At 30.2% G+C, this 288,358-nt stretch overlaps 5 protein-coding genes and 1 long non-coding RNA gene across 9 annotated transcripts in view; 4 read left to right on the top strand and 2 right to left on the bottom strand.

Annotated features, from left to right (window-relative positions):
- Positions 1-15,341, bottom strand: part of LOC142324499 (uncharacterized) — a 55,352-nt gene extending 40,011 nt beyond the window's left edge. Inside the window, exons 1-2 of the mRNA XM_075365326.1 lie at positions 15,240-15,341; positions 8,510-8,600 (exon numbers count right to left, since the gene is read on the bottom strand). Coding sequence (XP_075221441.1) covers positions 8,510-8,593 — 84 coding nt within the window. The 5' untranslated portion in view covers positions 8,594-8,600; positions 15,240-15,341. The remainder of the gene's footprint in view (positions 1-8,509; positions 8,601-15,239) is intronic.
- Positions 15,342-25,532: 10,191 nt separating this feature from the next.
- Positions 25,533-60,495, top strand: LOC142325717 (LETM1 domain-containing protein LETM2, mitochondrial-like). Its single transcript, XM_075367748.1, has 9 exons — positions 25,533-25,571; positions 28,951-29,036; positions 36,498-36,865; positions 40,726-40,925; positions 41,964-42,107; positions 48,129-48,269; positions 53,747-53,953; positions 55,186-55,452; positions 60,325-60,495. Exons 1-9 carry the CDS (start codon positions 25,533-25,535, stop codon positions 60,493-60,495), a joined length of 1,623 nt encoding a protein of 540 aa, XP_075223863.1.
- Positions 60,496-67,784: 7,289 nt separating this feature from the next.
- On the top strand, positions 67,785-89,281 carry LOC142325716 (mitochondrial proton/calcium exchanger protein-like). Its single transcript, XM_075367747.1, has 5 exons — positions 67,785-67,916; positions 69,924-70,105; positions 82,158-82,311; positions 85,515-85,701; positions 89,086-89,281. The coding sequence occupies exons 1-5, from the start codon at positions 67,845-67,847 to the stop codon at positions 89,115-89,117; spliced, it is 627 nt and encodes a 208-aa protein (XP_075223862.1). The 5' UTR covers positions 67,785-67,844; the 3' UTR covers positions 89,118-89,281.
- A 12,867-nt stretch (positions 89,282-102,148) lies between these two features.
- Positions 102,149-190,562, top strand: SecCl (Secretory chloride channel). Its single transcript, XM_075366750.1, has 9 exons — positions 102,149-102,305; positions 169,317-169,554; positions 172,435-172,652; positions 175,258-175,340; positions 176,793-176,978; positions 179,328-179,483; positions 181,798-181,963; positions 184,806-184,956; positions 190,155-190,562. The coding sequence occupies exons 1-9, from the start codon at positions 102,208-102,210 to the stop codon at positions 190,425-190,427; spliced, it is 1,569 nt and encodes a 522-aa protein (XP_075222865.1). The 5' UTR covers positions 102,149-102,207; the 3' UTR covers positions 190,428-190,562.
- A 6,063-nt stretch (positions 190,563-196,625) lies between these two features.
- On the bottom strand, positions 196,626-199,659 carry LOC142324498 (uncharacterized). Its single transcript, XR_012756307.1, has 2 exons — positions 199,433-199,659; positions 196,626-196,982 (listed from the first exon to the last, which is right to left on the bottom strand). It is a non-coding gene; the product is annotated as an uncharacterized LOC142324498 (long non-coding RNA).
- A 3,067-nt stretch (positions 199,660-202,726) lies between these two features.
- On the top strand, positions 202,727-247,490 carry Pnn (desmosome associated protein-like protein pinnin). 4 transcript variants are annotated; one of them, XM_075366749.1, is made up of 11 exons: positions 202,727-202,936; positions 208,873-208,998; positions 211,415-211,504; positions 213,475-213,541; positions 214,926-215,023; positions 217,440-217,515; positions 219,887-220,042; positions 221,482-221,620; positions 225,093-225,287; positions 229,145-229,198; positions 247,286-247,490. In XM_075366749.1, exons 1-11 carry the CDS (start codon positions 202,806-202,808, stop codon positions 247,294-247,296), a joined length of 1,143 nt encoding a protein of 380 aa, XP_075222864.1. In that variant the 5' UTR covers positions 202,727-202,805; the 3' UTR covers positions 247,297-247,490. The 4 variants fall into 4 exon arrangements, with proteins under 4 accessions (XP_075222864.1, XP_075222863.1, XP_075222862.1 ...); XM_075366748.1 differs by lacking the exon at positions 247,286-247,490 and adding an exon at positions 241,981-242,027; XM_075366747.1 differs by lacking the exon at positions 247,286-247,490 and adding an exon at positions 238,408-238,460.
- Positions 247,491-288,358: the final 40,868 nt, after the last annotated feature.

The following is a 288,358-nucleotide window of genomic DNA, read 5'->3' as shown; positions in this document are numbered from 1 at the left end:
TCAGCGGAAACTCATATAAAATGCGGTCTTGATTTTCATTTCTATAACTGCCTGAAATAATGTTACATTTCACGCGTACTACATTCACGGTAGCGATATTTATTATTTCATCCGAAAGATGCGTCGCATTCGCTTTGAGAACTCTCGACCCATAGCCCAACAGCCTGCCGATACTGCAATCTGTATCCGAAAAGTCTATCCATACGGTGCTTTTAATTTCACACTGTAACGTATTTGGGTTTGCTTGCAATATGATGGTTTGATTAATTTTATTCTGTATATAGTTACTGATATCTTCAATTTCATAACTACCTGTTGGTATTGTTATGTATTCCTTTTTTGTCAACACATAATTATTATTTTCATCTTTTTTGACATCCTTTTCCAAAGCGAAACAAAATTTATTATTTTTGATTTCCTGGACGTTCGGGATAGTGTTGGCGGTCATCAACCATTTGAGACCCAATTCGTATTGGCCTTTTGAAAGGTCGATCGGTGGAAAAAATGATTTTTTAATCATCGAACTGTTACCATCAATCGATAATAGACACGACATATCTATTTAGAAAAAATAAAAAACAAAAAACTTATAATTTATTCGGATAAAAATTCTAAACATAATCGACCGCAAATCACATCGTCGTCGGTTTGATATCTATTGTAATTGTACGTTACGTTGGAGTTTCTGAAATAATTCATCAGTTCTGGAGGCGGATGCGCATCGCCTATGCTATCAAAATAATCTACATTTTTATCGATTTTTCGGAAACAAACCCAATGCGTACCGCGGCCGTTTGAAGTGTCTAAATTCACTATCGAGCATTCATTTTTCCAAATCTTTTTCGGTAAAGCGTCCAACATAAAAACACCGCGGAAGTGTGGAATTTTCAATTGTTTCGCGTATTCAATCATTTCTTGATCGTACAAAGCGCGATTTGGTATTGAATCGATTATTTTTTTTTTCTTAGCCGTACCGCTGCCTTCCTTCAATCTCAATCGACCGCCAAATTTGGATTTAAGTTTCATCGCGTTAGTTACTGCGTAGGCGGCCACTCTTTCAGTCAAACTGTTATCTGGTGCGAGCACACGTTTCCTAGCCCGTTCGGCAAGCGCTTTATCGGCTTGATATCTTGTTTTATTATCTGAATATTTCGAATATGCTATATCGTGCAGTTTACACGCCTCATCTAATTTATTTATGCCTCTATCACCACGCTTCAACCTCTTATCCAAATTCGTGCCCGGACCGCAATAATTGTAACCTGGAATATGAGCTTCAAACGGTAATAAATCTACAGCCTTATTGATTACTGACCCGATTATACCGCGTCCGTCTTTTTTCTTGGAAATATTTTTCTTCTTCACCTTCATATCTCTATATATAAAAAAATTATTTTTAATTCAATTACATTATTCATCATGACGAACCAAATTTATTTTTATGCCATCATTATTGTTTTTGTTAATCGCTTCCAAAATTTTCTTAATGGCCGTCTCTATCGCATCATCTATATATCTATCAACTTTTGATTTAAGCTTGATGTTTTCATCATTTATAAATTGTAAAGTATCGTTAGCAAGCCTTTCCATTTCATCTTCTATGTATTTTCTAATAACCTCATCGTATGCATTTAATCTTTCCAAACCTATAAACTTTTCATACAGATGGATTGTGTATTCATCAAACATACTTTTGCTTCGACGCAGATTCAACGCGTCCGCATCATCGACAGGATCGGACACGTTACACAACCTATGATTTTTTATATCGTAATTTCCATCGGTTGTGATGGGGAAACCCGACGACATTTGTTTGGCATGTTTCAAATTCACCGCATCCGAATCACCGATAGGATCGGACACGTTGCACAATCTATGGTGATTTATATCATAATTTCCATCACTAGTCAACGAAAAACCTTCCCCAGGAGGCTCTCGTTTTCTCGCTGTTCGACGTCCATTACGACCTAATCTTAATCGTGAGATTTCTATATTTGAAAAATTAAAATTAAAAACAAATAATCTATTCTTCAAATTCAACTTGTTTCAATTCTTTAATTATGGATATCAGTTCGTTAGAAACGCCCTTGTTTCCAGCGTCATATTCGCCTACAAGAGTATGCAATCTAGCTACCAGATCGTTTGGATCGTGCCAGTATAAATAGACTGGATTATAATTGAGTTGCGCGTGTAACAACCTGGTGCCGCTGAACGATGACGATGGTGTCTTATATGGTGAAATTGATTTGACGGGTCTTTTTGAAGGGAACAGTTTTCTGATGACTTCGTTGTATTTGAAAGATTTATTCGTTTTTACTGCGCCGGCGTCCGTCAAGTGAGCACCGGTACGCTTCAACATTTCACCATAAGTTTGCATATCTGCCGTGTGAACTTTTCTCAGATCTGGATTTTTAAACAACAACAGCTCGAGGACGCCCGGTGTGGCCGAACATATCTCTCCCAAATGCATTTTATCACCGACAAATTCAATTTTAATATCGCCCAATGTAGCCGTATCTGTATTTTTATCGTATTTCACACCGTATACATGATCTAGAGATACTTTTGGATCAGTCTTCAACATTTGTATGTATGGTTTTACAGCTTCTGAATAATCTTCACCTGTAATTGTCTCTTGCGTCTCAGAAATTTGTGTAGATGGAGTGTCTGGCAAAATATGTATATATTTAACAGGCTCTTCGTCACCTTCATACGCAGTTTGAGTTTGTTCACGTGGTAGAGTTGTTTGTTGAGATAACATTGTAGAAGAAGCTACATCTTCTTCATCATCTGAAAGTTCTAAATCTTGTTCCAATAAACTCTTCCACATCTCTCTTCATGTCTCTCTAAATTACTCATCAGTCTATCACCCAATTCGCGTCCTACTCTATCTATATCAATTTCTCCATCGGTCGGAGGTAGAGGAGACGGTTTTGGTTTATCTATTTTTTCTCTAATTTCTTGGATCGGTTCGATTATCGGTTTGAAACGTTTAGCGAATAAAGCTTCCTTTTCGGCTAAACCCAACATGAAAGCCGCATGTTTACGTATAAAATCTTTATTCAATCTATCAATTTCCATCATTTGTTTCTCCTTCTTATACATTGTTCTATACGTAAAAAATTTAAAAACTGAAACAAATAATCTATTCGCGTTCAATATAGCATCGCTGCGTTCAACGCTGTGTTCAATATAGCTTCGCTGCGTTCGACGGTGCGTTCAATATAGCATCGCTGCGTTCAATCGATGATGATAAATTTATCCCTACCGTTCCGATAGCGACCCTTATTTTTATCGCTTTCTTTATCGATAACTAGAAAACCATACCGATTCGCGTTCCAAACATGTTCGCATAAAGATTTAAAGTCGTTAAAGGACATGTCGACGTTTACGTGTTCATCGTAAATGTGTTGTAAATTTAAACCGTCTTGTCTGAACAGAATTAGAAAATTGCAATTGTCCCGCACGAGTTGTTTTGGTATTTTCGAATACGTTTGCGCCAGATAGAAGCAATCAATTTTATTGTGGCGACCTCTCGAAAAATAATCACCGATATTGTTTTGCTTTTGTTTGATTACATCGTCGAATACCATTATCGAATGTGGTTGAATCGCTTCCGGTTGTGGAACCTGATCGTTTTCACTGTATTCATAGTAACCCAATTCTGGATTCAACATTATCAGGTTTGATAACATTCTATATAGCGGTTGATGGAGAGATTTAGAGAAAATGTACAAGTTCTGAAAGCGTACTCCGTTTTCTTGAACTAAAAGATTGAAAACCACATTTGTTTTACCGCAATTCGATGGGCCGCATACAATACATCTGATAGTGTTTGGCAAGAGGAAACCGTGCTTACTTCTTTTTTTTCAATCCGTATCCTTTCATTACGTTCATGATGGGAAATTTTGTTTTCTGTTGCACTTCCTTTATATCTCTCCCTTGTAAAAATATTTATGAATTTTTAACAAACTATTAGTTTGTTACACTCACATCAATTTCGGTGACTTATGATAAAATTATTGTGAAATTTGTTATCTTATGTCAAAATCATACGGATTTTTATGCGAATTGGAGGCATCTTTATATATATACAACATCATTTCATTTGTCATGAAATATTGAAAATCATATCCAAAACATCAGTAAAATCAAAATTACCAAAACAATAAATTCCAACATTATAATCGAATCTATATTATGAAAAAAAATTTTTTCCACGTAACAATATATTCACACTACAACATCATTCAAATCTATCCATGAATTGTAAGATTTATCAAAACCTAACCATTTTACATAGGCTTTGTTGCCTTTTCGTTTGAGAATTTTCTCAATTTGATATATGTGTTTGTGTTTTGTTTTTTGCAATTCGTGTTGATAAAAACGACCTTTTAGAATTTCATTTCTGGAATCGATCAGTTCATAGATTACAGGTCGAGATTCCGAGTGAACAGTGTGTATTTTGAATATTTCATTCGTCCAATTGGGCAAATAACCCTTGTCGAATATCTTTTTATGTTTGCTTATACGAACCGGATCGTCGACTTTAATCGAAATTTAATCTTTACAATATTCGGTTTCCTATCGTATTTTTTATTTAAATTTGCGAGAACTTGCTGTTCATTTTTTTGATTTACATCTTTCGGTTTAAATTTTGTAGCTGAATGCACCGTATTATTGTATTCATTGACGAGATTTTGTAACATACTAATCCATTTATAGTTCCCGTGTTCTGTAAATTTGGTAAACATTTTCGTCTTTAGCGTCCTATTAAAACGTTCAACTATGGCGGCTTTTTTATCTGAATATGTAGAATAGTGATTTATGTTGTACTGTTTCAAAAGGGCTTTAACTTGCGGATTATAAAACTCTTTCCCTTGATCTGTTTGAAAATGTTTCATTTTGTGATTTGCGAATATCGGATGCAAAGCGACTGCGACTTCTATACCCGTCTTCTTCTTTAACGGTATAGCGTATGCAAACTTACTAAAACAATCGATAACCGTCAAAAAGTACTTGTAGCCGTTGTTTTGTCGTGAATAAGGTATCATTTCTACTATGTCTGCTTGGACTAACTCATTCAGGCCTTTTAATTCTGTTTTTCTGGTTGGATAATTGCGTCTGGCAGGCTTGTGTAATTCTTTCGCTAAAATTGGTTTAATTGTCATTTTGATCTAAAATATAGAAATTAACAACATAGTAAAGTAATGTATTTCTTTATTACAAGTATTTAAAATGTATCGATAATTAGGTTAAATCACCGAAAATATCATTTTCTTTAATCTAATCATAAGAATCATCATTTCTATAACTATAAATAAAACGATAATTTTTATCGCTAATAAAATATTGTTTTTAAATATTGTACTCTTTAATATAGGTCTATAAAAATGTGCGATATTTTAGAAAAATTGAATCGTTTGAATTATTCCAATAATGTTAAAAATATTAGTGAAATGATTGTTGATAAGCATTATAGAATTGAAAAAGTGGAATTTATAACCACGAAAAACGGTGAGTCGCTTATCGCATCGATTGATGGATAACGGTATTGATGTTACATATTAAATCATGTATATTTTAGATATGTACTCGTTTTGTATAAAATGTAAATTTAGAACTCTCTCGCGTAATTGTGTTGTGGCAGAAAAAAATAAAATACGTTCTACTTGTTGTATTTGTAACGAAACTAAGCTAACATATGTTAAAAAAAATAAATTAATTAGAGAAATTAATAATATTAATAGAATGGATGCGGACTAATTTTTTTTCTTTTTTATCATATATTCACCGATTTCTTTATGTCCATACGAAAGTGTATCTATAAGGTTTTCCAACACGAATCTTTTATCATCATATGGTGAGAGAGCTTTTTTACTCTGATCAATCGAGTATATTTGATGATTAAAACTACGTAATGATTTCGAAGTGGAATATGAAATGTTTCTATTGAATAAACAATCTTTATAAATTTCATGATTTAAAACTTTCAAATTACAATCTTTATCGACTATACGAGAACCTTTTTTAATTCCCTTGGCTGTCTTTTTTTCTTCTAAACCGCATTGATGATATCCCCAAAGTAAAGAATACATTTTAGCTCTCAACCCGACAAATTCGTAGATTGGATCCCCTTTCATTTCATCTTTTAAACGACCAATGTCGTATTTACTAGTTGCGTAAACATTTTCATCTTGTTCATTCAAACGTTTATCATCCCAAGAATGATCAAAATGTTTCTCTTTTGTTGGTGTAATTGAATATAATAACGAATCTGTGTCTGTCATTAGCAGTTTTATGTTTTCATGTCCGTATCTGGGTAAAAAGTGATTGTAATGATAATCATACATGATTAGTTTTGCCAAATCCGTTACTGTTAAACCTACATATATGGGTTTGTTTAAGTATATATTTTTTTTCAACAGTGAAATTCCAACTACATCATTTCCATAAGGATAATAATGCTTTACTCTTGGACTGGCGTTTATTTTTTTAAATTTTGATTTGTCGTTAATCAAAAGCATATCGATTCGCTTTCTTACATTTTCAATAGTTTTACCGTATACACTGTTGATCAATAGCTTGTAAACTTTTTTTCAATCGGATCTTTTGTGTCGCACCACGCATCAAAATTTTTCTCAACATAATCTTTCAACCATGGAGATTGATTGAAACTAACGGCTCTGTGTATTTTTGTCAGCACCATACCCTGTTGACAATACAGTTTTAACGTTCTGTAATGTAAAACGTATTTGTGTTTATCTTCCAAAGTACACAATAATTTTTTACACGCCACTCGTTTTTCATCGGAGAGGAACGGAGAAATCATACCGTTGGGAATGGATTTTTTCTCTGGTGCGAGCGGATAATCTCTGTGTGTTTCATGTAAATGTTTGGGATATGTTAAATCGACTTCTAAAATATAACCAGTTTCCGCATCGTCTTTTACATCTTCCACATTGAACAAATATTCAAGTTCGTTTTCATCACACCATCTGAAACCGTTTACAGGCAGCGGTTCCATCATACAGCGGCCGTAAAGAGATCGTACATCGTAATATTTAATGTACTTCTTCGGTTTATTTTCATCATAATAATCATGTTGATTCGGATCGTTTGCCACAGCATAACGGTTGGGAATCATCGACACGCCACCGCGAATGCCTTTTTCAAAAAACAAATACATATCCGGATCTGTAACGAGTTCTAACTGCACTTTCGTTTCCTTAAGCGCTGCAAACCACGATAAATGTGGAGCGGATATATAATGACACGGATCCAAATTGTTTATTTCAATCATTTTATTACGAAAACTCTCGAATACATCAGCCAACAGAACTGTATTCAGTTCGAACTGTGGAAATCCGTGAACTAGTCTGCGAGGCGTTACGACATCAGTCCCACAAGGGCAGTTCAGCGAGGAGAGGCTGTGAGTTGTGTGAATTCGGCAGAGAGTTCTGCGAACCAGTCTTCGAGACGTACGACGATGATCCACGATGGTGGCGAGTCACAGTTGTGAGTCTGCGAGATATCAGTCCAGCAAGGAGAGTAACCAGTTCGATACGATTAAGGTGACACCACGAGTAATTCAGTAACCAAGAAAGTACTATCGGTGACTTACAGTAAAATTATAAGTGTATATCCAAAACAAATAGTGCAATAGACTTCATTCATAAACTGTTAAGATAGACAAAAGAAGGGATTTGCAAGTGAATTTTATAAGATTGTTTGTTAATGTAAGACTAGTGGTTAAAAAGGGTTAAAACTAGCGGTTTCTTTCTTATTGGGTCTGAATACTAGTTTTCTGTTTATATATCTGGAATAAATTCCGAACGATTATTTATTTTAAGCTCTCTTATGTGTAATCTGTATTTATTACTATTGACATTACTATCACTATTTGATGTGTTGTTATTTACATGTAATAATTTTGATTGTTATCTTTGTTGATTACATTATGTATTTTTGTCTGTTTTTATGTTATACTTATTGTTTTGATTATGTTATGTTTCATGTCATGTAATAATCATTTACTACTATTATCTTGACAATTATTGTGGTTGTAACTACTGTAATAATATTTGTGTTCATTAACTGTTTTATTATTATTAATTTGCCTTGTAATTATTAATTTGGTTGTAATTTGAACATTTTAAATCAATAAACTATAATTATATAAACATTATAAATTATCAACAACCTCTCAATATCCTGATCGAGCCGTGAGGAATGCACATCGCGCCCACGCGACAGTATTCTCCCAGATAGTCCCTTAGAAGAATATAGTGAAGATATCATTTGTATGGCTCAACATTTCATATCAATTTCAGTGACTTTGGCTTGCTAATATGCAGTTGTACAGTAAACTCATTGAAAAAGTCAATAGGAATTTCCTGTTCCTCCATACTTTCTTTGTAAGCCTGTCATGGAATGCTTACTGTGTGTGCATAGCAAATATGGTTGTGTGAATTAGAAGATACCAATATTATACATATATAATACTTACTTTGAAAGATGAAACAGTTATTCCTGGTCTCACTTTATCCATCAAATTGTTAATTAAATCTGATGTTATATGTGAAGATGCCATTACAAAACTGGAAAAAAAATTCATTTTAAATTTGAAGTAAAAAAATAAATTTAACATCTACTTACTGAGAGGTATGTTAAAAAAATTTTAATCATATAGAAACTTCAGCTGCTTCAATAATTTAATGGACAGACAGTTACATTGTAGGCTGTTTGATTCCCATAAATCAAACCAATTGGGTTATTGTTTCTTATTTTTGATCTCACATTTCCTATATTCAAGCAAAATACTTATTTCTGTAGGAAATAAAAGCTAACATTTTATGTTAATAGAATACATTATTTTAAAGTTATGTTAATATTATTTGAGCACATATTTATGTACACTTTGAATGGAGATGCAAAAAATTCTGGCTTTTATTAATTTTTTAATTAATACTTAAAAATTCAATGTTAGAGTCATATTACTTTGTAAACAATTTTTTAATTTTATTTTAAATAAACAGTAGGTAAGATCTTTTAAATGGGTCAGTAATTTATAAAAAATGGCAACAGAAACATCATAAGGCCCTTTCTATTCGTAAGCCAAAATATTGTGTTGAATTACAAAAAAAAAAAAACCAGTTCTATTGTCTAGTTTGATAGAAGTAAATCTTGTAACTTTTTTAAGAATAACTAATTATTCTTTTTAGCTAAGATTACACATTCTTAAATATAGACATAAATTCTAACTTTTCTAAGTATCGGGTTGGATGGCAATTTTTGTATCTTGAAAAAATGTTCTACTTTTTGAGGCAGGTCCAAGAGATGATATTATTTCAGACAAGAATATATATAAACATATAATTATTTAATTATGATCATATGCTTGTTTTATTAAAGAGCTTAAAAACAAATCAATACAATTTGATTCATTTGTAAACAAAATAAAATGGTTAACTATGTATAGAGAAAAAACAATACAGAAATTACTCCATTTTTACAACCAGTGTAGTTTGATTTGTAAATGGAAAAAGTAGAATGAGACTGAGTGATGTTAAATAACTTTATAATTAATTTTAATTAAAATAAAAACAGAGACTTGTAACAGTCGGAGTTAAATTATCATTAAAATATTCTGCAGATGTATGCTAGTTAAATATTCAAATTTACTACTTATGAAACTAATGATATTAAAAAACTCAACTGTACTTTCATGAAAGTTCAGCTATCTCTGGAAAAACTAAGGTGCTGTAATCAAAATATTAAAAGTGAACTAAATTAAGGATATATAGTATTATTGATTATCCTCTAGAATACATTCAAGGTGAACATATTATGGATACATATCAAGATTTATTGATTGTAGGTTCAAGAAATAGTTACAGCCTAACAATATACATTCATTTTTATTATATATACCTCATAATCACTTGATTTTCATAAAAATAAAAATTCTATTTGATGCAGTATAAACATATTTTCGCTAATGTAAACTGGTCAGATGGTCCTTTGTCTTCTAAGAGAGTCAGATTAAATAATTCAACTGAATTCTCACCCTATTTAATAATTCTTGGTTTCACAATTTTCTTGTATACACAAAAATTGTAGTTTAATCTTTCATTTAAAATTTAACTAAAATATTTCATTGTTATTTGCATACATTACAACTTTTTGTGGGAGGGCAATAGTCTCCATTACAATCCATGAATTTACTTCTGCTCACAATTTAACATTTTTTATTAGAATTATTCTTTAGTTATTTATTGTACAGTAAATTATAATAAATTAATTAGAACACAGACTAATACAGATCTGAACACAAATGTTATTTAATAAAAAATAACTTCATTTAGATAAAAAATTATACTTGTAAAATTTGTGAATTTCTAGTAATTAATATCTTCCTTTATTCATAATCACTTCACGTCACGATTTGGAATCGATTCAACAAGTGTACTATGCATTTTTCTGATTTCTTCATCATGAAACCATACTGACATTATTGCTTTAATAAAGTTAACTTTTGTGGTACAGTCCATCTTTGAGAGTAGTTTTTTGACTATTGCTCAAAGATTTTCAATTAGGTTAAGTCTGAGAATTGTCTAGCCACAAGAGTACTTTAATGTTAAGCAAAAATTAAAGTGCTCCTCCCTTTGAAAATTTTTTCCACTTTATTGGCAGTATGGCATGGCACCAAATCTCATTGGAACGCTCTGTTGCTTATGAAAATTTGTTTTGAAACTGTATCCCAACTCTTTCCTTCAGAATTTTGACATATCCATCACTTTTCAACATACCATCTAATGGAAGAAATGATCAAGGACCTTCAAATGTGAAATAACCCCAAAACATTTTTTTCCTGGAATGTTTAACTGATTGTTGGATATGAGCTGGTAATGTATTTTAATCTGATGCTTTTACTAACATATGGAACCCTTTGACTCTGAAAATAAAAATATGACTCATCGGAAAACATATCATTTCTCCAGTCTTCTTTGCTCCAGTTAGCATGTAGTTTGGCCCACAAGAGCCTATTAGCCTATTTTTGTACATTGCTGCTGTTAAAAGCTGCTTTTTAGCTGGCTGATGAGCTTTCTATTCAGCTAAAGTAGTCGGTGTCTAACAGTTGTTAGGTTATTATTAATCTAACAGTTGTATTATGCATACTGGTATGCTCTGAAAGAGAAACAATTTGTGAACACATTCTTGGAGTTATATCCATTATTTTATATTCAAGATCTACAGTACAAAAAATACAAAAATATGATTTTGTAATAAAAAATGAAATAAACTTAACTAAAACACTATTTATAACATGAAAATTGCTAAATTACAAAAATACAATAACCTCACATTACAGACAACTTAAAGAATGGGTGTGGTCAAGCAGTATAGCCACAACATAAAAATAAACAAAACATTCTTTGTAATCTGGTTAATTTGCAAACTATGATATATCTACTTACATTTATGTTTTATAAAATGTTTTAGAAACTTAAATTAGAAGAAATTTTGAACTTTTAATCAACATTCTTATTTCATACTCTAAACACTATTTATCTAAATTATATGTGATAAAATACAAATTAAAATTACATTAATTACAATATAGTTAATCAGAGTTAAGCAAAAAATAGATTTTTAAAATGAATATAGTTACATTATACTAAATAAACCAATGAAGGCTGTCATTGTAGGCTTAGTATTCTTTGACTTTCAAAAGTGATACACTGTTCAGTCTTGCAAAAGGTATTAATACTTATAATACTTATAATTCTTATAATACAGAGCCCTATATTGAAGGCTCTTTAAGGAATTATATGCTACATTTCATAGAATAATAGTTTGAAATAACTTTAGACATATACTTGTAATACTAACAGTCATATATATGTAGTTATTATTACAACATACTATGTATCAATAAGGTTAACATTAAATTTAGCCATCAATGATAAACTTTTAAAGTAATTAATAATAGATTAATGTATTTTGGCCAATTGCTTGAATAATATTGATTAAATAATAAACAATAATATTGATTCTTAGGTTGGTTGTACTGAATCATTCTAATAAACATAACAATTGACAGCTTCATTCTGAAATGACGGATAATGTTGACACTATTTTTACATTTTAACGATCAATTGTTGTATTTATAATTTTTGTTTTTAAAAAATTTTAAATTCATCTAATATATTAATTTGTGAAGGAAATAATTATAATTCATAACACATAAATGTTCCTGATGATGGATTAATATCCGAAAGTGCTCAGACATAATAAAAATAGTTGGTAAGTGGAAATTATTATATAATTAATTAATATCAATACCAGTATGCCATGATTAATAATAAAATTAAGATATACATATATATATATATATCACAGAACATATAAATATATTATTCTTTTTTTTTAACTTTATATTCATTACATAATAATTGTTTAATCATTAATAACTTACTAAAGTCAAAAATCATTATTTTTTTATACTTTTCGTATTCATTTTTTTGTACTTTTTCCTGACATGTTAAAAAATAGAATAAAAATCTACTTTACACAAATTTGTCACTATCTTATGAAATTTAATGCATCATTAATAAAATATTCTGTAATTCAATTTAATAATCATACAAACAACTAAGAAAAATTTAGTAATGATTTGATAAATTTTCTGCAGAAGTTAAAATTATTAAATTTTTTTCACTGATAATTAAAGAAATTATTATTATTTTAAAAGTTTTGTATACTTTCTTATTTATTTAGTTACCTCTTATTCATCGATAAAGTAGTTCTAGAATTGTTTGTTCAAAATTTGTTTGGGTTTCTTCATTATTACAATACAACCAATTATTAACAGGTAAAAAGCTATAAAATGTAACATAATTTTTGGTTCTCCAGTATCCTATCCTAAGGAATCTTATATTTTTATATAATCTTAGTAGTATATCAAGTATTAATATTTTGCATTATTTGAATAAAATATCAGACATAAACTGTTTATACTCATGTAATATCTGATTTAAAGAAAACTATCAGAAAAAATAAAATTAACTTGAAAAAGATGTACTAAAAACTATTGCTTCTCATGTTCTTTTTTAATTAACTCTTTTAAAAATTAGTGACAAATTAAAAACATTTTTTAACTACATTCCAATCTTTATAGAAGAATTTGAAAATAATAATTTTTAACTTTTTAAGTATTTTTAAAATTTGATTTTATTATTTTTAAAAGTTAATTTTTAGATTTATCTGAATTTGAATGGGTGGTTGTGAAAAAATTCTGTCTATATGAAAAAAGCTATTAAAAAATCTAATGAGTTTAAAACCCCTCATTTAAGTTATCCAGAACAATTTACAATGAGAACACCAGAGGAATTTGTAGAAAATAAAGAAAAAATAATTTACTGAAAATAAGTCTTGAACATACATAAAAAAATACAAATGCAAACAGTTCAAATTTAGAACTACACCTCTTTGAAGGTGTTAAAAATATATATTTATATCCCTTCTAACACATCATTATGGTTAAAAATTCTCCCCCTTGATGTTATCTTATTTAAAGAAAAATTTTTAAAATTTCAAAAATTTGAAATGTCAAGGAAGTAAGGAAATTTTTATAATTCTAATGGTTTTGAGAAGTAGAAATTTGTTGAAAATCATTATAAACATAATGATATTATTTCTAATAGATTTCTGTCAAGTTTTGTTGTTGATAAAATAATAAAAATACACATAAAGTAAAATTTACATTAAGTCCAATTTCTTTTGAAGTGTAATATATTCTGAATGGGTTTCCACTAACTAGTTTTATTATTATTATTTTTTTACTTAATAGAATAAATCACTCTAATGTACAAGCTATCGCACCAGATTTTATAATTTTTAGTCAAACCATTTAAGTATAAAATCAACTAGAGACCAAACTGTGCAAACATACAGAATATTGTAACCTAGATAACAGTATTTTTGAACTCAGGTGACTTCTAAAAAGTGGAAATTAAAAGTCCAAGAGATCATTTTTTGATCAATACCAATTCTATCCTAGCACTATTATATCCTGTAGCACCTTGGGAAAGAAAATTATTCAGAAGTTATCACATAGAGGCATTTGCTAAACATGCACTCTTAAACATGCAAAAATGAAAAACCTACTAACTTATTAAGCAACTATGATTTAGAACAAAATTATAAATAAAATTTGAGAACTGTACTTGATTGATTGATTTGTATGATATTCCAGAGTGTCTAGTTGTGTAAAACATCTATGTTGAATTGAGGTCTGTAAACCCCTACATGGTGGTGAGTTGACCACCATAGACATATTGGCAGGTCAATAGGATATGTTTTAAACTCTTAAGGAGGAACTCCTTAAGTATGCAGTGAATTATGTACTCAATATTTGATTTTTTCAATTTTTTGTGTCATTATTTCTGTACTGTTAAACTGCATTGAGATGTTTGTTTTTATGTACTAGTATTATGTGTAAAAATAACAATTTTGATTCAGTTGGACTATAAAGAATTTCTAGATACAGAAATATTATAAAAACAGCATTTTTTCTTTTTAGTTCTAAAAAAATAAAGTTTTTTGGAGAAAATTCCATTATTTTGATAGTAAGTCATTAATTATTTTTAACTTTAAAACTTTAAAGTGTTATCACATTTTATCTTACTGTTTAATAAAGGTTTTGCAATATTTGTAATGCCAATATTCAGAATGTTATTTAAAAATAATAAATAAATTTTGTTCTAAAATATTATCAGATTTGGGTACAAATTCATTTAAAAGTATACTTTTAAATTGTTTTGAATTACCAGAGAATTTTCGTATTAGAGTTCCATTAATAACACTATCACAGAACTAGTTTGCCTGAATATGAAAAAGATCTAACAATATTAGGCTTATAGTGTGTTCAGAGTTATTCAGAGGTAAGCATTTTTATTATCTACAAAACAACTTAATTTTTTTTCAAATTAAAAATTGTTTGAAACTTTTTTCAGAGAGATTTTTTTTTTAGAAAATCAATTTTGTTTTGCTGTAAATTTATTAATTTTTTCTTGTAAGTTAATTTATTGAAAAAAGCTTTATAAAAAATGACTTAAGATCTATTTATCTATGTATGTAGGACAAAATAATTATAAACAAACAAACTTAAATTGTAAGAGAAATAATCATTTTAAAATCTGTAGATATTAATAAATCATTTAATATTCACTTACAATTAAACAGAACAGATCCAAATACGTTATTTGTTTATGAAAGCTATTTAGACTTCACACTATAACAAACCTCCTATCAAGTGAACTGGTTATAGTTGGTCACTTGTTTGGCCAAATACTGAGTGTAATAATTTATCACAGGAAGGTTCCACTTAATCTGTATTGAACAACCTGGTTCCCTTCATCCCCCCAACCTCCCCTCAAAGAGACTGTGATCGTATTAGATATATCTGACTCATAGTTCATATCCATGTATCCAATTACTGCTGCTTTGTATTTTAATTTATGCTTATAATATAACTAAACAAACTAATAAATGCAACAAATAAAATAATAATTATGCATATTTTTAGCTTAAACTATTTTTCTAATGACCAAGAAATGCTTTTGACAAATCTAATGCAGTTTCCATTCCTTTCTATTTTAGGGGAACTGTTTTATCTCATAATATTTACCACTTCATACATTATCAATTATGTTTTTTGTAAATATCGTAATTACATATTTTTAATTATATTCTTTATCTTATCTTAAATTTTATATTTTGAAATCTTTATAGATAATAAAATGCTTCATTTTTATTATTTCCTAATGTAATATTTCTCATCATTACTCTCTTATCTGACATATTTCATTACTTTTGATTTCTGTATTTATTTTCAAACTGAATATCTTTTCTAGTTGTTAGTCAATGCCATTTAGTAACTCTTCAAATTGAGTTTTAACTTCTGAATTTCATCCTCATTTATCCTCTGAAGAAATACCTCATGATGGTTTCAGAGGCTAAACAGAAAAAGAGAGAGATGTACACAAATCAGAAGAAACAAGTTACAAGTCCTACTTGTGTAAATTGCAGAAGGTTGCACAAGGATTGCTACCACAGTTGATAGTAAGGACTTTGGTTTTTGTTTGAGAGCTGTTGAGATACATTTTAATATGTTGCATGGTTAGGTTTGGACAGATAAATTTTCAAGGCGATTACATTGCGCAGATCAAGTTAGGTGAAATTGTTGAAAGGAGGTCCCTTGATGTAATTTTTTAGGTATAAGCATAAGAAAAACATTCTTTTGTCGGCTCTCTTGACATATCAGGGTGTTGTTTCTAATAAAGCTAAGATTTTAAATATTCTATTGAATGATTTGTTGCTGGATGATGTTGTGACTGATGAAACCTCATATTGTTTTTATTGGTTGACAAAAATTTTACTCTGGAAGTAACAGTATGATCGCAGTTATGTGTAGGAGGACATGTATTGTCTTTTTGAGGCAAGTTTTCAATACAAATCATGTTGCTGTTAAACTTGTTATTGATGGTCTTGATTTCTGTGTTGTTAGTTCGTATTTTCAATATAGAGATCCCACTGAACATTTAGAAAGGTGGGATAGAATTCTTGGTCTTGTTGGTAACTGTCTTATAATGTTAGGTGCTGATGTAAATGCTAAGTCACTTCTTTGGCAAAGAGGAATCACTGCTGATAGTGGTGAATCAGTTGAAGTCTTTGTTATTGTGCAGTATGGATTAGAGGTCTTTAATGTTTTTTGTGAGTTACCATTATATGCTGAAATGATAGTAGGAAGGTCATTATTTGCTGGAACAAATATTGACATTTTTGTTGGTAGGAATATTCCTGGTAGGGTTGATGCTTGGTCTGTTGTTGATTGATGTTGGTCTGTTGTAGGGTTGATGCTTGGTCTGTTGTAGGGTTGATGATTGTTCTAGTGATCATTGATTAATTATCTTTGAGTTGGTTAGGGAGTTGTAAGATGCTTATAGATGGAATGTCCCTTTCATCAGGAGTGCTTCCTGCAAGGAAGGCGGACTGGCCTAAATTTGTTAATAGTCTCTCTGGTAGACTCCGTATCTTAAACTGAAATCTGGATGATATTCAACTGGAAGACCTAGCAGAATTCAATTCCCAGTAATTTGGGTCAAGAGAGAATTACCCTTTGCTGGACTAGACAGTTGTCTTGGTTGTAACAGTCTGTGAACCATATCTGGAGAGCTGCTCAGCAGGAAAGTGATCCTAATGGCAAGCGATTTTGGTTGACGACTATCAAAAGCAGAGGTCTGAATATTTTCTTTTGGTCAGGACAGGAAAAGGGGATTCTTGGCATTTTTTTGTTAGAGAGAAAGGAAGTAAGGAAATAAAGAATAAGCATAAGAAAAACATTCTTCTGTCGGCTCTCTCGACACAGCAGGGTGTTATTTCTAATAAAGCTGAGATTTTAAATATTTTATTGAATGAATTGTTGCCGGATGATGTTGACACTGATGAAACCTCATATCATCTGCAAGTCCGAGAGGAAGTTGTTGCTTTTGCTCTGATGTATTATCTGTGGAAATTACAGAGGCAGAGGTATACCAGGTAATTTGTAGTTCTGGTAGAAATAAAGCCCTGGGTTTTGATGGAATCACAGTGGAACTCCTTGTCCATTCCATTGGAATTTGTGTTGGTACTTTGACTAGAATTTTTAACAAAATACTCTTTGCTGGCTATTTTCCTGAATGCTGGAAAAAAGGGTTTTAAAATTGTTGTTTAAAGGTGGTGATAAGGACCCCCTTATGAACTTCGTTTATAGGCCTTTAACACTCCTGCCAGTTATTGAAAAGGTTTTTGAGAAGGTATTGTATCATTGTATTACTGATAGATTGAATTCTAGAAAGTTGTTGATGTATAATCAGTATGGTTTTTGCCCAGGCAAGGGCACAGAAGATGCTGTTCTTAAGGTTATGAACATTGTTTCTTCTAGTGAATCTGACTATGTCTTAGGTATCTTTTTGGGTATATCAGCAGGGCCTTTTAATAATTTGTGGTGGCTTTCTGCCCTGTTTCTGCTGCAGAAGCACAATTTTACATAGAATAAGCTGAATGTGTTATGTAGTTATTTCAGCAATCGAGACGTTCTTTGACACAGGGTCTCAGAAGTAAGCAAAACATTATCTAAAGGTTTTCTGCAGGGTAGTGTTTTAGGACCCTTGCTCTGGGTTGTTGAATTCAATTGTTTGATGTGGTTGAAGTTACGCAGTGGATGACGCATCATTATGTATGTGAATGATGGGCTTTTGCTAGTTAAAGGAGATTCGAGGAATGAGATCGAATTGATGGCAGCCCAGGCTTGCAAGATACTCCAGTTGTGGAGTTTGCTATATAAGATGGTGTTTAGACCACAGAAAATAATGATGATGTTGTTCAAGGGCAGACTAGCTGCTACATAATGACCTTGTGTATCAATGGCAGGTCATCGATTTAGGTATGTCCCGCTGCAGAAATATCTCATTGTTATCACTGATGAGAATCTTTGATTCAAAGAGAACTTTCAATATGCTGTCAAAAAGGCGTGTTCAGCTTTCTTCAGTGCTCAGAGAGCTGTTTACCACAATTGGGGGCTTAATTTTAGAACCATGCATGTTCTATATAAGGGTGTATGCAAAGCTGTATGCTGCATTTGTCTGGGCTCATTGAACAAGGTACAAATGTTATAGGAATATTTTGTTGAGAGCCGAGCATTTCCTGTTGTTATCCGTGATTGGTTGCTATAGGACTACCTCTCGAGAGCCAGTCCTCGTTATTTGTGGAATTAAGCCGTTTGATATTCTTGCGATGGAGTGCCAATATGTTATGATGACAAGAAGTTAGGTATGAGGCCAACTTACCTCTGGGTGCATAAAAGAAATAGATGACTAGGATTTCCATTTTTGGCAGATCAGGTGGACTGAATCGTCTGATGGCAATTACATGTATGGAATTTTTCCTGATGTGAGAAGTAGGCAGGTGTAGGTGAGAAGTAGGTGGATTTCCTCAATCAACATATTACACAGTTTCTTTCTGGACATGGTGCTTTTTGAGATTAGGTAAGCCAGATTAGGCTTGTGTCCAGAGTGTTGGTCCATTGATGATGTGCACCACATCTTATATGTCTGAAAGGGAATGGAGCATAGTTGCTGGTTTCCTTAGATTCTTAGTCCTGCAGAGGATGGCAGAAGGGATCTGATACTGTTATAGATGTATAAGTAGAATAGTAAATTGGTTTGCTAGGGGCCTGCTTGGGTATTTACTTCGCCAAGGTAGGTGTTTTGGCATTGAGCCCCAGTTAGATAGCTAGTTAGTTAGAAATTCACTGTTAGGATGACATGAATATGTGGAGAACTAGGTGATGTGATGGAGCTGTGGTGTGAGAGGGTGCAACCATTGACCTCGCTCCCAAAAGCAGACCAGAGCAGAGAGAGATGGGGTATATTTTCATTAGACGTTTATTAAATTAGACGTTTGAATTTGTTTCTTGATTTTTAAGTAAATTAAGAGGACTTTGAGTAAATTGATTAGTAGGACAAAATTGTTGTTGTTTCTATCAACACTTGTTTTGTTGGTTAGTATTTTTGGTGTTTAAAAACACAATCAAGTAATGATTTGGGTGCATAGTCTAACTGAATTTAGGTATAGGAAAAAATTTTTGTGTGAAAACTTTGTTGTTAGGGAAGGCATGGGGATTGCGTGAATCAGTTAATTTGATGGTTGAGGATTGTAAGTTATGCTAGGTGTTCATGGTTGGAAGAGGCCATACGAAGGTGATCGTAGGTTGTATAAATACACTGATGGAAATGTCTGTTGAGGCATTTGCATCAGTGGCATCCTGATAGAGGCCAAACTGATGATAATGTTATGTTATCAAGTCTAAAAGACGACCTCCAGTAAAGCTCATCAGGGCTAGGAATAGAGGGTATGGTGTGGCAACTGGGATCACCACAAAGTGGATGCCTTTCCCTATAGGGTCAGGACGTACACAAGTTAAAAAGAGGCACAGTGATAGACTATGTCCTTTCTAATATCATTCTTTTCTGTAAAGCATTCTTCTTTTGTTTACTACTTTTATCATAGCTTCCCAATTTTATATTCATTTTTTATATTGATGCATAATTTAATATCAATGCATTTCATGTGTAACTGAAAAACTCATCATCAATTTTTTTTATTTGTCATTACATCAATACTTGGCACCTGTACTTTCCCAAGTAAAAAATTAAATAATTTCTACAACCCTGCTACTGGAATTTTTAAGAACAATTTTATCATGTAGCATAGAATACTTAAATCAAATTTATTAAATTTTCACATGAATTTATTAAATTTGTATGAAATTTCTTAAGAATCTTTCTATAAACTATTTTTAATAGAACACTCACTTAATGATAATAATATGAATAGATATTATTTATCTGTCCTGTTATATAGAATAGAGGTTGTTTGTTTGCACAAGATAATCTCAAAACCAATGAATATAAAAAGTTTCTATGTTGCTTTTATTTTTTCTTGAATATCATAGACTGTACAATAATTATATAATCCCTATACATGCTCTAATATAATTCCTTTTGTTAATTCTTTATGGCAATAAGATTAATAAAAAGTATAAGTAAAAGATAAAAGTCTGATTGTAAGAAATCTGTTGACAACACATCTACTAAACTTCAGAATTTGATTATTTGGATTCAGAATACTATTCCGTTCATTCATACCATTTCATACCATTTCGTTTGGTTTCATTTTCCTTTGTCTTTTGGTTGGTCAAAGGTTTATTCCTCGGTTGTGTAACAATCTTTTGTGTTGAGATATCCGTTTTTTTCTTTATTTGTTTTTTTGTTTCGGTTTTCGATACTTTTTCTAATTAGTCGACTCTTCAATTTATGATCGATGGTACGTGCGACCATGCTTGCCAATACTGGTGCCATTTCAGAAATTACATCCTTTGTTTTAAAAGAAGCTGCAGGAGTTGCAGCAACCTGAGTATAGGACGTAAGCTTTGGTGATCTGCTGAGCACAGTTTTTCTGGTTTGGAAGTAGCTGAACTTTTGAATGGTCTTAACTTCCTCTATTGCTAGTTCTTCCTTATAGATCGAACAATTTCGCGATCTAGCAGAATGATGACCATGGCAGTTAACATAAACCGGCAGATCCTTACAGGGGTCGTCTGGATGTAATGACAAACCATAGGGACAGATCTGTTTCCTTGTGCATCTCGCTGCGGTATCCAAATTTCTGACATCCAAAGCACTGCAATAGAATCTGAATGTTGGACGGACATCCAGTCTATGACAGCCAGCCTTAAGTTTCTTAGAACACTTAGGTTTGTTAAATGTTAAAATATGAGAAGCGGAGGATTATAGGGCTATGGGCATTGACTACTTTGGTCATTAGCTCTTTTCCCAAACAAAAAAGTAAAAAGGCTCTACTTCCTTCAAATTTTCATATTAAAAATATTCAAGACTATTACATGCTTCTTGTTTATAATACAATAACAAAAAACTCAAAATCTTGGTTAGTAAATATAGTTGTCCTGACCCCAAAGGGGAAGATCCTGGCACGTGACGATTCTGGTCACCATGCCACCCCCTCTGTACCTAGCCCTGATGGGCTTTACCAAAGGTCACCTTCTACACCCACAGACTGATTGGCGTCTCTCAGTCATCATCTTGGTCTCAGTCAGAATTTCACTGATGCAAATACCATGAATGACATTTCCATCTATGTAAACCCTCTAAACTAACATAATGAAAAACAAATAACCAAAACTACTCATACGGAATAGACTGAGCAAATTATCAATTTTGAGCTAAATGCCCAACAACAAAAGAAAATTAAATGAACAACACCGCAAAATAAAACAAAAACAAATAACAGCAAAAAAAAACTTCAAAATGCCTATCATGGCAACTAAAATGCCCAAGCGACTTTAACGACCTGTGTTACATAAACATCCATTCCTACACGCCCTACCCAACAAGCTAATTAACCAAATATTTCATAAAACTCTTTACTATAACCCATTTGGCCCAGCTTTTCCATTTATAATGAAATCCAAATAAGACCCAATATAAAGCTGCTTCACAACCTCTAATCGTCTATCCTCATAATGAAGACAGATATACAAAATATGAAAAGCATTGTTCATTATACCAAAACTTTGACACAGACCTGAATCAGCCAGGCTGAAACAAGCCAAATTATCCCTAAAAGCACCACGACCTGAAAGAAACTGTGGCATATTTATATTTTAGGAGATACCCAAGAGGCGCCCAGTTAAATCATCAGGGAAGAGACCACACATATAACGCCCATTAGTTGTCTCATCCCATCTCTCTCTTGCATTTTCAAACTTGTGGGTATAGTTTTCTTCACTTCAATGCTGCATTGGCATTGTGGTGAATTTCTATCTCCCCATACGTCAGCCCAAAAGCTCTCATTTCTTCTTCAGTTACATTGCCACCACTTATATTGTTCTTCCCATTAATTTTCCTGCTTTGGATTTCTTGGAAAATCATATTATTGTTCCAGAAGGCTACTCTCTCTTTGTGTCATCATATTCTTTGCTCTTTCGCAACAATTTGCTGCTTGAGGGTGTTTACCACAGAATGGTCTACCTTATAAGTGATCTTTTACTTATCTTTTAGTTTCTGGATTCCCTCCCTTACTCTTTTATTGGTACGTGTCCCATTCTTGACTTTGTCGTAAACTAGCTGTGACAATTCGTTTCTCAATTGCATGATTCTACTATTGATGTGCCTGGCTCAAGGAGGTTCTTGCCCCAGTTGTGTAATTCGTTTACCTCTCATGTCTGCCTTTCTTCTCCTTTTCCTTCCACTGACTGGTCAAGTACGGTCAAAATTCAGAATGTTTTTGATTGAAAATAAATCAAGTAACGATGTGAGTTACTTGATCAATTCCATTTTAATATGAATTCACTAGATCAAATTTTTGCAACTAATTAACAGAATGAATTCAATAAGATATGAATCACTATTAAGAATACTATTTAAAAATAAGTTGTGATACATTTTGTTCATCACATCACTTTCCCTGAGATTTAAATGGTTTGCAAAAAACATTAACTCAGCATAAATATGTTTAGGCATAGAGTTGTATGTAGAAAAAAATGCCTTATATTGAAATATAAAAGAAACTTCATGTTGTAGGAAAATGATTGAATGAAAGTTTAAGCTTGACCGAATGTGTCAGCATGTATGCTGACACATTTACAACCATGTTTGATATGATCCAAAAAATCATGTCAATTAAATAGTTTATAGTAGTAGTAAATAAATATCAAATAGTTTTGACATTTATATTGCAGAGTTCAATATAAATATCTAATAAATCATGAAAAATCTTTAGTACTATATAAAAAATAAAGATACAAATAATTAAATAATTTTGGATTTTTTAATTGTAGCTGCTTTAATTAAAAAAAAAAATAATAATAATTAAAATATGCAATAATTATAAAGAAATAAAACATAATATAGAAGTAAAATAAAAATAAGTGTTGCTTGAATTTAATATAGATAATGGTACTGCATCAAGAAAATTATTTTATAAATAAAAAAAATTTAGGGCAATGAAAATATTTTTGGTAATCCAGAGAAGCTATTAATTAATATCAATGTTATCATTAGCCATGAATTGAAACCAAGTCTATTAATTTAGTGCTAACAAGTGTAATTTCCTTTGAACAATTAATTAATTAATTAAAAAACATATAGAATGTTCAATGCTGACCTTCAGCAACATTAATCTTCTTGCGCTAGCCTTTGAACACAGGCATGTGAATGGCAATTGCTTGATGGTCGTATTATAGACTGTGATGTGATGCTAGTAGGAGTAATGGGCTGGCGTTCTAAAAGTGCTACTTATTTAATATTTTAATAGTTATTTACTAGTGATTAGTAATGAGCAAAGCAAATATCTCATCAATGTGGCGGTATCTTTATTTCTGACATAATCACTCATATCAGAAACTGATTTTTACCTGTTCCTTTCTAAATTTAAAATAACTCCATCCAGATGAGTGAATTCCACTGATCTCTATATAACTGGATGCCGGATTCTTATCAATACAATTAAGTGATCAATACTGTGTTAAAATATAATTAAGTGGTGGCATCTCGGCCTTTCATCCGGAGGTCCCAGGTTCAAAATCCGGTCAGGCATGGCATTTTCACGGGCTACTTGTCATTTATCTCATGCTTTTTTTTGTTTAACCTCCGGGACCATCGTTAGGTATTACTTCAGAGGATGATAATGTAGCGTGTGAAAATGGCATGCCTGACCGTGATTCGAACCCGAGACCTCCCGATGAAATGCTAAGACACTACCATTCGCACCATGGAGGCCGGCATTCATCTCATCCTCTGAAGCAATATCTAACGGTTATCCTGGGGGTAAAGAAAAAAAGTTATATTGAAGCATACTCCAGCGCCGCAGAATGAGCGGCTGGGAACTAAATAAAACCATTGTACGCTTGCGCGACTATAATCGTGAAGTTTATTTTGCTCAAGTCAGATAACTAGCTGATCTCCGTGGCGCGACTGGTAGCGTGTCGGCCTTTCATCCGGAGGTCCCTGGTTCAAATCCCGGTCAGGCATGGCATTTTCACACACGCTACAAATCATTCATCTTCATCCTCTGAAGAATGCCTAATGGTGTATCCGGAGGTTAAAAAAAAAGTCGGATAACCAAAAGAAACCCACGGGTTGGTCTAGTGGTGAACGCGTCTTCGCAAATCTGCTGATTTGGAAGTCGAGAGTTCCAGGGTTCAAGTCCTAGTAAAGACAGTTACTTTTTTTACGGATTTGAATACTAGATCGTGGATACCGGTATTCTTCGGTGGTTGGGTTTCAATTAACCACATATCTCAGAAATGGTCGACCTGAGACTGTAAAGACTACACTTCACTTACACTCATACATATCATCCTCTTAAGTAATACCTGACGGTTATTCCCGGAGGCTAAACAGGAAAAAACAAGACAATCAAAAGAACAGTTATTTTCGCAACACAAGCAGAAATTTACGGACAGTTGTAGAAAATTTGTATAGAGATTAGATATATAGTTATATATGAAACCGTTCAAACCGATTCTTGCATTCGAGCTGGGCGCAAGTTCTAATTATTGCAAATAGTGTATAGTGGTTAGTGGTACAATGGCAAATTTTATAAAGTTTGGATCAAATGATATCGTAAAATTTATTGAAATTTATCGTAGCCATGAATGTTTATGGAATACAAATAACCCCAACTATAAAAACAGGGATATTAGGAATGATGCAATTTCTTCCTTCGCTAACGAATTAGGTATTGATGGGTTTGGATAAAAAGAAATAACAACCACAATTAAAAATATTAGAAGCCAATATTTACAAGAGAAGAAAAAGATACGAGCATCTACGGGAACTTGATCCATTGCAGAGGATGTTTATACTCCCAAATTACATCGGTTTCATTTACTGGATAGCTTCCTCATGACCAGTGTTGAACCAAGGGATACAACATCAAACCTGGTAAATGTGTTTTTTATTTTTTTCATTTAATTTTACAAGCAATTTCATAATTAAATTATTTAATTAAGGTAATTAAGGTAACAAAAAAATGAATTCAAAATATTTTTGGTTTATGCACTTTATTAGGCAATAATAACGTACCCAAATAAACAAAATATTACCAACCTAAGATAAACCGTAAAAAATTTAGTATTTTTTTTAATTTTGTAAATTTTTTTATATGATACAAATTTATTTCTAATTTTCTGAGAAGGCACTTTCTTGCCAAAGTACAGCTCCTTCTGTACTGAAATAATGGCAATATTTTTCACAAACAAGTATTGCATCTTTAGCAGAGTTTCCATAATTTTATGCATTATATTTTTAAAAGCTTCTGGTTTTGAAATTTTTCTGTGATCGACTCCTATATTGGGCTTTTTCTTTCTTTTTCCTGTTTAGCTTCCGGTAACTACCGTTTAGATAATTCTTCAGAGGATGAATGAGGATGATATGTATGAGTGTAAATGAAGTGTGGTCTTGTACATTCTCAGTTCGACCATTCCTGAGATGTGTGGTTAATTGAAACCCAACCACCAAAGAACACCGGTATCCACGATCTAGTATTCAAATTTGTGTAAAAATAACTGGCTTTACTAGGACTTGAACGCTGTAACTTTCGACTTCCAAATCAGCTGATTTGGGAAGACGCGTTAACCACTAGACCAACCCGGTGGGTTTCCTATATTGGGCTGGTCTTCTTCAATATAACTCGGAGGAGTGGTACCTGGTGATGTTTTCCTGAGTCAATTATGTAACGCGCACGTTGCTTTAATTGCATGATCGACTTTATATGGTGCACGTTTTATTGGCTTTTCGAACACCCGAAATCGTACCATTAAAATGCCAAATGCATTTTCAACAATCCTTCGGCACCTACAGATACGATAGTTGTAAATTAGTTGTTCCTTTGATAAATTACCTCGACGCGGGTATGGTTTTAGAAGGTAGGTTTTTAAGGGAAATGCTTCGTCTCCCACAAACACAGAGTTATCAGGCAAATTTAAGGATTTTCCTTCAATAGCCTTTTTCAGAGAACAATCATTAAAAATCTCACCATCAGAACTTCTCCCTTTTGATCCTACATTGATATACACGAAACAGTAATCGTAATCTACAACTGCGAGCAATACAAGGCTAAAAGAGTGCTTGTAATTGTAAAAATCAGAACCGGTACCATTATGACATTTTATAATAACGTGTTTCCCATCAATGGCACCTGTACAATTTGGAAAACTCCATCTTATGTCAAACCCCGTTATTATTTTATTCCATTCTTCTGAACCTTCGGAACCTGAAAATAGATAAGGGTCAAGAAATAGTGTAAAAATTAGTTACAAAGCGTTACAAAAACTAATCACGAAAAAATTAAAATGTTTTTGATTTGAATCAATCACTTTCATAATAATAATGTTATATCATAAATACAATAGCATTATTATTACGATATTATAGAGAGTGTCCCATATAAAACGCAACCCATCAATCATTCGTTCATGAAATTTCAAAAGTCAAGTTTACTCCCTTACTCGTTACTGAAATGGACTCGTCCAACATCTGAACATCGCGGCAACGCAGTAGAACACTACCGATAGTAACAACAATGCAATCATAACGTTCGGTGTATTGCTAGAGACAAGATGGTGTTTTAGCTAGATGAACGTGTTTTCATTGTCGAGTCTTACTTCAGTACGAAATCAGCGGTTGCAGTGCAAGCTTTGTTTCACCATAAGTACCCAGATAAACCGGCTCCTAACAAAACATCAGTATTAAGGTTAGTCGCAAAATTTAGAGAGACCGGTTCTGTTAATAACAAGGAACACAAAAGATCTGCGTCAGTGTTGAATACAGATACAGTCGCTGAAATCAAAGACCGATTACTCGCCTCGCCAAATAAATCGATCAGACGTTTGTCTGCCGAAATTAATTTGTTCATCTAAATCGACTGTTCATCCGGCGACCAAACAATTACAATTACGACCTTATCGCATTCAAACGGTTCATAGACTTCTTGAGCCCGACAAAGAGAAACGTCTACAATATTGTCAACGGTTCCGTCGATTTCTGCGAGAGGCAGTTAATGTTATGGATTCGTTATTTTTCACAGGTGAAGCACGGTTTCATTTGGACGGCTACGTAAACAGCCAAAACAGAATTTGGAGCGCTGAAATTCCCCACGTTTATCACGAAAAACAATTACACCCGCAGAAGTTGGGCGTGTGGTGCGCGATATCGCGGAAGATAGTAATCGGCCCTATTTTTTTCGAGTTCACCATTAATGCAGAACGATATCAGGATATTTTATTTCGGTTCATCGCACTCTTGGAAGAGGAAGACAGACACTGCTGGCTACAACATGACGGTGCGACATCGCACTACGCAGGTTCAACTTTCGTCGAGGAATTCTTTGGTAATCGTGTTATCGATCGAGGGTTGTGGCCACCAAGATCTCCAGATTTCATTGCGGCGGATTTTTTTCTATGGGGTTATCTCAAAGGAAAAGCCTACAGCAACAAACCACGAACACTTGAACGATTGAAAGTCAATATTGAACAACCTGTATTAAATATTCAGCCACAAACTTTGAAAAAAGTTGCAAGAAACGCTGTAAAAAGAATCGAAGCTTGTATTCAAGAAGATGGCGGCCACTTCCAACATTTACTCTAAATGGATGGTAATAATAAAAATTACATTTCAATTTACACATGCCTTTTTATTATTTCAATACCTACCAAAATAAGGTTGGGTTGCGTTTTATATGGGACACTCTGTACAATATTATTATTAAAAATCGTAACCTAACTTATATTCAAAGCCGATAGAGACAATTTATGAAGTAAAAAATTCCAGTATAAATTTTTTTGAAAATTTACCTAAAAAAAGTTTGTTACTGACTTTTTTTTCAGCTTTCTTTGAAGTGGGTCTTTAAAATTTTTTTACTATATAAAGGGATAAATTATTATTTAATAATAAATAAGTTAATGTAATATTTTCTTTTCTATTTTAATTGATACGGTGTTCTTTCAGGAGGGCAGCACTCAACTGTCCGAAATATCACATTCAGACGTTATTGAAAATCCAGACGTTATTGTAGAAGCGGCAACCAAAAACGTCCCTGCTTCAAAAAATGCTAAACTACACAAAAAAAGAGGTACGTTGATGACGACAGTGTTGAAGCGGCTCTAGACAAACTAGAACAGATTTCCGAAAAAACCGCTGCTAAAGAAGACGAATTAGATAAATTTGGAGATTATGTAGCAGCAAGTTTGCGCAAACTTAAAACCATAAGCTGCATAAACGCCCAAGATGAGATTCAGGCTGGCTGTCGAAATACAAATTACAGGATATACCTGCTGAAACAACACCAACATCATCTACACCAATGCCCGAATCTCCGTATCAGAATGCAGGTGAAACAAGTGGCGATGGGTAGAATGTTTCAGAAGTTTTATTTACAAACCTGTAAAACCAAAGTATCTGTATTTGAACAATCCAGTTTATTATTATAAATATAAAAATACATCATTATATGTATTAAATGTTCATGTATTTGCCACTTCCTTGATTGTATTATTAAAGCATAACATAATTTTTAAGTGTTAATATTGAAAATTGAAGCAATTTCACAGCCCAAAAATTGTTTCTATTTTTAATATTAAAATTTAAAAATTATTTCATATATAAATACTTATATCTATGTATCATTTTTCCTTACCTTAATATATTCTTCTAAAACGAAGTGTATAGCTTGGAGAATATCAACTACAAAAGTACTTATAGTGCAAGTTGGAACAATGCTTGAAAACTGTCTCGTAAAGCTAAATATTTCAATATTATTTCTAGTTTTGTACGAGCTGGAATTGGCTGTCGCATAACTGTATGTTGCTTTTGTATTCTCGACCCGATTCTGTCTAACAAATATTCAAATTGTTCCTTCGTGACGCGAAACATTTTTTTATAATATTTTTCATCCTCAGTTTTTAGTTCAATACATAAAGTTTCTGAAGCAACATGCTGGTTACGCCTTTGTACCCATTCTTTCATTCAAACTCTCCTTCGCTCTCTCAATAACTCTTTCTGCAAAATATCAGCAACAATTATACCTTCCCGCACGAAGTTCATTCTGGCACTACTGACGTCGGAATATTTCGATTTTCTCGAAGGCTGAATACGAGAAACTCTCCACGACTAGCAATTTCCTCGAATGCACGATATTGTAGATAGTACGAGAATCGTAAGATATTTTACATTTAACGATTTTCTCGATGAACTTATTTTCTCGAAGGCCAAGTAAGAGAAACTCTCCTGTCTAAATCAGCCCATACAGATCAGTGTTCTATATACAAAATCAGAACACTGCTGCTGCATCGGTTTAAAACGTAATTTTATCCCTACTCTTACACTTACCTCTGCACATGCGCCGTTTCATTTTATTTAATACCACTCATTTAGTAGCGCTAGTTTATATCTCAAATTTTACAAATTCCAATATATGGGATCCCCTATCCAGTTATATAGAGATTAATGGTGAATTCGTAGTAATAATTTCATTGCTAGTTTTCCCCTAATTACATTTATGTACGTAAGCAGTGATGCATTCTAATTCTTAGTAAAAATAATATTTCTTTGCTTTGATAAGAACAGAAGTTTAGTGCGTTTGATAAATTTTCTGTATATTATTAAACGGAGGAGATGTTTCAGTGAATTGTAATAAAACATATTTTTTATTTTATGTATTGTATTTGTAATGTTGGTAACACTGATTTTCATATGATCGACAATAAGCGGCTAAGAGACGGGAATTCAGATAAAATTTCCAAACATGTTTAAATAGAAAATATGAATATATTTTACACTTGAAATTGATATGTATTACACTTCAAAATTTGCATATGTTGGTTTTTTATAAAATGTAATTAACAAAATAAAATGAAAAAAATCTTTCGATTTCATACAGAATCATATATTTTAGTAAGAGGTAAAATTATATTTTAAGATGTTACTTTTAATTACCGTTTTTGTTGATTGTAATTTAAATCTGTGAAAGGATCTGTATTTGTCGTTTGTATTCGTGAATTAAAAAATATATATATGTAAAGGTAGCAGTGATTGTTCTTTTACATACAGTAATAGTGAAGTGAATTGGTCTTATAACCTGTGAAATACTACCGGATCAACAAACGAAAATTACCGTTAACTTAATTTCGAGTGTTAATATGTTTAATGATTGTTTGATTTGTTTTGAGACATTCAGTTACACTTAGCGTAGGCAATAAAAGAATGGAAGGAACCTCATTTGTTGGTTCAATTGTAAATATTTTTAATATGGTAGTGTCAAAAATTGATTGATTGTACTGTATCTATTGTCTACAGTGTTATATTAGCAAGTATTTTCATCACAATGAACATTGTGTAAGTTTTTTGAAATATGTTTAAGAAATAAATACGAATGACTGTTTTAACAATGTTTTGATAAAGTGATTTACCAATATAATTACAATCTATGGAAAGTGTGTTGAATTATTCTGGCTTCTTCTGCTGTTTTTAATAGACTGATTCCTTATAATTCAATATGTCAAACCAATGAAAAATGAAAAAAGGCAATGTAATACAACAGAAGCTTTTACTAATGTAATTCACAGCATTTTCAGTGAGAGAATTTTTAATTTACTAAAGAATAGCAATATATCTTAAGTAAAGGAGTATATATGAAAGGAATTTGTTGTGAGTGCAGATTTCTTTTCTTATAATTGTGTGCAAACAGCTTTAAAATTGAATTGCTTACAAGTTTTCTAAAAAAATGATGTTGCCAAAAGTTTTACTATTAGTTACTCGTATTATCATTTTAAACCATACAGATCTTTTAAAAAATAACTACAAGCAATTGTGGGAAGTGAGAAACTTGTAAAGAATTCCTTTTTCAGTTACTGTTTTTCTGTTTAGGGGAGAACTCTCTGGAATGTAAATGCATGATATTATCATGCATGTGTACTGCATTTACTTTTTATAAATTATTTTGATTTTTTGTGCCTTTTCATCTAATTTCCTTAGATTACTTAAACAGTAACATAGAGTTAATTTTATTTTTTATTAAAACCCATTATAAATTGCTGATATAATACTGACATCGAAGTAGCTTGATTATTATGTAAATTACTTTAAAAATGATGAATTTGATTTGCCGATTTCCTTGGTAGAGTGTTAGTGCCCTTGTCTTTTATTTGGAGGTTCTGGGTTTGAGTTCTGGTCAGGCAAGGCATTTTTTTATGTGCTACAAAAAAATTCATTTCATTATCATCCATCAGCAGCTTTTATTGGGTACCAGTCAGAATGAAACTGAATGTAGACATATATAATACCTGACATAACTGAATATTTTACATATATAATAAACTCACAGAATGCATTATTTCTGTTTAATAACATTCATAGTTACACATGTGTGGTTAGATGCATATACTTATGGTGTAAATGCATACATAAATAAATGGAATAATGTCATATTTATTTTCCAGTTTGCCTAATATTAATGCAGGTTAAGAATGGAGGTCTTTCAATGAGTCAGTCAATTTGCAATTAATCAAGTTAGCTATATTGTTGTTTATTAATTTCTTATCTTTAATATATAATTTTAATGCTACAATTAAAAATAAAAGATAAGTGTTTGATGCCTTTTTTACTTTAGAATCTGCGTACAAAAACAACAGTGATAATAATAAAATGGGAATAGCTTGAAATGGTAGTCAGTTTGTTTACCAGGTCTGGTAATGGAAGAAATAAATAGATAAACTTACATGAAAAAAAAGAATAATGTTATTGAACAAAATGATAATTCTAGTAAATAATAATTTAAAAACATAAAATTCATTTTCAATATACCAAATTATTTAAAATATTATTTTATAAGCAGTTATTACAGCAGGGCCTATTAGAATTTTCATATAAATTATCCAAGACAACTGGACTTCTAAACTAATCCATAATTGAACATCAATGTTCAAGTATTGTTGGTCTGTTTATAATATCCCTTTAGTTTCAATAAAATCATTACTCTCCCCTAACAAAATTTAAATTTTCTAAACTTCAACAGATCTTCATTTCTTCACTTCAACATTAAATGCCCATTAACTTTTACCATTCAGTACTAACTCTGCTCGTAATCCTTTATAGCCTGAAAAAATAAAAATTGGTAAACAAACAATCACCACTAAATAGATTCTTCATTGTTTGGTGTTATAAAGTATTTATTTCTTTAAATTTGCTTACATTATTTATCATCTTTAAAAATATTGTAAGTTTCAACATTTTAGATAAACTACAGAAATTATTAATTTACACAACAAAATAAAATATATACTAAATTACAAAAATATACAAAATAACAAAATATATACTGGTAATTGTAAAATAAATAAAGTGAATATTTGATGGAATTGAAAACTGTTTTATGATTGTAGAGTACAGTTTAAAATGATTAAAAACTGTGAATGACTTGCTCTCAGATCAGTGTAATCTGCTCCTCCAAAGTTCTTTTAGTGGTACCAGCAACTTCAGTAATTGGTTAATACAGTGACTGGAGTTTCTGGTTACTCTGAAGTTATTGCCACTTCTTATAAAGGTTAGGAAAACCCCTTTAGTTTATAATCAAATAATATATTCATCCTACATTGTATTTAGTGATTTATTATGTATTTTTTATTCACTTTTTGTGCGTTTGTAAATTTCTGCCATTCAAACGTATTGGGATCTTTTTACATGGGATGTATAAAATTTACATTTATGTTAAAAATGTGTAGTAAATGTGAGGTGGTTTACAAAAATTGATTCAGGTGGTGCTATATGTGTTCCTTGTAAATGAATGTCTGTCAGTGTAGGATGGTATTAAGTGAAATTATTGCTGTTAGTATATTTCTGATTTTTTTGTGTTTATCAGTACTCAGTTTGTTAGTTTGCGCTATTATTTTGTATTTTTGTTTGTTTTTTTGCTTCCAAAAGCAATTAATTTAATGTTTAATCATTTTAATGACTCTTTTGTAAAAATTTATGTAACAGTGTGTAATGCCTGTTTATATCCCTTAAAATTGAACGTGAATGTGGGTACAGTTTGGTATAGTATTTGGCGCTCAGTATATTTTGGTTATCTAGATTTAGTTTGACATATTAACATGGTTATTGTTACTAAAGGTAGTGTGTATGCCTAATAAATACTGTAATACTCACGTAATATAAATAGAGTAATAGATATTTTTTAGAAATTAATATCTATTATTACATGGAAAGAATATTTTAATTATGACAATTAATGATTATTGCAGTAAGTAATGATTATAGCAGTAGCCAGTAATGATTGTAACAGTAGGTGGCACTAGTGTTCAGTGGAATGTTCTAATTTAAAAAAAAAAACTGTAAATTTTACTGATATGACTCCAAGAAGGATGTAATGTGGCAGTAGCCAATGTTGTGTTTGAGAAATAAAAAATTTCCATTTATTTTCTTGCCGAATTGTTGACTTCATGGATCACTCAAAAAAGTTCTTATGACTGCAGTATTTATTTATACATTCTAAAGCTAAATATAAAATGTTAAAAAAAAAAATATTTTCAAAATTCGATTATACCTCAGTTTATTAGTTTGTATAAGAAAAACTTTTGTACAGTTATATATAAATAATTTTTTTAGAATAAAATATCCTGTTATAAATTATGAAATATGTTAAATTACATAATGTTTGCAGTAAAAAATTATAGGGATTCTAATAGCTGTATTGTTGTATTCCTGAATGTATTAGAGAATAAATACTACAACTTTAATTGATTCAAAGAGTTTTACCCAACAGTCAAATACTGCATATCAGATACTTGAGACAATTGATGTGAATAAACAAATATGAAAAAAATTTCTTTAGTGAGAGAACTTTGGAGAAGGCTTATATAAAAAATTGAAAATTTTACAAAGCAATATCAACCAGTAATCTGATTTTTCACAATAATTAAAATCTTGCGACCAATATAATTTAACTTTCAGAAATTCAAGTGATAAGTGAAATAGAATTGTATGATTAATATAATGATTGCTTTTTGTTGTGTAGTGCCAATATTTACAATGGGATGTTGCGAGAAATTTTACCAAGAATTTAAAACCTATTTCAAAAACCTGACAAAACCTAACATAATCACTTACAGTTATTCTTTTAGGCAAGAAACATCCCTTTTTATCATGAAAATAGTGGACTATGTCCATGAGTAAAATTTAACTTTAGAGCAAAATTAAAACAATTTCTTATGTGGATTTGAGTTCTCTTCCACGTAGGCCTGACTTACCATACTTGGATCATACAGTTTATTGCAAGTGAATATTTTTTTTAGTTCTTTCAGTATTCTTATTTGTAGTAGTACATTTAAAATAAATTAATTAAAGCTTTTACAATTTTTGACGGATATTTCTCTGAAACATGTATAGTATATCTAAATTTTGTGAATTACAATGCGGTGATTCTAGTTTTTAAAAACAGTGATTTCCCCTGATGGTTAGGTATAGGCCTGCATTTATTTTACATTTATATCTAAAGTTATTGAAAATGTCACTTTCTTAATTGTTTATTGAATCACATAAAATCAAATCCATTATTCCACTCCAGAGAGCCAGTTATAAAAAGAAAAAGCACACAACAAATTACTACCAAAAAAATTTGTTTGTTTCTTCTAAGTTTGGTAATAATCAGCAAATCAGCCTGGTGGACAAGGTGTACCAAACAACCTTTTTTTTTATTTATTTCATAAGAACTTATTGATAGAAAACTAATTATCATTATTATTTGAAGCCTGTTTGTAAATAATTTCAAACAGTGAAAATGAACTGTTTCTATTGCAATTAATTTTATTACCTGCTAAATAGACTGTATTACAATATACATTATATCTGATATAATTTATTATTAGTACTTACAGAAAGAGAATCCAGAATAGACTTTTGTATAAATAGGTAATTTTAAGTTGATGGGATATTAAACCATTTACAAAACAACTTGGTATTACTTAATTGGAAAAAAATGACTAGATTATTCTTGACTGGATTTCACAAATTCCTTAATCATGCAGCTTATCAAGCAAATTATAATGACATGCTGTCAAAGGCCTCAGTAATGTCAGAAGGGATAGCTGACAAAAATAATGCTGAAAGTTCTTTTCATAAGAACATTTACTAACATTTTTAAAAGCTTTTTCATTTCTTTAGAAAGAAAATTTATTAATAAGCCTTTATTTAAATAAAGTATAACGCAAGAATATGTGGTGTGTAAAAAAATCAGGAATGAAAAATAACTATTTCTGTAACTAATGCATAGATCTTTGTTACAATAATGGTTCCAGTATGCAGAAAATGATTTGCCTCCTTATAAAAAAAAAAATTAGACGTCCTTAAACTAAATTTCATGCAATCTGTATTGTGTGTGTGTGTGTGTGTGTGTATATATATATATATATATATATATATATATATATATATACATACACATTTGATTTTATATATATTTTTTATATTTGATTTTTACTACTTTCAGTTGATTAATTAGACAGATTCATTCACACATTACTTTGCTTTTACATTAAAAAATAATTTTCGTAATATATTTTTTGTTCCAGGCCGTGACAGCCAATTAAAAGATGCTTATTCTTCGGAAACAATAAAACACAAACATTCTTGTGTTGAATATCATAAAATATTTTCTAGTACAGTTAAAAAAATTCCAACTGATATTTTAAAGTGTAATCAACATGATACAATACTATCCAGAAAATGTTGTTTCAGTCATTATAAACCTTGTAATGATACTACATTTTATTACAGTCATATATTTAAATATTATTCTTTGATGAATTTTGTATGTTTTAGAAGAAATTTCCACTTTAATTGTTGCTTATTTGTTGAAACTGCTAAACAACAGTCATCTGGAACCGATAAGACAGTTCATGGGCCTTATTTAAATGATAAAAATGGAGATAAGTCATTACCACAAGTAAAGGAGAAAGAAATAGTTCCTGGGTTTCATAAAACAACAAATGAAAAATTGTCAGTGCATGATGTGAGAAGTAAAGCATTAGATAAAAGTAAAGCTTCTCCTTTGGAAGGAAAAAATAAATCAGTAAAAGTATCCATTGGAAGGAGAATTATTAATGAAATAAAACATTTTTATCATGGATTCAAGTTACTTTTCTATGATATATATGTTTCATCACGATTGTTGTTTCGTCTTGCAAAGGGTCAGTCACTTCGTCGAAGAGAAAAAAGATTGGTGAGTATGAAGAAATTACCTTAGTAATTCTTTATTGTTATATGATCCTGTAAAACCCCACTAAATGAGTACTATTTGGAAGGAGTCAAGCTGAAAAATGTTTTCCCTTGTGTATTCTGCATTTAACTCTTTAAAAAAGGTAGACCAGTTAGAATGTATTGGCATGATATTAAAATTTAAGAAAGCTCTAAGTTCAACATTCAGACTGAAGTTCAGATCGTACAGTTTTCAGTGAGTACAGATTCGTTTTTTTATTGGTCCAGAGAAAAACCAAGAGCCAAGAAAACTGGTTAATTTAGAAGAAACATTCAGTTTAGGAGAGTTAGTTGTCCTCAACTTACAGTCAACAGATGCTTTGTGGCATGCAGTCACAGATGAAAAGGACTTGGTCTATTAGTAGATAAATATTCTCTTGGTTAGTTGCATTCCCCTTCAGTACTGCATGAAGAATTTGGTAAATATTGCATGGAAGGGTGTAAATACTGCAAGGAGGTGGGGAGATGGCAGAATACATTATTTTTTAATTGCTATATGTAACTGTAACAGGCAAGCATTGGATTTGGTAGAAGCTTATATCCATTTAGTTACTGTAGTTTAGAAAAAGAGTTATAAAAAGAAACACCTGTCTAAAAGATGTAATTTAGAAAGTACAACAGAGTTTTAACAACTTCTGTAAGATTGTAACTATGATAAGGAATTTATATCAAAAGAGGAATGAATAATTCCAGTGCAATTAAGAGCCTCTGAAAAATAAAAGTACAAGTATAGATTAGGGATCTTGAGCTTAAGACCTTGCATATTTACTTAAAAAATCTGATTCAATTCATTACTGGCACTTTTAATTTATCACTTTGTATTAATGCGTATCCTCATCTTCCTCTTGTGGAGTGTGATAATTATTGTACATTGAAGCCATCATATGATTTTTCATTGTTTGGAATTTGGTACAGAATTGTTATCAAATGGGAGTATTTGATACAGATGTTGAAGGTATTAAAAAACAAAAAAGAACATTTTTTTCAGGAAATGCCATTGTTTGTTGACATTGGCAGTTATAAATAATTTTTTCTACTTATAGTAGCACTGTATGCTTGTCTTGTGACAGCCTACCATTTTACTCAGATGCATGTACAGTATGATGTTATGTTCTTAAGATACACATTATGTTGTTAGTGGTTTTTTAATGATGATGACATTTTGAAAGGATGCTGTTACTTCATTTATCTATCTATCTTTGTGATTTTTAAGTTGTATCAATGCCATGGTTTTACTATATGCATTTTAATTCTATTCACTTTTTTAGTTTTTAGCTTCATACCTTCTGGAACTGTCAAAAGAAGTATTTCATTACACTTTCATAAAATCCTTTCTATCTGATTAATAAAAGCTGAATATGTTTATGTTAAAACTTGCTCTCTTAAACACAGTTACTGATCAGGCTGTAAACTTAACATTGATCAGAGATGCTTCCTTGTAAGTTGATATCCTTTCCTCTTTCCTAGATTTTTATGATTCACTAGTCTCTTATAGATGCTATGGGAATTGGGTCAGCCAAAATCTGTCACAATGGCTTTTTATAGCAGACTGGAGGGTACTTTACTGGGGTTCACTGGAATTAGTGTCTTTGCTAGAGACTGTCTTAGGATTCTGTATTTCATATTCAGAGGTAAAAAAGTGTAGCTGAAATAGAGGTAAAATTAGCTGAAATAGTTATTGGGTGAAGCTGGGTTTCGTAGTCTATAAAAAATCGAATCAATGTTCAATTTAATATTAATTTCTTCTTAACATTGCAAGAAAAGGCTTTTTCTTTACATTTATAGTACTAAATCATTCATCACATGATTTTTAACATATGAAGGCTATTCCAGAATTGTCTTTTAAATTAATATTAAGAATAAACCAGTTGCTGTATCAACATGTTGCATCTGTTGTAGGTACAACAATAATCTAATTACATGCTCATCAGATTTTAAAAAAAAATCTTATTTGTGAGCAGAAGGATTTTGCAATTGCGTTGTCCAAGCAAGATCTGTAGATCTTGCTTGCTGTAGATCTTGCTATAAACATGAGTGCCATGTTTATAGTAATAATATAAGTAGCACTGCTGCAAGAAATTGCTACATTGCTGAAAATTCTTATACTACCTCATTGATATCAGGAACTTTACAGTTGGAACTAGATTTTTCTTGGAAATACTAAAATTCAGTTATTACAAAATAATTACAAAGACTTGAGCATTTAAAATTACATTACTTAGTGCAAAAATTGAAATTTAAAAACATAATAATTTGAATTATTCAAAAATGGTGGAAAAATTCAGAAGTATCTTTTTGAAGTTGAGACCAGAATTTGTAACTGTGGCTGTAATGTCATATAGTAGGATTGATTGTTTTCTTGCAGGTGAACTTAAAAAAGATTTTTTTTTGTTAAAGAGGTGGTAAAAAAATTTAATCACAGGCTTGTAAGCCTGTGGAATTTTAGACACCTTTAAAATTTTCTGTTTACCACAGTATTGTGTCAGTCTCACATTTTATTTTCGTTAATATTTCTTCAGACATAAATATTTCTTCATAACACAAATTCCATGTCAGTTTTATAAGGGATGGTGATAATGAAGTGGTTTTTCATTCCCTTCTTCACTGAGCCATTTTACTGTTATATTTAAGAATGCCAAACCTATTGATACTGAAGTACTGGTGATATTCACACCTACAAATGATATCTTCACCCAGGAACTGGCTGTGTAATAAACATCATTTCTCTCACAAAAAGTAGTTCTATCTAAGCTGTTTTTAATTCAGAAATGCATCACAGCCATAAGAAATGCTGGGATAGCTAGTGTAAAGCAACAAATCAATACAGCTTTTGTGAAAATATTCATGTAACCCCTACAATCTAGGAGAGATTTTATTTAGAATATTTCAGCCTCTTTTATATAGCTTTTGCCTCTTTGTATATCTGTGTTAATCTCCTCAAAATAAGAAAAATGTTCTTACAAACATAGAATGCAAACATTTTGTTTCAGAGTTAATGACTAGTGGAAAATTTTATCCAGATTTCCATTGTAAAGCTCAAATAATACTATGCTAAAAATTTATGGGTACAAATTACTGAGAAAAATTAATGTTTTATATGCAATTTTGTATAAAAAATTGGCCCGGAATCATATTTCAGTAGTTTGAGAAAATTATAGTAAAACAAAAAAAATTATTGTGGATAAAAAATATATTTAGGTTTGGCATAAATTTACTTTATTAAATTGTCAATAACAAAATAAAACTTCAAGAAAACGTTTTTAGAAAGTCTAATTATAAGAAAATTGATGTATTTACAAAGAAAGCAAAAACAGAATAAAATTTAAAAAAGCCTATCTTTATTGAAAGCCAAACAAAAGATTTTGAAACTCTTGCACTGCAAATACTGAATTTAAAAGTTAGGCTAATTTCTCACCTAACTATTATTTTTAATTGTTTAATTAATCTACAATGATAACAATACAATAGCTTCTTAAACTATGTACCTCCAATGTCATTTTATAGGCATGACTGCCTTCTCCAGTACTCTTGGCAGTAAAACATGATTCATTGTAAAAATTCAATTTTTACTTCTTTTTGGCTACACACTAATGTTTTCATGTGTCCCTGTAAAAAAATGTAAAGGATTCAAATTGGGGTTCTACCTGGCTTGTCACACTCATGGTCCTTCTTGACCAATGTTTGTAAATGTTTTATTGAATGGTGAGTTTTGGGATGATCAAAATGTGGTGGAAGCTTAATTCAGATGTTGCTTAAGGATTTATAAACTATGACACTTTCTTGTATTTTTTAGTATCATGGTGCAACATTTACGTAAATGTTGCACCATCATTGTGGAGTATTTGCATGGGTTACTTTGCAATAACCATTGGCAGTAATTGGTTCTCTGTTCATAATTTCTTTCTGCCATATGTTGTTGTATGCACTGAAGTTTGTATGGACGAAGACTTTCATGTTGTAATGTGCTTACATGTGGAATTTACAAATGTGCAGGTAATCTCCATAGAGTTGAAGGAATCTATCATAGGCAGTATTTGCCCATGACTATTTCTTTCTCATTCTAAATTCACAACTAACAACCCTCTTTCTTCTTTGAATATTTGTTAACAATTGTTTGTTGAGAATAATTTGTAGGGACCCTTTGGAAAAATCTCAATAGCTTCTCGAGCATTATCATTATAATATCTGTAGATAAATTGTATATCTATGTACTACTTCTCATTTGTAAGTTTAAGGTGTTTTTTTGTTGTTATTGTTTGTAATCACAAACAATAAGTTTAAGAATAGACAAAAATAATATTCTATGAATGATAACTAGTGTGCTAAAATCAATAATAAAAGTTTGTACTCTTCTCACTTTTATTTTTAGTTGAATTTTAATTAGTCATAAGTTCAGTAAGATACTAATATAGTGTTAGAAAAGTTAACCTGCAGCATGTTATGAAATGGAACATAGACCAGAAATTTCATAGACCACCATCTCATCCTGTGAAGTAATATCTAACAGAGGTCTCGGAGGTTAAAAAAAAGATCAGCAATCCTAGTGGCTAAACAAGGCACCAAAAGATTAATTAAATGTCTTTGCATTTTTTATGTCATTGCATACTAGTAAGAATCTTATATTCCTTTTCAGTGCAAGATTTTCAAAATTTTTTCTTGTGCTTTATTGACAATAAAAATAAATTTAAAAAAGTGTGTAATTTTTTATTGACTTTTAATTATCTTAATTTTTTTTAAAAGTAAATTCTCTTCAAATTTTGTCTTTATATTTTATTTGATATTAGCAGTTTAAAACAGACCTTAAGATGTTTGCTTTTCGATTGTAATTTTTTTTAATTTTACAATTTCTTTAATACAGCATTATGAGTAATGTTTATTTTTTTTCAAAAATTTATGGGTAAATGTTTTTTTTTTTATTTAAAAGTTAAATTTTGAAAATTTAACTTTTAAATATTTTCTTTTATATCTTGACTAGAAAGTGAAAAGATTTAAACATTTTTTTGTTGTTTTTTTTTTTTTTTTATAATTTAGCTTATGCGCACTATTGGTGATATATTCCGTTTAATTCCGTTTTCTGTTATTATACTTGTTCCTTTCATGGAACTTTTACTTCCTGTGCTCTTAAAGTTGTTTCCAGGAATGCTTCCAAGTACATTTCAAACTAAAGCTGATAAGGTAAATTTTGTTTGTTTTTTGTAATAGATTAGTTTGTTAGTATTATGCTGATAACATTTTAAATGTTAACAATGTATTACACAGTTCATTTTCCCATTTCTGGAGTGTAAATTTACTAAAAAAAATCCTTTTGAAGCTATTTTTAGCTTATTCATCAGTGGCATTATATACACAATTTATTGTGTTGGTGATGTAGTTAACTTGGGGGTTGAAACTAATTTGAAATTTTTAAAAATATTTCCTATTTACTGTAAGTTGTATAAAATATTGTTTATTCGAATAATTCTCCTTTGGCCATGCTTTGTATTAAAATGCATTTTTTGTAAATAAATTACAAAAAAAAAACATTTTTCTACGAGATGGTTTAACACTAAAAAAATTTTTTTTTACAAAAGTTGTTTTAATTTTTATTTGATTCATTTTTATCTTCAATGAGCTGCTGTTTAGCATTTGTGAGATAGAGCTGCTGCCATATTTAATTAAATTTTAATTACAAAAAACATAATATAACTACTGTATCTATACGTATAGGTACATGTACATATTATGCTTATAATGGTTTTTAAAGTTTTATTAAAACTTCAGTGATGAACTGGTAAGGTTTTAAAGATCAGTTTGAATAAAAGAAAAACTTAGTAATGTAAGTATTGACATTAAAAAAAGTAATGGTTTTTAAGTTAAAGAAAAAAATATTAATTCTGTTGTAAATATCCTTTTCACTTTTTCTCTAGCATATATATGTCCAGAAGTGTTGGTATATCAATATTATTATAAGGGTTGATTGCAAATATTGAAAAAGGTAATATTATTAAAGAGTGCTGGATTTAGTAGAATATATTGACTTGCAGTGAGCAAAGTTCAGTAACTGAGACAAACCACTAAATCAAGTAATTAGCGTTTAGTCTTTACACCACTTGAACTATTATGTTAGGTATTTGAGAATTAGGAATTTAATAAGTTATAGAAATTTTAATGAATGAATGTCTATTTTTGTGGAATGAGGTACAAATGATGAACCCTTCCACTTTTTTCTAAGAACGTTTTCTAAGAACTATCAGTGTAATTAAGCCACTTATTAAAATTTGAGTGAAATTAAGAAGGGTTTTTTCCCGATAGTTTCACTGTACTGGTCTTATATTTTATACCTGTTTTTAATAGCTTAAATTGAAAGAATTACTTCTCATTTGAATCAAGAAACAATGATAAGGTTGATGAAGCTCGCATAGAATGTGTGTGACATAATCCTGTAAATATTTATGAAGATAAACACGTCAGGAAACAATGATAAGGTTGATGAAGCTCGCATCGAATGTGTGTGACATAATCTTGTAAATATTTATGAAGATAAACAAGCATTATAACTAGCATATAAAGAAATTGAAGCAAATAATATGCTGATAGAAGAGCTTGAAACAGCTGAAATTAAAAACAAAATACTGGCTTTATGATTTATGTAAAAACAAGTCTCCAAAGAAAAGGAGTGTTTGCAAGTTTTTTTTTATGTTAAAAAGTTCATAGTAGTGAATGAGTTTTTACAGTGTTTGCAGAAAAATAAAAACCTGAAACAAGATAACCTATTAAAATGTATAGACAAGCACTGCCATTCAATGCTTCTCTAGAGTAATTATGTATAGAGTAACAAAACAGAATTTGCCTATTGCGACACATAAATCATTTAGACCTTTGATCACCTTCAGTTGAAGTAATACTTTGAAAAGTGCTCTAGTAGGTAATTATGCTCTTACTTCTTATGTAGTTTTATTGTAATTAAAGTTGATAAATTATATATTAAAGTAATACTAAAGTCATCTATGAACACAATGTAGCAAACTTGTTATAAACTTACAAACTTATGATAACCTTTTTGAATGCCATGAATTTATTAACAGTTATAAAATGCTATATTAAGTACTTTATTATAATCATATGTAAAAGGATTCCATGTATGTAAGTATTAATTGTATTGGTTGTAAACAAATTTCTATTAGCAAAACTAATAGATCCTTTAAACAATGTTTTTTTTTTGAACATTAAAGAACGCGCAGAATAAAAGTATGGAATTCTAGAATGCTGCTGATCACTTTATCATCCATGAACATATAAACAAATATAGAGAATAATCTATAAAGATTAGAAATAAATAATGATAAGCCTAAACATTTAGAAAATAATATATTTAAAAATATAATTTATGAAAACACACTTAGAAGTGGTGAATAGATCAATTTTGAGATTGAAGAATTATTTAAATTTGTGGATCTGGTTTAATAGGTAGTTGTGTGTGTGTGTGTGTGTGTGTGTGTGTGTGTGTGTGTGTGTGTGTGCACGCATGCGCATGCGCCTATGCACATATACATGCAATTCAATTTTCTGTTAGTAATAACAAAAACAACTGGTTGATGTATCATTCAAAATTAATTAAAAACATGCAAAATGACTATTTTTAATGTCAAAAGTTAAATTTTATTGGTAGTTTTATAAAAAATTCAAACTTCTTGTCAGAGTATGACAAGTATGTCATATTGTCATAACTCTGACAAAATGTCTGCAATTATTATTTTTTAACTTTTGTTGATATTTGTATTATCCTTAGTTTGGATTAAGTAAGGATATTTCCTTAGCTTGAGTCTTATACATATATATATATTTACTGCCAACCATCAAGAGCATCATAACATTAACAATGTAATTAAATATTAAAAAATATATATTTATAATTTTGGTGAAAAATATAATGAATGAATAAAATGCAATTATGATTAGGTTTCATAAATTCTTTTTAAATTAAAAGTAAACATAGCAGAAATGTTCAATTTTTAATATCTTTTTTAAACCGCCTCATTTTTAAATAATTTTTTTAAACCAGGTCAAACATTCAATGATTTTTGTGTGTAAATCCCGTTTTGATGACAAGTCACCACTATTAATACATTTCTTGTTTAACTATGTGCTTGTATTTTATTAACCTTGGTCAATTTATAAATGGTAATAAATTGAAGTGTAGTAAGTGATATAGTCAAAACCACTTGACCTTATTAATGTTAACTCTAGTAATGATATTGAGGTTCATACCTAACAATTGCTGTTGCCTTTATGATGATATGGGGAATACATGTAATTTATTTAATTCTGTGAATTGTGTACTACAAAGTATGAAGAAAAAACGTAAATGAACTTCAACTTGATTTAATACTATGTACTTGACATTCTTGATTTTATTGCTTAATTGAAGACTAAATTTAACTAGATAAGTTGTTTTTTTGCACTGTAATTATTTTTCTTATTAACTATAAAATAATTAAGAGATGTTAAAAAACAAATTATGTTATTTATTTTTTATAAGCAAGTACCGAATATGGATATTTTTTCTACCACTATCATAATATTTTACTACTTTAGATATATGGAAATAACATCCGGTGTCTAATGATAATGTAGAAACAACTCAAAAAATATATTAATTTTCAAATGTTATGAGAAATTCATATCATTTGTAAGGTTTTTTTTTAATTTAATCCTTCGTAAACCAATTATTGCCAGTTTATATCCTATGAATGCCTTCATAAAAAGGAAATGATATTAAAAAAGAAAGTACACATTAATAAAAAAATTCCAATAAAATTGCAGTTAAAATAGATTATAAAAATTTGTTCAGCAGCCTGTCAGAACATTATAACTCATTAAAATTATTAAAAATTCAATTTCATATTAATAAAAACAATGTAATTTTTGATAAACTGGATGCAGATTCATCGGCATACAAAGAATTAACACTGGTACCACTTATACCTGAATCAACTTTGGTGAATCACTTCACAGATAAGATCACCATTATAGGCAAAATTAAATTTTACATTAATCAACATTTATATTCATTAAGTACTACTACGTGCACATTTTACACATAATATATAAAAACCAAAATTTTGACATATTCAAACATTAAAAGATTTATTACTTCTTCAAATTTAACAAAAAACTATTAAAATAGGTTGAAAATATTATTTAATTAAACAGTAAAGATTTTTCTAATTTTTTTTAAAACTGGTGGAACTTATGAGGATATTGAAGGAGCTGCATAGTTGTGGAAAGTCCAATTTCAACATGATTTTAAAGTGATTCATTTATAATTAGTTTTTTTTTAATGCACTCATCAAAAGCCTGTGAATGTTGATTAGCTAAAAATGTTAAATGGTTACTGTAGATTTCTATCGTTTAATAAATATTGGAAAGTAGGAATAACTTTTGAAACAGTATTATTATTAAATACATGTAATGTCATGTGATATTGCCGTGTGAGGCAATTATGCTATATGCAGTGCCTGTTTGGATGGATAGGCTAAAATTTAAAAGCTATCAGGATATATTACTAAGAACTATTATTATATAAGGATATATTATATAAGATATATTATTATTAATGGTAACGGGAGGTTACTGTACTACTTCATGGGCGGCAATCTTTGTGATTACAGGTGTGAAACCGATAGATTTAATTGCGTCAGAAAAGCAGCAGCGTTATGTTGTTAAGAAGCCAGGTGAATTGACTTCAACCCACCGGGTTGGTCTAGTGGTGAACGTGTCTTCCCAAATCAGCTGATTTGGAAGTCGAGAGTTCCTGCATTCAAGTCCTAGTAAAGCCAGTAACTTTTACGCGGACTTGAATACTAGATCGTGGATATCGGTGTTCTTTGGTGGTTGGGTTTCAATTAACCACACATCTCAGAAATGGTCAAACTGAGAATGTACAAGAATACACTTCATTTACACTCATACATATATCATCCTCATTCATCCTCTGAAGTATTATCTGAACGGTAGTTACCGGAGGCTAAACAGGAAAAAGAAAAAAAAGGTGAATTGACTTCAGAAAAAATTGATGACATAGTACGGCATGGTAATGCTTTATGGCAGGCCAGATGGGATGAGGCAGCAGGTGGGCGTTATATGCATGATCTCTTCCCAGACGTTGTTGGTTTGTGGGGCGCCCCTTGGGTCCACCCTAACAAGTATGTGATGCAATTTCTTTCTGATCATGGCACCTTCTGATGCAGACTTCAGCAATTTGGCCTGGTGGATTCAGGTGTATCTCCAGATTGTGGACAAGTAGATGACACATACCATATAATTTACGAATGCGCGAAATACAACTTTTGTGCATGGAGACTGTTTGTTGGCTCGACATTATCGGGTCAATATTAGATCTCCATGAGAACTGGAAAAACCAGGCCAAATGGATAATCGTTGAAAATTTCATAGGTACCTGGCAAAAGAATAGATTGCCGAGGGAATTTAGGGTTCCGCCTGGTCTTTCCTGTGTCGTGGTTTTGTTGTTCTGGTCTTATGAGGTTTGATGTCTTTGTAGTGTTTTGTTCATATAGTTTTATTTTGAAGTTCATTTTCATTTCTTGTTTTGTGTTATGGTTGCATGTTGAACTCAACTTTTGACCTGTCAGATAAGTAGTTGTATTTTTAATTTCAGTTCCTTCATCCTACTCAGACTTGTTAAAGACTCGACATAGATGTGTTTTGTTTTAATAAGTTCATTTTGTATTAGTATACCAATGGGAATATCACATGTGGTATTCGAATTAGTGGCATCCTGACTGAGGCAAGAACAAGGCTGAGAGATGCGGGGTTTTGAAGATGACCCTCAGTAAACCCCGTAAGGGCTAGGTATGGAGGGGGTGATGCTAGAACATCATCCCCTCCATACCCTGTAGGGGAAGACCCCTCAGGATGATGCTATCAGTTTAATAATAAGGAATCATGACACTGGAAAATATCTTTAAATTGTTTATGTTTAACTGTAGTTTTTTGTTTCTAAAATCTTTTATTTACTCAATAAGACTTGCAGTGGGATCACCAGAGGAACTTGTTTTAAAAAAAGTGATTGAAATCTGCCCATTGATAAAGAATAAGATTTGAACATATACAGAAAAAATGTACAAAGAGAATTGAAAACTACACAGTTTTAATTGTAATATAACAAAAATAATACTTTTTTATTTATTATTTCAGGAACAGAAAATGAAGCAAACATTAAAAGTGAAATTAGAAATGGCAAAATTTTTGCAGGATACTCTTCAGGATATGACCAGCAAACACAAATGTGTCAGTTGTGCAAAAGAAACTCATGACTTTGCAGATCTTTTTGAAAAAGTAATTATATATATTAAATTTAATTTCAAGTAGTACTGTTAGATTAGTTAAAATCAAAATAATTGAAAGTTGATTTTTTTATGTTGCGTTTTTATTAATGCCTGTTGCCTGATCTATAAAATTATTCTGTTAACCATATTTTTCAAGACATAATTTAAAAGTGTTAATTGACCAAAATTAATCTTTAATATCTCAGTTATTTACTGTTACAGAATTCAAATTTTTTATCTGATTGATATTATTTAAAAATTATAAACCTTCACTCTGAATTACAGTAAGCTTGAAATAGTGAGTTTTAGTCTATATGATTAAAATGTAAAATGTAGAAAAATGCTTCTATTAATGAGACTAATTATAAATAATTCATATCTAGTCATGAGTCAGGTTTATTTTTTAACACTCCAGTTTAATGTAAATGTGTTCCTTCATAGATAAGGTAATGTATTATTTTTAGAAAACCCGTAAAACACTCATTGGAAACAAAATCATGCCAAAATTACTAGTTTTTAACATTTAAGTGGTCGTTTAGGGCTCACAAGGACCCTGTAAATTTACATATATGTTAATTTTTTTCATCAACTTTGTAATTAGAAATTTAATTTTATTAGCCAGTCGTACCGAACCAGTTCAGGTTAACAAAATGTTTCTGAACTATCAAAGTTTAGGTAAATGGGTTTATAATATACCTTCTAAAAAACTATTTTTTGAAATTATTACAAGGAGCAGTCGAAAAGTTAGTTGCACTGATCAGATACGATTGTACACTTCATGCAAATTACCCAATTCAGCTACATTTTCATCCATTGGGATTAATTCATAAGAATAAATTCATGAATGTATTCATCTCTGTCATCCATCCAAAGTTGAACTTTCCTGCCAATAACATCCTTGTTATCCATTTTTGGACAACTTGTACTACGTTTTGATCACTATCAGGCATGAAAATGGTTTGTCACCGTACATTTCATTCAATTGGTGATGACTTTCAGTATGGTTACACCTCCTTTCCTTCAGAAAACAATTCACTATGTGGACTTTTGTTTGCTTGCTTACAACATGTTTACAGGTGACAGTGGACTAATTGTTCCTATCAGATTCTAATTGCTACTATACCGTATAAAAGGAGATAAGTGTTTTAAAACAGCTCTCATGAAAGTATCTGTTTAAAACAAATCTGGACAAATTAAACTAATTTTTTACTCCATTCATACTTGTAATTACACCACATTAGAATAACCCTCAACATTATTTTCCTTTCATATTCTTGTCTGCTTCAGTACATAACAGAAGTACATAATGTACATAATTTACAATGGATTGATTATTTGTAAAAAAAAATAATCCATTGGGGATTTTTTCTTTTTATATTGAGCTCTTGAGTACTAAAATTGTACTTAACTGCCATGGCAACACAAACAAAAGTAGGTTTTTACCTTGTCAATTAACTTTGTCTATCTTTTTCTCTGGTCTCCAATCAACAATGACATAAGAAGCAGGTGTTCACATCACTTTAATTTAGATCACTGCAGCAGTCAGACTTCTTTGGGTTGTGTCTCTATATTTCTTTAATTCTGCTTCTGTCATCTATGTTCAGAACATAAGTGCTCAACACGGCCTTCAACTTTTGATTGTAGCAACAGCATCAGGATTACAAAGTTCTCTAATTTTCTCTGTTTTTTCTTCACATTATACCTACCTCTTTCACTAAAAAACAAACTACAATCTAGCTTACAAAATTCAGTAATACATAGTATTATTACTATGTGTTTTAAAAAGTTAGATGATTCTAAATTTCGAAATTCTACTTCATGAATTTCATGAAAATTTTACTTGTACTCTTTTTTTAGCTTGTTAAAAATTAATATATTCAGAAATACCATTATAAATAATAAATTGAAAAAGTTTGAATGCAATTTTTCATAAAAACCCTCTACCCATAGAAATGTCATTTTTTAAATTTTTTTACTGTTTCAATCTGTTAAATTATATGTTTGTAAGTTGTGTTAAGAAAAGTAAAAAATTTGCTATGATTACCAGAGAGGTTACTCCTCTTCATTAAAAGTAGAAAGTCCACTAACCTTTTTGCTGTTCCAACTGATTGTCTTGAACATTTTTTTCTTTAAATGACTTTTAAGTTAAAAATAGAATTAAAGCCATATTGAAGGCTTATTAGCTAACCTCTATCTATAAAAATAAAATTTATTATTTTCTAACTTTTTTGTCTTATGTATGTATCAAATCTCATTCCAGCTACTGCCAGATGTAGACACACAATCTACTCTCCTGCTGTTGTCCTATTCTCCATGATTTCTTCAACTTCCTTTTACCACATTATCCTTGGGCATCCTGGGTCTTCCTTCTTCCACTTATTTTTAGTTCTTCCAAAACTCTAAGTTTTCTCACCTATTCTTTTATCATGTCCATACCATTGTAATCTCATTCTCTCAATTCTATGTTCACTCTTCTGCCTATATTATTGTTTCTCAACTGATCCCTTCTTGTTTACTTTTTAATATTCACAAGGATTTAATTTCTAAACATCTTATAATAATAATTTTTAATTTAAACATATAATTTATTTATTTTGTTTTTTGTGCAACAGAACAGCTTTACAAAGCCTTCATATGTTGCACAGTATTACATAAAAATATATACAATAGTTACAATATCTATAAACAGTTATAAGTAACAATTCACATATAAATTGAAAATACAATATTTAAATACATAAATATCGGAATACAATAATAATAATAAATTATAAATTTACAACAATGGAAATAATAATTAAAGTTTAAGTCACTATTTACAAAAAGTTTACAAAAATACATTAATTTCGTTCAAGAAACGAACTTGTGGCAAGAAAATCAGACCATTGCCTTTACCATCTAACAAAGCAATAGCAAATTTACATATATATGTTGATAAATGCAAGTTATGAGTCTGTGCATAATTATAAAATAATATTAATAAAATGGTCCAAAACAATTTTAATAACAATAACTGATATCTATCACATTATCCAGTAATAATAACTACAATTACAAAGAATAACAATTTAGTATTTTACAATTAAAAAAAAAACATAATTCAGAATTTATAATATACATAATCAGAACATAATTTTATAATAATAATAATGATAATGCTTACTTTTTCTAGTAATTTATTCTTTTATAACAAATATATTGGTAGAAGTATCAAGTATAACTTGATACAAATTCTCTTCATTTTGCCGTAGACTTGAAATTTCATTTGCCATCTTTTTGAAATTTCATATACATAACTGAAATTAGATGTGTAAAATTCCACTTCGGAAGTTTCAAAGTGGTTTGCTGCTTTTTTCAGTTTGAAAGCTAGCTTCCCTCTTCCCATATTATATCTCCTTTCAAAAATCATCATTTTACTCTTTTAATTTATATACCACTCATCCTTTGAAGTTGAAACTTTTTTTGTTATATATTTTTGAAAATAATCGTTGTGAAATTGGTTTTAAACCTTTGTTAACAAATATAGAAAAGAGTAAATTTTAATCCTTTAAAGACTGAACATTTGTGCAAATATCTTAAAATAGCCATTTGAGGGTTTTTCTTTTAAAGAATTGAGTTTTATTTCAATTTTACAATTGGTTTAACAAATCATCACAAACCTTTTTTTTCATTTGTCTGAGCTACATAAGTAAGTAAATAAATAAGAAAATAATTAATGTGATAAAGCTGCTGTAATTTCACTTTTTATTTCTGGAAAAGGATTAAATATTTAGCTACATTAAATGCTGCAAACATTCAGTAATATCATTGCTAGATGTTTTTCTTTGACAAGCATGCATTCTTTTAAGCTATTATTATTATTATTTAAATTTACTGATAATTTTTAATTTACAAATACCTATATAAAATGCATTCATATTATGATTAGCAACAGAAAATGTGTGTTCATTACATAAAAGTTTTGTCTGATGATGAAGGTGATGGAGGAAGAATACTGATGTACTTGCAGAAGTGGGCAATTAGTTGGGTTATTCTTCCTTGATGTAGTTTGTATTAATTATATTAAAAAGAGTTATTTTGTCAGAAAAGAACAGAGGATTTTGTTGACATTTATTCATTACTTATAATTATAAATATTATTACAATTTATTTAAATTTTGCATTCTGTGGTTAATTAGTGATGCATTATTTTACTTTCTTATGAGACTGCTGAAATTTTTTTTGGAATATAGAAGCAAGAGGTCAGTTAATCTCTAAACTTGCTTCTTTAGAAGTAGAGGTGAGTTTTGTTTATAAATAATTGTGTGTCTGTAATACAAAAGAATGTCTTTAATTTGCAATTTTTATCATTATTTTAGTCGGCTAAATTGGGGTTAGTAATAAGTTTTTCCTGTAACTACTTACAACACTTCTGCATTAGATGATATCTAATTTCTGTTTAATTTTAATAAAAATAGTTATTGAATAATTAAATTAGGAGCATTAATTTTTTTTGTTTATCATATTTAGTTTTGGTTAAATTTTCATAACATGACACCGTTTGTATTTAATATATAAAATATAAATAATGAGAGTTCAGCTTACCAACAGTATTATTACCAAAATAATTGTTGGTAAGCTGAACTCTCATTATTTGTATTTTATATATTTAGTCTTACAGATTTATTAAGTTTTTGTTGAATCTGGTGGAATAAGATGATCTATAGACTGTTGAAGAAAGTAAAATATTTTATTTTGGACACATTTAAAAACTAGCTTTTTGAAAAAAATGTTATGTTACTTCAAAGCTTACACTTAATTTCCTGTATTTTTTGTAACATATGATTAAAAAGTAACTGAATTATGTCTTTTTGATTTGTTTAATCATAAGAAAAAAAAATGTTTACGTTTAGTTTTGTGATTAATTTGAAAACAAAGAATCTCTTATAAAAAACTTATGTATGTTTTAGAGGGATTACTTTCCTACAATTTCTTCTTTTTTTACTCTTAACCAAGTTATGGATAGCATATATAAGAAAACCGGTCATTTGTTTTCAAGAAAAAATATTTTTTTTAAATTTGTTAAATTATAAGAGTTATTATTGTTTGTGATTGTCTCTAAAATTTTAGGTTTTTTTATTAATTCTTATTTTAAAGTGATTGCAAAAAAATGTGTAAAAAGCTATTTCCTAAATGGTAAAAAAATGCACAAGAAATCACAGCTTAATTATTTTTCATTGTATGGAGTGAAAGGAAAAACTAAATTATACAGAATCTTGTCAAATTAACAAACTAATGACAAAGGGCATTTTTACTGAAATCAAGAGTTTTTGTGACATTTATTAAACAAAATCCTTTTACTTTTTAGTCCCTTCCAACACCATATCTTAATGAGTATAAAACACATGTTGAACAAAAGATCAGTGGTCCCTAATGATTTCCTTTATCATATCACTTTTTTGGTCTATTTTTACTGCATTATATCCTTTTTGTTTTCTCTTTTCTCAGGTACGTTCTGGTTCTAAAGGAGCTGCAACAAATGAAGAAATAATTCAATTTTCAAGATTATTTAGTGATAATATCACTTTAGATACGCTACCAAGACCGCAGCTCATAGCTTTATGTCGTGTGTTAGAAATTCAAACATTTGGTACAACTTCATTTTTAAGATTTCAACTTGAAATGAGGTTGAGGAACTTAGCTGCAGATGATAAGGTATCTATCTCTTCATTAATTTTTATTTTTGGTTCCCCCACTGATTGTTTTATATAATCCACTAATGTTTTATATAATGAATTATAGCCGAGCATTTATAACAAAGTGCTTGCAGAGGGGGGGGAAACTTTCAGCTGTAAGTAGAGGAAAAAGTGCCTTACTAGAACGGCCTGCTATACTTTGCAATACTATACTTTTAAATAGCATTGCTATTTAAAAGATGATATTGAGAGATAATGTTGTTTACCCAATCCAGTCTTCAATATGAAGTATACTGTAGCAATTGGAAGGGAAATAAAAGAGGAGGAAAAATAGCAGTTTTACTGTAAAAAATAATTTTCTAGTAGTTAAATCTATTTATATTAAAAGTTTTAATGTTAAGGAGTTATTGAGTTAATGCTATTCAGCTTAACTGGGCAATAATATTATTCATGTAATTTCTATTTGTAAGTTACAAAGTATGAAGTATGATACATTTTTTGAAAATATGATAAAATTGATATTTTCTAGTGTCAAATTTCCCTCTTAATTGAATATCAAATACCTATTGATATCAAATTACCTGCTTACAGATTATTTTCTCTTTACATCAGCTGTCACAAATTTTATACCCGAGGTTATTGAAAGGTTAGAAAGTAAGGATACTGTAATAACATCTGAATTTGATTACTTAAATAATGAATAAAGATTCTTTGTACCATAGTGAAAAGGTTGCACCCTAATTATTCAATGCAGAACTTACTACAGTTAGAGCATTTATTGATCCTAAATAAATTGAATATGATATGAAACAAGAAGGCTTCTTTCTACCTTGGTGACAACAATAGTCCCCCACTATGTTATTGATATCTAAATTAAAAATTTTTAATTGTTACATATAGTTCTCTCTGTCATTTTTATTTGAAGTTAAACCCATTGAAATTTCAAGTTGATTGAACAATATACACAATTAATAAGAAATAACGAAATAAGTAGAAAGAAAAAAACTATTTTAATGTACTTTACTGGTTTGTTACACTATCTCGTTCCTTTTTCCACTGAAACAAATTATTGCAGAGAAAAAATTCTTGTCCAAATTGGTTTAAATTCTTTTTAACATTTGGTTATATCATAAATTCAATATAATATGATCATTGTTAAATTTTACATCAAAATAATCTTTAAATATGAAACCTAAAATCAGTTTTTATGATATACTAATAAAAGTGCTTTATTGTGTTATTATCTAATAGTTAATACAGAAGGAAGGTGTAAAATCATTAGATATACATGAGTTACAACAAGCTTGTAAAGCAAGAGGTATGAGAGGACTTGGACTAACTGAAAAAGAATTACAAACACAATTGCAACAGTGGATTGATCTCAGTATGGATTCCAAAGTTCCTCCATCTTTATTGCTTCTATCACGTGTATTTATGTTACATGATCATCAGAAAAGCTCACAATCTGAACAAATTGAGCATATCGCTAAAGCTATTTCCCACCTTCCGGAATCAGCAGTAAGTATTTTTATTTAAAGATATCTTATTTTATTAATTGAAGTTGAATCAGAGTGATGAGTAATTCATTATTTAATAATTATATAAAAAATATTATAATTCATATAGTTATTAATTTTGCCCAATAATGATTAGTTTTTGTAAATAATTTATTTTGTGTAGGTACCATAGTTAATAATTTCATTAAAAATTGATATTTGGAACTGCTCCAAATTAACTATAAGAACCCTAACTGCAAAAATGACAAAAATGAACTTTATTGTATATTTTATTTTTATATTTTATATATACTTATTTATATAAATATTATATATATTTTATATACATATAATATATATTTAAAATATTATATATATATATATATATATTTTATTTTATAAACAAGTAAACCAAAATGTTATTTTAGTCATCTTTACCTGAATCAATAGAAAAACTTCACTTTTGTAATAAATTTCAGCTAGAGCAAGTTTGCTATTAAAAACAAAAAAAATCATATTTTCTGAGTTATGCAGTTGTGAGACCTTAATGTATTCATCTTGAAAAATGTTACAATATTTTTACAATGTTATAGGACCTTTCACTTTTTCTGAGGACCTGGTAGCAGCTATAACGTCATCTATCCTTTACTCTTTAATCCATGACTTGCTTCAGGTGATTTTGGTATAATTGGAGGTGTTTTAGGATAAATAACAAGAGTGTGGTCGGTCTATCTAGAGCCTGAGAAAGGCAAGCAGTCTTTCAAGATGTTCACAGTCTCATTTTGAGTTTGTAAAAGTTGGTTGAAGTAATAGCTGCTGGAGCAATTGTTTTTTAACTGAAGTTTTAGTGAGGTGGCGATTGTGAGTGGAGATTTATTTACTACTCAGGAGTTGGATAATTACTCAATTTATGGTTTTAGGGTCTTGCTGGGTGAAACACCAGGTCTTCAACTTCAGTGTTATCTGAAACTCAACGTGTACGGGTGTGAGTAATAGAGCCAGAATGCTTTATTTATTATAATGTGTGACATTATAAATGAATTGTTTTTGTGTACAGTGAATTGAATAATCATTAAAGTTTGTGTTACAAGCTTTTTAGTATTAATCTAGTTATAAGGTGTTTTGTGGAACAAGGTGAAACCACGTGGTGAAGTAAGACAAGACAAATCAGGTTATTAAATAAATACTTTTCTAGGTTAATTACAACTATTTTTTTTTATTAATAATATTATAATATAATATGTGTAGATTTAGTTTCCAGTGACAGAACTGAAGAAAAATAGTGTTAAGTAGTTTTTTAAGCGATTTTTAGATGATAGTCTAACATAACCTAACTGTGCCCGCAGAACCCGAATACAAAAAATGAGATTAAGGATTGTGCCCATCTAATTTGTTCCAGGTCAAAAAACTTAGAAGTTGTGAGCGAACTATATGGACAATCCTACCCCAAGATTACGGAGAACGTAGACTGTTAGGTTGAATACAGAAACAATAAGGAGGGTCATGAGCGAAGGCTCAGAAGAAGATATCATAGAGATATTAGACAAGAGGTGGCCTAATAAGGTCGTGGAAGAGATGGAGGAGCTGCTAAAAGAAGATGTGGAGGGAGCAATGGTATATAGCCTCATCACACAGGGTGACAAAGGGGGAACTTTTGCCAAGCACATGTATGCCAGAGGCCCTGGAGTGTGTGCATGGCTAAACAGAGGAGGTACAAGGTTGGGGATGGTGCTCAAGGACTCCCTTCAGCAACCATAATAGGAGATGAGGTGGAGGAACTGAGGTCCTTCACAATATATGTAATCACAATGGAAGTTGAAGACTGAGGGTTGGTGGCCACAGTATTGAGCGGGTTATGAAAGGTTGAGAGGGTAGAGAAAGGAAAGATAAACGTAGCGACCAGAAGAGTACTATGGTACCATATACTATGTACTAGTACTATGGTACTATGGGGGCCGGATCCACCAGCCCCTATAGTACTTCGAAGCTAATGCCTCTATAGTCACTGTCAAAGTCCTGGTCCATCACCCTCCAGTCGGTTAACCTGTTAAACAATCCTTCCAATGTGAAGGTGATGTCCAGAACCGACCCTCTTCCTCGTCCTACAGAGGTCAGTTCCTGCCTGCTTTTTACACAGGTGAACGTCAATGTGTTGCTCATGGAGAGCAGTCCATCGCTGCATGCACTGGTGTGATCGGCCCCCGTTTCCACACTGACTGCGTTGAAGTCCCCCATGAGGTTGACCTCCCCACAGACTCTGTAGAGACAGCGCTCCATCCTCATGAGTTATTCATCATACTTGCAATCAGTGCAGTTTGGTGACACTTAACAGAGTACCAGTGTACATCCACTCGATCTGACTGATAGGGTTAGGGTAGGGCACTTAGGGGATGCTGAGGATCCCCACCTGGCAAGGGAGTTACTGGAGACAAGGAGAGCCCTCCAGGCGGAGATAAAGAAAGAGAAGAAGGCCACTTGGAGGAGAGTATGCAAGGAGGTGGACAGTGACCCACGGGGGGCAGGCGTTCCAAATAGTAACAGGGAGATTTGGAAGGTGTCTGCCCATCCTCTCTGAGGGTCAGGTGAAGATGGTGGAGGAGCTTTTCTCACTAAAACAGGACATCTGGGAGGAAGTAAGAAATGTGGAGCCCAGACGTCTAACTATGGATGATATACAGAGGGCTGCTGTGGAACTGAACAAGAAGAAGAGTCTGGTACCAGATTGGTGTAGCAAGGGGTTGTCATAAAGACCACATGATTAGACGATACCCTTTGCTGGTCCTGGACGTGTTCAACGGGATGCTGCTGCAAGGGGTGTCCCTGGCATGTTGGAAGGAAGTCAGATTGGTTCTCCTTCCAAAACCAAATGCTGGGACAGGTAAGCCGGGGAGTTACTACTCGTTGTGTTTACTAAACACAATGAGCAAGGTGTTTGAAAAACTCGTGGCTCACAGGTTAAAGGAGGAACTGGCTGCAGCAGGGGGTTTCTTGCCCAATCAGTATGGGTTCGTCGGCGGAAGGTCCACGGTGGATGCCATTGAGACAGTGACCTCCTGGCGGCAGGCACCTGGCATCAAAGGTGCATATTTGGTAATACTGCTCAATGTAAGGAATGCCTTTAATAGCGTCCCCTGGAGGAAGGTCAGAGAGGCCCTGAAACAAGGGTGTCAATGCCTACCTTAGGGCTATCGTCAACAGCTACTTCAACAAGAGGAGAGTGACAGCCCAGACAGAGGGAGGCTGCAACAACTCAACATGATGGTGGGGGTGCCTCAGGGCTTGGTTCTGGGGCCTCTCCTCTGGAATATGGTGTTTGATGAGGTTCCCAGACTGGAGTACTCCGGAGATACAGAGGTTGTGGTGGCATATGCTGATGACCTGGGGCTCCTAGTATCAGGAGCCAATGAAGGCAATGTGGAGGAGACTGGGAATGCCACCATTAGGGTTGCCAGTCATTGGCTGGTGGACAAGAGCCTATGACTGGCACCAGAAAAAATGAAAGTCCTGGTTATGGTTGGAAGAAGAAGATTGAAGAAGATCACCCTACAGGTGGATGGCATTCAAGTTGGACAGATGGAGAAGATCAAATACCTGGGCGTATGGCTCCAGGCAAATAGAGTTTTTGCCAAGAATGGACCGGGGCTCCCAGGACCTCAGGGAGGAATGTTAGTGACTGTCTTAATCATCTTGTATGCTGTCCCAGCTTGGGGAGAGTTGCTAAAAGTGGCAAGGAACAAGAGGGGGCTGGAGGCCGTACAGTGCAGGATGGCGGTGCATATAACAACGGCATACAGGATGGTTTCGGGGAAGGTGGTTTGAGTGCTGCCAAGACTACCTCCAGTGAAATTACAGGTAGAAGAATGAACCCAGCAACACAGAGGAGCGGCACTGGAAGAAGTCAGCCAGCAGCTTACAGAGGCCTGGCAAGTCCAGTGAGACACGTCGGAGACGGGGTGGTGGAACTGGAGGCTCATGGCAGGGATTATGCCATGGTAAAGCAGAAGACACAGGGACCTGAATTACCATCTCACACAGCTCCTCAGTGGCATGATGAATTTAGAGCCTACTTGCACAGGTTCCATCTACGTGCAGACCCTGAATGTGTACTATGGGGAAGTAGATATCCCAGAACACACCTTCGGCTGTGAAAAGTGGGTACTGCTATGGAGAGATCTCAGGGTCTCCTGACTGATGCTGAACAATATACTGGAGTGTATGCTCAGGGGCGAAAGGGAGTGGTTTACAGTAGCAGAACTAGCCACAAGGATCCTAAGAGAGAAGGAACAAAGAGAACAACTGAACAGACAGGGAGAAGAAACGGGAGGCAGCCAAAGAGTCAAGGGTGCCTTGGATACCCACACTCCAATGTGGAATTGGGGCTCCCAGATAATGATATGTGGACTCTCTAGGAAAGCTCGGAGAGCCAGCGAAGACCTCAAGGAGTAAGATGAAGATAAATTGACCAGAGAATGAGGGGGAGACAGACAGCCCTCTGTGGAGCTGGCATTCATTCGTGTTTGCATGGATGGGCGACGATGTTGCACGGGGACTGAACACCCTGAGCTCGAAGGCACCTCTTGACGCTGACAAGTTCTTAAATGTAATTCTGGCCTCTGGAGGGGGGCTAGTGAGGAGGAGTTTTAGTCGGTAGGGCGCAGGCTACTTATACAACAATATCCACAGAACCTGTTAGCGAGCCTGACACTTTGTCCATAAATGGGATTACAACCCTCACCAAAAAAAAGTCTTCATCTCCCATCTAAATTATAACCTTAATTTCTCTGATTTATAGCCTCAATTATTATTTATTTTTAATGTACCCTATGATAGGATGTATTGTGTTCTTTTTAATTAAAAATTTCATTAAATAAAAATGAAAAAAAATTGTTTATAGGCAATTCAAGCTAAGGAATCAGCTGGTATAGTGAGTGAAACGGATAATAAAATGAGAATGGATATACTTAAACATGAGTATAAGATTGTTAGTGAAGAGATACAAGAGGATAAAGAAGAAAATCGAAGGATAAAACAGGTTTTAATTTATTTTAATTTTGTTAACACATAAATGCTGAGTAATCTACCAGTTCAGTTTGGGTGAATCTAGACTATTCACCGATTTGGGTTCTTCATCAGAAATTAAAAGGGAGTCTTATTGAAAATTTTGATTGAAACATCAGGGAGCTCTGATGTTTCTTCGGCTTCCAGAGAAGGTCAAAGTTTTTAAAAATATGCCCATCTGAATTGGTAGGTTACTCGATTGGGTATGAAGTTATTGAAATACTGTTACTGTTCGTCCTCAACAGCAATAAAAAATATCCAAACTGATAGTTATGTAAATTTTAATCACAGATGCAGAGAATATTTAATTTACATTCAAATGCAGAATGTAATTTTCTGAATATAATTTTACTTATAAATTTAAAAAATAAACTTTTGCGATGACAAACTGAATCAGATTTTGTAACAGAATGTTTCTAACAATTTCAAAACATTTTCAGTTGTCTTTGCAATCAAGTAGTTTTAGCTCAGTTATGACTTAAATTGTTCAAATTCTATTAAGAATCATCTGGAAACTTTGTCTTGGATAGCGGTTTTATATTTTTAGACATTGAATTTTCTGATATTGCACAACTTATTGAATGTCTGAGTAAAGATCTGATGGAAAACTTTTTGTAAAACTAGTAAATGAAAAACCAATGTAAATAAATGTATTTAAATGGCAATGTATTTAAATAATTTATTTTAATAATATTGTAATGTACTTTAATGTATTTAAATTTAATTTAATTTAATGTAAAGTTTAAGAGTGATGATGATGATAATTTAGAATGCATTTATCCAACCAAGTGTTGTGTTAGATGAAGTATTTGTCCAATACATTTTCTTAGTTAAATCCATTCATAGAATAAATTTAAAAATTTTGAAGAACTTGATATGACAATACCTCATACAAAGAAATGTTTAAAGAAATTGAATACATCTTGAAAAATTCAAAAATATGGATTAAAGGAAAAAGTTAATTAGGTAAATTATAAAACCTTCCTAGAAATCTGGTGTATTGGTTTACTCTGTGGGTTTAAAAAAATAATCACATTATGATATTTAAAAATTGGCATTTTTGTTTCCTAGGAATGGGTACTTTTTACTTCCTTGTACAAAGTAAAGGAAGTATTGTGATCATTAAAAGTTTTTATTTTCAGATTTTAATGGAAATATCCATTTTGACCATCCCTAAATCCATGTTGCCTAGTTTTGGCATGATGTTTGTAAGTATGTATGTACATAACTCGCATAACTTAAAAATGATTAGTCATAGGATGTCGAAATCTTGGATTCAGGACTGCAGTAACATCTAATCATACACGTCCAATTTTGATTGCAATCGACCAAACCAAAAGTGTCCAAAAAAGCCCAGAATCCCCAAAAATTAGGTTTTTGGACTTTTTCTTAACTGCAGTCATAAGCCCTCATTAAAAGCTTTTCAATGATATAAGTGGTACTTACTTTCATTGGTTCCAGAGTTATAGCCAAATAAAATGTTAATGAAATACTGTGTATTTGGATGTTAACAAGGGCGCTGTTAACATTGGTTTGAATTAGACTTCATCTCCTTTTTTTTAACTTTTTTTTTAATTTAAATATATTGATTTATTAATAATTATTAACCCATGATTGTAAAAAGGTTTTTTAATAAATAACTGTAAAAAAAAAATATTAAAAAAAATCAGAAGTTATTAGTGAAATAAAATTTTATTTACTTTTAAAAATATGTATATGTAATTTAATAGGCATTATTACACATGCGCATATGCAATAGATTTGATGAAACATCTGATTATTTAATATTAATTGAAAATTATTATTTAAAATTGTATTATTTTTGGATTTTATAGTTTAATTTCTGTTTGATTTTATTTAATTATTCTGGAATTTCTATTTAGTTTTATCTACATAACTACAGAGTGATTGAAAAATAAGACCCTCACAAGAACAACATATACACTGAGGCATACATTCCTGATCTGTAATAAATTGCAAAAGATTCTGATCTTTTATATCTGACAATATTCTCCCTAAGTTTGATGAGTTCATCATCATTTTGTTTATTTTTGTTGTTGCCAATCATTTAATTGCTCTTTGGTTTGATATAATTCTTCTGATCTTAATTTGTGTATATTCTCTAGTTTTCAAATTTTCTCTTTCTTTATATTCATCATCTTCTCTTAATCTTTTTATTTTTACCTTGGACTTAACACTTTCTTCCTCTTTATATTTATCATCTTTTCTTATTCTTTCCTTGTTCTTAACATTTTCTTTCTCTTCATATTCATCTTGTTTTTTGAGATACATTTCTTCATGTTATCTTTCTCGTTCTGTACGATTGTTTTTTTTTTTCATTTTTGATTATTCACCTAATCCAATAATAAAAACTGAATATTTTACACCGTAAGGTCGAAATTAACATTTGTAACCAGTGTGCAGGGGTTCACTAAATGGAATAGTTTAATTACTATTAACTTTTATTTATATGACACACCAGAAACCTGAAACTTTTGTTACTAAGTAACTCACAAAGATATGAATAATATTGATCAAGTAATATGAGTAATAAAGGAACTTTTACTCTATCCTAATATTTCATGTAAGATTGTTGAATTAATAATTGTATAAATATTTGATGTTAATAAAAATTAATATTTCAACAATTGTGAAACTGTCCACTTTATTCAATAATTGGAGAATCGTATCTCACTTTCAAATGAAATAAGTTTAAATGAAGTGTAGCAAAAAATTTGTATGTGTAATAGGTGTACAAGGGGAAGTCATGTGGTGTCCACATTAGATTTTTTATGATTACTTTCCCAAGTAACTTAAAAAGTGAGGACTAATAAAAATAAAGTTTTATTATTTAAATAAGTACCTCCTATTATTATACTTCAGGGATTTTTAGTTACAAATTTTAAAAATGTTAATTTTGAAGATGTGATGAATTTTTCATAAATTTCTTTTTATCTAATTGTAAAATTTAAATTTAAGAAATTTTCCATCTCATTCCTACCTAATAAAAATATCACCTAATACAGAAGTGTTTAATATTTTTTATTAATCTCATAAGCAAGTTATTAAAAAAAATTTCTTTTTTAGAAAATTATTATCCCTTGCATGTTTATTTTTAACTTAGTCAGTTTTGATGATTCAGTAAAGAAAAATAAAACAAATTGTAAGAAAATAATTTCTCAAAAACATTTTTAACGCATTTTTTTACATTAGAAATTTTTATGTTATTTGAGCTACTGAGAACAAAAGCATTCTTCTCAAGGGGATAAGAAAATGTAAAGAATTTTAGTTATCAAAAACTGTTATTTTTTATCATACAGAATAAACCAAAAGACTAAATTGCGGGTAGTTTTTATTTAGTTTCTTTCTACACACAGCACTGTTTACGTACTTTGATTCCATGAGCTTTTCATTACATTTTTTATGGTTTACCGAGTATGGTTTTTTATGGGCTCCTGACACTGTTAACAACTATTTAATGTCTTAAAACCATGTGTAATATATGACTGACTATTTTAATCATTTTTTTTATTAATGTTGTGTTTTAATTATTAATTGTAGCAACAAAAAGAAATAAAAAAAGTTGATGATGGTAAACAACAGTATCCATACATTAAAGGAGTACCTGTTCAAGTAGGGGGCCTGCTTATCTGTCGACCTGCTGAAAAAACAATTGCAGAGGTAATTAAGATAACAATGAGAAGTTCTAATGTTAACTATAGAATTTTTAGAATTATATTTAACTATGATCAAATACTTAAGTTATTTTATTAAATTTTTCAATCGTCAAGGTGAGGTAGAAGTAAAATATTAATATTAATATATTTTTATTTTCCACTTTTTTGCTATTATAAAACATTAAATTGCATTCTGTAATATTTTAAGGATTTTTCCAACTCCTGATGTATGATTGATGCAGTTTTAACAGAGTTCTTTTTTTCAACTTATACTTTGCGATTTTTCTATCTTAATTATTAAATTCTGTAGCTTTGGAATAAATTATTATCTTATCAGCAGACATCATCAGAATTATGTCAAAAGGCCGTACTTCTAAGGTATCAGCTTTTTTTTTTTTTGGATGAAAAAGCGAATTTATCTGTGTGTATTTTTAATGCAAAATGTTAACTCTTAACAAAGTTTGATAATGTAAGTAATTTTGATTTAAGTTTTTTCTAGAAAAAAAAATAGCACTAAAAACCTAAGTACAAATTAGGATTTAGTTTGATAAAAACACAAGTATTATTATTTGGAATGAAAAATTTGTAAAATATGAAATTGGTTATAAATATAGAAACTATTAAAAGAGCAAATGGTATATTATTAATTTTAAAAAAAACTAAAAAAAAAAAAAACAGTAGGCTGATTTAATAGAAAACATACATAATTGGTTTATTGTATTATCATGTTTTAAGAAATAAAGTATTTTAATTTCTGTTTTAATCCAACTTTTAACTTTAAGAAAATGCGTATTGCAATTAACATGTTTGATATAAGACATTCCATTATTATTAGACATGTCAGAATTATTACACTTGGAGGTAATAACTTAATATATTAACGCCAAAAAGACTAAAGTTCATTTTAATAAATAAACATATAAAACTTTTCCTTTAGTATGTAAAATTTTTAAAAATATTTTGCTTGTTATTTAACTCTTTCCTGTATTTACTGTATTTCTGATCCGAAAAGAAAAATTTTAGTACACTAATAATCTTAAAAATTTATTATGAATATATAAATTTTTGTAAAAACATTTTTCTCTAAAATTATATTTTAATAACTTTTAAATGTACAGCTGTGTTGAATATTAATTAATACAAAATAAAGTAAATTTGTTTTTGTCTCAAAAAGTTATATTAAACAGAAAAATGTGTAAAATTAGTTTTTAATATGCAAATAAAATACATATTTATTTTTAAAGATAAATAAAAGCAGAAAAAAATTTTCACTTATTTCCAACTTAAAATATTAAATTAGTGTAAGATTTAAAATATTTAATGATTACCTTTAAAAAACAAAACTCATTTTTTTTTTTAAACTAAAAACAAAAAGATTGTTTTATACACATTAAGAATGTAAAACAATAAAAACATTGTGATTATGAACAACTGAACAACTGACAATGTCATACTTCATAAGCCACATCACAGATAGCATTGCAGCACATATCAGATACATATTAGTGTTATTTTTGTTAACTAAAACTTGCAGTTGAATAAAGCACAAATGGGAGAATTAAATTGGACTTAAAGTTAAATTAAAACTGAAGGAAGATTCCACCAATCCAGTTTTACTTGAATAAACCAATAAAAGTGTTGATAAGAAAATATAAATTCATAGTGCGTTTTACTGCTGTTCCGTCTAAAACTATTTCATTTTATTGCTGTGTTTTAAATTAGTGCAATACTTTAATATTTTATATTTTTCACTACTTAGTCTCTTTACAGGAATGTAAATTCTTTGTAGTTAAAAACCTGTTTTGTCTTTATCACTTTTTTGAAATTGTTCTATTTCTTGATTTTTGTTTTGCATTTTACAATGTAAGTCTGGTGGCTGCTACAAATACTAATAGGCAGTTCGTAATCACTGATTTCATTTCAATCGTATTGGTTGCAATTAAACTTAAGTTGTCATGTTTTCTTCTGTAATTAAATTTCCATCTTCAGTTGAAATAATTTCTGGAAATACTATCAAATTTATATTCAGTAATTTCTTCATTAATAGAAGTAACATTTTTTTAAAATAATTGTGATTTTACTGCTGCTGGTATAAATGTTTTTCATTTTATGTTTGTTACAAAACAAGAAACAGCATCCTGTTTGTAGCCTTGGTCTGATAACTTATAACAACCAGTAATGCACATATACTTCATAAATAAGCTAAACAATTTTAGGCAATAATTAATTGTTATTATTGAAATTTACAACAAATATGATGAAAAGATAATTAGTAAAATACTGTTGTACTTTATTAAGTTAATAAAAGCCTAAGTTTTAAGAGCTTGAAAGAGTTTTAGGTTTTAAGTGTTTTGAAGTGTGGGTATTTTAGAATGGTACAGTCTAGAATGATTTTGAATTTTTATTTTAATAAAAACAGAAAGAATATTTTTATGTAATGTGCACACCAATTTTGTACTTGGCAGATCTCAACCAGTTCAGCAGGACAGTTCCAATTTCTGAATTTCCTCAAACCATTGAGGAATCAAACAGTTAACAATTGATAATAAATCTTATGTTTCATCACCAGTTACTATATTGGAAAGTAATTTGCCGCTCTCCCCTCCCCACCGCTTCTATTCCTCATCATTTCTACCACCTCTCTCTCTTACCCCTCTTGTACCCCTCAGAAGACACATCCAAGTGATTTTAAAACCACACCCTATGATATTTTAGTGTGCGTTGGTCAACAATTATGGAACCCATCCTGTGTAATTTTCTGGTAGCTTAATTGTTTGGTAACAGTTCTGTACTTTATATTTAGTGAAATTGCTTTGCAGTTACACCAATCATCATATGTCAGATGTAACAAATTTGTGCATTCACTTGTAAGACCAGATTAGTGTGGTGTTTATATTTTTCATTATTTTAAGTTTTTTTTTGTTTTCTCCTTTATTTGTTTGACTTTTACTGAATTCTTGATGCCTCTGCTGCACTTCTGTGCTTTTCCTGTACTCATTACTGTTGGGCTATGAATTTCATACAATCTCTGTGGTGAATTTTGGCTAGATTTGGATGTTTTGGAAAATTGAATTGCAGATTTGATTTTTCAACTGTTAGGATGTTTATTGTTACTGGCATCATTTTTCATTTTAAATTTCATTGTTACTGGAAATTTAGACAGTAAACTACAGACAAAACGGTTGATGAATCATTTATAGCTGTATGCATATGCAATTTGATTTAATGTGGTGAATCACTTTTAATCGACAGCGTGCCTTTTTCTTTTGATCTATACCTTATATTCAAAACTATTTCATTTGGTCAAATAAAATAATTCTTGTTCCGTTTATATTAAAATTATTTTTTACTTTTTTAATGTTTAATTTTTTAAATGAATTATTTTAGTTATTTGCTAACCTTTTAGTTTTTTATTGATATTATTAGAAAATTACAGTGTAGATTCATTGTGCATTATGAATAATAGTATTTTATACTTACGTGATTTCATTCCATCAAGATTATTTTTTTTTGTTCACTGACAGTTCTGAATCTTAAAAATATTCCTATCATTAATTAAGTGTAAATTATACTGATTTAGAACTATGCTTGCTGTAGTTAAATAATTTGTATTCTATTTATTTCATAGGACACAGTAACTTCTTCTGATATCAGTGCAATATACAATGCTGCTCATTCTATGGGAGCAGTAGCAACTGTAGATAAAGGAGAGTTAATCGACTTAAAAGAGAAATTAGAGAACTATAGAGTGGTAAGAATAATCATTTTTGAATATGTTTCTTCTGTATTTAATAATAGTTTTTGCCTAAGTAAAATAAAATAAATACATTAAAATCATGGGTTAATATATTTATCTCTTACATTCAGAAATTATAATATATGATTAAAAGAAAATAAGATTAATCCTTACCAAAAATTGTTACAAAGTCCCATAGTTATGTTCTTTACTAAACTTTTCTGCTACAATTACTAGTATGCTGGGAAGTGTATGTCTATTGATATACAATCATGTAAAAGTGTAATTTCATTAAAATTTTTGCCTCCAGTTTGACAGTTTCAATACATGTCACAGAAACACAGTCATTTAATGATAGTGGTATATACCTGTTTTCAGAACGGTTCTCAAATCTGGTCTTTAAAAACGTTTCTTAGACAGACCAATTTTTTTCAAGATTTGTAATAAAAATAAGTATATAATAAATGTTAAATAAAATAACTGTATGATGTGTGTATGTAAGTGCAAAATAAGGCATTTGATTATGTAAATGTGGTGATTTATTCAGAAGTAGTGTGTTGCAAAATGTTTGACGATGATCATAAACACTGGCCTTTAAAAAAATCCCCAAAAAGACAGTATTTTTAGAAAATGTTTTTGATCATATAAAGGGCAACATATGTAATATATATAGATTCTGTTCTCACAAAATACCAGAAATTTAAAGCAATAACAGGAATAATGCATGAGTGGAGATTGGCTTTCATAGGCCTCATTAAGGATGAGGGATAATAGAATTCCCAAGAAAATCTTTTTCTTTTAACTAGAAAAAAAGATTAAGTGTATATTGTGATAAACTTAAGATAGACTTAAACAAAGCAGAAATAGAAATTTCAAAATTACAAAATCGAAAAAATTAAAAAAGACTTGAAAAGGAGGATTTTTATGAAGTTGCAAAATACAAAATAATAGTAACAGACAAATTCAGGAAAAAAGCCAGAAACTAAAGAGTACTGTTAGGAAAGGAAGGAGTGGTATGTGAAGGAAGTGGATTCAAAGTGTTAAACATGTTTCATAGTTTTAAAAATTAAAAAAAAAAGTATAATATGCAATAGAAATAAAAAAAAAAAACAAAAAAATATTAAAATTACACATCTATGTGTAATCTTAGTGCCCAATTAAGGATTACTAAAATGTTAAGTCTATTTGTTGGTGATTTGTGAAGATCAAAATCGAAAGAATATTGAAAATATATTATTATTGCATTTTTTTTTTCATCTATTTTATTGTATTAGCTTTAATAACATCTAAATACAGCTTAATTAATGACTTATTTAATTATGAAGTTACCAAATACTGTACATGAATAACTTGTACAGTATATATGTAAGTAATGAGAATTCAAGTAAAAAGATTTAAAAAATGGTTTGGAGCCAGTGAGAAAGTCGGTTATTCACAATTACTGTAGTTTTTGTGTATGTATTATTTTAAAATCAATCAGTTAGCTTCTTATTTCTTTAACTGTTGATTTCTTTTTCATGTATATATATATATATTAAAGAAATAATCTAACATTCTCATTTTTTGTATAAAATAACATAAAAGATGGACAGCTGTACATAGTATCATTCAAAATAGTTTTTTTTAAAAGAACATAAAATAATATGATTGAGTTTTTAAGAATTTTATTTAAGAGTTATATAACAAGAAAAAACTTGGGTCATCACTAACTCTTCTGTTAGTTGGGAAAGTCAATGTTGCTCTTCTATTAGAAATATTTTAAGGCATTTCTTTTCCTCTTTCATTCAAATGATAAAAAAAGAATCAAATAAATAATTCTTCAAAGACATACCTTATTTTCAAATGGAAAGGATATTTTATTTGAAATATTAAACAATTTTATAGGAATGTTAAACCGATAATTTTGAATCATATTATTTTGAACTGAATAATTTATTATTCTGTGATTTAGGGTAGTGCTCACTGGTAGTTCATCTCTCTGTATTTTGTGTTAAATTTTTTATTTTATTTTATTTTATTCAGGAAATAGAAGAATTAAAACCTGGGAGTGAAGATGAAACCCTAAGAACTGTAGCAGAACAAAGGCTTTACAAAGTTGTGGACAACATGACTGTGAAAATTGATTTACTTGTTAAGGATATTAGTTCAAAAAAAGGAGATATGAAAAATTTGAGTTCAATGTCAAAAGATTCTGAAGAAATGAAGTTGGTTTTTGTATTAAAAATTATTTCATTAATTATTATAAATAATTTAAACAAATTTATTTAATTATCTATGAATTTTGTATGTGTGTGGGCGCATGCATGTGCATGTGTGCATGTGAACCTGTGTGCACACACATGCACATGTGTGTGTGTGTGTGTGTGTGTGTGTGTGTGTGTGTGTGTGTGTGTGTGTGTGTGTGTGTGTGTGTGTGTGTGTGTGTGTGTGTGTGCATATGTGTGAGTGAGTGCAATGTTGCCCTTAGCTTCTTCATGCCCTAATGTATTTGAAAGAAAGAAATTTATGCTTCTTTAACCCTCCTATTGATAAAATATCAAAAGCCATTTTTTGATAAGAGAAACACAGATTTAATGTAGTGTTTGTCTGTAATATCTCAGAATTTAAAATAGTTCTAAGCTGAAGTAAGTAAGGAAGCTCATACGAGGTGCAACAATAAAGTAATGAGACTGATGTGAAAAAAAATGTTGCTTACCGTTTTAGTCATGTTTAGTGTTGTCTCCTTCAAAGTAGTTCCCCTCTGATTACACACACTTATTCCAGCGCTTCTGCCATTGATGGTAACATTTCTGGAACTCATCTTCTGTAATATCCTCCAAGACCCTCGTTACAGCTTTTTGGACATCTTGTGTTGTTTGAAAATGGTGTCCCCTGACCGCCATTTTGACTCTTGGAAATAGAAAAAAGTTGCACGGAGCGATATCTGGTGAATAAGGTGGCTGTGGTAGTACTGAAATTTGTTTTGAGGTTAAAAATTGTTGTACTGACAGAGCAGTATGGGATGGCGCATTATCGTGATGCAGAATCCAATTATCAGCAATGTTGGCACGGACACGAAGAACTCGTTTACGAAGTCTTTCTAAAATTTCTTTGTAGAAATATTGGTTAACTGTTTGTCCAGGAAGCACCCACTCTTTATGAACAATTCCCTTGGAATCGAAGAAGCACACAAGCATGCATTTCACTTTTGACTTTGACATGCAAGCTTTTTTTGGTCTGGGTGATCCCTTTGAGCACCATTGCGAACTTTGGCGTTTTGTCTCTGGATCGTATTGAGAAAACCAACCTTCATCACCAGTGATAACATGGCTCAACAAATCTGGATTGATTTCCGTCTGCTCTAACAGATCGGCTCCCACATTTTTCTGTGTTTCTCGCTGTTGTTGTGTGAGATTTTTGGGGACCATTTTTGCACAAATCTTTTTCATACCAAGATCTTCAGTTAATATTAGACGAACCGTTTCTCGATTGATGTTGAGTTCTTCTGCAATCATTTTCATGGATAATCTTCGATCAGATCGTACAATTTCACGCACCCTGGTCAAGTTGACATCTGTAGGTGAGGTTGATGGTCATCCACTGCAGTCTTCATTTTCAACATTCGTTCTGCCTTCACTAAACATTTTATGCCACCGAAAAACTTGAGCTCTTGACATAACCTCCTCTCCAAAAGCCTTCTGAAGCTTACCATAAGTTGTCGTCGCGTTTTCACCCAATTTAACGCAAAAAGAAATGGCATACCGTTGCGCAATATTTTGCGGTTTCATTTCTGTGACGAGAGACACAAACACGTGTTCACTTATTACAGCACAACTCACGACTGAGCAGTTGCATCAATGTGCCGCTTGGACTAGAAGTAGCGTATAGACCAAGGTCAAAGATGGTGAGCCTACGCAACCTGCAGGGCTGCCACAGCTTGCAAAGAAAAATCAGTCTCATTACTTTATTGTCGCACCTCGTATTTTATAATTTAATTTATTTATTGTTAACGTAAACAATTTTTGTTGTGGATTAAATCGATCTTTCAACTCTTAAATGTCCTTTTGGGAGGCGGAATAAAAATTTAGATACGAATTCCTATTCAGTAATACCCCATTTTAAAGGTCTCATTTAATGAAGGAAAATTAGAGTTTTTCTTTTGGTAGTAAAATATTTTATAAATATTTAGGCCAGGTATTTTAGATTTCATCTAGAAGTTTTCAAATATTTTTACTAAAACAACTTGTATTATAAAATTACTATTACAACTGATTTATGTATTATGTATTGTTGTAACTAATTGCTACTCATAATAAAGTATAAAGTTAGGTCTTGCATGTTATATAAAATTAAAAAAGACCTTTGGGTGGGCGTCCTCACTATCCTAGCTGAAGTAAAGTTTTTATGCACTACACATTGAACTGCACAACATTTTACACCATACATGTATACCACTTCACAAACACTACACAAATTACAACATATACCCATACACAGTCACAACAACAACATCTTATATTGTTTCTTTTTACACTTACAAGAATTGTGATAACTTATGAAATGCTACTGTAACCCAAGGTGGAAACTATTGTGCAGATGGGTGGGTAGCTCTATATAGTGAGTCTCAAACGATGTCCTCTGGGCACTAGTGTGAACCCACTTGTATGAAGTCCTAGCTATAGTGTGCATGCGCTCTGCTGGGATGGTTCATTACATCGCTGGTACTCAGAACCATAAGTGTCAATCCCATCCCAACCGTGCAGGGGGAAGACACACCCACCTTGTGATGTTGTCGGTCACCACACCACTCCCTCTGTTCTGAGGCCTGAGGGGCTTTACCGGAGGTCCTCTTTGACCCTCTAACTGATTACATCTCACAGTCATCAGCCAGACCTCGATTGGAATGGCACCGATGTAAATGCCTCGGCAGACATTTGAATCAGTAAAATACAAACCAAATTTTGCCTTCACGTAGGCCTCAAACAGACATCTTCACATCCAACTTAACATGATTCCCTCAAACTAACTAACTGAAACCACAGAAGCGTGGACACCACGCCTAGTCCAAATTTGACAGCACCATTCGTGAATGTGAATGCCTCAGAAAATGAACATGATGAAAGTTAAATTAGTGCTACACTCATACCAATCAAAATTATGTTTTACATAACATAGAAATTCAGACCTACACCTAAATAAGTTGACCAAATTAAGTCACCTAAAAAGGGCAACGTAACCTCATTCTCATCCATGAAGGAGCCAGGGATAAACCATGCACCACCACCTGGTCCCATCATGGAGTCGCGTGGCATTACCAAGTCACAATCAGGACTGCCACTGGCGGAACGAAGCCAAGCCCCTGGTCACACGGGCTACCATACCCCAGCAGTGCGGCCACTCTCGCCAGCAGGACCCCAAATCGAATCGTAAACAATACCAATATAACCATGGCACGATGCCAGTGTGCCTATCTCCAACCAATCAAATGTCTGGGCCAGAACCCTAGCCACCCAGATCCTGCCACGATCAAATACCTTGACTAAACTCCTTCTGCAGACCTACACACTGCAAGGGCACAAAGAAAACCAGCCACTGTAGACCACTTCTCGTGGATCATCCAATTAATACGAAGATCCAGAAAGGAATGTATTCTCGCAAGTTCTCTAACAGCTTGTGAACATTCGAATTCATATCGAGGACAGACATAGAGGATGTGGTCCACTGTATCATCAGTCCCACAATTAGTTCTATGCCCGGAGTAAAACTGTGTGATATACCGATTGGGGAACCCGTCTAATTGCACCTACATCAGACACTATGGGAAATATACCATGTGTGTAGTGACCTGTGGGGGATTCATCCCACCTGACCTGCCAAGACGCAAGGCCCCGGTCTTTAATCTCCTGCTTTTGTTCTGCTTTTGTTGTTAGGTTATTTACCTTGGAAATGTAGTGATCCTTATGCTCATTAGCCAAGATATCTATTGGTTTGACTCCGGCTACAACAGACTGCTTCCCGCAAGACTGTTCTATAATCTCCTATAACAGCCAATAAGAGGAGTCGCTGGGCCAAAATGTCCGTGTAACATCTAACAGCCAAGTGGTGAGCCCAAACAGGTGCAGCATATAGCATAATAGCTTTGCTGACACCTTTGTAAAGGATATGTTGGTATGGTAATTCAACCCCCAATCGGGATGAATGACTGTGGATTCCATAAAAAGCATCAGCAGCCTTTTTTGCTGCATACTGTAAATGCTCCTTGAACCGAAAATTCTCATCAAGGATAACACCCAGGTACTTTTGAGCTGTAATGTACTGAATGGGGAGACCAGCCATCCAAACCCAGATTTGTTAAGAAGCAGCCAATTGGCCCTTAAGCAACATCATTATGGTTTTTTCTGGGCTGAAAATCATCAGAGTGAATCATCACTCTTGACTCCACAGTCAGAGTGTCTCACAAGCATGAGCAGCTCAGAACTCTACCTCGTTATGTAAATCCCCTTCAATCAATAGCAACCCGTCGTCAGCATAAGCGACGACACAACAACTACGTGGCAACCTCAAATGCAACATGGAATCGAATTCTACAATCCAAAAAGGGGACTCAGAACACTGACCTAGGGCATCCTTTAGCTAAGGTTTTGCGAACGTCTGAGTCATCATCACGCAGGGAAACGATCCGATGGCTGAAATAACTTGAGAGCACTTCTAATTCATTTTGTGTGCACTTACACTTCTGCATCTGAAACAGGGCAGACGGCCACCATAAGTTATTAAATGCCCCAGATATGTACAGAAAAATCCTAATACATATTTGCATGATCTAGAGGAAGCTATATCCATCACCTTTAGTATGACATTCTCAGTGCTCGGTTGGAAACCATACTGGTTGTCAATCAGCAAATGATCAGTGACCAATCTAACATTACATCTCAGAAGATTGTAAGTCGGTCTTGAAAATCACAGCTTTCCGCCTGACACACCGGTGGTATGAAACCTCATCCACCACAGAGTCATCCAGGAGCAAATCATTCAGCAAAATATTAAGGACATGGTCCTTATCAATCACCACACCCTTGTGGGTCGAAAAAGCTGACAAGAGGACATCTTTCCTGCGCTTATGTCCAAGGGCTGTGTATACAACACCCCAAGGGTCTCTATTCCCTTGTTCCTGAATGAGGGAATGCCAGGAATTACGCTTGGAGGACCTAATGCTATGAAAGTACCTAGTCCTCCTTCTGCGGAAATCTGCAGTTCAATCCCAATAAATATTCCTTCAGTGGTTGTTGGTCCACTTAAAAAAACAACAAACCTTGGAGTTATAGGAAATTTCAACCAACTTTTTCAGCCGATGATTTAGCTAGTCGTGAGAAAACAAGAAATGTTACAGAGGGGTATGAAATTTTCCTGTGAAAGGTTTCTTGTGGTGAGATACAATGAGAAGGTTTCTCCTTCCTGGTAAATAAGTGCATCGTAACAGTTTGTGGTTCTCCAAAATCTGTTAAAAAGCTAAGGGTGGCACCCTGCTTGTTGCAGTGATTAATGAAGAAGAGTGCTGGAGACTGCTGGCCTTAAGTACATAGGGAAAGATGGAGTGGTAGAGGAACCCCATAAGATGCTGGATTTCAGCAAGGGAGAGTAATCATTTGCTGTGACTGTGAATTATTTGATGTAGAGTTACTGAGATAACAAAAGAGTTGTCACCACATTCGATCATGGTAGTGCAGAGAATTAATGAGAAAGAGAATTGGTGTTGATGTACCGACATCTTTGTTAACTTTTTCAAGTCCAACCGTTCATGAAAATAAAAAGTAGGTTACTTTTGTATTCATATGTGACCATTTATACCTAACCCCAGACACTTGCTTCCACTGTTAGGGTTGGTCACAACAAAGGTGATTGTATGTAAGAATGAGTTTTAATACATTGCGGCTGTACAGGACATGATGACTCACGTGCATTGAAGCAGAAAAATATGCAAATCGTAAAGGTTCACAATCAGCAAGGTCTTTAGAATGCCCATTTATAAAGAAGAATTTTTTGAAGGTCTGTACTGATCAGAAAGTTCCCTTTCCTGTAGCTCATTGGGAATGACAGAAAATCCCTCAGCAGGAGGAATCCTGTACAACCTGGTGTAAGTTTTGTTCAGGCTCTCTCTTCTAATTATGCACAAAAAGATAATAATGCGATTCTTGCTAGGAACTGACCAAATTGGTAGAAGCTTTATCAGAACAAGTAAAGTCTCTTACGTCAGCTATTTCAGCACTAAGTGCTGGCAAGAGGGTAACTTCTGCTAGAAAGACCGATGGTGACTCACCGGGTTGGTCTAGTGGTGAACGTGTCTTCGCAAATCAGCTGATTTCAAAGTCGAGTTCCAATGTTCAAATCCTAGTAAAGGGAGTTACTTTTATATGGATTTAAATACTAGATCATGGATAACGATGTTCTTTGTTGGTTGGGTTTCAATTAACCACACATCTCAGAAATGGTTAACCTGAGACTGTACAAGACTTACACTTCACTTACATTCATACATATCATCCTCATTCATCCTCTGAAGTAATATCTGATGGTGATTCCTGGAGGCTAAACAAGATAAAAAAAAAATAAAGACCTATGGTGATATATCTAAAACCACTTCAGTAGTTACACCATCACATAAAATTCCCGCTGCACCAATTATACAGCAAATAACCTCCAAGATCCCTGTGAAGGGATCTATAAAAACGTCCTCCCAGGTTTTCAAGGTCTCTGCAAGGATATGGTGGCAGATGAAGATTATAAAATATCCTAATTATAATTATATAATTCTAAAGGTATAAAATCCGAAAAAAAAAACTGGATTGTATTTTATAAATAATCTGCATGAAAATTTTGCATATAACAGGAGAAACTTATTTTTATGGTTAAAGATATTCAGTGGAATGTTTGTATTCTTCGTTCTCATCCCGTGAGGATATTGAGATTCTATTACAGGTGGAAAAAACATTAATACTGTGTCTGCTGGAGACTAACCTCCATCCCCAGGGTGAAGTGTCTTTTCATGGTTATGTCTGTGAAAGATGCAACTATCATGTTGAGAGTAGAGGATGTGAAGGTTTAGCTGTTTTCCTGAAGGAAATCATAGTAGCCATGCAAATTCTGCTGGCTACAAACATCCCTGCAGTCTCAGTGAAGATATTGGTGCCATTTGAAATGAATATCTGCAACTTATAGCTTTTCCCAAATTCTGATGTCAGTGGGGATGATCTGTCTAATCTGTGTTCACAGATGCCTTTGCCATGCTTAATAATTGGTGATTTCAGTACCCATCACTATTTGCGGGACTCATCATCATGTTTATCCTGAGATATTATAGTTGATCAATTGAGGAGAACTTGGATCTTTGCTTGTTGAATGATGGGTCATACACGTTTGTCATCTTCATCAGGTACATTTTAGTGCATCAATCCATTGTTATGTTCAGCATCCCTTTTCTTCCATGTCTTACCTGATCTGTTTCGAAAAACGTTTTTGGAGCAATCACAGACCAGTTGTTATCTCAGTCAGTAATAGTGATTTGTCTAGAGTCAGCCACGTAGATAGGGGATTAAGAAAGCAGACTGGATTGGGTACAAAATTTTTTTAGCCAGTATGACAATAGTGGTATTGGTTTACTGGCATTTCTCCCACCACCACCACCACCACCCCATTTGGTCACCCTAAAGCATGTCACCGCATGTCCGTGCCACAAAGGGCTACTGCGCCTCGTACCAGTTTATACGACCAGGATTCTAAATAGCTCCTAGAACTAATGTAATTGCGTTAATGGTTTAAGCTTGGTCTATATCACCAGCAAGTACTTGTCTACCAATTATAGCTGCTTGGAACTAATGGTCGGTGGGCGAACTTTCTCAATGGTAGCTTTTCCAACAATACAGTAAGTCTTCCCTTAAATAAACTACTGATGCTGGTTGAACATCACAACTGCATCAAGGAACTTCCACACGATCCAACAATATGTCTCACAGCACATATACTCGCTGCTTGTGAGTGGCCAATTTTCCCTTTGACCTCTAAGTTCCAGGGTGGCCCAAGTTCTGGTTCCCCAAAGAGCGGGGCAGTCATACATCATATGTACATTCGATTGGACCTCCCTGCAGACACACAGTTCATCAGTTACCCAGGCAGAACCTGAACAGATATTGCTTCAAATTTATGTGATTGGTGAGCACCTGGGTCCCCGTTGCTCTTAAAAATGATCCCAAGGTTTACTATTTCCCTAGTCTTGTATAACATAAAGACCCTCCTTAGTCCCTTAGTCATGGTGTTCCATTCACGCCTTGCATATAGGTTCTGAAGACTCTTCCGCAAGCAGAAGATGGGCAACTGTATGAAATTTAGATCAGTTGCATTTTGATCACCATTGTGCTCTGATACACGCTTGGCCTGAAACCACATCTCAAATACCTTGGCCTCCTGACCTCTTTGCAACTTCCACATGGCACCCAAACTTTCACCATGAAATCAGTTGGTAGAGCCTTTTCCTTTTTCGTTGGTAATAGCCTCATAGGAGGTTGTTTTAAAAACACCAGTGTATACAATGAGAGCTCTGCACTGGGCATTCCTTAAATTAGAATAAGTGCTGTATTTCTTTCCAACCTATGCACCCATATGGGTGCCATGTAAGTTGTCATATTTTCGAAGACTCTTGCTACACCATGTACAGTTGGCAGCCTGACAGCCCATAGGCCTTCTGAGCAATCCTCCTAAGCTTGTGCGTCATAGATATAGAGTCTGCCACTACTTGTTTGATATGGTTGCTAAACAGCAACTTTTCACCAAACAGTTCACCTAGGAACTGTGAATGTTTACTCGGCTAATTACACAGCCTTTATACTTAATGTGGGGGTTATGAGTGTATGATAATTTGTCTGCACTCTTCAGAAACATATACCTTGTTTTGGACACAGAAATCTTTAAATTTTGACTGTCCAGCCAGCCATTTGCAGCAGACAAGGCTGCTTACTTTCTTTCTTTTAGCTGTGGTCGTAAATTGCCATGAACTAGTAGGAGACAGTCATTGGGAAAGCCTGGGTTGTGACTCCTTCTGGGAATGTCTGTCCCAGAAATCTGTGAAAAACCAGGTTTCACAGCAGAAGACCAAGAATGGAACCATGCGGGCTTCCCCTGGTCACAAACTTTTCTACAACTAAGTGTGCATCCATAAACAAAGTCATGTGGTTAGACAAATAGTCACATACAACAGCCTGTAGGGCTGGAACATTGCAGCATTCCAGCTTATAGAGGCCAGAACTCCAACACAAGGAAGGAAACGCTGTCCTCTATGTCAATGAAAATTGCCAAAACATATTTACGGTCAGTGCTTACCACCTCAGCAAGAGCATTTAAGATGCAATCCTCAGTGCAAATCCCTTCCATGAAGAAATATTGGCCTCTATTTAGAAAACCGTTCACATAGATGTTTTCTCGGAGCTGTTCCACAACCACACTTCAAGTAAATTTTTGTGAACCGGCAAGAGGTGGTTTATAACTGCCAACCTCACTAGGATCCTTTTCAGGTTTTAAGACTGCCCTCACCAAGGCCACTTTCCAACAAGTTGGAAAGCAACCCCAGCTAAGGCACCCCGAGAACAGTCTGCCAAGTGGCACTCTTAAGACTGGCAGCAGATTCTGAAAAATATCCGGGTCAAGTTGGTCAATCTCTGGTGCTTTTTTCAGTGTCATTTGAGAAACCACCTAGTCAATGTCTATGGGATCCAGAACCCGCACACCAGGGAAGGATGTTACTTCTGCCTGGACACCATTCTGCTTCACCCTCTACAGAGTATCAAGGAACGCCTGGTAAGTTGTCACAGGTGTTAAAGTGTTGTCCTGACTACCAAATCCACATTGAACACTGGACAGGACATGCAATGGTTTCGACCTATAACATGATTTTGTGAGCTGCCAGGGGTTTTCCTGCATCCCGCACATGGAATCCTGCCTATATTTGAGCTTGCCTTCCTTGATGGCATGAACATATTCTCCTCAAATATTCTGGTAGATCTGGAGATATTCCATGTGCACATCATGGATGCTATTGCAACGCTGGTATCATTCCTAGCAGATCTAACTCTTGCGTGCAGCACACTAAGGTCAGCAGATCACCACCTTTTCCCAAGTTTCCACCTGCAGTTAACAAGATGGTCCCTCAGAAATGGGGTTCATGACGGCTCCAGGGACTCTTAGTTCAGCAAACTGGCCACTACACAAGACTCTGTCTATTGGCCTAGGCTGCTGGAGGACTTTGTTGCAACCAGTCCGGATGGCCTAGCCAAACTGCTTAGCCACCAATTCCACCTGCTTGCTGAGCTCCATGTGCCTCTCCAAACCCTGTAATGCAGCTGCCTGTCCTGATCCATGTTACTTAGGTTATAGCGACCTGAATTTGTTGCTCTTAGATCACCTTCGTAAGCAATTTCATAGGTTACAACCTATTACTCAGCACAGATCTCAGGCCAGACAGTCCACCTACTGGTACTCCTGACCAAATTGGTGCCATAAAAATTTTCCAAATTTTTATCTGAAAATTTTAAACTAGAAAACGGAATACTTCCGGAAAGTGTTCTAAGTGCTACTTTATTTACTGTAGCAGTAAATAGTATAACAAACTGTATGTGAAAACCTGTTATGTGTTATTTGTTTGTAGATGAATTTTCAATTTATGTTACACCTAGAACTTTAGCTACTGATGAGAAGCTTCTCCAAAACACAAAAATTTGTTTAGAATTGTGGTGTAAAATGACTAGATTCACATTGAAATGTATTTGCTTTTCACTGTTGAGGGCACATGTAGAAGCTCAACTGTTTCTATATTGTGAACTAGTTGAAGCATGCCAAGTGCATTAGATTTTTAGGATTGTGATTTGACCAATGACTAACATGGGTAACACATTTAAAGGAGCTGAAGTTAAAATGTCTAAAAATGTTAGACATTTGCTGAGAGTTTTATTAATACTCAGGGTGGTGATCAAGTATGTACGTTGTGCTTCTACTGAGCTCTGGTCTGTTCCTGCTTATACAATGGATGCCTGGTTTATTCATCTGCACAGGATACCACTCGAAAGATGCTCAATGTAGTCCACCATTCATTCATCCGTCTTGCTACAGGTGCATTATGCTCAAGCCTACTAGTCTACTAGTACAGTAACTTTACTAGTGGACATGGTAAGCCATCTCTTTGGAATAGATGAAACCAAATGATATTCTCCTATATAATGATGAGTAATTATGACCTTTTTTCTTTAATTCTTTCTTTCTATTTGTACAATATATAATCCTTAAGCTTAATGTCAGTAGCCATCCCACAGTTTACAAAAAAGATATAAAAATCTTTATATGGAACTGTGTACTTCACAGTTCCAGTGGCGTGGTGTTTGGCTGTTGTGCGCAGGTGCACGTAGGAAGCTGCACGCAAGGCTGTGAGGGAGAAAGAGCACTGTTGCTCCCGCAGTGCCAACCCTGGTGTGCTGGTGGAAGATAGTATTTTTTTTACTTCGCATGTGTGTGGAATGTTCCTTGTTTGTTCCCTTTTCTAGTTTAGTCGGTGGAAGCGGTATGAAAGCGGTTTAGTTGTTTTTTCAGTAGTGATCAGAAGATGGCGAAAAGCAAGGGCTCTTCGATTGCCAAATCAGTCCAAAAACATGCTGGAAAGGCAAAAGAGAAGGTAATTAATAAAAACTAATTATGTGTTTGTTTTTGTGTTCATAGAAATTTAAATTAAGCACCATTGGACTGTAGTGTTAAGAAGACATTTTATTAAATTATTATCTAATAATACTAAAAAAATATTGATATTGATATTTTATTATTTATTCGGTTAAACCAAATACGGTTGTGCTAAAAACCATGTACCATATTCATTAATGTGATAAAGTGTAGAATTAGATTATTATCCTGCTTCCAGTTATTCTATTTGAGTTTTATTTTAGAGAAAACTTTAACCATGGCCTTGAAAAGACCCAGAAAAAAAATTTCTGGAGCATCATCCCCACTAATTTTAGCTTCAAGCCGCCACTGTTCTATAAAAATATTTGAATATTTTTAAGTGAAATCTAAAATGCGTGGCCTAAATATTTACTACCAAAACAAAAAAGATGATTATAGGAAGAAATTTGATAATATTTTTATGATTTTTGAAAGAAGGGTTAATTATGTACTACTTGTGTGTTTAATGATTGCTTATTTGTTATAACATTGGCATTATTTTTGTTGTAATAAAATTTATTCTTTCAGGAAAGAGCTATTAAAGTTGGATGAAGTTCTTAATGTTGTAAAAAAATTACAAAAATTTCCTAATAACTGGAGGTTGAAAATAATTACTGAAATGCTTTCAAAAATGGTTGTTGATAAACAGAGCGATTCAATTAAAGTTGATACTTTGATAAAGGTAATAATGTTAATAATAATAATGAATATAATAAATGATATTATTCTTACAGACTGCATTCTACAACCCAACCCTGCAGGGGAAGACACCCTTGTTGTATTTTGATCGCCACACCACTCCCTCCATTCTGAGCCCTGAGGGGCTTTACCATAGGTCGTCTTTAGACCCTCTAACTGATTACATCTTACAGTCATCAGCCAGGCCTTAGTTGGGATGGCACCAATGCAAATGCCTCGGCAGACATTACATCAGTAAAAAGTATTATCTCAGCCAACGCCTTCGCTTTAGGCTTCTTTCGGACATCTTTATTCCTCTTTTCCTACAATATCATTCTCTGAACTAGCTAACCAAGTCTGCAGAAGTGCAAACCCTGCACATTATCAAATTTTAATATCAATGCTTGTGACTGTAAATGCCTCAACCGTCGACTAAGTAACGAGTCAATACAATGCTAAACATATAGCATTCAAAATGTGTTATAAAATTCAGACCTACTTCCCACCACCCATTATAAACATCATACCTGAAGACCACCTTCGGCTAGAGAGTGCATGGACAACCATGCCTTGGTAGTGCAGACACCTCCCCCCCTGATGACAGCATTTCTACCATTCGACTTCAACAATCACTGCTTTTGAATTAACTGAGGCTCATTGCCAAAACGCCTACTCCTGGCCAATCAAATGTCTCAGCCAAAACCCTAGCACCCGGGATCCTACTCCATTTAAACACCTTCAGCTGATCTACTTAATGCAAGGAAATGGTGAAAACCAGCCACTATCAACCATTCCTCACGAACCTTCCAATTAACCGCGTGCAAATCAGACAAAATTGGATATATGCCATGCGATTCAATTTCCTGTATATGTTCTGAAGTAAGAAGACCATCCTGTTTGGAAATATAACGTTCCTTACATTCTATGGCAAGAATATCTATCTGCTTAATGCCAGCAATAACACAGTCAATGTGACACAGTCCTGTAACCGCCAACAACAGCCAACAGAAGGAGACACTGGGCTTTCAAAAGAATGTCCCTATAACACCTAAAGATCATGTGTTGAGCCCAGACAGGCACAGCGTACAACATAATAGCCTCACTTACATCCTTGCAGAGCATCTGCATGGTACAGAAATTCAACCCCCAGTTGGGATGGATAACTCTGCGAATTCCAAAAAAGGCGGCAACATATTGAAGGTGTTTCTTGAATCGAAAATTCTCATCAAGGATTACACCCAAGTGTTTCTGAGCAGAAACATACCTAATGGGAAGGCCGGCCATTGCAACCTGTGCTCAGCGTGAATTGGCCAGCTGACCCTTCAACAACATCGAGTAAATTCTGGAAAGTGAAGGGTGTGAACAAACAAGGGTGTAAGAACAAACTTCCGACAGCCAGTCATTTTTAATGAATTTTTTCTCACAGATTATCATAGTTAAAGTATTCTGGGTGGTAGAGTCAAATAATTATAGCAGTTGATGTTACTTAAAATAACAAAACAACAGTTATATTTTTATAAACTTTGTATTAAATGAAACAAAATAAAACTTTTGAAACATAAAAGGGGATCCAGTTTACGTTTTCAGTCAGGGCTCTACATATTACTTTTCTTGCGTTACTGAGAATTTTATTATTACTACAAAATAGAATTACAGTTAAAGAGGTAGACCGTTGCCTATTGTTATTTGTTATTGAAAATAATTCAATTTTAGTAATTAGTAGAAAACATTTTGACATTTTGGTTATTTTTCATAATGATTCCTGTTTAGTTATTTAAAAATAATTAATTACACCTGCTTTATACATTATTTTGAATGCTGTTTTATTTTAACTACACTAACTCTAAAAAATAAATATATTGTAATCACATCATTTCATAAGTTTATACATATTCATTAATATTTAACAAGAGATTATACAAGAGAGTGGAAACAACAAATTAAAACACATTACTTTATATCAAACATATTGATTAACTTTATATTGTTGCCACAAGCTGGATAATGCTTCACGTCTGATCTTCGTTATGTGAAAAGGCTTAACTTAAGATAAAAAATAATTTACTAATATATTTAATATCATAATCATTAATCCTATGCTGAAACATGGTAATGCTTATACAAAATATTAAAAATTATTATAGACTATTTTCAGATTGTATAGAAATAGTTTCAGAAGATATAAATTTTTACTGTTGCCACTGCTAACTCCACTGAAGAAAGAGGAGTGTAATTTGCTAGAAAATATATTCTGGAAGAACTGTTTCTGTTGAGGTTCAGGTTTTGGCCAATGAAAAAAATAGAGTATTAATAATAACTATTAATACTAGTAATAAAAGGAAATAAACTACATTGTTCTGTTCAGCACATCTGTTCATCACCTGGCTGTACACTCCAATACACATTAACAAATAGATGTCGCTACTCAGCCTATTATAGGAATATAGTAAAAGTATCTCGTACTCAACAAGCCCTTCTTACTTTTTCTATTTCCAATTTTTCACTTTTATAACCAAATTTTTTTACATTAAACAATTCTTAACAAATTCCTACATTTTTCAAACTTAGCTTTACACAAACTCTTTGTAAATATATCAACAATATTATTCTCAGTTTCAACTTTAATCAAATCAATAATTCGTTTTTCATAATTTTCATTCACGTAATATTGGACTTCTATGTGTTTCGAGTTTTTCGTGAAATTTCCATATTTTGCTACTGCTAATGCTCCTGAATTATCTTCAAATATTTTTACAGGCTCTCTAACTTATACTTTAAAAGTTTTCTTTAACACATCAATTACAAAATTAATATCAGTTACTGCTTCTGATAGAGCCACATATTCAGCAAATTTCGAACATTTTGTCACAGAATTTTGCTTATGAGATCTCCAGTAAATTACATTCTTAAATACTCTAATTACTATGGTCTGCTACCATGTTGAGGTCTGGGTTTTAGTCAGTGAAAAAAATAGAGTATTAATAAGTAACTATATTTATTAATACTAATAATAATAAAAGGAAATAAATTACATTGTTGTGTTCGGCACATCCGTACATCACCTGGCTCAACACTCCAATATATACATTAACCAATAGATGTCACCACTTGGCCTATTGTAGGAATAGGCCACGTACTCAGCAGTTTCTATCTAAGTTGAAAGTGGCTCATTAATCATTTTTAATATTTAAAAAATAATATTTACAGGCAGTTGATTTGCTGGGTAAAGAAAATTTTCATTTGAGTCAAGAACAGATTGAAGAAGTAATTGAAATGATAAAAAAAGAGGAATTTTTAGATATAGAAAACAAAGTAGAAAAAAACTTACAGGAACAGAATTACAAGGAAGAACATGACAGAAGAAGTTCATCTCCAACTGCTTCTGTTAAAAAAGGTAAACCAAATTTCCAGCCAAAATTGGACTAACTTTTTTAAGACAAGGGCATAAAATTAGATATAAATTGTAAGCTAATAGTTGGTTTACACTAGATCTCCACGAAACAGTAGATCTCACTACTGTTACATGGTATATTTTAGCTTAAGTACGTAGATGGTACATAAGTTAAGTACAGTTCATATAGTTATTCTACCCTACTAAACAGCCTTTGTATGTGTGTCTGTGTGTGCGTCCCTCTTAGCTTAGCACCGGAATGTACTGATCACTAGTGTTAAGTCAATATTTAACGCTACCATGTTTCGTGGTGGTCAGGTGTATACTTGTTATATTATTATATATCAATATATTGTATATACATTGAAGTTTTGGAAAAATTTAGTACTTTTTACTCTGATCCGAATTTTCGAACGAAAATCGCAAATATCTCAAAAATGGTCGGTCCTAGCGCTCTGAAATTTTGTTTTGACTACTTCAAATTAGCCCCATCTGCTCCCAGTAGTACGTGTCGGATGATAATATCAAGTGCCCCTAGGGCACCGTTATGAAATTGGAGAGGGGTACGATGGGGTGCCACCGTAATATCTCAGCATCCACTTGCCCAATTTTCACGATTCAAACAGCGTATGTATCAGCAGGTCGATTGCTAACTGTTTAATGCATTGGGTACATTCTTGATCAACTGGATCTTGGTTATCTGAAGATTAAATCGAATAGCTGTATGTTTTGATTGCGCTCACCTGCTGTAAAACAAACAGATCAGATCTTTTGCTAAATACGCTCAAACCTGTGCTCTAGCAAAAGACTAAAAAGCAGAAAATAAAAAATATATAAAAATACTTTTTAAAAACCACTCATATTAAATGCACTAAAAAGTAGAAAATAAAAAATGTGTAAAAATGATTTGTAAAACACCATTTTTAAATTAAACGCACAAAAATTAAAAAAATAATTTTAGGATGGTATCTCAGAATGGATTTTACAACAAGCTTCAATGGTATTATGTAAGATTATGTGAAAGTTATAGTTTCAAATCAAAAATTTGATGTTTTGTCAGTTTTTTCTTGTGTGATGAATGGACTAAAGAGTGGGATGCAAACATGCATAAAAAAAATTGGCAAAAACATCAAATTTTTAATTTGAAGCTATGACTTTCATATAATCTTATATATCACTATCAGAGCTTGTTGTCAAATCCATTCTGAGATACCGTCCTAAAATTATTTTTTACCTTTTAGTGCATTTAATTTAAGAGTGGTGTTTTAACATAAAATAATGAACTATAATCGAAAAGTAGGCACTGGAATGTACTGATAATTAGCGGAAACTCCTAATTCATTAGTATTAATTTTTAGAGTTAAATTTCTAATTTAACTTTTGTTATATCAATTTTCATCATTAAAAAAAAAATAAAATTTTACACAAAAAGTAATCAATTTAGGACACTAATAATCTCATTTTGAGATGCCACCTGCCTGGGGGGCCTAGCTCTGCAGAGGTGTGCTGTAGGCATTCCCTGCAGCTAGTTTTAATAAATAAAATAGATAGAAGACTAGTAACATGCTGTATGCAACTTACAGTTTCAAAATCCAGTGTAGAATTTTAAACATGTTTCTGCAGTTTTTTATGTCTATCTAATATGTAATTGTTAAAAAATGGTATGTGAGAGTGGTACAGTTGGTTAAGTACTAGTAATTATTATGTGGAAGGTTGATAGTTTAGGAGTTGGATGAAGCAGTTATTTTTTAATGCTATGTCTAATTTTGATACTGTCCCTAAGACAGTTACTGGAGTTCTAATTAATAATGTCTCCTGGTCAGGTGATTTGGGACATAAATTGGATTTTATCACTGCTGAAAGATGAAAAATAAATACCTCGATATATAAAATAATTTTTAAGTATTATAAACATTTTAAAAATATTCATTTAGTGATACAGTCTGATAGCTATTCTTAATGGTTCCAAAACAAAATATTTCTAAGTTTTAATTCTTGTAACATATTGTTATAAACATAAAACTATATATATAATCTTCATTAAATCTGTACAACCTAATCTTCATATAAAACTGTACCTTGCCAATAGTGGTTCAAGTAGCCATCACAATACACAAACTGTAAATGAAAATTTATGTTAAACACAACCAAAGTACATAATATATTCTGAGAATGAAAAAAAATTAAGCGAACACAAAAAACCATAAATAAATAAATTTTAATAAACTTACTAGATGATTAAAATTTATTCTGTGTGGTATAATGCTATAAGTATGATATGAACAATGAACTCCTAAAAGGGATTCATTGTCACTGAGGATTTTAAATATGTGAAAAACAATTCTTAGTAAAAAAATTATTGGCAATGTATATCAGTTAAACACTTAAAAGTATAAACACTTTTTTAAAGTGTAAAGTATGACAGTGAGAAATGTATTAGTTTCAACAACCTTGCGTTTCATGATGACTATAGTGTACCATTTCATTGACACTGCTTATTTCTCAAATGCCATTTGCTGTCATATAGTAAAACTTACTGGTTTTATAGTTTTTGTTGATGTTAAAGATAATTTTAATTGAACTATATAATTTTACTGCTCTTCAAGTCTTGTGCACTTCACCCTTTACATATGATTAGAATTTTATGTCAGTTGTATGCTGGAAATCCCATACTACCCTAAGATTTAAAATTTTCAGAATTATTGTATAGACAAACATTTTTAGGCCATTAAAAATTGATTAAATATGAAAAATTAATATATCATTATTTTTAAAAAATGGATTTGTATGCATATTTATTGAGACAAAACAATTTTAATTTTACTTATTGCATGTAAATGATTTATAATGGTAAAAAATAATATTTTCTTAAAGAAAGTAATTAATCAAATTGAATTTGGATTCTGAATTATCTGCATACTCGTTTAACAAGTACAAACAATATTTAGTAAAATGATACATTTAGTTATTACCTTCCAAATTGTTATTTTATTATCTACATTTACTTAATTATTATTGGTTATAAATATTTATTTTTTTTATGTATTAATATGGACTTTGACTGTTTCTCTAAGTTAGGCTCTTCCCACAGTTTCTTTTGTTCCTACCAGGAAATTGCTGCAGTTTTTTTATATTGATTATGACATCTATTGACTTCTGATGTGATCTACATAATGTACAATTACCTACAAGTCTGAATATAGTATTATTTTTGTTTTATCTACTTAATTATTATAAAATTATTAAAAACATAATTAAATTGCATGAGCATGGGCAATTGCCATGGAATATTTTTTTTTGTACTCTTGCTCAGCTGAATTATTTTATATACTGTACTGTGTTAAATAAAATTAAAAAAGGAATTAAATTTTTTTAATTTGTTATTAGAAGAAACAGAAACAGAGAAGAAAAAGTTGTAGGCAGCTGTAGAAAAGAGGTGCAGCTAAGAAACTTATCCATAAAAAAATAAAGAAGTAAATTACGACTAGCTTAATATGAATTACTACACTTAAAAATCTTTTGTTGAAAATTGAAATGTTTAAATTCATAATTTTTTAATTACATATTTTTTTCTGTTGCGTTTTAGATTTCATTTTGGCTATTTCATACCTATTACTTTATAATAAAAAATTTTCCAGAAGCAGAATTTATTATACAATGATAATTTATAACCATAGAATACACAGTTTACCCCAAAATCCTCCTGAATGTACTTTTTTTATAAAAAAATCTCTAAATTTTATTTGCTGATTACTATTTTATATAGAGGTTTGTGTTAAGTGCTATGAATTAAATGTAATTCCAAAATTATTTTTTTTTTGTAATAAAAACAGTATATAATTAATTTCTGGACTACATTGTAATTACTCCATTTAATAATTTTATAAAAAATTGAATTCATAAAAAGAAATTAGTCAAACTACATTATATATATAAAACTGTAAACTATGCACAATATAAAAAATGGTTTTAATAAAAGTTACTCAAATTGAAGGGGGACACCTCATAGTGACCTTGGATTTGACCTTGAACTTATATCAAGGTTAACACGATTTTTTTCAAAATGGAGTGACCTGTTTTTGTTTCCACCAAAGAAAAGAGCAAACAATTTTACATTGTTTGGAAAAATCGTGTTAAATCGTCTTGAAATAAAGCAAGGTCAAATTCAAGATAAAATACAAGGTCACCATGAGGTGTCCCCCATAAATCTGAGTAACTTTTTTTAAAGTCATTTTTTTGTATTGTGCGTAGTTTACGAGAAAATCCTATGAGGGCAATTAAAATGAAACAGCCTGAAAAAAGGTCCAAGGTCATATTGTGACCACATATTTTCATAAAATTTTATGCTTTATTTATTGGTGGGGTCAAAAGTAGGTAATTCCATTTGAAAAAATCATGTTAACCTTGAAATAAGGTCAAGGTCAAATTAAAAGTCAAATCCAAGGTTACCATGAGGTGTCCCCCTCCAGTCTGAGTAATTTTTTTTTGTATTTTGTGTAGTTTACAAGAAAGTCGTCTGGAGCGATTAAAATGAAACACCCGTATATATATATATATATATATATATATATATATATATATATGAAAGATAAACATTCCAAATTTTTTATGGAATTACATGTTTTGAATTTAATTCAGTAAAATTTTAGCGAATAAAATTAAAAAAAATTCTTTGTTTTATTTATGTAGAACATTATTATTAAAGAATAATCTAGGGTTCCATATGGACACTATAAAAATGTTATATTCTCTTCACATTATTCCAAGAAAAATAAAAATATACACTCATCATTCTTAAAAAAACACTCATATGCTACTTGTTAGGCATTCTTCATAATTATTAACAGAGCAATATAGATTCTAACTGTACATGGTGGTTAAAACCTTAGACAAAAAATTCTGTTTTATTATGGTACTTTTTTATAAGTAGCTGTAATATTTACTGTATTTATATCTCCTCAAGTTCTTTTTATTTATGGTAATAATTTTACATTCAGGATTATAAGGGTATTCAAACACAACATAATGGGATGTCTACCTTAGTGACCACTGTGTAATAAGTTCTGCTACAACTTTTAATTAAGAAATAATATATGTTTCTTCAATAATAAATATTCTTCTGTATACAGTTATAATTTTCTAATTATTCCTGTCTATTTTTGTCATTGTATCGTTAATTGTTATTGTACTGTACATTATATTACTTTGTATGAGATCTTAAATAAAATATATTTTATTAATTATATCCAATCTGAAAATAAAACTCCAAACTAGATGAATTGTGTTTTTTTAATTTTATTAAATGAAGGTTAATGTTTTAATAATAAATACAAAAATAATTAATTACAAAAGTTTGTTTTTCTTGTAATTAAAATTTTGTCTGTGATTATGTCTCAGCTAATCATTAGAACAGAAATTTTTTTTAATATAAATGCTTCTCTGTTTTGTGAGTATGTTTTTATTTTCTCTGCAAACAAGTAATATAATACAAAATATATATAAGATATTTATAATATAAATTATCCACTTACAAGTTTAATAAAAGGATATCTGTATCAAAAGCTTATCTTTTATCTGTCTGTTTAATATTACAAAATATTTACTGATGATGTAATACATAATATTACCCTTGAGAATGGCTATGATGCATTCAGTGGAATATTAGCAGTCACCAAAATACAAGCAATATTTAACTCTGTAAGTGACAGTGCTACTCCTGTTTATCACAAGGACAGATAAAAAGTGAACATCAATATTTTGCGAGGAAGCAACTCTGTTTTGGTGCTTCTTGTACCTCTTGCTGTAAATGCACCTGGATCATTAGAAAGATGAAAAGTTTGTTTAAAGCATTTCTTCTCAAAGTGGGCGGTAACACCTGCTGGTGGCTTTCAGGGGGTGGTAGAAGGACTACAGAAAATTGGGGGCATTCAGGCAGTCTAGGAAGGCAATGAGCTGATTAAAAAAAAGGCAAAAATTATGTTTTTCTGATATTTCAAGCTAAAATATAAAGTAAAATGTAAGTTTCAACTCAGAAATAGGATATGCCACCACATTTAAAAACAATAATTACATTGCTGTTTTTAAGAGTGCATCTTAAATTAAAAACAGCAATTGCAATTATTATTTTTAACAGATGGTGGTAAGTTTAAAAATTTTGGAGGGCACTAGAAAATCTTTGATTCTCAGTGTGGGTGATGGGTGAAAACATTCCTTTTAAAAACAATGGTATTACTGTTTCAAGAAATGAAATGGGACTAAATTGAATAATTATATTTAGCTCATAAAATAATTTTTCTTCTGTTTTTTGCTTAAAAAAATGTTTTAATTCATGCAAAGGTACTTCATGAAACAAACCTCAACTTTTAATGCTTAGTGAAGTTTTCTATAAACTTCAAGCAATAGAAGAATTGCACATTCTTGCTATAAAATGTATTTATTTATCTAGACTTCAAATATTAAAAAAAAAAGAATGTTAGAGGTAAGAAATTATTCTTTCCTCTTTGAAGAAGAGGTAAGCATTACCTTAGAATATTTTTGTTGACAAAGATATTCTGAATTTGCTTGAAGCCAATTTGAAGATGTTAATTGAAGAATATGGCTTTAGCATCGTACATAATAATTCTATAAAATAAATCCTATTTAATTTTAATAGTAAATTATACAGAATGTACAAAAAAAATATTGGGGTTTAAAACTATTTAATATCTTTTAATTTTGATTTGTAGTAATTCTTACAGTTTTTCCCTAAGAGTGTTCAATGTGAGCACCTTATGTCATGTGGAACACATTCAACTTATAGAGAGTTCATCCCATAATTTAACCAGTATGTTTGAAATAATAGAAATAACAGCTGTTTCAATCGTGTGCCCCAAATCGGGTAGATCAATAAGTAGTGAAGGCACATACACAAGATCCTTTATAAAACCCCAAAGGAAAAAATCACATGGGGTCAGATTGGGTGATCTTGGAGGCCACCACAAATAAGCTCTGTCATTGGGTTCATGCCAACTGATCCAGTGGTTGGGAAAAAATATCATTCAACTGATTCCCATATAAAGTTATGCCTGTGAGGAGGCTTGCTATCTTGTGGCCGAAGTTGGGAAAAAAATCCATGTAAGCAGCCACATCTCAATAAGGAACTTCTGTTGTACTTGCTTCAGTGAAAAAGAATGACCTGTAAATTTACCATTGGGATATTACACAGAAAACATTTAATTTTGAGGAGTCCCTTTCACATTCTAAAAGTTCATGGGGGTTTTCTGACTTCCAAATATGGACATTATGTATGTTAGCACTAAGATGATACGTTGACTCTTCACTAAACATAATGCAGTCAAGAAAGTCATCTGCAAGATTTCAGTTGTGAAATTGGCACATACACCATAGTCAGTAGCGTTCAAACCTTGCAACAGCTGTAAACAGTATGAATGCTTTTTATGTGTAATTGTTTCCTTAAACATTCCATACTGTCACTGTCATCTGCATTTCTAGTTCATGGCGACCTTTCTAACAGATTTTTTAGTATATCTCCATGAAAGACTACCTGATATATTCCAACATTTTCTTCAGACCACCTTGGTCATCCTGTACTCATTTCTGAGGGGGGTGGTATAGCGATCAGACACACTGCAAGGCAGGTTTTCTTCTCCCTCGAGGGGGGGGGGGATTGAGATGTACTCATTCCTTTACACAAACAATTGGTCATTTCAGACTGATTATGTCACTAGGAGAATCACAATTAAATTTTCTGTGGAACTTACACTGAATTGTAACTGCAGATTCATATTTAATTTAACAAACTGCAAAACACAGAAGGTTTTCTGTTCAGGAGTCACCATTTTTGCTAGAAGCGCTGTCAAACAGAAAGATAGGGAATCAATCACAGTTGTATGCCATATGCATACAACTGTGCTTTTTGTTCTTTGGTTCTAAAATTTAACACTTCACACCTCACCAAAAATAGTATAACAAATTAAAACCCTGATATTTTTTGTACACCTGGTAAATTATTAATTAGTTCCAGAGTCTTAGATAGGCTTCAGCAGACATAAATAATGTCTAAAAATTTTTAAGGAGATTAAGATGTATTATCAATGTATTGCTGAAGTGTATTACAACTTCCAGGAGTAATATCAATTGACAACTCTGAGAGAACATCTACCAGCCAATGAAAATTATTTTTAAGAGGAAGGTTGTAAAGATGACTAAAAATATCTTTATGTAAGTTGCTAATAATAATGTTTTATTATAAAATTTGTTTTGTATTGTTATATTTGTAAATGATCTCATTTATTATTACATATCAAATAATAACAGAGATTCATTTTTTACGAGATAAATATTTAACAGTGTTTTGTTGCTTTTCATTTATAATGAAATGACAAAATGTATTTATTCATATTTGGAAAAAAAATTAATATTTTAGCTTTAGTTCTACCTGATACAATAAATAAAGTATAATTTCTTGAAGTATTAAGTTTTGTTCAGATTTTAGTAAACTCAGTAACCTATTGTTTAATGTTATTGTTTAGACAAAGGGTTTTGAGAGATAGCAAATTTGAGCGATAGCAAACTAAAATTGGTAAAAATGTAATTTATTTTTTCTTATGAAATTTAACAAAAGAAGTAACTTATGTCACAAATGCAATACAAATTTACTATGATGTTTTTCAGTAACTAAAAACATTAATTCAAATTAAGAAGTGATTTAACAGATAATTACAAAATCAATAATAAACTTTATAAAAAATTATTTAATTCTACTATTTGTAAAAGGAAACTACTTTACACTTTTATCAGTTTTACACTTTCACCTTGTCTCTTGTTATCAACAAACTCACTGAACAGCTTCTTGCATTTTGCTGCAGAAAAGAACAGTGTCCCAAAATAAAATGTTCTTGTGACACAATCTACACTCATATGCTTGACTATTAACACATATGCACGCACACACTTCAAATGTTGTAGCATTTTGTCCCAATGTTTACTTGCCGTTGGAAGTATTTGTACCTCTGTCCTAGGGCTTGACCTATCCTAACAGCAGCCAATTCATCCTTTTATTTAATTTGGTGTAATGGTTTCAAAACATCTATTCTCTGAACCTTATGTACTATTCTAGAAATTCTTTTCATTGTTACCCTTTGTTATAATTTCTGGATCTTTCTTTTTAAATACCTAGTTGTCAATTTACATTCTTTATTTCCCCATAATAATTCTTGCATTTTACATTCCTGAAGTTTCTCTACCCGTTATAATATATATATTTCAGTGCTGTATTTATTTATCTGATATTAAATATTATTTTTTATTGAAATATTATCATTATTTGGTAAATAAATTTATATAGTACTATTTTCTGTTTTTGGGGTAAATTGTTGCGTTTGACTTTAATGAAGAATAGCCTTTTTTATATTTGCTTTATGATTTTGTCGTAAATGGTGTACTTTAATAATAATGTTTTAAATTTGCAGCTTTTTTAAATTAGCTCACCAGGCTGATAGTGGTTAACTCATTGCAAACCAGTTGATAAACAGCTGATTTTTGAAGTTGAAGGTTCTGATGTACAAATTCTAGTAAAAGTTTGTCATTTTTGTACGGATTTGAATACTAGACAGTGGATTCCAGTGTACTTTGGTGGTTGGGATTCAATTAACTACATATCACAGCAATGGTTGACCATTCAATGCTCAACGGGTCGAGTCTGTACAAGACTGCACCTTATTTACATGTCATACATATCATCCTTGGGTTATGGGGGGATTGCTTATTGTTGAACAGACTGAAACATACATATTAGGAAAATAAAAAAAATTGCAGCTAAAATAAAATTACTTTTAAAAGTAAATCGTTACTGTTCATTATATTTCGCAATAATAATGTGACAGAAAGTTCTTCAATTAAAGGTTAAAAAAGTAGTTTATAACAATATTGCATCTAGCAGTATATCTACAAAGTATATAACAAATGTGATAGTTAAAGTTCATTTTTTAAATAATTTTGTATGCTTAGTTTATTTCATTATTTACGGATGACAATTTTTTTCAACCTTAACTGTTCTGTTGCTTATTTGAATTTTTATGAGTTGTTTGCTGAAATTACTAGTAGTATTATGTCTTGTTTTAATTATTTGTTTTTAAAAACATATCTTTTGTTGCTAATTTGAATATGAATATAATTTACTTAAATATACGCATTTTATTTATTAAAAAAAATCACTTATATCAGTAAGAATAAAAAGTAAAAAAAAGTTTTCAGTTGTAAGAGATTAATTACATGTTGTCAATAACATTTTCATAAATGTAGTGATTTTGAAAGTGAATTTTTAAAATTAATGTTTATTGTAAATATTAATCTATTTATACATACATGATTTTTTTTTGTTTTTTTTTTTAACTGCTAGATGAAATATTTATGTGATGTTCTTTTGACAATTTTTTATGCATTTATTTTTAGGAAAATCTTTTAGTTAAAATTAACATATTTTGTAAACATAATTAACTTCTTTGACTCGTATTAGTATATTACATTTTAGATAAGCTTAAAAATAAACCTTTTTTATTGATTTTTTTACTTATATTTATTATGAAAGATTAATAATAATAATAATGATGATAAGAAAATTATAATGAAATAAAGAAAATTTTACAAAAATCTTCAGAAGTAATGTCATTAACTTTCTTATTCATTTGATTCTAACATACTATTTGAAGCAAATTGTCTCATGTCTTTTCACCTTCAGGATTATGTTTATTAACCAGATTTTTTTTTCTAACCTGTTATAAAGCAATTGTTCCTCAAACTTTAAATTATTATGACTAACTCTTCATGACCATATAATAATGTTGTGCCTCATCTCTCAATTGTTGTGTGACCTAAATAATATTTTTTTGAATGTATTTTCCATTTACATTTATGAATAGCCATATTTACAACGTTCATTAAAAGTAAAATGTTGTTAACTCTCTGTTGACTTCCACGGGGGGTGGTAGCATTTCTGTCTTTAATCTTTAATATACTGGCTTCTGTGGCATGAATGGTAGCATCTTGGCCTTTCATCCGGAGGTTCCGGGTTTGAATCCTGGTCAGGCATGGCATATTCACACTACAAAAATTGTCATTCATCTCATCCTCTGAAGTAATCTTTAATGTGGAAATTTTAAACCCAGGAAAGTCTTACCATTTTTTTCACACGTTAAAAAATATATTTCTCATCATCAAATAAATAGGTAGAGTAGTTTAGAGTATCAAAATTACCGTTTAATTTGTAGTATTCATATGATCAGTATTTAAATAGAAAAATTAAGATTTAATTGTAATTGATCAGAAGGGTAATATTTTGTTTTTTGTAGAAATCAGTAACTCTTTACAAACCTTAGAAGGAACAGTCCTGAACATTATGAATTAATTCTGTTGAGAATGTAGTAATAGTCTCTGTTCAAAGCATTAAAAAAAAAAAAAATAGTTTTCTTCTTAGAATATAATCAGTAGGTTTAGTTAGTATTTCTGAAATTATAAAAAAAAAATTCTTAAGGTTCATTTCCATGAAACAAATTTATAAAACATTTTTTTAAAACACTTCCTTTAAACTCGTTAAAAATTCAATGAAAAACGTTTCAAAAAATATTTCCCTTGTTTTTAAACATGTTTAACTTTCTCATACAGGGTCAGTAAAGACCAAAGAATAAAATAAATGAAAAGAATTTGTTTTAAAACATGTTACATAATATAATAAGTATGTTCAAAAGAAACAGTTTTAAAACAAATGTTTTAAAACTAAATAATGTTTTAAAACATATTGTAAAACATGAAATAATGTTTTACAGTATGTTTTTTTTTAGAGGAAATTGACTTTTAATGGTATTTGTTTCTCATTTGATGAATTTTTCATTCGAGTTAAAACAGTAATTTCAAAAATTTCTGATCAATCAATAATGTTTCACATTTTTCGAATATATCTACGCTCAGAACTTAGTACTTCATTTAAATAAAAATGAGATAATTGTGAACGGACTGCATGATTTCAGAAGCTGCCTACAAATTGTTTATTGCAAACAGGTTATATATTGAAATAATACAAGTGAACTTTTTAAAGTATTTTGATGCTATAATTACGCCATATGATAATACGAGTAATATACAAGTATTCATGTATAATTAAGAAGTACCACTTGCGGAAGGGTCAGTTTTAATCGAACTGTCGACACCAAGCTTATCCTTTCTTAGTCACGATTGACCGTGAGTGGTAAAGCATTTTATTATTATTTAGTTTCGCCGAAGTATTGCATGTGTGTCAAACAACATTGAACTCAAATGCTTAGAGGATGTTATGTGTGATTTCGTCAGTTGATGAATTTAACCATATTTTTATCTGTTTGAGATTGAAAAGAATAAAAATGAAAAATAAGCATTTTTTTAAAGAATTGAAACAAATTACATGTTTTTCTTTGTAATAGAGTAGTATTGAAAATTCGTTACATCTATACAACAAAAGTTTGAGTAACAATAAAGATTTATTTATTTATTTAAAATGAATAAAATTTTTGTATTTATATTCTGGCATTCTTTGTATGCTTATGATCCTAAAGGACGCGTAATTATTAAACTTCTAGGTATGTTTTTTTGTTTTCACTTTTACTAAATAATCTTTTTATTTATTCTTATAAAACATTAAAATAATCATTGACCAGTTCTAAACGACTTCTAGTTTACTTTGTTTTTGTTCAACATACAGTTACACATCGGCCTATCAAAGCCATCGAAACGGGTAGGTATACCACTCTACCGCATAAAAAATACGTCCCGCGTTTACCTGGATTGTCCACAGTATACCCAAAGAAAGGTAACGCCTAGGTCGTTAATTTCCAAAACTAATGGTCGGTGACTTAAGTGGTTATCAAGAATTAAAGTTGATGTTGACATTACAGCAATTTCCACAAAATTGAAATCATAATTACAATTTCCTTCTATGTGTGATCAACTGCTCATGGCCAATAGCGGTAGGGATATTTTTTCATAAAATTAGTACTTTTATGAAATGAAGTGTCTGTGACCAATAGAAAGTATGCATTATTGTGTCTTATCAATAATATTATCTCCCAATTTACCGTAAAGCAATTGAAAGAACTCAAAATTTCATGAATATTTCTGACGTCATTCGGAAAACAATATTACTCATGGTTAACTAATAAAACAATATTTTTACTACATTTGCTGAGCATTATTGATTTTAGTAGTTGAAAACAGTAGTTTGTCTCTTAACTTTACGTTTGCTTATTTGAATATTAACTAACGCCATTTTGTTACGATGAATTCACGAGGATAGAATATAATAATAAATAAAACCGTACTTGATACGTAAACAATTTATACACGTTACAAACTTAATAAGTTTGTAAATTTATAATTTACAAATTTTATTGAATTTTATTTTCATGATAAATTGAAACTATGAAAACGTTGCTTTTAATACTCATTTATGGTTTTTCATGAATCCCCGATTTTGTTATTCGACTTTCATGTACTGCTGCTGTTTGTGAAATGTACATCTTTTGAACTATTTATAATTTTGGTTTTGCTTCAGTAATTTTATCGGAGTAAACGTAAACTTTAAAGATTCCTGTTCACGTTTTTGGTATTCATTTTTTAAGAGTAATTTTTCTATATTTAAAAAGTCAGCCTAAGATGATTATTGAAAATTTATTTTTAAATTTGGTTTAGAAATGATTGTTATTTAGCTACATTTTGAAGTTGAATTTCTATTTGATGCAATTTAAAGAAAAATAATATGTCTAATATTATACACAATACTTTTCATTCCATCGGTAGTCCATATAGGAGGAAAACCATTCTAGATGAACGGTTTATAAATCAGTTAGTACTTCCACACGCCACATCTATTTCACCAGTGAGCCGGGTTATTCCTTTACAAATTACGTTTCTTTTCTTGGGTTGCTACTAAATTTTTGAATGAAAAGTAATTTTGCTGCAGAATATTAATTAAGCTAGTCGACCCAGTGTTACAGTTCAATTAAATCCTGGGTAAAAAAAAAACCCGATATGGCTTATCGGGTTATTAACTCAAAGTAATGTAACTTACGACAATATAAAGCCGTCTCTATTCATCCCAGTTACATACCTATTTCTTCATCCTGTCCACTTATAAATTGACATAATTCTTCCTGTATGTCGCTTTCTTCGTCTTTTTCTAACCGTTCCGTTCAATTGGTCGACACATCGATTCTTCAAACAAAACTTCCTACTCGGTTTTCTTTCCATATTCGTATTTTCAGCATGATTTTTTTTTTTTAAACACGATATGATAATTTTACTACATCTTCCATCAGAAAATAAACAAAAATTCACTCACAGTTTCATGGAATAATTTCTTGGGTTGCCACTAAATTTTTGAATGAAAAGTAATTTTGCTGCTGAGTATTAGTTAAGCTAGTCGACGCAGTGGTGTATTTCAGTTAAATCCTGGGTAAAAATAACCTGGTATGGTATTGTACGTAGAATAGACGCTCGATACCTGAAGGATGCCTTGAAGCTATCATTTGGTGGAACTATTTTTCTAACGTTGTGATTTTTTCACGGGTAGATCATCCTTTCACAACTTCCACCCTTTTCTCTTTTCCTTAATCTCTTATTAACCTCTTTGATTTTTGTGAGAGTATTTAAGAACTTGTTTACATAGAAAGAACCAGTTCTAACTTAATGGAGAAAGATACTAGAATCGTCAGAAGCTTCAATAAATATCAGACTGTTTGTGATTTGTAGATAGAATTTATAATAAAAGAAAAGGATATGAACGTAAAATGTACTACATAGTAGCAGTATCCTTACTACTCTATGAATGTGAGTGCTTTGGTCAACGTCGTTGAGGTAGGAAGATGGTGCCGAAATAAATTTTTAAAATCTGAAACCCTGAAGGTCATCTTCAGGGAACACGTTCATTTTAGTGCCATCAAGAATAATTGGGTAGAAAGGAAACTATTCTTGAGTTAGTATATTAGTATGTAGATATATAAAACCGAACATAAGCGAATACTGAAAGAGAAAATTCTTGGTTCGATTTCTGTATTATTGACTACTGGATAGAACAAATGTGGTTGGAAGTTCCAGAATATGATGATGTGAAGCAGTTGAAACAGGCTTGATTAATAAATGGTTGAAGAAGAAGAGAAAGTGAGAGCCTGAAGCTGATTTGCCCTCGCCGAAGATGAGGTGTAATGTGGAGTCAGTGCATTTATGGTGTAATCTGTTGAGACGGGGATCTGTACAACAGTCTAAGAACTTTGTTTTCTGACCGATAGATGCGAAATAAGTAATTGATTACTGAAATTCCTGTACGATAAAGCGGGGTATCTGAAACATTTCATAAGTATAATATTTTATTTTTCATTAAATATTTTACGAAATACTGAAAAAAAAGTTTATTTCTGGTAAAAATTTTAAGTTTTGACACTAAATCTTTCTAAAATGGCTCATAAGAATTTGATAAAATGTTTTTTTTTTTTTTTAATTTTTCGTGTAAAATAGTAAACTTTATAAAATTTATTCGCATCTTCAGGAAAACTTCTGAAATTAGTTGAAAGAAATTAAACAGTTATTTTACAGCCTAAAATCTTTCTGAAGCCAACTTCCATAAGAAAATGCGGTGTAATTTACATTCGATAAATTCCAAGCCTGATAGAAATTCAAATTTGGTAATGTCTGGATAAAAAATTGAGACACTACTACTTTTCTTTTGAGGTTATTTCTTGTTGAGGTAAATAATTTCATAAAATTATATCAGAAATAGAAAAAAATTAAAAAAAAAACTTTATTTGATTATATTTTGAAAATACTGTATGAGAGAGTTCATTTCGTGCATTTCTAAAGTTGTATTACCAAAATTCACGCAAAAAATTGAAATTAATCAAAATTTGTGACTCTTTTGGTCCAAAAGAAATTCTAGCCGAGCACTCAATCATATGGATTCATCTTAGAGTAACCAAAATAAGTACGTATTAATTTTTTTAAGTTTCGATTCCAAGATACGGTGGTAAAAAAAGTATCGAACAATTTTTTCTTTTTAACTGTAGGACGAGTTTGTCCTCATCGAAATCGGGACATCTTTTATATAATTCTCAAGGTTTGGTATATCCCTACCTAAAATTAAAAAAAATATGAGAATCAAACAACCGTGTTTACCTCATTTATGAACTTAATATAAATATCATAAATTATATTTTTTTCTTACACAACACACACACTTACACACCCACACCTACACAAACGCATTCTCCTCCTTGATTCCCCTCTCCTTATAGTTATCATAATAAGGTTCTGTACTTGTAATACTTTCTGTTTGGTGTAAGTTTATCACAATACTACCACATTCAAGTCATACGCGCGCGTGTGTGTGTATTACGATACACAAAGAAAGAAGCAGGTGGAGGGAGGTCGTCACATCTCTTTTACGTTTGAGAGAGAGAACAAACAAGATATACGTTAAGCTGAGATGCTGCCATGAACAACGGCTCTACATCGGTTTCAATATTTCTACTTATTATACTTTTATTGTACACGTTGACCCAGAACGCACTCGTTCAACATGTCAATGCGACGTAAGTAATTAACTTTCAAGTATTATTATATCAGAATTTAGTATCAGCGCATATATTTTATGTAGTGTACAATGCGTACAGTATAATTATTACTTTTTTTTACTTACAGTATTTATTGTTATTATTAAGAAGGAACGAACACGCACTTTTACTGGAAGATTTTAACTAAAATTATACTCACACATAAAATATGAACTATTTGAAATCATAAATTAAAAAAATTAAAATAAATAAGGACCCCCCTCCCATTTTTATAAGTTTCCATATTTTTTTTCAGATGAGTTCTTTATATGTAAATTTTAAATTAGAAATCATTTTAAAAAATTTACTAAAATTTTAACCAAAATAAAATTGCTTTTAAAGAAATTCTTGGTTTTGAAAATCCTTTTTATTGGGTTCTGTACGAAAAATTCTACTTTTTTCTTCTCAAAATGGTACAATCTCAAAGTAAATTCGTTTTGAATGATTTTTAAAATTTGTGTATTTAAGAGAGATGTGATATGTTCTAATGTAAATGTCATATAAAGATTTTTCCTAACAGTTAGTCCTAAAAAGCGAAAAAAAAAACATTTTTTCAATTCTATAAATATTTTTTTGGACTATTTTAGTGTATTGGGACTCTAATTTAGTAATAATTCATGAAATTAAGATTTTATAAATAATCCGATTACAAAATAAAAAAATTAATCCTGTAATATTAAATTTAGCTTAAAGCGTGTTCTCTGTGCAAGAAGTTAAATGATATATATCATATACATCATTACATAAAGGAATACTGTGTATTTTGTAATAAGTAAGAAATTTATGTACAATTCTGTTAATGTAGGACTGTAAAATTACTTCAAAAAAATTAGTATGAAATTGTAAACCGTACGGTAAGAGTCTCGGATATCATTTCTTCCGTTCAAAAAACAAAAATTTCTGTAATATAAATAAAACTATTTTAAAACTGTTTCTAACTGTTTTTGATATCATAAAAGGTAAGACACTACATTTCTATTATCAAAATCTGTTATTAATTTAGAATTTTCTTAAAAAAAAAATACATGTTAAATATATGTAGTAGACAAGATATACAATAACTGATAACAATAATGTTTAAGCGTTCTATATAATAAGCAAAAAATATAAAAAAATTGTTACAAAACTCTTACCGGCCTGATTTCATTTATTAAACAACGAATAATCATAAGAATTGTATTAACTCTATAAATGTGATATGTATTCCATATAAATGAAATCAGGCCGGTAAGAGTTTTGTAACAATATTTTATTTTTTCTGCTTATTATATGGAACGCTTAAACAGTGTTTATTATCTATTATTGTATATCTATTGTCTATTACATATATCTAACATGAATTTTTTTAAAGAAAATTTTAAATTAATAACAGATTTTGATAATAGAAATATAATGTCTTTACCTTTTTTGATATCAGTATCGTTTTGTTAAAAACATTTTTATTTATACTACAAAAAGTTTTGTTTTCTGAGCGGAAGAAATGATATCTGCGAGACTCTTAAGTAGGTTTACAATTTCATTGTAATTTTTTTTGGATATCACTGGATTATACTAGGATATCAGTAGATTATATCTTTATTCCACAATTTGTGTCTAGTTACATACATAAATGATTCAAATGAATCGTACGATAATTTTTCACCATTCAAATAGCTTATGCCAACTTGATTCTAAGTTATAACCGATTTTTGAAGGTAAATAAATATGCATAATAAAACAACGAATAGAAAAATAGACATCAGAAAAATAAATTTGATATAAAATATCAGATTTTAAAGTTTATTGATAATTAAAAATTGTAAATATATTTTTTTAGAAATGTGCTGCTTACCATTTTAAATTTAATCTAAGTTTGGTGCGTATATATATATTATTTTTTTTAAGATACCGAGATTAATTTTTACTATGTTAAACATTTAAAAGAAATTAAATTTAAGGAAAGGTATTAAAAAGTAAAATATTACTCTTCAGTTGTTTAAGTTTGAACTTTCTTAAAATTGGAGCTAAATTGAAGGTTGTAGGTTAGTTATTTAATTTTAATTCACTTTGATTTCAAAAGTTGTAAGAAGAATAAAAAAGTATTATTATTTTTAACGTTTTTGAGTACTTTTAAGAGTAAGATGTGTTATTATATTTTCAAGTTTATTTTATCTATCAAATGATATTTTTACCTTTTTACTTCCTTCTACGAAGTAAAGGAAGTATTGTAATCTCGAAAAATTTAGGTTTTCAGATTTCAACGAAATATCCATTTTGACCATCCCTGAATCCATTTTTACTTGTTTCGGCATGACGTCTATACGTACGTACGTATGTGGGTAACTCAAAAACGATTAGCCGTAGAATGTTGAAATTTTGGATTTAGGACTGCTGTAACATCTAGTTGTGCACCTCCTCTTTTGATCGCAATCGACTGAAACCAAAATAGTTAAAAAAAAGCCTAATATCCAAAAAATATGGATTTAGAAAAAATAATATTTTCCGAATAATAATTCAATAGTAAAAATAAAAAAAAAATTAGAAAAAATATCAGAAGTTATTAATGAAATAAAATTTTATGTACTCTTCATTTCAAAAAGATGTGAACATGTAATTTAATAGGTGTACAAGGAAGTCATGTGGTGTCTACATCAGATTTTTTAATTTTAGTATAAATTAATAATTAAAAAAAATAAATTATAAATGCTCTCCTATGCAGATTAGTCTGCATCTTATTATAAAAAAAGACTCTTATAACAACGTTAATGAACTTCCTGAAATTTGCATATAGCTTAAAATTTGTAGTAACAATAAAGAAAACTATTGTCATACTAATGTATACTTATACTAATGTATTTTTAAAAAAAAAAGAAAAATTATAATACGTCGACTGTTTGAGTGAGAGACTAATAAATAATATTACATAATGAAACAGATAAAAACTGGCAGAAACTTAATTTTGAGCACATATTCAAGTTAACATTCGTACAAGATAGTATTGTAATGGCGAATCCATTTTGACTAGTTTCGGCGTGACGTTTTTACATACGTATATATCTCGCATAACTCAAAAACAATTAGCCGTAGAATGTTGAAATTTTGGATTTAGGACTGTTGTAACATCTAATTGTGCACCTATCCTTTTGATTGCAATTGACTGAACCAAAAGTGTCCAAAAAAGCCCAAAATCCAAAAAAAAAAATAGGATTTTTTACTTTTTTTAACAGCAGTAACAAGCCCTCATTGAGAGCTTTTCAACGGTATATCGTAAGCGGTACTTAGTTTCATTGGTTCCAGAGTTATAGCCCAATAAAATTTTAATTAATGAAATATTTTGATCTTACAAGGGGAAGGCACATCGGCGAGAATTCGACCTCATTTCCTTTTCTTTTTTTTAATTTAAATATATTGATTTATCAATAATTATTAACCTATGATTGTAAAAAATGTTTTTACAATAAATAGTTTAATAACAAAAAAAAAAAAAATTGAAAAAACGAATAAAAAATATATGTAATTTAATAGGCGTACAAGGAAGTCATGTAGTATCTACATCAAATTTTTTTGTTTTAACTCGGCTGTCTGAACTTTTATTTGATAAAAGAACATGTCTTTTGTTCATTGTAAAACACTTAAAGTCTTAGATAATAAACGATAACTTCCTAACCACAGTCATTTCTTAACCTCTCAAGTAGTGAAAAATTAAAATGACCGCTATTTTGAAATTTATGAAATAAATTTTCATAATAATTTCTTGGAGCGTAGAGAATATTAGTTTGATAAGATATGCAAAATTTGATTAAAATAGCTTATTCCCTTCTGGAGATGTGTAAGTACACATCTATACTTAAAATATATAAAATGGCGCTGAGAAAATAAAATACCATTTATGAACGTATATTTTTAGGAAATTTTTTTCTCGTATTGATGTTACAAATAAATTATCAAAATATTTGAGGCCTTTTTTAATATTTTATAAAAAAATAATATCAGTAATTATTCATTTCTATTCAAAGATACTTGTAATTTATTTTAAGATATAATATCAACCACGCGTTTCGGGAAGGATTAGTCTGAGTTTTTACAAGTTTACACCTCATTTACATGTCATCTCATTGGACCGTTGGGAGGGGGTTTTTATTGTTCACTAGTTGGTCAGATTGCAACGGTCACGTTATGGGGGAAAAATCAGGTTAATAGGATGAAAAGATATAAAAATATATTTTTATAACTTATTTTTGAGAGGGTTTAAGTAAGGGTACTTCCATGAATTTTCTTTTCCAAAGGTTTTTCAATGTTATCATTATCAAGCTATTTCTGATTATATCTATGTGTTTTTTAATTGTTTAAAACGACAGCCGAACTAATTTTTAAAATTCGAAATTTATCGAAATGTAATATTCTTTCAAAAATTTGTCTATTCCTTAATATGATTTTAAAAATAAATCAATCCCTACAATTCAAAAAAGCCGGTAATGAATTGCATATATTTTCCAGCTATGCCAGTCAAGTTACGTAATTCAATCAAAAAGATTTGTTTAATTCAATCATTTTAAGCTCTATTTGTTGTATCTTTACCATAGAAAAATTCCTTTTTATTGAAAATCAATAACCAAAATTATGAATTCTTTTTTTTCACATTTCACATTTTTATGTAAAAATATTTATTTCTAATTTTATGATACATAATTAAATAAATAAAAAATCTGGTTATTTATATACTTGTAGAAGATTAAATGAAAGTTGAAGTGGGACTATTTTTCGTGTTTTTGAAAAATGAAAAAAAGAAGATTTTTCCATTTTACAGACTCCTATACTCAAGGGGAAGCATTCCGGTGAGATTAATTTTTAAGAAAATAATCCCTTAGTGATAATAAACTTAAAAAAATAAATTTTCGAAATTGATAAAAATTTAAAAAAAAAATAATTCTCTTCTTTTTCTGTTTAGCCTCCGGAACCACCGTAAGGTATTACTTCAGAGAATGAATGAGGATGATATGTATGAATGTAAATGAATTGTAGTTTTGTACAATCTCAAATCGACTGTTCCTAAGAGGTGAGGTCAATTGAAACCAACCACCAAAGAACACCGGTATACATGATCTAGTATTCAAATCCGTATAAAAATAACTGCCTTTACTAGGATTTGAACTTTTGAAGTCGAGAGTTCTAAGGTTCAAATCGTAGTAAAGATACGGATTTGAATACTAGATTGTGTATACCGGTGTTCTCTAGTGATTGGTTTTTTTTTCTTTTTAACCTCCGGATTCACCGTCAGACATTCTTCAGAGGATGAAGATGAATGATTTGTAGCGTGTGTGAAAATGCCATGCCTGACCGGGATTCGAACCTGGGACCTCCGGATGAAAGGCCGAGACGCTACCACTCGCGCCATGGAGGCCGGCCTGGTGGTTGGGTTAACCTTACATCTCAGGAACGGTCGACCTGAGACTGTACAAGACTACACTTCATTACACAGCCATAATTCTAAATAAACAAAGAGTAATTTTCTAGGAAGAGGGTGAAAATGTTTTGCTATTTTTTTTAAAGAAATATTAAAGAGCAAGGGCTATTAAAAACTTAGGATTTTTACATTTTAAATGATTGGATAACTTAAAATAAATTAAAATTAAAAAGTTTTTGTTTAAATTAAAAAGATGTTTTATGTTACCACAGAAAATTGGAGTGGGATGATCAAAAAATTGTTGTAATTGTTTGAAGGCCTAAAAGTAGAAAATACGGATACAAAAAATCCCATTAACTCATTTTCTAGCAAGATATAGCTAAAAAAGGAAAAATATATAAAGCCATTTTTTGGCGAGGGGATGAATATTAAATAAAGATTTTTGGTAATTTGTGATCTCGATAAAAAAAATTTCGAGTTTTGTAAGAAAATGATTTTACTGAAGTGCCCGCATAAGATTTGAAATTTTATTTCAGGCAAAATAGCCCAACCCCTTTTTCCAATTTTTGTAAAAATTGAATGTATTCTTTCCACTTGAGGGTAGACTGTCTACCAAGTTTGAAGAAAATCGGTCAACGATGTTCAGAGTTATAAGACCAAATACATTTGTTCGTACATATGCACAAATGTCCGTCTGACAAAAATAGATTTTTTGTAATTGGGAACATTGTAATAAACTTTTTTCTATTTATTTAAAATTTATTTAAATATATTCTTTTTGTTAAAAATATATTTTTAAAAAAATGTCTCCTTAAGGTACAGAACTTAAAAAAGCCCAACTTTTTATATTTTTTGGCCGATCTATATTTATATTCTATTCCGTTATTGTTATAGCAGCACAAATCGCTACAGCCGGGAAGTAAAATATACTTCAACACTTAAGCGCACTTAAGTACGCACTTTTATGTGCGCTTATAATAATAATAATAATCAGGAAAAATAAAAAAGAAGCACTCCTGGATTTATCCACTGTAAAGCGAAAAGGTCCCTAAAGAAACCTTTAGAAAATATTTCATAAACTGTGAACCTATTCGAAGAGATCCTTTGCAATATTTCTGTATAAGTGTTGAGAGATTCTATCATTTGCTGCACATTTTGAATCTACCCATTATTATTTATCAAAATACAAATATTCACTTATCAAGTTTTCTCAAAGAGAAATTACTTGGAAGTTTAATTGTGAATTCTATTAAATATTTTAAATAAAAAAATATTCCGTCGAATTGTAATTTCAATAATTTTAATTTTATGTATATTATTTTTAATTTATTTGAATTTATATTGTGAAAGTTTATTTGTATTAATTTTAAAAATAATTTATAATTTACTACTTATTTTACTTTCAACAGTTATTGTACATGCAAAGTAATAAAAAATCTGATAAAAAAACACCTGTTGTCTTCGAAAAATAGGTCACTATAATTAGACGACGCTATAACCTTGTAAAAATAAGGTTACTATTAAACAAATTTACAGATTAGCTCATGTTTTATATATATATATTTTTTTTTTTGTTTCAAGAAATTCAATAATTGACTGGTGTTTTCGAAAATTATGTAAGATTCCAATATTTTCATAATAATTATTAATAAATCAAAAATTGACTGTCCAATGGATAAAAAAATCAAATTAAACTCTCATATTTACTAAAAAATATGTTATAATAAAAAAATAATTATATAATGGAATAGGCTTACGAAAGAGTGGCAGGCCAACGCCGACAAAAAATCACTGGTGCGCGCAGATTAATGCAAACGTAAAGGCGCGGCGATAGTTTCGTCAGTCAAAATTTTCCAGGCGAGGGAATAAATAAATCATTCAGTGTTCTATCACTTTATTAGTTCACGGACTTATAATACAAAATATAGATCTGAGAGCGGTGACTAAACAGTCGGATGATAAATTATATCCAGCGGGCGACAGCTATGCCAAAAAATTAACCACACATCTCAGGAATGGTCGACCTGAGACTGTACAAGATTACACCTCATTTACATTTATACATATCATCCTCATTCTTCCTCTGAAATAACAGCTTACGGTGGTTCCGGAGACTAAACAAAAAAATCCCTTTCGGCACGCCGGAAGGCGGAGGTAGATTTCACCAGTGCTAAGTAGGAGAGAAAATAGATTACTACCTTAAAGTTAAGAAAAACTTCTAATTTACTCAATATGACAATGGTTGTATGTGAAAAATAGTTTCACATGTTTAGCATACGACAAGCCCCATCTTCTTTTAATTCCAGCAACATTTTGGTCATCCCTTGTCGTAAAGGTTGGTCATATCAAAAATTGTTTCAAACAAAAGTTTTAGATAATGTTTAGAAGACTAATGACCACTTTAAACCGATTGCAGACTGTGCCTCTATTAAGGTAGGTAAAATTTTTTTTTTTGTCTTAAAAACTCCATTTTTTCCACCCCCTTGGCCAATGGTTGGTGTTAAAAACTTTACTTAGATACTTTTAGGCCCTTATCCAAAGAATGATAGAAACTTTAAACGAATTCGATATTTTACTTAATAAAAAAGTTATAGCGATATTTTGTTTTTTCAAAAAAGCCCCCTCCATTTCCACCCCCATAATCCGATTTTGCCCATTAATGAACTCAATCGAGATTTTGGGTCATTATATTTCACGTGTATCAATTTGAAAGTGATTGGTGCAAAATTACGGCACCAATCGTGTCCACAAGAAAGTGAAATATATATATAAATGTATATATAACTTTTGAACTGACGGTGGTTTTGAGGTCTGCGGGTTGTGAAACGCGACGATATATCGAAATCTTCCGGAAGTCGAATCATGGTACCCATTAAAATAGGTAAAATTTTTATGAAATCTACCTAAAAGAAAGAGAGCTCTGCCAACAAGGGAAACTGTAAAATAATTTTGTTTTGTTATGGATTATTGAACCACTTCTCTACACTTCTTTCCAGTCTACAACAGTTACATAAGAATTTTTAACGATGTTGTTTTCGACTGTTGAAAACCGAAACTGCATCATCGTATTTCACCACTGAGGTCTCCTAATTTCCTCACCGATATTCCACGTTTCAAGAGCATCATCACTTTGCACAAATATTAAACATCTCACTGTTGGTGGTTGGTAGTTTAATTCGTTTTCTTAGGGCCATCCATTTACATTCAAATATTTGAATTACTGTAGTGAGGTTCAGCTATTCATGCCAATTGCTGTAAAGCAGATGGCTATTTTTTTTACCGTAATTGATATATATATATATATATATATATATATAATGTGATATATGTTTGTTTATTATAAAAAGAATATCGTGTCTGGGTGATAATAATGCGGAAGGGATTTTCGCACAGCAAAACCACCCTTAAAAAACAAAAATCGTCTCTTTATTTTTATCCAGATATCTTTTTAGCACTTGTTTTGATTCTCTCTATTAGTTTATTACATAAACAAATTATATGACTTTTATCTTAAACTGAACTAAAATAGTGATTATTCTTTAATGAGTTTATAGATTACTATTACAACTGATAATCTAATCTTCTATATATATATATATATAAATGAATGTTTGTCCCGTATGTGTTCCTATACCACTCATCCAATTGCGATGAAACCTTGGTGAGTGTTGTGCGCACGCTCGCGAAGGTGTCCGAATTATTTCGGACCTGATAGATGGTGCTGGGGTCGAGATATTTCGAAAAAAATACATGGTCCGATTTGGCTCATATTCAGAATATGTGTTACATGGAAAGAAATACCTCTGAAAAAAATGGACCCGCTAGATGGTGCTGAAGTTGAGATATTTGTAACAATTTCATTTGTGATCCGATTTGGTTCATATTCAGAATATATATTAGTTACGTGAAAAAAAAAAAATCTCGTCGGTGTCGAGATATTTACGAAACAAACAAATATAGAAACAGACTTTCTTCTTTATATATGTACAAGATAGAAGTTTACCCTTGTGGACAAGATACATATTACAAATTTTTACATTTTTAAATTTCGTCCGGTAGATCTCGCAAACAAAAACGTACCTAAACAAAAAGAAAAAACCTAATCTTTCAGGTAAAAGTATCTAAGCTCTCACACTTTTTATTAAATGGTCAGAAAAAGGACTGTGAAAAAGTGCATTAGTGAATAAAGTGTAAAAAAATAAAAATAAATAAAAAAGTGTTTAACAAACTTGCGTACGGTTGTATAATTAAGATAAGATTTTATTAAAATTTTGTGAGTTGTGCGTATGCTTGCGAAGGTTCCTCAATTAGTTTGGAAACGCTAGATGGCGCTGGGGTCGAGATATTTCGAAAAATTGTATTTATGGTACAATTTGGCTCATATTTTTCCAAAACGACAAAATATTATGCCTAATCTTTTTTTCAAAAAATCTCTTCGGATTTGTCGATTTATTACACAAGAATTAAACTAAAACTTTATGTGTAGTATTATTAATTTACTGTATTAAAAGTTATCTTTATTCATTATATGATATAAAATTAATTAAAAAGAAAATAAAACTGTTAATTGTCCATACAAAATGCTACTATTACTAACTAAAGAAATAAATTAATCATAAACATACATCATAATGCGGCTACCTGTGAATATGTATGGGTTCCTATGTAATATAATGTAATTTTGATTAATTAGTTATTTGACTGGTTTGATTCAGTTCGTCGTTATTTTCTATTCTGTGTAAATATTTAACCTAGTTATTTACCTGAGAAGGAGACGATTTTGGGGGGGGGGGGTTCTGGGGGGGGGGAAACGCTTCCGCGTTATCATTGCCCAGACACGATATTCTTTTTATAATAAACAAAGATATATCACATTATATATATATCAATTACCGTAAAAAAAATAACCATCTGCTTTACGGCAATTGGCATGAAGAACCTCACTACAGTAATTCAAATACTTGAATGCAAATGGATGGTCCTAAGAAAACGAAAACTATTTTAAACTACCAGCAGAAGATAGCGAAATTTTTGAACTAGATATTTACTATATCCTATATTCAACGAACGAATAGTTCGTAATTGAATTTTATATATATAAATATATGTATGTGTGTGTGCGTGTGTGTGTGTGTTGTGTGTGTATATGAAAAATTTTAGTCTCAGTTTTGATTTTGATTTCCGATTTGGGTGAAGCATCGTTAGAGGATTACAAAACTTTGCAAATGGCGGCGATCGGTCGTCAGGTTCAATAAACAATGTCCGCAAAATTAAAATTTTGTAATAATAATCAAGTTGGTTAAAATCCACTAATTTAAGGTTAACTAAAATGAATAAGATATATAAATATTCATTCTGTAAATCAAGTGTAAGCTCCCATAATGGGGGAAAAACTAAATTTTTAATAATTGAAAAAATATGTATAAAACCGCAAAAACACGATATAAATAAATTATATTAACTTAGTGTACGCAGAAATTTATGAAAATTATAACAAACTCATTCGCGCTACCTGCAGGTTAAAAAAAAAAAATAAAATCTAAAATTGGAAATATGTGAATATTTTTAATTGTAACAGTTACCGAAAAGGAACCAACATCGTATAGGACTATAAATTATGATTAACAAAATACTCGTATATGAGTGCTGATTTGATCGGCAAAAAAATAATGGTCACGTGATCTAAGCGAACTTTAAAACATAAAAATTCATATATGTAAAATAGCAAAATTCATATATATATAAAAGCAACCGCATTAAATCAAACAATTCTTAAATACACAAATATGTAATAATCTGAGTTAAACAGAAGTTAGAGACTTTCGTAGAAATGTAATAATTATTGAAAGAACAGTAATAATAATAAAAATTTTCGTTTGGGAAAGTCTTACTAGACTTTTCATTGATAACCTACCGGGTTGGTGTATTGGTTAAACTCGACATCGCAAATCAACCGATTTCGAAGTCGAGAGTTCTAAGGTTCAAATCCTAGTAAAGGCAGTTACTTTTATACAGATCTGAATACTAGATCGTGGATACCGTTGTTCTTTGTTGTTTTTTTTTTATTGTTTAACCATCGGGACCACCATTAGGTCTTACTTCAGAGGATGAAATGAACGATTTGTAGCGTGTGTGAAAATGCCATTCCTCACCGGGATTCGAACCCGGGACCTCAGGATGAATTGACGAGACGCTACCACTCACACCACGGATGCGGCGTTCTTTGGTGGTTGGTTTCAATTAATCACACACCTCAGAAATGGTTGACTTGAGACTGTACACTTCATTTACACTCTCATAAATGAAGAGGTTTTTGTTAGTTTTGTCCTCCTCATTCATACTTTGATGTAATCCTGACAGTGGTTCCGGAGGCTAAGCAGAAAAAGAAAAAAGATTTTTCATTGATAACTGGTTTAATTACACATTTTATAAACAACTTGAGTTAACTCACATTTTTTACCTCTAATATTCCTAAACTAAATAAATCTTGAATTTTTTATTTCCAGTTAAATACAATTTTAATTATCCGTTGTTCTTTCGGTACCAATATCTACATTAATGAGAAGGGACTACTCAGTAAAAATTTTAAATTAATTTATGAGAAATATTTTTCAAGTTTCACTTTCTTTATTTTTATACGTTTATTAATTTATCTTATCGACTCGAGGCTTATGGGTGGAAATTATAAGCTAAATTTGAACTCAAATCTTCTGTATAAACGACTAAATGATATCACTTGCTGCGGAAATTGATCTTTAATTTTTATGCACTGAGATATTTTATTAAAATGCATCCATTCTTTGTAAATAACAGAAATCTATTCTTATACAAGCGATTTTAAATATATCGTTTGATAATCAATTTTTTTTTAAATTACATTTGACTGAATTTTTTTTCAAAAATACATCTTCATAAAGAATATCGATAAAATCATGTTAAAAGGTTGGGAAGCTCCTGTTGTTTTCATCGTAAAGTTTATTCAAATTTTATTTTAATCCGTTTTAATTTTTTTGCTAAAAATATATGAAACGTATAAAAAGTTAATCAAAGGGAGAGGGTAGAACATTCTTTGAAAGTAAAAAAATATTCGTACAAAAATATCTCTTCATTTCCTTTACTTATCACTAATAATAAGAATAATTATTAACTACTTTAAGGATAATTATTTACAATTTCTGTTATTAGTAATAATATCCGTGACTAAAATTATCAAATTGGGTAATTTTTTCAATTCCACTTATAACTAGTTCAGCCATAATCTCAGTAATTTATTGAACGATTTTAATAAACAAGGTAACATTTTGTTCGAAATAAAAGGCTTAACATTATATGTATAAAAAAATTATTCGATGAAACTAATATTTACGGAGCTTAACTAATGATTAAAAATATTAAATAGCCGCCATTTTGGCACTTTCTTTCGTATAATTGTCACACTTACTTTTTTTGCAGAAGGTATTATGGATATATGTACCCTAAATTTCATTAAAATATCCCAATCCGTTCTTAAGAGATAAATTGTTATTGAATAAAAACAGAATGGTGGACTGAGGGAAAAATGATATCTATTTTGATGTCCTGAATCAGTCCCTTATCAGTACTTCGGCAATATAATAGCCGACTTCCTAGCTGTTTAAGGTATTAAAACAACTGGGAAATCGTTAAAATAAAGTAATAATAAAATAATTCTATGTTTAATGATATTTAAGTAATAAAGATGTATTACATAATGAACATTAGTTAATATTTTTTCTCATTTTTTTTTTTGGAGGTTCTATTGATATATTGTTGGTTTTCGTTTAGATGAAAAATCAATGTATTAATGTATTGGCAAACAGAAAAAAAAAATTTGAAATAAAATTAATTTTCAACCTACTTCAAACCAAAGAAAGGGAGACTTTCAATTAGATGTTTCATATATTTTCAAGCTTTATTTATTATAAACGGATCGATTTCGATTTACGGTAGAAAATTTTCTTTTGGTTGTCCTATTGTAAGATTTTTTTCATATAATTTGTACGGAGTGTTTTAAATAAATAATTATGGTTGATATACTAATGACTTGAATAAATTTTTCATCTTTTTTTGTTATTTTACTTTTCCGTCTAGGTAGCGCTATAGCAGAGTATAGCTGTAGAATGGAAAGTTTTGTAATCGATCCGATTTGGGAATATGCAGTTTCCTCTGGATCTTGACATTTTGATACCTAAGGAACCAAAAAAACCGGATGGAAATTTTCCGAATGTTAATGTTCGCATGAACGTGTGTGTGTTCGGTGTTGGCTTCTAAATCTCCAGAACTATTGAACCGTTTTTGACCAAACTTGGTCAGATTACTTCTATATATGGGACATTGATGTCATTAAATTTACAACTCAAAAGGTTAAGGGGATGAGGTTGTAGAGCAAGGTAACCCTCAGTATCTCGAGATTTCGCCTAATTAAGGTCATGTTTTTTCTTAGGTACATTTGTTAACTATTAAAAAATAACAATATTTGCAGAAAAAAGATTTTTGTAAAATCGCACCTTCACCCAAAAAATGTTCTGAACTACTGCTATGTTGTGATGTCACAGGTAAGAGGTAGAATTAAGCAAATTAATAATATTAAAGTATAAAACAGTAACTCGGTCTGGCTAGGTCTCGAACTCGATCGCCCGGTCGACTCGGTACCTGGTGCGTTATGCCTCGCGGCTACTACACCAGCTGCCAACCGTACAAGCGAAATTTGTTCATGTAAGTTGTGAAATTACATTAGTTTAAGTTTAATTAGTATCGTCCGTCGCCGCCAGTATCGCCACACCCACACGAATTAAATGCGGTATGCGCGCGCGATTTAGTTAGAATAATTGAATTAAATAAACGAAAAAATATTATATTTAAATAAAATGATAAATATTTTTAATTAAGTTGTGTATGTGTGTTTGTTTGTTTGTGTGTGTGTGTGTGTGTGTGTGTGTGTGTTTGTGTGTGTGTGTGTGTGTGTGTGTGTGTGTGTGTGTGTGTGTGTGTGTGTGTGTGTGTGTGTGTGTGTGTGTGTGTGTGTGTGTGTGTGTGTGTGTGTGTGTGTGTGTAAGCCGTGCATCAGAAACAGGCCACAGTTGTAGGACTTTTCCGGAACGCGGCTTAAGCCGTGTGATGGAAAAATACTACAACTGTATTGTCAGCTTTTTTTATTATCATGTTGTTATTCCGTAATGTTTTATGGTCTGATGTTATATTATGTAAAGTATTTCACACAAAAGTTCAAGATGATTATTAAGTCAGCTTGAGGTATTAAAAAAAAGTATATTCCTCCATCTCAGACGACCTTACGCTGTTTAGTAGTTACATAATATTTTCTGTATTATTTTACTTACAATCAAAATGCAGATTTGCCTTTTTCGTCTCGTTTAAACAGAGTTTTTTTATGTTGGCAGTATTTTCTGTAGGTCTGTCCAGTTTTAAAGTAAAGAAAATAAGTTGTGAAGGCTCAAAGATCCAAGGTGATATTAATTGACAAACCAGAAGGTGTCACCTCCTCATCCTTTAAGGGTGAGGTGGTGAAGAGCCTGGAAGCCAGGAGAAAAGGACTGAGGATAGTTAGTGTTCGGGATAACCCATAAGGTGTACGAATCTGAGAAAGGTATCAGAAATAATGAAGCTATAGCTAAATACTCCATCACGACTGTCACCACAAAGGTCTTGAGGACACAGATGTTTGTAATGACGTTCCACGAGATATCGGTGAAGAGGAGTTTGTTGATGCAATAAGACTTCAAAATACGGATAAGTCTGTGGAAGAATTTGCGAGTCTTTTTAAGGTGGTATTCCGGGCTGGCTGCAGAGAATCTAATGTGGTACGTTATTTAGTAGAATACGAGAAGAAATTGTGAAAAAATTCCTAGAAACCAGGAATTAATTGTTTATAAATTATCAGTCGTGTAAAATTAACGATTATTTAAATGTCAGTCGATGTTTTCGATGACAAATACATGACCTCGGCCATGTAGCCAGAGTTTGCAAGGAGAAGGAACTTTGTTCCTTCTGTGGCAAGGACGGGCATCTGGCGAAAGACGGTCAGCTTAGAAAGGACGGTGGTCCCCGTATCTGCATAAACTGCTCTCGAGCCCGGAAGCCGGCGAGTCATGATTGCCGTTCCGAGGAATTTCCCGTGTACATACGTGCCCGAGAACTTTTGAGCGGCAAAATAGGTATCTAGGCGGTTAATAGTAGGGTTAAATGTTTTTCTGGCTTCCGGGTATTCGTTTAGTTTTGTTGATTTATCCTTTGTGTTTTATTTGTTAAGTTTTCAGTTTTATGTTTTACGAATTACGTTATTTTTGATGCTTTGATAGGTTTGATTATTCTGCGATATTTGTTATTTTTATTTTGTTTCGCTTAGGTTTTTTTAGGGTTATGATTAGTTGATTTTAGTGGTAGAAGTTAGCGTAGATCTCTTATGTTATTTATTCTTGTTTTGGTTAGTTTAATTTTGCGTTTATTGTTTTTTTATAAGTTTTTTGTAATTTTTTTTATTTGTAGGTATTTTCTTAGTTTTTACGTGATTTGTTTAGTATGTTTATGACTGTCCACACTTCTTCTTTATGAATTATTAGGTTTTAAGTTTAGGTTTTGTTTATTAGAGTTAACAGGTTTGTTTTTCTAGGGTATTTTTATTATTAGTTGTATTTTGTGTCTCAGAGTTCTTATTTTGTGTTTTTTTGTGTTCTGGAGGCATTATTTTGGTTTGGTATTTATTATTGTTTATTCAGTTAGTGTTTTGTATTATGGATAATTTAGTTTTTATTTATATGTTCAGTTTATTTAGTTTGTTATATTTATTATTTTATGGGAAGTTGGATGCCTGAGTTGTGTGCTGAACTCATCCCTAATACCAGGTAGGGTAGTAACTCATCAGCTCAATCGGATGGTCCTGTTCAGGATCTGATAAAATTATTTATGATTGTAGGTTCCGAGCTAAGCACGATACACCGATGTGAATGTCGCTTGTGTCATTCTCATCGGTGGCATCTTGACAGCGGCCAGATAAGATATGTTTTGAGGCCTTGAAGGTGACCTCCGGTAAAGTCCCTAAGAGCTAGGTACGGAGGTGGTGGCGTGATTGTCGGATCCGTCACGTGGTGGGTGTCTTCCCCTCGGAGTCAAGATGGGTGTTGATTATCTATCAGTCAATAAGTACATATTGCTTTTTATGTATAGATAGATTATATATATTTAATTTTTTAGTGACGTTTTTTAAACTGATATTTTTTATTTTAAATTGCTTTATTATTTGTAAGATATGTTAAAACGTTTTATATGTTTAAAGGTTTTTGTCTAATAAGAGGAATATACTTTAGTTGTAAAATTTGTTTCAAATAAGATAGTAAACGAATGCATGGTTTAAATTGTTTATACTTAAATACCTGTCAGATCTTACTTTAACAAAGCCTATGACGTCAATGTTTTGTAACGATGTATTGCATTGTATAGCATTCAGTTATTCATAGCAAATACAAAATGTGTCACTGAAAAAATTACATTATGCAAGTATGTTTATAATGAGATTGTATAATTAAAAATTATTTGTATAATTATCATTTTAAATACTAGTCTTCACTACCTTTAATTACTTATAATTACCCTTTTATAAAGCGTAGGTAGCACTAAAGAGGTGTACCTAGGTCAAGTTATGAGTAGGTTGACTACTTGGTTTCCGTTTATTATATTACTTTATTTATTTACATTCCTAAATAATGACCATTACTATACATAATCTTTAACTGAAAATTCAATTATAGACTTTTCTTTCGTATCAACTGATCTATTTATTAGTCTGTATTGATCAAAATTGAAAAGTAATCATTGTATTAAAATTTAATTTTTGTCAGATTTTTCGAAATATTAAAAAAATCCGTAGCGCGAGTGGTAGCGTCTCAACCTTTCATCCGAAGATCCAGGCTTTGAATACCGTTCAAGCATGACATTTTCACACACGCTACAAATCATTCATTTCATCTCTGAAGCAATACCTAACGATGGTCCTGGAGGTTAAACAAAAAAAAAGAAAAAAATTCCATATATAAATGAAACAAATTAATCCATTTCCTCTAGTTAGATCAGTTTACTTAAATTATAGAAATGTTTAATCTATCTAATATGCGGTAGAAAATAATATATAATATAAAAAATAAGTTTTTAAGATGTATTATTAAAAAAAAAATTGAAAAGCTGGTTGGTCGATAACTTGATAACTAATATAAATAGAAGACAAAAATTGTGGAGTACTAGGTTAGAGACGAACTATTTTTGATATATAGAGTGTTTCAAGAAGTTTCTGCAATACTTTATAGGCGTATTCCAGTAATCAAATTAATGAAAAAAAAATTGATGTAAATCTGGAAATGCTTTGATTTCAAACGGTTAGCAAAAGTCTACGCCCGTTTTTCTGCTCTAAAGATCAAATAATTCTATACTTAAAATCTAGGAAAGTAAATTTGAGTAAAATTATTGCTTTTATATGCAATGTTATATGAAAATTTAAAAAATGGATCTCAGAACCATATCACTAGTAGTTTCTGAGAAACTGTAGCATAAACCCAAAAAACTGAAATCGAAAAGCATGTTTTTTTAGGTTTGGCGTAAGTTTAATTACTTAATTGTTAATAACCTTATAAAAATTCAAGAAAAAAATTTGTACAGCATTTAATTCTGAGAAGATTGGTATAATTAAAGATGATAAAAACCGAATAATTTTTTTTTAAATAAATTTTTATTGAAAATCAAACGCAACAAAAAATTCTGTCTTGAAGTTTACTTGGTTACTGGCAAATTTGAGAAAGTAAATTTACGTCAAACCTAAAAATGCACGTCTTTTGAGTCCACTTATTTGGGTTTTTCAACATTGTTCTTGGAGATTACTGGAGGTAGAATTCTAGGATCCATTTTTTCAATTATTTATTAAGAAAGTATATGAGTATAATGTTTCAGCCAGTTATCCATTATTCTTATGAGACATCAACTGATGTCTCGTGAAATATTACACTTAAGATGCAATATCATTGTTTATTTTTAATTTCTTTTGCATATTATGAATATTAATATTTTTGTATATATTATACATATTTTATACATATTATTATTATATTTTATACATATTTTAGTATATATTGTACATATTATTATTAATATTTGCATATTATTTTTTGCTATCAAATTGCATATTATTTTAAAGATAGAATTCTTTATATTTTTGTGTTGTATGTAGTTTAAATTTGTTAAACTACAATTTGTTAAATTTAGTTTTTAATTTTTTTTTTTTTTAATCAAGTTTTTGTTTAAATTTGAAATTAAAGAATGTTTTTTTTTTTGAAAATCACCAAATAATAGGAAAATAAACATAATTGAAAGTGTTTTAATGAAATTTGAATTAATTTTAGTTGTTTACTGACAAAGTTTAGTTAGATTTTAATATTACTTTAAAAATCTCAATTCAAAATATAATTATCAATAAAATAAGATTTTATTACAGAAGGGATTTACTTTTAGTAATTTATGTTAAAAAAGAATAGCAATTAATAAAAATAGTATTCAAACAATTCTGGAGTTGTAGAATTAAAAATAAATACAATCAGTTGTTAATAAGTAAAAGATATAAGTCAGTTAAAATATGTTACATAGTCGGAGATGTCAATTGGTGTCTCGTTATCCACGGTTGCTATGAGACACAAATTGATAACTCAACTTTATTTTTTAATATTTCAAGACGTAAAGTGGCAAAGTGAAATTGTTATCAAAAATTAGTAATAAGGTAACAAAATCTTTATTGAAATTGAAAAAGAAAATGGTAGCACTGGTGGATATTTTTAGCAAAATAAGTGTAGCACCCTTGGAAATGTTGCATTTTTCAGTGTGGCAGTCAACCTATTAAGTTTATTAACACCAAAGATTTCATTAAAATCGGAATAGATATTCAAGTACGAAAGCCTGATTTAATTCCTGACTTAATTTAAAAAGACAATTTTAAATTTTAATTAATTTAATGCTTTAATAAGTTTTAATATAAAATGCTTATATATTCATTTTATCTCATCTGTCCCAGTCTTTCTTATGCATGTGATGAATATAAAACATCTACGGTAGAAGTGACACAGGTCAGGCTTGTCTTTTACTGAGAGTAATGATGTTCATTATATAATCAGTAACTACGGAGAATTTCAGTTCATGTTAGATCTCAATGTAACCTGTATTTTTGACCTGATGTTCAACAGTACGAATCGGGTCACTATGATAGTAATGAGAGCCGACCTCTGTGACGTGAGTGGTAACGTCTCGTCTTTCATCCGAAGGTCCCGGGTTCGAATCCCGGTCAGGCATGGCATTTTCACACGATACTTGTCATTCATCTCATCCTCTGAAGCAATACCTAACGGTAGTCGCGGAGGTAAAAAAAGAAAAGAAAAAGAGTTATGTGATAATTGATATTCATGAAAATGATTGTTTGAACTTCAAAAATGACTAATATTTCATATAAAAAGTCGCCTGCAACAATTCGATTACCAAATCTGATTTATAATCGATTCTCCTCTCTTCTTTTATAATAATAAACTTTTTCTAAGTTTTAAAAAATAAGAAATTAGTAGGAAAAATAGTAAAGCTTATAAAATTCCCGAAGATTTTTATAGAAAATATTATTTTGGAATTTTAATGGAGGTTTTCGATCTTGTTTCAATATACCTTTTGTTGGTTATTTTTTTCCTTGAGGATAAATTCTAAGTAAATGATAATAATTAGAGAAGATATTAGAAAAAGAAAAAGAGAACAAACTTTTGAAACAATTTGCAAATTTTTTTTTTAATTATAGGCTAACAATGAATTTTTTCCAAAAAGAACTTTTAAGGATAAAAATATAATTTGGAACAACAATTTATTTAAAACAAAAAAATAAAAATAATTTTGAACAGGTGAACGTGGGTTTCACCTCCTCGTGACAAAACTATTTTTGTTTTTTGTTTACCCTCTGAAGCTGAGTTTTAGGAAAGAATTTGAAAAATAAAAACAAATAAGATAATTAATAATTTATATAAAATATTCATTTTAAATTAAGCTTTATTCCTCTTCTAGAGGAACAGTTGTTTTTTTAGGAGGGGATTTAGTTAATGTAGTTTAGTAAAAGATTACAGAAGCCAAGAATTAAAGCAAATAAAATTTGTAACAATGTGGTATGAAATATAACTTGGTACTTTGACCGAGGATTTCATTCCAAATATGCACAAATAACCAAACCTGAATTATGAATTTTTCTTAAACTTGACTGAAATTTAGCGTATACATACACATTAGCGCTTCCTATTATTATTCGAGTGCTGGAAGTTCTGTTTGAGAAAAAAATTGTAATTTTGTTCATAAAAAACGCTAAAAATTTAGTTGATTAACCAGTAGTATTGATTTATTAATATTAACTAATTAATATCGACAGTATTTTTTGAGGTGTTGTGGAGTAAAAATTTCGATAGCCCCCACTTTGTTATTCATCAGCATAAAATTTACATATTTATTTACATTTTAGGTGATATCTTAAAAAGATATGCCAAATTTAATTAAAATTAAAAAAAAATTGTAATCTTAAAAATCATTATAAAATACTAGGAGGCTTCCGTACTCTATAAATGTACGTTGAACTGCAGTTGCTGACTGCAAATCGTGAAACCAAACACACAGCGAGCACGTTCCGCACCAGTAAATTTATCCATTTTTATCAACATTGGTTACTGCGCGGTGGCGGAATTCAGTACTAATGAACTAGGTGAGTCAAAACTTGATGTGTTTTCTTATGAAATGAGACCTCAACCGAATCGGTGAGTTATCTAAATAATACATTTTTATATTCTTTTAAACTTGTGAAGTCCTTTTGAATAACCTGCTAATTCATACCGTTCTGGAAATACAAATTTCTATTTAAAATCATAGAATACTGAATAGACGGCTAAAATGGGGTTTTTGGAACAAAGTTTATTAGAACATTTTATAAGTTTTATGTAAGGAAACACTACAGACTTTTTTACAGCCTTTTTATAATATATATGAGTAATTATACACAACTCCACCCCCCCCCCCCAAACCACATACAATTTTATTATATTACTTTTTAATTTTAAAACAATTTGTTTACGATGAGTGAACCTCCTGTAAAAAAAAAGTTCAGATTTAAAAACAAATAAGAATAGAGTGAATTTAAAAACAAATAATGTAAATAAATATTTTTTAAGTTATTATAATTAAAATTTTCTTATGAAATATTCTTTAAATCATTAAAAGAGGCCCGGCCCCCTCTTGCCAAAAGGATTTGTAGATTATGTCACACAACAACTATCTCTAATAGGCTACATATTTATAACTGATCTTATTAAAAGTTAATATCAGACCGAAGTAAACCATTAATATGGACATAAAGAGCCAATTAAAATCGTTATTAATTGAACATATTTACCTTGACAGATAAGTAGTAATTGTAATGCAGACCACTAATTTAACAGTTTGTTAAGTTGGAAATAATTTAATGAAAGGTTTTAGTATGATGTTAATAAAAGAATTGAATTTATGTCTTATGCAATAACTAAAAATGTAATCTTACCGGTAAATTATTATTATTAGTTTTATTTTTATAATTACGATAATGAATCTGTAATTTATTAGTACTGATTAATGTAAACGAACGATGGTAATAAAAAAAACCGTAACAGGCTACCACATATAAAAACCATCAATTCGTAATTAAAATCAGATATAATGGGTAAGTTATAACAAACGATTTTAAACAAGCGAATACAAACGATTTTAAAAATATAATCATTTTTTATTTCTACATAAAATAAGCCGGGAAAGTCATTGGATGACTTTCCTGGCTATGCATAACTTTATTATTTTTTTATATGTATTTCAACACAAAAAAAATTTGTTATTTTAGTCATAATAAATTTTATTACTCATGCAAATAAAGTATAACTTTTATGAAATCAGCGAAAAAAAACTGCTTCTCATTTTTAGTCCGGAATGTAATAATATAGGTGCCAAAGGTACTTTAATATTAATAGCCCTTAAAATAATGGTGAAGAATAAAAAAAAAAATTTTTTTTATAACAAAAATTAAAATATACAAAAAAAAACAATAATATTTTTTAGAATGGGGAATAAATTTTAAGAAACGATTTTCTAAAAATATTCATATATAGGTTGCTTAACTAATTTTCTTAAGTAAAGTTTTTTCTAAATTTAACAGTCCCGTCAATAAAAGTAATATAAGAAAAAAAATTCAAAAATGTTTCCTGCATTTTATGCAAAGATCAATAATTTAAAAAAAAATTGTAGAAATTTCTTCATAGCCTAAATATGAAGAATAAACTTTCAAAAAAACTTCGAATATTATTTTAACCGAAAGGAAACAAAGGAAATGAGGAAAAACATATATTTCAATTTTAAGAGGTGGAGGTTGATTTTTTGAAAAAAAGGTTTTTTGGATTATTTACATATACACTGTAGGTAACAAATCTTCTTATGAAATAAAACGCCCCTGATATATTTAAAATGCCCCTGATAAAGATCGAAATTAGTTTTTTCCGCGCCATGCCCCTATCTCTTAACGAATTTTGAAAAAACTTGATATGATCAATGCACCATAAAATATAAGGCTAAAACACACACATAAATACATACGTACGCTTATACCTACATATATATGTTGTATGTAGGTATAACATCACATCGAGTCATGTTTTTTATTTATCTAGACAAACTAGTTAGACCCTAAAATGTGTTTTTGTTTTACAAAAAAAATAAAAAATAAAAATAACGCGATACCCATTTTTGACATGATCACTATAACTTCCCTTTTAATCTAGTTATATTCGCCGGGAAAATAAAATTTTTAAGAATGATTCTCCCTTTTTTAATAACATTTTACAGTACCTTCATTATTCTAAATTCTGAAAATTACAACGGTCTCATTTGATTTTAACATTATTCTAGAATTTATATTTTCCGTTATATGACGTAACATATCCACAGGAATTACAAAATTATTCTTTGAGTTCTTCAGTATTTTGTGGGAGTACATAACTGGTATACCTTTCATATCACTCCACAAGAAAAAAATCACCTTTCATGATAGCCTAGTATCTTGCACAGATCAAGAAATATCACTTTGTCTGGAGATAACGTTGTCTTGGAATCAGTCGTTTAAATGCATTCACTAATTTTTTAACCGTATGATCGTGGTTTCAATATCTCATTGAAACCACGTGTCTGTAATTATTTGAAGAGACAAATTGTTCTTCAATCAGTGAGTGCATCGCTTTGAAATAATGGTAACAGCGTTCCCATCACTATTCTCAAATCAAAATGGATCGATTATTCCATAGGACGCTATTTTTTCTTCTTCACAGTAACAGACTACAATATTGTGCAGTGCTATTACTAATGATATTTTTCATTAGATATGATTTGTCTCCGCATACCGGAGTACACTTAAGTAAAAATGTGATTGATCATTAATAAACTATTGTCAATCTAATAACAGCTTCGTTAACGTTTTTAAGATTCAAAGTTTTGATCGAGTTAATCACGGCCAACTGGTCCGCGTTTTTCAATATCTGTACTACTTGCATTTGATGTGGGTGCATGTGTAAAGTCCTTGTGAGTAATTCCTTCGAACACTAGTGTCGACTAGTAAATAGAATGACAAAGACAGACCGTCTGGAGTTTTTGTAGTATACAACTGTTACGGCGTCTATGTTTTCAGGTTTACATACATTCCTTTAATTGTTTGGAAGATTCTTTTTCAACTCTGAATCAGATCTTTTTTTCTAAATTCTCCATCTTGACCTAATAGCATTGGCTGACTAACTCATAACATTCGGGTAGATTTTGAAGTTGCATTAAAATAGTCGTATTTATTGTGAAGCATAAAACTATATAACCTTTTTTGAAAAAATTCTTGAATTGCAAACGCTCATTGTTCACTCGCTTTATTATAATTATATGCTGTAGAAAGAAGAATCTACTGTTACCAAACGTATTCGAGTTTTTCCCTAAGAAAATAGCAAACTAAAAGTAAATAATAAATAATTGCTCATTTCAGTGGTTGACCCGATATTTTAACTCCTCTATTATTACTAAAATGAACAAAAGCAACTTATGCAATCAAACGAAAATAAAATAATAGAACCAAATATTTGTAATTGCCAAAATCTGTTATATGCGCACAACGGTTAAACATTTTTCTGTAAACTAGATGCTGTGTTAGGTTAGGTTAGGTTGGGAGTGAATAGTATGACGGGCGTATGCTTTTGGTGCTCCAAGCTTTTCGCGAAATTTAGTGGCAAAAAGTTAGTTTTGTTCTGTTTTTTCTTGAAAAACTATTAGTGCTAAGAGCGGGGAACGATTTGATGTATAAACGATGAATGACCTTAGACATTCACTGATAACGGTAGGTCTACGCATCGCCGCGCGTCGTAACTGGTCAACGTTAGTAATTATAATAATTCAGTCTTAAGCCTATTACTCAGTTCTGTCTTAGTGCTTGTTGTGTTAACCATGGATTTGCCAACCAAACAGTTAACCATAGTCAAAATTCTATTGATCCGGTAACAGGCGTACACACCAATACAGTGAAAAGAATGTGGGGTGTGGCTAAACCAATTTTTAGGCGTCGTTTTGGTAATCATTCACAGATGTTGGATAGTTATGTGTTTGAATTTATGTGGCGTAAACTACTTCCAGCAGGAGCAAACTCATTTGAGACAATCCTTCAGGATATATCTGGTTATTGGCCACCTGAGTAGTCTAATATTGTATATATGTTTTTTGGTACAATTTTTATAACGTACAAATACAAAAACTAACCAAAACTATTTGTTTTAGGCATTTAAAACCTTTTGCAATTGTCTCTTGACATTAAAAGTCTATAAAAAAATGTTCAAGCGTGGTGGGCATATAACAGATTTTGAACTTTCTAATAATGTAAATAATAAAATCCCTAAATTTATTATAAAGTATCAAAGAATAAAAATGTTGCTACTTACTTTCCTAAAAAATGTACACTAGTAAATCAATTTCTGAAATATAAAATTTGGTTTTACTCATGGTATTTCCCATTTAATATTCAAGCCATTTTACCTCACAGTTTATAAGGGGTTAATGAAGCTGAATTATTGTTTTTATGTAATAGGACACCGTTAATTAGCATTTTGCACAAAAGTAAACAAATTTATGTCTATAATTTTATAAATAGTATGATGAAATATTATATGGATGAAATTAAAAAATAAGGTGTTTAAAATAAAATTATGGAGAGGAAGATAATTCTTAAAATCTTAAGTAACTAGGAGTAAAGGTCAGACAGATTTTTAAAATTTTTTAATACTAAACAAATTCATTGAATTATTACTTTCTATATAATCGTTTTTTTTCTGATTTTAATTAAAAAGAAGGTTCTTAATTCAACTTGTCTACATTTTTTTTTTGTTTCTTAGGTTTGAACCTATGCCTTATTCATGATTAAATGAAATTATTTTGATAAATCTCTTTTATTTTCTAAAAAAGAGTTCATCTGGTGGTCCCATTGTAAGTTTTTCCTCTAAATTACAAAGAATATATTTTAAATGAAAAATTACAAAATCTACATCATGAATAAATTTATTAGTTCTTTTTTTGTCGTCATTATTATTGTATTTTTACAGGGTATTGATATGTAACATGAAGTAATTTTAATATTCAAAGCATTCATGCAAAAATTTAATAAGTAAGAAAAATAATATTAAAAGATTAAGTTTATAATAGTTTTCCGCGGTCGTGCTTACGCATCATTCTAAGTTAACACGATCTAATGTGCTTACATCAAACAGTACGTTTGATGTACGTTTTAAGACGATTCTTTTATGAGAGCGATTAAAAAAATTCTCAAAACAAAAACCAATTAAGTAACTTCGAATAGATTGATATTAACTCTCACTGGATATTAGTATGAAAACACCTTTTAAAAGTGGATAAAGCTTTTATAATGATACATATACTACGGATACCTGCCGAAAAATTTAACATTAAACCGTTAAGAAGGGTCGAACATCTTTTTTTTTGTCCTCCGGGACCACCGTTAAGTATTGCTTAAGAGGATGAAATGAAAAATGGTAATTTTGTTTTGCAGCGTGTGAAAATGCCATGCCTGACCGGGATTTGAACCCGGGATAAAAGGCTGAGATTTTACAACTCGCGCGACGGAGGCCGGCACCTTGATACGAACAAAATTTTAACATGCTTTCTTTTTATGGAAATTTAATAAATTTCTTCTTTAAATGTACAAGTTAGTACGACCTGGAAATATTATCCGTTTCTGTAATGGCGTCCTGTTTTCCGTTCGAAAGCTTCCAGGTTCGATTCCCAACGCTGATAAACCAAAATATATTTTTTGATATAATTAATTTTTTGTTGATATTTAGAAATTAAATAGATACTATAATTATAAAAATACTAGATCTTGTATACCGGTGTTCTTTGGTGGTTGGGTTTCAATTAACCTCACATGTCAGGAACGGTCGACCTGAGGCTATACAAGACTACATTTCATTTACATTCATACATATCATCCTCATTCATCCTCTGAAGTACCTTAAAGTGGTTCCGGAGGCTAAACAGAAAAAGGTGAGCAAGAAAAATAAAATGGCGGTTTCATTTTGATGAGAAAAGAGTAAAAACATGTAAAGTGTCAGTTAAGGAATATTTTAATAGTAAAAATAGCTTTTATATAAATAAAAATGCATAACAAAATGGTTTTATTTTTAGTGAACGAAAAGTCGGAAACTTTCATAAGAAACTTAACAGTTATTTTAAATAATTCCCTCTGTTGTTTTCTTGTGTTTTTTTCACTCTTGTGTTTGAGTTTTTGGTGGAGATTCAATAGACTCACAAACGAGGAGTCTTGTTAGTTTTAACACTTACAGATTGTTACCTTGCTTCTTCTCTCTCTCAGTAGCAACCATTTTATATTAGATAGTTCCCAGATATTTCTCTCAGTATACGAATTTATCTTATCAACTCTCATTGTGCTTATTTTTATCATTTTATAAACTGTTTTATTCTGTTTCAATATTTTCTTAATTAAACCAATATTAAAATTATCAATGGAAAAATCGTTGGAAAATATTGGTTATTTAATTTTCTTTTTTTAAATTAAAAACTAGCCAAACATTTAATATGCAGTATGTATATTATTTCTTTTGATAATTCAACGGTAAAGATTCATTAAAATCGTATCACTTGTTCTTAAATTATAAAAAAAAACAAATATAAAAAACTTTATTAGAAATAGAAAAAATTCTAAAAATTATAGATATAATTTTTATGCCATAAAATGTAATATTTAAAACTTTTAAAAAAATCTCAGTTTATAAATAAACATTTCAATTATATTAGCATTATTAACAGGTTCTTTGATAACAGTTCAGTAAAGTCTTTCAAGTCTTGTCACTGACGAGTAAACCATTATTCAAATTCTATAACAGAAGCTGGATAGAACAGCAAATACAAATGAACATTGTGTAGCAACTGTTACACACGACAACTAACTGTACGTTTTAACTTCCATGCTTTAAATGTTTTCTTTCTTCCAACACAATTAACTAAGTGAAGACGTCTATTGTACACGGTAATATCCAACATTATAAAGCATTAGTAGTTACTACTATGCTGAAATATTAATATTCGATAATTAATGTATAAGAAATTAAAAATATATATTAATAATTTGGTTCAGTAAAGGAAATAAATCTTTTAATTAACGATATATATTTGAATCTAACATGTAATGCTATTTGTAAAGTGATAGCTACATAAATTTGTTTGATCAGTTGTGTTTTAAATTAAGTCACCTTATTGTTTAAACATTTATTATAACAATACACGTCCACCACCACTGCGGTACTAATTTCCCATTTTAAACTTAAGTATATTTCTGAAAATCATTTTTCCATTCATATAATATTATAAGGTATTTTAAATGACAATATATTAAATCTAACAAACAAAATCCTCACGATGGATTGGGTAAATTGCAATCTGCAATAGTTTAATTATGTGCCAATAAATCTAATTGAAAAGATAAATAAATCATTTTATTATTAAAAAAGAGAAAATAAAATGAAACTATATGATCTTTGAACAGCTGTAATTTGACAATACGACCTCAGGTGAGAACATTGCCGGTTTCTGTGGCGCGAGTGGTAGAGTCTCGGCCTTTTATCCGGAGGTCCCGGGTTCGAATCTCGGTCAGGCATGGCATTTTCACACATGCTGCAAATCATCCATCTCATCCTCTGAAGCAATACTTCACGTTGGTCCGGGAGGTTAAAAAAATGGGTTACATTAGACGAGAATTCAAACACATTGTAATTGTGGAGTAGTAAGCATACTCAGCGTTCCTTGGAAAATTTATAGAATACTTACAGTATTTAATTTTTTATTGCAAAATATTTTAAAATTAAATTAATTCTAAAGCATTTACAATAGTTGATATTTAATTTTTTTTCTAACATAAATAATTTTTTTAACTATTTATATTTTACAATAGTCTGCATTTGTATTTATATTTCATTATATTAAGATTACTAAAGGTTAATTTTTTTATTTTCAGTTATATTTAAAAAAAGTTTTTATATGTAAAATATATATTCATGTACGTAATACATATATATATATATATATATATATTGTATGTGTGTGTGTATATCAGGTGTCCGAAAAAGAATTCCGGGGTTTCAAGAACGAATATAATTTTTATTTTGCAGCACAATATCTTGAATCGAAAACAATTAAATTTTACTTTACACATTCTCTGGTTACATTAAACTAATGCATAGGCCAAGTTGTTATGAGGCCGGGCTTCAGTACTTCATGGTGTCGCCAACCACAAGTGAGTTCAGTGCGTATACTGGTATGCAGGAAAAAATCAGCGACTGTTGAACAAAAAAATTACACACGAGCCTTTTTTTTTTGGTTTTCCGTAGGAGGAGGAAAAAACTCTGACAGCCGCCGTCAGGCCCACTCTGACGGCAAGTGCGGGGCTCTCAACCGCTAAAAAACCTCCCCCTCTAGTCACGCATGGGACAAATCTAATCCACAAGGTATGTATACAGCTCCTGAGCAGCCACCCGGGCGCCCTTGTCACCGAATTAGAATAGCCAAAGTAACGTCCCTAGGGGATCATCGGCGAACGACGACTCTGAGGAGCCCCCGCCGCTCACCCATAAGGCTGGCCGCCCACAGCCGTCCGGCATCGGTCTCTCCACCTCAGGTCAACTGCAGTCTTCCAGTCTGCCTGTCCCACTCCTCTGCTGCCTTGTTTCTAATTATGGCTGACACCGCAGTCGTCACTCTCGTCCAAGCATCTCTGTCACCCAACATTACACTTATTACGTTATCCACGTTTACTGCGGCGTGGCTCATCATGGCAGCCCTCAAGTCTCTCCACCTCGTGCATCAAAACACTACGTGTTCTATCGTATCCTGCTCCCCACAATCATAGCAGCATCTCGTGGTACTCCTACTCATACGGTACAGGTAATCTTTAAAGCACCCGTGCCCTGATAGAAGCTGGGTGAGCTTGTAATTGGTATCATCGTGCTTCCGCTCTACCTATCACCTGACGTCACTGATGAGCCGGTGTGTCCACGCGAGCCCATAGAAGCCCGTAGAAATTCTTTTTTGGTTTTTGGAAACCGAAAATGTTTTAAAAGGACAGTCACCGGGTAGGCCTAAAACAAGTACCATAAGCGCAGAAAACGTGTCTGTTTCATTGAAATCCAAAAAGTTCAGTCAGGGTTAGTCATCAATTAAACATTCCTAAAATCGCCGTCCATGATATTGTTTGCAAGCAATCGAAATCTCATGCTTATAAATTACTCCATGAAATTAAACATTACGATAAGTCATGAAGAGTTCAGTTTGTAACGACCATGTCAGATTTAATTTCAGCTGATGAAAACTATTTCCAGTGGATTTTATTTTCTAATGAAGCAACATTTCATGTTCATGGAGTCGTGAATCGACGTAATTGGAGTATGGTTCTCAGAATATCTACACGAATCGGTGGAATTCGCTCGCAACTGTCCAAAAGTAAATGTCTGATGTGGTATCATGCATAATCGACTTTTTAGATAGCTTTTTATGCTGTGGGCATAAAAATACCTCATTTTTATGTGTAGATTATTGAGGGCACTATACTTGGTCATATTAGAGAACAATTTTTATGTTTCCACAAATTGAAAATATGGATGACCTAATTTCTAATAGGATGGAGTTCCTCAACATCATTTAGAAGTTGTGCCGACTGCACTCAACAAGTTCCCAGAAGACCGGATGGGCAGAGAAGCCTCCATCGTTTGGTCACAGCGAAGTCCCGATTTAAGGCCGATGGATTTTTTCTTTTGGGGCTATGTAAAAATCATCGATATCAAGAAAAAATCCAGTCACTTGACTACTTTTGCCAAAGAATAACAGGAGCCGTGAAAGCGATTCCTGCAGATATGCTCGTCAGAACATGAAATTAAATGGATTATCAGTTTGATGCCTACAGAGTTGTAAACAGTGCTTATATCAATTTCCTGGCTTTGCTCTTGCCAAATTTTTATTTCAAATACGCCATAGAGTTTTTAAATATTGATAATTTAATTATATAGTATTTAGAGTACAAGTGGAAAAAACAAAATATTAAGTAAAAGATTTGGGTCCGGTTTAAGCAATTTGATCAAATAACTTAAGAACAATGCCTTATTAAAAATATAATTAGAAAAAATAAATTCTTAGAAAAAACCGTTGGGTCGTATTTGAATCCCTAATTCGATAAACATCTTTTAATATTTTTAATAATAAACGCAATTTTAAAAAACATAAATTATAAAAAAGTTAACAATTTTTTAATTCTTAAGCGGTTCCCTTTTTATAAAAATTTTCATTTCATCTATTTAAAAGCTGATACTCGTATAGTTGCATCTTTAATCTTGAAAATTAAAGTTTAAAAAATTGAAGTTTAAACATTTTAATTACGGGTCCCATTTAGCTTCTTTGTTTTTTGAGGCTTAAAATTCTTTAATTGAGTAATTATTTGGTTCAATAAGTCGGCCCATTTCGGTGAAATGTTATTCAACAAAGCTAAAAAAATTATAATTTGCTAATCTATACAAGGGCACCGTGACCTTTCCATTCTTCGATTCGATTGAAATTCAGTACAAAGCAGGATTATATTTATATCACATTTATTGGGTTAACCGGTTTTTGAGATATGAGGCCAAAACTGTTTAGATATAATGTTGAATATTCTCCTATCACTAAATTCGATTTACCTCCTTACTAGTTAGGAATTATATAAAGTTAGGAACAAACTTAAGGAACTTTACAAAGTTTGGAATTTTAAATAATTTAATAATATTTTCTCAATTTTCTCCAACCACTATACGGAAATAAATAATTACAAATGGAGAAAATTACTCTTCCTTTTAGGTAGATTTCGTAAGAAACCTACCTATTATAATGGGTACCATGATTCGACTTTCGGAAAATTTCGACATATCTTCGCGTTTCATATCCCTCAGATCCCAAAACCACGGTCAGTTCAAACGTTTATATATATATATGTATTTCACTTTCATGTGGACACGATAACTGCCGTAATTTTGTGCCAGTCACTTTCAAATTGTTCCTTAAAAATAACTCGTCCCAAAATCTCAGTCGAGTTCGTTAACAACAAAAATCGGAACATGGGAGTGGAAATAGGGACTTTTTTGAAAAGAAATATTGCTTTAACTTTCTTATTAAGAAAAATATCGAATTCATTCAAGGTTCCTACTATTCTTTGAATAAGGGCCTAAAACTTATTTAAGTAAAGTTTTTTGATATCACCAACCATTGGCCCAGGGGGTGGAAAAATGGGGTTTCAAAGACAAAAAAAATCATACTTTCCTTAATAGGCACAGTATCGAATCGTTTAAAATGTTCGTTAGTCCTCTAAATATTACCTAAAACTTTTGTCTGAAACAATTTTTGATATGACCAACCCTTACGGGAAGGATGACCAAAATGTTGCTGGAATTGCAAGAAGATGCTTGTCGTATGCTAAACATGTGAAACTTTCTTCACATGCAACCATTGTCGTATTGAGTAAATTAAAATTTTTTTTTTAAGTTTAAGGTGAAATCTTTTTTTCCCTACGTAGCATCGGTGAAATCTATCTCCGCCTTCCGGGGTGCCGAAAGGAAATTTTTTTTAATTTTGTCCAAAATTTAGTGTCATCAGTGGATCCATATGTAAAGATTTTTTAAACCATTTTCGAAGAATTAATGTTGAGCCAAAACACGTACATATGTACTGTATACACATCTTCTGGAAGTTTCTGTATTTTTGTTTGTTTTTTGGACAAATGGAATCTTGAAACTCGACTTTTGCAAAATTCCTGCAACCCAAAGTGTTGGCCGATTGCTATTGTTTTCTTCAAACTTATGTTGCTTCAGCAGCAATAGAACTATTGCTGGGAAATTAAAATTAAATAAAAAATACACAGAAAGTTTTTAAGAAAAATATTTAAGGAATCTTTTGATAAAATCACTATTTTTATTTAATTTTAGATTTTTTTCTAGCACTTTTATCTTAAAAATTTACTTCGACTACGATCAAAAATACTTTTTCTGATATTTAAGGTATTAACTAACTATTCAGTTAATCCCTGTAGTGAAAGAATGAAGATGAAACTTGAAGGGCTGAATATCATCTGTGTTATACTACGCTTGATGAAATGATATGCAATTAACATATTTAACTCGCTAAAGAAAACACAAAACCTCTTCACTCCCTTACTTTTCCCCAGCAAACCTATCGTTTGATGTTTATTATTCTTGATAAGCAAAAATAACAAGAATCCCACTTTGCACTTTCAGATTTTTTTCTAATATCAGGTAGTCTATACTCATTTGGTTATGGGTTCTTGTAGTCAAGAGTTGGATAATACATAAAAAAAAAACAAATTATAATTTTTTGTTAGAAATATTTTAATTTAAGTTTGATTTATTTTACGTTTGAAAAGGATATTTTTCGTTGAATTTAAAAAAAATCCAACAACATTTAACTGGATAAAAAAAATACCGTTTAGAATTTTAAAATAAAAATGAATATGTAATGTAGCAACTGCAAAAATAATTTTCAACTTTATCACTAGTGGAGGAATTAAATTTTAAGCTTTATGTTAATTTTATGATAATTCAGGAACACTTTTGTTAATTTCTTGTAAATTTTATTTTACTTTTCATCAGTAAATGCAAAAACAGAAAATCTTCCGGTTTATTGTAACTGTATTCTCTGTCACTATGATAGTTTTTTTTTTTTTTTGCTGATCCTTCTTTAATAATGTGACCAACCTTTTACATATATAATCTTAGACGTGAATGAACAAATTTATATTACTTTATTTATAGCATACAAATATTATAAAGATTTGTGGAAATTAATTCAGCAAATATTACAAGGTAAGTTGAGATTTTTATCGAATGTATAAATGAGAGTATGAATGTCTGTAGATGTGTGGGTGTGTATGTGTGTCTGTGTGTGAGCGCGCGCTGGTTTGCGTGCGCGTTTAATTGACATAGCATTATTATTTACCTTGTAACATTTGCTGGCTCAATTTCCATGAATATATATCTCTACTTCGGCGAAAGTAATTATGAACATCAAATAAGTTTTTAAAGAAACTTGAAATCAAATTACATTTCTAGATGTAGTTATTTTTAAGTTCACTTGCACGCGTAATAAACTTTAATGAACTCAGTTTTATATAATTTTCCCTTTAATTTAAGAACTATACCGCTTCAGTTTTATCACGTTCTTTGGTATACAACCTTGCAATTTTTCAGGGTTATCATGAAGGTTTACTTGATATATTTATTTTATGTTATATATTATACGAATACATGGTCATCGGCCTGAAGTCCAATTTATTCTATACAGTGCCTCTATCAGACGGTAAGTAAAGTCTAGCAAGTATTACAGACGTGTCCTCGACCAAGAATTACGGGCTAGTAACCCATAATAAAAAGTACGCGTTACCAATAGTAAGCAATAGATTAATATAAAAAAAATTATATCAGCAAGTCTGTAACTGGAAGGAAATTGTACTTTTATACCGATTAAATTAAAGTACCTGTTGTAGATTGTACTCTGTCCATTAGTGCCCATGAATAACGCAATTTTCTAATTCAAAATTTCATCTAGAAACAATTTTTACACATTTTCCTTTTGTAAATAGAGTTTTCACTGAAAGTGTAAGCATACCTTTTAGTTGAAAATTTTAAAATTATGCATTTGACAAGAGCTACCTAGAGTTATTAATTTGCTTACTTTTTTTTGATATAATTTTTCTGTATTTTATTTTACGTTTTGCTAGATTTAATTTCATCAATTTATTTTGCTAAGATTAAATTTGTTTGTTTATTTTAACCATCTAAAATTTGTTAGATATTATTAAATTTATGATAATATAGTATTAGAAATAGTTTAGGAAGGCCATCTTATAAAAAAAAGCAATTGTAACTGATTGGATGATAGAAAAGTTGTAGATATGTACAATTTCAAAGACACTATTTAAAAGAAAAATTGGAAGTTTCTATTCGTTATCTTGAAACTCGAATTTAAAAAAAAATGAAAAGATCACCGAATACATGATTTTCAGGAATATTTGGGATGAAAAACGTTAGTAAAATTCGTTTTTCCGACAACTATGAATGATTTTTCTTTACTAAACTGTTTAATATTTAATTTTTTTTTTTTGTAAAGAGACTTAAACTATTTAACTTTTTTTAACTTTATTTTTTATTTATAAATATACTACTAGCATCTCCGTCGCGTTTTCACCTGGGCTGTATAGTTACTTGTGTTTCCGTTGCGGTCAAGGGATATTTAGCCGGTCATGGCACGCTTCCTTCACCCTTCCCGCTAGAAGTAAAAGTGCTCTGCCCATTGGACCTCGCTCTGTTCATTAAATTCATGCTTGTGAGAATAATGATAAATAAAAATTAAAGGCGATTCAATTTATAAAAAAAAATATCAGTGTACTATAATTTCTTCAGAGCAACAATTTGGTCAGTACAGGAACCGAAACTTTGAGTGATCTAAGAATATGAGTTTCAAAACAGTCGGCCTCCATCTTAAAAATATTAAATATAACTGGTTGCTTGTACGAAGTACGGGTTAAACTGTATTTTTCCCGGTTCTTAGCGTTACCAGACAAACACCACTAGGAGGTGACCGTTCTTCTTTTTTTTTAATTTTTAAATTATTTTTATTTTATGTTTTTAGTCAAGTAACCGGAGGCCATGTGCAGCCAGACGTGTTGCACATACAGTAACAGTGGCTGTGATAGTTGAGCCCCCGCGCCGTACATTGTCGTACCCCTTAAAAAATGAAATTCCAAAAACCCGAAAATGGTTTTTAGGTATTTCAATGAAGAGTATTTGCAAGCCCAAATCTAGTGAATATCTCGTTTAGTATAGTATGAAATGGAGAAAATTTGAAATCATTGTTCAAAATTTTTTTTACCTTTCTTCATTCCTTTCAAGGTCGAATTTCGAAAAATCTAAAAATAGATTTTTAGATATTTATATGAAAATTACTCAAACCAAAAATCAAGTTGTTATCTTCATTTGTTATCCGAAATTAAATAAAATAATTAAATTTCACTGTTTCTCCATTTTAACCCTTTAAACTCGTAATTTAAAAACATTTAGAAATTAGTTTTTGGATATTCATTTGCAGATTAGCCACACCAAAAATCAAGTATATATATCTTCATTTCTTACAAAGAAATTAAAAAAAATAAATAAACTTTATTGTTACTCCATTTCAACCATTTAAATCTCTGAACTTCAAAAAATCCTTTCTTAGTGTGTATTTACACCGTAAGAAGATCATGTATTCAAATGTTCATCAGTTAACTTCAGTAGTTTTTGCTGGGCGTTGATGAATCAGTCAGTCGTCAGGACAAGTTGCTTTATAGGTACAAGTATATATATGTAAGTATATATATATATATATATATATATATATACACAAAATATACTTTATTTTAAAGCGGTTTTTTAAATTTGTTATAAACATGTATGGATAGGAATACAAAAATCACAATATGTAAAATATATAACTGAAAATATAAAATATAATTATTTAAATATATTGGTATTTTTTTAAAAATATTTAAATATATTATAGTAAATACGAGTATTACGGATAGGAATGATGAATTACATAAAACCAGTCACGTGATAAATGACAAATATTATTATTCATTTCTTTTAATGGGTCGATAACATTATAATATAAAATAAAAATTAATAACTGCAATTTAAACCTTTGTCATGGTATGATTCACGCCAAACTTTAATCTTTCATTTTTTAATCGTTTAAGCATAAAAATGTAATTATTTTCTGGTGCTGAGTAATTATTTTAAAACCATTAAAAATGAATGGCTTAACTTAATTTTAAGTTAAATATGATTATTGTAATAAATTATTTTTGTATTTAACAAGAAAATTATAAATTACAGTATTCTTAATCCTTTGTTTTTACATAATAGTAGTTTTATTTTCTTGTTATTTGAAAAAAAAATCATAATTTATGATATTGCTATTAATATTTATAATTTACTAATTAGAAAATTCACCCTAGTTTTTAGTGTTTGTATTTAATCAATTGTTTCATGCTAATGTATTCGTTTCAGAAGTATATTGAGTTGTTATTTTATCACTACTTGTCCCAGTCTTTTTCCTATGGCAGTAACGTAGTATGTAAATCATCTGAAGTAAAATAGGCGTCGAACAAAGTTACTTTCTCTGAGAGTAATGTTCAGTCCCTGTAGTGAATAAAGTGAAATTGTCTCTTTTGAAGTTGAATATCACCTGATTTTTAATAAAATGAGTTTTACAAACCAATCTTTATATATATTATGTATTCCATTTTACAAACATGTTTTACCTTTCACCAAATGTATATATTTGTTAAATTTTTATTTTTATTTTGAAGAGGTTGTTCTGGTTTCCAAAAGTATTTTTCTTTCATATAATATAATTGATTTTTAAAATAAAAATTACACAGTTCACATAAACCATAAGAACAAATTATTAATTTTTGTTTTTATCATCAATAGTTAATATTTGATTGTTATATACCTTAGGTACTTAATGATATATTAAAATTCTGATGTCATTATGGTATTAAAAGTATTTTCACACAAAATTTCAAAAAAAATAGTTGGAAAATTTAAGAATAAAAAAATACATATCCACATTACAGAAAGCTTTCGCTCATGCTCTTACGTCATTTACTTATTTATGCATTCCACTTATTATTTTTCGCCTAGACGGTTGTTAACAACTTTTCTTGTGAATATTTTTTTTTTTCATACGGCGATATCTTTTGTTTTCTTAATAGATTTCAGTACAAAAAAAAATGAACTTAAAATAATTAAGTTTAGTTTTAAAACCGCATTAAAATTCAAATATATTTTGTGTATATAATATATGTACACGTATCTGTGCCTACAAAAATACATATCCCCTGACAGACTCATAATCAACGTTCAGCATAAAATATTGAAGATAAATTGATGAAAATTTTAATACACGTTTTTCAATAAGAAATGCTTTTTTGAAATTCCGAGTTTAAAGGATTAAAATGAAGAAACAATGAAATTACTATTTTTTTTTTTTTTTTTTAATTTCTTGATAACAAACGAAGATATCAAATTAAGCTTTGGTGTGTGTAATCCTCATGTAAATATCTAAAAAATCAATCTTTACATTTTTCAAAATTCGATCTTGAAAGGGGTAAAGAAAGTAACTGATTTTGAACAATGATTGTAAATTTTACCCATTTGCAACTATACTGAACTAGATATTTTCACTCGATTGGTCTTGCAAATACCTTTCAGATAAATATCTAAAAACCATTCTCGGGTTTTTTAATTTCGATTCTTTAAGGGGTGCGATGGTGTACGGCGTGGGGACTCAACTAACGCAATTATTGTAACTAACATTTTACTGTATGCAACGTGGCTGGCTGCACCTGCATCCGGTTACATGACTAAAAAACATTAAAAAAAATAAAAAACCTAGTACGGTCAGCTCCTAGTGGTGTTTGTTGGGTACTAAGAACCGAACCAAATACAATTTTATCCGTATTTTTTACGGGTAATCAGTTAATATTTTTAAGATGAAAGCCAACTGTTTTGAAATTTACATTCTTCAGATCATTCAAAGTTTCGGGTACTGTACTGACCGTTGCTCCGAAGAAATTACAATACTGACTTTTTTTTTTATAAATTGATTATGCTTTAATTTTTATTTATCATTATTATTTTCACAAATAAGAGTTTAATAAACATTGGGGGGGGGGGGGTCCAGAGGACAAAGCTCTGACCGGTATATGTCTATCTTTTTTCAACTCATATACATTTCGTACTATATGTGTACATTTCTTTTTAAGATTTTTGAGTAATTACTCATTTTTTTGTAATTAAAAATATAAAATAAGCTTGGCATTGAGAAATTCATTTTGTATTCACGCTCAAATCTGATTATATATACCGCGAACAAAGCCATGACGGGAAATGGTAGTGTTATTATTATCTTTTACGACCGTATAGAATCAATTTAGTCAGTCCAAATAGTAACTCCCAGTACGTTTTCCTCTTTCCGATCTTTGTGCTCTTTCTAATGTTCAAAATATTCGTGTTTTTCTTGTGAGTATGAAGCGAGTGTTTTTGGTCTTGGATTTCTTGTTTAATTTTATCTTATCTGTGGTGTCTTCTGGTGTAAGACCAGTTTCCTTCAGATTCTCTCTAATTTCTTTGTCCATCTGCATCCTGTCTTGTTGTTTTTCGAATTGAGATTGTACTGTAATAGCTGTTTCAGAAAGCTTGAATCTTCTACCCTCATGTCCAAAGAATCCTTGTCTCCTCTTACGCATGGTATCAGTGATGGGTTCTAACTCTTTGTACACGATTTTGTTGGGCAAAATCCATCATCGTGTTTCTGGTACTCTTTATTGATGCAAATTCTTTCAATTCTTCTTTCGATTTTCTGTAATCTGTCTGTCTTTGATTGTTCGTTCAGGTGGAAGAGTCTGTTGCATAAGTGACTTCTGGTTTTACAAATATGTTGTAGTGTCTTATTTTTGCGTTTATTGATAAGCATTTTTTGTTGTAAGTTACCAGGTTAATTTTTGAGCTTTAGTTAGTTTGCTTCTTCTTATTTGGATCGAGATTTTTTCGTTTAGGTTGTTTGTTACTATTTCTTCGAGATATTTAAATTGGATTACTTTTTTGGTTTTATTACCGTTTATGTTTACTTCTTTTAATCGTGTTGATTTTTGGAACATAATTCTGTCTTTTCGAATGATATTTTGAATCCAATTTTATTTGCAATGTTTTGAAGTTCTAATATCTATGATTTAGCTTCGATGTCGTTTACTAGCAGTGCCAAGTCGTCGGCGAAACCAAGGCAGTTTGTTTTGATTTTTCGGCCTATTTTTACATTTGGGGGTATTTTTTGAACCATTCCCTCATTACAATTTCTAGAGCGCAGTTGAATAATAGTGATAAGAGTCCATCATCGCCTTGGCGCAGTCCTGTTTTGATCTCAAATTTTTCCAAAATCTCACTTCTGAATTTTACCTTCGATTTAGGGTTTGCGAAGGTCATGTTTATTAATTTAGTGTGTAGTCCGAGGTGTCTTAGAATTTTTAGTAGGGATTCACTGTGGATGAAGTATAGCTTTGTTGATATCAACAAACGTTATCACATGGTGATAACATACAAGGATTTGAACCTTAAACACTCGACTTCGAAATCAGCTGATTTGTGATGATGAGTTCACCACTAGACAACCCGGTGGGTTGGATACTTTGGTCTGTAACAGCATATCTTACTCCTTAAAGAAGAGAACAGGAAAATACTTATTTTTTTCATTTTTTGTAATAAGCCTACGTACAATACTCATTCATAAGAATGACCGTTTTAAGAAGTGGCCTTTACCTGAAAACATTTATTTATTGTATAAAACAAATAAAAAAAATTTTATCCCATTTGAAATTAATTTCTACAGTGACTGTTTTTAATATTTCGAGCGCTGAACGTAAGAGATAAGTTTAATGAAGTTGGAAATGAAAATATTTTTTTGATGAAATCTTTCAAAATTAATGTTTAATTGTAAGGTATAACTTATACATTTAATTATTCAAGATAACTTAAGCCTTTAGTTGTATCAATAAAACGATGTACAACTTCTTTGTAAACAATTCTATGATTTTTAACATTTATATATTGTGAATTTCGCCATTGTTGCTTATAGAGAAATATTGTAGCTTCTTAGCATTTCTTCGGAGATACCCGGTCGTGTCCCTAAGCCTTGATTTTTTTTCAACGTTACAAAATTCATTCTTTTCCATCAGTAACTGATGCATCAGTCTGTTGTTTCTGAAAAAAAAACAACCGATTTTGATGTCATTTTTTTTTATTAATATTTAAATTTTTCTAAGTTTGAAAACGTTCATCAGGTAAAGAACTGAATTTTTTTTACCTGACTATGCTAAGAGGATGAGATGTTGAATTGGGTGGTATATCCCCCTCTTTTTCATATGATTAAAAAAAATAATTTTTTGTTAATTAGTTTGTTTGCATTTCTTTTTCTTTGGATGTAATCCACTTAAAAAAAAAATTATGAGCAAAACTGTACATAGTGTTAAACAATATAATTCATGCACGGTTGTTTAAAAAATAAATAAATAAAGATAATTTTAATAACATCTGAACATCTTGTTTTTTGTTTTACATATATTCAAACTGACAGTTTTATAAGTTTTATGGCAGTGGTGAAAGGAGAGATGAAATTAAAAGATTGTTTTTTTTTTACAAATAAAGTCATAACTCTATGATTAGGAACATGATATAATTTAATTAATATATATATATATATATATATATATATATATATATATATTTAAATATATTGTGCTCGTGAAAAAAAAATGTAGTAAATGGATGATAATGGTTGTAGACGGAAATTGTTAGTAATAATGTAATAAAGAAGTATTAAAAAAATAATAATAAAATAAAATACATACAATTCATAAATAAATAAATAAGTTCTGATTAATCATATAAAAGAGTAGAAAAAATGCAATTTAATAAATTTATTTAGTTAATTTAATATATCAAATGGGCTACGTGTAGTTAATAAATAAAAATTAAACAACAAAATATTTTTTATAATTAAGTCTTAAAACGCATCAAAGGAAGTGTTCAAAGTGTTCTTCTTCTTCCTTTGTACATTTTCGCCATCATTTAACCAATGAATGCTGGATTTAAAGTATATGAATATATATGCCATTGATGCTATATATCCTATTGAAAGAAAATATATGTATTTCTTTTTATAAAAGTTTTTCTAAATTTATAAATCTGATTTTTCGATCGACAGACAGGCTTGAGAAGATCCAAATCATTTGGATTTGAAGAAAAAACCACATCTTTGATTCACCTTTAATAAATAATCTTAAACGTCAAATCACATGAAATTGATAGCCATTTTATTATTCCTTAGGTCCTATCGATTCAAAAGTTTGGTTGAGGTAGTACTAATTTTAAGAGCGTAGGAAGTTCCTCATCCTACTGCTAAACGTAGGACAGCAGATGCCAAACACATAGTTGAATAATAGCTCAGGAATAAAACTATCTCGCAACATCTCAAGATATGAGTCAGCTGTAATACTTCCGACGAAGAAATCAGGTCTTAATAATGTTTTTTTTTTTGGTCCTATACCACACATGAACTTCAAGTATAATAAATTCCTTCCCCATAATTAGGGGAGAATTTTCATCAGATCAATACAACAAATATATCTTTAATGTGCTATCCAATTTGAAGCATAATTCATCAGAACGTATCACTGAGCTAGAACAATTGATGATCTGTTTCACAAGGGCAATAAATTCCTCACAAAATTCCACCCTTTTTAAAAATCACCTTCACAAATTGCATGAAGTAATCTTGATCGATAACAGTTAAACTTTAATTCCTTGGAATCTTTTGTAAACTGTTCTGCATAGTTCCAGCATAATATAAGCCTTTCTAGCATCCGTTAAACTAAAAATAATTTTTCCGTGTAAGAACTCTTTACTAAATGTGTTGCTCTATAAGTTTTTACTTAGTTTTTAGGCTTATTTGATCGTGAAACATCTCCAACACTTTCAGTATTTTCCCAAATTTTAAGTTCAGCTTATGAAAATAAATGTTGACGGATTAGTAACGGAGAATTAGAAAGTTTTGCATTAAATTCTTCGGGGACGGTAATAGTTTCCTTATTATTGGTCTACTAACATTGAAAAATAACAATTTGTCATTGTCTTATGTAGTTAAACATCATTATTCTCACTAAAGATACCCGAATGAACTAAATAATTGCAATCGGCTGATTAAAATTAACTACGCAATAAAAATTTTCCATCTGTTATATAATTTAAGTTCGCGTGCAGGGAAAAATGAATTTTAATCACGGTTTATTTGAATGTTTGTTACGTATATAATCTATAATATAATATCCGTCATCGTCTATAATATAATAATTGTAATATTTCTAAATATATCGACGTATATGTATTAATTAATTTAATTTCTGAAAAAGTTATGAAAACATGATGTAAAAATTAAAATTTATAAAATGAATAATAAATAATAAAGATAAAAGAAGTGTGATAAAAAACCTATATGGAAACATTCTAAAAATATTACTGTGTACACAGCAATAAATAATGAAAGATACAAAAACCGTACAAGCAAATTTAATATTATTTTTAAATCTTATATTACTCAATTTAACATTTTGCAAGATAACGGCAGTCAAGTGACTGGTGCTACTGCTGATACTCTTTCTACTTCTGTATCCCCTACTAAGTGATAATTATTTATTTGTCATTCTATTAAGAGGCCCCTTGTTGTAAAGATGAAAAAGGCATATTTTAAATAAATAAAAGACAGTGTTTTAAATTTCTATGTATATTTATAAATACTATAATAATGCCTGCATTTGAAGTGGGTCATTACTCTATTTTGGCAATTATAAGGTTTTTTAGATCATTAAGTAGTTAAAAAAAGAATGAAACATATACCGAGTAATATTTAAGTATGAAAACAGCTTTATACTGCATATTCCTTTTTCTGTTTAGCCTCCGGAACCACCGTAGGTATTACTTCAAAGGATGACTGAGGATGTTGAAAGTTGATGATGAATGTAAGATAAGTGTAGTCTTGTACAGTCTCAGGTCGACCATTTTTGAAATGTGTGGTTAATTGAAACCCAACTATCAAAGAACAACGGCATCTACGATCTAGAATTCAAATCCTTATAAAAGTAACTGCCTTTAGTGTGATACTGCACATTTAAGCGGTATTTGGAGGCAAAAAAATGGGGTTGTACATAGTTAATAAAAAATTTGCATTATGGTGGGTTTTTATTTTGTTCTGCCATATTGAATCAAACTTACATTTTTTTAAATAGGAAGGTAAAGTATGACATATGACACATGATTTCAATTTAAAATTATACAAAAAAAAACTATGTTAAACCCGTTTTTTTGTTAATGCCTTCATTATCGAGTTATAAGGATTTAAATTTGCAATGACAGAAAAATCATGTTAACAATAAAACCAGGTAAAACGCGCTGCACGAACAATTTTATTGCATTCTACATTCATAAAGCATACAATAACGAACTTTAAAATAGTGCTATAATATTGAAAAAAGGTGAAATGAGGAGTTAATAAGTTACATTCTTTCAACGTAATACAAACTGAATTATTGTAAGTTAACAGCTAAATGGGCGAGTGATACTAAATAAAAAGCGTATACCTCTTAAGCGTACATTATTTTGTTTAATGTTTAATACCGTGTGATATTAATATCAATGTAAGTAAAACAGAACAAATTTTTCAAAGTAGTAAAAAAAATACTTAAATTTTAATGGCAAACAACCGTAGATCGTTTCATATGAAAATTATTATGTCAGAGAATCAAATTTCAGGTCTGTTAAATATAATTTATTTATTTTGCCCCGTTCCACTAGAATGAAAATAAATTGATAAATAAAAAAAACCGAGCTCCGTAACCGACATCTCAACTTTTCATCCGAAAGGTACTAGAGTTTGAATTCCGGCTAGGCGTGGGGCTTTAAATTGGATAAAAAGTTTCCATTTCATATTCTTATGGCAAGCTTTGAGTTTATGCAGTAAATTTATCTTCAAAAAAAAAGAAAGAAAAAATCAGATTGCGAGGAAGGGAAAGAAGAAAATTCTATTAAAAAAATTCATATCGATTTTATCTTACAATTTGAAAGTAATCAATATCTAATTATTAGGAGTTTAAAAACACTTATTTAATTTATGATGTGAAAATCAACGTTTAAGTCCACCTCATAAAATCTGAAATTGAAAAAAAATCTTAGGAAAATATTCGTATTCCAGACATTCATCCTGTCATCACTTAATATATTAAGGGAGATTAAAAGTCCATCATTATTCATAAGCTTACCTCAACTAAACTTACTGGATCTTTTTTTTTGTACAGCATAAAAAAAAAAAAATATCCCATGAATAGGCTTATAGGCAGAGTCACCTTTACTAGACCGCATAGATATTTACAAATTGTAGTACTTAAAAAGTTCATTACGTCTTTAGCATGAAACTAATAAGCTTCTAGCAAAAACTTCCGGAGAAGTTGAGATCCAGAATAACGAAAAAAAAATCGATAGTAAAACAGGACGATCTAGGAGCTAAAAACAGAATAATTAAATAAAACAAGGAAAGTCCATCTAAAGATTTTCAAGGTTCCCTTAGGTAGTAAGGATCTATCCTGGCCATAATTACTTAGAAAATCAATGACTTTTTACCCACAATTAGCGTAATACACCAACAACTGATCAATTACATTTTAGTCGATCATGCTAAAAAACTTATTTTTGTCTGTTTACTGAAAAAAAATATTTGATAAGAAATACAAATTCAATTTTTGATAATGATTAAATCTCAGAAACGTGTATCTTGTGAAAGTATTCATCAGAGCTATAAATCATCTGGTATCATAATGTAATATTATACGTTCTACCAATCCGAGATGAGAGTAATGACGATGGTAAAAAATACTCAATAAACCATTAATTCTTTTTCAGTAATTCTTTTTGTTTGCATGGTGAAAGTTAAACAAATAGAATTAAAAAAAAGCTATAAATATTACTTCCCTCTCTTATTCTTGAAGTAAGAGCAAACATTCATACTCATATTCAGATTATATGAGATATGAAATATATTCTATTTAATTATTTAATACATCAACGTTTTGTAGTTTAAAATAATAAAATTTTAAATTAGATCTTACGAAGAGGAAAACTTCTGAATAATAAATTAAATTTATACTTATTTATTACATATATAAAAAAATAGTAATAAAAAAATAATAATAATTAAGCTCTTAATTTTCGTTTTATTTATGTTGTGTTATTTTACGTTATACTTGGTACGTTACATCAAAAGTATATTGCTCTGTGTTGAATATTCAAAAGTATTTTTAATATTTTCAATGTCGCATTTATAATTTACACAAAACAAACAGTGTTGTCAATTTTCTTAAATTTAATTATAAGATTTGATAACACACAAATACAAAATGTCACGGTAAATCCTTTCTTCCTAATTAACTAAATAAATAATTCTTTATTCTGATCGGAAAATAATAATAATCACTTCATTGTAAGATAAATTATAAATACAAAAAGTAATTATTATAAGATAAAAAAAATTCTTGCGCAGTTCGGCGCAAGAAGACCGACTTTTCATTTCCGATGCCCACACTATTTCGCAGTCAGGAAAGCACTAATATCAGAGCACAACGCATTACATACGTTTGATTAACCAGTAGACCTTACACACAAGCATCAAGTTTCAACTCACTCACCGCTGTGACTCATTGCATAAGCGCGTATGAAAAATACACCATTACACAGTCAACAAAACTTCAAATTTTTTCGACATTAAATTGAGCGTAACTCAATAACGACTCAACTAATCTTCATAAAATTCTCACACGCACAACTTTAGATTGGCTTATATATATATATATATATAAACCCCAATTTAAGTGAATGGTATTTTCGTACTCTCCATATATCAAAACCTAAAGAAATTCATTTCACCCCCCCCCCCCGCATTTCCAATATACGAACAAAAGTAATACCGTACTTTTCTTCAAAAAGTCTTTAAAAATGTGTTTTAAATCATAATAATTATTTAAATTCAAACACATGAAATACTGTTTAGAGAAGTACTTTAAATATAAAAAATTACTACAAAATAATTCATAATCTAGAAGCCACTATTGAAAATTATTTTGAGCACATATTTTTGTACACGTTGAATGGGATGCAGATAAATTTTGCTTGTTTTTTTTAATTAGTATTATCTAAAAAATTCAGTAAGTAATATTATTTCCGTAAAAGAAAATATGCATTTTAAATAGATCGGTGGGAAGATTTTTCGAATGGTTTGATAATTTATTAGAAATTGCAAGGGAATCACAATAAGACCAATTTTTGAAAGCTGACGTATTGTGTTGTTATATTAAAACAGTTCCGTTATCTGATTTGATAAAAGTAGATATTGTTTTTGTTTTTTTAAGAATAATTGACCTTTTGATTTTAGCAAAGATGGTTTATTAATATACACAAACAAAAGGATAAGTTAACATATTTAAATTTCGAAATATAGGTTTACACGATTAATATTTATGGGCGCTAGATAATGATCTGATTGCCCAGCACTGAACCTTAAAAACCCGTTCTGACTTTATACGGGAATATATGTATTAAAATAAATATATATATATATATATTTTTTTTGGGATGATTAATTCACCATATAAACTTGAAGCTCGTGCATGAGAATATGAAATGGAAATTTCGTAGCGTATGAAAAATACCATCCCTATCGGGATTCGAACCCGAGTCCTCCGGATGAAAGGCCTAAACGCTACCACTCCGCCACGGAGATCGGTATCATTTAATAATGTTGACAAGCTATGCTATATAATTTATTAAAGCGCAAAGCGTTATAATATAAATCCATTATATAATAATTTTGTAGTTATAATATTTATCCAACTATAACAGATTAAAATAAACAGTTTACAAGTATTATACTGCAAAATTAATAGAATCTGTCTACCTTTAAGTAATCGATATAACCTTTACTTAGAATTCTTGGAATTAATTCTTACTTTTAAATCTATAAATTACATATTATTGAAATTTTTTCCTGATATACCACAATACCAATTACAATAAATTGTATTGGAATGGTAAGTGTACTCGTAAGGAACTAAAAATCACGTTTATATTTGAACTATTGTAACTTAAAAAAAAATAATAACAAAAATATCATCACAAACATAAAGTAATAATTCTTTTAAATTAAACAATCTCATTTATATTAATCCTAGCGAAGAAAGATAAACGTTACATTTTTTGTTGTTGAAAATATCAAATTATTTTATCAAACAAAAGAATAAAATTATTTTTTATAAGTTTATTAAACCATGTCTTTCAGCAATTTAATTAAAATTTGCATTACCATCGAATTTTGTTTTTTAATTAATAAAAGAAATAATGTTTGAATCAATATTATCTCATAAATTATTCTAGAAATTCGTATGGTTTTATTATCTGGAATTTTAGATTTTTACTTCCTTGTACGAAATATTGTAATCAAACAAAGCATTGCAATCGCTAAAAATCTCCGTTTTCAGATTTCAACGGAAATATCCGTTGTAACCATCCTTGAATCCATTCTGACTAGTTTCGGCGTGATCTCTGTACGTACGTATCTCGGATAAATAAAAAACGATTAGCCGTAGGATGTTGAAATTTTGGATTTAGGACTGTTGTAACATCTAGTTGTGCACCTCCCCTTTTGATTGCAATCGACTGAACCAAAAGTGTCCAAAAAAGCCCAAAATCAAAAAAAAAATTGACTTTTTTTTAACTGCAGTAATAAGCCCTTATTGAGAGCTTTTCAACATGTTTTCATAAGTTGTACTTATTTTCATTGGTTCCAGAGTTATAGCCAAATAAAATTTTGATTAATGAAATATTTGGGTCTTAGGGGAAGGCAAATTTGTTTGAATAAACCTTCATATACTTTTTTTAACATTTTTTTAATTTAAGTATATTATTAACAATTATTCTCTCATTGTAAAAAAAAAATACGATGAATAATAATTCAATAATAATAAAAGAAAGAAAAAGAAAAATATCAAAAGTTATTAATGAAATACATTATACGTACTTTTCATTTTAAAAATATGTGTATATGTAATTTAATAGGAAGTCATGTAGTGCCCACATCAGATTTTTTATTTTAATTTTTTGACTTAGGTAGACTTCGTTTTTACATAGCCTTCTTTTTTAATAACAGTAAAAGGTTTATCAAATCGAAAAGTTAGTTTTTTGTATGTTCAAATTTTACTCTTCATCAAATGGAGTGATTTTCATACTTTTCTACAGGAAGTTTCTTTAGTGATTTTTTGGAATTTTTTTCACTTAAGGGGACATTTTTTAAGAAATAAATTAATTGCATGGTTACATAAATGATTTAAAGATTTTTTTTTGCTGTCACTGTTGCTTTAGATTACTATAACGAAACAATATACAATATAGATTGGTGTCATTAAGAAATTCAAACATTTTCATGAGAAAAAGTTAAAATAAAAAAACATACTGTCGCATTCCCGAGAGATTTAGCTCACTCTTGTTAAGTATTTTCTAGTTGTCTCTTTTTATTATTTTTTTATTTTTATCAAAATTACTTTTTTTTTTGTACATAGTTTTGCATAGTTTTAGGTCACCAAAATTTTAAATAAAACTAACATAAAATTAAGTAAACTTTATATATATAAATGATAATTAAAGATAACAAAATTTTTCTTTCAAAGACTTTTCTTTTATTGGGGATGAAACTAAAAAATAATACCGAAAACTAAAAAAAATAATAAACTAAAATAATACCAATAAAACTAAAAAATAATACTTTTTAATCCTTCTTTTAATCGACTATTTAAATTGAATTTCTTTTTTAAATTCAATGCTTTTAAAGAGGTCCAAGTTAAAGATTAATACATTTTTGGTGGTTAGTTTTCAATTTTACGACTTCTAAAAAATTAAAAATTAACTGAAAAGTATTATTTTTAATGCAGATATTTTAAAGGTCGGTTTTATTAATTTTTCATTTAGTAAATTGTAAAAAGTCGAGGCATTTGATGTTCACAACGAATGCTTGTGTTGCAGAGGGAGTCAAAACAATATAATATCTATAATTCACGTTTATCTATGGTTATTTTATAAACAGTAATTAAAAAATAATAGCTTACAATTAATTTTGTTTAAAACTACATTATTTAATTACACTGTTATAGAATTATTTTAAGTATTCAGTATCATCTAAGATCATACATGTAGTTAGTTTTATAAATAAAAATTAGCAAAGCAATGCATGGCTTTTCCAGCTACTCTGACAAGTCACGCAATACCTTACACAGCTTTTTCTTTTTCACAGGAAAGGTTTTCCATTTCAAACATTAAGGGTCTGGCTTTTATTTTTATAATAAAATAATTCCATCTTTTTATAAAACAATAACAAAAATGTACTAACACGATTAGAAAACGTTTTTTTTCAACATAATTTTTAATGTTCTTAATAGGACGTTATAATGTTAAATATAAAATTATAAATTTATACTTATAACAAAAATAAAATACACAAACACATATATAACTTTTTATCTTCTTTTTAAATTTTACTTTAAAAAATGTTTTTCTTTAGTCTATTGTAATATGAAATTTAAAATAAAACTTAAAATAGCCTTAAAATAAAATGCTTAATCATTTTATACGCTTATTGCTAAGTTCTAAAAATTTATAAGTATCATGAAACCTAGAGGTTGAAACTATGTTGCCTATTTAAATTTGCGATCAATAAATAAATAAAATTTATAAAGATTAAATTTTTTTATAATAATATAATAATACACAATTTAATAAAAAATCAAAAAATTATAAAACAAAATTTTTAAACATATAATAAAAAATCGAAATTTTTTAAAAAACATTTGTTGTTTTTCGAATCCCCCACTTCCTTGACGAATTCTGAAAAAAATATATAATGATCAATGCTTCATATATAGAAATATTTGAGCCAATTTTGAAGCAAATCTGTTTGGTCAACCCTAAGATATAAGGCCAAAAGCAGTGCGACACAAATGCGTACACCCGTACCCCATTTTTTATATGATTACCGTACTTTCCCCTTTAATCTAGCTATTCTAGCTACATTCGAAACGTAATTAATAAAAATGAATATCTAAGAAAGTTAACAATAAACTGTATGAGGTAAATAAAATAAATTTTATAACTTTATTTATTTAAAAAAAAAAAATGTATACGAGTCCCCTAGAAGCATAGCTTTGTATGATTTACTTAGGTATGTACAAAAAAAAATATTTCGGTGAAATCAATAATAAGTAAAAGAGAAAATTACTTTCTGAAAGTTGATAGCAAAACAAAATTTGAACTACGCTGATAGATTTGAGACATGTGTACTTAAAATATGACTATATTATGTAAAATATGTATTAATAATAAACAAATAACTAAGGTCCGGGTTGTGTGAGTGGGATAGAATTAAAAGAATTCCATAATTATATATATATATATATAATAATACATTAAAAGCACAACAACTTAGTCATACAAATAACATCCGCTACGTTCGTACATATTTACTCGAACTTGTTGATTCCCCGTGTTTGTATAAACATTTCTCAACGTGTAGTAAAATATTTACTTTTTATGTAACAAAGCACAAGTATCCAAAGTTGGTAACTACAAGTTCTAATCGGTACTGAAAATTATCATTGAACAGGTCGATATGATACAAAGAAAATAAACGCCGCTGTTATAATAACATTTAATAATTTTCAGCGACAAACGAAAGTCGTAAGTAGTGTAAAGAATGGTTTAAAAAATGGAACAATTTATCACACATTTATTTACTGAATTATTAAATAAGGGTTTCGTCGCAAGTAGATTTTAAACAGAAATCGCATGGATGAAAAATTTAAAAATGTTACTTGAAAAAATTATAACAACGATAAATAAAAAAATATGAGAGAAGTAATCGGTACAAAATAAAGATTAATGTAAGATAATAAAACTGTTTTTTTTCAGTTACCCATATTTCCTACGAAGATGTAGTTTTTTCCACAATTTAGTTTGTTTAATTATACTAGAAACATGTAAATTTATCTACAAAAGTTTGCGGAGTTAATATATAAAGAGAATTTTAATTATATAAATAATATGAAAATTTTAATATTTAATATTTAAAAGAAGTATAAAATGATGAAAAAAATTTTACATAATAATACAGTGAATAAATACGGATAATATTACTCGTATAATTTATTATTGTTTACTTAAAATATAATTAAAAAGTAAATGTAATTAAATAGAAAGAACAAATAAATGCGAGTTCGTGGCGGAGTGGTAGCGTCTTTGCCTTTTTTCCGGAAGATTCTGAATTCAAATCTCAGTCAGCATTGAAATTTTAAATTGCTATAAATATTTTATACTATATTCACCCTACCAAATCTTAAAGTAATAAAGTAATCGTAAAATAATCGTAATATGAATATGTATATGTATACATATACACATATTATATGTATATGTACACATATTATGTGCTGTTATTTGATGATTAATTATCAAATGATTATGAGAAGTTTTTGGATAGCATTTATAGAATTCTGTCTAGGCAGAATAAGAAGTTTGTTTTGTTGGGGGACTTCAATTGCAAAACTGTATATGCTGGGTGCTCACACAGTAATAGATGCGGTGAATTAATGGAAGAGTTTATGGAATCGATTGATGGTCACTGTATAAATGATGGCACACCGACCTATGAGGCTCGGGGTCATTACTCGATACTTGATCTAGTCATCATTGACAACAGATGGTTGAGGGATCAGTGTGAATTAACAGTCCTGGACAATGATATCGCTAGTGACCATTTTTCATTATAATTGGTCATAAGAGATGTCACTTATACTGCAGTAGAAAGACCTATCGTGATTAGACCCACGGCTCGCCAGGTGGATAAAATAGTCGATAAAGTATCACAAAGACTTAGCACTATAATTGAATTGACACCTGATACCCTCACATCAATTATTCAACAAGAGATGGACAAGGAGATAAGGGCCACCAGGAGTAGAAGACAAGTGAGATAGCGTGCTTTCGCAAAACTCTACAACAAGCTAGGAGGAAAAAGCAAAGACTAAGGATCAGAGGCGGCTCTGAATATGATACCGCAGTCAAGTGTTATATAGAGGCAAGGCGTCAGCTTATTAGGTCTAACAAGAGAGCCAAAAGGGATCATTGGGCCAGACTCTGCGAGGAGTTGGACAATGATCCCTGGGGCCAGGCATACAAAATCGTCACGAAGAAGTTCGGCAGGCGTTTACCGATATTGAGCGAGCATCACGTCAGGGTCCAGTTCAACGAGTTATTTCCATGCGAAGAAGAAGCGATTGTCACCTTACCTGATTTTGAGCCCAGGAGATTTACACCTGCCGAACTGAATTGTGCCATTGGCCAGCTTGGCAACAAAAGAAGCCCCGGCGTAGACAGAATTCCAGCTGCTATACTTAAAGGACTTTTTAAACAACGGCCTTGGAAAATGACGGACATTGCCAGCCATGGGCTAGAGAATGACTGCTATCCGCGGTGCTGGAGAGAAGCAAGAGTTGTTTTTCTCCCCAAGGGTGGAAAGGAACAAGAACAAGTTCGATACAGGCCGTTAAGCCTTTTAAATAATATGAGCAAGGTGATCGAGAAGATGCTTGCCACAAGAATTATTGGAGAAATTGAGCAAGGAGTGGGGATTAGCCAAAAGCAATATGGGTTTTGGATTTGTCGCTCCACAGTGATGGCCGCCAAGAAAGTAATCTCCTGGATGACAGATGTAAGACGCGGCACCTGGAGGACGAGGGGTGTTCCATTGCTTGTCTCATTGGACATCAAGAATGCGTTTGGCTCCATTAAATGGAGCCATATACATAGAGCGCTATTAGCAAAAAATGTTAATCCATATTTGAGGAGGCAAGTAATGAGATACCTCTCTGATAGAACATGCAAGGTGGCAACGCAAGAAGGAGAAATGGAGATAGATATACATGGTGGAGTGCCTCAGGGCTCAGTTTTAGGCCCATTATTATGGGTCTTAACGTTTGATGAGATCTTAAATCTAGACTATCCTGCTGGGGTTGAAGTTATGGCCTATGCCGACGATTTGGTGGTCTTGGCGAGTGACAGGCATGAATTGGAGGCACAAGAAAAGGCCAATTTGGCATTGCAGATAATAAATGGTTGGCTATGTGAAAAGAATCTAACGCTAAATACTGGTAAATGTAATTTTATTACATTTACTGGCAGAAGGATCATCGAACGGCTAAATATCAAGGTCAATGAACAAGTAATAGCAGAAACAGATAGATTAAAGCACTTGGGGGTCACCTTTCAGAGAAATGGTGCATTTACGGAACACATACACGAGGTTTGCAATAGGGCTGATAAGATGACTAAATCTCTTAATATTATTATGACTTCTCAAAGAGCACCTAAAGCGTCTAAAAGGAGAGTTGTTGCGTCCTCGGTTATGTCGTCGATATTATATGCTGTCCCGGTATGGTGGCCTTCAGTACGGATAAAGAAGAACTTGGCACGCTTAGTTAGGACCCATAGGAGACTGTTACTTGGCGTGGTTTCCGTGTACAGGACAGTCTCCTATGAGGCGTTATGCGTTTTGTCAGGAGTGCCTCCGATCGACCTTATGGCTCATTTCAGAGTCGAAAGAGATCAAGGTGTTGAAGTTCATGAAGCGAGGCATAGGCTAATAGAGAGATGGCAGGAGAGATGGAGCACAGCAGGCCCTGGAGACAGGATCAGAAGGCTAATCCCCAATCTAAGGAACTGGATATATAGAAAACACGGTGAAATAAACTTTTACACGTCACAGTACTTTACAGGACACGGTAGTTTTAATTACTATCTGCATAGAGTTGGTAGAAGGGAAACTGCAGCCTGCATGTACTGTGACTGTGATGATGATGTCGAACATACTTTCACTGTATGTCATAAATGGAGGGAAGAGACAGACGGTATTGACTTGTCATCTGATGGACCTGGCAGACTAATCAACAACATGTTAAACAGTGAAGAAACTTGGAAAAAAGTTGAGTTGGTCATCAAAAGAATACTTATGCAGAAAAACAACGATGAGAGGAGACTAGGATTTTAAACTTTAGCATAGGGCAGGGTGGACAGCCTCAGTGGTGAGGGCTGACATGCCGAGGTGTGTCGGTTCCGATGATCCACTGAGGACTCCTAAGGGTTTTTCATTAGGTTAATATCAAGATCGGAGATGTCTCAATCGCCACGTCACGACAATACATGGTATTGACGTGGCGATATACGGATGGGGCAAAAGAACTGACCGGTGGGCCGACCTGCCATGCCGGACTAATAGCCGGTAGGTGGGAAGGCCCATTAGAGTAGAAGAGGCACTTCCCTGGGTGGCGCAATACCAACCAGTCGGACCGGCCCAGGGGAGTAGAGTTCAAAAAAAAAAAGAAAAAAAAAAATTATCAAATCAATGTTCAGAGTGTTAATACAATATCTAAAAGTACCTATAACGCTATCTAAAAGTTGTCCGCAGGGTATTGTTTTAGAACTCCTTCTCTCAGTTGTTGAATTCGATTCTTTTATGCGGTTGGGTTTATCCGATGGATGCCGCGTCATCGCGTATGCGAATGATAGACTTTTGCTGGTTAAAGGCGATTCGAAGAATCGAATTCAGGGCAGCCCACTTGCAATATACTCTAGTTGTGGAGTTTGCAACATAAGATGGTGCTTAGCCCAGAGAAAACAAAAATGATGTAGCTCAACCCAGACTAGTTGTTACACGGCGAAGCCCACCGGGTTGGTCTAGTGGTGAACGCGCCTTCCCAAATCAGCTGATTTGGAAGTCGAGAGTTCCAGCGTTCAAGTCCTAGTAAAGTCAGTTATTTTTACACAGATTTGAATACTAGATCGTGGATACCGGTGTTCTTTGGTGGTTGGGTTTCAATTAACCACACATCTCAGGAATGGTAGAACTGAGAATGTACAAGTCTACACTTCATTTACACCCACACATATCATCCTCATTCATCCTCTGAAGAATTATCTAAACGGTAGTTACCGGAGGCTAAACAGGAAAAAGAAAGAAAAAGTTGTTACACGACGATCTCATGTATCAGTGGTAGGTCATCGAATTAGGTATGTCCCGGCGCAGAAGTTTCTAGGTGTTACTCTTGATAAGAATCTTTGATTCAAGGAGCAACGTTTCATACGCTGCTAAAAAGACTTATTCTGCTTCGGTGTTCGGAGAGCAGTTTGCCCTGATTGGAGGCTTAATTTCAGACCATGCGTTTTCTATAAAAGGGTGTAGGCAAAACTATAACGCTATACGCTGCACCTGTCAGGGTACATCGAATGAAATAAAAATGTTACAGGAATATTTTGTTGAGAGCCTAGCGTTTATGATTTGTGCCTATAGGAGTCTATAGGCGACTCGAGAGACTCTGTTGTCTCTCGAGAGGCAGTCCTTGTTATTTCTGGTATTAAGCCCATTGATATCCTTGCTACTGAGCGCCAATTACGTTATAATGCCAAGAAGGTTGGCCAATTTACCTCGGCGCATAAAAGAAATAAACGACCAAGTTTCCTATTTATGGCAGGTCAGGTGGACTGAATCGTCCGATGGCCGTTACACGCACGGTATATTTCCTGATGTGAGAAGTGTGCAGGTAGTTAGGTGGATTTCCCCCAATCGTCTTATTACACGGTTTCTTTCTGGACAGGTGCTTTTTGAGATAAGTTGACCAGATTTGGTTTGATTAATTTAGGCTTGTGTCCAGTGTGTAATACCAATTTAATTTAACTAAATAACTTGTTTTAAAAATGTTGTAGTAGTACATTTTAAATCCTAAATTTAAATTCTGCCTTAATATAAAGTTAATATAAACAAAACTAATAACTATTATAATTTTTTTCTGTTTGTATTGACTTAAACAGGTAGTATATATAATAGATATTATCAGTTTTTCATTATACTTTCTTCATCATAAATAGTGAATTTTACTTTTTATTCTTAAATTTCTCTAATATTACATGAAAATTTTGAAATATTTAATTTAATATTTTTTAATTTTGAAATATTAGTCGAGCTAATAGAGAAAGTATGAAACTTTTAAAAGCAAACCGATTACTTTTTTAAATTTTAAATATATCACAATCCCAACCTACCACAAGCTGTCAGCATTAAAATTCATTTTAAAGTAACATAACCACAATCATTTTGTTCTAAAAATTATAGAATGCCAGTATATTACGTGTATTTGTACCCGCATATATGTACATATATTATTAAAAAATAAATAAATGCGCGATGTACAATTTCTTTTTTTAAATCATTCAATCGAAGTGAAACTTTCCTTAGCCACAATGCTTTGATGAAAAAATCTAGCTAATTTTTTTATTTCTAGATGTTTTTTGTTTTTAAAATGATTAAAAATATTCATCTGCTCCTTCAAACCACCTGGCGCATGGAAAAAGTACCAGCTACCTAGAAAAAGCTTGCCATCATTCCAATCCAGATGAAGGGCGATAGTCAAGACTGCAAGAACTACCGCGTCATAAGCCTATCAACTGTTAGCAAAGTTTTTATGAAGGTCATTCAGTCATTCCTGCAGAAATTTTGTGAGCAAACAAGCCGCAAGAAGCAAGCCAGCTTTCAACCAAAGCGAAGATGCTGACTAGATATTTCCCATTCGTCAAGTAATGTAAGAAAGAATTCGAAGTAGAAAATAAGCAGTTATTGTTTTCATCGACTTTTGATTTGCCTTTGTCTGCATCGACTGCCCGGCACTTTGGAAGACATTGTAGACAGAATTCATCCCTCTAAAAGATATCAAGCTTCTGCAAGAGAGCTACAATGGATCTTCGAGTCAGATTCGCATGCGAAATGAGTTATCTGATGAGTTTTTGTCATCCGGACAGGAGTCAGCCAGGGAGACGTTGCCTCCCTAATCCTCTTTAACATCGTAGTTGACTCCATAACTTGACGAATTTTTCAGGGCAGAAAAGTAATTCAGTTTGGAAAGGATGGCTTTCTGACTGACTTGATATTTGCCGATGACAGTGGCGTGTTCACCGATAACGATGCTGAGGCCACTGATGTTTTCTGTGTTATCTCTCGCATTGACCAATCTTATGGCCTCAAAATAAATGCGTAGGGTAAGACACATGCACTAACAAGAGACACCTCAGGCGCCATCGTCCAATTGGATGGTGTACAAATTGAACAAGTGCAAGAATTCAAATACTTGGGCTCACTGATTCAGGAGAAGAAAGTAGCAGTTACGGCAAAAATACACAGTCGAATTGGTCAAGCAACCGCAACATTTGCTTCCCTGAAGTGGTGCTTATGGAAACAAAGTAACATCTCGCTAAACACTCGAGTTCGTCTTTTTCGAATTCTGATGCTGGCAATTTTATTGTATGGAGCAGAAACGTGGACACTACTTAAGACAGACAGACCTGAGCAAACTTGAAGTGTTTCAAATGCGATGCTTACGCCAGATCATCAGTCTCACTCACTTCGCTATCACATTCAAAAGGAGGATATCCGCCATCGCTGCGAACACAACCAACATTCGAGGCACAGATTCAAAAACGAAGACTGTGCTGGATTGCCATGTTTGCATACAAACTTCTCTGGCATGAATGACACCCACTGGAGAGTCCAATGAACAGCTCAAAAGAAAACTTATATAAAAAACCGCAGGCTACACCTTAATGAACCTAGGACAACGGCCATGGATCGCCATGCATGGAAGCGTCTTGCTAATGAGGTCAGCCAACCATTGACACCCACAGCAGCGCACGGGCTTATAAGTCAATTCAATCCAAACGCCAGCTAGGGATCAAAAGAAGAAGAAGCAGAAAAAAATGTTTAAAGTTAACGTTTTCAGAAAATAAAATAAAAAAATTTGATTTTTCAGTTTCCATGCTAATAATAATTAAGCTTAGGATGAAAATAAAAGTTGTTTTAACGGTTTCACTAAGAAATAATTTCAGGACAAAACTAATGTTTTTGTTTACTGTGTATATAAAATACTGTCATATATTATTGGGATTATTGTAATAACTCCACCACCTGTGTGTGTGTGTGTGTGTGTGTGTGTGTGTGTGTGTGTGTGTGTGTGTGTGTGTGTGTGTTTGTGTGTTTGTGTGTGTGTGTGTGTTTGTGTGTGTGTGTGTTTGTGTGTGTGTGTGTGTTTGTGTGTGTGTGTGTGTGTGTGTGTGTGTGTGTGTGTGTGTGGTGTGTGTGTGTGTGTGCGCGCGCGCGCTAGTAGTTATACTAGCTAATTCAGGAGAAAATGGAAATAACTTGGGAACTAATTCTAAAGCTTGAAATAAGGAAAAATGTTCATACAAAAATATGTCCGAAAACGCTTTGTTTTTGAGTTACAGCTGGCGAAAAATTTCGTCAATATTTCAGTTCCTCCGGTGAAATGAAGTCATACTGAAATTTTTAAGGCGTTATATAAGGGGTAAAATTTTTGACGGTTTCTTATGTTTCTTGACCTGAAAAATCGAATAAAACAGAAATATTCGATGGCGAATAGCACGTTTTTTTACGTTTGAAATACAATAACTTGTTAAATGACTAATAAAATATAAATGTTATTAACAAAACTTGTTAATTAATTAATGTATAAAGTTTTTGAAAAACAAAAAAAAAATTATAAAAAAAATAAAATTAAAAACAGAACAATATTTAACTGAAAAATGTTGCTTTTGTAAAAATTAAAAACAGATGTTTTTAATTTTTGCAAAATACCACCATTGTTATGAATCCACTTTTCAATCCAGTTTCCTTAATTTTCTGTCGCCAACCTAATGATATCTTATCATTAAATTAATGTAACAAAGTTAATTTACGTCAAACATAAAGTAATGTGTTTTCCAATCCCAATCTTTTGCCTTTTACCTCCACATTTCTCAAAAACTACAAAACACAGTACAAAAATACAGTACTGGGACCTATTTTTTTTTTCGGGTGAAATTTTATACAAAATCACGAAATTACTCATTAATTAGGATTACAATAATTACAGTCTAGCTTAATTTTACCAAAAGTACCGAAATCACAGCATAATATTTTGCCAGTCGACACTCTCTAATAAAGCATTTAAACACCTATGTTTGTAAAAACTTTCTTCTTTATTTTCACCAGTAGAGTGTAATATTTTGAAATTCATCGACAGAATATTATTGTCTTTAACAAATTTTTTAATTGTATTTTAAATTAATTGGTGAAAAGATTTTTTTAAAAGCATTCTTCCATATGCTTTTTTAATAAATATTAAAAAATCCTATGGAAGAATAACGTGGTCCTTTTTTGTAAGCCAAAGAAAGTACTGTGTTAACACGGAAATTGTTCAGCTGTCTGATTTGATAATATTTAAGATTGTATTGATATTTAAAAATGTAAGTTAATAACGTTATTTTTTTAAGAATTAGTAATTATTCTTTGTAGGAAAGGTTGCAGATTCATAAATATAAGCAAATGGATAATTTAACATTTTTAATTATCTAAGTGTCGATGTATAAATCCGCCAAGTTGGTCTAGTGAAAACTGGTCATCGCAAATCAGCTGATTTCTAAGTCGAGAGTTCTAAGGTTCAAATCGTAGCAAAGGCAGTTACTTTTTTACGGATTTGAATAGTAGATCGTGATACCGATATTATTTGGTGGTTGGGCTAATTTTTTTTAACTTATAAACTTATTCTGACTCAAAAAAGGAACATAAACAATCAAATCCATTTATGATTCAATATTTATGTACCTATATACAACCCACTGTACTCTACGAGATCAATTTAATACGTGAAACGATGTATTTTTATAGATATAGATTTTTTTACTGGTGCAAAAAGAAATGTTTGAAGCCGATAATTAACTTATCAGCAGTTAAATTTTTATGTACTTTTCAAAGCGACAGCGATATCTTTAGCGCTCAATAGAACGGGAGGTATATTTTTTCGGAAATTGAAAATAAATTTACAACTTCATAGTTCATTTCACGCTTGTTTTACGAGTAAAACGATCTAACGGCGTATAGCCGTGTTTAATTTATATGTTCAACGGAAAGGGAAGATGTTCGTTACGCAAGGTCAAGTCGCTAAAAATTAAATGCTGCGGATTAGACACAATGGTAAGACGGAGTATATAGCTTTTACTAAAGAATCGTGTGAGGTATGAAATTTTGCATTCACCAGCAAACATAACCCGACTGAGTGATTTTAATAATAATTTTTCGTTTCGTTTTCTCAGTAAATGAAACTTTAATATACAACTTTGACTATAAATACGTCAATGTCAATCGGCATTAGAATATTATTTTACGTTTTTCTAGTGAATAATACGAAATTATAATGTAACTTTAGTACGGTAATTGGCGAGATTGCGGTAAATAAATGTTTGTTTATTTTTTCACGGTAAAAAAAATTATTTTAAATATCAGTTTCTCTGACTATCGAATGTAATAATCTCATTTTTTTCATTTTTAACTTCTCTTGTTTCTAATGCAAGTTTATCATGCAGTAATATAACATTCATTCTTTGTTTATGTTCTGCTGCATCATAATTGTACAATAAATCTTAATAATTTAGTAGCTAATCGGATCAGAAAGGTTTTAGTGGTGTTTTTCTTTAAAGAATTAGTCAGATTGCAAAAGATTTAAGCCATCATCTCTATATGACATAAAAATAAGCATGTCAATTTTTTTTTTATATATTTATACGGACAAATATTATGTTTTAATTATTACCACATATGGCAAAACAACTCCATAAATCTCTATTTAAAAACAACAAATTGCTTTACAAATGATATTGCTTTTATATTCAAAACAAACGTGATAACAAATTAAATGGTATATTCTGAAAGTCATAATCTAAAATAAATTTGTGTAATATTCTAATAAAATTTTTACAAATAATGAAATTCCGCTGTAAATATTCAATCCTTTTAAAATTTTAAAAAAGTTAACCTTTCCCTGTAAATTATATCATTTTAATTTCAAATGCATGCATATTTTAATCAGTAATATAAAAATCCATGCGTAAAAAGTTAATAATTTTTTTATTAATTTTTATAACAGCAGAAGCTAATATAAGAAAATGTAATAATTAAAATACCGTCATTTAATAGATTGTAATAATAGTGCAATTTAGTGAAATTTTATTTGCTTTTTTCCTGTCATAACAGTCATATTACGAGCGAAAAAATAATGAAATATGACACACACGATTCTAATCCTTTCAAAACAAAGCCGATAAAAAATAAATCAATGATCAATACACATAAATACTTCCTTATCACAGATTATACTTAAATTCCACCGCCTTTACAGATTACTTCATTAACTAAATAATCAGAATGGCCTATTTCCTTAACCAATCAAAACTACGAGCACGATTGACCAACGAAAATGTTACTAATTTACACCAGTCACAACTCTAAAAGAAGCTGATCAATTATTATTCCGTAAATTCCAGCAAATCATTATCCCGGTTTTTCTATCCAATCATAAGGTGTGAATAAACTTACCAATAAGAACACATCAAATTTGACCGATTAAGTACGTACTGTCCCTCAATTCTGTTAACACTATATCATAAAAACACGTAATGCAATCATAAAAAATTACATAAGAATTATCTGAGAATTATCCAAACAATTAATTTTTACCTAAAACAAAAGAGAAATATATCAACACCATTATTTTATCCAATAAGCATAACAAAATTACTTGTTGAGATAAAATTTTACTTCAAATGAGTACAATCATTTCACCTCTTAATGGGTTTCTCCGTACATTATTATATAAAAGTTGAAATCTTTTCATGATAAAATTTATTTAAAATGTTTTATTGTTACTATCAGTTTAGAAGTGAAAATTTTATTAATATTATATTAACAACTAGAAAAAAAAAGTTGTAGGTAAAATGAAATTGACTGTCAACATTGGTGATTAATACTTATCAAAAGATTCAAAATGTTAAACAAATTTTGATATTTTTTAAATATGACTTTCGTTTGATGATTTTTATGTAGTCTTTGACACAATATTAATAGCAATGGGACAGCTGATCAATACTTCTTCAGTACAAGGGGGGTTATCTCTACAATTTTACCAATACAATTATTTTCCGGTGCAATCTGTTACCGCTCGGTAGGCAATTTACCTAATTTTTTAGCATTATATATACCTTACATATAAATAGAAAGTTTTGGATCTCTCTGTGCTTGTTTGTAACTGTATCGGGCGAGAACCAACAGACCGATTGCTTTCAAATTTTCAGGATACATTTGTGTTATCCCAAGTAAGGTTTTATGCCACACATCGAAGCCGTAGTTCCTTGGTCGTTGTCATATTAAAGATATTCTTTATAGAAAAAAACAAAATAATCCTTTTACTTCATTATATTTCTATCACTATGACAACAGAAATATAATGAGGTAAACTGACCTAATTCTTTTTTCTTCAATGAATATCTGTAAAATATTTAATAATATTCTCACAATCACGACGATAACGAACGAGTCGGAGGTCCAGGGGGTGGAACCCTCTGAGTAGTGTATATAATTATATAAAGTATGACAATAAGTTACATTTTATTTTTATTTCATCTTTTCGTTTTGTACACAATTGAAGCAGAGGCCAGTATTTTATTTTGTGCTATTTGCTATATTACCCTGTTTACTTTATATTTGCTTTATCGTTATTGAGTATGATATGTTGATCAAACATGAACGAAAAAAAAATGGTTCAGTATGAAACTTGCAAAACGAATTAATGAATGAATGGATGAATGATTTTAATTTTTTTGTAAAATGAGATATAATCAACTAAAATAAAAATAATCAGCTTAATTATTCTTAATCAAACTACTAATTATAGGATAGCTACCTATCCTCTCTTTACTTGAAATATTTACCAGGAAACTTCTTGACAAAAACAGATTTTAGGATATACATAACCAAAAGAAAAATAAGAGGATTAAAAATTAAACCCGTTTTTTAAGAAGTGATTTTTATTTCTTTTACTTTTTTTACTTCCTTAGAATAATTTTTTTAAAAATTCAACAGAAGAAATAATATTTAAAAGAGGGGATAATTTTTTTCATTTCCAGTGGGAAATAAAGATTTCATCCTTCTGTTGGGAAATTGTTTATATATATATATATATATAAATATAAATGCAGAATTTTTTTTATTACTTCCTTGTACGAAGTAAAGGAAGTATTGCGATCGCGAAAAATCTCGGTTTTCAGATTTCAACGGAAATATCCACTTTGACTAGTTTCGGCGTGATGTCTGAGTGTACGTACGTATATATCTCGCATATCTCAAAAACGATTAACAGTAGGATTTTAGATTTAGGACTTTCGTAGCATCTAGTTGTGCACCTCCTCTTTTGATTGCAATCAACTGAACCAAAAGTGTCCAAAATAAAAATAAAAAAATTGGATTTTGGGCTTTTTCTTAACTGCAGTTAGAAGCCTTCATTGAGAACTTTTCAACGATATCTCATGTGATACTTATTTACATTGGTTCCAGAGTTATAGCCAAATGAAATTTTAATTAATGAAATATTTGGACCTTATAAGGGGTAGGAACATCGGTTCGAATAAGACTTCATTTAAAAAATTTTTTTTTTTTTTAAATTTAAATTTATTGATTTATTTATTTATTTTTAACCTCTGAAAAAACAGTTTATGATAAATAATAATTCAATAATAACAATAAAAAAATATCAGTTATTAATGAAATAAAATTTTATGTACGTTTCATTAAATAAAAAATGTGTATATACAATTTAATAAGCGTTCAAGAAAGTCATGTGGTGTCCACATCAAATTTTATACTTATGTATTTTAGCGTAAAATTTTGGGGATATGTAAACATTATTTTTTTTAATTTGTACAAAACATTTTTTTTTAGAAATTTTACTGTGTGTTCTCTACCGGGGAATAGATAAAAATTAGTATTACATTCAGAAATCCCGAATAATTAATTTTGTTTACACATAATTTATACAAAAAAAATTGTTTACATATAAATATAATATGCAATTATAAGTAAAATATTTTTTTCAGAATTACGAGACCCTGGATAATCATTAGCTTGAAATATCGATCATAATAAGAACAGGGTTATATTTTTAATTTCTTTTATCAAAAATCCTTTGAAGTTAAGTATTACAATAACTTTAAATTAAATAGCTATTGATAACGATTTTAATTAACATTTATTTTTAAAATTTAGATCAAATTAATTTTTTATAAATTTTTTTTTTGAACGTGATCGTATATATTAATGTCATTGTAGATCGTTTGTGATCGATTAAAAAGTTTAGAGATCACGGCCATTAACCTATACTTACTTTGATTTTACTATTATTTGTATGTGGGAGTGGGGGAGAAATTATCTAAGGTACTTTGACGAGGGTGTGGAAAGGGTATACGATAAGGTAATCTAGAGTAAGTTCTGTTATGTTTTGCAATAATTATCGACCTTTGACCCAAAACACTTTGAAAGACCTTAATGAATTTATTGTTACACATCTCTTTCTTAGTTGTACCATACTAACCTACTTATTTCTTACCGCACTTCTTAAATCCGAGTCATGGCCAATCTTACAAACAGGGCAACTCAACTTAAATACACAAGATTTATCGTATTTAGTTTTTTACATAGAAATAAAAGTAACTAGAAGATTATAATCTGAAAACAGGTTATCGTTAAAATTTTTGTTTCTCATTTAATTTACTCGTTAAATGGAAGGAACTTTATTCAAAATATTTTTTTTTTAGATTATTTTGCAAAACTCTGAATTAAAAAAAAAAAATAATAATAATTTTTGTACTAGGTGTTTCCACCTTTTAACGGTATTCTTTGTAAAATTGTTGACAAGACATTAACAGAAATACTTGTTTTACAGCCTTGGACATAATTTAATATAACTGATTTTTGCATAACATGAACAAAAAAAAATTTAAATGCTTTTGAATTTTACCTTATCAGTGGGTTTTTATTTTTACCTTCCCAGCTACATAGTTACACTATGTAGCTAGACGTTATTCTATATGAGGGAAAGTAATGCTAATCGGGTCGAATTTTGTATGTCGGGATTTTTACAGATCATCAGCCCTCTTCAATCAAAACGCACAACTTTAAAATTGAAAAATTCCAAAAGGATTAATGAACGTACATACATATGTTGGCCTGCTCTTTCCTTGATATTTTCAGAGTGGGTGGACTGATTTGGATGAAATTTGTCATTTTATGAATCTATCATCTACAAATTTTTTGGTTTCTTTATATGGAAAATTGATGCCATTTATTTTTAGCCACAACTGGTCGGTCAAAGGAATGCTGAGTACGGTCACAATGGTTCCCATATCTCAAAATTTTACTCACATTTTTTCACATAACCTAAAATGTCCTTTAGATAGCTGAGATATATTTTTTTTTGATGATTTTTGGCCTTTTTCAAACTCCCATAAAAGGGTTGGGAAAAAACACTTTTTTCCTTTTTTGTAGTTTCTGGACCCAGAAAGTTACATTAGATTAATATGTCACTTTGGTTATGTATTTGGTAAATTTCATTCAGAGGTAGAAGAAAATAAGTCCAAATTTTTCACTTACCGTTAATTGTTTATATTAGTTTTCATTTTCCTTGATATCTTCAGACCAGATCAAGTAATTTATATGAAATTTTTATGATTATTTTTGTGAATGGATCATTGATGTCATTTAATTTTAGTTACAAATTGGTAAGGAGGTGGGAGGATCCAACCAAGGATTCTAACTCAAAATTTTACTCAATGAGTAGAATAATTTTTTACTTACTCACTTATATATTTTAATTTCCACTAAATTTCCCTACTAGATAGTAATGCAGTGATAGGAACCTCTTGGCATCCAGAGATGAATAATTTTGCCGATTTTAATTTAAGCTATGATTTTTTTTTTTTAAATATTAGCTTCAGTAATAGGCTTCAATAAAGAAATATTCTTAACCAAGATGAGGAATTAATCTCATAAATTTTGATAGAGGATAATTTTTATAGTTTAGACTTTATATTGAAGCTAATGGAAATAAATCAAACTAGATTTTAAGCTGATGTATAGTTGTAAAGGTTTGTTAATTGTAATAATGTTGTAGTATTATAACTATCATAAAATTAAAGAGAACATTTTTTATTTTCAAGGGATACTTGTCCAGTTTTGGCCAAAAATGCGTCGCAAACGGAAAAACTATATTGGTTGATAAATCCATGCAGATATGACATGTACGCACGTCCAAACCCATCATCATCATCATTACATCCAGAAAAAGATCATTCTAATAATGAGACTGATATTATTCCACCGTTTGACACTAGGCCTACAGAAGTCTTCTGTCGTATATACGTTTATTTTATAGGATCTATTGAGGACCAAAATTTGGTATGTAAAAATATTTATTGTGTTTTTTAATTTTAATAATTTAACTTTTTTAAATGAAGAAAAAAATAATTCGCTGTTACCATGTGTTTGTGTAATGGTATGCCCACATTACATATCTTCCAAAGGGGATCTGAAAAAATGTTTTATTTATTCCAGCTTAGTATTTCCCCACGCCACTCAATTCTAGACATGGCTCTCCAAAATTTGGGATAAAGAAGCACTTGGCTTACCTCAGATGGTTCTTTAGTATCTAGAAGAAAAGCAATATGTTGCAACAAACATTTAAGCTCATTTTTTCAAAATTGTTGACCAGTAATGTACTGCTTCCATCTTAAGATTGTGTTATAATGGGTTTTGAGGAAGTTCTGGAATTGGAAGAAAGGAGTCTTTACCAAATACATGAATTTCCTGAGGAATTTTGGGCAGGATATATGCCACTATCTGAAAGAGGCTTGAAGCTTCTCGTGGCAGTTGCTTGTCTTGTTTCCTGGTCCATGGTTTATTATCTCTTTATCATATACAATTCTCTCGTATATTCTTGATCCTTTTCTTCTTAATTGTTTTTCAGTGGGGTTTTACACCACTAGAAGGTCCATGTTATGGATGTACAAATCTTTTGAGTTAATACTCTCTTAATGAATGAGTAATTTGATGGGAACAGTTATACATTCCTGTCTGGTACCTGCCTCTTTCTGTGTGACAGCTGTACAAAAATTGCAAACTGGAGCTAAAGAGTTTATCAGTTTAAGTCTGGCCAACTTACCTCTGGGTGCATAAAAGAAACAGACAACCAAGGTTTCAATTTTAAGGCAGGTCAGATGAACTGAATCATCTGATTGCTGTTACATACATTTTATTTTTTCTGATGTGAGAAGTGTTCAATTGACATATAACACAGTTTCTATCTGGACATGGTGCTTTTCGAGATAGATTGGTCAAATTTGGTTTGATTAATTCAGGCTTGTATCCGGAGTGTAGGGCCATTGATGATGTGCGCCATGTTTTATATGTCTACCCCAGGTACAAAACTGAATGTACCAAAGTAGTTAGATAGCTTGTGAGGATTAATTCTGATTTTGATCTGCAAGTTATGTGGAAAACTGAAAGGGTATGGAACATAGTTGCTGGTTTCCTGAAATTCTTAGCCTTGCAAAGGATAGTTGAGGGGGTCTGATTCTGTTATGGATGTATAGGTAGAATAGCAACATAGGTGGCTAGGGGCCTGCCAGTTGCTTACTTCGCCAAGATAGGCATTTTGGCATCGAGTTCCAGTTAGCTGAGGTATTTACGATTAAGATGAGAATGGATTTGTGAAGAACTCTGTGATGGAGCTGCAGTGTAGAATGATGTAGGCATTGACCTTGCTCCTGAAAGCAGACTAGAGCAGAAAGAGATATAGGGTATGTTTTCATTAAAAGCTTATTAAATTTGTGAATTTGTTCTTAATTTTTAAGTAAATGAAAACGAATTTGAGTAAACTGAATTGTAGGACAAAATTGTTGTTGTGATCAACACTTGTTTTGTTGGTATGAGAGTAGTATATTTGCTGTTCAAAAATTCAATCAAGTAATGTTTTGAGTGCATAATCTAATTAAAGTTAGATATGGGAGGAGTATTTGAGTGAAACCACTGGTGTTAGAGGAAGGTGGGGGGGGGGGATAGCGCTTCAACAAATTGGTTAATTTGTCAGTTTAACATTGTAAATTATGGTAGATAGTTGTGGATGGAAGAAGCCATAAACAAAGGTGATAATAAGTTGTATAAATACACTGATTGAAATGTCTGCCAAGACATTTGTATCAGTGGAATCCTGACTAGAGGCCAAACTGATGTCTATGATTGGTATCATGTTTAGAGAGTTTATAAGACAACCTCCAGTAAAGCCCATCAGGGCTAAGAACAGAAGGGATGGTGTAGTGACTAGGATCATCACAAGGTGGGTGTCTTTCCCTACAGGAATCAGGATGTCTTCAAAACTACATTAATATATATTAGACACACACACGCCCACGGGCATGATTATACATAATTTTGATTCATAATTTAATATAAACAAGATATTAAAATGTTTTCTGAATGCCCCAGAAAATATGGGAATTTTAGAAGAAATAAACCATTTACAGTAATTTATAAAGAATAATTGTATTTTATACTTATTGGTAGGTGCTATAGCCATGGAGAAGCCTGGCCTCTTGCACTACTTTCCTCCAAACCCCAATTCTCAACAACTCTCCTCCATCTCCTCACTCATATCCTCCTCAAATCATCTTTCACTTCATCCAACTACCTCCCTCTTCTTCTTCTGGTTTTCCAGCAGATACTTTTCTAACTGTTCTAATTGTATTTATAAATTATTCAAATCTATGGTACTGCTAAAATATATCAACTTGTTTGAAACAACTGTGCAAATTAAATTAAATTGCTAACAAAATTTAATGAAGTCAAAAAAACACTCTTATTTACAGAATATAAGAAAATTTAAGAATAAATTTAATAATTATTCTTTTGGAATTATATAATAAATTTCATACAATTATCTTTTATAAAACACAATAAGAATTTTTTTATACAGTTCTTTCTTCTTTACTCACTTTTTCACTTTTAGTTTTGTAGAGACTTTCATGTTCATTTTCCTTTTTTATTTTATTTTTAGAGATTTCTATATTAGTAAACACAAACGTATTGGATATTCATTTCTGTTGTAGATATAAATCTAGAAATATATATTTCTAGATTTATAGATTTTATGATTTAATGATTTTATGACACAATCATTATTATTATTATTATTTTAAGTACTCAATTTTATGACTATTTTGCAGCTACATTTTCATAATAAACTAATATTAGTATTTTGTTTTTTTTAAATAACATGAGCAGCAGTTTACAGCACACATTGTTATTCGATATCGTTGGCTGGATGAGCGATTAGCCCATGATGGGAGTGATACTCTAGAAGGTGAAGGAATTTTACGAGAAAAAGTTTGGACACCACATTTGTATTTAGTCAATGAGCATGAATCTCATGTCATGGGTTCTAGTCGACCAGATGTTCTTGTCTCTATACAACCTGATGGAACTGTTTTATATTCAACTAGGTATGGATGGTAAAAATTACAACTTTCAGATTGAATATATGCTTAGAATTATTGTACATGTAGTATGTAGTAATACAAGGTAATTTGTAATAATTGATGAAAACAATTAGGAAACCTATAAATTGGATGCATTTTTATCTTTTCATGAACTATGAAAGTAATTTTCACCTAAATGAATCAAACAGCAGTTCAATCAAAAACAAAAATATAGCAACTTCGTTTTCATCCTCTCCTATAAACAGTTAATTTTGGGACAGGATTTAGAAAAGCACCTTCTGTTATCCATTCATCTACATCTTATCAAAAACCTTACTGATAGCATATCCTCTTCCCATATTTTCCACCACATGATCCAGTTGATTGAGCTGGTGGATGACTGGAATCTCCAATACTTCTGCTGTCACCTTTCCTTAAACTTCAATATACTCATGTCTGTTAAAAAAATTATAAATTATAAATGAGTACTATTTCGCTATGGAACTGTTTTTTATAATTTGCTGTTTCTAAAAAGAAAAGTAATAGATCAAGAAAAAACCAAAAATTCATTAAGAAAATTCATTAAATAAGAAAATATTTTTGAAGTTGATGAATATTAATTAATATATGCGTTAAAAATAAATTATGTACAATGAAACTGAAGTGTTTACATTATTTACTACAAATGTATCAAATTAAAGTATGTCAGCAGTTTATTTTATTCAATTATGCAAAAATTAGTATACAAAACTGTAATTTTACCAAATAGTGAATAAATGTAATTTAAAAATCTCTTAATCTATGATGGTCAATAATAAAAATTTCAATAAGTGATTACTTTTAGGATGAATGAAACCAAATTTATTCTGATATGGTAACATAAACAGTAACCTAAATCCCCATTTTCTTTTGGTATCAGCAGTCATTTTACTAATTAGATGCACTTAACTATTCCTTTCACTTCTGTGCAATTTCATTGCATCAACATTCATTTTCAATAAGCTGCTTCATGTATTTTATCCGTTTTTACTGTCTTTATCTTCTACATATTCTTCTAGAACCAAATTTACTAAACTTGGATGCTTTAATATATTACCTCTGGACCTTATGACTCTTATAACAAGATTCTTCCCAAAATTCTTTCTAGTTTGATTTAAAATCTTTTAATTTTATAATTTATCAACCCTCATAATATTTGGTATTCTTCTGTAACAACACATTTCTTTATTCTTAAATCTTTATTCTTTGTTTCTTGACTTACTTATCATTCATCATCCTGTTTTGCTATTATGAAACTTTCTGTTATAAGATATGAGAGAAGAAGGATTGATTAAAACAGTGCTAGAAGGATCAGCAAAGGTGCAAAAAAGAACGAGTTGGAAAAGAATAAAAATTATATATGATCTAAAAGGAAATGGTAGCTATCAGGATTTTAAAACTTTCGCTGGGATATACAAAAGAATGGTGATGCATGTTCATGAAAAAGAAATGAAAATGGATTTTTATAAATGTTCATGAAAATGGATTTAAAATAAAAATGAAAACATTATATTTTTAACACCGATCTCTTTGGCAGAGTGGCAGGATCTCTGCTTATCATTTGGAGGTTCGGTTCAAGTACCAGTTATGCTATGGAAAAAATGTATTTCATTATCAGCCATTACAGTTGTTGCAGGGTGTCAGCCAAAACAAAACAAAATATAACAAAAACAAAATACAAAGGAACGACTGCTATTGGGTTTCCTCTCCTTTAATTCATTTATAGACATTCAACATATCTATTCATTTTTCTGAGGGAACAAGCTATAGATGTTTAATTGTCAACAGAAAAAAAACTAAAATGGTGTAATATGTTCTCTGGTAACAAGATAAAATATAATAACACAAGGTAGACTGGATAATTTTATAAATCCTAATAAATCATTCCATGTTAAGTATCACAACAATAATGGGTGGAGGCAGCTGACATGAGTCACTACTCACTCCAAAAAACAAAAAAACATAGTGGTCTCAAAAATAACAATAACTGCATTCCAGAAAAACTGTTCTGTAAAAAAACTAGTTCTAGAAAAACTGAGAAGTAAAATGATTTCTCTTCTCTGAGCAAAACATACAGGTGGATATAAATTGCCAATTTCACTGAAATACGGATGATATTCAGTTCTATATTTATACTCAACTATTTCACTATAGAAACTCATAAAATGAATATAATTTCTCTTAGAGATAGCAACTTTGACTGGTGCTTCATGTATCTCAGCTGATTTACATGCATCATAGCCATAAGAAAGACTGGGACAGATAATATAATAAAAAATTAATGTACTGTGAAACAATATATTATATAATTACAGAAACTTTTTAACTGTTTTTCTTTTCATAAGAAAATAAGTAAGGTTTAAGACAAATAGCAGTTTTCATTTTATTACTGAGATGGGTTAATCTTGAATCCTAAGCAAATGACTGAAACTAACTTCATTGTAAGCTTTCTAGTATATACTTTATTTATTTATAAATAAATAAATATGTAACATTCCTTTTATTTTCATTTATATTGCTTTTATGTTGTTTAATAATTGTGTACTGTTATTGTTTTTAGCTAATTTATATAATTGTATAACATTTTCAGGATGAAAGTTACATTATTGTGTTTAATGGATTTGAAAAAGTTTCCATTTGATTCACAGACATGTCCACTTGTCTTAGAAAGTTGTGAGTATTTTTTAATGTATGCTCTCTAACTTTAATTGTTTGTAAATGTTTTACCATGTGTAGGTATAATTAAGCTTTTAATAATGTGAGTAAATTTGTAAATATATAGATATGATAAAATAGTTTTTGATGTAATTATTTATTTGGTGCATGTAAAAGAAATGCATATAAATAAAAATCATAAAAACATTTGTCTGCCAAGATAAATGCAAATTTAGGATTTACAGATTAATTTTATTTCTTATTGGTATTTTGTTTTTGATTGGAATAAAACAGTACATTGAATTTTTTATGTATTTTGTTATTCATTTCCCATTGTGTATATAATTTATTCATGAATTATAAATCAATTCAAAGAATGCTCTGCAAAGTACTTTCACTCTTAGTTGATATGCAGTAAGTCTAGGCTTAGAATGATGGCTGTCTGAAATTTCTAATTATGTATATGTTTTAAATTTTATTAATTTACTTGTGTATGTAAACATTTATTTATCCATACAGTTTTTATCTTTTACACTTTCTTCTATTATTAAATTTATTAATCCTGTTTACCTCAACAATTTTCACTTGAGAATTTATCACAGATTTCTTTTTGCTCAATTGTCTTGCAACCTCTTGCTTTAAATTTTGCCAGTCTGTCTAATTGCAACATTTTTGTATAACAACACATTTAAAAAGCTTCTATTTTTTTATTTATAATTTATTTATAGTTCATGTTTTTTTCTATCATAGAGCACTTCATTCCATACAATGATTACTAAAAATTTAGTTTATTTTTATTCCAAACAATTTTCATATTAAAGTTCTAGATTTATGTTTCGTATTAATAAATTTCTTCTGTCATGAAGATCACATCTTCTTATCACTCTTTTCTGTACTAGAATAATATATTTCATATTACTACGTAAAAATGGAAATTTGTAAAATATTAAATATTATAAAGTATTACGTATGGAACAAAGAAATTATATGATATTGTGTAGGTACATCCTGTTAATCCAAATTTTGGTTTGAACTTTGTCATTGCTGTAAACAGTTGTACACAAAATCTGATCACCACTGATGAATTGTCCAAGACTTAGTCTTATAGGATAGACTGAAAATGTGGAGTATTTAAAATGATAGAGAATTATAGTAGTACTGCTAACTGTTTATAACACCAGTCATTAACTGGTTTCAACTCACCATTGCTGTATACAAAGCTATATAAAGCACCAATGAACCTACAAGTTGAAGGCTAATGGAGTAAATATTTAAATTTTTCCCTCGTAGAAACTATACTACTGGATATTTTTTAAGAAAGTCACCAGATATATTATACTTCATACATATACTGATGTAATTTAATGTTTATGTAATGACTAATAAGAAGCATAACATGGTCATAGGAGATTAAAATGTAACAGACTGATAATATGTAGAACATTAATATGAAGATTTTTGTTTAAATAGGGGCTTATAATACAAGCCAACTTGTATTAGACTGGGAAGAAGGGTCACCAGTCTCTGTAAATCATCGTCTTCAATTAACAGAATATAGTCTTGTCAATTTTTGGACAAATTCTAGTGAAGTTGTTTATGCTCCAGATACTAAACCAGATGATGTTTATGGAAATTTACAATACCATGGAAAATTTGGTAAGTATTTTTAATAAACTTGGTTATTTACTTCTTATTTATTTAATACAGTTTTTTCTAAATCAAGTTTATAAAAAGAAAAGAAGTACTGTTAAAATTAGTTCCATATTTGGTGTAATTAAAGTTCTGTAATGGAATTTTAGAATGTGATTGTAGGATAATACTCTGGCAAATTATTACGATTTGAAGCTTAAATAAATATTTACTTAATACAAGTGTGTCAAAAGAATTTAAGGAAGACCTAGTTGAAAATCAAATTTGATTTAAAATTTGATCATGAAGTATATTATTTTGATTTGCTATTCAAACTGAATTTTTAATCAGACATATAAAAACTAATAAATTGTTGACACTATAATAAGTCCAAATAGGAAAGAATCAGATTTAAAAGTGACTAATTCTGGTTTGTTGTTTGTGTAATACGTGTCAGTATTTCAAAAGATCTTTCTTTCCATCATCAGAATTCTATTTCAGTTTGAACTAAAATTATACTTATTTAAATGAAAAAAAAAAAATGTTTCACTCAGCACCTTGCTAAAATAGAATATGAACACTAATAGGCAGTTTTCACATTATTGAAAATAAATTATAGTTTAAATAAAAAAAAAGGTAAATAAAAAATTGCTGATATTGCTTTAACATAATATCCATCTCTGGTAGAATATTAATAATAGGATAAAATAAGATAACAGCACCCAAAAATAACTTTCTCGCTCCATGAGTCAGTTGAACACTAGACTTGTTCAGAAAAGTATGATCATAAAAAAAAACTCTAATCTGTATCTAATAGTTTATGTACTTAGTATAGTTATAGTTTATAAAGAGTATACATTCTGTATTTATTGTTTTAACTGACAATATACTCATATATACACTTTTAATTCAAACTATGATTGATGGTGAAACCTCTGACACAAAAAAATGAGAAGTGAATTGAAATAGAAAGAAAATCCAAACTATTTTTCATTTGTGTCTCCTTAGTCTGTGTATTGTTGCAATGGAGTTGCCAGTTGATGTGGACTATGACAAGAGTTTATTTTTTAAATTATTTCTCTAACCCTGGGTTGGATTTTAGGTAAAAGATTTGTTTCATTAAGGATTTATAAATGACCTGATTTTGAAAGAATATCTCTTTTTCTGTTTTTATATAAAGTTAAGTGCTTTGATAGTCCTATTTTCAAAAATAAGGGATCACGATCAGATTGTGATGATTCCTTAATAACAAGGAATTAGGAATAAGTCTCCTCAGTGTGGAATTTAAAGTTATGCAAAAATCTAAATAATTAGACTATGATTCATAGTTAAAACAACTTATCTGAAAAACAATCTAGCTTTTGTATAGGAAAACCATGTATGGATAATATTTTTGAATTAAGCAGATAGCTGAAAAGCATAGGAAGTTCCATTGCCCTTTTATTTATTGACTATGTAGAAGTGTTCAATAAAGTAGAGAGGTAAACTTTGCGAAATTATGAAGAAAAGAAGTATCCCATGACAGCGTACAGAAATATTAATATTAAAAGGTATTTACAAATAAAACAGAAATATGTGTTGCTATGGGTTCTGGACAACTCTTTAGCTGCTAAGATTAATTTAAGAATGTGACAAAGAAGCAGTTTTGTCAGCGGTATTGTTTAGTGTGTGTATATATATATATGTATGGTGTGGGGAATAGAAAAAAAAAATGAAGGGTTTACATGTAAGGAATAATATTAGAGATGTTAATTTTATAAAAAGTTTAATTTTTAATTTCTGCTGATCACCAAGTGACTATAGTGGTTACTAAAGTAACATTACAGAAAACATTATTTTTCTTACATAAAATTGTATGTAACTATAACTTTCAGATTTTAAATGAAATGTAATTTAATTTACATTTAATCACCAAAATCATTTTGAGTAATAAATGTTGTATAACTGTGTTCTTACATGCTTTACAACACTTGATTTAGTGGCATTATTCATAGGATTACAAGAAGTAACATCTGGCAGTCTGCGCACCAGTCTCTTGAGTTGTAAAGATCAGGAAAATGTTGACAGAAGCTAATAGGATTACAGTTTAGCATTTTTCAATGCATACATTCCATTGCATAAATTGCTGACACGTTTTTAAATTTTTTTATTTATTTTTATGATTATAATTAAAATTTTACTTTGATTGTCTTTGTTTTTTACTATAATTTTGTGCTTAATGAATACTATTTTGCCACACAGTCCCTCTTAATATTAGTATCTTGTGTTCATGTTGTAACAATAATAGATTTTAAAATTAAATGCTGAAATGAGAAGTTTTAATTATATTATATAAGAAGGGGTGTCATGTAATTATTTTCCTATTTTATGTTTTAGCTGGAAACTACAGTTCACTTACAGTTCATTTTCAATTAAAGCGTGAAGTTGGACATTACATTATGGATTATTTTATGCCAAGTATTCTTCTTGTTGTAGTTTCTTGGGTTTCATTTTGGCTTGACCCAAATGCAGTACCTGGACGTACAACTTTAGGTAATTTTTTTAAAAAACGTATAAGTTATTTTAAAGAATCTACTAATAAATATATATTTTTTAAATCTGTTCTGTATAAGTTTTATAGTTTATAAAATTTATTGCTAGGATTCATAAAACTATTTAGCTAAATTAATATCAACAAAATAATGAAGAAGAACCTTGAAATAATTTTAAGAACCTTGGTATGTTCATGTTCTTTACAACCTAATGATTTGAGGTGATAATACCTTATAACTTAAAGAGTTTAGTAACCACAGTTTAACAAAAACAGGGATTTAATAAAATTCAAATTTAGGGTGTATTACTTTTAATATATTATGCCTTACTTAAGGCATTGTATATTGAAAATAGTATATGAAGATATAAAGCAAGGATAAAATTGTAATGACTGAATCTATTTTTACTGAATTAAGATTAGATCTCAGAATGAATTTTTTTGCTTATTAGTAAAATGCATGTTGTGAGTAGCAGTTGAAGGGAAAATTACAAATATGTATATGTATATAATGTTTATTTAGCAAATAGTTGTGTGTTTGTGTATTTCATAATATTCAAGTACGTTAAAATGTCTTTTGTGTTTGAATGCCATGATTGTGTTTATTTATTGCTGTGTCCCATCTGTCTTTTTTCTACACAATTATTTTCAAATTTTTCTATGACTTTTGATAATATCCACTGTTAATTTGAGGATACATATGTGCAATGCACTGTTACTCAACAGAAGGAATAATTAATTTTTTGCCTTATACTATCTGTCTTTCCTACATTTATGCTTTATAAAAATTCTTTAGGTAATGGAGAGATTAGTCAGAACTGTTTTCTCAAAGAGCAAATATGTTATTTGTGTAAAACTGAATATCTCCTGAATTTCAATAGGGTTGATATACCAGTTTACAACAGTATTTTTGGCACAGTGAAGAAGAGAATAGAAAAATAAGTTACTCTTTACTTTCCTTTTTAAGCCAGATGGGATGCTCGTTATATTAGAAATGACAGTTTTCATAGTCATTTGTATCTCACATCAGGATGCTTACAATATTTGGTTTTAGGTCTCTAATATTTATATAGAATAGAAATGTAACTTTTTCATATACATGAAATTATCCAATGAAACATGTTGTTTTTAGAGATAGTTTTCCAAGAAATAAAAGAACAATTTTTACAATAAAATTCATTTTTCACTTACTAAAAAAATTTCTCTCTTAGAAAACAAAAAATTTTTATTACTTTCTTTTCAAGAAAATGTCAATCATCAACAATCTTTTTTTGCATAGTTCTTAAATCCTTAAATATGTAGTGTAGTTTTTTATAAATGTTTTAAGAGAACACAGTTTTAGGTATAAATATGTTTGTACTTGATATTACACTTTTTTTATGATTTTATCCAAAGTATAAAATATACTTTGGATAAAATCATAAAAAAAGTTACTATACTACTAATGACAAGTTAATTCAGCAATCTGGAAGGGAGTAATTACAGCTCAGCTGTTAAGTATTTTATTAATTCAGGCTGACTATTTCTGAGGCAGGTATTCCTGAGACTGCGACATCATATTTAAACCCTATTAAAAATAATTGTTATTTTAAATGGAATATAACTACACCAACCTCCATTACAGAATGGCTGATCAATGATGAAGATAATCAACTGCTTGAAAACTGGTAGGATGTAATTATCTCTCCGTAAGTGCCACTGGCATAACCCACCAGGTTAGTCTAATGGTGAACAACTCGTCATCGCAAATCAGCTAATTTTGAAGTTGAAAGGTTTAAGGTTGAAATATTAATAAAGGCAGTTCCTTTTATACAGATATGAATACTAGATTGTGGATAGCAGTGTTCTTTGGTGGTTTTTTTGGTTTGTTTAACCTCTGGAACCTCTGTTAGGTATTGCTTCAGAGAATGAGATGAATGATTTGTAGTGTGTAATTTGGTGGTTGGGTTCAATTAACCACACATCCCAGGGAATGGTTGACCTGAGACTGTAAGACTACACTTCAATTACATTCATACATAATATCATCAAGTAATACCTTATGGTGGTCCTAGGGGATAAACAGAGAGAGAGAAAGAGAGAGAGTGAGAGAGGTGCCATTGGCATAAAAGTGAGCTGGTTCATTCCATTTATAGAAGTGATTAGTGAAATTTAAAAGTAACGATTTTTTTAAACTATTAAATTTTGAGATACATCATTCGTTCTGTTTAACCTAAGTTTACAGTATCAATCCAGTATTTTTTATGTAGTTCTTTTTATTATATAATAAAGGATTAAAATTAACATTAATCATTTTCTTTGTTATAATTTATACAGGTACAAGCACAATGTTGACATTTATAACTCTTTCAAGAAATATTGGAAGTTCTTTACCAAAAGTATCATATATTAAAGCGACTGAAATTTGGTTTATAGTTTGTACTGGATTTATTTTTGGATCTCTGGTAGAATTTGCTTTTGTTAACACCATTTGGAGAAGAAGGTAAAAATTTATGAACTTTATACTACACTGCATTCATTTACATCTACAACATAAAATTTTGTCAGTAGATAACTAAATATTTTGTTCAGATTGGTACATAACTCATTACACAAAGAAGTGGGTTGCGCATTTCCCTTGTAAGATCCAAGTATTTCATTAATTAAAATTTTATTTGGCTATAATTCTGGAATTAATGAAAATAAGTACCAATTATGATATGTAGCTGAAAAGCTTTCAATGAAGGCTTATAAATGCAGTTAAGAAGAAGTCAAAAATCCAAAAGTATTTGGATTTTGGGCTTTTTGGACACTTTTGGTCCATTTGATTGCAATCAAAAGAGGAGGTGCACAACTAAATGTACAATAGTACTAAATCCAAAATTTCAACACCTACGGCTAATCGTTTTTGAGTTATGCAAGATACATACGCACATACGTATATACGTACAGACATCACGCCGAAAATAGTCAAAATGGGTTCAGGGATGGTCAAAATGAATATTTCCATTGAAATCTGAAAACCAAAATTTTTTGTGATCACAATACTTACTTTACTTTGTAAAAGGAAGTAAAAATTAGGGGATATTGTAAATGGGTGAGTAATTATTAAAATTTGCAAGAGAAACATTGTCACTTTAACTTACTAAGCTGTTTTTCACTGATAAAATACATTACTACTGTATAACATGAAATTATTGCTATTAGGTAGAAGTGAATAGGTAGTTTTGTTTTTAGGAATAAATTAATGATGTGTTTATTATATATATATATATATTTATTTGTGTACAGAATGTTTAAGGCAATTTCAGCCATAATTTATAGGCATATCCTCCCATCAAAATAATGAAAAAGAAAATTATGTAAAAACAAATAATTGGAGTTGAAAAGCATGTTTTTTAGGTTTGGTATAAATTGACTTTGTAAAATTGCCAATTACCAAATAAAAAATCAAGATAACAATTTTAGAGAATTTAATTCTGAAAAAACTGATGTAATTAAGATCAATAAAAACTGAATTAAAACTCCATTTTTATTGAAAATCAAACAGCAAAAAAAATATCTGAAAACATTGTAGTAAAAATGAATAAAAATGAATAAAAAATTCTTTCTATGATGATGTATTTTTTTTATTTGTCTTCTAGTGCACGGCTTAGCATCTAGAAGTATTAATTAACATAAAATTAGTATCTATGTTTTATCTCAAAACATTCCATAGGTTAACTTTTTATATATAATTTTTTAATAAACTTAAGTGAAAAATAATATTGTTTGACTTAAGATCTGAGAAGATGGAAGGATTTCAGGGTGTTATTCAGAAGTAGCCAACGGTATTTTTATTGGTAATGTTTTACTAAATGTGTCTTTAATAGTAGCTGCTACTAACCAGATCAACTGACATATGAACTACTATATGTGCTTATACATATTTATTCAGAAGTAAGAAAATTTTTATGTCATTGTAACAAGAATAGTACAAAAACCGTTGTTATTCCATTACTTACATATAAGTACTTGTATTAGTATATTTTTACATTTTCACTAACTTAAATTAGTCAAAAACTAAAGAAATGAAAAATCTTTGTCTTATTTTTAATTCATTTTTTGAAGTAAGTTTTATTTGAAATTTAAAAATGTATATGATTTAGAAAAAGTTATTTTTAGAAAAGTAGTTATTTTTTCATTGAAACAACAGTTCTTTCTTTTCTATTTATCAAACAAGATTCAGACAGTTTCAACTCAATCCCAGGTGTTCTGTAAAATTAAAATTTTTCAGTTGAATTCTAAAAATGAAAAATTAAATTTCTTAGTTCTCAAAAATATTTCACTTTCAGATCTATCTAAAGTGCCTAACATTTAAATTAATATTTTAGGAATTTTCAGTTGTGATCTTTCCTTAGAGAAATCCATACTGGGAATCAGAGAACTGTTTACATTCTTAAAAGTAACAATACATTTAAGCATAAATTATTTTTTCAAATATCTTAGAGATGTGAGAATAATGTTATTGTTCTATAATTATTTACAATGTATTTAGGATCTCTTTAAAAATAGTTTTATAAGCACATATAAACAAATTTTGCTGGAAAAATGCTTTATTTAAATGAATGGTCAGTTTTATTAGAAAGTGGATCTACTAAAGCCTGAACAACAGTCTTGGCCAACTTTATCAAGAATTTTTTCTCACCTAACAGAATTAGTATATAATTTTTATCATGTCTTTTTGTAGGAAAGATTTGAATTGTTTTTTTTTTGTCTGATTAAAATTCAATTTTACATGCAAATTTGCATTTTCTAAAAAAATTGTAACTAAAATGAAAATTATACATTTTTAGAAAACTATCGTTAAAAGTACAAGAAAATTATTATGGGTCATTAGTTAAAACACTATTGTATTGGAATTTCACAAATTATGATTAGATTGTTTAAGTAAACCTAAACTTGAATTCATTACTGATTAAACTGCAGCATATTTATGTTTGGAAATTTTAATGATACCTTCTTTTGACAAAATTTTGCAATACAATTTTTTTTGTATTTAGAAAAAGCCTTAAAATTTTCATCAAAGCTAAATTTAAAAACCTGTTGCAACATTCTTTTATAATTACTAGATGTTATTATGCCTTTTGTAAACCTCTTCGTTTTATTTTTTAATTTTTGGTTTAAGAAATGCTGTTGGTTCTGACAGGTTTTTTCAGTAAAAAAAATCTTTTTGTGTTTTTCTTTTTATATTGATTTATGTTGGTGGAAAGTATTCGCAAAATAAATAATAAATGTTTCACTGTGTAAAGTGTAACAGAAAGAAAATAATTAAACTAATCTCTATTGTATATTTTTAATTACAGAAGAAATGTTGAACTAAAAAAAGTCAATAGTAAGTATATTCTCAAATCAACTCTTACTCCACAACTGAAAAGGAAAGAAATGAGTTTAGAAAGGTGTAATTCATTTACTTCCGTTAATGAATCACGTTTTACATCAGAGTTTTCAATTAATGTAAGTATTACATATTTTATTATTTTAAGATTTAAAAAATATTATAATAATAATAAATAAATAAAATTATATTTATGTGATTGTTTATTTTTCATTACTAGTATTGTTTTGAAAAATAAAAGGAAAACCAATTGCCAGCTGATAAAAGTCTTTCTTAGCTGTGACTCTTTTTTGTCATCAAGTCATGAAAAAATAGTCATATTCACAATCAAACCGTGTTTAAGGAATTGAGAGCACAAATTAATAATCTGTTTGACCACCTTGGCTGCTTAATCAGTACAATAGAGTTGTTAAATTAATTCTAACTATTATTGGTGCTGCAACTCTACTGTTGAAGGAACTGCATAATGAGCTCCAACAAGATCCTCTGAAAGCATGATTTCTGTCTAAATTGAGTTGTTAATAACTTTGAATATTTAAAACATCTTATACTTTGTCATGCTGTTCAATGCATTTTCAGTTTAATTCCTCACATGGTCTTCATCTTTCTGACAAGATCATTTGCAAATAATCAAAGTCTGTAGCTAAATTATCTGACTACATAATACCTACAGGGTAAACCACCATTTTAGTCAATTTGCAATGCAGATTCACTGGTGAAGTTTTGTCTATACCATTCTTTTATGATATTCTAGTGTATCATAACGAAACTGAAACAAGTGTCTGATCATCCATACAAAATATAGTTGAACCAGTTCTAATGACATTTCTTTAAGGATGAAATTAATCTTTCCTTGTCTGAAATCTAGACATCTTAACTTAATCCATAAACTGAAAATAACCTAAAAAGTTAGAAGAAGGTGATAATTATATTACTGTATTGTTTATTATTTTTTTAATTTGCAGACCTTTAAATCTTCTTTTAAAAATTACTTAACAACTACACGAAAATTTCATAGACAAATCATTGTTAATATTGTTTCTTAATTCAGCACAAAAAAAAAAATAAATCTACGAATAACGCTAAAATAATAATTATGTGTAACACCTAGGAAAGTTTTTTAAAAATATTTTTTTATTAAAGAAAGAATCAATGCTGAGTTTGATTTTAAAATTGGAGTCATCATCATCTTCCAGAAATTGTTTAATGTAGCAATCGTTTAATGTTAAAAATATACATTTAAAGTTAAGTAAATTTAAATCATAAAAAATATTTTTCAACTTCACTTAAAAACAAGTAAGAAATAAATAGAAAACCATAGTAAAACATAAGCAAGAATCTGCATTCAAAATGTGTCTGTCTTTTTTGAAAAAATGCAGAAGAGAAGAAAGATAAAATAGTATATCAGTGAATATATCAGTAGTGCATCTGATAAAGCAAATTAAAACTTGTAACAACGTTTTCACAAAATAATACTTTATAAAAGGCTGGAAAGGGAGATAAAACCTTGAAGCGTTATAAAAAGGTTGTTGCTATTTTTTCTGATTTAATCAATGATGGTGCATTTTAGCAGAACAATTCAGGAAAGACTTAATAGAATAAAATTTCTGAAAAACTTGAAAATAAAATATTGTCAAATAGAGGCTAAAAAACTAAAATTATAATTATTTTCAATTATTTACCTGCTCAGAAAATGCTTGAAAACAAAATTTCAAGGGAAAATTTAAATAAAAGTTACACAGGCTTTTTAAATCTTCAAGTTATTTATAATTTGATTGGAGGTTTCCTATTATCAATAGAGAAGAATCAATTCTCTATTAATAAATACTATATAATTCAACAGTTTATTTATAAATAAGAAATTTTCTACACCTATAAACATGTTAAAATTACCAGCAAAGCAAATTAATTAAATATATAGTTTTTAATATTCATTATTAAGTTAATGCAATTATTTAATAATTATGTTATTAAATTAATATTACAACAATATTAAATTATCAATTATCATTAATTTACAATGTTTTCATTTACTTTAGAGGTCATCTTACTAACTTAGCCAATCAGTTTTCAGGGATTGCAGAGTTTTAAAAATTCTGCATTTAATAAACATGGTTCAGTTTGTCATTTTGGAAAGTTTATATATAATTTTAAATATTTTTCATTACTGTCTGTTATGGACAAAAACATAACTTTCTTTTAAATTTTTCTAAAGCTGTAAATGTAGATGACAATTTTCTTTGTTACATAAAACAAAAAAGTTAAATGAAAAAGTCTAACAAATTTAAAGTAGCCCTAAAAAAGATTTTTAGAGAAAATTACCATTTTTCTTCTTTTTTTTCATTGCTAAGAAATTAGTAAATATTGAAATACTTTTTTTCTGAATTTGAATCTACTGATTTCATTCAGTTAGTTATTTTAATATCTTAAAACAAATATAATTATTGTAATACTGTAAAAAATTTGAAATAAATATTAGAATAGTGATCAGTTACATTTTAAATAATAAATTAAAATGCCAATTTATTTATGAAAATCTATGCATTGATTTTTTTTTTCTTTTTACATATTTAACATAGTTAGCTTATTTTTTAACATTTATAGCTTATTTTTATGGTGTAGCCACTATTGTGTATTTCATATAAGAAGGTCCCCTAGTCTTTGTGTAGCAGCTTATTGTAACATGGATAAATAAAATTAACAACTGGGTTGGTTATCAACATAAAATTATATAGATTTTTTCACTACAAATAATTGTTAAAATTACTATACATGATATTGAAAAATTATTTTTACAGATTAAACTGCTACTTTGTTGTAATGTTTCTATGTTTAGATATTTATACAGTTAATGATGTATTTTACCAAAAATTCTTAAAGAATAAACATTAAATTCTTCTAAGTTGTAATAACTTCTTAATAAGAGTTTGCATTAATAGAAATAGTATCGGTGTTAATGCTAGCCTTAAGAATTATAATAGAAAGCAAAATAAATATAAGAAACTATAGTTTTCCATTAAAAGTGAAATGGAGCCCCAGCCCAAAATAAAAAAAAAGTTGTTTAAGACAAATTATACTAAAAAATATACCTTAAGCTTCATTTTCATTTCTATTGAAGTTTTTGATGAATTAATTATAATTTCTTATAGTTAAAACAAGAAAATTTAAGAAAACCTTTCTTTTAAAAAAATTTAGACAAAATATATTACAAATATAATTTTTAATCCAATACAATTTTTAATTTAATGCAAAGAAAGAGAATGGGAGAAAAATGATGGAAAGAACTGATTAAAATTAAAAGGAGCTACTATACTATAAAATAAATTTGGTCAACCACTGAACACAGTAGAAAAGAATATAGCATTTAAGATTTGTTTAGGGACTATACTGGTGGCAATAATAATGTTAGTATGAATTATTTTTAAATTTAAATTTTTTAAAATTTTATTTGATAACCTATGGGAAATCTCTTTTCCTTTTCCTGCCTAAGGCTGTCTGCAATCACCATATCTGAATGTATCTACATATATGTTTAGATGAATTAATAGATTTTATTAATTGCCTTTTTTAATTTTAATTTATTCCTATTAATGCATGTTACAAATGTTTTGCAATATCATACATTATATACAGTGATAACTTAAAATATTATTTGTATAATTTTTAAGCATAATACACAACAATTATACATATCTTGAAGTAGTACAAACTCTAAAATATTATTAAAAAAAAGACCTGTACAAAGATCACAATTATCAGATAAACCATAAACAAATAAAAAAAAAAATTTATTGTGAAAATAGAAGAAATATCAGTGCTCCATTTAATTTTTTTTTACAATACTGTAACAAGTGTTTATAACAAAATTTATTGCTGATGTTATGTATTTATGCTGTTTATAAAAGAACTTATAATTTACTGAATAGCATGATAAAACTTTAACGTTACGGTATTGGAATGTTTTCTTCCAGAGAGTACCTTTTGAAACTAAATTTTTAGGAGAATTACAGGTAAGAGGACTGGTAGATTCTTCTTTAAAAAAACTTCAATGAAAATCAAAATTTGAAAAATTCAATAGTTTTTAGAAATTCATATAAAAAACAGTAAATAAGATGGTGTACAAAGATCTTATTTGCTTGAGTGAGTTCATAAATTCAAGTACATATTATACAAACTTAAAATTCGTGTCATCAAATGGTACTTTTACATGACCTAAAGAAAAAGCTGGAAATGAGCATAGAATGATCAGTACAGTAACAATTATGTAGTTAAACATTGCGTAATTTGGTACACTGGAACTAAAAATTTAATTGTTGCTGGGCATTTTTACTTTATGAATATGGTGAAAAAGCACTTTCAATAAAACTATTTACAATGACTAAAAGAATTTAAGAATATTTAAAAAAATTTTATGTGGGGAAAATAAGAGAAGCTAACTGTACCGAAAGATATTGTAGAAAGAATCTGAGCATTCTGTATTCATAGTCTTTATATTTAAAAATTTTTTTCTTTCAAAGATAGGCAGACATTAAGAAAGAAAATATTACATTTTTTTTTAGTAAAATAATATAAATTCATTTTAATACAGTAATGAAATATTTTTGGTGTTAGATGTTTAATTTTCAAATACTTAGAATAAAAGAGGAGGAGGGCCAATTGCATGTCCAGTAAATGTCCAAATGTTTAAAACCTTCAATTTTTTAATGTTGTGTTCTTTGAAGAACATAAGAATAGACCCATAGTAACAATTACAATTGAATGTTGGTGAGAATATGGGAAAAATGAGAAGATTTAATAATTTATCATTCATCAAATATTTGACTACTTTCATAATTTAATGAAACATTTTTTGTGAATTTAAAAAAAAATTATAATGCGAGTTTCTTTATTAAATTTAAATTTATGAAAGATTACCTTTTTTTGGTTGAAATCCAAAACCTTTTGCCAGTCAATTATCACTCAGGTGCTTCACACATCCAGATTTCCATTCTAGATGTTACCTATAATGCCCATCAAGTGGCCTAGACAATGATAGGTCTACAGGGCTCTGACCTCAGTTGCCTTTTTTTCATTTCCTGTTGTAGATCAGAAATTAAAGATAATTTTTTTTTATTTAAAGATGTTCTTGTTATATTCACTCAATAAAAAAAAATTGAAACTCATTTATAATTTAGGTTAAACTGAAAGTTATATAAATATATAGATGTTTAATATTATAATTTAAATTGTAATATATTCTATTGTATGATATATATATATAAAAAAAATATATATCATAATATATATATAAATTCTTCTCTCTTTTTTGTTCATTTAGAATAGCGAGTTGACTGTAACATCTACAGATTCGATTAGTAAAAATCCATTTCCATTTGAGAGTTATAAAAGTGATCTGCAAACTGTTGTACTACCTGTTCCACAGAATAATAATGCAAATAATAATAGTAATGTCAATTCTCAGCAGTCTAAAGGATTTTTTACAATGACACCACAAGAAATTGCACAATGGATCGACCGACGAAGCAGAGTAGCTTTTCCTTTAAGTTTTCTTATTTTTAATTTATTTTATTGGACTTTTGTTTGGTTATAAATGTATATTATTAGTTTGTATCTTTATTAAACAATCTATTGTAATAAAAAATTAGTTTTTTAAAATAAATATGCTTCTGTTTTTTTCTTTTGTTTGTAATTAATTATAGTTTAAATAAATACATTTTAATATTTTTATTCATTATACTTTTTGCACTCCGGGGAGAAGGTCATCAGTCGCTTAGTGCACTTCTCCACTCTTTCCTGTTATAAAATCTTATTTATACTATTATTATTTGGTCTGTTCATTTACATTTTTTGCCGTTTTTCTGTTTTCATTCATTACTTTAAACAAAAAAAAAATGTGAAGTTCACTTATACTGTTAAAAAAATTTTGTCATAATTCTTCCTAAAACTCTATTTCTTTAAACCTCCTAATATAATAATTTATCCACCAACTAATATTTATCATTTTCTTTAATACTTCATTTCAAAATAATCTATACTTTTTCTTTTTGTCGTAAAATACATACTCATACATTTTCTGCAATCATAAAATATTATACAATATGAAAATCTATCTAAAATTTCCATTATTTGAAATGAGCAATATATCTGAATTTTTACTTATTGAATTACTGATTGTGTTAAAAATTTATGTAAAAAAAAATGGCTAGGTTCAACACATAACAATTAACAATTATGTGTCAATTCTCAAGGGGGATTCTTACAGAAGTGTGAGCATACAATATCTGAGATGATGGTCTACAATATCTTGAGAAAAGCATTTTGTCTCAGCGTGTATTTGAGATGTCTGACAAAACATTATTGATCTATTATGTGTATTGTTCCCATTCTGCAAAAGTACACTTGTATCCTGATCTTGTAAAGAATTGTAGACAGGTTCAAGGTCTCCTATGGAGGAGGTCTTGAACTACTCCTTTACATGGATTTGTGTTTCATACTTCATGATTTCCAGTAAGGAAGATCTTTCCTTTCTCATTAGCTACTACTTTTCATCATTGTTTATCTTTTCTTCCCTGATGATGTTCAATGAGCTTTGGTTATTTACCCATAGAATACATGCACAGTTATGAGGATCTATCTGTATTAATTTAAGTTAGTGTCCTAGCAATTTGAACGGTTTAGTGGGAAAAACTTAACCCATGGAAAAATACATTCTTGAAGTTTCTTTTTGGTGCACTTAAGTCCAAACTGGGGCTGAAGTGATTATTCTGTAAAATTGGGTTTCTGAAATTTTTTCAAATACATTAATACCCATACATATATTTATAAAGAAAAATAACATTTTTAAGTGAAAAGGAAGCAAAACAAATAAATAATTTCAAATAATGGGAAGCAATTAAATTTACTGCTATTGTATGTAATAAGTAGGTTTTTTTACATTATTGTTAGGAATTTTTATTTTATAAAAAACATTATATGTTATTTTGTCTTCACCTTATTCCTTGTACTTACATTTCCACAATGCTCTAAAATTTATTCCATATTTGGTAGGCAGTTTGTTTAGGGCTCATGACTCTTCAAGTATTCGTTTTTTATAACTGGTTATTAACCAGTTGCTCATCTATTCATCTGCTTCTTTACTTTTCAACACCTTTTTTTTATGTCAGATAGGATGCTTTCATTTTATTAAGATATTCTGAAATTAATTTTATGTCTTCAATTGCATACGCTATGATATACAGAAAGTTTCTAAAATGTTCAGCTGGCTATACTTTTTCAGATTCTACTTATAAAACTAAACAAAAGATATCCTTAGGAAAAGTGACAATTTCTTCTTTGTTCTCCCACTATAATAATATTCTGATAACAGATATTCAGAAATGAATATCTATTCTCAGAATAAATGTTTTACTTATTTTTGAAGTATATTATGTCATTGAACTAATATATTTACTAGTAAGTGAAAAATTAAAATCAACTAGTCAGTTGCACCAGTAAGAATTATTAATCCCCATTAGATGTCAACTTCAGAAAAAGTAGAAATTTAAGTATTAACCAATTATTTGTCAATTTAAGTGAACTTTAAACTAATTTAATCAATTTTTTTAAGTTTAAATGCATCTTGAATGATCTAATAACAAATTCTCAGGATCCACTTGGTCTTGGATAAGATGGTAAACTATTCCAACCATGTGAAATTACTGTATCAATTTGGGTAACATATTATATGACCGGTAGTTGTGTAAGAACTAACTGGTATAAGTGAATAAATGAACGCAAAATGTAGGGTTTGAAAGCATTGAGTATATTTATGTTTAAATTACAAATATAGATTTTTCAATATTTTTAAGCATAAACTAATTAATAACAAATTTAACAAAAAAGGACTTTTTTTGAAAAATTAACTTTTGTAGAGGTTAAAAAAAAATGTTTGATCATTATGAGTATGCCACATAACAGAAATGTAGAAACCTAGAAAAAAACTTCAGTTCATTTTCTTGATTGGTTACTTTTTAAAAAATATTTTAAAAGTCTAGCATATTAAAACCTAGCAATACCAATTCTTAAACAGTGTGCATGTTTTCCATAAATTGATGATCCTAACTTTGGTAATGTACAGTATAATTTATTTATAAGTTTCAAATTAAAAAAATAATTGCACTTTTAGCTTTAAAAATAGCATTGTTCTGTGTGACTGTTTTTTGTTCAACTGGGATAACTGCGATTACTGCACACTGTTGGCTTTTTCAAAAGGGGTGAAAGTTATGCTTTATTAAAAAAAATCTATTTTTACCAATCTATTTATCAGACTGATATTAACCATCTCATATTAATAGAAATTTTCATCAATATTTTCAAATTAATACATTCATTTAAATTTGTGCCGATCATCTAGATTTTTCCATTGCAGAGTTTGTTCGTAGTTTGTTTGGTCTACATAAATATATATATTGAAGTCAAAGTACAAACTTTATAACTAGATAGCAATTTACAAGATTACAAACTTAGGAGTACATGCTATTTCTTACGATAAATATTTCCGAGTATTATGGTCCCTTTTTTAAAAAAAAATATTATAGCCTATTATTTTTACTGTCAGCGGATTTATAAGGAAAAGGGTATTAAATTTGCAGGCTTATAAACTATGCCATTCATCTTCCTTGGAACCAGATTTTGAAAACTTTTCTTAAGCTAGAATTTGTCAGAGTAACACTATAATTGCCTATATTCCCCTTTTTCATAAATATTACACACCAGTTTGTATAATCTATCAATTGCTTCCTCACTTGAACTGTGCAGTAATTCTACAGGTATTCCGTCTATTCCAGGAGCCTTTCTGCCACTCAAATCTTTTAATGCTCTCTTAAATTTCTCCCTTTTCATCCTGTTCGACTTCCTCTTCTTTCTCTATAACACCATTTTCTAATTCATTTCCTCTGCATAACTCTTCAATACATTCCACCCACCTATCGACTTTGCCTTTCATATTATAAATCAGTGTACCATCTTTGTTTAACACATTATTAGATTTTAATTTATGTACTCCAAAACTGTCCTTAACGTTTCTGTATGCTCCATCTATTTTCCCAATGTTCATTTCTCTTTCCACTTCTGAATACTTTTCTTTAATCCACTCGTCTTTCGCTACTTTGCACTTCCTGTTTATAGTATTTCTTAATTGTTGATAGTTCCTTTTACTTTCTTCATCACTAGCATTCTTATATTTTCTACATTCATCCATCAGCTGTAATATATCATCTGAAATCCAAGGTTTTCTACCAGTTTTCTTTGTTCATCATATCATCATCATCAAGGGTACTTGTAGGCATATAGACAGTAACAATCGTCGGTTTAGGTTTTGATTTTATCCTTATTACAATATTTCTATCGCTATGAATTTTGAAATACTCTACTTTCTTCCCTATCTTCTTTTTCATTACGAAACCTACTCCTGCCTGCCCATTATTTGAAGCTGAGTTAATTATTCTAAAATCACCTGACCACCAAAAGTCATTTTCCTCTTCCTATCACACCTCAATAATTCCTACTACATCTACATTTATCCTACCCATTTCCCTCTTAAAAACCTACCAACTTTTTTTAAACTTCTAACATTCCACGCTCCAACTCGTAGAATGTTATTTTTTAATTTTCTGGTGACCCCTTCCTTAGTAGTCCCAACCCAGAGATCCGAACAGGGAACTAGCTTACCTCCGGAATATTTTACCAAGGAAGGCGCAATTTTCATATTGCTATATGAAAATGCAAAGAGCTACATTTTCTTGTAAAAAAAAAGCATCTGTAGTTTTCCATTGCTTTCAGCTGCACAGTACTCAGAGGACTGAGTGATGTTGATATGACCGTTTACATCTTAACGTTTACGTTTACGTTTTAAGTCGTCCTGACCTACGCCCTTAACAACTACTGAAAGAGCTGCTGCTCTCCTTCAGGAATCATTCTTAGACTGGCTCTCAACAGATACCTCTCCGATATGGTTGCACCTTCAGTCCAGCTACTTTGTATCACTGAACACTCAAGCTCCCTCACCAATGGCAAGGTCTCATGATTCATAGAGGGAGGATATAATTATTTCATATTTTTATAAATATAAAATAATAATAAAGAATTTTATTTCAAAATTTTTAATATAAAATTGTATGGAGATTGTATAGAAAAGTAGAAAATTACTTAATAAGATAAGATGCTTATTCATTTATCTATCAAATTAAATAACAGAATTATTGTACCAAGTTTCATTTATGCTAGTATTACTAAATAGAAAAATAAGATTAATTAACAACCTATGAAAGACAAAATGTTACAATTAAAACAAGAGAAGGAATTAATAAAAATAATAATAAAAATTCTTTGGGGGGTTCAAGGGGAGTCAAACCCTGCTATATTTAGAAATAAGATATAATAAAAAATCTCAATGATTGTATTGCCACGCTTGTAAATGCAACATTTCAAGCTACGAGGGTAGCTTGAATCAACACAGGATGTTGCCACTAATTTTAAGCTGAGTTGTAGAGTTCGCAAGCTCCAGTTCACAGCACTAGCCGTATAGGATCTGGGCAAAAACATTTTTGCAAAGGGGTGACTCTCAGTCTGGTCAAGAATATTTAATGTACAGTCTTGTCCAGCTTAAAACCAGTAAATTATTCAGTATGCCTCAAACTGAAAGAACTCCAGCAGAAATTGAGTAGCTGTCTCAAGGAACAGACCATAATTAAGTTACTGCAGTATTCTTATGAGTTCATTACATTAACAACTTGCCAAATTATATTGGGAATACCTTTTTGTAGCCTATTAAAAAAATTTAATACAGGAAATGCAAAAACTTTTAAAGGCTAAGCCAGAACTGGCTGAATACTAGAGGTATCTATCCAAAAATCTTAGCCCACCACAAGATCATTCTAGGTAAAAAAGGATCATTGAAATCAGTGCATCCAGTCCTAAATAAATGTGCATATACATAGAAGGTTATGACAAGTATGATAACTGGCCAGTAGCAGACCAGTGCCAAATGAAAATACTATTGAACGACCCAATAACAAATTAAAAAAGAATCATGAAAATACTTCAAGTCATTTCTGAGAAACTGCCATACTTAGATGGAAATAAGGAAACAAGAAAGAATTTTTTCGTTATTTGTGGAGCACTAATCCAATCCCAAACAAATTTGGGATCATCCTCTACCAAATGATACAAAAATCATTAAGGTTTTCATCCTGATAAAACTTAATGCATGAACATATATAAAATTAGGGAGGGGTCAAATTGACAACCTCCTCCTTTTTGAAGTCGGTTAAAGAATAATACTTAAATTCTTTTAAAATTAAAACTCTTCTTAAATTCCAACTTTCTGAAGTTGATCAAATTATTGATGATATTTTTTAATTTAATGCAACTTAAAAAAAAGAAAATTTTTTAAAAAGTTGTAAAAGTTTTGTGATGAATTTAACTATTATAATATATGAATTCAATAATAATTTTTTTAGTAGAGCTATTCACTTTGTATTGTATGTATTTGTATTGTTCAATTTGTTTTTCCACTTTCTGAAAATAAAAGTAATACAGGTTTTATGTAACTATTGTATTGAAACAAAGTGACATCGTATGTTTTTCTAATGCATTTTGGTCATGGGAAAGGATAAAACTGGGATGTTATTAGCAGGGAATGAACTCTTTTTTAATTTCTTTATAATACTTATGAAATAAGTTCATAAATGGGAATAAGCTTCCACCAGATGTGACAGATTATTGGTGTTAAGCAATAAACCTTGACTGGTTGTACATGGGATCATTCTGGTTGTACATTTTATTTAAGAAAAATAAATCTACTTCTCAAAAAAGAAGCTTTTTATAAAAAATGTTAAACTGCAAAAGAGAATTAAAAATATGATGAAAATATTATTAGAACAAATTTTATTATTTGTTTTACTGTTATATTTTAATGAATATAACTTGTAGCATGCCTTCTTCTCACTGCAACTTCTGTATTAGATGTTTCTGGAAGGAATGAACCTTTGTATTCCTTTGTATTCACAGCCTTTGCAATGCTAAGTGAATTCATGATCTATGCATGCATTTCCTTTTTGATGGAGAATACATCTTCATTTTCAGGCTGGCACTAGGCCCACCTGACCTAATAAACAGAAAATTAAGTATTAAGTTTTCATAAGATGTAATGTGAATTATCTTCTAAACAACAAAAGATCCACAGTTATATGATATACCGTTTGACAAATGAAGGAACAAAGCTTATAAACTGCACAAGATGAACACACTATTGCATCAGCCAGCACAAGGAGAATGGAGGAAAAGTGGGCTCATTTTGCACTTACTTTATTAGAGATATGATAATATTAATGTGCACTAATATTAGCATATCTCTGGATTTTGATGGGATAGAACATTTAGTGAGGTGTCATTGAAATTATCTCATCGAATATTACCTATGCAGTGTGCTATAATAACAATAATACAGTTAAAAGGTCTAAATAATGTAATTAAACAAAAATTATTTGTTTAGATGAAATGTCATAGTATATGGGTGATATACGTGTTTAAAAGTATTACCTATGGTAACGCCTAAAAACAGATCATTGCAACTAACTCCAAAAAGCATAAAATAAAAAATGCTGAATGTCAATGTCGATCTCTTGTCTTATATGAGCTACTTCTCATGTCATAGATCTGATGTAAATAAAGTCTTCCTTGTACCAACTGTCTAACTTGTGCAATGATATTGTCAATAAAATTTTATACTTTTTAAAACTAAGTTTGTCATCGTTAAAGTTCTTTCATTGCACATTAACAACCCTGTATCACATGTGACGTATTCTATGTTCTAAAGGTTTGCAGCTGTGGCTCCGACACAACTCCTGCCAATTTTTTCATACATGATGTGTAATAAGTGACTTTCATACTTGTAATTCTTGTAAGTATGATGTTCTTTTGATAAGTAAATTTTTATTCAGACTTAAGTCTGTAAAACAATATTTTGTACGCATCAATAATATTTTTAAAAAACTATCATTGGCCACTGGTTGGTTTTTTATGTGACAAGTCAAGTGTACTCATAATAGGGCTTTTAACTGTGTTATAATCTAAAATTATTTGTGTTTTTTGTTAGCTTTGATAGAAAACCACATGATATTGAATATAATATTTCAATGAAAATAGTTACATGGAATATGGAACAGAGAATAATATTGTTTATTACTGGTGAGCTTGAGATATATTATTATTTAAATTGATCCATTTCCCCTCCACTCTAACTCATAATCCTTAAACAATAGTTATTTTTATTACTTCATCTTTGATGGAACTAAAAATATTTTCATTGAAAAAATCTTACTAAACCTGATACTCTGATGCTACATACTGCATGGTTCTTTATGATTTCTACAGCTTGTTGACTATGTCATTTGGAGTAAACAATTTCCAATGAATCTTTCCATCCTTAATTGAAGCACATTACTGCACTTACCCTCACTACTTTTTTTTTGTGTTTAACCTCCAGGTCCACCAATAAGTAATGTTTCAGAGGATGAGATGAATGATTTGTAGCATGTGTGAAAATGCCATGCCTGACTGGGATTCGAACCTGGGACCTCTGGATATAGGCTGAGATGCTACCACTCACGCCATGGAGACTGGTAACTCTCACTACTTGTATGATTAGTTTCATACCTTGTATCCTTTTCAGTCTTGGATAATTCTTCACTATCAATAACTCATGTTTTTTAATAATTTACATTTTCTCTTAACTATATGATTTGTCATAATGGTTATTACACATATTGAAACACTAAAAAAAATTAAGAGTAAGTAAATTAAATTGATTGCAACTGAATTTATAGTAGTTGTGTCTAGAACTGGAATAAAATTAGACATGCTTATAATTCTTGTCAAGATTTGCATAGTTATAAGTCATTTTGAATCAAAATATTTATTCAGATTTAATGTGACATTTTGTTTTGTTGATGAATCACTTGCAGGCTTGTATAATGACAAATTATATAATAGACAGGATACACATGACTATCTAATGAATCAAACAGTAATATAATTTTTATCAATAAATCAAAGAAATAAACAAGAAAACGATACAATATTGTAAGTATTAGTCATTAAAGTGTGAACACACAGATGCACAGTAGTTCTACTTGGGGTGTCTTAAGTAGTGTTAGCACTACTTATAGAATAATGGAAGGGTTAGTGTAGTGCAGGTCATAGTTAGCAGAGTGAATCATGTTCCAGAAACCCATCCCTACTATGAGCTTTCTAAACGTTTGTAAAAAAATGATTTATGCCAAGTTAATTATCATCTAACAACAAAATAGAATACATCTCATGACTTATGAGACAAATTAACATTTTAAAAAATGTGGCGTGTTATGTTGAACTGAACAGTGGATTGGTATTAATGAAAAAAAAATTAAATTTACAAGACATCTCATATAAAATTTATCCTTAAAACTAAAGTCATAATGCTAAGGCTGAATTGTATTCAAATTATCAAAAAATTACAAATAGTTTTAAAATAATGAATTCTATACCTATTTTTTGACGAATTCTCTAATTACGTACCATGTTTATTTATTGTAAATTGTTTATTAATTTAGTTACTGATACACGTAAACATTAATAAAGCATTTTACTCTTAGGAGGGACATCGATCTTCTAATAAAACAATTTTTCGCCAAATAATTCATCTTCATGATTGTTAACAAGTTTTTTTCCTAAAAAAAAATATTTTCGCCAAAAATTTGTACCCGAATGTACCAGTTTGATACATTATTTAGTGCAATAACATTTGCGATCCAAGTGCTAACAACATTGTAAATGCAAAAAAATATAGTCTTGAACTGTGATCTCAGTTCTATATACGTTTGTATTTTTATGAACTTTATTTTAACTCCAGTTTGATTAGCAATTTTTTATTTTAATTCTAGTTATTAGAGATTTTATTATATCTTATGAAATTAATTTTTATATTACAATTTTTCATTACCAGCTACTTTCCATCAGTTAACCATCTTAACGTAAATTAATTGCGGATATCAATATTATAATTGTTTTTTTTAAATTTATAATTATTGGTAATTTTATAGTTTGGTGGAAGTAGTGTTAGTGTTATTTTCATGTTAAGTGTGAATTTGTAGCGGTTAATAAAAATTAGTTTAACTTAAGTTACTTGTAGTGGTAGCACTACTTGCCGTAGCCGACTGTTTAGTAGTTCTTGTTTGTGGAGTTATTAGTGAGTGAGATTATTTAAAATATAATCTGTGCAATGGAGTCTACAATAATGAAAGTTTACGGCAGTTTGCAGGCAGAGTTAGAAAAAGCCAAAGAGGATTTAAAAGGGGTTGAAGAGAATATTAAAAAAATAATAGGAAGAGATCCTAATGAAGGTCCTCCTAGGTAAGAGGTTAATAGGTTAGAAATTTATTGTGTTAATGTTTAATAACTGTGTGCTACATTACTTGTGTTAAAAAATAAATAAAATGATTTATTTCAAGTTTAACAGTAAATCGTAATCTAATTTATTGGTTTATTGTTTAGTGGAAAGGTAAAGTTTTCAAGTTATTAGTAGGTGCAGTTCATTTACCCTATTTACTTAATCAGGTATAGGTTGCATGCAGTAGGTATTAGATCGATTTTAAGTAATTTATTCGTGATAATGCCAAGGCTGTATTGTATCCAAATTTTATATATTCAAACAAACTTTTATCAAAAATAAATTTAAAAAATTTTAACTTATATTATCAAAAATAAATATAAATTTTGTTATCAAACAAACTTCAAGTTTGTTTGATAATTACAAATATTACTCGCAGTGATAAAAATAAAAATGTTAAGATAGTGTGTTTTCATTACAACTTAGTATTACTAACTTTCGAGCAGAATACGGTTACCAATGTAGTTGTGTTCAAATATATTCTATAGCTTTGATTGTATTTTGTGTGAATCCTGTTGATATTTTAGAAAAGGTTGATTCAGTGTGGTGAAAATGTATGCAAGAAGAAGGAAGTTTAGTCCAAAGTGATATAATTTATTCTACAATTATCTTTTTATTTTTCAAAACATTGCCCCACAGTCGTTTTTAAAATTTGTTTCAACTATTGCTACCAATTAAAAATTAGATAAATTAGATCTTTTCTGTTAGTAGGCCGCATTTCTAAATCTATATAAAAAGTTTAAATGGACTTAACAACAATATATGTACACCAGCATTTGTACCTCCAATGCTTTTTACTTCTAATATCAAGTTGTAGCATTCAAAATAAAATCATTTATGCAGGGTGATTCCAAATTGCACGGCAATCTCTCAGAAGAAGATTCTATAGCTAAAAATAAGAAAAAAAGTTCATATAAAAATAGGTTAGAAAACAGTTTGTTTGTTACTTCACTAACATTTAGTCACAAAACATTTAGTTCGGCTTTCTGCTACCTCTCTGAAATTAAACCACACTACAATTTTTTTGATACAAATCAAGCGCAAAATTTAGTACTTTCTTTTGGTTTTTTATCAAAGAAACTGAATAAAAGTGGTCCCAAACCTTTATCTTGTCTAGGTTTCAATAAAAACCAGGTAAAACACAAAAATGTTTTGTCAGAAAATACACTTTTTAGGTATGGAATAAAATAGCTTTATTAATTTACCAATAAACAAATAAAAATTCCTAGTTAACTTTTTAGAGAATTTAATTCTGAGAATTTAAATTGATGTAAATAATATCTATTAAAATTAAACACAAATTTAGGAAGTTCAACTTTAATTAGAAACTAAATGCACAAACTGGTTCCAAAAAGTGATACAAATTTAAACAGAACAATCTTAACAACATAATGTAAATGAAAATAAATATGAGAACTTACCAGTAACAGAAAAAATGAATTAAAAATAGATGTAAAAAAATCACATGCTTTTTGGTTTTTCAAAAAATTATTAAATATCAAAATTGTTACTTAAAGACGCAAGCATTTATTCAAAGTAGTTACTCAGTGTGGCAGCAATTCTATTCATTGCACAGGTAAGCTTGATGAATCCATGCCAGCCAGGCACATCTAATAGCATTATTAGATGTGCCTAATAATTATTCCTGATAGTTATTCTATCTATCCATTGCTTACTAAATGTGTTATTTAAATGTTCATCACATTATGACAGTAGTGAGCTGGTGTGCCATCATTGGAAAACCACATTTGCATTCCATGTACAAATGTTATAATATTTTCCAAGAGTTCCATCAGATTTATTTGCAAAAAATGCAAGTATCGCTCTCTATTGAGCCTTGGTGGTAAGAAAAAAGGGCCTATGAGAATGTCACCAAGAAGACCACACCACACATTAAATGAAAAAGTGTGTTGTAAATGACTTGTAGCCATCTCATAGGAATTTTCTTCTGCCTGAGTGTGAGTTTCGGTAATTTACAATGTCCCCGAATGTACCAGTTTGATACATTATTTAGTGCAATAACATTTGCGATCCAAGTGCTAACAACATTGTAAATGCAAAAAAATATAGTCTTGAACTGTGATCTCAGTTCTATATACGTTTGTATTTTTATGAACTTTATTTTAACTCCAGTTTGATTAGCAATTTTTTATTTTAATTCTAGTTATTAGAGATTTTATTATATCTTATGAAATTAATTTTTATATTACAATTTTTCATTACCAGCTACTTTCCATCAGTTAACCATCTTAACGTAAATTAATTGCGGATATCAATATTATAATTGTTTTTTTTAAATTTATAATTATTGGTAATTTTATAGTTTGGTGGAAGTAGTGTTAGTGTTATTTTCATGTTAAGTGTGAATTTGTAGCGGTTAATAAAAATTAGTTTAACTTAAGTTACTTGTAGTGGTAGCACTACTTGCCGTAGCCGACTGTTTAGTAGTTCTTGTTTGTGGAGTTATTAGTGAGTGAGATTATTTAAAATATAATCTGTGCAATGGAGTCTACAATAATGAAAGTTTACGGCAGTTTGCAGGCAGAGTTAGAAAAAGCCAAAGAGGATTTAAAAGGGGTTGAAGAGAATATTAAAAAAATAATAGGAAGAGATCCTAATGAAGGTCCTCCTAGGTAAGAGGTTAATAGGTTAGAAATTTATTGTGTTAATGTTTAATAACTGTGTGCTACATTACTTGTGTTAAAAAATAAATAAAATGATTTATTTCAAGTTTAACAGTAAATCGTAATCTAATTTATTGGTTTATTGTTTAGTGGAAAGGTAAAGTTTTCAAGTTATTAGTAGGTGCAGTTCATTTACCCTATTTACTTAATCAGGTATAGGTTGCATGCAGTAGGTATTAGATCGATTTTAAGTAATTTATTCGTGATAATGCCAAGGCTGTATTGTATCCAAATTTTATATATTCAAACAAACTTTTATCAAAAATAAATTTAAAAAATTTTAACTTATATTATCAAAAATAAATATAAATTTTGTTATCAAACAAACTTCAAGTTTGTTTGATAATTACAAATATTACTCGCAGTGATAAAAATAAAAATGTTAAGATAGTGTGTTTTCATTACAACTTAGTATTACTAACTTTCGAGCAGAATACGGTTACCAATGTAGTTGTGTTCAAATATATTCTATAGCTTTGATTGTATTTTGTGTGAATCCTGTTGATATTTTAGAAAAGGTTGATTCAGTGTGGTGAAAATGTATGCAAGAAGAAGGAAGTTTAGTCCAAAGTGATATAATTTATTCTACAATTATCTTTTTATTTTTCAAAACATTGCCCCACAGTCGTTTTTAAAATTTGTTTCAACTATTGCTACCAATTAAAAATTAGATAAATTAGATCTTTTCTGTTAGTAGGCCGCATTTCTAAATCTATATAAAAAGTTTAAATGGACTTAACAACAATATATGTACACCAGCATTTGTACCTCCAATGCTTTTTACTTCTAATATCAAGTTGTAGCATTCAAAATAAAATCATTTATGCAGGGTGATTCCAAATTGCACGGCAATCTCTCAGAAGAAGATTCTATAGCTAAAAATAAGAAAAAAAGTTCATATAAAAATAGGTTAGAAAACAGTTTGTTTGTTACTTCACTAACATTTAGTCACAAAACATTTAGTTCGGCTTTCTGCTACCTCTCTGAAATTAAACCACACTACAATTTTTTTGATACAAATCAAGCGCAAAATTTAGTACTTTCTTTTGGTTTTTTATCAAAGAAACTGAATAAAAGTGGTCCCAAACCTTTATCTTGTCTAGGTTTCAATAAAAACCAGGTAAAACACAAAAATGTTTTGTCAGAAAATACACTTTTTAGGTATGGAATAAAATAGCTTTATTAATTTACCAATAAACAAATAAAAATTCCTAGTTAACTTTTTAGAGAATTTAATTCTGAGAATTTAAATTGATGTAAATAATATCTATTAAAATTAAACACAAATTTAGGAAGTTCAACTTTAATTAGAAACTAAATGCACAAACTGGTTCCAAAAAGTGATACAAATTTAAACAGAACAATCTTAACAACATAATGTAAATGAAAATAAATATGAGAACTTACCAGTAACAGAAAAAATGAATTAAAAATAGATGTAAAAAAATCACATGCTTTTTGGTTTTTCAAAAAATTATTAAATATCAAAATTGTTACTTAAAGACGCAAGCATTTATTCAAAGTAGTTACTCAGTGTGGCAGCAATTCTATTCATTGCACAGGTAAGCTTGATGAATCCATGCCAGCCAGGCACATCTAATAGCATTATTAGATGTGCCTAATAATTATTCCTGATAGTTATTCTATCTATCCATTGCTTACTAAATGTGTTATTTAAATGTTCATCACATTATGACAGTAGTGAGCTGGTGTGCCATCATTGGAAAACCACATTTGCATTCCATGTACAAATGTTATAATATTTTCCAAGAGTTCCATCAGATTTATTTGCAAAAAATGCAAGTATCGCTCTCTATTGAGCCTTGGTGGTAAGAAAAAAGGGCCTATGAGAATGTCACCAAGAAGACCACACCACACATTAAATGAAAAAGTGTGTTGTAAATGACTTGTAGCCATCTCATAGGAATTTTCTTCTGCCTGAGTGTGAGTTTCGGTAATTTACAATGTCATTTCTTATAAAACAAAATTCATCAGTAACTAGAATATTACTTAGGAGATTGGGATGTTGTTCACATTTTCTAATTAACTATTGACAGAATTTCATCCTTTTATCAAAATCAGGTGGTAATTACTCTTGTATGTGTGTTGTATGGAATGGGTATAATTATTGCTCTCATAACATCTGCCACACCCTTGATTGTGAAACATCAAATGATGTTTCTCAATCACTGGTTGCAATGTGACAACCTTCTGGTGCTTGAGGTGGAAGATACTGCAGGTGCATTTTATACTGCTTCGTCAGCATTGGCATTTCTCACAAAAAGTTCACGACCAGCATTGAATTGTAGTTTAAGCATACCTGTTTCTAGAATCCTCCTCTCCAAAGTTACGCCTCAAATGTTTTACGATCTGGTACTCATTGATTTGGATAATTTTCCTGGTATTCACGCACAGCAGTCAGTCCATTTTTATCTACTTTACCATAAATTAACATGTCCATCAACTTTCCAAATGAAAACAGATTTGGGGCATCACCCACTGTGAATGTCTGACTGTACAATAACAGCACAAACACTGCTCAAATGAATATTCAAATGCTAGATACTAAATTTAGTTGTTAACCAGCTGTTATTGCTAACTTACAAAAAATTAAAAATCTTGAATATCTTTTAGAAGAATGTCTTTTAATTTATTTCTATAATTTTTAGTATTTGTATGTGTATTATTCTGTTTAAAATCATACCACTTTTCCAATCCTGTTTGTGTGTTTTGTTTTTTTATTAAAGTTGGACTTCTCAATAAATGTTATTTACATAAATTTTCTCAGAATTAAATTCTCTACAAAATTAACTAGAAAATTTTATTTGTTTATTGGTAAATTAAGGAAGTTATTTTATTCCAAACCTAAAAAAGTGTATTTTCTGACAAAACCTTTTTATTTTTTATACTGTTTTTCTTAAAACCTAAGCAAGATAGAGGTCTGGGACCACTTTTATTCAATCTCATAGATCAAAGACCATAAGGAAATACCAAATTTAGCCCTCAATTTATACCCCAAAATTTTTAATATGGTTTAATTTCAGAGAGGGAGCAGAAAGCAGGGCTAAATGTTTTAGGAGCAGAAACTGACAAACGAACCGTTTTGTGACCTATGTTTGTATGAATTTTTTTTCTTATTTTTGGCTATAGAATCGTCTCCTGAGGGATTGCTGTGGAATTTGGAATCAGTCTGTATAGTACATTTAAATCGTTAAATTTAGTTGTTCAACAACTAGAATGCAAATTACGTTAATTTCATAATGCAAATTACATTAATTTCATGAATTAAGTGAAGTTTACTGCAGACTTTTTACCAAAGCTGCAATTTTTTGCCTGAGTAGGAGAAATTATAACAAAGTTTTTTGATGATGTTTACCATCAATTAGAGAACATTGTTTACTTGGTAACAATGTTTCACATTGTGTAGTGTCAAACTGATCTACTATTACATTATTGTTAAAATTCTCTTGTTGAAGCCTATATCAACCTACCCTTCTCTTTTTTCTGTTCAGCCTCCTGAACCACCATAAGGAATTACTTCAGAGGGTGAATGAGGATGATATTTATGAATGTAAATGAAGTCTAGTCTTGTAGACAGTCTCAAGTCAACCATACCTGAGATGTGTGGTTGATTGAAACCCAACCACCAAAGAACACCAGTATCCACAATATAGTATTCAAATCCGTATAAAAGTAACTAACTACCTTTACTAGGATTTGAACCTTAGAATCTTGACTTCGTAATCAGCTGATTTGCTATGGCGAGTTCACCACTAGACCAATCCAATATTTATTAAGATATGTGTATGTGTTTATTTTACAGTCTGACCTGTTTCTGTAGATTCCTTGTTCAGAGTTGTAATTGTGTACATTGTGAACATCTGTTTAATGTGCATATGTTTGAAGTTAAATCCCAAGAGCAGCAGAACCATTAGATATGATCTATTTTTATAATTTTTTCTATAAAAATTACGTATTTTCTTTTAATTTTTTTAATGATAGATGATTGTTTCCAAAATGAATGATTCCATACTCTCATAAGAAGTACGTGGTACTTGGCCAATTATGCTACTCATTTGCCTCAAATAGGTGTGTCATATAGTACAATGGTATTTAAACAGCATTAGAGGACTAAGTTGGGACAAAAGTGTAATCAGAATCTAGGATTTAATTTTTACCAACAATTATAAATTCGAATTGTGGTATCTGTTAAATTGTCTGTTTACCAGTTGTAAATATTATTGTGATTAATGAAATTATTAGTATAATACAATTATAACAATAATTGTATTGCGATTAGAAATTTAATTTAATAATGTGTATGATTTGAGGGTTGGCTGAAATGTAATGCACACTAGAATGTAATGGGAGAATAGAATCTCTCACAGAGAGACAGGAGCTTGTATTTTCAGTCCATTACTACCAACATTTCAAAACTCTTTAACCCATTTTCTGTCAGTCTCTGTGGTTAGTCGAGTATGTCTGGTGTCAATGTATCTGAAACAGAGTGCATTGATTGAATTTTTAATAGCAGAAAAGTAAAAGTTAAGGATATTTATTGTCATATAAAAGGAGTTCATGGTGACAAAGCTGTTGATCAAAGTATTATGGTGGGCAATAAAATTGTGTAAGGTGTTTCCACCTCCTTTTTGTGCTTCTAATACACCTTAGGAGATGTGTATGTTGTGTTTAACAATCCATGGAGCTGATAATTGTGCAACACAGTAATGCCTTGCCACTTATATTGTGTGCAACCACCGAGACTCTTGTGAAGATGATATTGAACCTATTCTACACTCTCCATACTTATCAAATTTGGTGTACTGCAGTTTTTATTTCTTTCTGAAATTAAAGAGGGATATGAAGAGTAATTATTTCACCTTGAATGCTGAACTGAAGGATGCAGGTCCTGGACCAAGGAAAGACTCCTAGCATTCTGCATTGACTGAAGAAGAAAACTGGTTTACCATTGGGAGAAATGTGTAGCTGTAAGTAATGATTATGCAGAAAATTAAATGTAAGTTTTTATAGCAAATAAAATATACTTTTATGCCGTACTTGTTTCATTTAACTAGTTCTTTTAGTGAACTATGAGCAACTATACATTACATTTCAGCCACTCCTCATAAGTTCTTTGACTTACCATTAAATTTAGAAAATAATTGTCTGTAAATACTAACAGCTATGAACTGGGTATAATTTTAAGCTTCTTATGAAATATAAAAATCCCGGTAAGTCATCGTCATTTATTTCATGATCTATTGAATTTGATTCATCGTCAACAATATTTAAAACAAACTTATCGGTAACTTATTATATATTCTTGTAATAAAAATATTTCTACTTTTTTTTTCCATGCTAGTATAACAAATTTCAGTTTAATATCAGGTAGTAATGTTTGTATTGCATCCAAATTATTGTTTGTGTTGTAATTAGCAACACAATGAACATAGATGGTTCACTTCATACCATATAAATTTGATTGGATTGGGGTTCATATTGTGTGGTGTAATCTTAAAATTAAATTATGTTTAAATTTAGAAATCACATCTGTTATGAATGTTGTCATTTTTGTTGTTTGTTACCTTTTTCAGATTTGGATGTATTAAATGCTATTTTGTGTTTTCTTAATCAGTTCTGCTTTTCAATTTTCCATGAATTTGAATTTGGAGGTGGATTTTTTAATGAATTAAATTGAAATATTAGGAAGCTCTTTGCAATCCTTTTTATCTTTCTGCAAAATTAGTAGTAACTTTTTACCTTTTGAAAGTCAAATGTGAAAACGAAAAGGCCTTGTTCCTTACTGCTATTATTATATTCCTTACTCAATGTATAGTTATAATGAATATAGCCCTCCACTAAATGTCTGTGCTATTTTGTTTCAGATTAAGTTTAAAAAGACCATTGAATGTTGCTGATGAAGATTTTGCTAGGAACAATGATAATTCTGCATGGAAGTCTAATCAGGCTGAAGGGGAATTTGGGGGAAACATTCGTGGTTTTTCTTCAAGGTAATTGAATGATTTTGTCTTTTGTGTGGTGCTTATATACATATGGTATGGTGTAATTGCTTACGATTCCTGTTTTGCATTAAAATTATTACAGAAATTAGCGTAAGATAAAGATATAAATTTTGCAAGACATAAAGTGCAGAATGTAAGTGGATAAAACAGTCTTGTATTGTATATTTAGGGTGATGTTTGTAGAATAGAGTTTAATAGGAAAGAGAAGTAATAATGATAACAGAGAATGGAAGGAGGGGGAGAAGATCTTATGGAAAATGGGAAGAGTATTTTTCTGAAATTGTTCTGAAAAAAATAATGGAAGAGGGAACTGTGAAGAGGGAGTGTAAGGGTTACAACTGAAAGATCCCAGTGCTTAACAGCAAAAGAAAAAGAGGAATAAAGTAAGAATAAAAGCTTAACAATAAAATTGTGACAGATGTACATTTTTTTATTAAGTTTTGATTATCTTTTAATTTTTTATACTTATTTTTTGAAGTTAAATTATTTTAAGAATGTTAGTATTTTACCTAAAACTTCTGTTAATTCATATTAACTGTCTCTCTCTTTTTGTCTTTACTTTTGTGATTTTCATATGCTTATATTGTTTTTGCCTTATTATCAGGTTTTATAAATATAATACAGATTTAGCGTAGTTGTTGGCTAATTCTTTAAAATATGTAGCTTCTATTAACAACAATCTTCTTAAGATTATACTGCCTCACATGAGAAAAATGGGCCCCTTGGAATCACTATATAGCTATTACAAAGTTAATCCATGGATGATTTTGATGAATTAATGGTATAAAATACATTTTGGATTATGGTATAAAATACAGAAATATGGTGGTCAAGTTGAAAATCAGAATTTAAAAAAAATGTTCTAACAACTTTTATTGTTAAGATACTAGGTCTTGTGGTAAAGAAGTTGACAACTATCTCTCATAATATACAGGATGTTTGTAAAAGTGAGGGCTGGCTGTATTTTTTCAGATTCTACTTGTAAAACTAAACAAAAAATATCCTTAGGAAAAATGGCAATTTCTTCTTCCTTCTCCCCCTGTCACCCATTTTGTTATTTTTATATAAAAATTTATATCTCAAGTTTGGATATATGAATCACATTAGTATTTGGTAAGTGTCTTGGTAATAAAGTTTTAAAATTAACAAAAAATCAGGAATTAAGTACCTTTGCAAATTAAAAAAATGGTGGCTATGTTTATTTTTTAATTCATTATATCTCTATAAATATTAGTTTTATCAAAATTTAAAATATTAAGTTTTCGTTGTCATCAATGTGTTTGATGACAATGAACGAAGCGAGAGGCTGTCAACTGCTGTTTACAATGAAAACGTTGCGAAAGTGTGTGCGCTCCTGCTCGAAAAATCTCATCTTACCCTTCGGGCCATAACAGAAGAGTCATCAGTAAAGACATGGTATGTACAATTCTAAAAGAAAAGATAAACTGCCAAAAGGTGTGCTCTCGTTTTGTTTCATCCTTCTTGACTGAATAAAAAAAACAGGTGCGTCTTTCTTGCGCTCAAGACTTCGTAAACTGCCGATAACGACCCAAATTTTTTACAAACAATTGTAACTGAGGATGAAAGCTAGTGCTTCAAGTATGATCTGCAAATGAAGCATCAGTCCGCTGCTTGGTTCAATCCTGGAGCACAAAGATTGGCAAAAGTCACACAGCAAAAATCAAGAGTGAAAATGGTGTTGATTGCATTCTTCGACTCAAAGGGCCTAATTCATCATGAATTTCACCCGACTGGTCAAACCGTGAATTCTAAATTCCATTTGGAAGTAATGAAACACCTGATGCGTTGCATTCTTCGAATCCAGCCTGGACTCCAGGTAGTTGGAATTTTTTTCATGACAATGCTCTGGCACACATGGCAACAGTTTTAACGTGTTATTATGCCACAAATCAAATCACCCACCATCTTATCCCACCCACCCTATTCTCCCAACTTGGTTCAAGCAGACTGTTTTCTGTTCCTGAATATCAAGTTGAAGATGAAAGGCTGCTTTTTCAATGACATTCTAGCCATCCAAAGGCCTTGCACTGAGCAGTTGAAGGTGATCCCACAAAGTGATTTCTTCAGAGCATTTGATGGGTTCTACCTGCACTGCAACGAGTGTATAACAAGAGAGAAGGTTTCGATGTAGAGGGCTTATGCGAGTAAATTTGTTTATCTGTAAATCTGTATTTTTAATTTTTATTTAATTTAGTTTGGGAACTTTTCAGACATACTGTGTAAATTGAGCTGAAATAACAAGAACTACCTTTTTATTGTTCACTAGCATGACTATTTTGTATACAAACATTCTTAAATTTATCAATGGCTTTTGTATTTACTTATGTTTTTAGATTTCTGTACTTATGTACCTTACTATGGTTTTGTAAATTTTTTTTAATAGAGGACGACAAGAAGACATCCGTGGAAGAGGTGAGGAGGATCGGTTGTCGGTGAAGAAGAGACTTGGAGATCCTAAGGCTGTTTTTAGCAGGTTCGTCTTTTTGTTTAAAAAACAATTAAAGAATAAATTATTATATAATAACCACCAACTAAACAGCTTGTTGATTAAAAATTAAATAAAAACATTCACAAACTTCCCTTTTTTGTTTCTTTTGATCGTATTTACCTACGATTTATTTCCATTATCTGTCGTTCCATTGCTGTTGACTGAACACTTCTTCCATATCCTTCAATGTTTACTATATATTTCTTTGCCGACTGATGTTTTCTTGATTTTGTGTATCCTCTTTCAAGTTTTTTTATATTTCTGCAATAATGAAATTATGTAATTTCTGCATTGGAAGTATTAGTGGAACCTGATAATTTGTTATCAAAATAGGCATATAATTTTAATTAAATAAATATAAAATACTTTCATATATAAATACTGTGAAGTACTGTTTGGAAAACAGATTTCATAAATATTGTGTTAATATGATAGTCACATGAAAAGAAGTATATTTGACTGAAACATTTCATTTTGTAACTCATAAATTGGTATTTCATTGTCAACTATAACTTAAATAATAATTTCATAGATAGAAATTCATAATTTATAATTTTGTTTAGTAATGTGGATATTTATTAATTAAATTTGTTTTTATTTTTTCTCTTTTATACCGGAATTGATAATTTGCTCCTTTCAGTTACAGAAGACTCGGTCTCCATGACATTTTCTCGACAATGTATGTTTCACAAATTTCAGACTTTTTAAATTTTGGAACTTTTTCAATTAAAAAGGGTAATGAAATAAATCTCTCTCACTATAGAGGGGAGAATAGTTTTAAAAACTAGATAATACAAGGAGAGTTGAATTGTAGAAGAATAGTTTTCCATTGACACTTATATGTGGATAAAAAAAATTGTGTGAAGAAAAAATTATAACATTTTAGACCATGACTAAAGAAATTGCCAGAGGGCATTAGAAGATTATCGTAAACGTAAAAATTTCTGATAAAATGTTTTTTCATATGCATGTTCAGATTTATTTAATTTAATGTATCTTCAGTTCTACCTTGAAAATGAGGGTTAAATGAGGAAAATTGGACTAAAAGTGGAGTTTTGCATAAATCTAGTGTTTGTTTTATAAAAAAATTTCATTAAACTTTTTCATTTCTGTATGATAAAGACTAGCCAAGGTAAATATTTTTACTTTTTGGTAAATCTGGCTCTCATTTAAGAAAGTCTCTTTTCGTGCATATTTCTTCGATTTTCTTTGAAAATTAAGGACTCCTGTGTAAGTAATAAGCCACACAAAACAAAACTTAATCAAATTCCATTAGTACAATTTCTTTTTCTTCATGTCTTTTTGTAATGAAAATTGATGTTTGATAATATTATTTAGTATTATTTTTAAGGTAATTCTGATCTTTCACCCTTTTAATGCAAGTACATTTCTTTGCATTGTCAATTTTTTTCTCTAAATATCAATACAAAAAATAAGTTTAATTTGTAATTTGAAGGAAATTTCCTTACCCACATGATGGTATGACTGACTAACACTAGAGAAAATATTTTAGTTGGGATTGATAAATTTTGTGTTAATTTTAGGCACAAAAAATATACGACTTTAGACTTGAAAAGAAAAGAAGTGAATTTTGATGCATAGTAAGTGCTGCATTAACTGTGCATACATTTAAGCTGTTACGTAAAATGATGTATTACATTACTTTTTGATTAAATCTTTTTTTTTTTTTAACTGTTATTAGTTTGTGTTTTATTATGTACTTTTCAGTAGTGTAAAAATGTTTAATTTGCCAACTACGTGGTGGAGTAGTAGTGTCTTAGCCTTTCAAACACTTATCATTTTTTCTTACAAAAAATTTTCCGTACTCATATCTTCCATGTTCAAGTTTATGTGGTGAATTAATCTGTTTCTTTTTATCAATTAACAAATGACAGATAACATTTATGGTTTTTTATAAAAATAATTTTAATAGATAATTATTGGTAATGTTTCAGGTTATCCAGGCCAGTGAGGAATCGTCGTGATGACAACAGTGGTGATGAAGATACTAGTACTAATAAGGTAAATGATTTAAATCCTGCACATTGTAAATAATGAAAAACTGCTATTATCCTAAATTTTTATATGACAGATTCTTTCATGACCAGAAGAGTACAAATCAAAACAATTTATGAAAATTAAAGTTTTTAAATGTATTTTTATTTACTTTTGTGCTGAGAAAAATGGAAGTTTGAATTAATATTTAATTTTTCTTTGTTGTATAACCAAACATATAATTCTGATCTATTTATAGGCTTTGCTGTTTTTACTCTTTTATGACTTATAGAAAAATCTTCAAATTTGTCAATAGTTAACTATAAATACAGAAAACTTTGTAGTGATCTACACATTGTAAGTTAATCATGTATGACCAGTCTGTTGCAGTCTACTGCATTTTGTCAGATGTACTGATTTTGTACAGTAAAAAACTGAAACCTGAGGAAACGTTTTGTCTCTATAATGAATTTTGATGGATTGAATGAAGGTTTTCTTTTTAAAAGTGTTGTGATTACTGTAAGTTGTTAAAAAGAAGTAACTGGAAGGGATTACAAGTGTTTTAAGAAGTAAATTATTTCTGTTGTTGAAACCCATTTAAATGTTAGATCATTTACTGTTAGTTAATAGTTAATATTTAAATGAAAAGAAAAATTAACAAAACTTTACAAAACCTGATATGATCAAAAACATTACAAAATGCTTCTGAAGAGTGCTAAATTGGGTTTTTTTCTGATTTAGAGAAAGCTGAAACAAGATATGGCTCCTTTTTTTAAGAGCCTATTTTATATTAGGGATGGCAAAACATTAACCTAATGGGCTAGGTGATTATAAGGAATTCTGGGCAGTTAATGGTTGAAAATTCATTATGTTATTAAAATAAGCTTTAAGAGGAGGGCAATTGCCTAGTATTAAAGGTGGTTAGAGATGGATTAAAATCCATTTTTTAATTACCGAAGATGAGAGATCTCTAAGGTATAATGTCAGACATTCAAGAAATGTGAATTCAAGAAATCACAGTAAGTCTTGTCAGCTTATTAGATACTTGTGTGTGTGTGTGTGTGTGTGTGTGTGTATAAAGATTAATGCCTTTTTTGTTTAATGCTGGCAGAATTTTTACACTCTCAGTACTTTTTCTCATATCTTGGGCCATGTTCACATTAGTCATTCCATTCATTAATTTTTTTGTATTTAACATCAATTTCTTCTGAAAAAATTTTCAGTTTAGTTGGGAGATTTTGATGAAATGATTAAAACAATATAGTTTTAAATTTTCATGTGAGAAAATATTTTGATGAGTGTTTCCTTAAAAAGTAAGAAATAATTAAAACAGTTTTGAAAGAAATTTCATGGAATTAAAATTATTAGTTTTGTTGTAATTTAATTTTATATTTATACTTTTTATTTACAGCCTGCTCTGTCTTCACAAGTGATCGCTTTTCCTCCACAACTTCCATCCAGACAAGAAGTTCTTGCAGCCCAGGGTACTGATGAACACAGTAAAGCAAGGTATTTATTTATTCATTTTATTTGTTTAATATACTGATAAAATGATGTTCTATCGTCACTTTCAATATTCTGAAAGGTCTTATAGAAATGAAGACTTTTTTCTGTTGATCCAGAAATATCAGTTATAGATCAATGTTTAGAGTATAAATAAAATATAACACATAGACTTTTCATATATGTATGTACATATATTGATATTTTGAATATATATGTTTATATTTGCATTAGAATAATAAATTATTGTAATAAATTATTAAAATCTTTCATTCCAATCCGCAAGGTGTTTACAAAACCACAGCTTTCTCACTTTTTAATGCTGATTTTGTGGATTTAGAGTTAACATGAAAGACATAAACTGCTGAAACATTTACCAATTTGAGTAATGAGTTTTGCCTCTTTGTGTAACATTTTATTGGTAATTTTAAACTAATTACTTTCCTATCATGTGCTGTTGTTGCTTTCAGTGATTACTTTTACAAGTTGTGAGAGATTTTCTGGCAACCATCATTGAATTTAGTCTAGTGGTTTTCATAGTCCTTTTTCAAAATTTAAATTATCTGCTGTTCATTTCACCCCAGCTTTCAGCAATCTATTTGCAGTTGATATATGTTACTCCATTTTAATTTGCCTCATGGAGTACATTTATCGTTTATGTGATTACTGAATCATTGATCCTTGCACAAACTTACAGGAAACTGGCTATATTTTTACCTATTATTACTTCAATCATAGCTGAAAATTATGATTGAAAGAAAATTTTAACTTATATTAATTTTTAATTTTCTTATGAATTTGTTTACATTCAAAACTTATTTACATTTTTTAGGCATCAGTTTATTGTTACATTAAATGATCATTTTTTTTATTATCAGTCTTTTTTAACTGTGTTCACAGTTTTAATAAATATATTTACTTAAATACAACATTTACTTAAATATATTAGGAAGTAAAATTATAGGTTGTAGAAAATAATAGCAATCAATTAATATTCAAAAAGGAGTGTTCTATCAAATTGCATTCTAATACATGTTGTAAATGCAGTCTTTTTATTCACTATTTACTAAAAGTAAAAATAAATATGTGTTGAGAAGAAAAAAGAATTCAAAAGCATTGGCAATTGTAAAAGTGTAGATAACGGAATGTAACTCTATTTGCTGTTTGAATGTGACACCATTGACTATTGCACTATTTTTCTAACTGGCTTTAATAGATTTTGATTTATTGATTTTTTTATATGTGTAATTGATTATATGGCACTAAAATATTGAAAACAGTATTTCATAGTCTCTGTAACCATTGTAAATTCTGACCTAAATGTAAATTAAATTGAATTGGCTTATTTAAATTGGTGAATTTATTTATATTTTATTTTATTATAAATTATTTTGTTATATGGATTTCTTAATACGTCGTCAGATGATATTTTAAAAAAAATGTAAAAGTTAAATTAATAGCAGCATGATTCATTAGTTATCAAAAATTCCTTCTTAAAATAGAATTTTAAGAAATATGACATCATGCTTGAAAAATGAACAAACGTTTTCTATACAAAGAGCATTATATTTGTATGAGTACACATACTCTTCACAGACTTGATAATTCGGAGAAATAGTGACGGGGTTAGACCGGTGAGGCCATCAGAAAGCATCAGTTTTGTATTGGATTTTGACGTGGTTAGTTTAGTGCAATGAGTATGTTTAAAAAAAAAACTGATCAGGAAATTCATAAACTATGATTTGTACGGAATACGTTTATGAGAATTTAATGTCAAAGGCCTCTCCATAAAAACATTTCATGGATCTATCAGAAGATTCCTTATCCGTCGACTTTTTTAAAATAACATTAAAAAATATTATTGAAAATGTAACATGTTATAATGACAAATTATGTTTAAAATTATAATTAAAATTAATTTTGGGTTGGCCAATTCCTTAGTATTATAATTATTAATAAGATATTTTGTTAAGTTCTGATGTGTAGAAGTAGTTATGTAATAGTGGTACTACGAACTCAAGTAGACTAGTTATGGGAGTACTGAGTCAATTGTGTTTATTGTAATTTTTTTATTTGTTGAATTATTGTAATTTTTTTTGTAAAACTCGAGAGAGAAGCATAAGCAACATAGTCCTAGCACATTGTTTCACAAATAGTAAGTTCATTTTTTGTTTATTAAAAATTTTATTTTTGTGTATAATTTAAATTTGAAGTTTTATCAGAAGCTTACATCTTTGGAAAGAAATACAAATTAAGTGAATTCTGAAGTAACAACACTGAAAAAAAAAACAAATGAAAAAATAACAACACAGATTCTTAACAAAAGTCAGCTTTTGGCACATCTTTAAATTATTAAAAAGATCATTCATTATTCATTTTTAATTTAAAAAAAAATTGTTTTATATTTTTTGTTATTTTTCAGAAATCGAAGAATGTTTGGATCACTTTTAGGAACGTTACAGAAATTTAGACAAGAAGAGACTCGTTTAAAGGATAGGGTAAGATTTACTTTTATGACTTTTTTCTTAGTTTTCAGCAAAATTTTAAATTTTTTTATTTTAATTTTTGTATGGTGTAATAAAAATATTTAATTTTTCATTATATTTAAATATCTAGTATTTTTTCATCATAAACATTGTTTAATAATTTGATAATTCTATTAAATCAATTTTTATGTATTTTCTAAAATAATTGTTTTCAATGCGATTCATTTAATATATGTTTTATGTTTATTGTTTTGTATTTGCTAGTCATCAGTTTGGTTTATTGTTTTTGATATATTGATTATTTAATGAAACATTTTATTCTGCAATTTTTATTGGTAGCTGACATCATCTATGTGTTGTATAAATAGCTATTGTATAATATCTGTTCTTTATTACTCGTGTGTTAATTTAAATTTGTTTGACTTGAAAATATTAACTTATTCATGCTAAAAAAAAACTTTTTATTTTTAAAAACATCTAGAAGAAAACATTCAGAGTTTCTTGAAGATTTGGTTGTAGGCAAATATCAGCAAGTGGAATAAAAACATTGCAACTTATTTCAGTTTTTATGCTTGCAACTCTTTTTAGTTAGAAGCTTCTGTAGAGATTTCCAACAAATTTTTAATATTCATGTTTAAACTATTGGTTCAATGGAGCCTATTGGTTTTAAACTAATCTTCCTGTAAGTGGATTATTCAAGCCTCTTTTAAAGTATTTGGGGTTTGATTTTTCAAATTATTTTCTTAATCAGCACCCTGGAGCTAAAAGGGATGAACTAACCAAATTTCAATCTGTTAGGATCAATGGTTTAGGAGATAAAATGGGTGAGTGAATAGTATTTATCATTTATACATGTAAATAAAAATTATATTTGTAAATAATCACTAGATGCATTTTATTTTTTTGTAATTTTATATTCCATTAAAAAAAAGCAAAAATTTGGCTTCTATGTTCATGGGCTCGTTTATTTCAATCTCTGCCTGTTATCTTCATTTTATGTTTACTTTACTCTTTGTACAGGATTATGCATGAATAACATATGCTGTTTTAATAGAATGTAAATAATGGACTTATTTTAACTTGTTATAGCAATTTTTACAAAGCCTGCTATGTCTTATCTTAAAAGATTTTCCTATGATTGTTTTATGTTGATAAAAAATAAACCTCTTTGTTTACAGAAAAAAAAATTGTAATTCTAATTTTAATGGACAGTATTTACATATTCACTTCTTATTCTGTTTGGTATCTCTGTTCTGTTTTGTCTCACATGATGCCATTTCATAACCCTCCTTTAATACTTCTTTTAATATTATCCTCTCATCTTTAGCTGTACTATCATGTTCCCTTTTCATCTTATTCCTACAGTCCCAGACTTTAAGCAGTCTTTCTTTACTCATTCATAGGACTTGTCCCATTCCTGTAATTCCATTCCATTACAGCCATTCCTGTATTCCATTCCATTACAGCCACTCCTGTAATTCCTTCGTTTACGATTAATGACTACCCTTAAAATTACATGATTTCAGTTATCTTGCCTTGAATTTAAAGCTCATAGACTCTTAATATACGTGAGCACCAGTCTTCATATCTTCATATACATGAAGAATTTTCTAATAATGGTTTTAGTCTTTTTTTGTTCTCAGGAAGTATCGTCCATTTGTTATATGGTCTAACAACTTGAAAAGTGTTGAAAGGATGTTTCTTTTCTCGACAGTATTTTTATAAAATATTTTTATTTTTTATCTATTTAAAATATTTTTAATATTTTATTTATTTTAACATTTTTTATTTTTATTAAATATTGTTTAGGTTAAAAAATGTATATATTTTTTAACATAATGACCTTCCCAATGATATTGAAATGACATGAAATAAATGAAATGACTTAAAATTTTTATGATTTTTTTTAGTTAAATTTTCATAATTAATTTTGTTAGCAATAGAAAAGATGTTTAATTTCATCCTTTGTTTATAAAACACCTTGCATGTTTGAGGGAGTAGTTGCTTGAAAAATAAGAAGAAGTTTAATGGTGTAAAATGCAATTAATTGAATCCATATGTAATATCAACTTCAAATTAGGCCATTGACATTAAATTAAACTAGATGGAGGTTCTGTCTGGATGTTCATGTGGATACTTTTTTATTTTTATTTACATATTATTTTTTCTTAAGTCCTTAGCAGTCAGTTTCATTCAGGTTTTATTATTTTATCTGAATTCTGTAAAATTTAATTGATATATCAGTTCAAGATTTATTTTCTAGTTGCTTACTAGTTTGAACCTCATTTATTATCAGTAACAAAAAAATACGATAGTTTGTTTTATTTTCCCTTATATTTTTATGTATGTGTAAAAAAAATATTGTATCTTTTGTTTTTCCTAGGAAGATAAGAAAGCACAAGTTGAGAAAAAATTAGAAGAGGCTGCTAAAAGAGAAAAAGAAGAATTAAAAAGAGAAAGGCAGGAGTTATTTCAAAATAGGAAGCGCAGACAAGCTGAAATTAGAAATATAGAACTTAAGATGGCTAGGATACAAGAGGTTTGGTTTAATTTGTTTAATTTAATTTATGTTTAACATTTATTTTTAAAAATATATTAGTTTTTTTTTTTAATTTAGTAGTTAGGTGAATAGAATTTGATATCTTTTCCCCTTGATTAACTTTGTATTCCTCATTACACTTATTTATTACATTTATTTTTCTATGTGTTAATTTTATAGTAGTATACTAAAAAAAATCCCTTTAACACATTTCCTTTTTATGGGTTTTATCTTTAAAAATTAAACTAAATATATCTGAAAACAGTGTAAGACAGTGATGTATATATAACACTCCATTTGTGCTTAGTATTTCATTTCTCATTTAACTTATGTAGCAGAAAGGTGTTCATGGAAAGGAAGATTGAAAACAGGATGCAGGCTATTGAAAATAAGATTAAAAGGATTATTTTTGAGGACAATTATTTTTTTTTTTTTTAGAAAAAAAAAATGGAATGGTTAATTTTTCTGTCTTTATTGGCTAGAGGCTGTATACAATGGCGTGTTCATAACAGTAAAGTAGAGTTATATAAATTTTTTGCTTTACATAATTTGTTCTTAAATATTTTTAACTGTAACATATATAAAGTACCTGAGCTACAAAAGGTCTATTGCTTTCTGTATATACTGATGGAAAGTTAAGTCAGAGACAGGTGTTATTTGTTGGACTGAATGTTACTTGGATTTCACCAGGCTGGCCATGTTGATTTGCTAAAGTAGTTATTGAAGGCAATGATAGATCACTTCATGTCTCATTTTTTTCTCATAAGATTGGTAAGAAGAAATTCTTGAAAATCTGAGTACCATTTATCAGAGTACTTTTGTTAGATCATTTACCTAATGAGTTAGTTACAGCACTTAAACAGACAAGCTAAAAAGGTAGAATTGCTAGCCTGTTGTAGAGCATCAGTTGAGCACAGCTATAAAGTTTCATTCAAGTTGTTAGTAGAATGTAGGGAAAATATTACTTAAGATAGAGTAGAAATTTAGGATGGAAATAACGGTGGTGAGACAAGTGCTGAAGTGATGTGGTATCGGGAGACCAATAAACTAAAGGTAGTTTGTAGACCAGTATAAATGAACTAGAATAATTAAAGCCTTATCCATGAAAATGGGAAACATCTATGTTACCCATTTTCATGTTAGTGATTTGTAAAAATAAATAGTTTATCAATAATATGAATTTCCTTTATATAACAGGATGTGGAATGTGGTTTCTTCTGCAAATTTTTGTTTTGTTTTTGTTTTATTATTCTTGTATGTTTTATACAAAAAGTTACAAAACATTTTGCTTATAATAATTTTTTTTATATGAATAGATAATCTTGTTATACTTAATCATAAGTAAGGGACTTGCCATAAATTAGTTAGTAATATTTTTAAAAATATTCTCTTATAACTGTCAGTTTTTAAATAAAAATAATCTTGACTTTTTTTCTCAGCAAGAAGAATGGGAAAAAACACACAGGCATTTGCTTAATTTTATACAAACACGTTCTAAACCTCACTTATTTTATCTCCCAAAAGTTCACAATCAGAAGACAGAGGAGCGATTAGCATCAAGTCAGAAAGCTGTGACAAGTAAGAATGTATATTTTTATTATTACTTTTTTACTTTTATTTTATTGCAGTTTTTTATTTATTGAACGTTTTTTTCTTGTCTGTAAGTTAATTAATTATTAGTGTAAGTTAATTAAACTTATTAGTATACACCATAGGTGGCTTAGTGTATGGGTTAACAATGGATTCAAAATATTTATTACTGTAAAAAAAAAGTAGTGTACGATATTAGTTAATGCAAGAGAGGAAATTCATTACATTTGTATATGTGCCATTCATTTGCTGCTCATGAAAGTAACTTCTATGAAAAAACTGAATGAAAAATAAACAACTTAGTGCTTAATAGTAGATATGCTACTTCACATACAAGGGTTGTCTGAAAAGTTTTGAGCCTGAACATGAAGATGGTAGCACTCATCAACAAAAGTTAGCGAATGTATTTGCATATGCGTTGGTAGGTACTCACTAAAATTTCAGCCATTTTTGACATTCAGTCGTTGTTTTGTAATTGTTTAAGTAAGTCATTGTGAGTGTTTTTGTGAAAATGGAAAAAAATTTAATATCTTGCCGTGATTAAATAATTGTATTTGAAAGGCAGTGTGCTTACACAAATTAAAACTGAGTTGGATGCTATTTACAGGTACTCTGGTTCCATCATTTGCCACTGTAAAAAGATGGGCAGCTGAATTTAAACATGATCGTACCAGCTTGGTTGATGATGAGTGTTTAAGATAGAAAACATTAAGTACTTGGATCATAGAAACAGTTGACTTTCATGAAACAGTTTATCACAAAAACAATGTTCTTCCAGAAATATATATGTTAATCACAAATAAAGAAAAAAATATTGTTAAATTTTGAATAAATGTAATAAAAATGAGAGGAAAGATATTAAAAAAAGAACAGTACAGCAGTACTACTGTACAGTTTTCATTCACTATGAAATATATCATGGTTTTTTTTAGTTACCTGTACGTTGAGTTTTTTAAGCATGTAAAATTTTTCCATTGTCATTCATCCAAATTTTCTGACAGATGGTTTATTATGATCATTTCATATATTGGTGTTAAACAACAGTTCAGCCTAGCATCATAGTAAACTATATGATATGACCGTGTTAGATGACATAGGAGAAAATTGTATCTGCAAAACAGGCTCATATGGTATAGTGACAGTCTTACACAGTTAAAACACATAATGTGGCTATGGTATTACTATTTATAAATAAGAAAACTAATGTATTATTTAGTCGTATTTTTATTACTTTTTTACCCATGACAGAACAGAAACGTTATATGCTTTTGGGGTAAGAGGTTTTGTGTGTGTGTTTATGTGCTTGTGTGTGTTACTGCTTTCCTCAAAAACTACTGGACCAATTTCGATGTGGTTTTTGCATTACATTGTTTTCACTGCAGAGCATGTTCTTAGACATGTTTTATGTGGTTATAGGCAGTTGTATACCGTGGGCGCTGCAGTAGATATGTTTCTTCAAAATGGCTTTGTGAGTTTTAAAAAATTTTTAATTTTATCTTTTGTTCTTCATCTGAATAACCTGATCTTAAATACAGCAGTGTCATCAACATTTAGAATCCACCAAAACACTGGTTTTAATATTTAAACTGTATTCACAAGTGAGTTTGTTTTTACGTTTCAATTTGGTATTCTTTCCAAAAATTGTTATAAATCTTATACAACCAGATTAGCGTAGTAAAATTATTGCAGTTTAAGTTATTGGGATTGTAGTATTTTTTATAATATACTTATCCTGTATATTATATATATATATATATATATATATATATATATATATATATGAAAAACTTGAGTGTAACTTTTTTTTTTTCTGTAATGAAGGCTTGTTTCCAGCTTCCTTTCACTAATTGTGTTGTTTCTGATGACCTTGTCTGTTTTCTGAAGAGAGTGATCCATGATGAGTGGCAAAGTGAATGGAATGCTACCATCAACAATAAACTTTGTCCTGTTAAGAACATTATATTACTGTGGAGCTTCTCATGCAGGAATAACTGTTGAGAGGGGGTCATTATTTGCCATTTGCAAATAGGGTACACTAGCTCACGTATGGATATCTCATGATTCAGACCAATGCACCTGTTTGTGTTCACTGCAACTGCCAACTAACTGTACTTCACATCCTTGTGGATTTTGTCTGTTATGCGGTGTTGCGTCTGAAGTTTAAATTAGGGACTAACTTCCAAAATATCTTAGGAAATGGTGAGACGAAGTTATCGAATGTTTTACAGTTTCTTTGGGCTGCTCGTTTATATTCAAAAATTTGATTTTTCTATAGTATGTTACAGGCATTTATGCCATTTGGTGTATGGAAGATGGTAATCTTATTGTTTTAATTTAGATTATTAATGTAATATTTCATTTTGGTTTTATTTCACTTTTAACGTACTTTATATGCTGTGTTTTTATATTACTAGTTTTAAATTTAATTTTTAATATTTATTTATCTGTTATATAAATATTGTGTGGGTGCTGATGATGATACTTTATTGTGTGTGTACAGAAATTCCAAAATGAAATTTTGAATATCTGAGCCGGTCAAATGTTTTTATCTGGTTAAACAGATTCAGAATTGACCATAAATTAGTCAAAGATGACCCATGTTCTGGTCAGCCATCCACTTCAAAAACCAATGAAAACTTTGTGAAAGTTCGTAATTTAATGGCTCTGACCGTAGACTTACAATTACAGAGATGGCTGATGAACTGAATTTAATTCTCTTTGTAGTTCAGTTAATTGTAACTGAACACTGATTTGTTGAACATGCATTGAATGTCCATGAAATTTATTCCAGAGTTGTTGTCAGACCAGCTGAAACAACACTGACTGGAGGTGTCTCAAGAACTGATTAATCAGGCAGAAACTGATCCTATGGGGCTGTCAGTGAACTAGTAATATAAAAGTGTCCTTCAGTATTTGCGTGAAAATGTGCGCAAGAAAATGCCTGTACTCTGGTGAGACAAGAATTGGGTTCTCCACCCTGACAATCATGGGTTGTTGATTGTGGAATTTTTGGCCAAATTCCTGTGCTTTCACAACCTCCTTTTCCCCTAATTTAGCCCATGCTGATAGCTACTTGTTTCTTAGATTGGATTTTCACTGATAGGGAACTGATTTTGCTCAGATATGGAGAGAATTCTTAACAACACCTAGAAAGAAAATTTCCAGGAAAGCTTCCAAAAGTGGGAACACTGTTGAAGTCAATGTGTTCAGTCAGAAGGATCACTTTTAAGTGAAATTATAAATTTTATTGAGGTTTTAGAAAATGACTTGGATGGGGGGTTTTTTATGGGAAAAATTTATGAAACTTCAAGGCTAACAATCCAGTTCTGTAGTGTACATGTTAATAAACTAAAACTGTTATTGCTTTTTATTATATATAATCTGTTAGAGATGACCATAAGGAATTTGGCCATAACTTATAAGTTATGTGAATAAAATTCTTTATTTTTTTTTTTTACAGAAATGATAGAAAAGAAGAGAAAAGAAGTTCAAGCTGAAGTGGCTGCAATCCTTAAACGTGGCATGGGACAAAAAAGTAGTAATATTAGTACAGACAACCACATGGACGTTGATGAAGATGGTGAAGAAGGTGATGGTGATGTTGATCCTGATTCAGCAGCAGTTGGTGATAAAGAAAATGTTGCTGTTCTACCAGGTAAATTTATTAAATGAACAATCAGTTCTTTAAATTATTCTAATTCATTTATTGAAATTGTCTGTTTTAGTGGATGCATATTTTATTTATGATAAATAAATAAAACATAGAAGCATGCATCTGCTATTATTTAAAAAAAACTGTCTCTTGTAGAAAAGTTACTCAAAACTTCAGTTTTATAAAACTTTACTTCTATGAAAATAATGTTGGTAAGTCAGTGTAAACAGGTATAGTGATTATAGATTTCAATTTTTATGATTTCAGAATGTGATTTATTTTACTGTAAAAAAAAAAAACTATAAGAAGCATATCAAGTGCTGTTGTCAGTTTAAAATTTATCTTTAACTATCATAAAATGCAAGATGTAATTACTTAAAAGACACATATTATGTCGTATTTGATTGACTGTATTACACACATGCAGTTTAACAAATTTACATATGTGTTGTTTAATTGGGATATTAGTAGTTTTCTTATTCTACTTATAAGCACTTACAAGGATATTCTTTATGTTACCATATTGTGAAAATATTTACAAAATTTCTAGAGCCATTTGTTGCCATTGTTCCCTGTAGTGATGTGTTAAATTATTATCTACTTGCTAGAATTCCACATAAATATTCAAATAGGGTATTACTTATAGCACAGAAATATTAAGTCCTAGAAAAAATAATTTCATTTTTAATGTTATAAATCTAAATCATAATAAATGATTAACAAGCATTAAAATGTTATAATTAATTGACTGTTGAAGTATAAAATTATTTATTTCATCATATCTTCTCAAAGAAGCTTAAAGGGTAAGATAGAAGAACAGGAAACAAAGTATTTCTATACATTTTAAAATTTGCAGTGTGATTTAATTTTTTTAATTCATTATAAAATATAGAGCCTCATTCTTCAACCTGGAAAATCAAAGTTCATATCCTGGTCAGACTTGGCATTTTTATGCTAGAAATTGTAGAGTTTATTTCTACACTCACAGGCAATAACCTTGTGGGGTGAAGCAATCATAAAAAGAAAAATTTATAGTAAGATTTTCCACCTTTTAATTAATAAAAAGTAGTGCAAAGATTGTAAGGTTCTTATAAGTTATCTGCCCAACTTGTACTTATTGGTTAGGTAATGTGCTGGAAACTGGTTCTAAAATTCCAGATTACCTTTCTTAATTGTGGTACATTTTATTTACTTGTAGGCATGAGAAACATCGTTGATTATATGGTATAAATGGAAACTGGATATATCAGATGAAATGACTGTTGATTGGAATAACTATTTACATTCTCATTTGCGTTGCCAACTTGATAAACGAAATTAAAAAACGTGATAGAAGGATCAATGTTGTAAATGGATTAGTTGCAATGAATTATGTTAATAAACTAGTGGGTGGTTTGATTTAAACAACGATTGTACGTGGTGGGCAGATAACCGATAAGTAATGATTGTAAAAATAAGTGCAAATAATAAAAAAATGAAGATGTCTTTGTTACTTTATTATTTACAGTAGAAGTTTTAATTCATTTAGTGAATTTATTAATTCTCAGAATCTGATTATCTGAGATTTTGTGTGTTTTGCATGTAGTATGTTGTACCCTGTACTTATACTTTTGATCATATTATGAACCTTATATTTTTTAAAAAACTACTAATATTAATTAGTAGTACCAACAGTTTTGTTATTATTGTCATCAATTAACTTGGAAAAGCAATGTTAAATTAGGTTTGGTTGTAACAAAATGGTGACTTATCACCATAACTATCACCTTTGATCACCAGATTTGAGGTTACTGCACTACTTTCTGTATGAATCAACATTTAGTAGAGTATTGCAACAACCCAGCAGGTTTGAGCAAATTAATTCTTAGGTACAAAATGATTTCAGAAATTTTACAGAATAAACCAATCTGTATATGACAGGACTGCTATGTAGGGGCCTATATGAGATCTGTTCTGAAAGTAACTGAACATTTTTAATTATGTGCCAACAGAGATATTTAATGAAATGCGGTTGACCGCATTGTGTCCACATAACATCCTCTGTAACCATATGTTCTTGGATTGTTGATATCTCGTTTAGTTTTCATGCTATTGTTGTTTGAGTGTTAGTAGTGATCATTGTAATGTGTAGTTTTCAGGAGAAATGACACAATGTAAAATTTTAGGTGAAATGGGAAAATTTCACAACAACATTTCAACTTTTGAAACAAGCTTATGGAGATGATGTCTTGGGTTGTACGCAACATTATGAATGATTTAAAAGTGGTAGTCAGTCAATTGAAGATGACCCTTGACTAGGAAGGCCTTCGACTTAAACTAATGACACCCACAATTCAGAAAATCAACAATCTGGTGTGTGCAAATTGTCAGTCGACTGTCAGAGAAGTTGCATAAGAGGTTAGCATCTCAGTTGGATCATGCCATAACATTTTGACTGAAAAATTGAACGTGCATTGAGTTGTAGCAAAGTTTGTTCCTCATTTGATGATGAAACAGCAGGAAGAACATTGAGTGGACATTTGTTGGGAACTTCTTGAACAAGCCAATGATGATGAAACATTCATGCCAAGGATTATAACGGGAGACAAAAGCTGGTTTTACGGCTATGACATTGAGTCTACAGTTGAATCATCGTAACGGATTGGCAAAGGATCTCCACACCCCAAGAATGAGGCACGTCAGCCTTGATCCAATGTCAAAGAGATGCTCTCTGTTCTTTTTTCAATTTTAATGGAATTGTGCATTTTGAATTCTTGCCTCAAGGTAAAAAAGTGAATCGTGCATACTATCAAGGTGTTTTTCAACAGTTACGTGAAAAATCCATAAAAAGAGTCAGAGTTGTGGCGAGACAACTCATGGTTCCTTCACCACGTCAATACGCCCACACAATCTGCGTTGTCAGTTTGTCAATTTTGTGCCAAAAATCAGATAACTGTCACTCAGCCTACCTACTCACCAGACCTGCTCCTTGTGATTTTTTCTTATTTCCGAAATTAAAATCGGTGATGAAAGGATCCTGTTTTAAGACTATTTTTGATGACATTAAACCAAATTCATCATGGACCTTAAAGGCCACTTCAAATGAAGCTATTCAGGACTGCTTTACAAAGGGACAAAGGAGGGGAGTACTTTGAAGGGGACAAGGACCAATAATCTGTAAAATTAATAATAAAATCCGGTTATTTTCTGAACAGAGCTCATACATCTGTATAAGGAGATTACCACCTAGCTAATAAGTATGAAGTTTTTCAGTTGTCAAATAATTGTTAAAAATTACTCTAGAAAAGGTGTTGTTTCTTTCAGTGATGGTCTAGTAACATTTTGTATATTGTTTGATACTATCAATGCACATCTATTAGCTGTTTGGTACTGTCTTCTGACTACTATTTTGTTACTGGGTTGTAAATAACAACACCTATCTATCCTGAAAATTAATGGTTATAGTAGGCTGTAGGCTATAGATATATTTATGGTGTGAATAATTGATACACATTATATATGCCCTGATTCAACAAAGATATCCTGAACTCAAATTGCTTATAAGAAAAAATATTTAATCCACTGATAGTTTGCAGTACATTCGAGTTGGTGTATTGACAAAGATTTTTTAAAACGAAGGTATTTATGTGTTTAAGAAGAGGAAATGACATTCAGTTTTTCTCAACCAAAGGATAGTATTTATTTTGCATTAGCTATGTTAAGTCAGATGCATTCTTTCCTTTTAAAAGAAAATATTGGAATGATTTTTATATTTTCATACATCAATCCAACCTGAAAACTTGACTATATAATTTGTTTTTGTAATAGGTTTTTATTTCTTATATGATTTATTATGATTTATTTCTTATATGATTTTTCAGATGTTGAGAATATAAAACTGGAGAAGGTTGAAAAATCAGAAAAAATATTAACAGGTAAGAAGGAGTGTGTACTAAGTGAAGGGGAGGTTGAAGAACCTCAAAGTATTCCTTCTTAGGTATTATTACATTTCTTTTACTGTAGATTTTTTTTACTTCTTTGTAAATATATTTTTTTAAATAATTTTTTTTTATAAATGAAAGTTTATAAAGATTCTGGGTATTTTGTTTTCCTTTTCTAGATCATTGAAAAATGGCTCTTTTAATTCTCTTTAATTAAGAATTATAAATTTTTGTGTTATCTAGTATGAATTTATTTGATTTTTCTTTAATATTACAATAATAATTAAAATAGTAGTAAAGGTTTTGGGCAGGTTTGTATATAATATTCCTTAAACCTGATGGTTTGCACCATCTGAAACGTCTGGGAGATTTTCTTGTTTATGCAACTTAGAACAAATTGATTAAAAATGAGATATCATTGATGAAAGACATGTTTAAAAAACTAATTAATACATATGAGTAATAGCAGCACCAATAATGTAATAAATAAAACCATTGCATATATTAACATAAATGATATATTTGTAATAATGTAATGGTTTATTGTTTTTTCATTAAGATTTTGAAGATGAAGCCTGCTTTCTTTATGTTGCATACATTTATCATTTAAACAAAATCAATGCTAGTATGCCCTTATAGATAAATCTTTTGTTACAAACTTTTTTTTACTTTATCATTACAATTTGAATTATTTGTGGCATCCATTTTTCTTGGATCCTAAATCAATTATAATGTAATCTTATATTAACGAGATTATCTCTGGATAAATGAAAAAATCATTTAGTGGTAAGTGAAGTTTTTAAAAGAGTACTATTTATTGGACAAAATTACAAGTTTCTATATAGATTTAATTTTGTGTGAACGTCTGCAAGATTGTCATTTTTCTTATAATATACCAATTTGTTTTGAAAATATATGGTCTGTTGGGCTAGATTATTATGCTTTTTCGGTTATTGAGAAGTTACTGACTTAGCTTATGAATAATGATTTGTTATTTTGTTTTTATTGTAGATTGGATTAACTTAGATTTTATTATAGAAGATTTGATAATGGCTGGTTTACTTAGATTTATTGTAGAAATTTTGATAATAGAAATATTTTATTATAGAATACCTCTAATATTTTACAAATAGTATTTGTCTACTACTTTCCTAACAAATTGTAAATGTAACTTTTAAACAACATTGAAAGTTTCAGTAATTAAAAGGGTTTTTTTTTAAAGGGATTTACATGTGATCTAAAAAAAAATAATTTTAGAATGGATAATGGCTAAATACAGAAGGTAGAAATAAAGAAATTTTAAAATGGAGAACCAGCTTGTAGATAGTATGCTGGAGCTCTCTGGAAATGTTTAATATAATGTAAGATAAATGAATATAACAGGAGGAATGATAACAGAAGACAAGCATGAGAAAAAAAATTAATTTATACTTCTTCATTCTCATTGATGTAGCTAGATATAAATATTTAGGCATTTATAATTAGGGGTTATTCTTTTATAAATTCAGTTGGTTGTATGAATTTTTTTGTTGTGTAGGACCAGATCACTTTATATATGTTACATTGAATAAAATTGAATTAATGTTCATTATTTATGAAACATTTTAATCAGGAGTAAATAAATAAAGCAGGGCTAATAAGATTTTGTGGTATTTTAAAATGAGGTGTACAGGAATTAAATTAAATTTACTTCCAACATTCTCCTAATTATGTAGTCTTTTCCATTCAACCACAAGCTTAAACAGAATGTTTCCAGAAAATTACGCTGTCAGTGGACAGTGATTAAACCTAAGCAAAATACATATTTTCAAAGTATATAGATTACAAGTACTATACTGGCTATTAACCACGTAACAATATATTGAAACCCTGTCTTATAGTATTATTATTTGGGAGTTCCTACTAAAGTAGAAAATAACTTAACTCCCCAAAGTTTCCAGAATATCATCATATCCACACCAGTGTTAAGAGGGTTCTGGAAAAAGGAGTTTGATGTTTTGAGCACCTCTTTGTTTACGCAGTTAACAGTTTAAAAAAAATCATGAAAAAGGATTCTCTTTATGTATGAAATGTTTGCCATTAATACATCAAGGAAGGATTACTAAATGATTGGAAAGTTTACAGTGCATTATCAGAATCATTATTCCATTTTTTTGATAAACTTTGGAATGTGGATTAAATGAGAAACATTTTATTATTGCTTAGTTGAAAGAGTTGATTTATTGCAGTATTGATAAAATTTAATAAATGTTTTGCAGAAGACAAAACTGCTACAGTAGTCTTTGTTGTATATGTAATTTTTAGCAATTTATTCTTTTAACAGTTAATATTGTCTACATGGTGAGTAGTACAGATATGTATATATATATTTATTTAAACAAGGTTATAAATAGCACAAGCATTATAGTTATTTTCATGCTTATACTGCTAAATGTAAAACCAGTTCTTTGCAAGTTTTGAGCTAACAGTACTTTATAAACACAAATTGGGTAACAATCTATAATTCAGCATTAACATACAGTTTACTGTATCAAGATAACATGACTGTTCTTTACTCTTTTTAATGAATGTTAGAAAACTGCTTTCATAGAAGTTTTTATTTAGTGCTGCCAGTGTTTTTTGTTAAAGGAAAGAGGAGTTGCTGTCATACTGTTTACATAGTCAGTATTGTTCCATGTAATTTCTTCCTTTTTTACGCTTTTTAAGACTTGCATTATTGTTCTGTTTGTTGTTATTATTATTGTGCTGTTGCTAATATCGCTTTTCTGACTATTATTTAAAGCTTATTCATGACTTGAAAAAAATATTACTTTAAACACCAAAATTTTTATCTTAATTATATTATTTTAATTTTATATTGATATTTTTATTAAAAAATTAATTATATTTAATTATTATTGAAATATAAATACCCAGATTCTTTATCATATTTTACTGAATTAATTGCACTTTTCATCCTTCTATATACGTACATGCAACTTCAAAAACTTAAAACTCTAAATAATGTTACATAATATAAATATGTGACATTTTATTATAATAGTATTAGGATTTGTGCATAATGTTTATGCATTTATTTATTTATTAATTTTGTGGGGCAAAATTAATACCTGTTTTTTATTTTTTTATAACTTTTCGTGTAGGCCTATTTATAAATTTAATAAACAAGGTTGTACCTGTGTAAATAAATCGATATACCCAAATGTACATGCTTGCATGCACAACAACACATACACACACACATCCATACACATATAAATATTTGTCTTCGTTAATTTATAAGTCACTTTTTTGTATAGTAAGTGGATATAATGTTAATATTGTTTTAATTAGCTGAATTTCATAAGTAATTAATATATTTTGTAGAAATTGTAGGTTGGTGAAAATTAGTTTCAACTCTGAATCAGTTGAATGCCTTGTATTTTAATCAATATTATTTGCAGAAGTTGAATTTGCTTGCCCATTGAATATTTTGTCTATAATTTTTATAAATATAAAAAAATAGTTGTGAGCAATTCTTTTTACCTGGTGGACACAACATTCTGGTTTTGATTCAGTAGTTAAATTGTACATCTGTTTTGAATTTGTGCACCACCTAAAACTGGTAAGTCAAGGTATGAACATTTCGTTATTTTAATTTTATATGGCACACGTACAATATTATTCAGGTGACAAGAGCTGAAATTAGGTCAGGAATATAATTTGAACTCTATAACTTTTTGTTAATGTTCTTATGGTAATATGTTTCACATATGAGCATTTTAGAAATATCTGAAAAGTGGCCAGAAAAGTGTGCATGAAGTAACAAAATTGTACAAGATAAATTGCAATGTTACGTTTTATTTTGTTAAATATGTGCATATTGTGCAGAGATTTGGTAACTGTGTTTGGATATCTGGGTTTTGTTGACAGTCTACACTATCATTTATAAATTTGTGAAACTACATCAATGAAAGTGAAAACTTTGTGATGTAATGCAGTTTATATACAAGTGTTTTTACTCAATCCTGGTCTACAGTGACATTATTATAATATTCTGTTCTTTCAAATATAATTTAATAAAATATATTCCCTGAATCCCCTTGAAATCAAAATAGAAGTTTAAATAAAAATACGCTGTAATGGGTACAGAGGTAATCTTTCTTCTCTAGTGAGGCTATATTTTGATGGGCTTCAGCTGTTGTCCATTTTCCTTGTTTCTGGAGGATCTTTCTACTTTTCTCTCTATGAATCTTTATCAGAGATAATTTTCAGGATGTGCCTCAACAAATATTTTTTTCATTCTTCTTAATAAACACATTTCAAAACTATTCCACTTTTCCATGTGTTTTTCTATAGATTATTCAGGCCCACATGGATATCACAAAAGCAAACAGAGTGTTTCAATAACCCTTTCCCTCAATTAAATCATGATCCTTTTTGCTATTAGTAATTCTTTCACCTTTTTAAAAGCTCCCCTCCCCTTGAAGCAATTTACCTTCTTGTATCATCAATATAGGTTCTGTTCCAAGTCATCAGACTTCCTTAACACTGTAATGACTATACCTGCCTACAATTTTCCTTCCAGTGATGTGTTAGTGAAGCCTTTTTTTATAAACCTTCATCATTTTCATTTTTCCTGAGGTTTTTGATTTTGAACACTTCACCTTATCATAGAATAGTCATCATCATGATTCTTGGGGAAAATTGAAAATTCTTCCAAAACTGCTTGATCAGCTGCATTCTTGGTTATTGTTATTCTTTCTCCTTCCAGTACATTTGTTTTGCTAATTTGAAGGGTAGCTGTAAAGAAAAAAGTAATCTTGAAAACTGTCAAGAGATAATTTTATTGAAACTACTCTGGATATATGGTGATAAAAACAATGCCCTACTTTGTGAATATCTAAGTTTACAGCAGCTCATTTATAGATACATCATTTTATAAATGTAATTTTATACATTTATTGTATTAATTTATACATGTGACATGTTTTCAGACATTTGCTCAATTGCCTAGATAGCTACTGAAATTAATTGTTTTCAGCTACTGACATTATGTAAAACTATCTTTGTAATGTGATTTTTTTGGCTATCTTACTTTATTCTTTTTTTTTATAAAATATGTATTTATTTTGACTGGCAAACATATTATAGATACACTATTTTGGCAGTGGTGAATTCAGCTGTTGCAAATAATACTGTATTCTGTACAAACTTGGTCACTTATTGTTATCTGATGGTATAAAAGAATTTATTTTTCAGCAGATAGGTTTTTTCTGTTAGTATTGTTCTGAATTATTATCTTTCATAATTTCATTTAGCATATTATTTCATCCAGAAAACTTTACAGAAAAATGATAAATTTAATTATTATAGTTATGTGATACTAAACAGAAAAGTGATTAAGATATATACAGAACAGAAACAGATATATATGAATAGGAACAGAGGTGTATATGAACAGAAACAGAAGTATATGGTAGTGATTGATTGATTGATTCCATTGTACTTGTATTTTTGTTTAATTATACATATTTTTTTATTTTCATTTCGGTTAGTGACTTGCTCTTTTTACAGTCTGAATACTTTAGATGACACCTTTATCTGTTACTTATTCTGAGTGGTAACAGAAGTTGTTGATAATTGTGTTAAAATAAACTAGTGAATATCTGTTGAACAGGTCACATGTATATTTTGTAGTGAATGCTCATGTATTTGTGTTTCTAAAATTTTATATTTTTTTGAATTTATTGTATATAAATATGAATTTATTGTAATAGTGATATAACAACATTTTGTTATTAAGTATTTATGTATTTGTTGACATTATTTTTTTGTAATTTATTATAAAATATATTTTGTAGATAACAATTATAAAATAGATACATGAATTTATATTTTTGCATTTCTATCTTTTATTTTTTACAAGTACATATTCGTTTTCATAAATCCTGTTATTAACTTTTCCAAATACAAAAATAGCTGTATTTTGTGTTTTTTAATTTTTATTTTAAAGATACGGTTCCTTTATTTCATTATTTTAGTTTTGTGATTCATTTACTCTGTATAGAACCTTTCCAGCCTATAATGAATTTCAGGGTGTGTTACCTAAATCTATTTTACAGAAAATTTAAAAATGATTTGTTTACCTCTTTATGATTATTTCTTAGTTTAAGGGATTAAGGAAAGAAGAAAAATTATGATGTTTCACTTATTTTGATATTTTTAAAACAATGTATCTTTAGATACATTAGAAGAACATATAAAAATGTTTAGAAAAATGTAAAATAAAAGAAAAAAATTATATATAACTTCTTATAAACTAAAAATTAATATAATTTTTTATAAATATCAGTTAAGATGTTATGAGAATTACAATGAAGTAGAATAGTACTACAAAACTTAATATTAATAGACTTCTACATACAAAAAGATCTCTACTGGCCATAACAAGAGCTTCATTGTAGAAACAAAGTCATAAACACTGTTATTTGCAGAAGGCATGTTCAAAAATTAAGAACCATTTGATTATTAAAAAATAATGGCAATTTCTTTTAAATAATTTATTATTATGAAGTTGATACTTTAAATTACATAACATAATTTTTGCCAATATTAAGACAACATAGGGGGAACCAATTTCTGAATACTTTCTTTATTAAATGTTGCCTGTATGAAGACAACCAAAGTTACAAAGCCTTTTTCATTCTCATTATTGCTGTAGTTACAGTCAACAAGGAACCTCTTGAAGGCAGGAATTATTGAGTCATGTGGTACAAATTCTAGACTGTAAGGAGGATGATCCATTTATATCCAGCCAAAATGTTTCATGAGCTGTTGGGTTTAAGCAGCAGCATGTGGCGGAACATTATTGTGAAAAACAATTGATCTGTCTTAATTTTCTACAGAGTAGTTGTTGACATTTATGAAAATTCATAAGGTAGTAGTGACAAGATTATGAACTCTCCACTCAAATTTTTTTTCATATATGACCTACACAAAATCATCAGTACCATGAACAGCCTTCTATTCTGTGCCATAATATTTTCTCAGTTTTCTTTAAACTAACCCATTTTCTTATCATTCCATCAACATTGAATTTTCACCATAAACCTTTTTTTCTGTTCTGGTTTCATATTTCTTTCTCATAAAATATTTAAAAAAACACATATCAAACAATTTCATAGTCAATGGTTGTCATAAACATTTAAAGTATATAAAAAGTTGCTTCTTTAGTAATAGTATCTGTGGCAAGCAAGTTAATGTATGAAGGAGCTCAGCTTTCAGAAATTATCAAAGTACTTTACTGATTACATGTGGAGGCACTTACTTTCTGAATATGTATGTATCCCATGTGCGTAACTAATAAATAAATGTTAAATAATGTAGAATATAATAGTTCCACATGTATGGATCAAAGTGCAAAAGAACACTTGAAGAATGCTTGATGTTGATGCTGTTATAAATTTTATGTAATATCTTTTGAATGGTTTATAAAATATGTTAATGTGATGAATTAAGTTTCTAGAATCTTAAAGAACCCAAGAAAGTGATGTTTGTATAGAAAATGAATTTTGAAGACGTATCAAAAGATTTTCATACAATATAAACCAAAAGTTTAAATAACTTTAGTTAATGCAACTCTTAGTATCAAAACTGAAAAGTAATAAATCAAGATGTAATTTTAATTTAAAACTACATTTTTTGTGTAGTTTTAAATTAAGATTTACTTTGGTTTTAAATTATGGTCTAAAGTAAAATGTCATGAAGTGATAATACAAGGGGTGGGTGAAATGTGGTGCACAGTTGCTTATTACTTGCAGAAGAAAAGAGATGGTCAGCTGAAATAAACATGACATAAAAGTACATTTTATTTGTTACAAAAACTTATTTATTTTTCTGCTTAGTCACCATTTACAGCTACACATTTCTACCAGTGGAGATCCTGTTTTCTAATTCAGTCAGTGAAGAATGCTGCGTGGATCTCACTGCATCCTTCAGTTCATCATCTATGTGAAATGAAAACTCTTAATATCCCGCTTTAATTGCAGAAAAAAGTGAAAATTGCAAGACTCAAGTCGGGTAAGTATGGAAGATGTGGCATATGTTCAAATTTCAACTTTACAAGAGCCTTGCATTGCACACTATGTGTGTGGCCAGGTATTACTGTGTTGCAGAATTATTGGCTCTGGATTTTTGAATACAACACAAGTCTCCTAAAGTGTTTTAGAAACACCAAAAGGAGTGCACCTCAGTATTCACTTTACCAGCTTCTGATGTACAAAATTTTGTCACCCACTTATTCAAAACTCATAGTTTTTCAATCAGCAGTTTTATCACCACAAACAGTTTTTAGATTATGACGAATGTCATTAGCGTTCATTTCCTCTGTCAAAAATTTAGTTATTGCACGTTGTTTTAGACTCTTTGACATAGTATGCATATTCAACTCTACAACAATGACAACTGACAGAAAATGAAACGGCATGGGTCAACAATATTTGAAATGTTAGTAATACAGGAATGTAACTACAAAAGATGGCAACACTCATTGCTTTGTGTGACTTTTTTCTTCCATTATGTACTAGTGTGCATTACATTTCATCCACCCTTCATAATTATTATAAGAGCTGAACCCACTTTTAAGGGAAGTTTTTGTTTATTGGTTTTTTAAATGATAGAATTTTTAATTAAAAAATAATAGTTTTCTGAGTGACTAATACTGATCTGTATTTTAGCTGAAGTTTAAACAGATTATAAACATTATTAGATTAACTGTAATTAACTTATTGGGCCTAATTTTATAGAACACTAGAAATAAATTGCTTGAATTTGAGATCAAACAAAATTGTTTTACATAAAATTTATTTTTTGGGGATTAAAGATTTCTTTAAAAATTGTGATTGATTATTACTTAAGGTACAGTTCTTGTATTATATAATTAGTTTATATTTGAAGATGTTATTTCAAATGGTGAAAGTTGATTTTAAATTGAGTTCTACAAAATTAGGTGGTAATGTGTATGTATTTCTGAACAACAAAGAACGTTATGATAATAAAAATCAATTTTATTCATTCAGAAGTTATGTCTCCAAGTTTTATTAAAAAAAATTTGTCTATTAATTCAGAATTAACAGAGTTTGTGTGGTGTGTATTATAATGGCTACTTTTCATTAAGTAATAAAAATTAATACACAGTTGATTTTTTTTTTTTTTTTTGCTAGATTTATACTCTTTTGAATACATTATATATAAATGGTGAGGAACATAAAACTGAACCCATAATGAAACTGCTACCCAACACTATATATGAAACTCACATACAAGTAGTGCGACTAATGGATGTATATGTTACTACTGATTGTTTCTGCCATTTGTCAGGTGGTTATGTATCAGTGCAGATGTTTTGTTACAGAGAAGTATTGTGACTGCAGTGTTGTGCTTGTGTAAAATGCCTTATTCAGTCCAGGAGAGGATAGCTGTAGTTGAGGTCTACTATATTCATTCTGGATTGTTGAATCACGTCAAGTATTCGTAGAAAAATTTCCAAATGCCTGTATTCCAGCAAAGAGTAACATACATGATTTAGTTAATAAATGGTGTACAACAGGTTCAGTTTCAAATGCAAAACAAAATAGACAACCTTCTGTTAGGACTCCACAGGCCATTGGCAATATTGAAAGGAGAATTACTGCCAGTCCAAAAAAATCACTGCACAAATTATCCCAACAATATGGTGTTAAATGCACATCTTGTCACAAAATTTTTCATGAATTAAAATTGAAACCATACCATGTTACTACTGTGCAACAACGGAAGGAGACAGAAACTACTTGATTATTGCAGCTGGCTTCTCGAAAACATTGTTTGTGGACAGAAAGACCCAATGTCATATTTCATGTCAGATGACGCATGGTTTCATTTATCCAGTCATGTTTATCCAGGTATTAGATTGCATGGAATCCTCATGAGATATTTGAGTGTCCACTTCACAATGAGAAAACTGGTGTTTGGTGTGCTGTTTCTAGTAATCGTATAGTGGGACTAATATTTTTTGACCGAACTGTCAATGCACAAGTTTACCTCACAACTTTTGAAGAATTCTGTGTGTAATTAACTGATAATGAAAAAGAATACGGCTTTTTCTAACAAGACAGAACAGAATTTTGTCACACATCAAACGTTTCACTGATTGCATTCATGTGGCTTTCACAAATGAACAAGCTGTCAACGGAGGACGGTTGCTTCCATGTTCCTCAGAGTTGTCTACTTGCGATTTTTTCCTTTGGGGCTACTTAAAGGAGAGAGTTTATGCATCTAATCCTCACAATATTGAATGTGTACAAAATTGAATGTGTACATTCAACGAGAAATCGACACAATTGACAACAGTGTTTTGCATCAGACAACTTTCAATATGATCAGTTGAGCACAAAAGTTCATCAATGTCCAGGGTTATTTTGGACATTTTTTGTAACAATAAGGTAAATAAATGCAACATTTAAATTATGCTTTGTTTTCTGTATTTAATTCATCAATATCATTCATAAAATTTCATTCCAACATAACCTACTGATTCTGCAGCGGTTATGTTACAGGTTCAGTTTTTGTTGCTCACTCTGTGTATGTGTATATATACATATACACACAGATATATATATATATATATATATATAATATATCTTTACCTATTCAGCAGCTTGTCGTGACCGAGTCATCAATGCCAAGCAAAAAACTACTGAAGATAAATTGATAAAAATTTGATTACATGTTCTTACGATGTAGGTGTACACTAAGAAAGGATTTTTTGAAATTATGGAATAATGGATTAAAATAGAGTTACAATGAGATTTAATATTTGCTTAATTTATTTGTAACAAATGACGATATCATCTTCATTTTTGGTGTAATTTTCATGTAAATATCTAAAAACCAATTTCTAAATTATTTTTGAAATTCAACCTTGAAAGGGATGAAGAAAACATTGAACAGTGATTGCAAATTTTCCTCATTTCCAACTATACTAAACTAGGTATTCACTAGATTGGGGCTGCAGATACTAAAACCATTTTTGGGTCTTTTTGAATTCTGATTTTTAAGGTGTGCTATGGTGTACAGCGTGGCGGCTCAACCAACACAACCAACCACTGCCACTGAAATTGTGTGAGACACGATAGGCACACCTGCCTCCAATTAGTTTTCTAAAAAGTATAAAATAAACGTAATTAAAAAAAAGAGAAATGAAGTATGGTAATGCCAAGAACCAGGCAAAATACATTTTTACCTATGAAGTACGAGTAACCAGTTATAACTAATAATTTTATGATGGAGGCTGAATGTTTTGAAACTCACATTCTTAGATCATTAAAAGTTTCAGGTCCTGTAATGGCCAAACTGTTGCTTTGAAGAAATTACAATACACAGATAATTTTTATAAGTTGAACAGATTTTTATTTATATTTATCATTATTATTCTCAGAAGCATGAATTTAACACAGTGTGGTCCAAGGGGAAGAGATCTCTGGTTAGATAGTAAGGATAAATGAAGCAAGCCATAACCGGCTAAATAACTTCTTACCACAACAGGAAATGCAAGTAACCATATAGCATAGGCAAAGCTGTGTCGAGAATGCTAGAAATGCATCGGAATTACTTAATTTAATGCATAAAATTTTGCATAGAACATTTAAATATTAATGGAGAATTGTGACCTCGTACAATTAAACCCATTGTAGAAGACAGTCCATGTCTTTTTTAATCTCTTTCTCATCCCATGTACTATACACTATTGGCAAACAAAATGCAGACAACACGTACATCGCAGCTTCGCCCATGTTGTATGGTTACCCCATTTTGAAAAATTTTAAAATTTGTGTTTATATATTCACATGTGAAGACTTCACGCATCTAAAATCAAGTTGATATCATCATTTGTTATTGAGAAATTAAAAAAAATTGTCATTAAAAAAAATTCAGAAATTCATTTTATCCCTTTAAACTTAGAATTTCAAAAATCCTTACTGGGTGTTCACTTACACTATGATTATGTTTATAAATTTTCATCATTTTATCTCTAGTAGAAAACTACTAAAGATAAAATCTGAGTGTTGAGTATGAATTATTCACATGTTTTATGTATGTATAATATCTACTGAAATACAAAGTATACATAACATACATGTTATATCTACAGCATGTTTATTAGATGACATCCTGTATTTAATGTATACAGGCAATTTAAATGGCACAAATAGATATTAAAACAATTTTTTAAATTTGTGATGTAAGTTTGTTTTTGGATAATACCAAACAGTAGTGCATACAAATATTACAAATTTGCATACAACTATTCAAATTAAATGTTTGGACATGGCAAATAGTAAAGTCTAGTCAAATAATGGGAATATGAATAAAATAAAAGCTATTGCTTTTAATGACAGGATTACATATTTGTAAATTTTTTTGTTTAACATACTCAAAAATTGTTAAGGGTAGTTGCAATCAACATCTTTATGTTAATGGTATTTATAGAAGTGATGATGATTTCCATTAGTGTAAATATAACAAACAGTATATGATATTGTAAAATTTTGTTGCTTTTTTTAATTTGTGCTGAAAATGTTTAGATTATTCTTATTTCAGTGAATATTAAAAAAAGATATAATAAAGTAAGAAAATAAGACAATGAGAAAAATTTTCAAGTATCTATTTTTGACAAAATGTTTAAGGGTTTTTATTTGTTTATTTTTAATTTTGGTGCAGCTTTTTAAAAATAATTCATATGTAATTTTTTACAGTGATATTCTTTATAATAGTGCATTTTATTTAATGTAACACGAAAATATATATTTTATATTGATTAACATCAGTGGTGATAAAAAATTACAACTGTGCTGTGATGGTGCTGAAACTCAGGTTAAGTAGGCATGGGGCAACTTTTATTTTAATTTAAATGCCTTTTTACTAATGTTTTTCTTCAGTAACTCCATTACTCAGGAATTATCATTCTGCGTAACAAGATTAATTATATGTAGTAATTTTGTATTGATAGCTTATTATAAGAATGTATCATAAGTAGAGTAAAAATGCCAGAAAGTTAGAAAGTTTAACTTTGACTGGTCTTATGTAATGTAGAATTTATCTTCAGATTGATTTTTTAAAATTATTTTTTACAGTTAAGAGATGTTGAAAAGTGTACATCTTGTCTGGTAGAATGATGTATTGATAGATTTTGTAATACCATATTATTTCAGTTTTATATAAAACTGAGAAACAGCTAGTTGTGAATATTTTTACTATGGAACTATGGAAATAGTTTTACTAAACCATTGTGAATTTTTTTTGTGCTGCAGTTTTTCATTGCCGTTTTATTTAATCCATTCTGTTACAAAATTTATCAATTAAGTGAGAAGAATTTGTTTTATTTTAGTAAAAATTCAGTTATCTGATTAACCAGAATCACAGGCATGAGATATGTTTTTAACTTTTCTGTTTCTTTGTAAAATTTATAGAAAAATTCCTCCCCCCCCCCCAAAAAAATAGATATGTGTTAAAATACATAAAAAAGTTTATAAGGTTGTATTCTTAACTATTTATTTTTTAGATACTAAATGCCATCAACAGAGCATATTGAATTAATTAAAATCTACTAAAAGTATTATGCTGCATTAAAAACAACATTTAAGTGATTTTGAAGCTTACAATTAAACTGTAGGTTTTAAAATAATAAACTGAAAGGTAATGGTTTTTAAGTTTAATTTTAAACTGAAAATAAAACTGTTTTTCACAAAATAATACTGATATCAAAAAAAAGGTAACACACTAGATTTCTATTATCAAAATTTGTTATTAATTTAATATTTTGTTTTAAAAAAATATTTGTTAAATATATGTAACAGACAATAGATATACAATAATAGATAATAAAGAATGTTTAGGTGTTCCATATAATAAGAAAAAAATATAAAAATATGTTACAAAACTTACCAGCTCAATTTCATTTATTAAACAATAAATAATACATATCAAATTTACAGAAATAATACTATTCTTATAATTATTCGTTGTTTAATAAATGAAATCGGGCCAGTAAGAGTTTTGTAACAAATTTTTCTATCTTTTGCTTATTGTATGGAATGCTTAAACATTGTTTATTATCTATTATTGTATGTCTATTGCCTATTACATATATTTAACATGTATTTTTTTAAACAAAATTCTAAATTAATAACAGATTTTGATAATAGAAATGTAGTGTCTTACCTTTTTTGATATCAGTATCATTTTGTTAAAAACAGTTATATTTATATTAAAGAAAATTTTGTTTTTTGGTTGGAAGAAATGATATCTGCGAGACTCTTAACATACGGTTTACAATTTCATTGTAATTTTTTGGATATCACTGCGTTTTGTTAGATTATTCTTTTTTTTTAATGAAATACTGATTGTTATCTTATGGATTTATTATTAAATTTTATTGCCTTTAAACTGAAAACCATCATTTAAGTTAATTATTTTTTAATTTATAGTGGAACACCCGATTATCCGAATTGACTTCGAAAGGCTGAATCTTGATAATTGGAATATTAAGAAAAGGTTTTTCTTGTGTACTTGGACTTATATCATTCTAATGTTTAATGGATTAAAAGATAATTTTATCTAATAAAAAACAAAAATAAATGTATTTCAGTAAAATTAAAAAGTTATTCTGAACATTCATATGATATAATGAAAAAGTGATAAAATAATGCATTACAAAAAATTTATTGAATAGAAATTTGCTAATAAAAGAATCATAATTTTCAAAAATTATTTAAAAGAAATTAAAATTTCTGGAACAAACAAATTACATTTTTTGAATTTCACGGCCAAATTTATTTTTGTTGATAGTCATATCTCATTTACTTCTTACCATATTTTACCTAATTTAATAAAACTAGTATAATGACCTTCGTGAATCTAAGATCCGTGATGTAATATTGCACTTATTAAGTGGTACCCTCGATTTTTATAAGTTAAATTCAATTTTACCAATCAAATTTATTACTGTTTTATTTATTCCTTATTTAATAAAACTAGTATCTCTTGTAAACCAACTTTTATTATTTTTTTTAAAGCAGTGATGGGAATTAAAAAAAATTATTTCATCTTCAGTACTTTCATTTACGTAAGAGCATTTACTATTAAAACAAGCTGTAGTATATTTTATTTTAAATTTCATTATTTCAAGTACATTATCAAGTTTTTGTATGCTATCAAGTACTGCTACTAGTGGCGTGATTCGTAGTCACAAAAAAATGATATATTCGAGTCTTGCGGTTCATCAAATGGAAAAAAAACGTTGTTTAGCAAAATTTGAAATATTTTTGAAAATATTCTTTATTTCAAATCTATATGAACTGAAATATAATGTTTTCATGTTATTTTATAATTTTTTTCCTATTTTAGTTTTAGGTTAGGTCATGTTTAGAACTGTAAACATAGTTCATTGACTTTGCCATCTGCTGAGTTACCAGCGAAGTTCTAAGCTTCGTGACTATATATTCTTAAAAAATCTGTAATCTTTCTTGCTTTAATGTTTATCTTATTTACAAGCTGCAATATTATGTAGTTTTGTAAACAAAAAGGATTTCTTTGTAGAATCATATTCTTTTTGTCACTAACTAGTCTATAATGATAGGCAAACATTCATGAGCTTTTTTTGTGTGACAGCCCTGGATACAAGTTGTCACTTTCTTCTTCAGCTGTTTGCTGAACATCTTCTCATAAGTTTCTATGATCTTGTCCTCACTCAATATTTGGTACCTGAATAATTTTCATCGCTGATGATCTTTTCATTGATACTCTTGAAGTCACAACCTGGTTTCTTTTCTGCAAACTTCCTTATATTTTTGACATCTATACAATGTATTTCATCAATTTCAAAGAGCAGTGTTTTATTTAAAATTTTATTCCATGCTTTTGACCGAATTCTGTACATCAGCCACCACATATCAGCAGTTTTTCAAATTAATATCTTTGATCATTTAAATTTGCCACTTATATCTTCCTTATCATCCAAAAATTTTTTTTCCATTAATTGTTTCAGGGAAACAAAACCCCCTTGATCCATTGGTTGTAAAATTGATGTAAATTTTGCAGGTAGAAATAGAACTTTGAATTTTTTGTCTTCTCTTTCTAAGCAGTTTGCTGAAGAATGAATGTGTACATTACTTGCAACATTAAAAAATGTTGCAAGTAATCCATATTTTTGTAAAGAACAGGAAGATTTCAGATTTCTTTAAAGACAGATCTTTATTTTACAATAAGCATAAGATTTAATCAGTGATTTCCAATTACATTACCGCCAACCACCAATGACACACATTCTTTAGATATTTTGTTAACTGGAGCCGATTCTTCTTTGTGGGAAGCTAAAGTTTTCTTAGGAAGACGTTTTATTTGAGGCCTGTTTCATTGCTGTATTAAAGGTATTCTTCATAAGCTATCAAAAAATTGTAAAATTGTTGAATAAATTTGTTTGCTGCTGGGATGTTGCTGATAATATTTCTCCTTGAATTTCAAATAGTTCCGTGATGCTATTTAGCATTTTAAAGCTATACTTGCTTATAGATTTTATCCATATTAAATTTCTTACAAAAAATAATTGTATTCTCTACTAGAATTGGTCTAGAAATTGGCTCACCAAAGGATTACTTTAGTATAAACCACCAAAAAAGAGCTTGATCTACCTCTTCGTTTGATGTTTTCTTCATTTTTTCCTGGAAAAATTTTGTTCATTTCCAAGTTACAAGTAGTTCATAATGGTCTCTTTATTTTTCTTAATGTCTGAAATAGTTTATGTTCCTAAACCAATATTCATCTGCTATTGATTTATGTGATCCACCATTTTTCAATTTTTCCAAGATTTTTACTTTTTCCTTCAGAGATACTTTTCTGCAACTCGTTTTTGTTTTGTTGCAGACATGATATTAACAGATATCCCTATGATATCAAAATATATGTTTAACTGCACTAGAAGAATTAAATTAATTTTGTGTGTGGATTCTTAAGATCAGTTAATTTATAAAGGCTTAATGATATATGCTTAAAATATCCTAGTATTTAAAACTGTGATTTCATCATGATGACATGGAAATTATACAGCCTATCCTGCATAAAGTTATGAAACTTATATAAGGCAAAGAATACAGTAATAATGTTGTTTGTTTTTGACTTACGGGTATATGCACAGCAGAATAAAACCAAACGTCATTACATCATAGTTCATTCTTGATCAATTAATGTGTTTCCATCAATCTTTTCAGATGTTAATACTATAATTAGATTGACACAGGACTAAATTTAAGTAACTAAATTTTATTTTACTGTACACATTGCAGAAAAGCCAGTTAAACAAAGAACTATAAAAATACATTTCCTTTTGAAGTAAAGCATTTTTGAATAATATTTTAGATTTTTTAAACAGTGTATTCATTTTTTTAAATTGCCTAATGCAGAAGTAAGCAATCTAGTAAGAAAATTGGCATTTAAATAATTGGTATCTCACTTGTGTTTTGTTTTTAAATATTTTATAGTTTCAAAATACTCTGATATTGATATTAAATCATCAAAAGACCTAAGAAGTTGGATAAAAAAACATGTATTAGTAATGTAATAAATTTATAATCTCATGTTTGTTGAACACCAATTAGATAGATAAAAAAAATTACAATTTGATGTGCCTTCTTTCGAGAAAACTACATTAGAGATAATTAATTGAAAACTAGTAATCAGATTATATGAGTTTACAGTTAACATGAGCATTCAAATTGAATAAAAGTGATTATAACTTGTTTAATTTTTTTTTTTTTTTTTAATCTCATCAAAAAATAAAATAGTGGAATAGAACAATCTGGATGATTGAAATTTTAGTCAAAAGAGTTTGAAGAAGTAGAGCTACTTTTGCTGTATGTTCTAAAAATATTTAAAATATTATTTGTAATGTAATAAATTTTTAATCATTTTTCTATTAAATGAACTTTTATCAGTTAATAAAAATTTATTATTTTTAATTTTAAAATTATTTTATTGCTATATTTTATAATAATTAATTAATTTTAGGTGGAAAATGAATTATTGAAGACACTATATGACTGTTATTTTATCAATGTTTATTATATATTTTGTGGAAATTAGTGCGAACATTATAAAAAAACTGTGTAAATATTTTATGATGTGTGTATATATAAACAATGTACTGTGTGTTGAAAATGTTCATAAGATATTTTTTTTAAACTGTAATAAAGTTTATTATATATATATAAAACTTGCTGAGTTTTATCCTTTACTATTATATAGTTATAATCTTATATAAGTGCCAATAACTACGCAATTATGAACAATTAAATAATGTCAGGTAAATAAAACACATTTTATAAACATTTCTTAATTTATCTTTAAAATACACTTTAATTTTTACAATAATTTTTTTGAAGAATTAGACACTAATTTTAAAACCGTTTAGCATAATATGATGAAATACATCATGTTTTTCAATAGTAGCACTAGAATGATGTTTACTTATCAAACTTCTTTATGGTAGTGAAAGCATGAAAATTTTCATACTTTCTTAAAATGAATGAATACCTTACATTTACCAATTTCTTATGTTCATGAGTTTGGACCTTATAATTAATTCTTAAAGAAAAACAAAACTCTTTCATCAGTATAACTCACATTTAGCATAGATTTAATGATTCCTTCCCGTATTTAAAAACATGTATAGATTTGAATATCATTAAGCACTTCACAAAATATCACATCTTATATAATAGATAAAACGAGATCCATGAGGCATATTTTTTAAAGTAACATTCGTTTGGATTTGCTGCCTATATATATTATGTAAACAGATGGTGCTTGCATAGCTCAGTTATTTCAATCAGTAGTGAGCTGTTAACAACAATAATTCAGAAATTTTGTTGTTGTTTATATTCAGACTCACCGGGTTGGTCTAGTGGTGAACTCATCATCGCAAATCAGCTGATTTCGAAGTCAAGAGTTCTAGTAAAGGCAGTTACTTTTATCCAGATTTGAATACTAGATTGTGAATACCGGTGTTCTTTAGTGGTTAAGTTTTAATTAACCACACTCAGGAATGGTCGACCTAAGACTGTACAAGACTACACTTCATTTACATTCATACACGTCATTCTCTGAAGTTATACATTACGGTGGTTCGCAAGGCTAAACAGAAAAGAAAAGAAAGAAGGTTATTTATATTTATCCATTTAAGAGTCTACAATTTATGATTCCACAAAACATGCAGTATAAGGAATAATCCAATTTTTTATGGCAAAAAACAATTCTGCTGCTGAATTTACAGGAATATTTGTGTCATTTTTAGGCACATATTATGAGTGATATTAAAGTAAGGTAGTGTTGCTGTTCATTTCAAGAAAAGTGAATGAATATTGATGATGAAGAATGTAGCAGCTGGCCTTGATGATAAGTATTATTTGATTGAAAAATTTGAGGAAATCAGCACTTCACAATTATCCTTGATGATGATTCATGATATTTCATGACCTTTGATTTATGAAGTTTTGAATGAATTATTGGGCTATAAAAAAGTATATAGTGGATGGGTGCTGAACATGTTAACCTGCATGGAAAAACATCTTGCTGCAGCACATGAAATTTATAGCATTACAAAAGTGAAGGTGATACTGATGTATACTGTTAATGCTGATACATATTGCAGAATGTTAAAAAAATTTTGAAGAGAAATAGAAAACAAACAACATGGGGTGCTATTCCACTGGATTTTGTTTTTGTATGACGATGCCCAGTCCACATGGAAAATTGGACAGTGAGGCAATTTGAAAAATTCATTGGAAAGTAATCAGTTAATCCACCCCAAAGGCCTGACTTAGTTCACAGTGATTATTTTAGTTAGTTAGCAGCGATTATTTTCTTTTCCTTCATCTTAAGCAAAGACTTGCATCACAAAGGTTTGATGATGACAAATTGAAAAAAAGTGTTACTGTGTGGTTTAACTCACTAGAGGGGTAATTTCTTGAAGAAGCTAGAGAAATGAAGAAGCTAGTGAAATGCTATGAAAAATGTTTAAGTCAAAAGCAACTATGTATTTTAAGTAGTAAATGTAGTTTTTATGTGAAAGTAATGAAGTTTGTTCATATTTTTCAGTTTTGTTCTTATTTCAAAATGAACCTTACTTTAAAACACACCTCGCAAATTAACTGCTGCATTTAATCCATTAACAATTTCCATATTAAAGTTTTTATATACACCACATACTATTTTAGCACGTAGTGTATCAACATATTTACTCTCATGATAAAATGTGATAACTTTTCTTTTAGAATATTGATGACTCACCTTCAAACTTGCTGTGAGGAAGATGTGCTTCAAGGACATTTTTTTAAAGCTAATAATATTGTTACATCTTTTAATAATCTCTCTTATGTTGTATCATCTAATACTCATAGCCATTAATACTCTGATTTAACCTACAAGGTTACATCAGATTAGACTGTATGTTAGATAAAATGCAGAATGAAATTAAAAGTATATCTTGTGTTGAAAGATACGTAACACTAATATTTATCCACCAACAATCATATAAAATTTCATGCAAAACATTTTCAGGAAAGATAATTACTATATTACTTTAAAATAAAAAAAACAAGATACAGAAAATCTTACTGCAAGCTTATAAAGCTTATACACTGTGATTAAAGATTATACAAATTAAACTACATTAAATATTACAATGAGTTAGGATATTCATATAACTCTTAATTTTATAGATTGATAGACTATAACAGACTCAAAATATTTATTACAGATTTTAGATTTATAAAAGATTCTGGAATCAATCTCAAATGAATGTACTGAACTAGCATGAATCAGTTTAATTAGTTGATCTATGAAATTAAATTTTTTTAAATTACATAGGTATTTGAGAATTCATTCACATTTACAACTTTTTTTGTCAATTGCTGACCTCTATTTTTACTGATTACTTTAGAAAGTAATGTGGTAAATTCAGATCCACTTATCTCTACTTCTATGAGGTAATCAGTAAAACAGATGCAGGGACTACACACAATGACAAAAGTTTGTAAATCACCTTATAAAGACAGAATACACATATTTGCAAGTGTTAAACAAACATGCTAGTTTTATTTTAACTCATGGCGCATAAAAGCCAAGATCTTAATAGTATGAGATTTACAAACTCAAAAAATCTATTAAATGAACAGTGTAGCAGATAAAATATATTATTTGACTATATACTAACGGGATTTCCAACTACTGTAAGATGAAGAGTGCTGTGAGTAACTAAACCATGAAGGAAGGGTGTTGCTAAGAAAAAAACGTAAGTAAAATTTAAACATATTTTGGAAGTAGTCATCAATAATTTTTGAAAATATATTTGTCTACTTTATTATACACTCAAGCTAAATTTTAAATTGATGTAGGCAAAATTATTTTTTAATAATATTGATATCATTTAAATAGTTTGTAAAAAAAAATTATTTCAAGTTTAATTGAAAGCCTTTAAAAATAGTTATTTAGTTAGTGATTAAAATAGTTATTTTTTAAGTACCAATCTTTACTGAAATGAGTTTCTAATGATACCAAACTTATTAAACTGACTTTTTTGCATTCTGTATATCAATTATATAAAATAGAATATCAGTTTGATGATGGAAAAAAATAAATTGTGATTATTGCAATTTATCATGTAATGTCATAGAGAAATTATTTTAGTGTTTTGGAAGATATCAGTATTGGAAGGTATTGTGGGCGATTTTATGGAAGATACGTGTTGTCAAATAATTTTTTTGTAGTAGGTAGTAGAATACAACCCTCATGTTTCAACTACTGAGATAAGAGGTGAAAGGAGCGTAGCAGATACTTGAATGTTTTACAGATATATTTGTCTATCCAGATGCATAAATAATACTTTGGTGGTAAGTATTTCTGTGTAGGTACATCTGTAGTTTTAATAGTTTAATAAAACAATAATACGAGTAGTTTATGGCCATGAAGTAATAGAACACCTCCTTTTTATGGCATCTTCTTTTATTGTAGGACATATATATTATAAATACATTACTTATTTATTCCAATTCATTCCAGATTGTGAAATATTAGAATTTAATGATATGTTGGAAACTGCAAACTGTATTATACTGGAAACTTAATTCAACTGCAATTTCTGTTGAGGAGGAAGAAGAAGGATGAATGTAAAAGAAACATACAATCTAAAATCTTGATTGTTGTTTTATCCACTTTACCTGTGTTCGAAAGGTAAGGTAAGGCTTTAAACTTTGTTTATTTTTGTTTTGCCAAATAAAACGAAAACCAGTGCCCTATTAAGAGTTGGGGTACTATCCAAATTAAAATTTAAGAAATTTTGAATAAATCTGTGACTTATTGCTTTTAATTCATTATAAATATAGAAATTTAATCACATTTTATTATTTGTTTTTAAAATATTCTACTGAGATAACTAATAATTAAGAAGGAAAAATCAAAAACAATACTGTAGTGGAATAAATAATATTCAGTATCAGTTTACTTTTATGGTGAATTTAAATAAATCACGTATGGGCTGGAAAGTCACCTAAAAGAATAGAAAAATTATAGGTTTTATCAAATGTTTAAAGATTTCTACCCTCTATTTTGTATTTTTTTTCTAATGAGAAAGAATGAGCAGATAATGTGTAGGTTTTTTTTTATTACATGACTTTGAACATGCTTTAGCTTGGATTTTAACAATGAAAATGAGATGATGAATGGTCCAGTAGGTGAAAGATACCAAACAATTATTAGGAATTGAACTAGATATCAGATGATCCAGAAACCAGCATACAAAATCAATACTCCATATGGCTAGCCTAAATATAATTCACTGTTTTTAGCTATTAGTTTTTTTCATTGGTTTGATGCTGTTGTGTACTTTTTCTTAATTTTTACATATTTTTTTTACATCCCTCGTATTTAATTGTTTGATTTGCGTACTTTTAACCTTTGCTTACTCTTTTAGTTCTTACTTTTCTCAAGTACTTCCCTTATTAAATTAATTGACCCTTGGTGACTTAAAAATGACCTCTTAATGCATTTGTAATCGTATAACTCACCACGTTGGTGTAGTGGTGAACTTGTCAACACAAGTCAGCTAAGTTCAAAAACTAGTAAAAGCAGTTACTTTTATATGGATTTGAATACTAGATCGTAGATACCGGTGTTCTTTGGTGGTTGGGTTTCAATTAATCACACATCTCAGTAGTGGTTGACCTAAGACTGTACAAGACTATACTTCATTTACTCATACATATTATCCTCTGAAGTAATACCTTATGGTGGTTCCATAAGGTATTACTTATTTATTAACAGGCTAAACAGAAGAAACAGAGGCTAATCATAGATTTATCATAGAAAAAGTTCTTTAGTACGTCTTAAAATATTTTAATCCCATCTAAATTTCAAATATTGTTGTTAATATCAATTTTTAACAATGATGTTTGCATATGCATATGTTTTGATAATAAATTTTATTAGATTTATTCTATTAAGATTTAAGGACAGTTCAGTGGTTACCTAAAGACTTAAGTGAAATGTTCTTGTTTTCTTTTAATTGCATGTACTGGTTTAGTTATATTATACATTAAAAGTAATTGATTTGCAATAAAATATTGTAACAAGACCAGTATAATGAACCTGAGTAATGGATTCCTGTCAATTAAAAAGAAAGTTGTAGAAAATATAATAATGGGAGGAATCCAGAAAGGGGTTAAAAGGAATCTTTTTAGTAAATCTAGCATGTTTGTTTAACAATTGTTCTTTGTACTACTGCTTGCTGATACACCTAAACAGATGTTGTTGCGTGAGAAGGCTTACTGGACCAAGATAGGACTCTCATGGAAACATGTAAGGACAGACGATCATTCTCACACTTTGAGTTGGGTCTGGTGCTGCAGGTAAAGAGGATAGTAATATAAATACTCTGGGGAAGACCAGTTGACTGTCATTCTCCAAGAGGAGTTATTATGTGAGTTTGAAGCGAGAGTATTCTCCAAGGAGGTCAGTGAAGGAGTGAATTTCTAGTGTGTTCTTCGACACGATTAAGGTGACATCACAAGTAATTTCAGTACATGAAAACAAGAAGTGGTTTGATGAGTTACCGTTAGACTATAAGTGAAAAAGAATATGTACTAAATTTAATTCGTAAATTGTTAGGGTAGTTTTATTTGTGAACAGCAAAGGTATTTGCAGTAAAAGCACTTTATACTTGTCTTATCTATCATACTGTTGTACCAGACTTGTAGTTAAAAATGTTAAGATTAGCAGTTATGCTAATGTATTTTGTCAATGGGACTGAATTCTGGTTTTTAATATTTTACTACCTGTAAATGAATCCTGATGATTGCTTTAAATTTTGTTTTGTATGTAATCACTCTTTATTATTATTCTTGAAATTATTATTTTTGTGGTTGTGATTACTATGATTATTTTTTTTTATTATTGATATTATTATTGTTTATTTTTTTCATATTATCGTATGTTATTTATTGTTGTCGTTTATTATTCTTATTGTCACTGTTATTATTAATTTGTCTTATTTTATTTATGTTCTTAAACTAATAAATTGTTTGTATAAACAATGTTTATATAAACATTTTCAGTTGTCGTTCTCTCAATATCCTAATCAAGCCACGAATATGTGACAATATATATTTAAGAAGAACTGAGAGTATTTTATGTAGTACTCAAGTCACAAAATTGCTAAAACTGTTTCCAAGAACCAATTTTTAACAGTCATTCGAATTTCAAGTTGATTCTTACATTGCTTTTCAACCTCTTCCATGTATAATAGCTTATTATGTTTTTCTCCCATTGCTTTAAGACCTTTTTCTTTATTTTTTCATCCATTCATCTGACTTAAGGTCTTCTTATCACCTTTTGTTTCTGGTTCCCTTGTTATGATTTTAATCATTCACTTGTCTTCTTAAGATTCTTTTTAGTCATTGAAATGTTCTGCTCATTTACTGTGAAAACATCTGATTTCTTGAAAAATTCTTGAATTTCTCTTCTTTTGAACTTTTGTTTTTTTCAGAACTATTAATGCTAGAAATGTCCTTCTCCTGTATTAGAATCAGGCTTTTATAACTTATTTTTAATACTAAAAATGTATTTCATTAAAAGCATATTTTAGTTTTATTTGACTACTCAGCATCTTACTCAAGATATAGAAAGATTTCTAAGGATATTTTATTTGTGCTAATACTTCTTTTTGTATATTATTTCAATTCATTATGCTTCCTTGTAATTTAATGTTTTCAGGCATTAATTTAATGTTTTTCAACATTGAATCTCCAGTAGTTAAAATTTACCCACCTTGCACTTATACATTCCTTATTACTACTATACATTCTGTTTTTTCATGGTTAATTGTTGTCCATTCTCCTTGCCACTTAATTAAAATTTCAGCAGCAGTATTTACTAATACTATTTACTGAGCACTATTGTACCATTATTGAAAACTAGTACCATATTTCCTCGAGTACATTGTTCCCTTTTTTTTAAAAAAACATGAATGTTATGGTTTAGATCTATATCTATATTTCACATCGTGATAAAGTATAGAAATATATTTGTTTAAACAAACTTTATTGTTGCTTGGCCATTTGTTGTGATTTTAAATCAGACATAAAATATTCAGTCATATCTTAATTTATATCACAATAATGTTCATTCTGTCATCCTACGAGAATTTGATTACAGATATAATGATGATTCATCATTTTTACCAGTAATCATAAACACAGTTTTGTTTTAGTTGTGAAGCTTGAATGTGTGTTAATCTACAGTTTTGCAAGTTAGAAACATGAGCTCTGTAAAACATATTCATTCATTACTGCCTTCAAAAAATTAAAAATTATTCACAAATTAACATTCAGGAATAGGGCCTAGGAGGCTGGAAAAAGAAAAAAATAGACACTTAAGAATAGTAATAAAAATAGAAAAGCATTTCACAGTGGAAATCTCTGTAGGCAGAAGAGGAGGCGTCAGCAAGATTTACTATATCAACAGAGTTGGGACATTTAGCGAAGGAGTTGGGGAATCATGCTGCATCCAAAACCAATTATCAAGGTTTTCCCTAGCTGATGTTACAGATGATATGGACCACTGACAGAAAGCTATACGTTTTCCAGTGTCTGCAGGTAATAACTCATGAACAACACAAATTTTGTACGATTGCATATTTAAATACTTGCGCAACATTGAGTGGGTACTACCAACAAAGAGGCCAGACTAGCTAGAAAGGCATCACACAGATTTCTTGAGATTAACAGAACATGCAGCTTGCATGTTGATCAACTTTTCTGGTGTTAGCACTTTTGGTCAACCACTTTTGACTGCATCTGCAACATTCCCTGTTTCTTGGAACTTGTCTTACAGCCGCTTGATGGAGAATTTGTTTGGTGCATCCACAGCTTACTTTTCTGTGAAGGTATTCTGGGTCCGGGCATAATTGGCAGATCTAATATATTGGGAGACAATGAATATTCTCTGCTGCATTGTATAACCCATTTTTCCTCAGTTAAACCTGCAACAAAAGGAGGAAACATTCTTCTATAAGGTTGTGTCACTTTTGAACACTGTATTTTAATTCATTTAATGAACTATGATGTTGCTACAGTTGGCTCGTGTTTTTTTACCCGATTTTCATAAATTATTTTGTTTACAGAATAGTCCATCCTCCATCCCAGTTGGGGATTAAATTATAGAACCATGCATGTTCCTAATAAAGGTGTTTGTGAGGCTATAATGCTGTATGCTGCACCTGGCTGGGCTTACCGAGGCCCAAGCTTCCATTCAAGGCAGGTCAGATAAGATGACTCTTAAAAGCTGCCCTTGGACGGTTCTTGACACCATGAATGCTGCATTAATGGACTGCAAGTTTCCTGGATGCTGGAAAGAGTCCAGATTGGTCCTCCTCCCAAAACTGGGCGCAAAAACAATTGGGGGTATTACTTACAGACCTCTATGTCTAATTAATACATTAGGCAAGTGGTTCGAGAGAATGTTTGCTGAGAGGCTAGGGGATGAGCTAGATGCTGGTGGGCTGGCCCCGAATCAATATGGATTCACTAAAGGGAAGTCCACTGTAGATGCAATAATAGATGTGATGGACTGGGTGAGAAACAGGGTGGCGGGCACGCGGCGCAGTAGGCGGATACGGCTGATAATTTCACTCGACGTGAAAAACGCATTTATCAGTGTATGGCCAGTTGTTATGGATTCATTGAGGGACAGGTGAATCGCCGAATATCTGCTGTCGACACTAAACATCTACCTGTCAGAACGGAAGTTGACTGCAGACACTGAGGATGGGCCCATTGAATTTAATATATATGGGTTATAATTGTTATGGTGCCGTTCCTCCTTGGTGGTTACAGGCAAGCACCCCCAGAGCTGAGTAAGTGCTTAAATGCTGATCCGGCTCCGAGTGTGGGTTACGATGAGGTAGGAGTTTTAATCGGTAGGGTACGGGAACACATAGCATCTAACTTAATAACATCTAGTCGAACCCGTGCGAGTCCGACACTCCCCAATTTATGGGGGTGGGTACGTAAGTGGTATTTTTCCGACTCGGCGAGAACAAAAAAAAAAGAAGAGATGGCTGTCACACGCATGGTATTCTCCCAGATCTAAAAGGTTTACAAGTTGCTTGGTGGGTTTCCCCGGTCGGCGCATTACTCAATTTCTTTCTGGACATTGTGCTTTTAGGGATAAGTTGGCTAGGTTTGGCTTGACTGGCTTAGGTCAATGTCCGGAATGTAGAGTTGTTGACAATGTACATCATGTTCCATATGTCTGTCCAGAGTACGAGGGTGAACGTTATAGAATAGTCAGAGCACTTGCAAGAATTGATTCTGATTTAGATTTGCAAGTTAACTGGAAAACCCAAAGGGATTGGTATATAATTGCTGGCTTCCTTGGGTTTCTGGCCTTGCACAGGGTGGCTGAAGGGGTTTGATACTAAAATAGAGTAGCATTTCGACTGGCTAAGAGCCAGCTTGGGCGATTACTTCGCCCAAGATAGACGTTTTGGCATCGAGCCCTGGTTAGTTGAACTATTCGTTTTTTGGGATGGAGGTAGGTTTTGTTAGGAACTCTATAATGGAGCTGCGGTTTGGGTGTGTGAAGGCACTGACCTCGTTCCCGAAAGCGGATCAGATCGGATAGAGTTAGTATATGTATTTTGTTATAATTTCATTGAATTTCTTAATTGTTTTTGACAATTAAGAGACGGATTACAGTATCTAAAGGACAAAATTGTCGTTGTTGCGCTCAACACTTATTAAAGGGGTATGAAATTATAATTTACATGTCCCTAGCCGATATTTCTAGTAGATGAAAATTAATAAGTGTTTTATAGTATTTTCTAGTTTGAAATTTTATTATGGGAAATATAGAAACGGTTGTTTTTGTTCTTCAGTGTTAGAGTTAGGCGTGGAGATTGCACTTCTGTGAAAGGATTAATCAGTTAGTTCAAAGGGCTACAAATTAAAGTAGATGAGCGAGATTGGAAGAAGGCGAAAGTAGAGTTGAGTTAAACACTGATGGAAATGTCTGCTGAAGCATTTACATTGGTGGCATCCTGAAAAAGACCAAACTGATGATATGTAATGAGATTTAGAGGTTTAAAAGACTACCTCCAGTAAAGCCCATTAGGCTAGGAACGGACGGGATGGTTGGCGACCGGGAACGTCACAAGGTGGGGTGTCTTCCCCTATGGGGGTCAGATTTGCAAGCCGTATCAGTTAATATAATTTTCTACATTGTTATAAATGTAGATATTTAAAAACAATTTTATTTTTTATTGTAATCAAAATAAATTGAAATTAAAAAAAAAATTTACGTGATGATTTTAATCCAAAAAATTAAACCCATATTTTATAATCTTCGTATGGAGTAAATTCAGTAATTCTGCTCTCAAACAAATGCGTACGTCAGTAACAAATGAAAATTTTGTAAGTTTTATTTTAGTTTGTCTTATTCATTGCTTTCTTTGATTGAACTTCGGTTCCAAAATCTTTAAGTGCTAGTCAGCGATTACCGCACAAATTTTCTTTGTTGGGTTAAGAACTCTTGATACTGAAAGACTGTCGTTGTTTGTCGGTTATACCTACTTGACCGTTGCAAAATTTATAACACCATTGTCGCACATGCGAATATTCGTTTGTGTCCAAAATTTGCTTCAATTTCGCGATAAATTTCAATCGATATTGTCTCATTTGTATACACCAACCTTATAAGAGTCGCAACTCTATTTGTATACAGAATACTTAAGAAACAATTAGCATTATTGAACTTTTTTTTTTAGATGATTAATTCACCGCATATGCTTGAAGTTTGTGTATTAGAATATGGAATGGAAGTTTTGTTAGAATAAAACATCAAGCCTGACTAGTATTCGAACCCAGTACCTTTTTGATGAAGGCTGAGTAAGACGTTTCATCTGAAGTGCGTTTTAGTAGTTGGTTAGTTACTCTATCTTGCAGACAACATCTGAACTATGTGTCGTCTTTCGCTACATGCAGTACAATAACGGCAGTCAGGAAAACTTATTTTCTGATTCCCTTTCGAATAATACACACCAAACAGATTACTAGGACCTATCCTGAAGTGGCAAATAGGAATGTTATGGGTGACCGATATTGTAGTAAACTATTCACCGTGTAGAAATCTGAAGAAGAAGTTTTAGGAAACCAACAATAGTTTTTTTTAACATAATATAATTCAGGTTATAAAAGAATCGATGCCGCACGCATCGTATAAGCTAAATCATGCAGTCAACTGTAAAATCAAATAAAAATGTTTTAAATTCCTTCTTTTATAACTAACTCTTAACTTTAACACTTAGCCCACCCAGTTGGTCAGATGACTGTTGAATTATAAATAAATGAATAACGCTTGAGTAATTTTATTTATCTGGTATATTTTTCTAGAAACACATGCGAGACCATGCACACTATAAATTACTCTTTTTATTTTTTTTTTGTGATTGATTATAATACATATACTATAAGTAAAGGAATAATCTTCTTTTAAATTACAAATTATGGATAAAATAGAAAAGACGTAAAACAAAGATTAACACAGGCACTCCCTGGCAGAGTGGTAGCGTCTCGGCTTTTCATCCGGAGGTCTGGGGTTCGAATCCCGATGTGACATGGCATTTTTCATACGCTATAAAATTCCATTTCCATATTCAACGCACAAGCTTTCAAGTTTATGTGGCGATATCACAAGAAAAAAATTTGTAATTGTGAATTTTATACATATAAAAAAAATATAATTCACAGCGAAAAAATGATACATTCTTTACCGAGTTCTGGCAGTTTATACGAGTAAATAATGGATTGTTTTCATGACTAAAGATGACGTCTCCAATGCTTCGCAGCTAATAAATATTTTAATCTTTATTACGGCTGTGAAGCAGTATCTGTCTAGATAAATACTTATCTATCTATCTAGATAAACAGTGGTTTTAAATGCAATCTTACATGAAAAGCAGGTCCAGCGCTGCATCTTCAATAGTTTTCGAGAAAATTGTTGTAAAACCCAAACAATTTGAGTCGAAAAGCATCCATTTTTAAAGCTTGATGTAAATCTACTTTATTAAATTGCCAATATCCAAATAAAACTTCAAGAAAAATATTTATAGAAAATTTAATTCTGAGAAAATTGATATAATTAAAGTCAAAAAGGAATAATTTTTTTTTAAAAATATTTTTATTGAAAACCAGACTGCAAAAAAAATCTAAATATCTTGCATTAGAAATAAATGAAAAATTATTTTTGCCACAAATATATCTCCTCTTTACATATTCTTGTAACATCAAATTTTAAAGTTCTCCATATTTTCCTTTACTTTTACCTGTTGGAAAACAGAAACAGTATGTAGGAGGAACTTCAGTTTACGCGGTGTCCTATGTAGACGACGCGATCCCGCAGGCAATCTGAGCGGTGCGAGCGATTTGGTGGCCCTGTCTACGTGCGCGCGACTAGCGACATAACTCAATAAGCTAATATTATAGTACAGGCTAAAATCTTTATGTGTTTAACAAATTTTATATACATCTATTACTATTTTATTTGTAATTATATTTTATAATATTTTACGATGATTATTTTAAATTACTAAAGATTTACACAAGAAATTGTTAAATTAATACATTAATTAATCTTTCATAAATTTGTATTTGGAATTTTAAATTTAATCACTCCTATTGTCCTATTGTCCTATTGTCCTATTCTCATTACTTTCTTTGTAGTTTTATTATTTAGATAATGACGTCCAATTCAATGAAATAGTAATTATATTTATCTGTCTGTTTACTTTACGTGTGGCGATACATTTACAGTATACAATGCGGCAATTAATGCCTAACATCATGATTCATTTACGTCTTGGTCTTGGTACATTATTGTTTTAATATTTCATACGCTTGTAGCACGTGTAAACAAATTTTAATTTATATAAAGAAAAAATCACCGTACTGCAAACAGATAAACGAATAAAAAAAATACATTCCGAATGAAAGAATAAAGGAAAGCACTACATTTAACAGAAATACTTACGAAAATTTATTTCTTTTTCTTAGAGATCATAATTTGATGCTGTCAAATATCTTTTCTTAATAAAAAAACCCTTCTTGCTTGGGCCAGTCTTATATTTGCGTTATGACGTTAATATTTATAATTATTCATTAACTTTATAGGTAAATTAATGATTATGGCTTGAATAGCCGAAAGCGCTGGAAATTTTCTATAATTTGTTGGTGAGAGTTTTATATTAAGACCAACTAATTACGTTTAAAATAAATATATGATATATTACATATAAATGCTCATATTATTTATTGTATTATCTTACTGTATAAATAATTTATGATTCATTTAACTCAGTTCTTTTGGTAATTTCATTTCACTGTGTTATTTTCTCTCTCCTTTGTTTCTTAATACAAAAAAAAAATTGGACCCTTATTAGTTAGCAATAAAGATTTTTTAATCTGTTCATAAACTTTTTTTAGTCTATAACTAATGCCGTCTTACCTGAAAAAGAAACTTGCGAAAAGTATGCGTAGAAAATGTGAAATTAAATTATACTTATTATTATACATGACCTTAACATATTTTTTCTTTTTGTAAAACCACCAACAACATTTATCTATTAAATAGTATCTATTTTAGTTTATAGAAGGGAGTTGGAGAAAGGATCAAACAGGCGTGAAATTTGATTCGAGTGATACTCAAGATGAATGGAGTTCAGTAAACATATAATAGAAAACATAAATCCGACCAAACTATAATAATATGTTTTGTTATGTTATTCAACTTTAAATAAAGTAGCTCCCTCCTTTACTATTGAAAAACTGAAATGAATCGATAGTGAAAATAAGCGTAAAAGTAGACTATTGGTGGTCGAAAAATAAAATTATATACGGTGAAATGGATATAGAGTTAATCTAATCCACCGATTCAATTAATACTAACAATAGAAAGGCAAGAGATATGAGTAGGGTCGGCCTATCATTGTGTCGTGTTTCATGTTTACTATAGTATACTATTTAATAATAACGGATACCGAGGAAGAGCGGGCGGCTGTTTAGCTTTAGAATAACGAATAAGTGAGAAAGATCATTCAACCGAAGACATACCGGATAAATATTATTTTTAACAGCTGCTATGCTACATAACATTCTGTTTATTATAAGTGCACTTTTCTGATTTATTTTCACACTTGTACAGATTTTATTTTCCTATCATAATTATACCTAAGAAAGGGAAAGTGAGCTACTGCTGTCAATAATAAAATGACCCTTATAAGTTATTATTATTATTTTTTTAATTAAAGCATTCAACATTTGGTATAAATATAGTCAGTTTGTGCGTGCAAGTGAACACCGACAGAATACTACGCGTCAGAGTTCATTATCTGCCATCTATAAGTAGAACTTTATCAGTATTAATTATTTATAAACTAAATAGTGTATTATTTTTATTATTATTGTAGTATATTGTGGTATCTCTGGCATTTATTTATTTACCGGATAAATTATGTTTTCGAGTTACGGTCAGGTTTGGAATACTTTCACACCCTACAAATTTTATTTATCAGATAAAATTAGGAGTAGCATATCTGTGATTGGGTTAGGCCTACAATTATTAGACACAAAATAAATAACTTGTTATTATTATTTATGATCATAACAACAATGCTGATTTCCGTGGTGGAGTGATACTGTTTCTGAAGGTTCCGGCTTCGAAATCGGTCAGCCATAGCTTTTTTTGCACATGTTAAAACTTCATTATTATCCGTTGTAGTAAACTGGCGCCCTCTATTACTGGGCGTCAGTTTTTTATGAATAAATAAATCATTTTTTTTTGTCTTCAGTCATTTGACTGGTTTGATGCAGCCCCCCAAGTTTCCCTAACTTTTTTTTTTTACAGTATCTGTTTGTAATTTCAGAAGTTGTTTTGTAGTATATATTTATTTTTAACAATTTGTTCTACATATTCCAAACGTTGTCTGGCTGCACAATTTTTCCCATCTACCTGTTCCTCCAATATCAAAGCGACTACTCCAGGATGCCTTATAATGCGGCCTATAAGTCTGTCTCTTCTTTTAGTTATATTTTTCCAAATGCTTCTTTCTTCATCAATTTGCCGCAACAATTCTTCATTTGTCACTTTATCAATCCATCTGATTTTTAACATTTTCCTATTGCACCACATTTCAAAAGCTTCTAATCTTTTCTTCTCAGGTACACCGATCGTCCATGTTTCACTTCCATAAAAAGCTACGCTCCAAACATGTACTTTCAAAAATGTTTTCTTGATGTTTAAATTAATTTTTGATGTATGCAAATTATATTTCTGACTGAAAGCTCGTTTCACCTGTGCTAATCGGCATTTTACATCGCTCCTGCTTCGTCCATCTTTAGTAATTGTACTTCCCAAATAACAAAATCCTTCTACCTCCGTAATCTTTTCTCTTCCTATTTTTACGTTCAGTGGTCCATTTTCGTTATTTCTACTACATTTCATTACTTTCGTTTTTTTCTTGTTTATTTTCACGCGGTAGATCTTGTGTAGGACTTCATCCATGCCGTTCATTGTTTCTTCTAAATCTGTTTTACTTTCAGCTAGAAATACTATATCATCAGCAAATCGTAGCATCTTTATCTTTTCACCTTGTACTGTTACTGCTAATTCTATGTAAAAATTAAAAAGTAACGAGGCTAGGGAACATCCTTGTTTGACTCCCTTTTTTATTACTGCTTCTTTCTTATGTTCGTTTATTAATGTTGCAGTTTGGTTCCTGTAAATGTTAGCAGCTGTTTTTCTGTCACTATACTTGAACCTAATTTTGTTTTAAATGCTGAACATTTTATTCCAGTCTACGATATCAAACGGCTTTTCTAATTCTATAAATGCAATGTAGGTTCGTTTTTCTTTAATCTTCCTTCTACTATTAATCTCAGCACTAAAGTTGCTTCCCTTGCCCCTATACTTTTCCTGAAACCAAATGGGCTATCTCCTAATACTTATCCTTTTTCGTAAATATTACACACCAGTTTGTATAATCTGTCCATCGCTTCCTTACCTGCACTGCGCAGTAATTCTGTAATTTCCGTTTATCCCAGGAGCCTTTCTCCCATTCAGATCCTTTAATGCTGTGTTAAATTCAGATATCAGTATTGTATCTCCCTTTTCATCCTCTTCGACCTCCTCTTCGAACACCAGTTTCTAATTCATTTCCTTCGTATAACTCTTCAATATAGTCCATCCACCTATCAACCTTTTCTTTCGTATTATAAATGTGTGTACCATCTTTATTTAACTCATTATTAGATTTTAACTTACGTACAACAAAATTTTTCTTAACTTTCCTGTATGCTGCGTTTATTTTACGAATGATCATTTCTTTTCCCACTTCTGAACACTTTTTAATCCATTATTTTTTCGCTAATTTGCACTTTCTGTTTATAGTAAATATTAATTGTCAATAGTTCATTTTACCTTCTTCATCACTATCATTCTTATACTTTCTATAGATTTATGATTTAAGAATTTCCTTTTTAACATTCTCCCATTCTTCTGCTGTATTTTTTACCTTATCTTTTTTACTCAGACCTCTTGCGATGTCCTCCTCAAAAAGCTTTTTTACCTCCTCATTCTCAAGCTTCTCTAAATTCCACCGATTCATCTGACACCTTTTCTTCAGGTTTTTAAACCCCAATCTACATTTCATTATCATTAAATTATGGTCACTATCAATGTCTGCTCCTGGATATGCTCTGCAGTCGACGAGTTTATTTCTAAATCTTTGCTTAACCATGATATAATCTATTTGATATCTTGCAGTATCGCCCGGCGTTTTCCATGTGTATATTTTTCTATTATGATTTTTAAATTGGGTGTTGGTAGTTACTAAATTATACTTTTCGTGCAAAACTCAATAAGTTGATAACCTCTTTCATTTTTTTTTTGTCCAGCCCGTATTCACCCACAATATTTCCTTCCTTGCCTTTTCCGACGCTTGCATTCCAATCTCCAACTATTATTAAATTTTCTATCCCTTTTATGTATTTAATTACTTCGTCAATTTCTTCGTATACACACTCTACCTCATCATTATCATGGGCGCTTGTAGGCATATAGACGGTAACAATCGTTGTCGGTTTAGGTTTTGATTTTATCCTTATTACAATGATTCTATCGCTACGAATTTTGAAATACTCTACTTTCTTCCCTATCTTCTTGTTCATTACGAAACCTACTCCTACCTGCTCATTATTTGAAGCTGATTTAATTATTCTAAAATCACCTGACCAAAAGTCGTTTTCCTCTTCCCACCAAACCTCCCAACCTCGATAATTCCTACTACATCTACATTTATCCTATCCATTTCCCTCTTAAAAACCTACCTATCAGGTGGTCCTGTTGGAAATTTTATCCAGTTAACATAAATAGAAGATAGTTTTTTAAATGAAAAATTACATTGCCTATATAACAAACACATGAGCCGATTTATAGTTATTTATCATTTTATCATATTATTTTCCCGTCTTCATTATTTAATATTAAATAAGTTTATCAATAATTATTTTTACCCTGATATCATTCTGATTCTAAAACTATTATTTGCAGAAAAATCCCAGAAAATTAATTAATAAATTTAGGGTAAAATATAATAAAACATATTCCCGCATTCCAAAGAGCCTTAGCTCCCGATTGGTTTTTTCGTTTTTTATTGTAATTCAGTTTTTAAAAAGTTTATCTATTATACAATTCTTACTGCTTTCTTATACAATTGTACTGCTTTAGTGAACAAGTATGCTGTCGTATTAAATATTACATATCGAGACATACGAGTATATATTTAATGATTCATCGGTAAAAAAATGTTTTAGTTCCTGTTTCATTTAATATCTCAGGCTCAGGTTGGCGAAGAAACTTGAAATTTAGTAGGATTACTTCTTTATACATTAATTTTATTAATTTTTTAAAGAAATTCGTTGATGCAGAGGAGATACTTTGTATGCAAAGGAAAAGGTTGTCATCTGATAAATATGAGTTAAACATGTGATGTATTAAATTTTTTCTTACTTTTACTCTCTTTTTCATATTAGTTATATTTGGAATAATTAAAAAAGATATCCTTTTCTAAAATACTTTAAATGTACAAATTTCAATCGAGATGATTTTCACTAATTATGATGAAATTGAACAATGAATTACGGGTATAGAATATGATTTATTGGTTTTAAATTATTTGATGATTATCAAACCATTCAAAAGAAATAGTAAAGATAATGAATTTCAGTATATCTCCAAAATTTGCTTTACATAAGAAAATAAAATTTGATTATGCGACTTCTATATGTTATATATTAATGCTAATAAATTTTTAATTTAAAAATAATTCTTTGAGGGGTTTTAGATACTTCTCCATTAAGTAGGGACAGTTATGTAATTTATTGCCGTTTTAAATCAATTAAAAATATTTTATACTATCGGCTGCCATTTCAAAAATAATATTTGGAGGAATTTCATATAAATGTAATTTCAAGTTTTACAATAACAAAATCAGTTTAAAAAAGCTGACAACACAGTTGTAGGACTGGGTTGTTTCTGATGCACGGCTTACACCAACATACATGCACAACTTAGTTTATAATATTTATAATTTTATTTAAACATAAACTTTTTCGTTTATTTAAATCAGTGATTCTAACTAAAGCGCGCGCGCATACCGTATTTAATTTGCGCGGGTGTGTTGGTTAGTGGTGACGATCGTCACTAACTAAACTAATGTAATTTTACAACTTACAAAGAACAAATTTCGCTTGTACGTTCGGCAGACCGGTGTAGCCGCGAGGTTTAACGTATCAGATACCGAGTTAACCGAGCGATCGAGTTCGAAACCCAGATAGATCGAGTACGAAACCCAGCTAGATCGAGTACGTTTTTACACTTTAAACATTATTCATTTATTTAATTCTACCGCTCACCTGTGACGTCACAACTTAGCAGTAGTTTAGAACATCTATTTTGGGTGTGGGTGCGATTTTAATAAAATTATTTTTGCAACTATTGTTATTTTTTAGTTGTTAACAAATGTGTCTAAGAAAAATATGACTTAATTAGGAAAAATATCGAGATATTGAGGGTGACCTTGCTCTGCAGCCTCACCCCTTTGACCTTTTAAGTTGAAAATTTAATGTTATCAATGCCTCATATATAGAAGTAGTCTGGAAAAGTTTGGTCAAAATCGGTCCAGTAGTTCTGGAGATATAAGGTGATTTAGAGGCAAAACACCGAACACACGTACATTAACATCTGGAAAATTTCCATCCGGTTTTTTGGATTCCTTAGGTGTCAAAACGTCAAGATCTGGTGAAAACCGTATATGCCGAAATTGTATAGATTAAAATAGTTTACCTTCTGAACGGGAAAGTAAAAATTATTACACAAGTTGTACATAAGCACGTATACGATCTCTTCGTAGGATCCTAACCAATAATTAAAGTACCAATAATTCCATTCTATAGTATCCAATTACCAATATTATTCTTTTTAATAAACTGTTGATTTTTGGAAAGTTTTATTTTTAGTTTTTTAAAAATGACAAACCACTCCTGTTACCTACAGATTTCATCTGTACTAAAATAGCTAAAAATACACTTCGACCGACCATTATTGAAAGAAATGGTTTTTCGGTAAGGAGTTTTTTGAAAGGGTTTTAAATAAATGGCTTAAATCCTTAAAAGCAAAGGTCAGCTGTATTTAATCATTATACACATAACATAGTTAATTATTATTATCATCGATGTAATCATTAGTGTACATCCAAAATTAATAATCAACGAAAGATTAGGTTTGGGTGAAATGGTCAAGAGGGGGTTGAGTGGAAATGAGAAAGGATAGGGTGGTAGAATAATTATGAGTATTAGCCTATACGGTACCTATATACAGATAACAGTTGTAACGATTGAATATGGAAGTTAAGCCCCAGTAACAAGCCATCTAACAACTCCCTCTCATTGATATGTCGTCCATTTCCTATTCCCCCTGCGTTCTTTATCCTTATTATATGAGGATCAACTGAATAAATCCTATCAGATTAAAAAATAAAATCCTGTTTTAAACAAACGGTTATTATTATTATTGTATTTCGTTCATAGCATTTATTAACTAGTAGCCTTTTATAATCTAGTGTAATATGTAGTGGATACTAAATTTAAATAAATAAAACCCTTTGTCTTTCGTAAAAAAAATAATTCTACTAAGCTTTTATAAAAATATTTTAGTTGAATGCTTTTACTGCGGTTTTTCTACTTCGTTAACATAAATAATGATTGGTAAATGGCAAATCAGAACTGTCGATAAATGTAATCATAGTACGCGTAGGTATAAGTAAACCTCTGTTAACGATTAGAGAACGGATAGAATAGTCTTGAATCTATCCAACCTTTTTAAAATTGTAGAAATTAAAAATATTTTTTAATGTTAAAGTATATTACATGGGCACTTTTTTTAACCCAAATCTTCATAGTAAGCAAATATTATATTTCCTTTGATTACACTGCCCAACAAAAAATTTTTTTTTGTATATCTCCTTCACTTCATGAGTCAAATCTAACTAATTTTGGGTTGAGAAAAACAAATATGACAAAGAAAACGTTTTCTTTCAAAGAATAGTTTTCGTGATATAAAATAGGAGGAAGTATTCTATTTTAACGGATTAAGAGAAAACAATACATTTTAATTACACATACCAACAACTAGAAAGTCCATTTGACGTTTTTTAATGACATTTACATTCTAAGAGTTCTTAATTGATTGAAGAATACCTGGCAGTTGCTTGGGTCTGAAGAGAATCATTTGGTGGCTTCATGAGATCGTTGTCTTTTTGCTTTCGACTTGTGAGTTCAGGAGCATCCCTATACACAGACAGCAGTAATCCACAAGCACTGCTTCATTCCAACGGCCCTGATGATATAATTTTCCGTGTACAGAAATATCCTGATGGAATCTTTCTCCGTGTTCATCACTGATAACTCCACAAATAGGAGGGAAAAAGTCCAGGTGCAAGCGGAGAAAATGAATTTTAAGGGACATGGTGCATCCGAATTGAAGGTATTTTTGCAGAAATGCTGTCACCAACTGACTGTAGTTTTCATCTATTTTGTTGCCTAAAAATCCATGAATGACTTCCTTTAAGGCTTCCCAAGCTTCCTTTTCTTTCCCCTCCAAAATTCGGTCAAACGCAGGATCTTTTACAGATTGTCGAATTTGTAGCCTAAAAAAAATACCTTCCTTAACTTTTGTATCACTTAATGTAGGAAATTTGCCTCTTAAGTACTTAAGGGCCTGTCCAGCTCGGTTCATATTTTGACAAACGTTTTCATCAAACCCAGCTTTATATGAAGGGGTGGAAGAAGAACATCTTTTGGGTCCACGAGAGGCTCGGCAATGACATTTTTCTCGCTAGAGTTAAGATTTCTTGCAGAGCAGTCTTTCTTCTTTTTTTCTGTTTAGCCTCCGGAAGTTACCATTCAGGTATTACTTCAAAGGATGAATGAAGGTGATATGTATGAGTGTAAATGAAGTGTAATCTTGTACAATCTCAGTTCAACCATTCCTGAGATGTTCAGCAAATTTGAATAAGTCTAGGAGGATTGCCATGTTTGCATAAGTCTCCTTCATGTGAACTGCAAGACCAAGAGAAGTAGAAGGAAGACGATGTTGTGAAGTAATACACCTTTCAAGCTAAGCTTGAAGAAATCTATGAATAGCTCCAATAAGTTGGATCCTGATTCAAATTCAAACATTTCATCAAGCTATTAACGTCGCAGCAAACAACACGATAGTTTTTCTTCTCGAAAAAAGAAAGCAGATCCCTATGACTATGTCTGTACTGTGAGACCCTGACACTACGTTGAAGATTCCATCGCCTTCTCCTTCGACAAATCAAGTCTCAAATGAGATCACTCAATTCCGCTTGTCTCAGTCTGTGCGGTTTATAATCTTTTTCATCAAAATCACAGTCATGGGTTGTGGAAGGCTTGTTGGTTTCTTCTTCTTCTTCCACACTGTCTTCATTTTCTACTTCAAGCTCATAATTTTGGAGTGGAGTAGGAATTGGTAAACTATCTGAATGTGGAATAGGTCGAATAGCAGATGGAAGATGAGGGTATTGAACTGTTACTCTTTTCTTCATTGACAATCCTGTCTTTATAGGTAGAGTCAAGCGAAATAGCAGTTATCTGTATGGTTTGTAGGCTTCCGCTAAACCATAGGCACAGCAAAAGCAATAGATCGTTTATTATTTTTCAGCCAATCTCTCAGTATAACTGAAAAAACTGCAACATGTATGTGGAGTCCATGACTTACCTTCGTACCAAAATAATGTTGATAGGCAGTCTTCAAATGAAGCGTCAGATTCATTTGTCACCACAAATGTAACAAAAATTATTTACTGAATTTACACATTTTCATGGCATTTTGATTTGACAATTCTTTCAATTCAAAAGCTCTCTAAAACCAGAAATTCTGCAGTAATTACAACACAAACAATATGAAACAGTCACAGCAACAGTAATTATGTTTATAACAACAAAAACTGCAGAACGTTGTTGTCATTTAACAGGTGTGACAACTCCAAAAACAAAATTTCCCCCAAATTAAAAAAAAATATCGGGTAAAAACTGACGTCTTTGTGTCTCCAAAGCAAGTACTAATCTGTAATTTTTATGGTGATTTTTGAATTCAGCAGATGGAAATACATAAGAGTAAGCTATTTTTGAGCCCGAAACATTTTCATCTTTGGGCAGTGTTATTTAAGAATTTTAAATTTATTTATTTTTATTTCATTATAGGTCTCGTTCAAAATTATTTTTTTGTTTTTTAATAATTCGTCAGTTAATTTTTAATAGTACGTTTATACAATTATTTTTATTCAAATGCTGAAATATAAATTAAGCAACAGTAATTATTGCTACTCAAAAGTATAATTATCAAATGTAATACAAAAATATATATAGTTTAGTTTTGATGGATAGAGACATAAGGTTTAAATTTTACGTTATATTAAACCACAACTAATCATTATTCTTGAAACATTTCTAGAATTTTCGTAAAACATTACAATAATCAAATACTTGTGAAATGTATCTGGAACGTACTAGAAAAATTAAACAATTATTAGCATACATATATATATATATATCGATTAAATATTTATTGACAATACTTTACTTTATCGATTTTGCTTTCTCTATTTTCAAGCATTTAAACAGCACTCTCCATTTCCTGTTAGAAAAATTAAACAAACCGCGACTCCTTGCCCTAAAATTCTTATGTTATTCTTGAACGTTCCCTTATCAAAGCTTTTTACCGACATTTTGGGTTGTACAGTGGGATTGGGGGATGAAATTAAATTTTCGTTACGTTTTGAGATATGAGTAGTACGAAATACTATTCATTTAAAATATACTTTCTTTATATATACATTTAATATTTATATATAGGCTTATTTATAAAATTTATGTCTCGAAAATCTCCAAAACTACTAAATCAACTTCACTGAAATTTAGATATGCTGTAGTAGTGTATCCGAAGTTGTGCATGTGAAAATTTCAAAAATTGCTTGAGTTCTTCTTTAGTTACGCCCAATTTAAAATCGACAGCAGACTACATAATAGAATTTGAAGTTATTTTGATTTTGTATTGATGTATTTTTCAAATGCGCTTATGCAGTGAGTTACAGCGGGGAGTGAGTTAAACTTGATGCTTTTATGTAGGGTTTACTCGTTAATCGAACGTTTTTACTGCGTTATACTCTGAAAATCATGCGATTTTTAGGCGGTATATTGAAACCGTTTAAAATAAAAGTTGAATTGAGACAACACGATGGTCTCTCACCATTATTGTTCAACTGTGTTCTGAAAAAACTAATTCGAGAATGAATTAAGAAAATCCAAATGTTTTAAGATAAATGAAAATATAAAAATGAGGATGTAAATCTTTAAATTTAAACGTTTTAGCTTTTGCTGACGATCTGATAATTTTTGTAAAAGACAGAGAGGCGAAAATAAAAATTCAAGGACTAGAAATACGTGCAAACAAAATTGATCTACAAATTTCATACGAAAAATCAAAATGGTTTTTCAGTAATAAAAGTGAAATCCAAACAATGAAAATTTTATAAGAAGAATGAAAAAAGTGCTCAAAAATGTAAATATTTAGGTGAAACAATTACTCCTATTTGTTTAGAAAAAAAAAGAATAAAGCTATAGCACAAAAAATTAAAGTATCTTATCAACTTACAATAAATATTTACAAATAAAAAATACTTATAAAAAAATGCGAAGACATAAAACTGTACTTCTACCGGAAGCGGTATATAATGCGAAAGACTTACAAAATTTCTCCGTGAAAAATTTACTAAAAGTTTAAAAAAAAGTAAAAAAATCTATGAATCTATGCCTAAAACTCGGAAGATAATATTTAAGAAAATCAGAAGAAATTTAGCAGTTTTTAAAAAAGTAGATCACATAACGAGAAAAAGAAACTCAAATTTTAGAGTCTTATATAAAATGGAGACCCGTTCGGATCTCCGGGTGGGGACTACTAAGGAAGGGGTCACCAGAAAATTAAAAAATAACATTCTACGAGTCGGAGCGTGGAATGTTAGAAGCTTAGAAAAGGTTGGTAGGGTAGAAAATTTAAAAAGGGAAATGGATAGGGTAAAGGTGGATATAGTAGGAATTAGTGAGGTGAGGTGGGAAGAGGAAGGCGACTTTTGAGCAGGTGACTTTAGAGTAATTAACTCAGCGTCAAATAATGGGCAGGCAGGAGTTTTTGTGATGAACAAGAAGATAGGGAGGAGAGTGGAGTATTTCAAGACGCATAGCGATAGAATCATTGTAATAAGAATAAAATCAAAGCCTAAACCGACAACGATTGTTAACGTCTATATGCCTACAAACGCCCATGATGATGATGAGGTAGAGTGTGTATACAAAGAGATTGATGAAGCAATTAAACACGTAAAAGGAGATGAAAATTTAATAATAGTTGGAGATTGGAATGCAAGCATTGGAAAAGGCAAGGAAGGAAATATAGTGGGTGAATACGGGCTGGGCAATAGGAATGTAAGAGGGGACCGACTTATAGAGTTTTGCACGAAGTATAATTTAGCAATTGCCAACACCCAATCTAAAAATCATAATAGAAGAATATACACTTGGAAAAAGCCAGGAGATACTGCAAGGTATCAGATAGACTATATCATGGTTAAGCAAAGATTTAGAAATCAACTCGTTGACTGCAAAACTTACCATGGAGCAGATACTGATAGCGACCATAATTTGGTGATAATGAAATGTAGATTGGGGTTTAAAAATCTGAAGAAAAGGTGTCAGATGATACGGTGGAATTTAGAGAAGCTTGAGGAAGAGGAGGTAAAGAAGATTTTTGAGGAGGACATCGCAAGAGGTCTGAGTAAAAAAGATAAGGTAGAAAATGTAGAAGAAGAATGGGAGAATGTTAAAAAGGAAATTCTTAAATTAGCAGAAGCAAAGGCGGAATAAAGAGAACTGGTAGAAAACCTTGGGTTTCAGACGATATGTTGAGCTGATGGATGAACGTAGAAAATATAAGAATGCTAGTGATGAAGAAAGTAAAAGGAACTATCGGCAATTAAGAAATGCTACAAACAGGAAGTGCAAACTGGCGAAAGAAGAGTGGATTAAAGAAAAGTGTTCAGAAGTGGAAAGAGAAATGAACATTGGTAAAATAGACGGAGCATACAGGAAAATTTTGGGGTAAATAAATTAAAATCTAATAATGTGTTAAACAAAGATGGTACACCTATATATAATACTAAAGGTAAAGTCGATAAATGGGTGGAATATATTGAAGAGTTATACAGAGGAAATGAATTAGAAACTGGTGTTATAGAGGAAGAAGAGGAAGTTGAGGAGGATGAAATGGGAGAAACAATACTGAGATCTGAATTTAAGAGAGCATTAAAAGATTTAAATGGCAGAAAGGCTCCTGGAATAGACGGAATACCTGTAGAATTACTGCGCAGTGCAGGTGAGGAAGCGATTGATAGGTTATACAAACTGGTGTGTAATATTTATGAAAAAGGGGAATTTCCGTCAGACTTCAAAAAAAGTGTTATAGTAATGATACCAAAGAAAGCAGGGGCAGATAAATGTGAAGAATACAGAACAATTAGTTTAACTAGTCATGCATCAAAATTCTTAACTAGAATTCTATACAGAAGAATTGAGAGGAGAGTGGAGGAAGTGTTAGGAGAAGACCAATTTGGTTTCAGGAAAAGTATAGGGACAAGGGAAGCAATTTTAGGCCTCAGATTAATAGTAGAAGGAAGATTAAAGAAAAACAAACCAACATACTTGGCGTTTATAGACCTAGAAAGGCATTCGATAACGTAGACTGGAATAAAATGTTCATCATTTAAAAAAAATTAGGGTTCAAATACAGAGATAGAAGAACAATTGCTAACATGTACAGGAACCAAACAGCAACAGTAACAATTGAAGAACATAAGAAAGAAGCCGTAATAAGAAAGGGAGTCCGACAAGGATGTTCCCTGTCTCCGTTACTTTTTAATCTTTACATGGAACTAGCAGTTAATGATGTTAAAGAACAATTTAGATTCGGAGTAACAGTACAAGGTGAAAAGATAAAGATGCTACGATTTGCTGATGATATAGTAATTCTAGCCGAGAGTAAAAAGGATTTAGAATAAACAATGAACGGCATAGATGAAGTCCTACGCAAGAACTATCGCATGAAAATAAACAAGAACAAAAGAAAAGTAATGAAATGTAGTAGAAATAACAAAGATTCACTGAATGTGAAAATAGGAGGAGAAAAGATTATGGAGGTAGAAGAATTTTGTTATTTGGGAAGTAGAATTACTAAAGATGGACGAAGCAGGAGCGATATAAAATGCCGAATAGCACAAGCTAAACGAGCCTTCAGTAAGAAATATAATTTGTTTACATCAATAATTAATTTAAATGTCAGGAAAAGATTTTTGAAAGTGTATGTTTGGAGTGTCGCTTTATATGGAAGTGAAACTTGGACGATCGGAGTATCTGAGAAGAAAAGATTAGAAGCTTTTGAAATGCGGTGCTACAGGAGAATGTTAAAAATCAGATGGGTGGATAAAGTGACAAATGAAGAGGTATTGCGGCAGATAGATGAAGAAAGAAGCATTTGGAAAAATATAGTTAAAAGAAGAGACAGACTTATAGGCCACATACTAAGGCATCCTGGAATAGTCGCTTTAATATTGGAAGGACAGGTAGAAGGGAAAAATTGTGTAGCAGGCCACGTTTGGAATATGTAAAACAAATTGTTGGGGATGTAGGATGTAGAGGGTATACTGAAATGAAACGACTAGCACTAGATAGGGAATCTTGGAGAGCTGCGTCAAACCAGTCAAATGACTGAAGACAAAAAAAAATATATATATAAAATGGATGAAATTAGATTAACATAAAAGACATTTAACTTTTTCAAAAAAAGGAAAACTAAAATAAGTTCGTCAAAGAAATTGAAAAAGATTTAAAATTTTTAAATATTTTCAAAGAAATAATTCTTGAAAGATAAATTTTCAAAAAACTTGCGGATGAATCTAAATTTCTAGAGAAACAGAGAAGGAACACAATTGATGGATTAAAAAAAGGAAAGAAAAGTTAAGAAAGAATGAAAAATGTTGGAAAAGAAACTAAGCGTTTAAACTAGGCCTAAGAAACTGTGCCTTTACAAAAAGACACTTTTATTATTTCTGTTTTTGAATTCACTCAAATGCTATTGTTATTTAAATGGTACACAATAAAAATATATTAAGATTTTAATGTAGTATTCATACTAGTAACGTGTATATGCAGTAATGCATTCATATCCCTGCGTGCTTATAGTCTAGTTTTGATACTACCCGAAACGTAGTTAAGGTTATATGTGGGACCGGATCTGGGCGTTAAGTAACTAGTTCTCATACTTAGACCAGTTTTATTAGCAATTCAATCGCGTCCTGAAAGGCAGCCATAACAGAAGTGGACGAAGAACTTCTACACAACCTCTTCTTTAACACTTACAAGTTAATTAAAATAAACCAGCAATTGCGACTCCTCCGGAGTAGGGGTCGCATTGCTCCCTCCTGATAGTTAGTGCCCCGTTGTGGCGTATTCCTGCAAGCCTATGAAGCGTTAGCACCGAAAGGACTTCAGTGGACGGTCTGAAGGGGAATTACGTCGGGAGGACAGGTTTCATAAGCCTAGCCTTCCGCGGTCGGCCCATAAAATGGGTTCGATAACGCTGGTTTAACAACGGATTGGAATGCAATTAAATCCGTCCCTAAAATACTAAATAATAAACAAAACTTGAAAAATTAGACCCGCCATTTAAAATAAACCTTTTAAAAAAAAACACGCCCGATTAGAATCATCCAGCAGCAAGGGACTCTGTCCAGGTTCTGCGATTTGTAGGGAGAAATAAACTCCCGCCAACTTTGCATTCCATTCCAATTCAATCGACTTGTGTCACTGTGATTATTACCTTTTGTTATATCTATACCTTTTAAATTTACTTTCTACCTTAGGCAGTCATATTTTGTGTATTGAACGCAGTTTGATTCTCCTTTCTTTAGTATTTAATCTAATATTTATAACCATTTCAGTTCTGCATTCGCTTCATAAAGGAATTGCCGGATATCATAATAAATTAACATTTTATAAACATGATAAACTTGCTTTCAATAAAATAAAAACTGATAACTATGTTACTGAACGTTCCCGAAATTTACATATATAACTAGTAATTTAACCAATTATTGATTCTTCTCCTCGCCACAAACTAATGAATAGGTTGAAAATTATTCTTACCCTTACGGCGTTTCCCATTAAATGGAAAAAAAGTAGCACTAAGACTGATTTTTCTATTATTGGCAGATTTATTTTTATAACAATTTATTTTTTGTTTTCAGTCCTTTATTCACTTTTTTCATGACGAAATTTTCTTAATTATTACTTTGTATTTTTATTCTATTACTTTATATAAACGGGCATTAAAATACGGTAGTTTTTTGGGCGACGTTGGACTGTATGTTCGTAGGTGATAAATGAAGACAATGCCTTGTTGCTTGTTGAATAATGGTTTAATGAATTGTCATCTTGACAGTTAATGAAATGAATTGTAACATAACGTATAACTTGACATAAAAATAAAAGATTAAAACATTAAAACTAACGTTCATTCGAACAAAGAATGGAGTCCATCCGGACTAAGAGTATGACGTGAGCGCCGAATGCTAGTACGAGCGGAACTCTCCGGTGAGCGCTAGCACCCACTAGATCGCAGCACCGGACGGCTCGACGTGGAACGGAACACAATAAGTAGATTACTTTAAAAATAATCTCCAAAATCAATACAGCACTGCACAAGTTTCAATTTGTTTTCAAACACTTTAACCAGCTAATGTATTGGAATATCTCGTACGTATGCGGTTATTGCGGTTGTTAATTTGTCAATCGTGTTTGGTCTGTTGCGATGCACTGCTTGTTTCCCTATTTCCCATAAAAATTAATCTGGGGGGAGTCAGATCGGCCAATCGCGCAGGCCACAAACTCCTCGAAATGATTCGTTAACCAAAGACATTTCGTAAAAAAGTCATTGACCTGGTAGCTGTTGGTGCTGTGGCGTCATCTTGTTGGAGCCAATTGTGATTGATTTGCTCTTCTGTTAACTGACTAATAAAGTTTGTTAAAATAACACAATAACGATCACTATTAAATGTATTTTCAAAAAAGACTGGGCCCACAATGTGCATTCTACTCACACCGATCCAAACTCCAATTTTCACTTCGTGTAACGATTGTTCGTGTAATTTATGAGGGTTAGTTATCAACCGCAGTCGGGTATTTTCTGAATTAATATACCCTCCCAGATGAAAGCACGCTTCATAGGTAAAAAAGGTAGGGATACCTACGGAATTTTGGTCCGTAAAACGTTTAAACCGTTGACAATAATTTAGTCTTTTGGTATGATATGTAGGTTTCAGTTCTTGAACACACATTATTTGTAGGGTAAAAATTTCTGTTCTTTTCTTACAGCATTATGTGCGGTAGCAAGCCCGATATTTTTCTGCTATGCTAACTTACGGATTGTCCTTTTTGGAATTTCGGTCATAGCATTCGAAAGGGTATGAAGCAGCTTCTATTCGTTAACGTGGTGGTCTTCCACTTCGATCAGCGTCTTCAACAGAGCCTGTTGCCCGAAATTTTTCGATAAAAGTTTGAACTGCATCGCGATGAGGAACTTGCGTCGCGGTATTTGGAAACTTGCAGAAAACTTATGCTTCACTAAATCAGTTTACTTGTCACCTTTACGTAAGATTTGTTCAAAGAGAAATATGCGTTGTTCTACAGGAAAAACACAACGTTTATCGCAGCTATTGATTCCAATGAACGAAGTGAAACTAAGCACGTTCGATCGCAACTCAACAACTGACGTCTTGGTTTATTACTGAGCAACGCCCAACGAACCCGCAGCGCAACCAACCCAATGACGCGCCGAAAGAACAGAATGCACCACATATTAAATTTATTAAACAATAAATTCTAAAACATACTGTACAGTAAACTTCCGTACTGTTTTTTCCGTCTGTATATTTCCGAATTTCCGTCTGTACTAAGATACTTCAAATATTATAATATACAATTTCAATAAAAATTTATATAAAAAGAATATATAAACCTTTTCCTTCTTTCCTGACAAAGATGTTATCCTAATAATGTCTCATTTAGAAAAAAATTAATATAAAAACAAATTCAAGTTGATAAATTAAAAGAATATAACAAGCATTTGAAGAGAATTTATTTTAAAGGGTGGAGAATACATTATCCTCTAATCTTGGTAAGAGATGAAAACCTTTTATACTTTGGTAACATTTCATTACTGATAAAATAAACGAAAACTCATAACCTCCTCAAATCTCCTTAGTTACTAATCCAATGTTTTAAAAAACTTTCAGACAATACAAAATCTATATATATATATGTTAGGTGTCGCAACCACGATAGTTGTAGGCCACCTGATACAAGACAAAGTAACTACTTAAACTGGTGTAGCTTTTCCCAAGTATAGCAAATATTCCATGCCAGGCTTAGTGTACGGACAGTTGAAGTTCGGCGCTGATTCTTAAATTTTTAAAGTCATATGTTGATGCTGTTATCAATTCTTTATTATATTTGAATATACTTTTGTACGTATAAATTGAATGTTTAATATACTTGAAATGTTAAATGAATTATTTATATATTATTAAATGTTTATTATACGAGTAATTGAATTATAAACTGGAACTGTTACTGAATGCGATTGTACAAGAATAATACGATTGGCATTTGTAGACGACTGGCTGTAACTGGAACTGAATAAGAGTGACGACTGAATATTGAATAATGAATGACAACAATAATGACGATGGACTAGCTTAAATAATGTTGCTGGAGCCGCTGCTTCGTCAGGAGCCGAGTGTATCCGAAAGGTGCCGTGTGAACTGTCAGGAACCGAGTGATGTGTAAGGAGTCGCTGAATCGTCAGCAGCCGAATGCATATGGAAGGAGCCGAGTTTACTGTAAATACCCGAATGAATCCGACCGAAGCCAAAAATATTTAAATTTAAAAATCCTATTAAATACATTAAAGCTCCAACATTTAAATGATAATAACAAAATATAAATATGTAAAGAGTATTTAAAAATTAAGAACCTAAGTCTGAACTGCCTTAAATGAACTGCTTTCTTCTTACTCCTTAATATATGAAGTTATTACAATTCAGTCACCAGGTGACATTTATTTTACTTTTTATTAATTTCTTATATTGTTTAATGGAAGTTCAGAGTTCACAGAGTAAACATGAGGTTATGTCTTGATTAATGTTCAGCAATAGTATAATAAGATTATTACTAACCAATTTATATTTATCAATGTATTATTCATTACAATTAAAAAGGTGTTAAACAAATCAAATATTCAATGAATTATTTCTTAATCATAAGTATGAATCAATGACCAGAATCAAAAAACAGTTCACCAGAATGAATGAAGTGATTTTCTGTTGCCTTTTTCACTAAAACAAATGTATAATTTCATAACAATTTGTCAATCCTATATATGGCACCTTCAATTCACTGAATGTGAACATAATTATTTTCACGAAAAGTAATTTTGATTAATCCCACATGTATCTCACGTGTTTTTTGCTTGTATCAAATTCATAAGAAACATTGCGACATAGTGTAATGCAAAAAAATGAATATAACCCTTTCTGCTGGAAGTAATGTGTTATACCTAAGATATTGTCTTCACTCATTAGACAATTAAAATAAAAAAACTAATAATATACTGTTTGAAATGTTATAACAAATTATAAAATGTTATAACAAATTATAATGTTAAATTATAAAATTATATATTTAAATTGAATTATTCTTAAGGTATGAAACCAACTAGTATGAAGTTAATATGTCAGGAATCTAGGTAACAAACAAAAATTATAATAAAATTGGGAAAAAAATTTGTGAAATATTTTATACAGAATACAATATTATACTCCTAAGATTCTGAAAAGTAAATTTTTCAGGAAGAAAGAATAAACATATCTGGTAATTTTGAAATGCGGTGTACAGGAAGATGGAAGCAATTTTGTTAGATATAATAACAAATACAGAAACGTTTAATAAAGTCACAGAAGGAATAAAAATATTAAGGAAACTAACAATAAAAGGAAATATAACTGAAAAAAGTAGACAGAGAAGAAAATATAAAATAAACAAAATTAAAAATAATATATGTATATGAAGTCGGGTTCGAACCGATTTGCCTACCCCTTGTAAGATAAAATATTTCATTAATTAAAATTTTATTTGGCTATAACTTTGGAACGAATGAAAATAAGTACCACTTGTGACGTTGAAAAGCCCACAACGAGAGCTTATTACTGCAGTTAAGAAAAAGTCCAAAATTCATATGTTTAAAAATTGAAACCCTTCTTTATTTAGAGGTCTGATTGTATACACATTTTTGGCCTAGTCGATTGCAATCAAAAGGGGAGGTACACAACTAGATGTTACAACAAGTCCTAAATACAAAATTTTAACATTCTACGGCTAGTCGTTTTTGAGTTATGCGAGATACATACGTACAGTTGTCATGCCGAAACTAGTCAAAATGGATACAGGTATGGTCAAAATGGATATTTCCGTTGAAGTCTGAAAACCGATTTTTTTTACCATTACAATACTTCCTTTACATCATACAAGCATGTAAAAATAAATAAAAATATTTCAAGTTTATGTAAGGTATGGAAATCTCCATAAATTTCATTTTAATCACATTATAGTAAGATTATTTGGAGACATGTAGGTATATATTAAGAGAGTTTGGATGGGGCAAGATAGAGAAAAAAGGGATCATATTAAATTTTATTAAAAATAATAATAATAACCAAAACAAAAAAAAAGTAACAGTATTAAGAATTATAAAGTAATCAGAGCCGGAAAGTTAACCCTAGATTACTGAAGCTATGCATATTAATTATAAAATAACATTAACGTAATAACCCTACTTAGTTACATTCATCTCATTCCTGAGAAAATGTAACTGAGTTTAAAACGGAACAATGATACTAAGAACTTCCTATGGGTTATTCGTTGTACTGTTGCTTCCTGGATGAGTTAAACCAGGCGAATCGTAGTTACCTATATACGGGTATCAAGTTACATTGCAGATAAAGACCCATAATACACCGGCGACACCCATCGCTGACCATCTCACGTGTAAATAATCTGAAATGATTCTCCCCATGAGAAGGCAACAACAAGTTATGTAGTTTGCAGTCCTCCCTCGCTTCATAGAGAAAAAAACACATCACGTTACATTATTAAGTCACTTTATACTGATGTATTGTTTTGTATTTATTATTATTATTACTGTTATTATTTTAAAGTGACTCATCCTGTTGAAATCAAAAGGGTAATAACCTAACCATCGAACCAACACTTTAAAATGTATTAAAATTATGAAAGGATTAATTTATTAGAATATCTACATTATGGATTTCCAATGTGTGAGTCATGATATCCTAGATGGTCGTAATAAAAAACTGTGGAGGGGAGGTTGGGAGAAGATAAAATAAAACATGCCTTATTAATCTTTTATTTCTGATGAGATAATATGATAATTCATTATTACATAGGTCACGTCAGAAATGGATGGATACGTTTTAATAAAAGGATCTTCCCCAACATTTATCTGGTTGAAACATGGTAAAATCTTAATCGGGAGTATCACAAAATATAAAATAAAAATAGGTGCGATTAAAATCCTCATATTCTACAAATATATGAAATAATGTTAAGGTAAATACACGAAGATATAAATAAAAACACAAAAAATATACGTATATAAGAAATAAAGTATAAAAATAATAACAAAATAATTCAGAGGCCTTCGAAAATTATTTGCAAAAAATTCAGAATTAAAAAAAAAGAAGTAATTATTTAGAAATTCTTTGACAGAGTAATATTGTTTCTTTGAAAGACATTTTTGTATATTTTAAATAGGTTGATGGAAAAATCTTTTTTTAATGGTTTTATAATATATTTAGGAACACAAACTTCAGATACTTATTTATATTAAATATTTCATATAAATAACAAATATTTAATATTACATATTAAGGTATCATTATTGCACAAATTTAAGGTATATTATTGCGCAAATTATGGCATAATTATTAAATAAATGATTCAGAATGATTCACGAAGAATGTAACAAATTTTCAAGACATGTTCTACTGATGAAAATAAAAAAGAGAATTTATATGAAGAGAAGTATGGAAAGGCTTCGTTAGCGGGTGTCGGCTGGCGTAAGATTTCACCCTGATTATTCGCTGTCGGTAAAATTAAACCACCCTATAATTCTTGGGATCCAAATTAAGGAGTAAATTTAACAATATTATATGAAATCTAACCTGAAAATTGAAAAAAATAGGTTTTAAAACTGTAGTTTTAATAGTTTTTTTTAAAATTTAGGTAAAAGACAAAAGATTGAGAGTTGAAAAATACAATATTTTATGTTTGGCGTAAAATAAAATTGTTAAATGGGTAATAAACACATAAAAAGTTAAAAAAAAAACTTGTAGAGAATTGGATTTTGAGTAAAATATTATGAATAAAGTCCACCAAAAACTAAATACAAACGTAAGAATTTTGAAGTTTATTAAAAACAAAACATAACAAAATGCTAATTAATTTATAAATTATATCCTTTAACGCGTTTCGTAAGTCTGTACCATCTTCAGAAAATCACTCACTGTAGGTCGTCATTACATCAACATAAAATGAAAATGAAAACCGAAAAACATATACTCATATGTACATACAAAGTCATTACACAATCAACAACACATAAAACCACGCACGAACGCGATGTGTGCACACCGTCGTTTCATTTATTTTTGATAAGATTTCTATTGTTAAATTTGATTTTATCATCAAGTAAAATGTTAGTATTGAAATTGTTCATAATATGGTAATAATATTTGTTTTAAATATTTCATTTGATGCAATTTTTGCTATGTAAAAAAATACATTATAGTCCTCCAACTGTAGTAGTAAATAAAATTTTCATTCTATCTTGATGCAATGACGATCTCCAGTGAGTGATTTTCTGAAGATGGAACAGTTTCTAAATGTGTTAAAAGAAAGTAGATACCATATAAAAAAAGTTTATAAATTGTGATTTGTATACGTTAAGATGAATTTCAATATCAAAAATGGCAAATTTTAAGTAGGTATTAAACAAAACCAAATTTTTAATATTATAATAAAAAAAATAAATATTTTTAAAGGTAAACATAAAGTAAGTGTGTTTTTCAACTCTAATCTTTTGTCTTTTACTAAGATTTCTTGAAGACTTCCAAAAATACAGTTCTGCGATCTATTTTTACTTCCTTGTAAGAAGTAAAGGAGTATTGTGATCATAAAAAATTTCGGTTTTCAGATTTCAACGGAAATATCCATCTTGACTCTCCCTGAATCCATTTTGATTAATTTCGGCGTGACATACGTACGTATGTATCTTGCATAACTAAAAGACGATTAAACCGTAGGTAATTGAAATTTTGGATAAAGGACTGTTGTAACATCTAGATGTGCGCCTTCCCTTTTTATTTTAATCGACTGAACCAAAAGTGTCTAAAAATGCCCAAAATCCAAACAATCTGGATTTTGGACTTTATCTTAACTGTAGTAATAAGTTATCATTGAGAAATTTTCAACGATGTATCATAAGAGGTACTTATTTTCATTGGTTCCAGAGTTATAACCAAATTAAATTTTAATTAATGAAATATTTGAATCTTACAGGGGAAGGCACATCAGTTCGAATCAGACTTTATCTCCTCTTTTGGAGAATATAAATATATTTAATTTAAATATATTGATTTATTAATAATTATAAACCTGATTGTAAAAAAAAATTACGATAAATAATAATTCAATAATAATAATAAAATATATATATATATATATATATATATATATATATGAAAAATATCAGAAGTTATTAATGAAATAAAATTTTATGTACTTTTCATTTTACAAAAACGCGTATATGTAATTTTAAAGGCGTACAAGAAATCATGTGGTATTCACATCAGATTTTTTTTTTTTTTAATTTTTCAAGTCAGATTTCATATAAAACCACAAAATTTACCACTTAATTTCGGTCCCAATAATTACAGTCTGGCTTAATTTTACCTGAAACGTAGAAATCAGGGCAAGATCTTTCCCCAGCTGACACTCTCTAATGAATCGATGTTTATATTAATTTTCTTCTCTATTCTCTGCAGTAGAACATGTCCCTGAGTGTTTACTTTCTTCGGCAATGCATGGATTAATTGACCTTATCATCTCTACTATAGGCATAAGAATTACTTATGTCAATATCAGGAGCCATAAGTTTTTTAAACATTGCCAGCCAGATGTATTATCTCCACTGCTTACCTTATGTTTCACCTAAATTTGATTAATGAAAGCAGTGTTGATGTGTCTAATGAGAAACTTAATTATCTTAAGGAATAAGAGGAGATAGTTTCTTACCATGTTTCTAGTGAATAATTTGAGAAGTTGCTCAGCTTGAGCTTCTGTTGAGAAAAAAATTTAATTTATATTTTATAGTAATATAGCGGTTTGTTAAAATCATTTTTTGTAATTGACATATTTTTTTGCGAGAAAATTTTGTATAAATAAATATTTTATTCTGAACGAAACATATAAGATAGCTTCTTTCTTTTTTTGAGGAAGGAGGAGAATTTGGGGGCAGTTTTTTAAATAATAAGATAAGCATGTACACATGTACATGTATGATATTAATATAAAGTGGGTTATTTTGCAAAGTTTACCCTAAAAAAATCTATCCCTGAAGATATTGACTTCAAACTTTTACCAAAAAATTATACAGAAGTCTCTGTGCCAAATTTCATCAAAAATGGTTTATCCAGCGAAAGGTTATTAAGCTCTAAACTCGCTAACATACGTACATACGAGCGTAAGAATATTACCCACCCGCAGTATTTTTTGGGTCCCTGGGTCATGAAACGTTAAGAAATTAAAAAAACATACCTCATTTTTTGATTGATTATACTTTCGTTGTTGCAGCATAGTTCTAGAGCAGGGCTTCTTAAACTTTTTTATATAGCGACCCCCTTCAAGCTTAGGAAATTTTAAACGACCCCCTCCTCCATATAATGAAATATATATTAACCGTAGATGTAGATGTAATATCGCACTATTTTACAATGTAAATAAAATAAGGATTAAAGAATACGTACCCATTCATTTCACATATATATAATTGGAAACGTTGACGGGATATCGGTCGTAATAAAACACAATAAATAGAATGACATAAAACTATATATATATTTATTCAATAGAAAAAAATAAACTTTTGTAACAATTTTTTTAATAAAAACATATTATTAACATCAAACAATATTAATGTGACGGATGTGATTGTTTATTTTTACACAAATAATTAAATCTAGGCTCAATTTGAGTTAGTGCAGATCGTAATAAATTTTCAACGTTTATTAAAGTTGAACGGTATTTTGATTTTATGTAAGTTAATGTGGAAAAGGCTGATTCACATAAATATGTTATACAAAATGGCAGTAATTTGTTCATTGCCATTTCCGATAGTAGGGGATATTCTGATTTGATTTCTATCCAAAATTCATGCACAGGCACTTGAGAAAATCTAAGTCGCAAGGTAGTATCACTTGTTAATTCGGCAAATTCTTCTTGTGCTTTTAAGTTTAAAAAATTAATTTCTTCCATTTCAATTGAAAATGGATTGCAAATCCATTGTTGTGTATCGATATCATTGGGAAAATACCTATGCATGTAAACTTCCATATCCTTCAAATGATAACTATAATTTTTGTTATAGGAGTATCTTTTTTTGAAATATTGTTACTAATTATATACTCGTCAGTAAATGGAAACATTTCGAGCGATCCACTTTCCACTCTGTTCTTCCATATAAGAATTTTTTTAACAAAGGCCTCAAGTTTATTTTTTAACATAAACATATTAACGCAGACTCCCTGCATTGATAAATTCATATCATTGATTTTATCAAAAATATCTGCCAAATAGCATAGCTTGAGAAGCAATAAATTATCTTGAAAATAATCGGCCAAATTAGAATTTTGCTCTGTTAGAAATATAAGAACTTCATCTTTTAAAGTTAATAATCGTTTCAAACTTCGACCTTTTGATAGCCACCTAACTTCAGCATGTAACAATAAACTTGTATAATCCGAATCCATATCAATGCACAAATTTTTAAACAATCGACTATTAAGTGCTCGACTTTTAATAAAGTTAATGATTTTGACTGCATCAAAAAACACAGTGTTTAATTCTGGTGCAATTTTTTTAACAACAAGTGCCTCTCGGTGAATCATACAATGTGTAAATGTAATATGATCATTTCCAGCTTTAACAAATGCTGTAAAACCAAGATCTTGTCCGGTCATTGCTGCAGCACCGTCCGTGCACACACCAACACAATTTTTCCAATTTAATCCTTCTTTTTCAAAAAACTCATTTACTTTTTTATATATATCTTTTCTACGAGTATGACCTTCCAGAGGACGACAAAACAGTATATCTTCATGAATGCTTCCCTCATAAATATATCTTACAAAAAGTAACAACTGTGCCATTTTTGAAATGTCTGTCGACTCGTCCAGTTGTATTGCAAACTTTGAGCTGTCTTTAAGCCTCATAAGAAGCTGTTGAAATTGATCATTGCTAATGTCTGAAATTCTTTTGGACACAGTGTCATTTGATAATGGAATTTTACTAATTTCAGCAGCATACTGTTTTCCATGAACAATTTCAGACATTCTTATAGCTGCAGGTAGTAAAAGTTGCTCTCCAATAGTAAAAGGCTTTTTCGTTTTTGCTATCAAATACGAAACTTCATACGATGGCAATAGATATTTATCATTCAAAGTAACATACTTCTCCAAAGTGTTCTTTTCTTTATTTGATGTTTGCAAAAGACGCTCAAAATATTCTATTGGCTTTTTTGATAACGTTGCATGTTTAGTATTCAAATGTCGTTGCAGTTTTGACGGTTTCATGCTTTCTGCAGCCAAAACTTCTTTGCAAATTAAGCACACTGGTTGTTCTTCATTGTTGTGAGAAGAGCATGTGAAGCCATACTGCAAATATGATTCGTCATATTTTCTTTTTTTTGTTTTGCTAGAAGTCGGATTTGAAGCACTGCAACTTGGTTGTGACGGCGTGGCAGACTTATTAGTTGGAATTTTAATTAGCCATTTATCCATGATGGTTAAATAATAATAAATAATTAAACAAAATGTAGTTGAACTTTAACGTAATAATTAAAAACACCAACTGAAAATTACACAGTAAATACACACATGTCACTACGAAGACAAAGCTGAGTCCAAACTGAAGTACAAACAGAAAAATAACTACACTCGAATCTTTACCAGTGCAATGACAACAAATTACGATCAGATCTACCCCGACGCATGGCGTGTTCAAAGTGTGCAGCGCACAAAGGCACCGTATCACAAAGACGCCGAAACAGAAGCTTTCATTTAATTTTTTTTATTATTCTTTTATAAAAATAATATGCCGATTCGCCTAGCCTAGCTTGATTATGCTTCCGTATTGTATGTGTAAGCTGTAAGGCGACGCGGCGTCTGGGTACTTATAATCACTAAGTTATCTTGCAAACACTGACGCCGGCGGCCAGACATCAATGTCGAACGTTCAGTTGAAAATCAAGGAGCGCGTTGTATTTATTATTTTAAATGCTACTTCCATATTTTCATTTATAGGCCCTACATAACAGTTTTGCATTGCCACTTTTTTCAAAAAATAGTTATAATAAAACTACAATAGTATTTTGTATGATTTT

The sequence above is a fragment of the Lycorma delicatula genome, chromosome 5 (genome assembly GCF_047948215.1).
Source record: "Lycorma delicatula isolate Av1 chromosome 5, ASM4794821v1, whole genome shotgun sequence".
NCBI classification, from domain to species: domain Eukaryota; kingdom Metazoa; phylum Arthropoda; class Insecta; order Hemiptera; family Fulgoridae; genus Lycorma; species Lycorma delicatula.
The sequence above is the reverse complement of the archived record's forward strand: the minus strand, read 5'-3'. Positions and strand labels throughout refer to the sequence as shown.

Bases quoted from the DNA above. Each gene is read 5' to 3' on its own strand.
- SecCl (XM_075366750.1), top strand. From the start codon at position 102,208: ATGAACAACGGCTCTACATCGGTTTCAATATTTCTACTTATTATACTT. The intron at 102,306-169,316 runs GTAAGTAATTAA...TTTATTTTCAAG, and splicing joins GTTCAACATGTCAATGCGAC to GGATACTTGTCCAGTTTTGG. The intron at 175,341-176,792 runs GTGAGTATTTTT...TTGTTTAAATAG, and splicing joins TCCACTTGTCTTAGAAAGTT to GGGCTTATAATACAAGCCAA.
- Pnn (XM_075366746.1), top strand. From the start codon at position 202,806: ATGGAGTCTACAATAATGAAAGTTTACGGCAGTTTGCAGGCAGAGTTA. The intron at 208,999-211,414 runs GTAATTGAATGA...TTTTTTTAATAG, and splicing joins ATTCGTGGTTTTTCTTCAAG to AGGACGACAAGAAGACATCC. The intron at 215,024-217,439 runs GTATTTATTTAT...GTTATTTTTCAG, and splicing joins GATGAACACAGTAAAGCAAG to AAATCGAAGAATGTTTGGAT.
- LOC142325716 (XM_075367747.1), top strand. From the start codon at position 67,845: ATGGGAGCAGTAGCAACTGTAGATAAAGGAGAGTTAATCGACTTAAAA. The intron at 70,106-82,157 runs GTTGGTTTTTGT...TTATTCTTTCAG, and splicing joins AAAGATTCTGAAGAAATGAA to GAAAGAGCTATTAAAGTTGG. The intron at 82,312-85,514 runs GTAATAATGTTA...TAATATTTACAG, and splicing joins AAGTTGATACTTTGATAAAG to GCAGTTGATTTGCTGGGTAA.
- LOC142325717 (XM_075367748.1), top strand. From the start codon at position 25,533: ATGACCAGTGTTGAACCAAGGGATACAACATCAAACCTG. The intron at 36,866-40,725 runs GTCAGTCACTTC...TGTATTTTTTAG, and splicing joins GTTGTTTCGTCTTGCAAAGG to TATCATGGTGCAACATTTAC. The intron at 48,270-53,746 runs GTAATTATATAT...CTCTTTTCTCAG, and splicing joins TTGCAGATCTTTTTGAAAAA to GTACGTTCTGGTTCTAAAGG.